The following is a 288,358-nucleotide window of genomic DNA, read 5'->3' on the forward strand; positions in this document are numbered from 1 at the left end:
TGTGCAATGATGTCATTATGATACCATCTGTTTGCTGCAATGGAAGACGCAACATACACACACATTTACACACACACACACACCTTGCACAAGATAGCCGTGGATCAGATAACACATGGAGAGAGAGACCTATGACATTTGCACATTGCATGTTTAATGCAGGCGTATTGTAAAGAGTAAAGATGTTGATAGGCTACAGGCAGTTTTGTATCTCAGAGTCAAGTCTAGACTCCTGCTGTCTCCATCTATGCGGTCAGAGGACAGAACAGTTTCCGCTTGCTGTCCAAAGACTACATGCTGTAACTACAGTAGTATAACACCACTCCTGTCAAAGTCACAAGGGAAGACACTTGATGTGGACGTCTGTCAATCCCATCCCCTATCTAGACAAGGACACTGCTTCCACCCCGACTCCCCCACTCCAATTTTTACACCTTTATCATTTACTGTTGTGGCCAGCTTGGGCTCGATCCAATATATGACACAGAGGGATGAACAACCAGTCAACTAAGATTGGCCTACACCCAGATTACAGTACAGTCTCACACAAGGGCGTAGGTTTGGTTTAAACATGGTAGAGATATTTTTTATCGGACAACCAAAAGGCACATTTGTGTGTGTACGCACTTGTTCTATCTCTGTTTCATCTTTTACTATGCCATATGCACGCAAGCACATGCATACACATACACACACTCAACACTCTTTGTGTTTTGCCAATAATTTAAGCTGAGGTTAACTACATTTTGATATGAGTTCTTGTCCTTTTGTCAAAGGGATGTAAACAAGCAAATAAATGAAAAAGTTACATTTCTCTGATTTACTCCAAAAGAGTTTAATTTAGATAAATAGTAGAAGTTCTTTTCACAATGACGTCTGTATTTTCACACAGACACAGTCTGTCATCAAATACAGTTTGCAAATATTTGTAATTTGCTGTCATTCTTTCATCTCAAAGACCTACTTCCAGTGCTGCAATGCAATCATCTGACATTGGTAAAAATATTGGTAGAGACAATTCAGCAGCACTTTTATAATCCATACCGAAATCTACACCTCTGGTTTCACAAAACAAAGCAAATCTATGTGCAAGTAATATACAGGGTCTATGTTCAAGTCATAATAAGTAATCTTGTTTCTGATTTAAATAACACTCGACATTAGAAGAGCCAGTTGGGAGTTAAAATGTGTGTTTGTGTAACTATCCATGTTGGATTAACTGTTTCGGACTAACCATTTTGGCTTATGCATTAGATGTGTGTCTGAATCATAACCAGATGTAGACTAACAGCAGGTGGAAGTAAAGCCACATGGGCAGACGGGCGTGTGGTGCATTCATGAGCAGGGAGAACCAACGTAGCAAATGAATTTGGAGGGGCGTAATGAGAGATGGCGCTGGGCTCCGGCCCGATTTCACAGCCACATCATTAGGGTGAGGCGGCCCCAGCCCCTGAATGAACACACACAGACACACACGCACACACAACCCAGCACAGCAGCCCAAGGAAAGACGAACAAGGTCAGTTGCCATGCCGCAGTCTAATGAGAGGTGACAGGTGAGAAGAGACACTCCAGACTTTACCCATTAAACTTACATTTTTAGGGAGTATTTGTGTGTCTCCGTGTATGTGCGTGCATGTGTGTCTGAATCATAACCAAATCCGTGCATGGCAAGTACTGTATGCACAGACACACAGGCACACAATACCCTCCGTGTGACCTTCATGTACTTCCTGGCAGGCAGGTGTTAAGGCTGTAGGGGCTGAGTTGAGTGGCCAACAGGAGATGGTGCTGTGTTATTTATCAGCATGTCCAGGCGTCATAAATGACTCTGTTCGCTGCAGGTAATTCAGCACACACTGTTGCCACTTTAGCTGTGTATGTCCATAGTACAGATAGTATTCATGTGCTCTATGTGTTTTGTTTAATGATTTAAAGAGTTTAAAGGAATAGTTAAAGGATGAGGCTGGGCATTTTCTATATTTTTCTTGTTGTCGACAAATCTCATGTGGAGAGCCAAATCAACAATGAAGTGGTCCGACTAACAAGTATTGTGCGTGTATCCAAAGCCTGATATATCTTATTCCTCTGTGTTATAAACATCTGTTTTCCAAAAACTATTAAAAACACTTCAGTGAGCCACACCACTGCACTGGATGACATGTTCCTTCATTAAAATGATGAACTATTCCTTTATTTGTTAGATTTTACTTAATTACTTTAATTATTTCTAAGGGCCATGTACAATATTGAGTAAAAATGTTTCATGGGATATACAACACAGTTTAATATTGTAATGTAGTTTAATGGATGCAATGATTGAGAATGAGGGCTAATGATTATTTTTATTATTGATGAATCTGTCGATTATTTTCATGATTAATTGATTAGTTGTTTGTTCCATAAAATGTAAGAAAATGGTGAAAACTTGTGATCACGGTTTCCCAAGCCCAAGATGATGTCCTTAGTGTCTTCTTTTGTCCTGACCAGTTTACTGTCATAGAAGACTAAAGAAACCAGAAGATATTTAGATTTGATAAGCTGGAATCTGAGATTTTCTTCTGTAAAAAATGGCTTAAAACAATTCAGTGATTATCAAAATAGTTGACAATTAAATCAATAGTTGACAACTAATTGATTAATCGCCTAATTGTTGCAGCTCTACTGTAAATTTTATGTATTGTACCACAGTTAGCTTAAAGCTAATTTTCATCTGCAGTTGCTTGGCAGGTCACAATTAACATATGCACACAGGTCTAAAAGACTAAATAAATAAAACACATAATACAAAATTAATATATAATACAAAAGTTGGTTAGTTAGTTAGTATGAAGCAAAAATGGCCTTTGATTAACAGAAAAAGACTAAAAAAAGTTTTTTAAAAAGGCCAGAGTTTGCTAAGAACACTAATTTTAATCAAATGTTAAAAAACATCCTACCTAGCAAATAATAATAAAAATGTTGGGATTGAAGTGAGTCATAGAGCAAGATTACAGACCTTACAGATTTTTCTTTGGCCTACCCCTCCTTGGGATGGTTTAACAGGACTTTAGATTGAGATTGGACATCCAGACGCTTTTGGAGGTTCAGGACTAACTTTAGCCGACATCTGAGGGAATAAAACTACAGTTGCCCGTCTGATGCGCTTCACTGGAATGATGCTCGTCTGTCAGTTGAGTCAGTTGGTCTCATTACAATGGTAAGTTGTCACACACACATCTGTGCACGAGCAGGAGGAGTGACTTGGTTTGTGTCCAGATGGCAAACCTTAAAGACAGCACTCCACAGCTGTCCTCTCTGCTGTAACTCTCTAGATGACTAGCAACACGGGATGCATCTGACATTTCTGGTGACAGCCTGGAGCTTGACAAAGAAGCGGTCACGGTTGATAATCGCCATGGTGACACCATTAAGGCGACATTTAGGGACCTACAGACATATATCTGATGATGAAAGAGATGAGTGAAAACCTACATCATCATTCCATCTTGGCAGCTAACTGTCATAGTAAAGCTTCCTCCATCGTGGTCACTGACAGTGTTCTGCTTACAGTAGCACTGTCTTCCCAAACAAGACACTGACTAACACTTGTGATTGTCACTGTGCTATCTCTTTCTCGGCAGAACGTTCCTGTATGACTTCAACCTCTCTTTTACACATATCTTACTCACTTTAGATGTTTCTCTTCACCCATAAAGCATCATCCCAGAATAGACTTATTGTGGATGCACAGGTCTCTCAAGAGCTTCTGTTATTTGACATTCCCGCTTTCAACACTGAAATAATACAATATGCTATGTCCTTGAGACTCAGTTGGTTATGTGCATTCTTGAGCTGAAATCCTGCTCAAAATCATTTTTTTCTTTCTGCCTCCCTCTTTTATTGGCAGCCTAGTAAAGCAGAAATACCATAAAAATCATCCTTAAAAAAGTAATGAGAAATCGTATGGAGGCTTTTTAAAAGGCAATAATATAAATCTTTTTTTTTTTTTTTTACCAGAGGTGCCCCTGAGTGACTTTCCTATCCTGTTAGTCACTGTTGTAACATCATGTTCCCTTACTAAATGAAATTAAATCAATCACAACATGATCATCAGTTGCCTTACTGTTTTCAGCCATCCACTTTTCTATTTCCAACTGAGCCCCAAACTATATTAATAACTTATTAAATTGGATAATTACATTATGAGAATGCGTGCATTTATATATGTGAGCACATCGTCTTCTATCCGATGGATTTGCCCTGCAAATCAAGTTAATCACAGCATTGAAAGCAATAATGAGTGTGGCATGCTACTCAACAAACTAACAAACCCATTAGCTAGTCTGCCTGTCTCCAAATCCAAAACCTTACATTCATTAGACAGTAATTCAGAGCAGAAAATGAGATTGAGATCCTTGATGCTACAGAAAAACATATCCCCCACCCCCCTAAAAAAACAACACTGGGATGGCCAAGACAAGATCGAAAAACAAATTTCTAATTTTGTCCATGAAGTGAAATAGGAGTTGATAATTAGTCTGAGATAAGAGGCAGATGTTACAGACACACACAGCAGAATCAGTTTTCAATCCATTCCTCTGTCCGTCTGATTTAATACAACTGTTGGAGCCTAGAGTGCCATGCAGTACTGTATGAGCTTATGTAACTCCAGGAAGCATGGGTGTGAAAAATGGTGTCATGAATCCATTTTGTAGGTTTCTAAACTTTGCTTTGGGGATTTAGGGCATTCCTTGAGTATAGCAGTACATCATGATGATCCAGCTCATGAGGATTCCTCCAGGTGCTTGTGACAAAGAGGGCCATGTTAAAGCCACGGCAGTGTCAAGTGTCTCTATAAATCTGTCTTTCTATGTTGCGTGTGTTTGGAAGGACGCCTATATTTGCCGTATGACATGTGGTCCTGTAGCTCTCCTCCTCTTCCTCCACTCTTCGCATATGTCTGCAACCAGCAGAGCTCCGGACATCCATAGAAATCAACAACAGCCATCTCATCACTGACTCTACAGACATCCACCCCCACCAACACCACCAGCATTATCTCCTCCATCTCCCACTCTGTCATTTTACCTGTCAATCCTTCTCTCCATTAGACCCCCCCCCCCCCCCCCCCCCATCTCCATCAGTCTGCATCTCCACTGGTAAACCTTTCAAGCCATCTTGTCATCTACAGCAGCTGTTCATGTACTACATGTTGCTTTACAGGCCAGCCTGGGCAACAATGGAGGCTGGAGAAGGAGGGTGAGAGAGGGGTGAAAGAGGAAATGGGGTTGGGCAGTATGTCAGTGGGTTAGGAGAGGTTTCAATCCCCCAACCTCTCTGAGGACCATTTTGCCAAACTGTAATAACTGCAATGGCCACGGGTTATGGTAATTTTTCAATTAATCCAAATGAAATGCAGGTAATGTTATAGGAGCTGCTTGTATGGCAAGGAGCTCTGACAGATAACTGGACTTATAAAGGGAACTGAATAAAAGAAATAAATAACAGTAATGGTAATAATCATCAACATTAATGTCTGTGTAATGGGCATCACCCTCATCACCATCAAATTATCTCCAGTTATAAAGTATTTTCATGGAAATGTAATTTGAATATATTTAACCATCATTGCAGGCACTGTTATTATGGTCAAGACGTTTTTTGTCATTTTAGTTTGCATGCAATTAAACAGAGCGGCGGCAGCATCTCCACTTCCACTTCTTTCTCCAGCAGGCTCTCTGGTCAGAAGAAGCTCCATTTTTATTGTACATTCACACTCTGCCATCACTCTGACATTCTGCTTGACATTCAGGTATCATAGCAACATGACAACATGCCCCTACAGCCTGGTGTGAGAATATAGATGCTTTTTGAAAAGGTTGACAAGAGAGAGAGGAAGAAGAGATGGAGGAGGAGGAGGAGGAGGGCAGAGAGTGGAGTGAAGCCCTCCACAGATTTGCGTCTTCTCCTTTTCAACCCCACTCTAGAATTCCATTTGAAATTTAAAGCCCCCTTTTTTGTGTGTCTGAAAATACCTTTACACGCGCTGCCATAAATACTGCCCAAAGGGAGTAGGCATCAGTTCCCCCTGCCGACTTACATGATTCAACAGGGATGAGCAACTTTAACGGAAGACACACATATGCATACATACTGTATGCATACACACTAAGTAAATAACAACATACATACATTATACACAGAATAAATACAGTATGTGTATATATAGAAATGTATATATTCATCATATATAGAATTTTTTTGTTTGTGCTGTATATATGAATACACTTGTCCACACTTGTATGCATTGTATTGATTCTGTATGCATAGGGAGATAAACGTAAATGAATGAATTATTTCTGTTGTAAAACCTAGTGAAGAGAGAGAAAAAACAGAGCACACATAAAACATGAAACACTGGTCAGAGGGGTTACGCAAATGCAGATTTTTTTTTTCCTGACCACGGAGTTCAATTCATTATTCATAAAGATTAAAGATACATTTCATATGAAGCTGTGCCCTGTTCGACTGGCCCTTCTCCCCATTCCAAATGCCATGGCCCAAAGAGCTTCTCCTTCCTCAATGATTAGAAGGAGACCAGATTCTGTACCCCCTGACCAAATCAATACATCTCCTGATTTGATCCTGCCTGTTAGCCTCCAGTTGCACGGAGGAAAATCAGCTCAGGATGGAATATCACCGTCTCCAATGCCACTCAACCTCACTACTCACCTGTAAGGGTCAGTGAGAAGCTCTACCTCCTTCTAGATATAACTGCAACTGCACTATTATTACCATCTACATAAAGTATTCATTATCTATTTTGTATTATATCACCATCCTCTTCCTCTAATGACATAAAAATAAATGAGCTCAAGGAAAATGTGTTTTTTGTTGTTTGTTGTTGTTGATGGTTTCTAGTGGACATAATGGAGATAACAAGATGATAATTTCTTTTCATTTCATCATTGGGGACATCATCAGCTGTCTCTGGAGCCACAAAAGGCATTAGACTGCTTTTTCCACATATACAGTAGTACTCCTCAACACCTGGAAACACACTGTAATGTGTAAAACAAGAGGAGTTCCCCTTTCTTTTTACTATTTTTCTCAAATCCATAGTTCATTTTCTCACAACAGAAAATACATTTAGTACTGCTTTCACAGAGAATTCAAGTGTATAAATATAAATATCTATCTATCATTAGTCTCTGTGATAATATAGATTACACTGTCTCTCTAATGAACTATAATACTGTCAGACGTGTTCATCACTCTCAATGTGCATGCAAAATATTTGAGCTGACTGTCACAATCTTTCAAACATGAATGTTTCACAGCTCCATTAATCTGGTAGTCATTGAACATTTTGTAACAGATGAATCTTTACAGTAAATTCAATTAACATGTTCATCCTCAAATTTTAGTGCAACTTATCACATGTTGACAAATTTAGTTTTTCATGTACTATAATTTTTCAAACACTAACAACTACAGGGGATTAAACTAAGTTTTACATAGACACAGTTACTGAATAGGGACCAGCCAGACATCAGAGAGCAATAACAGCCCTTGAATTTTACACTGCAGGAAAATGTAAAAGTATATTGTGTGTGTTGTTTTGGTCAGAGGGAAAAGCAGACAAAGAAAATAAGACAGAGGGAGGACAGAGCCTACATGTTGGGTATGTTGGGTATGTTTGCCCCATGCAGACAGATTTTTGAGTCTTGTAATGGGAAATATTAGATACGAAATAGACAAAATGTTTTGGCCAGACAGCAGCACCAATAGTCTAACTGGCATGAATTTGTTGTATGGAGGCATTGCTGTACAATGTTAAGATAGCTGTTTTTCTAAGGTGTTTGATGTGATTAGACAGATTAGACAGTGAGAACCCTGTGAATGTACCTTTTGTGGTGCACATGTTAATGAATTTCTTTTACTTCTGACATGTTGGTTAAATGTTTTGACATAGATGTGGCATAAAGAAATAATTTGATCATATATACTCCAAAGACTATTTTAACCTCTTTACAGATCCAACTTAGATTGTCAAGTCAAGCTACATGTTGACTGGAAATCAAACCAAAAGTACTGCCATTAATGACTTTCCCGCCAAACCTGAAGATGAAAAAAGCTAAAAGGCCACAAAAAGTGCCTCATCTTCCGAGAAAGCAACAGCAGGCGACTCTAGACTTTATCACTGACTCCATGATGCAATTAGCCATCATGGTGGGGCAGCTGTGGTTCTGCTGATTGTATTAGAGAATCAGTGATGTCTTTCTGGACAAAACCCCAGAGATTGGGAGAGAGGGACGCTCACACAGCCCTAAAACACAATAAAGAGAAGTGGCAGAGCCCACAGCTCTCCATGGGTCTGCTCTTGTTAGGGCCAGCCCTGAAAATGAGTTTTTTTTTGTTGTGGTGGGTAGGGGTTTTTTTTTCTTGCTGTGGTTTTATGGCCCAGGGATCTGTATCTCTCAAACGCCGAGAGTAACGAGGAGTCAACTTCAAACAATGCACATGTGCACGCACCGCTGCACACACAAAACTTCTAGAAGGACACCGGGGACTGCTGTGAGGAAGCCCCCCGGGGGTGAAGTGACATTTGACATGGACAGCAACATATCATACACAGATCAAGCATTGCTCTTGCCCTCCTCACCCACCCCTGGGGGATAGTGAAAGAGAGGCAGGCAGGGGAGATAAGTGCTGACACCCCTGCTTTTACCCCCCCCCACCTTTCTCTTCTTCGTCCAATTCAACACCCAACCACCCACTCCTCCACTTCCCCTTGTTCCCTGTACGCCTGCCCTGTTGGAGAGAGAGCAACCTCTGCCAAGTACTGGGTGTGTGCGCTATCTGATCAATCTGTGGCAGTGACACACACACACAAAGGTAAAAGCCATTACGGTCCCCTGAAAGCCACTCCATCCAGGGACAACAGGCCCCCCTCAGAGATGCTGCAGCTAAAGTTTACAACAATAGGGTTAGAGTAATTAGAAAGGCACTTCCCCTCTGGAGGAAATACTGGGAAGAGAAGGAGGGGGAGGGGGAGGGGCTGAGCAGAGAATACAGGACAGAGGGGAGAGGGAGGAGGGGGTAGGTGGATGTAGAAAGAGTGACAAAGAGCAGCGTTGAGCTGTAAGATAGACAGAGAGAAAGAATCTGGATGCAGAGAAAGAGAGAGAGAAGAGGCCCCCAGAGTAGAGCCATAACCCTATCTATTCACTGCACAGGTTGTAAAGATGGAGGAACAATCAAGGTGGAGACACAATGAAAAGATGGCTGGAGGGCAGGGAGAGATCACTATACTGTCATGACATGTGAGAGGAAAGGTTTACTGCTACAGCGCAGTTAGGCATTCGAATATTAGATCTGAGTGAGAGCTGTTGAGGCTCAACAACGGGCCTCATCCATCACTGTTCCCTTACAAGTGATACAGCTGAAAAATGGGCCAATCTAATTTGACAGTGACTTAAAATTTCACTTGAAACTCCACATGCTAAATTGTAAACATGTTTTGTTAAAATTGGCTTGTGCTTTGCCAATTATCCTATTCTAAAATTTGTTTCAAATCAACCTGCAGCCTAATTTTTTGTCTCTCTCACTGTGACCAGCAGCCCAAGATCAGATCTAATTACATAAGTCAATCTCGGTGCTATCAGCAGGATGAGACTCAGATTAGGCCTGGACCATATGGCTTGTTGGGGCAACTGTGGCTTACACATAGTGATGTGGGGTGAAGTTAAATATGCACACACACACACACTTATGCATACTTACAGGAACTTTGGCTTACTCATACTGCATTAGGAGAACTGTGTTAACCCATGCTGTCAGCCCAATATGTCCATGTGATGATGCCATCCGGGGGCATTTTAACTGACACACTTTTAAATTTGAATTTATGCTCTCCTGGAGAGGTAGGCAATTAGTCATTTTAATGGGTTAAATACAGCCTGAATAACTTCATGTGGCAAAGATCTGCTTCCATCAGATTATACTATTATCTATATTTCTATGTCAACAACCAAATGACTACTTGTATGTGAAAGGGGTCACTGGTAATGATGAACCCACAGATAATTATTACACACTCCACAGTTCCCCTCAGTGCTCTACAAAGCGTTCTAGTGTCTTCCAGCTCATTGTTTTGGTTTTCTGCCCGCAATTTAACTGTTTTGGTTCAGTCTCATCACCCTCATCAGCGTTGTTTCCAGACACAGCAGGCAGCTGCTTCTAGTGAAAAAGTTCTTAAAATGCACTGTACAGTACTTGCTCAGCACCAAACAGCAGACAGACATGAGCCAGATATTTTTGTGGTGAAATGGGCAATATAATAATAATAATAATAATAATAATAATAATAATAATAATAATAATAATAATAATAATAATAATAATGTAGGTTTAAGAATTCTATGCAAATGTTTCATTCAATTATTATCTCTTCACTCTTTGAATCACTTCAATAAACAACAAAACATTGTGAATGCACCAGTTGTTAAGGAGATAGGAGATTCCTATGTCAGAAGAGTCTTAAACAAAACATTCGTAAAACCACAATACTAATCAGACTAGCTGTACGGCAGAATAAATACATTTCCAACAAAACTCTTTATATGCACAAATAGGAATTAAATGAGAGTCTGGTCATTCTATTCTTTTGTAGTTGTAAACATAAAATACTCTGCAGAGAAAATGTATTAGGGGTGAGCATCCCTTGTGCTTACAATGGTCTTTAATTATGGCTTCTACAGTAAAATATGTTTCAAAATCCATCAGTGATGCACCGTGTGAGAGAACTGAGAACACTTCTCTTCCTTCATATTATTACTTTTCAACTGACCGCTCCCTCTTGTGCATGCAGATAATTGTGGTTCTTTCCATAAAGTTCCTGTTAGATCTGAATAAATCCAAAACCAAAATTTACACTTATGTCTGAATGACAAAAAATCCATTAATGTAACAGCTAGCAATGTTATGTGCCAGAATCTACTGTGGAAAGTGGACAATCAGCCACTACATCAGGATTTCTGTTTACAAGTAGCTACGGCCTTTAATGTAAGTCTAGACAACCTTGAAAGTCTCTTGGTGGATGCTTTTTCCCCTGCAGGTTCAGGTTGTTGTTAATGGTGTTTACACCTGCACTACTATAGGAGAGTTCGAAACCACAGTCCAACTGATAAATCATCTCCTTTGGCAAAAAGATATGGCAGAAACATTGTTTTGCAGGAAAAGTTACTGGCATAAATAATGAGTAAACCCTGGCTATGCCTGTTTGGCCCTGCAGTCGGAAAGAGGCTAATTAGTCCTTAAGGGAGAAAAACACATTTTGAGCAAAAATGAATGATCCTGCACTAATGCAATACAGCGATAACAGGAAAAGAAACCTAGAGTGAAATGATAAAAACAAAAAAGACTGATGCAACAGTAGCTAATGCACTTCAGAAGGGGAAAAAAACAAAAGAATCCAGTTATTTACAGTACAGCCCGTCCTCTCAAGAATAACAACAGTATAGGTGTAAATTCAGCCAGCTAAAATGACGTATAGTTATGTTTGAGTGATATCTAGCGGCCATGATGATTATGACCTGGAGAAGTGGCGCAGTTCAGATGATGTCAATATAAGATGACAAATTTCCATATTAGGAAGAGGCGGGTTGGGTGGATGGCTAGATAGAAAGATGGCAAAAAGTGGACTTAGCTGCAGCCATGGATGTATAAAGAGAACTGGATACTGATAGTGAGACAAGTCATTTCGCGGGGGTTGTGATGCTCAAAAAAATTTATCCGCTGATTTACAGACGTCTCTTTCACAATGTAAGTCTATGGAAAAAAGTCTTTTTGGGCCCAATAGCGTCACGTGACGTTGTAATTACACGTTTTGGCTGCTATGTCAAATTGGCCTCACAGCTCGGCGCTGTTCCTGGGGGCTTGGCTGCAGCAGACCACGGTTCACTTCCTGTTTCCAACCGTGAGTGTCATGTTTTCAACCGACCATGAGTCGCAACAGTTTTTAAAAAAACATAACTACGATTGTCATGGTGTTTAACTGTGGCCATGACAACGAAGCCTGCCGAAGTTACAACTTCGGAAGTAGTAACTTTAACACCATAGCTGTGTCTCAAATCACATACTTCTGTTAGTACACTTTCATGTAGTACACTGTGTACACTATGTACTTACTGGCATAGTGCGCAAATTTCTACAGAGTAGTGTTGTCTCAAATCGGCCATTGTGCACTTACCAGAAATGACGACTGCAAATTAGCATTAGCTAGTGTTTGCATTTGTGTTATCGTTCGCGCTACCAAATCATGACTGCTAAATTAACCCAAAAAACATACTGATGGCTTATATCCAACAACAGTATAGTGGTGCTTAGTGCTAAAAAATACATGTATAACTTACATTTGTATAATGTGGCGATGTTCACCGTAGTTACAACGTACTCGGCCGCCATTTCCAGTTTGAAAAGTGGTCCCTCCCCTTCCGCTACGTAGCCAAGATAGCGACCATTGAGGGCAAGAAGTGTCCATAGTTCCACACTCAACTTTTTTGACCATTTTGAGTGAACCATCCAGGTACTCACAGTGTACTGCATTTTTCCATACTTCTTATGCACTCAAAATGTTAAGTGTAAGCACAGAAGTATGCGATTTGAGACACAGCACATGTTTCAAATGATCATTTTATCTCAAACCATGATCTTTCCCTAAACCTAACCAAGTGGTTTTTGTGCCTAAATGTAACCAGACCTTAACACACCATAAAAATCTTTTTTTTTTTTTACAAATACTGCCAATAGAGGTGATAGAGATGGAATATTAGAAAACGTGGGTCATAGACCCACCCATACTGTATATATACTGTCTTACTCCATGTAAAGATGCGGCGTAAGGGAACTTGCATTGATTGACTGGATTCCGGATGAGTGGCTGCACTGGGAGTGAGCTCCTGATTACATCTCAAACTTGGACCCAAAAAAGTGGAACATTTTGCAAAATAACACTCAAAAATCTTCAGAAAGGACTCTATAGAAGAAGTAATAGCATTGATCAGCAAGAACAGAAAAGAAAACATCATCTTTGGACATATTTTTCAAATCAAAACAACTAGCTAGCTGTCAACTGCTAACTGCTACGTGCTGTTACCAATATTTCAAAGGAGATAAAGCACTAAAGAAGCTAACAGAAGAGTTTTTTTTTAAAACAAGAAGAAAATTTAAAGGGTCCTTGCTGGTAATGTAAGCCTTGCATGCTGGAGCCTCTCTATGCACCCTGGATTCAAGAAGCGTTGGCATATGACTAGGGGTCACTCATCAGGATGGGAAGATGGTCAGCTCACCCCCCTGCCAACTCTGCTACCAGGCCAGTCCAGGTTTTCAAATGTAAACATCAGATTAAACATCAAGTAAGACCATCTGTATCCATCTCAACATCGAAGGAAACAGTCCTGGCCACATGGATCTTCTAGGGTTCCTAATTGCCTGGATGGCAACCTTTTCTCCCCGCTGAGGTCGAGAGGAGGTTCCAGGTGCACCGGGCCGGTGCTGAGGGGCTTAAGAGGAGCTTCTACCCACTGGCCACCAGGATCCTGGATGGAATTGCTGCATAGGACTGTCATCCAAAGCCGTTTATCATACCACAGAGCATGCCTGTCAAAAACTGCATCAAGTTCAAAGCAGTGTTTCATCAGCAAAAACATTTGGGCTGTGTTTCATGGAATGGTTTTTGGACTTCTGTTGGTACTCACTGCTGTGTCGTCTGTACGTGTCCATCTGGCCAGAGCAATCAACATCGATGGAAAACAAGTGGGACACTGGGTGATTGAGCTTGGCACAAATGCTGGCTCATGGCCAGTTGACGCTCCTACAGTGAGTTTTCATCATAACTTACTGGGATATTTTGCAACCTATTCCTCTGTCCTGCAGCACGGACGAGCTTAGGTACCAGAGCGAATCACAGATCGGTGGACTGGTCATCTGCCACCCCATTTCGGAGAATAGATGGTCTCCTCTTCATGCTGATCCTGCTCTCCTGAGATGTTCAGCTAAATCCTGGACCAGTGACCCCTGGAGCGCTGCAGAACTTCGATGCTGATTTGTGTCCGAGTGTGTCTGGGATTCCTCTGGTGCCAATTTTCTGAGACGGGCTTCTCCCTTAACAGACTAAACTTTGTTAACACAAGGCATGTCTCAATGAAAAACTTTTTGCTACTGGGCTGTGGAGACCTTGATAGGTCCAGTGTCTCTCTCACAAAACCTGCTGCTGACACCACTGTGTGTCAAAACCCTGCAGTGAAGAGGCAAAGGTTATTCAAAACCTTCCAAATTGCCAATCATGCAAAAGTCTTATGGGACCTGAGGCTGAAACTGAGGGGGCTATTCGATGGACATTTTAACATCAGAAGCATTACTGCAAAGAGCAATCAGCTAACTCATCTTGTGTCTGACACAAATCTGGACTTTCTCTGCGTCCGTCCACTGAAACTTGGTTGAAACAAATAACTCCTGTGAGTGTGTTCACAGTGCCCGGATACCAATGTTTCAGAAGAGACAGACCTGATGGAAGAGAAGGAGGGGTGCGTTTTTATGTGAGAGACAACATCAAATGTGAACATGTGGCTTACAATGCGGGTAACACATTAGAATATGTTAAGATAAAAATCATGTTATCCCAACAAATGTCTTTTAACATCATAGGTGTCTATAGGCCCCCTTCTGCAGATCACGCTTTCTATGATCAACTCACAGAAGTCTTGAAAGAGCGCAATTTCAACAAAGAATTATTACTTATGGGTGATTTTAATGTGAACTGAGAGGGTACAACTAAGAGGAAAAAACTAAAAATGATCACAGAGAAATTCCAACTAGAACAACTGGTAAAAGGCCCAACTAGGATTGAAAAATGCTCCAGTACACAAATTGATCTGATATTTACTAACAAACCAGAGAGAATAACTAAAAGTCATAATTTAATCACTGGCTTATCAGATCATAACCTAACCCTATGTGCAAGAAAACTGACTAAAAGTACATTTAAGACCACGGCAACTAAGACAATGATACTTCAATGCATACCCAGATCTAAGCAAGAAGAATTTATCAATGAAATTAACAGTTTGAACTGGGATGATGTACTGTCCTGTGATGATCTGGACTATGATTGTGATACTTTTAGTCACAGAATCAACTCTGTGAGTGAAAGATTTAAGCTGAAGATACAGATAAAATCTAAAAATAAAAACAATTTACCATGGTTTAATGAAATTTTGTGGAAACTAATGAAATCTAGAGATGCTGCACTATGCTTGCCTCTGTCTTTAATATTTTTTTTCTTGAGTCTGTATATGAGTTAGGAAAAAAATGTACAAAAAGGAAACTGGATATTGTTCCTATAGATGCAACAGGCCAGGTTTTCAAGCTGGTAGAGACTAATGAGTTACAAGTAAACAAAATCATCAGCTCCTTAAAAAGCTCCAAAAGTAGAGATGCTTTCCAATTTGACACGATGTTTGTCAAATCTCACAAAGATATTTTAACTTCCCCTATTGCTCATTTAATTAACTTGTCTTTTAAACACAGCTCCTTTCCTGATGACTGGAAATGTGCCATTGTTCATTGGAGATCGCCTTGAAGCCAGTAACTACAGACCAATAAGTATACTGCCAGTACTCTCAAAGGTTGCTGAGAAAGTTGTCATTAAACAACTGACAACATTTCTTAATACAAGCAATTTTGGTCTACATAGTATGCAATTTGGCTTTAGAGCAAATCATTCCACCGAAACTGCTACCTTGCACTTAATAGAGCAAATTAAATCAAGACTTGACAAAGGAATAGTAGTTGGTGCTGTATTTTTAGATCTGCGTAGAGCATTTGACACAGTCAATCATGATGTTTTAATATCGACACTCATGAAAATTTAACTTCTCATCTAGAGCACTGGCATAGATGTCTTCATATTTATCTAATAGGATACAATGTGTTAAAGTTGGTGACACAGTGTTCAGTAACATAAAGTGCACAATGGGTGTTCCACAAGGGTCAGCGTTAGGTCCCCTATTATTTAGCCTATATATTAATGATCTCCCTCAACAGTGTCATGATGTAGAACTACAAATGTATACAGATGACACCGTTGTGTACACACATGCAAAAACAGCCGAGTTAGCTGCTGCTAAACTAACAATTGCATTGGAAAGGATCACACATTGGCTTGATCAATCATGTCTGAGTCTAAATGTAAACAAGACAAAAGGTATGTTTCTCTCTAAAACTATGGTACAACCTCCTAACGCTGATATTTTCATCAAAGGTGAAAAAATTGACATAGTTACTGATTTTAAATATCTTGGTGTGACACTGGATCCAAATTTTAACTTTAAGAAACATGTTAAAAAAAACAATTAAAACCATAAAGTACAACTTAGAAAATTTTAGACATATTAGAAACTGTCTCTCTTTGGACACAGCCAAGATATTAGATATTTATGCATGCTATGATTCTTTCCCATATGTCCTTATACAAACAAACTCTAAAAACTCTGGAAAAAAGCCAATGCATTTCCATCACTAAAATACAATTTACTGAGCTTTAAGAATTTTAGATTATTCTCAAATTTGTGCCTAGTTTATAAAATTTTAAATGGTTTGGCCCCTCCTACACTATGTGACTTTGTGTACACTCGCTCAGTAAGTTCTATTAGATCCTCCAGAATATCCTCTATACAAGATTGTACCATACCATTTTGTCGCACTACATTTGAGCAGTCATCTTTCTTTGTGAAAGCCACAACTCAGTGGAATGCCCTAACTGATGATATGAAGAACTGTAGTTCCATCAATACATTCAAGGCCAAATTAAGAAATCTACTAAAGACCAATCAGCTGTGTGACCACTAAGTCTAAACTTTATGTATGGTCTTCTCATTAGCGCAGGTAGTCTTGCTTTTAATTTGACAAGTTTACATTATTAATTTCCAATTGACATTGTGGGTGTATGTGATGTGCTGTTGTGTGTCTTGTGTGTCTTGTATTTTGTATTTTGTATGGTGTGTTCTGTATGTTTTTTGCTTTGTACTGTTTGTTGTTGTGCTGTTATATGTTTTGATTGTGGGGGACTGTGGATGTAAATTAGCTTTGAGCTAACTCCGGTGCAGTACATCATTTATGTTTAAAATTGCACATGGTCCCAATCAATAAATAAATAAAAACATGAAACATTCTGCAATCTCTAGTACTATCGACTGATTTGGTTGTTAATTATGAGGATGTGTTGTTACAGTGAATAGAAAAGTCTCTTCATTTGCTAGATGTGTGTTATTGACGGACAGCGTTTACGTCAAAGAGAAACAGATGTGAAGAGAAACAGATGCAGAGAGACAAGATAGGGAATCCAGATCAATAATGGAAAAGGGGTCACTGACTCCAACACACACTTACACACACACACACTTTACACACATTAGTAATGTCTTTAAGGCCAGGGGGAGAAATACTAAATTGTACTGTGGACCCCTATGGACTGCAGGACTGGACTCTTTAAACACAAACAGGTACATTAGTGAAAACTGTCACACAGACAGATTCACTTCTGTTCATGTGTGTGTGTGTGCGCGCGCATTTATGTGTAAGAAGGTTCTTGAGACGTGGGATCAGTTTGGAGAGGAGGAGCCAAGGTAACATCACTGTCACGATGAGAGCCTCAGGCCTGCATACACACACACACATTTAAATAAAAAAAAAAACAGTGCGGCAGATCTTGCACCTACAGCACAGATTAGCGTGTAAACAAATCCATGCAAGAGAGAAGAACGGAAACTTTTTTCAACCACATAAGACCTTTAAAAATACTTCTGCAGGTTTGACAACATCGGTCCGAGTTGGTTTATATTTATCTTATTTTAGCCTCTGTACTGTGTCTGTGCTGATATTTGTGATGATGGGATTCATTGCTTTCCCCTCCCCTTTCCACTTTTTTTCCTCCTATCCCCCTCCCGTCCTCCACGCCATCCATTTGAAAAGGAAGGCACTGCATTTATATTACGCAGGCAGTTTACTGTAAGAGTCCACCAGGGAAATCGAAGAAGAGACAGAAAGAGAAAAGAGGAGGAGGAGGAGGGAGGGTGAAACCGTTATGGGAAATAGCATAGGATGGGAGGTAAAGTATGTGGAAAGATGGCATAGTGGGAAGACTTAGAGTGGGTGAGCAAGGGAGAGAGTGAATGACTGAGCAAGGGAAGAGGTCAGTGAATGCAGATGTGAGGAAGGGAGAGGCGGTTGAGTGAGTGAGTGAGTGAGTGAGGGACACAGATTATGACAGAGGAAGTCAAGAAAAATGAAGTGATAGAAAGAAGGGCAAAGGGTCAAGGAAAGAATTAAAATTTGAATTAAGAGGTGAGAGAGAGGGATGTATAAATAGTCAGGAAGCCAGGAAGTGAGAGAAAGTTCATGGTCTATCCTTAGTCCCTCATCTGTGGTTTTCCTGTAGGAGATGGAGAATCCATTTGTCGACACACTCCTGCATCTTTTCACCTTCTTTCCTCTTCTTCTCTCTCTCATGTTGTTTCTTTTGACCTGACTGCCGTCCTCTTCTCCCTCTCTCCACTGATGGATGACAAACAAGCCCAGGCAATCCCAGAATGCTCTTTGTCATCCCCACAGTGGAGGACTGGTCTGGTGTGGTGCATTTTGGTTATTTACATGCAAATAGAGGCTCACCCCTCCCCTCCATGTCACACACACATTCACACACACACACACTTACACACACCTTCCACCACCCCCCTTGCTACTCTCTGTCATTTTGTGCATTGTGTTCATTTTATTTCAGAGGTGTACTTACTGGAGTGTGTGTATGTGTGTGTGTGTGTGTGTGTGTGTGTGCGTTTGAGGTTTGAAGGCGTTCCCCCTGACTGCAGCCACACATTATACTGCACTGAATGATGAGACAACCCACAGTCACTGCATATTATGTGCATTATCATACTGCAGTGGCTTAAAAAATATTCAGACCCCTTTACTTTTGCGAACTTTATTCTATTATGGATTTGATAGATTTGATTTCAAATGGATTATATTGTTTTTTGTTTTTTAAGATTTTTTTTTTGCATTTTTGCCATTACTTGATATGTGAAAGCGTAGAGAGAGACAGGGATCATGGGTAGAGAGAGGGGTATGATGTGCAACAGAACCAGAATTGAAATGCTGTGATTATGTAGTGGTTGTCTTAACCAGAAGGCCATTGGGCCGCCTCAATATGGATTAAATTGACTTTCTTGGCAATTAATTCTACACACAAGAGCATATAATGACAAAGTAAAAACTTCTGAATTCATAGAAAAATAATCAAAATTGAATATTCAGAGTCTATTAAGCATGTGGAAGCAAATATAGCTTCAAGTCTAGCTTCTTAGGTAAAGGCCGGGTTGTGCTTGAAAAAGCTAGTTTGTACGACATTGCCCTGGCCTCCAGCTCCACTGTAAGAAATCTGGGAGTTATCTTTGATTTGATTTGAAATTAGGCACACCCTGTCTCAAAAAGATGCAGAAAAACTAGTCCACATGTTTGTTTCTTCTAGGCTAGATTACTGCAATTTGTTATTATCAGGCTGCCCTAACACGTCTCTAAAGACTCTCCAGCTGGTCCAGAATGCTGCTGCACGTGTACTGAAAAAACTAGAAAAAGAGATCATATTTCTCCCATTTTAGCTTCACTGCATTGGCTTCCTGTAAAATCCAGAATTGAATTTAAAGTCCTTCTCCTCACCTACAAAGCCCTTAATGGTCAGGCACCATCATATCTTAAAGAGCTCATAGTACCCTATTACCCCACTAGAACACTGCACTCCCAGAATGCAGGCTTACTTGTGGTTCCTAGAGTCTCCAAAAGTAGAATGGGAGGCAAAGCCTTCAGCTCCTCTCCTGTGGAACCATATTCCAGATTCGGTCCGGGGACAGACACCCTGTCTACATTTAAGAGTAGGCTTAAAACTTTCCTTTTTGATAAAGCCGACCAGGCTTAGGGCCAACTAGGCTTGCCTTGGATAAGCCCTTAGTTATGCTGCTATAGGCCTAGACTGCTGGGGAACTTCCCATTGTAAATTGGAGTAATACTGTGATGGCACGCCCACTGCATCAGCTGAGTGACTTCATTCAAATGCCTCACAGAGCCACTGTAGACTTATAACCCATTCAGACCAACACAGGGCCAAACCTGCATTGGGGCTATATCTGTATAGGTCAACTCTCATTCTCAGGTTTATCAGTAAAGTGTATGGAACTACACAGCAGAACGTAGTCTCTGCTAACATTAGCATTGTCACAACTGTCTCATAAGTCTGGATCTGTAAGTGGTATTAGCCTTGTCTTATCCATAAAGCTTAAAGTACCACTGTACAGTATGTGCATGTGTTTTTGAATGGGACAGACTGTGTTGAGACATACAGAAATTGCAGTGGATCATGGCTATCATATCTTTTATACTGGGCAGGTTAAAGTAAAAGCTTACCAGTAGCAGGTAGGTTATCAGTAGAGAAAAAGTGGAATTGGTGCATCGCTCATGTCCGACACACAGTACAAGCAAGCCAGACCTAGGAAGGTATAAAGCTGCATTCATGGAAATCATAAATGATTCACACACAGGTGTTCGTTTCTCTCCTAACAGTCCAGTCTTAGCTACATAAAAGATACACTCTCAGCATCTGGCAGCAGCAGCTACAGTAAGTGTGTGCACAGGTGAAACAACCTGCTTTGGCATCTTTCCCTTAACATTCTCAGCACTGAAGTTACTTATTACTTCTTTCCACTGTGACACATAGCTTAACTTGAAATGTTACAGTGGCAGAAAGCAGATGGCTTTATCTGGCCAGACCTACATAACTGCAGCAGATATGGTTGCTATAGAGAAAAGTTTGTCACCAACTCATGAAATGGATAATCAGTGTTCAGGGTTGTGTTCTTTCTCCTTGATCATATATTTGCTGACAACAGTGTTACGAGGTCTCTCAGTCAGTCAGATCAATCACATGGACCCATAATGCAAGAGTTTGTGTAAGATTAATAGCAACACAAACATCCCTTGCACATTTTTATACTGAAAATTTTACTGAAGTCCTCAAAAAAGGCAATAATATTATCGACAAACCCACACACGTCCTCTATGACTACTTAAAAATAATGCCTGTATTTAAAACAAACAATAGGAAGTTCGGTTTTACTCCAGAAGTCATTAGACTTGTGAACAGAGATGACCAGTTTACCTTGTGTATAGATAAATGCACTTGCAACTTTTTGCGCTTTTCTTACTTTTGTGGTGTTTTATTGTCGGCCAGTTACAGATTGTCCACTAACTTTTTTCTATACATCATTATATTTAGCTTTTATGTATGAATGAGGCATTTGTGCTTCCCTCAAATGCTTTAAATACAACTGAAAAAACTGTTATGTAAAAATCTAGTCAAGTTGTCTGTGTTGTTAAAAAATACTAAACATACTAAACAGATAACTCTGTTTGCCAGTAATGTTTTTTAGTTGTTGAACAAAATACAAACAAATAGGGCTGTTTTTTTATCATTGATTTATCCATCTATATTTTTTTGATTAATTGATTATCATTTATTGAAACAGGCCTATCACAATTTATCACAACCAAAATTACATCTTTAAATTTTTTTTGTCCAATTAACAGTCCAAAACCTAAAAACATGAATTTACAATGACATAGAACTTTAACGACTGATCAATTATGTGAATTAATTTCTTGTGTCGATCAACAACAGAAAAATGTTAAAAACTGAAGCAGCAACAAAGCCCAAAATATCCTGACTTTTTAGTTTCAAATATAGGTAAAGCCCCATAAACACTGAATCCTACATTTCCCATAATGCAAACTCAATAGCATCAGACTGGCAACATGTCATCTAGAGCAGGCTCTCATCACCATGCCCCTTTTATGGGGAAAATAATCCTGCATCTCATGTAGACGGTAACAGCGTAAACGGAGGAAGTTGAAACATGTCTCCAAACTTCTACTTTAAACAAACCAGTTTAAATTAATAACACAATGCCAAAGAGTTGCTGTATAGTTGGTTGCACCAAAAATTAAAAAATCTGAAAACACTGATCTCCGATTTGTTCCCCTGCCATGTCCTGAACAAGATCCTGATAGAAGGGCTCTGTGACTCCAAGCTATATAAATCAGAAAGAGAAAGCTGGCATAGATGAAAATGAAAGGGACGTTCTAAAGGCTTTGGACACAGTTGGGATTATTGACAAGAAGGCAGAGAAGAGCGCACTAATGAGAGGTCTTCTGGCCACTAAGGTAGGACATGCAATCCTGTTCTATTTGCTCATGTGTTGGCCTCTGTACTGCTCATTTATCAGTGTGTGAAACAAGTCACTTGTGTTACTTTACCCTGTAAACTTAGCTTAGCTTATCTTAGGGGCGCAAAGACAAACCATTTTTACTTTCATGAATTTAATATTAACAGCTGTAGCCTAATGTTAGTAGCACAGACGCTTGTCAGCCACAGCACATATTGCAAGGGCAGGACAGTGGCAGCGAGCCTGTGAGTGTTTATCCGCTTTGCAGAATCAAGGTAGCTAATAGTTGTATAAAAATTCATATCCTCCTGTAACCTACATTATATAAAGAATGCTTAGACTAGATTGACCAGTGCTAACCTATAGGCTATAATGTAGCTAGCTCAGTTGTAAGAGCACAGTGCTATTTCTAGCTATTGCTGTAGAGCAGGACTGAAAAGTAAAATATTTTCCTGGTAATTTGCTTACCTGCAGATTCAATAAGGTAAAAATAGATGTCCAGGTAGGACACCTCTGGCCATTTAGTGGGGTTATTGCACCAGCGTGCTGTGAGACTGAAGGGACATGACTGAAGATGGATCAAATTAATCTTTTCAATGTGTCTTGTACATTCTATGGAAGGCACAGTGGACATATATTTACTTAACATAGTGTCTTTAGGTCAATTATAAACTAATTTAATTCTGGTGGTTTTCTATTAGTTTCGTTTTGTACTGCTATTTTACATTAAAGTCTATGGCAAGTGTTATTTGTTTTCATCCAAAAAGGAGTGGGAACGTGTTGCAAGCCAAAGTTCCCGGATGCACCGCTCTGATGTATTTCATTAGACTTCCACTGCCTGGTAAATGTATGTGTCTTTCAAATTCCATGCCTTGTTATAAACAGACTCTTTTGCTAAAAAAAAATCAATGTCCAAGTCCAAGCCGAAATAACCCATGACATCTCAAAATTGACATAATTATGTTTTTTCAGACTTTGGAAAACTTCTTCCACGGCCACAGAAAATGTTAAACAACTGTTTTCACACACTGAGTGGTATACTCTTTTTGACAAATAAATCAAACTTGATGTGTAAAATTGGTGGAGTGCCCCTTTAATTATTTCAGAACTATTACTTTACGACCAAAAGGGAAACAGAGGAAGGAGAAAAGAGGAGAAGAGATACATGTTAGTTGAATGTAAAATTGCTGAAAAATAGAAGCAAGCAAGAGGTTTTTCTTCATGTGGACCTCCGTTGCTCCTTCCTTGCCTGCTTCTCCTTCTCCATCCTTCCTTCAAACCATTACAGGGGCACAAACGGGCCATTATGCCAGACAGGCAGACATGATTTATCTCTATCTCTCTCAATCTCTCTCATACAAACACACAGCACACAGCCTCACTGCTTCCTCTGCCTGTGAATGAAAGAGGAAGTGCAGAGGAGACTGAAGTGTAAAGAGTCCTCTGTCTCCACCGCCTCTCTCAGACAGGAGTAACACCACAGCCGACAACAACAACAACACCAACGACAGTGACAAGCAGCGCTGCCGAATTATTCATGAGGACTGAAGAACGCATCCGCAAAGGAGCTCAGTGTCTATAAAACTCACTCACTCAACAGTCTGTGTGTTTTCAAAGCCGTCCCGTTCATGAGTTACAACCCAAAACTTGTATCCTCCAAGAAGAGATTTCCCTCTTAATAGCACCCACCTGGTCTGAGAAAGGAAGGCGCCAAACTAAAGATTAAAGTATCAAAGTGCCTATTTTCTTACTTGGTTGAAAAGTTTGCAGTTTGTCACAAGTGGCGCTCTGTTGCAAAACAAGACAACTTTATGTGACACCTGAGCTGGTACAAAGCGGCTGTTCAAACACTGTGCTGGTGGGCGATACGTTTTGCATCCATAATGAGAAGATAAACAAACTTTGTCTCGAGTCACTTTTGACTCAGTGAAACTTTGTGAAAGTTCGGAGATAATACTTTCCCACAGAAACAGCATTTCATAATGAGAAGACTGATTCTACAAAAACTCCCACTATCTCTCATCTTTAAAAGACAACGGTGAAGCCCTTATCATAAAACTGCATTTAAATGACTTGTCATTGCTTTAGTGGTTTATTTGAGCGCTACAGCCACGAAATTTCAGAATGAGACCTCTCCTTGAGCGAGACTTGGTTAGACACAATAACAAACAGACCGGATCAAGCAAAAGGTAAAGAAAAACATTATTTCTCTGCATGGTGTTTTCCGTAATGTTGTCAGACACTTATAATAACAATCTGAGCCTGTCAGTGGTAAAAACAAACACTTTTAGTGGACGTACATTGACAGGGCACAATTAACCCTAAGGATTTAGCTGATATTATACTTTCCGCAAGTCTGTAAAGGTCTCCTAGGGTCCACGTGACATAAATTTTGTCACCAGAGGGTGTATGAGTAGGCTCTGTGCAGACATCCACACACCGATTTGTTGTGCCACATAGACTTGCTCAAGCTGGTCCATGCTGGCTTCCTGCAGACACCGATCTACTGGATATGTGTGGAACGTGTAATCCAAGCAGACTCCAGAAAGTAGTACAAACAGAACAACTACCCGTCCGTGGTGTCTGCAGCTGTCTGTGTACGCGCTTGCTCTGAATTATAAATAAAGCTTTACATTGCAGCCTGTTTCACGGCTGCTGGCTGAAGCGCTCTCACTCACCACTGAACTAATTTAAAAACTGTTGTCCCCATTAGTCACTTAGATACAAAATGACGGGAAAATAGGGTCCAGGTTGAAAAATACTAAAGTTTAGTAAAACTTAAAGTCCCTTTAAGAAAACTCATATCACATCTGCAAACTCTGTTGACTGTAAATTATCTAAAGAAGGCAAATCTTTATCCCAAAATAATTTCAAAAAACTATCCTTATATTCAGAGCAAAAAATACCAGAGCAGTCAAGTAAAGTACTCATATTTAAATGCAAAGCAACACAGAGAGTAACTCACGCATATTCATTCATTCACTCCTAGTTGGTGTATGTGACTCCTAATGGCTGTTAGGAGGCATAGCAACATCTGTAGAAGACCCACTGAACATCATTAAAGGGCAAGTTCACATTTTTTCATAAGTCATATTCGGACAGGATTTATAGCTCTAGGGGAGGGGAAGCAATTTCAATATTACCTGTGCTGGTCAGTGATTTTAATCCTGTCAAGACACCAAGGATGATAATGGTGGTCTTTCATTGGTCGGACAGTCCACCACTTTATGTCCAGACTGAAATATCTCAACAACTACTAAATGTATTGCCATGACATCTGATGGTTCCCAGACAATGAATTCTAATGAGTATGGTGATTCCTTAACTTCTCTAGTACCACATGCAAAACTATTGACATTCCCATAAGCCTCAGTTCTACTTTGTGTTTAGTGCTAATTAGCAAAGGTTAGCTTGCTAATACGCTAAACTAAGATAGTAAACATGGTAAATATTACCTGCTGAACAAACACCATCATGTTAGTATTATAACTGTGAGGATGCTAGCATGCTGATGTTAGCATTCAGCTCAAAGCACCATTGTGCCTCAGCCTCACAGAGCAGCTAGGATGGCTTCTTGTTATGCATAGAGTTGCATTTACTATTACTGCGTTTCACCAGCTTAGTACACTGTGTGACAACTGAAGAAGTAGAAATGATTTTGCTAACCTGATAGATCACACATTAACATCAGTCAACCTCCTCCTATAATGAAGGAAAAAGTAAAGATAAACTTAACTTTACCAAGGTCCTGCAAGCTTAGTATAATTTTTTTATGAACTAAAAAGACAGTTACTATGGAAGATGCCCACTTGATTTGTCTAGCTTAAACGGCTGAAGCCTCATTTTAGCTTCAACTGACCTTTTTTCACAGAGCAAGGGCTGTGGATTTTGTCCCCCATCTATTGTACTGGAATAATTTTTGGAAGGGATCCCTTAATGGCCTGTATGGCCTATATGGACATATAGAACAATAACAGCAACTGAATGGGAATATGAGTGTTGTATGACAATGGACTTGAAAAAAAGGTGAGCTCAGCTTTTAAGAGTGATTTCAGAACTCAAACTGAACATATTCTCCAAAAAGGTGTCTTGGGTTTGGTACTTTTAAAATGCAGTCTGTTAAAATATTAATGTTAGTCAACTATCTGTACAACTATAGGTTACTGGTGGAAACAAGAGTTGAGTTGTGACTAAACCATAATTTGACATCTGTGTAATAAAAATCAAATCAACAAAGAAAAATCAATAGTAACCTCCATCAAAAGTGGAGTTCTGACAGTGGAAACAAGCAGCTTTGATAACTGCAGGCCCCCTGGACAGGATGGAAGCTCCGGGGTTCAGAGCCCGCATGTCTTAGAGTCAAGGCCCAGCCACGGTGCACCATGCTGGGGGCACGACTCCCCTTGAGCTCCCTGGAGGCCCCACAGGGTTGGATCTGATGAATTTGGGTCACAGGGAGCTCCCTGTGTTTCTGTGTGTGTGTGTGTGTGTGTGTGTGTGTGTGTGTGTGTGTGTGTGTGTGTGTCTGTTTGAGACAGTCCACACTCAGACAGCCCCTTTGGGGTAATAATGAGGAATGGACCTATTTTTCAAACCAGGCAGTGGAGCATAAAGAGGACAGACACATACAAACACATGAAACATGAACAGCCCGCATGAAACAGCCAATCATACAAAAACACACACACACACGGGCACATGTGTATATAGTGTAAGGAGACACATCCGTACAAAAAGGGAAAAAAGCAGAAAATCCTAACTCTCAAATATATCAAAATGATTAACACTTTGGGAAAGGAATCTGTTCCACTTCGCAGATCACGCACCAAACAGTATAACACACAGCAGATCTACAGCACGTCCTGTTTAACACTAACATAGCCCTGCTGAGCTGCTTGCAGCGCACTTCCACCGTGTTTGCTGTTTCTAACATCCTGCCTAGCTGATCCCCGTGACTGAGCCATGAATACTGCATGGCTTTCCTGAAAGCACAGGGCCCTGTGGAACTAGCAGGCAAAGTGTGCGGGTTCCACTGCAGGTCACTGTGCCAGAGTGTCTCTGCTCTATATTTACTCTACATGAACCTGACTGTATGTGGTGTGTGTATATATATATATATATATATATATGTGTGTGTGTGTGTGTGTGTGTGTGTGTGGGTGTATGGGTGGGACGAGAGAGACGGTGAAAGATCATTTGTATGCAGGAAGGTGATGTTCATGTGTGAGCATGTGTATGCGCATATTTATGTGTTCATGTGAGAACCTGGGTGTGTGTGTTTATGTGTGTGCATGGGGTTGATGGAGGTACACATGCATACAGAGTGTTTGTGTTTGTATGCACAGGTGTGATTATGGTGAAACTGGGGATTCAAGTGTGTGTGTGTGTGTGTCCTGTAATGTCACGTTTGCCTACATGGACCAATGCTCAGACTGCATGGAGAATGTATTCAGTGTACCAGAAGAATCATGATCCCTCACACTGGGCAGGGGTGGGGGAAGGGTATGTGTGTGTGTGTGTGTGTGTGTGTGTGTGTGTATGTGCACATGTGTATGTGAGAGAGACAAAGATGACCAAACACTAGCTACAGACAATATGTATGCCACATTTCCCATTTCCTTTTTGTTAAGGGAGGGGGTGTAGCTCTTTCAGTGATAATGGCAGGGAATGCAGACAATGTTGAAGGTGATTCAATAAACAACCCAGATGCTTCATTCTGCAACAGAAATTACACACATATACATCTACACACACACACACATGCACACACCCACACACACACACACACACACACACACACACACGCGCGCACATACACAAACACATAATATAGGTGCACAATGAAAACCTCCTTTGCAGAACTTGACATATGGCGTACACAATTTCCCTCTCAATTTCAGATCCAACTCCCACAGACATCCTCGCATGCCGGCAAATTGCCACACCTCCCCCCTCCCTCCCACCTCCTCCTCTTCCTGGTCCTCTTTCTTCATCTCCCCATCTCTTCATCCTTCCCTCCCAATTCACTCCTCTTTCTGAAAGTCATCTGCTCACTAAGCAGTAAGCAACATCACGGGCCGCTCGCAGAAATTAGAGTATACAAATGATTTGTGGCACAGGCGTCCCACTGGCGCCAGCCTAGATGGCTGTGAGGAGGAGGGGGGGTAATGTCACTTTCACCTTGTGTTTCTCTAGCAGGCCCGTGATGATCATTTTTCCCCATTTTCATCACAAATTTGTTTCGGGCAAGGGCTACCGAGGGAAGAAAGCGAGCAAGACAGCATGAGGGGGAGATGATGGGTGAGAGCAAGCCCCATATGCTTTGCAGAATGGAAGCAGAGAGGGGGGGGGAGGGTTAAAAAAGAGAGAAAAGGGAGGAGAGTATATATACGGGGGGATGGAGCAAAGAGGGGTGGGGGGCGCATCTGCACAGTGACCTTTTTCTGATCCAATCTCACTGATGAATTCTAATGAAGGATTTAATAAAATCACAGTTTACAATCTGTCTCTGCATCAAAGCATGCAATCCAATTCAAAACATAGGCCCATCTACATTTCCAATATTGTTGCAAACCCATCAACCTCACCAAGCCCTTCCCCAAAAAATAAAATGAGCACAAGAACGTGTGTGAGAGTGAGAAACAGTGAGAGAAAAACTGGCCAGGCTGGAGAGTGAGAGGATGGCACATTTGTTCCAGCTGTAGCATAATGTCACAACTCGTCATATTCATTTGGCCTTCTAATGAGGCTAAAGTCAACAAGGTGCAGCATACATGAATGGAATAGCTGCTGTGGCTCGCTGCTAAATGAACGGAGAGAAGTACACAACAGAGTAAAAGACATGAAGGGCATGATAGTAAGAGAGAGCAGAATATGGGAAATCATTTCAAACTTGATCATGCACAGGCCTGCCATGAGTTCACACAAACACACTCTTCATACACATGGACATAAGATTGCGCTGACATTTACCCGAAATCAGAAGGGCACACCTGTTACACTGTCAGTAAGCTCTAGGTCTGCAAAGTAAACAAGACAGATGGATAGATCAATGCAGCTGTTTGAATGTCTATAAGTTGATGCAGTGTAGTGAGGAGGAAAAATCTGTAGACTCCAGACCTGTAAGACTCACTAAATACTTTGGAACAGTGACATCTGCTGGTGAGAATATATAACAGTCATATATCACAGCCTTTAGCAGGAACCAAACTAAAGGATAACATATACAATCCTACCACACACGTAAAATAATCATTGTTTAGTTTATTAGGGGCACACCACTGATTCTACATATGACGTTTAGGGGGAGCTTTGCAAAGTTTGCAAAAATTACCCTAATGATGTCGTCATGGTTATCTCGGTTAAGGCATGACACATAATATTTTTAACAGAGAGCCTGTGTCATAAATTGAACGTGTGGGGTTTGAAAGAAATAGGATTTTGGAGGATAGGAGGATCTAATAAAAGATGCTATAGAGCTGCATCATGGGAAATGTAGGATCCTTTGTTTTGGCATTTGATCCATAGTAGAGACTAAAGGTTTGAAGTCTTGGCATCTGCAACTTCTTCTTTTAATGTCTCTTGTGCGTCCCCCAACTTAATAGAAATGTAATACTAAATTGCTGTAGTTAACCTTTAAAACAGAAAATATTATAGCAGAGAACATCAAAAGGTCATGAGTCAAATTGGCTAACTAAAATAAATCTAGAAGTAAAGGTAAAACTGCTAAAGATGACGAAAAACAAAATAACTAATAGGAAAATTACAAATTGAAAAGCTAACACAGTTCAATAGTGTGTTTTTTAAGAGTCATTTAAAGTCAACACAAAGTTAGTTGGCTGGCTCTATATTCTTAAAAATTCTACCATGTTTCAGAATAAACTAATGTCTAATCTTCCTTCTAGCAGATAAGAAACACTTTTTTTTTAAAATGTTCTTAATGACCAAGTTTTCTCACCCCTTGTCTTGCATCAGAAACTAAACCTACACCAGATCCTTCACTTGAACAACAATGAAATTGCCATGCTTAGACTGCTTCACTGTTGTGATGTCTTATTGACCCCTGTGGTGAAATTGTTCTTCCATTTGCTCCCCTCAACATGAACAGTGCACAATCAGCTATAGAACAGATGACTTGGAGTTGATTACGATTCTGTGTATTGCTAAAGGACACTTCAGCAAGCCATATGCTTGACAATCTCAACCTTTGTTTTCTGGTTGAAAAGCAACTCACTGACTACACCACCCTGCTGCCCCAACCAGTGCCCCCTTGCTACATCTGCACAGTGTGTTAATAAATAACATAACTCCATCTGCACTGTATCATAAAGAATTGTACCAGAGCCACATTACCAATACCACGTATAGATCAGGGGTATCTCTGAGGAATAGGTGCATTGATTGGATATGAGATCTAATGTTTGACTGTGGCCTGCATCTGAACAGCTGTAATTTCTCTCCGATTAGACTTCAGATTGAAATTACTTTCTGTATCGACAACACACATTAATGAGACTGTTTGTGCCAGAATCCCAATTTACATGACCTGCACTGTGAGCATAGCATGTATGGTTTAATATGAATGTTTAGGCGTTGGGTATGCACTGAATATTTGCTAAATCTGTGTGTGTGTATGTTTGTGTGTGTGTGTGTGTTTGTGTGTGTCCAGACGGCCCAAGTTGATCAGAGTGTGGAGCGACAGCTGTGCTACAAATCAGAGGCCATTTACTGGTGACAGAGTCATTAAAGCCCGCTCATCTCATAAAACACAATGCACATGGTCAAATACCATTCACTCACACACTGTCACACATGCTAACACACACAAGGGCACAAGCACACACACACTCACAGATGCACATACAAACACACAAAATCTCTTGCAAAGCTAAACCGAGTATGTCAGCTGGAATAAGTATAGGGGTGCAGTTTCCCTTACTTGTGTGTGTGTATGTGTGTGTTTGTGAATCCATAATAAGTAGGGTGATAACGACATAGAGGTAAAGATGGATATTTGGTAAAAGCATAGCAGCAGTAAACACTCACACTTTGTCTAATGGTTGTTTTATGATAAGTGCACATCCTTTCTTCTTCTCTCTCTCACTATGGCACAAATACACAAAATATACAAAATAATATGTAGATCCATGCAAATTCATTGTATGGATAAATTACATATGCAGAAACGCTTGGTTTTTCCTTTCATACAAAATTTTCCACTACATTTCTTCAGAGGAATAATATGATTTCTCCTGTCAAACAACTTCTATCCTCTGCATAAGATGTAATTGAATATATAATGCACATATTTAATCTATGGAAACATCATAGTATTGGAGAGATGCTGAAAAATAGTATTTAAGTAGAATCCATATCAAGTAATTTCCACCCAAAAACCACACCTATTCAGCATCACATTTTCAACAGTCAACAAAAATTTATGCCTTTGCTGGATACAGAATTAATGAATTACTTAATATCTAATAGTTTATACAAAGGCAACATTAAAGGATGAGATCAAGTACAAAAAAATGTTTTCTTCTTTTTTTCAGTGACCTACACTGACACTGAGGACTGAGTACCCCCTGCTGTTGAAGGAGAGTGTGGGTCAGCCTTCCCCTCAACAGTTTTATACACCACGTTAGAGAGTGCTATCACGGATTAATGTACCGTAGGCAGGCACTGAGGTGTAAAATGCCGCTAACCTCAATCTGATCTGGGGTCAGCTGCTAGACACTCATAAGGTCATCAGCCATGTGGGAGATTGCAGCAACACCTGGGCCGAGTCAGTGCAGCAGCACAGTAAGGAGACAAATCAGTGTCAATAGTAGTGACAAATGAGTGTTTCATCATCCACAAACAAAATCAAAATTTTAAGATGTATATGACCATTAGTGAATAAATTATGGTGTCCACAAACATGTCTTCCTCTCTACATACAAGTACCACCTAACTTTAATAAATGGAAAACAATTTTACAAATAAATACAATTAAAAGGTACCCTGTGTGGTAACCAGACCACCAGTAGCACTATGTACACTATGTTTTTATGAGTATGTCCTCATATTGTTTGTTTTCATTTACGTGTACAAGCATGCATGTGACGCAGTACACATTCCTGCCAACGTTTCACACTATTCCACTGGTTCACAGGTGGCGGTAACATGCCAAGAAAAGCAGTAATGCGCCACAAAAACAGGGAAAAAGAATGAAGGTTTCAAATGTTTAAGAAAAATTGGTTATGCATATATTTTATGAGAAAGGAAATGCATTCAACACAATTGTTAAGCCTCAAGGACACACATAATGCATTTTGGTGAGAATGTGAACGAAAACTTTGTTTACTTTACTCCACAGGGTGCCTTTAACTTGAATACATTTCTAAATTCATTAATCTAATAAAATTTGCTTTTGAAATGTTTCCAGTGCACATAAGTTTTCTCTCTAAAACATACTGTAGCTCATGAGCATCTGATCAGACATACTGTACATATGTAGTACTGACATTTATTTATTCACAAAATGTCATTTTTGATCTTGTTTTTATTTGTCACTCATGACACATGCATTTGTCATGACCACTACTGAGACCAGTTTGTCTCCATCGCATGGCAGCTTACAGGATGATCCTGAACCACATGAGTCCAGCAAATGTTGAGACTATGTGAGCTCATATACTGTACAAACTCAGCTTTTATGGAACTCTAAACACCCAATACATATAAGAGTGAATTTCTGCTTCATTCTGGCAAATAAGTATATTTAAATGCAGGTTTCTGTTACCATTAAGCTGATTGGTTACACTTCAGCACTAGTGAAAAATGTGGTAATGCCCACAGCTGCAGTATAAATTATGTCTATCCATGACAGCTTCATAATGGTGGACTTCTGCTACATGACACATGTAGGAATCAGTTATGTAGACTAATCTGTACTTTGTAGTTCTATAGTAATATAGTGTTATGTAAAGGTCAAAAGGTAAGAGGAGGAAAGAATAAACCTTGTATAATCACATGTAATTCACATTTGTAAAGTGCACAAACACACCCCTCAAACATACATGCACTTCCTCACAGTGACATCTGTCTTCTTACCTTTCTCAGAGAATTTACAATTCTTCATGGCCTGGTCACAGTCAGAGCATGTGAGCACAGCTATTGATGACCCATTGACCTTGAGATGAAGAATTCTGCTATACATCACCATGTGCCTGAAGAGAAAACTCTAAAAAAAATTAGGGTTTCTTTTATTGACTGGCACAGTGTAGCCATTTTCTGCTTCTTAAAAAAAGGGTTTTGTTGTTTGATTCATACCAACAAAACAATGTTCTCATGTGACTAATGTAGCTGAACAAATTTTAAATGCAAAAAAGAAATGTAAAAATGTACATGACTTACAAAGAATTATCTTGTATAAAGTTTACATAAGTGACATGAAGGAAAAAAAACTTACCTCTTCTGACAAAAGCTTTACATAAATTCCAACCTCAAAGTTAAAATCTGACTCCACTAACTTCTCAATAAGTTCTGTGCAACTTTTCCTCAGATACTTATATATAATAGCTCTAACTCCCGTTTTTGTTTTCTAAAATTTTTGAGTAACTATAGAACTGACTACCCGCCACGATGACAGGACAACAAAGGAAAAAAGCTCCTCTTTTCTTCAAGAATGCTGTTGGAGTGGTTTTGTTGCCGCTTAAGCATTCACGAAGAGAAGTCACAATGCTATCCTTTCAGGGGTGAGCAGAAGAGCAAAACAAGGGGTTCACACAAACCAAAATATAGCTAAGGGCTTAAAATCCACTGAGCATGTGCCATAGAAAAGCACATTACACATTTATTTTGAAAAACCAGCTCACTTCAGTGTACTCTACAGGGGCAGACATAGCATTAAAAATTATCTTTTTTAAGGTTGAAAGTTAAATGTCACAATTACATCCACAGAGATGTAGAGATATCTCCCATCTCAAAGAAATTCAAAAAATAGCCATGGTTGTCTGGCAGGAAAAAGTTCAAAGTAAATGTAGAGTGTCTTTTAGCAAACTGTTGTGCCCCAGGCAACTTCAGTAGTCCCACACACAGTTCCCCATTGTCCTGCCTTGTGACTGTATCAGTGTATCTCTTCTCAGCCTACTCCTTTCACACCACTGTTTTCCTCAGTGATCTGGCCACACCAAAATCAACGCAGAGGCAAAAAGTCACAAGATCTGCCTGAGGCAGGGTTTGAAAGTCTCTCTCTCAAAAAAATCATTACAAATGGATAATCCAAGAAAATGTGTGAATGGAGCTATTCGCCACTCATAATGACATTAGATTCACAACATGCATGTGTTCCTAACCTGTGAAAATACTACACATCAAAAGACCCATTAGAACAGCAAGTAACCCAAATATAAACTCTCACCTGGATTCTGTCAGTTGAAGTTTGTTGGATGCTGGAGGAGGTGAAAACAGGTGGGGAGCTGCAGTGATTTCCCTAAACAAACAGACACAGGAGAGCACCTGCAATTCAAATACAGACTGGCATGTAAAACAAAATTAAGTCATGTCCCCAAAACCTCCATTTGCCTACCTCCATTTGAATAGGACACAAGGACTTCCAAATGTCGCTCCCAGTAAATTGTGGGGTCCTAAGATCAATTAATTATGATGTATAATAACTTTCACTGAAGCTAATACAATGCCTTATTTCATCAACAAATGATGATGCAGTTGTTTTAATTTCTGTGTTGTCAGCTATCTGTTGTTGATATGTACTGAGCAGCATGAATGGAAGACTCACTTTTCAACCATTAACGGTAAATAGGAGGTGGTTCAACTGGTTTCACTTTATCGTCATCTGAACCGGCAGCAGAAAATGTCTGCCCTCATGTGGACAAAGGCTCCACATGCAGCATCTGGGGAAAAAGAGAAGTATTACTAAGCATCAAATCAGGAAGAAAGGGTCAAAATGCAGAGGAAGGATTTTGATTTATGGTTTGTATAGCATGTAATAAGTGTTGTTAGAGAACATGGACAGGCTGAAGTACTATATAAGGCTCTTCATTTTCCTGTCTTTTCTTTTTTAAAAATGTTTGGCCTGATCCCTGGTGTAGATCTAGACTTTTTCTAGTTTTCTTTCACCTCTAAATGCTCTTTTCACATGCACCCTCCAGGGAGGTCAGTGGTCAGTTACGCAACAGCACTGGTCAGGTGTTAAACCAAAATCTGTAACCTGTCCAATTCTATGAAGATCAATTATATGAAAAAGACCAAAGTGTCGATCAAATACTGACTAGTGAGGTGTTACTGCTTTACAGACAGACCTATAGACTAGTTTTTGCTATCACAGCTACAGCTGAAACGACTGGTTAATCAATCAACTATTCAATCCACGGAAAATTGATGCAACTATTATGATAACCTCTAGTTCTAGGAAACTATGACTGGCATTTTCCTTATTTTCTGACATTTTGTAGATGAAACAATTATGTGATTTTTCATTATCACCAAAAAAATCAATAATAAAAATAATTATCAGTTGCAGCTGTATTCACAGCTGTCAAATGTTGTGATCCTCTCAACACCTATTGGGTCGAAACTTTTTCTTGACAGTTATCCAAATACAGTATCAGTCAAAAGTTTTGACACACTTTCCCATTCGAGTATGTGACTCAACTTGAATGTTATCGGGTCACAGGTTTTGGTAACAGCTATCAAAATACTGCAACTACTACTACTTTACTAGATTATTTCCATTTGATGCTACTTTATACTTCCGCCCCACTACATTTCAGAGGTAAATATTGTACTTTCTACTCCACTACATTTATATGACAGCTTTAGTTACTTTTTAGATGAATATTTGACACAATGGATAATATAACAAGCTTTTAAAATACAACACATTGTTGTTAAATTAAACCTGTGGTTTCCAACCTTTTTGGCTTTTGATGTCTTACAAAAAGCAGTATGTAGTCATGGTCACATTTCAGATGTCTATGAGTTGTTAATAGCTCCACCAAATAGTGATTTTTCCCTTTTAACTTCTCACATGGTTTCATTTCAATGTTCAAATGATCCAATATTTCACAAAAAATCAAAGATTAGAGAAAAAGTCCAAAAACTGAAAACATTTGGGTATTGTTTTTTGTTCTTTGTTTTCTCTTCTTTCCTCTCCCATTAATCATCTCACAACTGCTTTTTATCCAGTGACCCTTTGGAGGGGCCCGACCCCTAGGTTGGGAACCACTGGACTAAACTAGTTAACTGTTAACTTAAAGAAGCTCAAATTAGCTCCACCTCCAGCAGCCACAACAGTACTTTTACTTTAATACTTTTAGTACATTTTGCTTCTAAAACTTATGTACTTTTACTTATGTAGGATTTCTCAGGCAGACTTTTCCTGTAATGGAGTATTTTTACATTGTTGTATTGGTACTTTACTTAAGCAAAGGATCTGAGTACTTCTTCCACCGCTGTATAAAACAAAGAAAAGCAGTAAATACTCACAACTAAGAACGCGTACCATTTTTTTCCTTAAAATTTCAGTTCACTTCTAAAATACAGAATGACAAGAACTTTTGACAATAAAGCTGCAATCCCTAATCAAGTCAAGTCACAGAATCACATGGGTCACAGACTTTGCTTGTAACACCTGTCTCTTGGAGGGGTCGACAATTGCTCCTCCAGTTGAAGGAAGCCCTCTCCACCCATGATTTCACTACATGACTGGTCAAGTCCCAATAACAGCTTAGCCTTTGCCCATTGTTTGAACTTTTCCATATTGAATTTAGAAAGTATTTTGAGTCTATCCAACTTATAAACAATAAGAAACACAGTTGGTATGCTCCAAGAATTTTTTTAAAGAAATCTGATTTTATTGCCTACCTCTTCTGTTATTTTTTTACGTTATTGTTTTTTATTTATTACTTTTACCCAATGTCCTGTTACCATGTTGAATGTATCAACCAATTGAAAGTGAATGCCTGTTGTGTTATCTTTATTTCATTATGATGCCTATTTTCTGTTATTGTCTTAATGTCACACATGCTGTAAGTGACGGTTTCTATAAATAAAGAGATGAGGGGAAAACAAAAACAATAGCTTAGCCTTTGAACATCCCCTGAGAACAACAAGAAACTTTCACCTATCAGCATGAGATTTCAAACGTCTCCTTCCTATCGTTGTGTGTTTATTATTTAGCATCCCTGACGTCAATCCCCCAGCCTCTCCTATTGGTCACTTTCACCGCACCTGTTCGACCCTCCCGCCAATCACCCGTGTCGTTCGGTGTGCTCGAAGATGGCGGTTTCAAGTGCTCCGTATCACACATCATCGTGTTTGAGAGCAGCATAGCTTTATCCCCCGGCCGTTTACACGCACCAGGAGGCAGAGCAAAGCAAGCCGAGCGGCGCTGAGCTGCCTCTAGTGAGACGTTTCTCCATGGTTTGTTCGTCCGAGGAGCTGGTGTCGGTGTCGGCCTGAAGGAGGTTGTGTTATCCGACTATGGCCACCGAGAACAGGGTCCATTTCTGGAGGAGAAACGCAAAGGTTCCCGGAAGGTGCGTTTTCACTCTCTCTGTCTTAATTAACGAGGACTGCATTCATTTTCACGTTTCACGCGGATACCGTCTAAATATCCTAGAAATTACCACCTACTTTGTGTTCAGGGACATGTTAGTAATATCCTAATGTAACATTAGCTGATCAACTCATAATGAAGCACAGGAACAGTTAGCTTAAAGCCCAGCTCTTAAGCCGACTTTAACGTATAAACTGTCACTGTACGTGCCTCAAGAATAATCATTAGTTGGCCATACTGTAGTTGTGGATTTTAATTAATTCACTCGGGGACTTTTCTTTTCTGTGTACCGTCTTGTTTCAGTGTGTGTCTGTATGCTAGCCTCCAGCTGTGAGAGACAGACCGGCTTCTGTGTAGTGGAGGTGTCAGCTGTCAAAGTCCGAGCACCGCCCGCTGTATGCTTTCAGCCTGTGCTGTGCTGAGAGGCTGTGTCACATAATAGGCTGGCTGCTGAGAGAGAGGACAATTAAGAAAAGCTGCACTGCCCTGATGAGGATCCCTGCAGTAATCTCAGATCTCCTTATGTTGTTTATGGGGTTTCTATTAGATGAATCATAAGAGTTCACTGAGAAACATCCTCTTTTGTGGCAGTTTTATTGATGACTAAGATCTTTTGACAGCTCACCCACAAGACACATTTGACCAGGCCATAGTTAATGCTTGATTTACACTTGATTGTCACTAGAGCTGCACCGATAAGTTGATCAATAGAAAGTTAGTTGGCATCTATTTTCATCTCTGATAATTTAGTTTGCCAAATATTTCCTTGGTTGCATCTTCAGTGTGAGGATTTCATGTTTTTCTTTGTCATATCTGATAGTAAACTGAATATATTTGGGTTTTGGACTGTTTGTAGAATAAAACAAGCTATTTGAAAACATCACCTTGGGCTGTGGGAAAATAGAATGAGCAGGTTTTATCAGATTTTTTCTGATATTTTCTAAATAATATGATTAATGAATGTATACAGGAATTAATCAGCAGATTAACCGATAAGGAAAATAATCATAAATTGGCACACATAACAGGCTTATTACAAAGTAGAGACTATGTGATGTTTTATGGCAAAAAAAGTATTTTGTTCCTGAAGAGTGAGGAAGCATGTGGACCATGATTCTTTAATTACATTACTTCCTTAATTACAGCCTGAGAATTAGTCTAGTCCCAGCCTGTAAAGTTTGTTCAACTGGTATCATTATAATGGGCACTGAGGGGCTGCAGGTATTCTCCCACTATCTTTACTTTTACTCTCCTTAGCCTGTACACGTGTGTTGGTTAGTGGAAAATGAAAACTCATCAGGCTTCAATGATACGATGCTGTGTGTTTATGTGTTTTTTCCTGTGTTATGTGTTTATTCCTTTATTAGCCTTTGTGTTTCTATTTCTGTCAGGACTCTGAGTTGGTGTCCTGCCCAAGCTCTATGCAACTACTTGACAGAGAGGGTGGAGCAGAGAAAGGGAGGCCAACTTGTTTGGCAAATCTGAGAAGAGAGGATCTCTAAGGAGAGGGCGTTGTTGTCCATGTCACACACTGATCTCTCTCAAACTGTGGTGGGTGGAAAGCCTGGAAACCCAAACACAAACATATGTTGGAACAGGAAAGCCAGCAGCTAGTCTTGCTGCCTGTCCATGAGCAGCTCCTGATAAAACAAGTCTGAGGCTTGTAAACAAGAGTCTCTGGCACTGCCAGATAACCAGCAGGCTCAGTTCTCAGCCACCAGGCTTACTGTCAGTTTATTCATGCAAAGGATATGAATGAGGTTGATGCCTTTTAGCCTCGAGCGTGAGAGGACACAGTTTAACAAAATCCACATACTAGAAGTGATATTTGTTGCTTTGTGATATCCACACAAGCCTCTCAGCTACTTTGAATGAGGCGCTTATCACAACTGAAATTTTTGTCGCACTAATGGACATTTTGAATAAATGGTGATATTAGATCTAGATTTTGACCATTACCATGGCAAAAGGAAAGAATAATCATTAGAATATTTGAGAGATGCAACAATTAGTTGATGAATCAGTTGCCAGCTATTAAATCAATTGCCAACTATTTTGATAATCAATTAATCATTTGGAGTTGTTCTTTAAGAAAAAACTGTTCTGGTTCCAGCTACTCAAATGTGAATATTTTATGGTTTCTATGATAGTAAACTGAATATCTATGGGTTGTGGACTGTTGCTCGGGACAAAAGAAGACATTTGAGGATGTCACCTTGGGCTTTGTGAAACAGTGATAGACATTTTCCACAATTTTCTGACATTTTATAGACCAAACAACTAATTTTAAACTAATTTTAAACGTTTAAACGAGAAAATAATCAAGAGATTAATCAATAATGAAAATAATCGTTAGTTGCAGACCTAGAAAATTCCTTTGTTCCAAATCTGTAAACAGAATTCTTCTCAAAGGCCACAGGTATCATTCAGTCTCTCTGTCTCTTTGTCTCAAAAGTAAAACAGGTTTATAGGAAAATTCCTGTTTTACAAGACTGTAACTAATAACTGATTTGTGCTGTTACACAGGCAAGGACATGCATCCTTGCTCCAATTATAATACTGTGTAACCACAATTTTAACTGGCGTTTGATTGTTGAGCATGCATTACTGGATCCAATATAGAATTTTTAGATAAAAGTTTGAATGGAGGTATAAAGTCAGTGGAGGCGGCTGCTGCTCTTGGCTGTCTATAAAGGAAAAGAGATAAGGGAGCGTTATTGGCACTGTGCCCTCAGTGTCAGTGCAGTGTGTTGCTGGCCCAGGTGCCATCCTACAGTACGAGTCTTGACTGTGTCTGCTTTGGGTCATCACAGAGTGGGAAGGAGGGAGAGATTCCTGCATCCGCTGAACATAATGCACACCAAAGGGTGGTGAAGAATGCTGGAGCTCTACAAGCTGTCCCCTAGGTCTGTTTAATACACAATAAGAACAGCACAATCTACACAAGAGAGGGATGTAGGGCTGTGCAATATGACAATATATATCGCGCAACAATCACAAACGTCTATTTGGTTCATATTATGCTCTATTCTATTATTTCATTGTGACGCATATCACACTCTTTATGGAAATATTTTTCAACATTTGGTGTCTGTCCATGTTTTGCACAGATTACATTAATAAATTATTCTTCTTAGCTTTTTACTTGCAAAGCTTTTATCACACTTAAAGTAACCCTCCAACTGTCCACCGCTGTCTGTCTCTCCTCTGCTGCGCGTCACACACATGGAGGGCTGTGTCCTCCGTGTGTGCTGCACACAGAGGAATTAATTGAATTAAAATGTGCTATATCAGGATAGGTATCTTTATTGGGATATGAAATGACCTATATTGGGATATGAGATTTTGGTCACATCGCCCAGCCCTAGAGGGAGGTATAGTGTATTTAATAGGAGGGAGGAACTTGGCTGTCATCTATTGGTTAAAGGCAGAATGTGAAGCTGCGTTGACTGAATGTAATGGCAGTGGACACAATGTGTACTGCAGCTGTATCCCCAACACAGTGCATGAGCATTGTCATTTTCGGCTATGGTGCTCTCTTTCCTATGATCCGTTGTTGTCTGTTTTTTAATTAGTGAACAGATTTTAAGGGATTGAGCTAGAGGTGAAGAGATTATTCTGATAGTTGATCAACAGAAAATGTATCTGCACCTATTGTGATAACTGATGAATAGTTTTTTATGATAGTAAACCGAATGTATTTGGGGTTTTGGACTGTTGGTCAGACAAAACACGCAATTGGAAGATGTTACCTTGGACTTCAAGACATTTTTCATCTGACATTTTATTGACCATATGCAGATTAATCAATAATGAAATTAATTTTTATTTGCAGTCCTAGATTGAGTGACTTACTGCAGTGCATCTACTCAACTAGGGAAAGTATGATAGAAGGAGCAACACAGATAAGGACAGGCCAGGTGTCAGCCAACTTTCCTCTGAATAACTGATCTGCTGAGAAGTCAAGTCTTTGACTGTTGGCACAAGTTAGGACAAAGGCTGTGAATTTGCATGTGTCTTTCTGCACAGAGGTGACAGCATATAACATGTCATCTCCTACAGCGTACAACCTGTATATGGAGCACAGCATCCACCTCTCGACCCACGACTACGACGAACGTAAGTGCTCAACACAACTGGACTGCATGGTGTTGTGTCATCCACATGGATGCATTTTGTTTGTGTCACTCCCATTTTCAGTTTGGTTTGGTTTGCAGCTGATTATTTCATGCTTCGAGTTTGAACATGAGTACCAATGTAACAGTGTTGACATTTATGTTGTTCAGCTACTTGAGAGATTTTCAGTGTTTTATTGCCCCTTTTTGCACTTTTATTTTTGTGTTTGTTTTGTTTTTGTTTATTTTTCTTTTGGCAATATTATCTCATAAAGTTCCCTGTATATTAATTACCAATGCTGCTCAACTTTTTTCTCGACTTTTCTGTCTTCTTTTTCTTTTTCTGTCTGTTTGATCTCTCAATTTGTCCCTCTGCAGGTATCCCAAAGACACAAAGCCTAAATTCAACAATCTCAAGTCTAAAAAGGCCTCTAGCTTCCACGAGTTCGCCTGCAGCACCAACGATGCTTGGGACATCGATGATGAGGAGGATGAGGATTTCCTCAGGACCCCTGCCCCCACTTCATCCCTGCCATCAGGCCTTCACTCTATATCTATGCAGGTAGCTGCCACACATCATGCTTGGGTTTATAGACAAGTTTTGACATTAAATGGGCATAAAACATTGAGAGGGAGCTTTTTCCACTGTTACTACTGTTTATACTATTTGTATCTGGGCTGATAATGGTATTCATTTGAAAAACCACCCTATTTTAATGTGATGAAGTGATCTCAACTACAGTCTTTTTATCACAAAGTGATTATTTATGGTAAGATGTGGACACCAGGGAGATACTCTGATGTGTTTCCTTTGTCCACTCTGCAGCAGCAGAATCAGGTCGGTGATACAGAAGATGGGGTGTCACACAGACTGGCACCTCCCAGGACAGACAGTCATACCCTGCAGAACGTGCAGGAGGAAGACACTGAGTGCGAGCATGTCAGTGGCAAGGTTGTCAAGTCTAAAAGTGAGGCCCAACTCAACACGTCCTCAGGTATGTGGGTAATATGCAGCAACAGTTCATTGGGCATTAATAATCACTGAGCAGCTTATCAGCTGATTCTTAGTGGAGCTAATTACAGACTTTGTCAGGAGGGACTTCACAGTGCAGTTAGGGCTGGTGGGATTGCATCAGGCTGTCTAGTCTAATATAAAATAAAAATGAAATGATTAGCTCCATGTGCACTAATAAATATGTGATTTCAGTGATACAGACAAATGCTTCTGGTCAAACTACAAATGGGTTTAATAAAATTGTTGGGCCTCATACTACATGTGCATGAGACAAAGGCAGGCCTGCATGCAACTCACAAAGCCTGATAACAAAAAAGGGCGCCCAGTAGAACAAAGGGAGTCCGTTTTGGACTCCATATCCCAACATGCACTGCTCAGTTCACACCTAGGTGTAAAACTGGAAACTGTTGTCTCTCATTGGTAGAGACACTTCAAAACAGGAAGTCACGGCAACACAGCCGTGATGTCACCGTCCCTTTAAAAACTTAATGCACCCAGAAAAATTCGCACTCCATGGTAACTGAGCTGGAGTGAAGTTCTGTCCCTCCGTGAACCGGTTTACTGAAGGAGGTAACCCTGTGCAAGTGCTTTTCCCCTACTGACTGGAAGTTTTTCCCCTCGCTGGACGAGTTGAAACTTCGACCCATGTTCAACTGAACACAATTACCGGATCCGAGGGAGACTGCTGCTGCTGCAACCCAGCACTCTCACGGCCTGCAGAAGGAAGAAACGGATTTCTACAGGAAGACACGGATAACTTCTCTGCCCCACTCTTCAACCAAGTCGACTCTGCTGTGTCCTCTGCGACGCTGCCAAGGATCAGCTTACCATGAAACCCACCGACAGAGCGCGAGGACAGCCCCGTCAGCATCCGAGCCGAGGAACCAAGCCGGACCAAAGACAGACTCAAACACACACCCTGCTCGCTTTCTGACGCGACCAAGTAAGAGGTTTAAGTCTGGGCAGAGACAGTGTTAGATTGTGTTTTATTTTCACCTTCAGTGCTGTTGTGTTAGCTTTTAGCTTTTTAAGCTTTTTGTGTGAATTGATGGACCGCCAAGTCCCTTTGTTCTTCTTTACTCTGAGGAGTATTTGAAGTTTGCTGCCTGTGTTCACTATGCTAGACTGTTTTGTGTTTATCCCACTCGGGACTACTGCTGTGTTTGTGCCACTGTTAGTGAGAAAGTAAGTTGCTTTGTTGATCAAAAACCAGACAATGTGCGTCACAGACTGCCATCCGTACACGCGCTCTCTGTGGACAAAGGAATTGCTTCTCTCCCCCTCATGGTCGCTTTCCCTTCTCTTTCTTCCCTCTCTTGTGACTAACCCACACACGCGTGCACACGCACATATACACACACATCGTCTTACACATCTGATGGTCAGATAATGTGGGACACAGCCCCTCGTTATCCACCATCAGACACGTGTGTTTTAAACGGAATTGGGTAAGAGCAAGACGCCAACCACCAGGCGGCGCCATCTTGCTATTGTCTAACCAAGACCATGGATGTATTATAAGATCTGGATACTGGACTAAAAATGGCGCCCATTCAGTCCTATAGGATTTGCTTGGCTGGCACATACGCCAAATAAAGTTTCTAGCTTCCAGGTTTGCTTCCGCGTTGTGCGGCACACTGAATATGCGCAGTAGTCTTTCCCCCACTGGCCCCGACTGCAAGTTCCTGCTCGGCCCATAGACTTAACATTGTGATGACATCACAGATTTTTAAATCTCTTTTCTTGGCTTGAGGAAAGTTTTACAAATATAAAACCTCCATGGATCAAAGGTTCATAATAGAAAGAGTCATAATTGACATTGTTTGCAGTTTGAGGTGTCCTGTCAACAGCTTTACAGACATCTCTTTTACAATGGTGGTTTATGGGGAAAATGCTTTTTGGGCTGCAGAGGGATTGCAATACCGTGAGTGGCCACTGGGAAAAAATTGGCTGCAAGGATGAGTGGCAGCGCCCTATCCAGCTCTTATTATATATCCATGACCAAGACACAGTGTTCACTTCTGCTATTTGGTTCTCGCGTGACTTCACATCTGCTATCCTTAAAATCGCGTGATGTCGTCTAACAAGACCATGCCAGTAATCTTAAATCTTGTGCGACCTCATCTCACAAGATCACGGTCACCATCGTGCCCACACACAGGGGCTGCGGTCAAAAAGTTTTTTTTTTTTATTGACAATCTGAAACAAACAAGGCACCTTTTTAATGTCATATTCAATTGAGTCCTTCTGCCTCAGGTTGAGTAAAGTAAAAGGAAACCAACAGTAACAAAACAGAATAAAGATAGGTGTAGATGAAAAAAATAACAATGACATGGAACAAGAGCAAAAAATAAATAAAGTATACAAAAAGCAGGGCTATTTCAGATCAATTTAAATCTTTCTAATAATGAAAAAGTTTAAGGACTTTCTTGTCATTAACAAGTTTTAGAGACTTACTCAAAAGTTTTAACTCATTCTTCCAATGGTTTAAATTAGCTTTAAATTAGTTTAGCTTTGAAGTATCTACATTTATGTATAAAGAACTTTCCCAGTAATAACAGAATATTGAGGACAAAATCAAAGTTCCTGTTTTCAACAAATACACCAAACTTGATTGTCTTCACTTTCAGGGGTGACAATTCTATCTCCTTGGACTGTAGCCAGCCCTGCATATCACTCCAGAAAGACTGCACTGATTCACAATGGAAAAACAAACACACAATTATTCATATCTAAGTTAAACTTCATTCTTAGGAAATCATTTGTTTGGTAAATCTCATTTAAAATTTTGAAATTAACCTCTTTTACTTTAGGAGGGAGTGGAAATGAGAAGTATCGATTTCTTATTTCTTAACCTCTTCAGCTCCAAATTCCTTAAGTATATTTTCTTTTAACTGGGTTTGGATAGCATTCTTTCAATTGCAAATATCTAATAACTCTACTAGTGCATTTATTGTCACAAAAATGTATTCCTTGAATGCAAAGCTGCCTCAGCCCCAGAGAGATCTTTATGTACAGAATGTCTTCTTTAACCATTGACCTCAGAGAGACTGGTATGGCTTTTATCATTCCATTATAGATCTTCACAGTACAGTGGAGTTGGAATTTCTCACAGAACTCATCATGTTGAAACAGATTTCCATTATCATCCATAACATGAGCAACAACCCAAATCCCTTTGGACCTCCATTCCTCTAAATATACGGATTTTCTACCGAGCAGTATGTATCTGTTGTTCCACACTCGTGTGTTGTGTGGTGTAAAGTTATGTTTATAAAGTAATTTCCAGTAGAGGAGGGTTTGCTGATGGAAATTAGAAAGTTTAACCGGTAATGAGCTACAGTCACAACGTAGGAAAAAGTCTATTCCACCCATTTTCTGAAAGATTATATTGGGGATAATAAACCAAAAGGAGTGTTCTTAATAAATGATTTTAGCCATTTCAATTTCAAAACACCATTCATGATATCAAAGTCGCACCCCCATCTTCATAGTTTTTAACCATATCATTTTTCCTTATGTACTGACACTTATTTCTTCATATGAATTTGAAATTGATTTTTGTCATTCTTTCTTGTAGGGAAAAGGCCGGGTAAATGAGTCTGGATAAACTGTCCATTTTGGATAATAAAACTCTCCCAAAGATTGTAATATCTCACTGCAACCATCTATTTAGGATCTCCTTACATTTGTCCATAGTATTCCAAATATTCATCTTGTCAGAGATAGTTTTATCCTTAGAAATCTCCAAATCTCCAATCACAGACAATCTTCAAATATTTAACCTCTTTCTTAACCTGTATGTTGCATAATGATTGCAGGGGATGTTCATGTAAGGTTAACATTTCACATTTGTCTAAATTTAATTTTAGGCCCGCTTAAGTTTTTGAAAATTGTTTAATAGACTGTAAAGCTAATGGGATTTGGTTTTCATTTTTTAGAAATAAAGCTGTCATCAGCCAGTTGACTTATTATTTGTCTTCCCAGCACATTTAATCCTTCAATATTATCGTTCTTAATCAGATTAGATAGCATTCCTGCAACCATTATAAACAGTAACGGTGAGCTGCCACGTCCTTGACAAATTCCCCTCTTAATATCAAATCTCGAGCAGGTGCCGTGTCCTAGAGCTACCAAGCTATTGATACCATTGTACAGCATTTTAATCAAATTAATAAATTTCTCTCCAAATCCAAAATAATATAGAGTATCCTGTATTAAAGGATGTTCAACAGAATCAAATGCTTTATAGAAATCTAAGAATAAAACAAACCCTTTTATCTGAAGTGTATCATTATAATCAAGTAAATCTAATATGTCTTATGTCTTAGTTTTATGTTATTATGAATTGATCTTCCTTTCAAAAATCCTGACTGTGTCTTACTAATTATGGTGGAAATACCTTTTTTCAGCCTAGCAGCAATAACCCCAGAGAGTATTTTATAATCAGTATTAAGCAACATGACGGGTCTCAAATTATCTAATACTCTTTTATCTTCACCAGATTTAGGGATCAGGGTGATTAAACCTTGTTTCATGCTTGATGTCACTTCTTTCTTTCTCTCTCTTTATACATTCCTTATTGTTATTGTTATGATTGTTATTATTCTGTTCCCCCCTCCCCCTCTCCCTCCCCCCTCTTTCTTTCTCTCTCTCAACCCAACCAGTCAAGGCAGATGGCCGCCCACCAAGAGCCGGCTTCTGCTTGAGGTTTCTCCCCGTTAAAGGGGAGTTTTTCCTTACCGCTGTCACCAAGTGCTTGCTCATGGGGGAATTTTTGGGCCTTTGTACAGCCTAGACCTGCACTATGTGAAAAGTGCCCTGAGATGACTTTTGTTGTGATTTGGCGCTATATAAATAAAAATTGATTGATTGATTGATTGATTAAAGCTTTAAATAACAAATTTCTTACTTCTTCCAAAACAACTGGTAGAAGTTGGCTGTGAGCCCATCCGTCCCTGGTGATTTGTTTGAAATCATTTTCAAGATAATTGAATCTAACTCCTCAATTTTAAGATCTGACTCACATAAATCCTTGAAAGAATCCTCAATACATGGGATAACATTCTTTATTAATACTCTCTCTCTCTTTTCAAAGAGAGTATTAGCCTCTACTAAAGAATAATCTGAGGAATACAATTAAGAGTAAAATGTAAAAACTTCTTTTTCTATACACCTGGAATCTTTGCACTCTACCTCATTTATCATTAGACTCATAATTAAATTCCTCTGTTGTCTACTTTATTCTAAGTTACTGAAATAGGAGGAGTTCTTTTCCCCTACCTCAATCCATTTCGCTCGTGATCTTATAAAGGCACCCTGAGCCCTTTCAAGATGAAGATCATCTAACTTGACTTGCAGCTCCATCAATCTGTTTTTTTCCTGACTGTTCAGTTCAGATTTAATACAGCACTGAGCAAATTACTTTCATATTATCTAATTTTCCTGTTAATTCTTTGCAAAAATTCACAGTATATTCTCTAATTTAAAATTTAGTAATTTCCCATTTACCAATATTACCGTCAATTGATTCATTATCTTCAATGTCCTTTATTATTTCCTAATCTTATTGCAATATTCTTCATTTTATAATAATCTAGCGTTAAATTTCCAATACCCTTTATTTCTGGTTTCTCCCACTATGGGTTCTAAAACTAGTTCTATAAAACAATGATCAGACAGAGGTGCCTTGGAGAATTCAGTTTGTGAAGCATGTCTCAGGATGTTATCACTCACTAACCAATAGTTAATTCTAGATTTGCTCCCACCGGTAGGCTTAAACCATGAATAACATTTTACCCCTGGATTTATTCTCCATATATCAGTAAAGTTGTTATCTGTCTTAAATCCTTCAAGAATGTCGTTACGTTGTGGTTTTAGTCTAGTAGGAAGGGGGGGTTCCCATGCACCCCACTGATATATTTTTCTAACTTAGTTTTTTGTAATCCTCAAGGTGTCTAGTAAACAAATTTTCATGTTCCCAACGCGAAATATTGTCCCATGGGTCCGTTTTGCGGCCATCTTGGTGGCCATCTTGGATTTCTGGCGGAAATTGAAAACTGACATAACTTTTGAACAAGACATCATACAGAGACAAATGACCCCATTTTTCTATATAATTTTGGCATGAGGAATTGATTGAGGTGGTTATTGTAGTGATTTTATCAAGTTTGGTATATTAAAACTCGAAAAATAAGAAAGAAGTTTGTATAATTTACACTCAAAATCTTGCAAATTGACTGTCTACATATGGGTGTACATATGACGCTTGATAAATATATACACAGTGTTATTACACATCTTGACATAAAGAATAATTACTAAATAATGTGATTTAATAAAATTTATGAAGCATTTTATGGGTCCAAATACCACTTTTGTTCATGTTCCACAACTGTGGTCTTAATGTTGAGATACATAAAAATGAGCTAATTCAATTACAATATGACATTATTTCAAATGAAATATTTTCATATAAATATCACTTTAAACCATATTAAAATTCTTTCTTTTTGTTTAATGATTATTTATATGATTTTTTCACCCTCACTTCTGAGTCTTTACAGCAACGCTGAACAAATGACATAGTAAAAGTTCTATCTCACACAGGCTCCGCCCTCTACTGGACTCTATAGGTAATACTCCTCCCCAATCACACACACACACAATTGCTCACTGAAATTTGCATGTACGTAGCCAGCCAATTAGGACGCGCCTACCGATTCAAATATCCTGCACCCTATATAAGCAGTGTCTAGCTACCGCATCTTCTTTTCTTCAGCAACAGCGAATCAGCTCACTTATCTCTCTTCTCCAGGGATGGAGTCGCCGGTACATGCTCATTCCTCCCGTCGTGCCTTGGTCTCATCTCCACCAGACATCACTTCCCGCTTTGAGTACCTCGGGTGGGCCTACACAGAGAGTGGCATGATACAGCCACCGCTCTGCGTATTCTGCTGAGCACTTCCTCCAGATCTATGCCAGAAACGGTGGGAACATTTTCGACGATGTGGTGTCCCACTCCGCTGTGACGAGAAATGGCAGCACAGCTGCGTGTTATCGGAGTAGATGGACAAAACACTGAGACTGGGTTATCCTCTCTAGTTCTGCTGTGTTCCTCCTCCATATTTGGGCATCAAGGAAATAAATCTATTCTCTCAAGAGGAAATAGATTTTCTCTTCGATGAGATCCAGCACCTGTTATCAAAACAAGGTGTCGGTCATTCCCACTCATGACAGACAGAAGGGGTTTTACTCTGCGTATTTCCTTTGTTCCCAAGAAGATGGGATGTTTCAAACCCATTTTGGATCTCTGCATTCTGAACCAATACATTGGCAAAGACGTTCCACATGCTGACCATGAGGAGATTGCTGGAACTGATTCAATCAGGCAACTGGTTCACCACCATCAACCTGAAAGGTGTTTATTTTCATGTCAAGGTGGCACCGAAACACAGGAAGTTCCTGTGTTTTGCCTTCCAGGGGATAGCCTACGAGTACAACAGGCTGCCGTTCGACTACTCCCCATCTCCCTGCACGTTCAGCAAGTGTGTGGACACAGCGCTGCAACTGTGGTGAGAGGGTCTTCTTCTATTTAGATAACCTCATTGTCATGGCCAGGTCCAGAGGATGGGCCATTTTCCACACAGCCAGATTAGTGTTGCACCTAACTCAGTTAGGCTTTGCCATCAACTGGAAGAAGAGTGCCAGATTCAGCCAGGCTGCGGGCTGTTCTATCAGAACCCAGATGGACGGCACTGCAGTGGCAGTTCAGACTGTGGCGGTGACAGCTTTGACTGTCATGCAGGCATTGGGGCTCATGGCAGCGGGCCATCGAGTCGTTCCACTGGGGCTCCTGCACATATGCTGCCTGCAATGGTGGTTCAGGGTAGACTGTGAGAACAGACAACTGCGCCACAGTTGACTACATCAACAGGCAGGGTGGGGTCCGGTCTGCAGCCCTGTTGAAGATAGTGGAGAACCTGTTGGTGTGGGGCTCAGAACACCTTCTGTCTCTGAGAGCCCTCCACGTTCCGCATCTGGTGAACAGGGGCACTGACGTCATGTTGAGGGGCAGCCCTCTGCTGGACGAGGTGGTGCAGAAGATTTGGAACTGGTTTTGGAGAGTGAAAGTGGACCTGTTCGCCAGTGGAAACAACACCTGCTGTCTGCTCTGGTTTTTCCTGACACCGCAGGATGAACCACCCTTGGGGGTTGACAGGGGCACCGTGGTATGCAGAGATGACCCAGATGTTGGCGGCCCAGCTCTGGTCTATTCCCCAGGTGCGGGGGGCTTTGGCCCAGGAGGTGGGCTCAATAGGCGTGCTGCCCATATTAGGCCAACGTCTCCGGGCTTGGCTCCTGAGAGGGATAGGCTGATGAGGGCTGGACTTTAAAGAGTATGGTCTAGACTTGCTCCATGTGAAAGGCGCCCTGAGATGACTTTTGTTGTGATTTGGCGCTATATAAGTAAATTGAATTGAAATTGAATTGACTGTCTGCACAGGTTGTGCAGACTATCCAGGAAGCGAGAGCAGGATCCACTATTGCTTGCTACAAGGCAAAATGGTTGGGATTCCAACGCAGGTGCGAGGAGAGGAGGCCGGACCCCCTGACGTGCAGTGGAAGAGGTCCTTTCCTTTCTACAATATCTGGGTGATAAGGGGCTGTCTCATGCCACTGTTGAAGTGTATGCAGCAGCTGTTTCCTCCTCTCATGAGGGGTTGGGCAACAGACCTGTCTTTGCCCAACTCCTCATGAAGCGTTTCATGCAAGAAGTCAGGCGTGTCTCCACTCCTCAGTGGGAACTGCAGCTGTTGCTCGAGGCCTAGTGAGTGATCCCTGTGAGCCTCTGGAGCGCTCCTCTTTAAAGGTGTGGTCATTCAAGACAGCTTTGCTGCTTGCACTGACTTCAAGTGAGTGAGTGAGTTGGGCACCCTGTCGGTTCACCTTAGCTGTTTGCTGCTTGGTGTCTGCTTCTTTGCCTGACTACCGGATACGTATATGCAAATTTCAGTGAGCGACTGTGTGCCTGTGATTGGCGAGGAGTATTACCCATGGAGTCCAGTAGAGGCCTGTGCATTGCATTTATCTGCAATATTAGCAGTTTGGTATATATAGAGGATTTCCCATATATTCATGTCTTTGTGGTGGCCCGCCATAATATCAACATTGACCACCACATATTGATTTTCTATTTTTTTTTTAACCATTTAAAATGGGTAAAATCTTATTTCATAGTAGAGCTGCATTACGGGTGTGCCCGAATACAAATACAACCTATCCCAACCTATCCCATCCCAACCCTCATGATCCTGGACAAGGCTGGGAGAAGACTGAAGAGGGTAGTTTGGAACCAGTGTGGTCTTGTGGCCCTATCTTCCCCTCTTCCCTCATTGACTTACTAGAGAAAACTGCTGAGGAGGTGGAGGAGAGTGAAGAAGAGGAAGAGGAACAAGAGATTGACTATGAAGAGCTTCTTAATGATGACGACTAAATATAGCACAGCACGATGAAAAAGTAGCATTGCTTAGCACCTCTGTCGCTTGTTCTGTCATGAAAGATTATACTAGGAGTGGAACACCTTCCTTTTATTTACTTGACTTATTTAACTCATATTTTGTTATTTTTCCCTACTCACTGTCAATTTTAGCTGACTCCAGAGTTTGTGTGGACCGTATAGTTTGGTATACATGTAGACATTGTATTTTGCAAGATTTTGAGTGTAAATTATACAGAATTTTTTCTTATTTTTTGATTTTTAATGTACCAAACTTATTAAAATCATTACAATAACCATCTCAATCAATTCCTCATGCCAAAATTATATAGAAAAATGGGGTCATTTGTCTCTGCATGATGTCTGGTTCAAAAGTTATGTCGATTTTCAATTTTTGTCGGAACTCCTATGTGGCCGCCAAGATGGCCGCCAAGATGGCCGCAAAACGGACCCATGGGACAATATTTCGCGTTGGGAACATGAAAATTTGTTTACTAGACACCTTGAGGATTACAAAAAACTAAGTTAGAAAAATATATCAGTCGGGTGCATGGGGACCCCCCCTTCCTACTAGACTATTTAGCTAATCTAGGTGGCCATCTATCTTCCCATTCGTCTGGCGTCATGTTCCAGTCTCCTCCTACTAAAATAACATCAGTAGGGTACAGCATTTTAAGATCTGAAATCACAGTTGTTATATTTTCCATTAGTGTTTTGTTTAACCCAACATTGTTATAACCATATACATTAGTTATTATAAGAAACAGACTTTCAATTTTCAATACCACCGACATGACTGAATAAGATCCTGTCTCCCCGTTGATTAATCCAAAAAGTTGTGTCCACATCAGAGGAATGAGTCTCTTGTAAAAGCAAACAATGATATTTTTGCCCTTTACAAAATAAAAACAGTGCTTTTCTCTTTGCAGTGTCTTTCAAGCCCCTAACATTTAATGAACCAAATGAAATTTAAACATTTACAATTGAAACTAGAACAAAAATGAACTTCAAGTGTAGCAATCGTTCACTCAGCCCACTCGGTAATTGGATGAACACTAACTTTTATAGGGCTTGATCGTCCCATTAATGATTTCTCCACTCTATCACATTCATCAGCGTATGATTTCACCTGCCAACCTTAATTCGTTATTCTTCAATGTATCCATGTGAGCCACGAAAAAAGGCCAGTTTTCCAGCCCTCCTGGCTTCTTCAATTTGGGGCCACAGCTTTCTCCTCTCCTCCCAATCCTCCCTTGGTAGCACTTCAGCAAAACAAATGCTTTTATCCTTGCAGATGAGAGAGTTTTTGCTCCGACGCCAGATTTCTTCCTGCACTCGTCTTTGTGTAAACAGAACGCTGACATGTCTGTTGTTATTGTCCATCTTTCTCCCGACTCTGTGTGCGACATCAACTGCTTCTTTTTTTCATTTCTGGGGACAACTTTACCAAGGATTTGGATGACTTGTGTTCTGATATCTTCCTCTTTTTTCTCTTCCAAGCCCGGATCCAGAGGCACCACCTCATCCTGTATCTTTCTTGTTCTCTGACTCTCTCCTTGAGTTTGTTGTTCTCTTTACATAGTTGGTCGTCTTTTTTCTTCAGGTCATTGACTTTCTTTTTACATTCTTTCATCTCTTCAGTGTTAAACTGAACTGCCTTTGCTAAACTAGCAATCATAGCACTACTTTGTTTTGTTTGCATGCTTAAGTCGGCCAGCTGCTCATCCACTGTCTTTTCAAGGCTTAGTATCGCCTCTAATATGGTTTTGTTAGAGACTTCTAGATTCTCACCATCATCTGTTGGCTTGGGTTTCTTCTCCAATAGCTTCTTACTTGGTGTTGTCAGTAGTGCAGCGGCGTCTCCATGCTCCCTCTTGCTTAGCATAGTTACATCCATTGCATAGTCATGCTCCGCTTCTCGACCACCTTTTTTTCTTTCCACATTAGGCGGCTTTTCCTGTTGTTTTAGGTCCATTTTCAGTTTTGCAGGTTGAATCAGCTTTTGTGTGTTTGTGACACCTACAAATGTATCACAATGGGTAGGTTTGGATCACTATTTTATGTATTTTTTCTGTGAAAAAGGACAGATTTCAATATGTCTTATTTACGGTTACACTTTGTTTTGTGAAGTATGCTTTACTGTTCAGCCACAAGATGCGCTAGTTGTACACATAACACCTGGGACACACTGGATGTGTAAACCTCAGCAGTGCGTGTACGTCGCTGAACTGCCGCGACTCTCATGCTTGCAGCGTCCACACAGGAAGCCAAGTGTGTCCCAGGGGTAACGCCTGGGACACACTGGATGCGTGAGCAGCACGTGTGCGTCACGGAACCTCTTGCTTTTCATTTCGGCACCCATGTTAACAGGTTAGAGCAGCCACACAGCCCGCTGCTGCTGCGTCACGTCATCTAGAGATACGAGGTCTCGCCTATTCTCTCCGCATGACGCATGCAGTTCTCAGCAGAAATAGACAGGGAACATGATAGAAAGATAGGGCCGCCAGCGGCAGAAGCGCCGCAGCAGACACGCTTCCTATGTGGACTTTTTACTTATTTGAACTGTGGTTCCTGTACATCTGCCTTACCACAGCTGCTTAGCTAAGGGTTTAGTGTAAAATTTAATGAAGTGCATGCTGTAGGTTTTCAGGAAGTGAGCATATAAATATTTTATATTTTATACTGGTTGCTCATTCTGGTCGATACACTATGTTATTGTTGTAAAATGATTAAATGTGATATGTTGGTATTTTTGAATGACCAGCGTTGTTTATATAGTGTATATATTATTGTTTGTATTATGTAGGAGTGTTCATGTATGCAGTGGAGCAGAGAAGGCTAAACAAAAGCTTAAAACAGTGAAGTTACTGCTAAAGTATATTTTGGGAAGCTGGTTAAAGCAGCAGTAAAAGTGTGTAAGTTTTAGTACACAGATTTTACAGCAATATTTGGTAACTTAATTATTACTGGTAATAACAACAGATTGGTGTGTAGAAGTTATACATTGCTACTATAGCATGAACCAGTGACAGTTCATCAATGTTGTGTTGTTAATGGATGAATTGTTAAATTTCTTATGTGAGGATTATTGTGAACAAGAGACTTATGGTTCAAGTCTAAAAGAAAGAGAGAAGATGAAATTTGTTTCATAAAAAACAGAACAGCCTGCTGAACGAACACAACTAACGTCTCCTGTCTCTGATTCCCTGTATAAAACAGGACATGTCTTCTGCATACAGGTAATTCATGCCTGAGGCCTGTAACATGTTCATCTTGACAACTTTGAGTGGAGAGTCACCAACTTTAGACTTAACTTTGGGACAAGATTTGATGAGCTCCAACAAATGTCAACCCGCCATCTTGCAGCCAACCTGCGGTTGAAAAGTCCCTCCTATCCTAACCACTTTTTCTTGACCTCGATGGAAAACTTCACGAGGTCAAGGAAAGATGTGAAGGAGAATTCATAAGGACTTAGGAAAAGACAACTGCAGTGCTGAGAGAATCAGACTGCACTTACACTGGGCTGTGTAATCATGTGACGGCGGATGTTATTAAAGTGGGTCTGCTGTGATGACAGTACAATGTTCTGAAGATGGACTACAAAAAGTGCATCTTAGATGTTTCGCCCCGGTCGTTCTCACCCTTTCATGCAGGCTATATACGACAACACAGTGAAAAATATCACTTCATTGCCAAGGTCGGAATTGAATTAAAAAAAGGAATATAGGCTACCAGTCACAAAACTGAAACGACATTATCACATTGAGAATGATTGCTCACACTCAGCCTCCTGAATCCAATTATTGTATTTATTTTATTTAGTTAAATGTATGAAAGATGTATAAAGAAACATGTTACTACTGTACATATCATCATTCTCAAGTTTCAAACATGATGAATTAAAAACATCATCTGACTAAAAATATCTCATATCCCTTTCTCTTGAAAGACAGACTTCTGTGTTGTGGTTAATATGCCGATTATAATGCATATAATAGCCTAAGAACCACCACATACAACTCAAACACCTTGAAATGTTGACTTGTTTGTGCTTTAAAGTTGTTATGGTTGATACAGGCTGTGGGTCTGTTTCCTCTTCGTCCAAATCTCTGTTCAACTTGTTTGATAACAGGATAAACAAATATACAATGAATTATTTTGTTTCCGTTTTTTGTGTGAAGAAACAGCGTATGGTGATTTAAATAATGAAGTTACGCTGCTGTGCCTGGTGCGTAAATGCATCGAGTGTCTCTCTTAATGTGGGTGATCCCTGCAAGTATATAATAAACTCAAGCAACATTACAGCCTTTTTAGTGCCAAATTCCATCATTTTGTTATGATCCATCCACTGCAGCTCAACAGGGAAACACTGCACAGGGAAAGAAAAAGGGAGAAAGCAGTGTAATTTCACTGATTATTTAAATCTCCAGACACGCAGACAGGACCGGTTGGGACCTAATATTAATTGTTTATTGAAGGTGTTTCCTGGTTGAGCTGCAGTGGAAGGATTATTAAATACCTGCAGCAATCAACCCCACCCCCCACCCCACCCCACCCCCACCCCCCCCCGCAGCAGAAATGATAAGTGCGTTTCCCCATTAAGATACGCTGTGTGCATTTACGCACGAGGCACAGAAGCATAACTTCATTGATTATCTATCTATCTATCTATCTATCTATCTATCTATGCTGTAGCAAGCATAGTCAATGACAGTGTGTTTGTAAAGATGCAGTAGGGCAGATACTATACATATAGCTATAAAAGTGAAAAACAAGTTGTTTTCTGGTTTTGGTTTAATTTCTATTCCAATTGCCGATTTGAAGACAAAAACAGGAAAAGCATGTGAACTTCTGTTTTTTAATTCACACGAAAAACATATAATGCATTGTATATTTGTTTATCCTGTTATTAAACAAGCTGAACACAGCTTTGGAAGGGGGATACACGGACCGCTGTGGATGTGTAATGTGGGTTTAATTCTTTGAGTTTTGTGAATGGTGCGCAAGGATTTGTGGGACGAGATTATCTCCTTTCCTTTCGTAAAGGATGGTCAAGTGTACCCTATGCTAAAGGAGATGAAAAAGGAAGCATTGAAGCACCTTTCCTTAGCATTTAGAGAATTAGACTAGCTCTTATCATGGCTGCCACTTATATACTTCCGGGTCATTTCACTCAGTTAGGAACCTTCCTAAGCAAAAAAGACTATTCGACTGCAGCCCGAGACACACACATCCCCGCTTACACTCCCATACTCACACACACACACACACACATGCAGTCACCTGCATGTGTTCAACCATGTACAGCTTTGATGATGATGTATGTTTGCTTAGGTAGAGGTAGAGGATTTTAGAACAGTGGTTTATTGATCAGAGCATTTGTTAACTTTGTTAATTTTGCTAAGTTCAATAAATACTGCTATACCTTTAAAGAGAAGTATTTTGTCATTATTGTTTTATATATTTTGAAAAGTGGCTGATTGAGGGAGTCAGAGCTCAAATTCATACCTTCTTTGTTCACCTGTGAATATTGATATCAGTCAGATATTAACATTCTAGGTGAACTCTTTTATGAGACCTTATTGTTTGGTTATTGGTCCCGGTTTCTAGGTGGTGCCCCGTTATTATTAATCCATATTAATAATTTTATTGTTTTTTATCATTAACAATTATCTGATTATTAATTATTGCTAATAACCAACCGTGCTCCTCACAGATCTGACAGTTGTGTCCCCCTGTGAGGCTCTTTAACAGTTGGTGCCTCGTATTATTAATTAATATTAATAATATTGATATCATAATTCATAATTATATATGATAATTATGAATTATTTCTAATAACCAAACGCACTCCTACCAGTCCCAACAACATCAACACAATAGGACTATGTAGTAATAGTGTATCTTAAGCTGTTGTCTTTATGAAAAAAGACTAATTAAAGCTTACCTCCACTCTAATAATACTGTGTGCTCTTAACCCCCAGCAGCTTCAGTGGAGTGTGTTTTTTACCTAGCTGCAGCTGTATGAAACTATGTGTTTGTGAGGCAGGATGCTGCTAAAAGAGAACGTTTGAAAATCTTTTATAATGTCAAAATGTCAACAGGTGTCAGTAGTCCTGGATTAGGTTGGCCGATGCCCCTATGAGTCGGTGTGTTGCCTTAAACACTCAGACAGGGCTTCTGGCTATTCACAAGTCCAGCTGACTTTTAAATTGTCCAGCTGACTTGTAAATTGAGGGTATTCAGCGGTCACCTGCACCTCTATTCAGAAGTCACCTGGCTTCATCCATTTCATGTGCTTTTTTTACAAAATAAAGACCAAGAACTGATCTAGAAGAGTTTTTAGAATTTTGCTATGAATTTATTATTGTAGGGCCTTCTTATTTAACTTGTTTATTCCATTCCATGTCTATTACTGTTGTATTTATCTCTGTATCATTAGCTTTTCTCACTTTGCTTGTGTGTCTCCTCCAGTTCGCTCCACACTGCAGAAGCAGCAGTCTCTCCCAGTTCGTCCCTTCATCCCACTGGTGGCTCGCATCTCAGACCAAAATGCATCAGGGGCACCACCCATGACAGTGCGGGAGAAGAGCAGGCTGGACAGATTCAAGCAGCTGCTGGCTGGTCCCAACACTGACCTAGGTAAGAGAACAACAAAGTCAGAGCCAGACTTGCCTGTCTCTGTTTGTTGATCTCTGCTGTAGTGTTCTATACAGTGTTGACAATGTGTGTTTATATCTTTGCACTGTTATAGAGGAACTCCGGAAGCACAGCTGGTCGGGCATACCGAGAGAAGTCCGGCCAATCACATGGAGACTTCTCTCTGTAAGTCTCATGACCTGCAGTTTTATAATATCACATGTGCTGCACTTCATCTGGGCGGCATTCCGTCTCAGTAGTAGTAGATTTTTAGTTTCTGTGAAGCCAGCTGCATTCCTTTTTAAAACTGCTCACATAATGTCAAAAGCCTTATCTTATGGCTGGTTTTGTTCTTTTTCACTAAAACACATAATTAAAAACTGTTTCTCCTCACTGGCACTTTTGCTTTGGTATTTTCTCTTCTTTCCCTGGTCTTGGACAGGGCTACCTGCCAGCCAACAAAGAGCGCAGAGAGCTGGTGCTAAAAAGGAAGCGAGAAGAATACTTTGGCTTCATAGAGCAGTATTACCACTCCAGAACAGATGAGCACTATAAAGACACATACCGACAGGTAATACTACAGTTACAATTGGTGAATAGAGATGAACTTAAACTGCTACTACTCATCTGTCAAAAAATCAATAAACACCATGTTCTGATATTAAAGTTAACATGCAAAAACATTTATTATCTCTTCCTGTTAGATCCACATCGACATTCCAAGGACCAACCCTCTGATTCCTTTGTTCCAGCAGCCTGTAGTACAAGAGGTAAGATCAGAATTACTGAAGAGCTGAATTGCATGTGGGTCTTTTGTCAGTCATGACTGGAAGATTTTCCTACAAGAGAGGTATTTGCTTGTGTAGAGAGTATGGGGTCTTGAACCCACAGTGAAAAGCTGAACTTTGTGCATTTTTGTGTTGAGTTTGTTTTGGTTCACAAGAGCCCGTGTCACAAAGAAAGATTAGTGAGTTAGCCAGCTATCTTCTGGTTTTTAGTTATCAAGAAGTAAGCTCCCTTTTAAAATGCATGCATGCACGTACACAAACACACACAGATGCACACACTGTTAATTAGTTAATTGTAAATGATCAGTTTCCTCTATGTTTTGGCAGCAGGAAGAGCCTTACTTCACTTTCAACTGTTTTTAGGTGTATCATATTTTTTCAGAATAGTTCGTTTAGATTCAAAACAGCAGCTACTCACTCTAGACTACTGAAGTTGTTGAAAATGCTAGTTATATTTTAAATGGCCTGTATAATAATTTACACACTCATTTATAACTTTAGCGATTTTTAATATTTGGATACTATTCCCACAGTTTCTATAGCTTCTCAATCTATTCTAGATGTGTGATTATGTCAGACATATTTCACCTCACTGAATATCACCCTTTCCTTTTGGAGTTTCAAGTTCACACAATCTGCATGTAAACCATGCTCCTAAATGTTTTTTGTGAAATGGGCTCCAGGATAACTGATGGACTGTAAGCTGTACTGTACTGTAAGGCTCAGTGATGTGAAGCCAGGCAACCTAACGAAGACACAGTTGAACTTGCTTCATGAACCGATACAGGCCCCTAGACTCATTTTCAAACACCACATGACTTGGCTTTAACTTGTGTCAAATAGTGATGAGTGACATTAGAGATTTTGACAGGAGAGCAAATGTTTAAGGTTGGTATTTGCTGTAATTTCATGAATATCAAATAAATGAATACGATCCGTTCAGCCATGATTTAGTTATTAGTAACTGCTGGGTGTCAGATGTTAACATGTCTCCCCTTAAACCGGAAAAACCTTATTGCCTTTATCTGTTGTGCACTGAAGCATGACAGTATCATCTTTGAAATGGTGAATTTTTCTTTTTTTGGTGGCTTTTCAAAACACCAAAGATCTGTTTCCAGAATTACTGGACATTTTGACACTTTTGTCAAAAGTGTGTATATATATATATATATATATATATATATATATATATATATATATATATATATATATATATATATATATATATATATATACATACAACAACCAAAAATGAATGTTCTGTTCACCACTACATTTCAATTGTTGTTTTAAACAGTTGCCTCAGGGTCTTTCTGCAGGTCTCTGTCCAGTATCATCTTCTGTTGCAGCTGACAGTGTAACATCACCCACTGTAGGCTATAATATTCTCTCTACTTATCTTTGTGACGGCTCAGGTGGCATTGATCAGACTCAAATGAGCAATTTATGACAAGTCTGTGCATTTAAGGGAGTTTTTCAAATCCAACTTTAAACACTTTTTTACAAGCAAATCTCACACAAAAAAGTCAATAGTTTTAGGAGAAAAATATGACAATGTTCTTGAATGAGGCCCAGTGTGTCATTGTCTTTCTTTCCTCAGGTGTTTGAGCGTATCCTCTTTATCTGGGCTATCCGTCATCCGGCCAGCGGTTATGTCCAGGGAATCAATGATCTGGTCACACCCTTCTTTGTTGTTTTCCTGTCTGAGTTTGTCAGTAAGTTTCTTGTTACTTGTGTCTTTCTTCTCCTGGTTTGCACAGTTACGTTTTCTTGCTTGATGTTGATGCTGGTGCTTTGTGTACCTATATTTTGCAATGTTGTTACCACATCTACATTCATAAACATTTTTGAACCAATCTCAATAGAGAGCACCATTCTGAAATCTGACAGTGTTAACTGTATGAGTCAGGCCATTTCTGTTTCATTCAGTGTCATTTGTTCTTCCAGCAGAGGATGTGGAGAACTTCGAGGTGGTAGCACTACCTCTGGACACCCAAAGAAACATCGAAGCTGACAGCTTCTGGTGTATGAGCAAGCTGCTGGATGGAATACAGGTATGCTCACACACATCTCAATGAACACAAACAAATGTTAAAACTGCAAGTTTGTTGAAATTGATATCCTTTCAGGACAACTACACTTTTGCTCAGCCTGGAATCCAGAACAAGGTGAAAGCTTTGGAGGAACTCGTCAGCAGGATAGATGGTAAGCAGGTCCCTTGTCAGTCATTGCTTCATCTTCATTATGAAATGTCTATGGTGCTCAAGTATAAGAAATAGTGTGTCACATTAGGTTTTAAGTTGCCTTTACTTTGAATTGACATGTTATCTGCTCTTTCCTCCTTAATTTGTGGGTACTATGAGCCCATACATGTAGAAAGTGATAAGAGGATGTGTAGCTGATTCCAGATAGGAGCTATAAGCAGGAAACCCACAATTTTAACTTAACATCTGTGTGTGTGTGTGTGTGTGTGTTTGTTTGTGTGTGTGTTTGTGTGTGTTTGTGTGTGTGCGCGCGTGTGCGTGCGCACGTCTGTGTCCAGAGGACATTCACAATCATTTTAAGAAGTATGAGGTGGAGTACCTGCAGTTTGCTTTTCGGTGGATGAACAATCTGCTGATGAGGGAGCTACCGCTTCGTTGCACTATCCGTCTCTGGGACACCTATCAGGTAGAGCAGAGTGGGCACCATTATCCAACATTTACAGTATCATTCAATCCAGTACAACAGCAGCCTGAAAAACTTCTAAAGAACCAACACTACTGCAAATATTTATTATTGTTGTTATTGTTATTGTTATTATACAGCATTTGCTAAGTTGCCTGAGTTCAGGTGTCTTTGCTTGTAAGTTTTGGTTATTGGTCAAAGCTGAGATGTAATTGGCTGCAATATTGGGTTTTGTTTTTCACAGTCTGAAGCAGAGGGTTTCTCCCACTTCCACCTGTATGTCTGTGCTGCTTTCCTTATTGAGTGGCGCAAAGAAATTCTCTCCATGATTGACTTTCAGGTACCCTTGTCTTTGTAGTTACCCACACTTTAACTATAGTATGGATAACATTGAAACATTTAACTTCGAAAACCATATACAGAATCTGAATTTATGTGGTTTGAATTCTTCTCTTTGAAATGTCCAGACAATAATCTCAAGTTTTGCAAATTCAAAATTTCCTTTAAGTATTCAGTAGAAATTAAATGTCACAATTATGCATGAACACCTGAATCCACTGATTGAGAGTTACCTTTTATGAAATAATCCACATACTGTATATATTTGTGAAATTCTATACATATTCCACCCTTAAACTCCACCTTTCAAAATAATGTCAGTGTTTCAAAATCATTTTCTGTTGCTCTTCAGGGCCTGCTCATGCTACTGCAGAACCTTCCTACAATCCACTGGGGTAATGAGGAAGTGGGCCTCCTGCTGGCTGAAGCTTATAGACTGAAGTACATGTTCGCAGATGCACCCAGCCACTACAAGAGATAGGCCTCCATCCATTCTTCCAAAATCACAGCAGACATAGTACTTTTAAATTTTTAACTCAGACTAGACTGTGACTGGATGGACCCACAGTATATACTCCAGACATCAAGTGTTGTCCCTGAGGTCACATGGAAGAGACTGACATGTGTGCAGTTCCAAAAGACCTGCAGGAAGTTATACCTGAGCCTCCTGACAATCCCACAAACATGATCCTGTGGAAATTAAGTGAATATCCCTTTGGGGTTGGGTTAATGGTGCACCCACCGAGCTCAGTGAATATGGGACTATTTTTCAGTCAATGTACTACACTGTATCAATGGACTGTTAGTGTAAACAGTCACAGCTATACCATCTTGTTTTTACTCATGCAGCACTGATTGTCTTTCTAGTTAGATGTACTTTAGAATAACATGCTGTAACATAAAGGGATGATGAATGTTTGTGAGATCATCCTTTTAGTCAGTTATAGTATCTACAGATTATATTTTTTGCAGATTTGTTTTGGTAGTTGTTTTACAAGGGGAGAAATATTAGCTGCAAACCAGGCAACTACAATATAAAAGTTGAAGTCTAATATTTTAATTTAGTCTGACACTGGAAAGCTGTTATAAATAAGATTGACCCCCCCCCCCCCCCCCCCCCAAAATCTGCACTGTACAATCAACTAATCAAAAGTTCTCTCCAATTCAGAAAAAGTGTATGAGGTCTTAATAAAGTGCTTGCTTGATCTTAAAATTAGAATTTTTGAGGAAAAAAAGATGTACACAAGTTCATATTGAGTTTTTTTTAGGTGTAAGACCAAAGAGGAGAAAATAGTAGGTACTATGTTGAATTTCAGATTGTAGAACTGATTTTGTATCACTTTGGTTTCAGTATGAATTAGCTGACTTTGAAAATGTTGATAGACCAGGAGAAATGGCGACCTTCTAGTTAATGTAGCTTTGGGATTTCACATTCACGTCAGTTTATATGGGTCTTATTTCTAGGGATGCACGATATTATCGGCATGTCATCGGTATCGGCCTATAAAGGCTCCAAAATGAAATACCAGCATCAGCCATTTCTGCCGATTATGAGAGGCCACATGCAGAACCGGGGCTAACGCTAGCAGAGGCTAGCTGGCCTCTCAGCTAACGTTAGCCCCGGCTCTCCATGTGGATCAACCAGAGCACTGAGCCCCGGTTTGTTATTAAGGTTAAAGTGGGAAGAAGCAGCGGGTCAGACGGGCAGCTTGAGTGAAGTGGAGCCTGCGGAGGAAGCACCGGGACCGTCAGGGAGAGACAGTCCGTCAAGGAGCTAAGTTCCGCTGCATAGATAGGAAACACCTCCGCTGACAGGATGTACCACTCTGTTTGGTTGGGGAAAAAAAATCTTTTTGGTTTATAACGGCAGTTGGCAACCAGCGTATTAGGTGCATTACCGCCACCTTCTGTTCCGGAGTGTGGACCAGAGATTAAATCCTACACATTTATCCTGTCTGTCTAATGAACTCAATGAAAACTGTACTGCTCCACCCACTTGGCAGGTTCATAAAAGTTTTAAGGCTCCCTAAATTCTTCCTTCATATATTGTCTTTCTTGATCATACTTAGTGCAATCTATGCTTGCATGCATAATAGTCTCCTCAGCCATCTGGAAAAAAATATGCATATATCGCTATCGGCAATTGGCCACAGTGAGTTGGAAATATCGGCATATCAGATATCAGCAAAAATTCCAATATTGTGCATCCCTACTTATTTAATGTTGGAACTGATTGAGATTAATCTAAATTTTATTATATTTTAGGCAGTTGTACATACAACTTTAGTTAGAGATTGTGGCACACTCCTAGAACTGGTACTAAATGAGATTGGTAGCTACTGGTTTGTTTTTGACCGATGGTTTTGATTTTACCAAACTTTATGCAGAACAAGAGTATCAGTCCTATAAATGATCATACGATGATCTATAAAGTATCTTATTAGATACTTGTGGTCACTGTAAGAACTATATTTTCATAACCAGTAGTTAAAATGTTCAATTTCATTATAACACTCCTGAGTTTTAATCATTTTAATAATTGCTTGTGGGGATAAAGACTCTTAAAATGTTGATGCTTGTTGGTACTGAAGGACATTGATTAGTCATTAGACATTTAGTCACGCCATCCTACTGTACTTGAGACAGTCCTGTGGACACAGTGCAGCTCAGAATATATGATGATGCCTTTGATTATGAGCATTTGTTATGTATTCCTGTCTTTTCAAGTGTACATGCTCTGTCATTATTAATGCTTGTTTTATATATTTGTTTCAGGTTCAGGTTAGGTTGCTCTTGTATCTGTGACAAGATCCAGGAAATAGTTTTTATACCTGCTTTTTCTGGGGGAATGCGAATATGTGTATGTGTTATTACTCATCTACCTTCAGTAACAGTGATAATTATAACACAATGTTTGTTTAAAAGATATGACAATCATTAGCCTTCAGTACATTAATTTCCCTGATGTAAGATGTAGATTTAAGGTTTTGCCTTGATTTGCTTCACATTTGAAAATGGAATTGACGCAATTACTTTGTTAGGCTCTAGCAAAGTTTATAAATCAGATCTGCTGTGCAGTAGATGGCTGGCTCATATGCTGGTCATTGTACAACAACTTACATGGAGAAACATTTTCTTGGTTTGAATAAGTGTTAATGTTCAGGAACCTTCTGAAATGTCACTTCACTCATGGCCTAAAGATTTGAGTTACTTAATGGCATTATATAAACCTAAGTGCTACTGAAAATGCCATGGCACTTCAATAGAAACATTTTACAAAAAAATTGTCTGAAATACTTTTGTGTATCAATTTGTGGTTTATTTGTTGTCTATTTTTGCTTGGTCATACCATTTATGATCTTGTGTTTATCAACCTTGTTTTACTCATCGGAAGCATTTTTAATGTTTTTGTGTGTTACAGTATACTTTTAGCCTTAAGTAGGTTTTATGCTCCTCTTCTTTCAGGTACGCCAACTGATTGTTTCACTACAGGTTGTAATATTTTCACTCATGCCTACCATGATGGTGTTGTTCGCTCTATGCTGTTTTAATGTAAAGGTCATATGTGCTCAAGAAATGATGTTAATTATTAGCTAACAAAATGAAAACTTGTTCATTTGTTTCAGAAGTGTTCATGCTGTTTAAACAGTACATGCCAAATCTTTACTGGGCCAATACAATCTGTGTAGAATACTTCAGTAGACAGTTCTGGCTTCAACCTTAGGAAAAAATATTACAGTACCTGCTGTATATTAACTTTTTGTTTATATTAAACGATAGTTATTCCTCGTGTGTGTGTGTGTGTGGGGGGGGGGGGGGGGGGGGGGGGATTTATCTTGATGTGGTATTTTCATTGACCTCATATATGTAAGGAAATAGCCACAATACCCAGATAACAGTACAGAAACAAATGAACTATAATTTTGATATAACAAAATTTGAACTTTTTTGAAGGGCAAGGTCACGTGACGGAAGTGATGTTGACAGCTTAGTCACCTAACCCACGCAAACTTCACTCTCACTCATGCAGCCATGCCAGTGTTGTATGTGGTAGCGAAAGCATATGTTTACGCGACACACCGTTTGAAGTCGATCAGCTGGCAGTAAACCTGCCGTGTCTCTGCCGTCTGAGTGTGAAGGTAAGATGTTTGTGATCGGAAAACTGCATTTCCAACATGGTAGCACAGCTAATGTTAGCAACGAGCTAATGTTCGCAAACATGAAACCAGTCTGTGGTCGCTTGTCTCGCATTAGCAGGCTTGCTGATAAAATGCCACAGACTTCTTACTAAATGGACATTTACTTAATTTCTGCGATGCCGTAGCATGAAACGTTATCGGTAGGTAACGTTAGGAAGAAAGAGAAACAAGTTAATAAGTAGGTTCTCTTCCCCCTTCCGTATCCTAAACTTCACAGCTAGCTAATAACAGCACTTGACTTACAGACAGAAGCAACTTGGTGCCATTAAGCTTGAATACCTGTTTATCAGAACACTCCTGAGTGCTTACGCCTTTTGTTTTTGCTCTTTATTAAGTGATGTCCAAGCTAATGTCTGAAACTCTGTAAATACGGTTTCCACTGAAGCAGGAGAGAAGCTGGGGAAGGAGGATGGATGGAGTCAGCTGGAGCACCACCAGGGCCCAGGAGTCGTTCAGCCGCTCCAGGACGGCTGCAGACACTCTCTCCAGGCTCGCCAGCTTCATAGCACGTGCTGACACCAAACAGCACACACGAAGCCAGAGGCAGCAACCATCCCACCTGCCCACATATGTTTGTCAAGAATGTGGTAAGGGTTTCCCATATGCGACAGAACTGTTGCACCACCAGGAACTAAAACATGCATTACCCAAGCCTCACCGGTGTTCCTCTTGTGGACAGGAGTTCTCCCTGCGGTCGTCCTTACAGCTACACAAGTGTGATCATGGTTCCTCCCTGTGTGAGCTTTGTCATGGAGAACCACAGCTTGGTTCTCCGTGCCCTGCATGTACAATTCACAACTTGAATCCTGACAGGCCACAGGACAAGTCACCTCACCTCCTAGACAGGAGCCCTTACACATGTGCACCATGTGGGAGAGGTTTCAGCCAGAAGCAGGCCTTGCTGCACCATCAGCAAGCTGGTTGTAGTGAGCCACCATCGCGATCAGATACAGTTGATGCCAGTAGCCCTCCAGATGATTCTCCGCCAGTTTCTGAAGGAGACTCAGCCCGCTCTGATTCTTCAGACATCCCAGGGCCCAGCTGCAGAGCTGGTAACGTGTGCCAATTCTGTTTGAGAACCTTCCGCACAGAAGCTGGGCTGCAGCGGCATAAGCAGACGAACCATGCAGAGGAGCAGCTGAGGGCACCACAGAGACAAAAGACCAAAGAAGAAGGTAGTTGTGGAGAGGCAAAGAAAGGAGGGAATACTAAGGTCAATGGAGATCCAAATAAAAGGCCAAAATCCAAAAAGAAGCTTTTGAGCTGTCGCTCTTGCGACATGGTTTTCAGGAGCACATCAAAGCTGTACGTACACAGAAAAGAGAAGCACCGCAGAGAGAAAATTATTAGGAGAGAATCACGGCCGGTCATCAGCAAAGGCAGGAGAGGAGACACGTATCCATGCCAAGTCTGTGGCAAATTATTCTTCCATCATTTGTCACTTAGGGCACACTACAGACAGCACACAGCCTCAAGTTTCACCACAATCAAAAACAAAAGTCAGTCTGTTAGAAGTATCACCAAAGACTCCAAGTTATTAGAAAATAGACTAAATAAAGCAAAAACCAGCCTGGAAGATAACAAGACTGTTAGGGCTGGTCCAGGGAGGCCCAGGAAAGTTGTCAGAGTAGAGAGCAAGGTCAGTGATCCAGGGAAATGCAGAGAAGTGCCTAAAATGGAGGAAGAGGAGGTGGAAAAGGAGTTCCCATGCCCCTCCTGTGTGGAGGTTTTCTCTCTGCAGTCACAGCTGAGGGAGCACGTAGAGCTCCACCAGTCATCTGTGAAGAGGAGACAGTGCAGTGTGTGCACAAACGAGATGGACACCTTCAAATGGCCAGGCTCAAAGAGGCAGAGGCTGTACCACTGTGTGCCCTGCCAGCAGGGGTTCTCAGCTCTTGACTCTTTCCTAGAACACTGTCAGGAGCACCTGCGAGTCCGAGTGGAGGAGGACAGCATCACAGAGGTCTACGCAGCTCAGGCCAGCAAAGCCTGAGATGCAGTGTGAATGTCATAAGCGATTGCCCTTTTTCCTTGAAGGGTTAGAGGGCAGAAATTCTTGTTCATTTCCCAGTTCATTGCTTGAGCATATTCATACCAACAAAACAGGTGTTGACAAGATAATGGTGTGTTTAAGGACTATACTGGGGTTTTTGCATTTACTATAAGTCACACATGTTTGACTGTCAACCATTTTCCAAAGCATACCATAGCTCCATTTAGATTTTCAAATGTTTTATACAATCTAGGCAGCTATTTGACATCACAGTGGACATTTACTCACTCAACTACAACTACTTTTATTTCTTGCGGAGGATATCACTGCATGTTGATGCATATGAAAACTCTGAATATTTTTCAAAGGTTATCCACTTTGTGTGTGTGTTCATGTCCTTATGGGAAGCTCCACCATTTCAGATTCGAGTCATTGACAAAGCAGGATTGCATTCACAAGCTATGTTGTAAAATCAAACAAGCCAAGAAACAAATGTTGGCATTGCAAAAATAATGTGTGTGTGTGGTAGCTTGTTAAGAAAAGAAAAGGTTGTGTACTCTAATAAGGAACACTTTTCAAATTAATAATCTGTTTTAACTTTATTACTATATTAAGATAACACAACTTTGACAAACATAAAGCTGAAACGTTCACTGTGTGGGATTACCTATTTGGCCAGTCTGCAAGTAGATTTTCATACCTTAATGAAATACATTGAAACCTTTGGCAGCCGGAAAAGTTGAAAAAGAAAAAAAAAAAAAAAAAAAAAAAAAACATGCAAAAACACCAGTATGCCTCTTTATTAGAATTTGGCATGTCCATTCTATTTTCTATCACTGACTAGCCAATATTTCATACAGCTGAGCTTTGTTCTGCACAACCATGGTATGTTCTAGCCAAAGCACTGGTAGATATCTTGTTTGCTAGAATTTATTTTTACACCACTTTAGCGAAGTCAAGGAAGGTATGTCTGTTTCATACAATTTTGGCAATAATTAGTCATAGATAGGGTGTGTCACTTGCTGGATTGTCACTATTATGTGTTGGCCTTTGGTATTTGCATCTGCACTGAATTTGCTAAGATCACCAGATGGAAATTTGGTTCATTTGGTTGCAAAGTAGGGCTGCAACTAACAATTATTTTCATTATCAATTAATCTGTTGATTATTTTCTGGATTAACTGATTAATCACTTCAAAGGTCCATAAAATGTCAGAAAATGGTGAAAAATGTTGATCACTGTTTCCCAAAGCCCAAGGTGACATCTTAAAATGTCTTGTTTTGTCCACAACAGTCATCAACCCAACTTGCATAGAAGACTAAAGAAACCAGAAACACACATTTGAGAAGCTGTTATAAGAGAATTTTGACATATTTTTCTTAAAAATGACAAAAAAATTAATCGATTATTAAAATAGTTGGTGATTAATTTAATAGTTGGCAACTAAATGATTAATCTTTGCAACTCTACTACAAAGTATTTGCAAGTGCTTTGCCAAGGTGCAAATGAAATCACAAAGGGTGAGCTGTTAACAGGTATTGGGCGTTTTTTTTTTTCTTTTTCATGTGCTGTTTTTGAGGTTCCAATATGTGGTAGTTATTGCCATAATCTATAGAGTGAACAATTTTTTATGGCTGTCAAGTATAGTTATACTTAATAAATTGCCTTTTATTATGGCCTGTCTATTTAGATGGCATGAGCGCCGGTGATATTACCTAGCTATGCAAACAGATAGACTGATGGCAGCCCTTCAGTATGTCTGTGATGCTTGATAAGTGCGCTTTGGTGAATGAACTAGTAGCACTGTGAGTTTGGTTTTTTTTTTGTGATTTTCAGCCACTGTTTTCAAAATGCTACTGTGAAATGTAGAAAATGATTTAATAGGTTTTTGAAGCTTCCACTCTTTCAAAGTGTTTTGTAAATTAGTTTATGGTTCTTTATAGATAACATAATTAAAACTTAACACTTTTCATGAAATGTATTGTTTGTTGTGTTATTTTGTGTATGCAGTCAGGTTTTTCATACGGGTAAATTGGCTAGTTAATTAGCTCTTGATTACTCTATGTTAATTTGCTTCCTCTGCAGAGTATACTATCAGCCCTGCTACATTTGCTTACATGTTTAAAACTGTCCACAGACTCTACTCTTCCCTCTTTCTTTCTCTCTCTCAACCCAACCAGTCAAAGCAGATGGCCGCCCACCAAGAGCCGGGTTCTGCTTGAGGTTTCTACCCGTTAAAGAGGAGTTTTTCCTTACCGCTGTCGCCAAGTGCTTGCTCATGGGGGAATTGGGGTGTTGGGTCTCTGTAAATTAAGAGTACGGTCTTGACCTGCTCTATGTGAAAAGTGCCTTGAGATGACTTTTGTTGTGATTTGGCGCTATATAAATAAAAATTGATTGATTGATTGAGTGATACAACAGATATACACAGCTGAATGACAATGACTGACTAGTGCAAAACTAGTAATGGTATTACAAAAACAAAAACTCATATGTAAAGGTATTTCACAATAAATTAAAAGACAAAGTTGAGCTGTTTTGGGTGGATATATAGAAAATATGATATAGAATTAAGTCCCATTGTTGTAAAAATTTTTGTTTTCTCATCATCAACAACGGCAAAGGTTTGCATCAAGCAGTTTTCATATTCATAAGCTGTGAATGACTCTAACCAAACTTTTTGCTTGTTTTGTAGCAGAATGTATTGTCTTTCTGCCTGTGAAAATATTTACAGAAAATAATACACTTCAGATACCAGTATCGGATTTTCTTGAAAATTCCTGGTTATTTAGGAAAAGTGAGGTACAAGTTGGCTATGAATATGATATTGTAATTTGATATTTATCCAAGTGTACGTTTTTGTACCTTTTCGTTTTTTCTCCTCATTTTTGTACTCAGAAAATACTTGACACATGTAAGCTGCGTTTTACAAAACAACCTTAAAAATGCACTGACTGGATGTCCTCCTGGCCTCATGGCGGCGTAGTGACATATCATGACGTCCATGATGCCGGTCAGCTTCCGGTCGCTCAGCGCACGTTGTCCTTCCGCGGGCTTGAGAAGCAAAAAATCGTACGGGGAAGTGTGTCGGCCTTTTAGAAAAAAAGACAAGATGAGCAAAGCACATCCACCCGAGCTGAAGAAGTAAGATGTGGAGCTTGTTTAATGAGGACTGCACTCTTTAACTTGAATATACTTCTTATTTTTATTGACTGAAGCTGTAGCCATAGAACAATCGACTGTATTGTTTGTAAGCGAGACAAGCTAACGGTAACCAGCCAGGCTCACTGGCTAATCAGTACCCTCTGCAAGCTAATGTTATTCTTTTTCTTTCAGGTTCATGGACAAGAAGCTTTCGTGTGAGTATACCTAAAAGCAGATATAGTCAAATCCATTTCGAGTACAAATGACAACCCACATCTCTTACAAATTTTACCTGAAATTGTCTACATTAGCTTTGAATGTTGACTAGCTTGATTTCTTGGTCGTCGCTTAGCCGAAAACGTCACCAACATCTCTGTTGATTTTCTCCGCTGAAGAACACAAATAAAAAACGCAGAAAATGCAATTTCATAAAGACCATTTGAATGTGAAACATCCATTAACTCTGTATAAAATCTGCCCTTTTTTGATCCCCGCACAGATGTGAAATCATAAATAACATTTATGACAATGTGGTAGTGGCTCAGAACAGTCAGCATGGTAAAGACTAGTTTTATGCTTATACAGTATCAAATCAGTGGCCCTTACAGCCTTCAATTCTTTGTGGGAGGAAGGCGGAAATATATGGCAGAATCGATTATTTTCTGCCCCCCCCCCCCCCCAAACCTGACCCCCCAGCTTTACAGATGCTACCCTGTTCAATATGAAAGTAACAGTATTATGTCCTTTGTTTGTATTTCCAGTCAAGATACCATAATTAATTTGGTTGTACTTGAATTCACTGGTTTAAATCCAACATACTTTTTATTGTTTACTGGTGTGCAGTCATGACAGATAGTGCTAACAGGAATATACTTGGAGTGCAGAGAATTGTGAAAAAAATGCCTTTTACAGGGTGCCATTTTCAAAATGCTTGTTTTGTCTGATCAGCCATTCAAAGGTCGGATATTCAGTTTTAATATTGTGTATGATGTATACGAAGAATGAATCCTCACATTTGAGAGCCTGCAAATGTTATCCTTTTTTGATTGAAAGATGTCTTGAAATGATTAATCATAATAGTTGTCCATTTTCAGTCGATCAACTAATAGATTCAATGACTAATTGTCTGAGCTATAAACATGTTAGCCCCTGAATGGATAATGTACTCTTTGGTGAAAGACTTGTGCTTGCAATATTGATGAACTTAGTAGACCTGCTGAATGCAGCTTATAAATGACATGTAATCTGGTAGGTTATATTTCCTAGTCCTTGATTGCAGGGGCTTGCAGATATGCTTAAAATCATTCATTTAAAAATGTCACTGTAGAAGTGGAGGTAATGATGACTAGTGCAGTGGATGTAGTGAAATCTGTTAAGAGAAGCTTACCAGTTGTTTTATCTATTTTTAAATGATGCACTTTACCTGAAGTGTGGGCATTTTATATGAATACTAACATAACACAAAGCAACGAAAGAGTGAAATGTCAAAGCATTAAACTAAGAAGAGTGATCAGTCCTAACATGCCAGATTCATCACAGTGATTTCTTTTTTTGTCCTTTAGTGAAGTTGAATGGAGGCAGACACGTGCAGGGCATCCTGCGAGGGTTTGACCCCTTTATGAACTTGGTGGTGGATGACTGTCTGGAGATGGGTCCAGGTGGACAACAGAACTCTATTGGCATGGTGGTCAGTATCCTTCCAGCATCTTGTCCTGTTGCCCGTCTTCATTCTTAAAGGATAAGACAGACAGTATTTGATATTTTTCTAATTGTCAACAAATCCCATCACAAGACAAAACTAACAATGCGTTAGTCCGTCTCAATACTTAAAGACCATGCTCTGTCTGTGGCTCTCAGCCTCAAGCTCATTGCTTGTTAGTGAAGACATACATCTTTAAAAATAGTTTATAGTTGGGTTTTTATGCCTTCATTACTGAGATTACAGTAAGAGTTTAAATGACCTTGGGGTAGAGAGAGATGAGGAGCACAGTTTAATTAATCAGTTTTTGAATTGAGAGAGTAAAACAAGAACAAAGCAAATCCATAGGTAATTATGAAATCTCTCAAATACATGTTACAAAGAAAAGGGAGTGGCATCCTTCTGTACACTGAGTGCAGATATAAAGCATATAGAGAGAGAGAGCACAAAAACTGTACAATATAAAATAAATAAATGAACTACCTACAGGGAATATTGTTTAAAAATTAAATCTTCAAAAAATACATTTATAATGGTGCCATATAATATTGGCAAAGTGATGAAGATTCCCATGAAGTGAGGGCACTTTGCTTTTGCAAATGATATTCCCCAACCAGGAGGAAATAGTGTATTTGTTAAGGACTAGTTCTAGCAGCAGATAAATCCACATTGGGTGCTCTTGTGAGGATTGTGTCCAAATAAACTATACTGTGTGTATATTCATGTCATTCAGTATTATGTCTTATTTATTTATTTATTTATTGGGACCATGTATAGTGTTAACCATAAATGTTACCATTTGATGTACTGTACCAGAGCTAGCTTACAGCTAATTTTCATCTGCAGTCCCTTTGGCAGGTCACAATTAAAACATATAACAGAACAATAATAAACAGTACAAAGCAAAAACACACAGGACACATAATACAAAATACAATGTGTATGTGCATGTGTACGCACAACAGTGTCATCTGCATGCATTTGCAGTTCTATATCATGGCACTATTGAGGGAGGTCATTAATATATAGGCTAAATAATAGGGGACCTAACACTGACCCTTGTAGAACACCCATTGTGCACTTCATGTTACTGGACAGTGCATCACAAACCTTAACACATTGTATCCTATTGGATAGATATGAAGACATCCATGCCAGTGCTTTAGATGAGAAGTTAAATTTAGAGAGTTTTTATATTAAAATATCATGATTGCCTGTGTTGAATGCTTTACACAGATCTAAAAATACAGCACCAACTACTATTCCTTTGTCAAGTCTTGTTTGAATTTGCTCTATTAAGTGCAAGGTAGCAGTTTCGGTGGAATGATTTGCTCTAAAGCCAAATTGCATACTATGTAGATCAAAATTGCTTGTATTAAGAAATGTTGTCAGTTGTTTAATGACAACTTTCTCAGCAACCTTTGAGAGTACTGGCAGTATACTTATTGGTCTGTAATTACTGGCTTCAAGGCGGTCTCCAGATTTAAAAATAGGCATGACAATGGCACATTTCCAGTCATCAGGAAAGGAGCTTTGTTTAAAAGACAAGTTAATTAAATGAGCAGTAGGGGAAGTTAAAATATCTTTTTGTGATTTGACAAACATGGTGACAAATTGGAAAGCATCTCTACTTTTGGAGCTTTTAAGAAGCTGATTTTGTTTACTTGTAACTCATTAGTCTCTACCAGCTCGAAAACCTGGCCTGTAGCATCTATAGGAACAATATCCAGTTTCCTTTTTGTAAATTTTTTTCCTAACTCATATACAGACTCAAGAAAAAATATTAAAGACAGAAGCAACAGTAAGATGATCTTCAATTAATTTCCCCTGTACTTGGAGTTTAAAAGCTCCTTAAAATTTTGGAACCCTCCTTGTGAGAGTATTGATGTTTTTCCAGATCAAATTACTGTTGCCTTTTGCCTCATTCAATATATTGAGATAAAAACGAGATTTAGCCTCTCTTAGCTCTTGGATAACTTTGTTTCTTAAACCTTTATAAATCAGCATGTCAGTGTCTCTTCTAGTTTTAATTGCCTTCCTTAGTGCAGTATCTCTAGATTTCATTAGTTTCCACAAATTTTCATTAAACCACGGTAAATTGTTTTTATTTTTAGATTTTATCTGTATCCTCACATTAAATGTTTCCCTCACAGTTGATTCTGTGAGTAAAAGTATCACAGCCATAGTTCAGATCATCAAAGGACAGTATAATCCCAGTTCAAGCTGTTAATTTCATTGATAAATTCTTCTTGCTTGCTTGATTGATTGATTTATTGATTATTTTTTTCCTCTTAGTTTTGTCCTCCCAGTTCAAATTAAAATCACCCATAAGTAATAATTCTTTGTTGAGATTGCACTCTTTCAACACTTCTGTGAGTTGATCATAGAAAGTGTCATCTGCAGAAGGGGGCCTATAGATAACTATGATAAGACATTTGCTGGGATAACATTTTTATCCCAACATTTTCTAACGTGTTACTGGCATTATAAACCACACGTTCACATTTTATATTGTCTCTCACATAAAAAAGCTCCTCCTCCTCTTCCATCAGGTCTATCTCTTCTGAAACACTGGTATCAGCGCACCGTGAACACACTCGCAGGAGTTTTTTGTTTCGACCATGTTTCAGTTAGACAGAGAAAGTCCAGATTTGAGTCAGACAGGAGTTAGCTCATTGCTCTTTGCAGTAATGCTTCTGATGTTAAAATGTCCATCGAATAGCCCCCTCGGTTTCAGCTTCAGGTCCCATAAGACTTTTGCATGATTGGCAATTTGGAAGGTTTTGAATAAACTCTGCCTCCTCACTGCAGGGTTTTGATAAACAATAGTGTTAGCAGCAGATTTTGTGAGAGAGACACTGGACCTATCAAGGTCTCCACAGTCCAGTAGCGAAAAGTTATTCATTTAAGCAATATTACATTCGAGGCTGTGATGCTTACAGAACTCGGCGCAAGCACCTCGTTCCTGACCGCATCACTGTCGTGCCAACAATGACAGTAAGTTAGTTTACTACTCCAGCAAGTAGGCCGATCCTTAGTAACGACCTAGCAACAGAGACGTTCATGGAAAAAAAATATTTTTTCCATGAACAGATTTAGCTACTATGTCTACAAACTTCACATACATTTTTAAGCTAGTAGTGCCCATGTCACTGACTCACCAGCACAGCTGATGGAGGATGTCAGAGTGGTAGCTGAGATATACTCAAAACTCCTCCGGGTTTTCACCACAGATCCCCCCATAAAACAAAAACAAAACAAACCAAAGACACTACCAAAGCAACACAGTACACAAAATAAACTCAGCAGAAATGTCAGTAAGTCGGACCACCGTGTTTAACTATATATCTTCAAACGTTACAGTTATGGCTGAAAATTACAGCAGAAAAAAACAAGTTTGCCAAGTTCACATATCTCTGCAATTTAAATCAACCACCAGTCATCTACCCAGAAATGACTGTTGTTGTTAGCGCGACGTCATGGTCTATAGTTCTAATGGCGGAGTCATATTTTTAGTGATGAGGCTTTTTTCATTTGAACATGGCTGGGTGTGCTGTCATGCTGATTTGATCACATTTGAAATGTCTAGTTGACCAATCAGATTGCTTGGTCGGAACTACCTGTTGTATAATGAGACATCATTCCTGGTGTTAACAGTTGAGTCTGTTAAGGGGGAAGCCTGGCTCAGAAAGTTGATGCTCACTCATCACCGGCACTGGAGGAGTCCCAGACATACTCAGACGCAAATCAGCACCGAAGTTCTGCAGCACTCCAGGGGTCATTAGTCCAGGATTTAGCTAAACATCTCCGGAGAGCAGGAGCAGCATGAAGAGAGCATGCTATTCTACGAAACGGGGTGGCAAATGACCAGTCCGCTGGATCGGTGATTCACTCTAGTACCTGGGCTCGTCTGTGCCACAGGACAGAGGAATAGATTGCAAAATATCCCAGTAAATTGTGATGGAAACTCACTGTAGGAGTTTCAACTGGCCATGAGCCAGCATTTGTCCTGAGCAATGTTGATTGCTCTGGCCAGACAGACACATTAAGGTAATACAGCAGTGAGTACCAACAGTAGTCCAAAAAGCACTCCATGAAACACAGTCCAGTCCAAGTTTGAGATGTAATCAGGAGCTCACTCCCAGTGCAAGCACTCCTCCAGAATTTTGATAACATCCTGTAATAATTTTTTGGCAACAATGGAACTCTATGACGCAAAGGAATAAAATATATCAGGATTTGGATACACTCACAATACTTGTTAGTAGATCAATTCATTGTTGGTTTTGGACTTTTCATGGGATTTGTTGATACTAAAAATATACCATCACCAGAATTTTTTCTTTAATCACAGCTTTCATCGTTTGATTTCTGAGAATCCCCCCCACCCCCCAACTGATGACAACCACAATTGCTCTGGTCCATTAATTCCATCAGTATCAGAGCCCAGGTCCTGCACACCTAAATTGAATGCAGCCATAATTAATTAAGCTTATTAGTTGCACCTGTGCTTTTCTACTTTGACAAGTCCAAAAATCTGTCTTGAAAAAGGCGTATTCTGTTACACTAGACTGACTGAATTTAATGTTTGTCAAAAGTGACCTGATCAATAAGTCAGCATGAAGACAAGTATGAAACTGTCAGAACTGCCATGTAAAGTTATACCAGGCAGATTTAGGAATACTACACTATTCAGAATTTTTAGTAATGGGATATTGGAGATATTGTAGAGCTTTGTTCTGCTGAAATTGAAATTTCACCTCAATTTTACTGTGAAACCTTGTATTCCTCTGGAAAATCTGTCTTTAATGCACTGTGTAACTCTGTGGTGTTATTCCCCATAGGTCATCAGGGGAAACAGCATCATCATGTTGGAGGCCTTGGAGAGAGTATGAGGAGAGAGGTGGTGGCTGCGGATACACCTTTTTACACTCTTTAATCCTTTTTTTTACGTTCTTTGTTAGTTGTTGATAGAGGCATTGCAACTGCATGTCTTTGAATTGTAAGATGTCTATCTAAATTTACATGGACAGGCATGTTTTGTTTGTAAGCATTTTGACCTGTGTAATCTTGTGAATAAATCATTTTTTCTTTGTACTTTTTTTGTTCAATTTACAATGTACAGTGAATTATCATTATGCCACAGTTTATTGCCTGAAATTATTGATGAATTACTCAAAATATTGTGTTCTGTTCAATATGCTACTGTAGGCCATGGTTTTGGTTTTGTAACAGGGAGATGGATGACCATATAGACCCTGTGCTAACTATGAGAATTTGATTAAACATTTGATCAGTTGGGCTTGTTAGGAACTTATAGTTCCCCTCAACTCAAATGTGTTTTTGTTATTGTTACCTCAATAGGATTTTTGAGCTTTACTGTGCAGGATAAGTTATGCGCAGAGTTTGAAACTAGAAGACTGTTTTTGCATTCATCCGCTCAAAGTGGAAAGTTTCTCTGTGCTCATTGAAAATGTAATTTTAAGGGGTGGGCCTATGAGCATGATTTGTGATATAACTAGTTTGGAAGCTAATCCTGGACCAATATTCAATTTACACAAGGGTGAAGTGAAAACTTGAAGCCTCCAGTGCACATACACTGAGAATAGAGTTTACAATGAAGTATCTTGAGTCCAACAGTTAATCATTTGAAATGACAACATTTACATATTCATTGTTTCTGGATTTTTCAATGAGAGGAGGAGAATGTGTAATTTTAATGAGGTAATTGGACTATATAGGAAAAGCCCTATAAAACACAAACACACACAGTATTTTATATACCTTACAAAATATCTGGATCTTAAACATCCCTGTAGGTTCACTCCACATCACAAGGAATATACAAGTAGAGGAATTTGAGCCATTAAAACAATGATTGAATAAAAAAGAGGAACTGAGTAAATGACTAGCATAAATTATAGTCAGACAAATGTATAAAGTCTCCTGGTATCAGCGCTTTTGACCTTTTTTATACATTTGTTTAATAGCGAACATCCTTTTTTTAATGCATTACACAATTAGGGATTTGGTGATATTTGTGTATCTTTTGTTATGATGATGACATTATTAACTAGAAATGCAATATGTTTGTTCTCCAATAACACTCCTAGTTGGATAGTTTTGAAAGAAGAAATCTATAATAGTGACAGCTACACCTATTTTAATCTGGGGTTACGATATGTAACATTTTTGCCTGATTTCGATGGAAAACATCACAAGGTGCGTCTTTTCCTTGCGTCTTAGTCCCTCCCACCGTGGATGCATGGACGCAAGGAAACCAAGCGAGGAGAGAGGAAACGAGGAAATTTGTTTTAAGAGACATGAGATGTCCTCTCCTTGCTGGTGGTGATTTCAATGTTACGGTAGACGACTCTGTAGATAGTTGACCCCCAACAAATGAAGCAAATTCTCTCTCCAATGTCATTTTATTTATGCAGAAATTTCAATTAGTAGATATCTGAAGAAAAAAGAATCCAAATACTAAATCCTATACATGGGCTAACAAAACTGGTACTTGCAGGTCACGAATCGACCACTGGTTAATCTCAAGTAGTCTAGATGAAAATAATATCCATGTTAACACTTTGACTACCCCACTCACAGATCAAAACTATAAATCTTCAAATTAACTTGAGACCTAATGCCAGTATCCACCGGAATTCATATTGGAAACTCAATAACTTGGTCTTAAAACAAAGTTGTTACAGAAAAGATTCACTTTCTAATAAAATGTTACTGGCAGAGGGCTTTGAATGATAAATGTTTCCAAAAAAACTGGGAACTACTGAAATTCGAGATAGCAAAATACCTAAGACAGAATGGATCCTCTCTGGACAAACTAAAAGAGGAAGAAACAAAAGTAATTATCAAAATTGCCACTCTTACTCAGTGTATGCCTGAAGATCTAACAGAAGATGACAAACAAGAACTAACTGAGCAGCAGCTCAAGCTTGATGAAATATACAGAGTTAAAGCAGAAGGTGCTTATGTGAGATCCAGAAAGCAATGGCTGGAAGAAGGGGAGCAAAACACAGCATATTTTTTTAGACTGGAAAGAGTCACGCAGCAGAGTGAACTGCATTCAAAAACTTGATATAGATGGAGCTGTCACAGATGATCCACAAAAGGTATCCAACCACTGTTTAATGTTTTATAGGAACCTGTATAAAACACAAGTTTTTTTCTCAGTTAAAATCTATTAGTTTTGACCAAAGGGACCTCTGTGACAAGCAAGCAACCTTAGAAGAAGTCAGATCGGCCATTCAGCAACTTTAAATAAATCTCCTAGAACTGACTTAATTTTACATAACATTTTTTGATCAACTTGCCCCCTTCCTCCATGGTGTATTCACCGAAAGCATCCATAACCAGACTCTTCCTCCTACTTTATATCAAGGGCTTTTAACACTTATCCCTGAACCTAATAAAGACTCACTCCGCATTGATAATTGGAGACCAATCTGTCTCCTCAATAATGATTACAAAATCTTAGCTGGAATCTTTGCCAAAAGACTTAAAGCAGTACTGGTTGACATTATTGATGAAACACAAACAGGATTCATGAAGGGCAGACATATCTAACATCATAAGACTTGTTCTGGATCTCATTGATTATGCTGAATACTGCCCTGATGACAGCTTTATTTTATTTTTGGACTTTTGCAAAGCGTTCAATACCATTGAACACAAAGCTATGTTCCAGGCACTACAGAAATTTGGCTTCGGTAAGTGCTTTTGTTCAGCAATTGTAACCATGTATAGGAAAGTGAATTGTTCAATTAAAATGCGTACAGGTATGTGATGGCTGCACTTGCAGCCACACAGCTGCTTTGAAGTTTGTATCCCAGCTGGCTCTCACACTTTGGTCTCTTTTACATTTGTAGTTCATTTTTTCCTCAGTTAGCTAATTTAATTACATTTCACAATACATACAAATAAATAACAACACACTGGATTTTGTTTCATACATAATACTCATTTTATTTTACAGTTTGGCAGTACATTAGTTTCTATTTGTAGCGTGCACATTAGGTAAACTTTGGTACAGGCATTTGTTTAAATTTTTCTAATTTTCATTTTTTGAGTTACCAGTGTTGGGGTGCTGCTCCTAGAGAACGTCTGGCCAGGCCTGGGCAAAGGATGTGCACCAGGACATGGAATGTTTAAATACAGGAAGTGGCCAATGGGGTCATACCAAGTCCTGCCACCTCATAGGGAGGAACTGTTTATTTCAAGTTTAGTTATATTGTTTGTTTCTCTTTATTGAATGTTTAGTTGGGTATTTTTGGTTTAGTTGATTTAGTTGAGTTAACCTGTTGTGGGGGGTAATTCTGTTGTTTGTTGCTTAGTTGGTAGTGTTTGTCATTTGTAACCCCTCTTGTGTTATGGTCTGATCAGCCAGTATATATGTTTCCCTTTGTATTCATTTTGGAAGGTCTGTTAGTAAGGTTAAGTTCACTTTAGTTGAGTTCTGTTTATTTAACCTCTTTTATGGGCCCCAAACTTTATTCACATATTTTGTCATTTGTACCCTTTTTTTGCAATTTTTTGGGTAAAATAAAAACCCTCCTTTTTGAAACCACCTGAGTCTCCTTTGTCTGCCAGCTCGGTCCCTTACAAGGTACTTCTCCACGTTTTGATTTAGGTTGTGGAATCAGGCAGGGTTGCCCTGTGTCACCATATTTATTTCTGATATGTGCTCAATTGCTCTGTGACTTTATCAAGCAGAGGCCCATCAAAGGGATAGCACACAGAGAAATTGTTGTCAGCCAACTGGCAGATGACACTTCCTTATTTATAAAAAATGCTTCACAAATTTCAGTTGCTATTAACAGAATTTCAGTTTTTTCCAGAGCATCCAGACTTCATCTGAATCTAAGTAAGTGTGAACTGCTCCCACTCAAAAACTGTAATAGTGCATCTATCTCCAACATACCTGTAAAAGAGTCTGTCACCTATTTGGGAATCATCATCAACAAAAACACAAGCAACAGGTGCTCTGTGAACTTTAACCACATCATAGAAAAAACACAGAAAAAATTCAACTCTTGGCTCCAGAGAGATCTGTCCCTTCAGGGTAGAATTATTTTATCTAAAGCAGAGGGCTTATCCGGCTTAACTATACAGCAATATCTCTGGATGTAAATACACAGACCACTGCAGCTATTGACAAAATTCTTTATAACTTTGTGTGGAAAAACAAAATTCATTATCAAAAAATCAGTTCTAATGAATTCCATGAAAATGGAGGTTTTATTTCTTGATTTTTCCACCCTGAATAGCACATTCAAAATCAACTGGATCAGACAATTCATTAGAAACCCAACATCAATTTGGAACTTCATTCCCAACTACATATTTTCCAATGTCGGTGGCCTTAATTTCTTGTTACTCTGCTCCTACAATATTGAAAAACTTCCCACAAAACTAGTCAACTTTCATAAACAGATACTTCTTTCCTGGTCTTTAGTTTATAAACCTAACTTCACCCCCACATAGATATTACATTTGGAACAACAGGGACATACTATACAAACACAGATCACTTTTTATAGAGAGCTGGTTCAGCCATGGCATAACTTTAGTCAGTCAGCTTTTCAGACCAAACGGCACATACCCTCTGGTGTAGTTATGTTGTTCAAAAATGGCACATTACCTGAAATTCACCCATTACCTCTGGAGCCTGTGCAGACAGAAGTCGGCCGAATCTGCTTCTCAGTGAAAAAGAATAACCGTACTGTACGTGCACTATACCAAAAAGAAATCATCAGTACCCCCAATGCTGTATCATACTGGAACAATACATTAACAAACCTGGTTTGGAAAAACATATGGTCCCTCCCTTGCAAATATTTCATCACAAATAAAACTAAAGAAGTGTCCCTCAAACTCATCCCCTGAATCTATCCCTCCAATCTATTTATGTAAAGATATATATAAAAAAAAAGACATCAGCGAATTCTGCTCCCTCTGTAAACAGGCTCCAGAAGATCTTCACCACCTCTTCTGGTCATGTCCCCACCTGCAGATTTTTTGGAAAAGTGTCATTACTTTTATCCATCAACATATTGACAAAAATTTTGCTTTGGACTACCAAAATGTATTGTTTGGTTTCTTTTTAGTCCCATCCCCCCAAGTAGACCAATATTACATAATTAAGCTCATATCCATAACCGGAAATTCACTAATCAAATACCATGTACTTACCGTCTCGAAAAGGAAATCAAACAATACATTAACACAATTACTCAATCTGAAAACAAGCAAGCCATAAAGACTCTAGAATTATTTTCTTTGTTTCCATGTTTTTGAAATGATTTTGTGTTGGCCCACCAGAAATATTTTGTTTTCCTCTCCTGCACTCTATGATTTCATGTAACTTTTAATTGGGATTATTTTATTTTCGTATGTAACCCCCTCACCCCTGTTCGTTTTATGTCTGTTAATGCAAGCACTTTCAATTACATTTAAAAAAAAAAAAAAAAAAGAAAAGAAAAGAAAAAAGAGATGTCCTCTCCTCTGAAGCGTCATGTGAAGCGACATCCGTTTCTGATGACGGCGACAGCTGATCACAGTTGGATCAGCTGTTAGTCGGCTTTAAGAGCTGTAGAGACTCCTGATGGAGTTTGTGTCTGTACACATGTGCACTGTGCTGACACTAATAAAGGTCCACCGTTATCACCGCTAAAGCAGCTGTTTTCTCTCTGCAGCCTGTTACCTGTTTAAGAAACGCCTAGATAAAAACTTGCATTCTGTATTTATACTGTGTCCTGCTCAGAGGCACAGGAATCATTTCTACTTGCAGAATGCGTTTATACTATTTATTGATTATTTGCATCTGTATTTTTTGATAGTCCTGATAGTGAATTCATTATTTAATTACCCAGAATATGATCATTTCTTCTGAACACTGGAAAATATGTATTTGGCTAAATGTTTCAGGGAAAATGGAAATTATGTAACTCATATCAAACCGGACGCTCAGGAATTTTCAGCCTCACATGTGACTGAATGGAAATGACGATAAATGATGTAAAATATAAATGTGTTTAACTGTTATTATGGATAAAATTAAATTCAGGAAGAGTCTGTCTGTCAGCAGGAAACAGTTTAATGGAGGAAATATCAGATCATGAAAAGAAAAATCGTTCTAATACATGAAGAAAGTTGTATATGGTTCTTTTGTTGATCAGACCGACAATTAACAGATTTTTAACTATATGATGAATCAGAAAACAAGTAAAGCATAAAACTTGGGAGTGATAGATTTAAATTTAATCTGTAATCTGTTTCCACTTCGGTATGAAACTGCAGTGATGTATCAGATCTGTCAGATCAGCTGCAGCATCTAATCAATAACTGATATCCAATAAGGGGGCGTGTCGGCTGGTAAAAGACTTCCGTGAAGGCTGCTCTCATGTTTCCTCGCTCCTCCGGGCAAAATAAGAGACTTGGGACGCTCGTTAAAATGGCGCATCAGGAACAACTTCCGGTTCAGGCGAGGAGCGAGGAGCCATAAAATAAGACTTGAGACGTACCCAGAGACTTGAGACGCCCGTCAAAATGGCGCATCAGGAACAACTTCCGGTTCAGGCGAGGAGCGAGGAGGCATAAAATAAGACACTTGAGACGTACCCTTAGAGAATTTGACCAGCTCTTATTATGACTGCCACTTAGATACTTCCGGGTTATTTCACTCAGTTAGGAACCTTCCTAAGCAAATAAAGGGTACATCTCAAGTTCCGGCCTGAACACGTTTACATGACAATATTCCATCAGTGATGCAAACTGACTGAAATTTCAGCGAAGCAGCCCCGGCAGCAGGCAAAATAGTGGACAAAGGAAGTAATGTTTATCTCCCTCTTGCACTGTCTGAAAAAAGCCCGGGCCTGGAGACATCTACATGCCTGTGACAAAAAACTCTTCTAAAATATGTTTTTTAATGTAACATTTGGCCAAAATCATGGGATTTATGAGGACATTTCACAAGAAGAGTACTCTGAAATCCTGCTCTCCAACTGCTCTTGATGATGTCACTCCCTTAGTGCTGTGACACATGACGCAATACACACTCATTATCAAATCACAGGAGGAGCAAGAAAAGACTTTAAAACTCACACTCTAATATCTCCAAAACAGTGAAAGATAGAAAACACATATAAATTCAAGATTTGTAGGTCAACTTCTCCAAAACTATGTGGAAGCAGTAAATGATCAAAAAAGTGTGGGTTTGCTCACACTCTCCATTCAAATATATCAGTATTTTTCTGTGTCCAGCTGCAGTTACTTATTGTCTCTCCACACCTGACACGTTTCAATCAAACTTTGACCAGGTCATGTGGGTTAAAAGTCTTTACTTTTCTAAAAATAAACTTGATGAAAATTAGGAAATTAATTTGTTTTACACACAAACTCATCAAGAGTTTTCTGTTTACTAATTGAAATTCAAGTGAATGTGCCCAAAACTAGCATGATTTTGATGACACAGGTGTGAGCAAGACAGACATGTCTCACCCTGCAGAAAATTATCATGCCCGTGACAGAAGACCTTTGATTGCGTCATGGCCCGACGTGCGTGGAGGCGCGAGGGCCCGTTCATCGCTGCTTGCGGCTTTAATTATTTAGGTGTTTGTTAAACAGGTAACAGGCTGCAGAGAGGAAACAGCTGCTGGCAGTGATAACTGGTGATAACTGTGCTCCTTTATTTGTATTATCACAGTGCCATGTGTGCAGACAAAAACTCCATCAGAAGTTTCTACAGCTGTTAAAGCCGACTGAATTATTATTCCATTAATCATTTTAAAATGGACTACATTCACTTTTGGTGCAATCAGAAACTTGTTCTTAATTTCTCAGCTTTATCCTTGGAGAAATATCGTAAAATTGAGCTTCTGTTTGATGAAAAGGGATATAATTCCTTGACAAAGGCTTTCCCGGACTATGGTGCTGGGCAATTTTAGTTTAGTAAGAGCATGTCCATTCACCAAAAGTTTGGAAAGATGTGGATTTTCATTACTTTGATATAAATTGTGAGGCATCATAATTATAGCTTGTGGGATTGCTTTGATAACATAATCATACTTTTTTCAGTCATTTAAATTAAAATTTGAGCAAAAAATCTCATGGTATAATGTTTCCAGTATTTTCCAGAAAGTGCATTGCAGACCATATTCCTTTCTCTAGACAATTTTTGTAAAATAAGGATTTATTCCTAAATACTACATACCTGCAATTCCACAGTGGGGGGTTTTGGGGACTAAAATTATGATTGTTTGATAATTTTCCAATAATATAATAATAATATTTTCCAATAATTTAACAGGGAGCTTTTTTAGGTCATAGTCGCATCCAAGAAGGAGGTTGATGCCTCCTAATCTCATAAAAATTTGGCTTAGGATATGAAAACATACGCTGATGACTTTGCCATCCTGAGGGGGAGATATCGCATCCGGGAGTTAGCCGCTTGCATAAGACTGAAATGCTGCAGCCGGAACAATAGAGGGCGATATATCTAAACTTCCTACTTCCTCTTCAGTCTGACTTTAATTTTGGAAGCTGAATGTCGTCATCGGACACGTTTCGTTACGTTTTATGTCGTAGCCGTTTGACGGTATGTGGAAAGTAGCAATGTCGGAGGAGGTTGGGAAAGCGCTACAGTCGGTAGTGGAGCGGGTGAACCAGGCGGCGGCCCGGCGGCTCAAGGTAAACAGCAGTCCAGGAGGCTCCGCTCAGCAGCACCGCTGCCGTCGCTCCACTCCCGTGGTCCGAAAAAGTCGTGCTGCCGCAGCACGACTCGTTATGTAAGGCTGCCAAAATACCTCAACCTTTGGATGGGAGACAACCAGGCTTGTGGCAGCACTTTCATAACAACAGGCATGGTGAATTAGTGGCAGCATGTTATGCGCGGGAGCAGGATGATGAAGGCATGCTTACGTATTGTATCTGCATGCACGCTGCTGCATAGAAATATAATGCCCGGAAGCTAATTTTGGCTTGATTTTTCGATTGACATTTGGTGTGATTGTAAGCTACACGACCACGTTTAGACCTCCTCTCCTCCCACCACAGCTCTGAAAAATGTCCAGGAGCAAAGATATCGTTTTCATCAAGTGCCCCCCCCCCCCCCCCCCCCCCCCCCCCTTAAAAATAGCACTGAGTGATATCTAGGTCAAAGTATATAGGAATGCGCAGCTTCCAGGGTGCTAAATTAACTTTTTTGTCCACCGTCCAAATGGCTAGTGAATGTTCAAATTGTACCAGCCACTCAATAGACTACCATTATTTTTTGGCTGGTGAGTCAAGCAAATTTACCAGCCACTTAAATATTTTACCAGCATTTGGCTGGTACTAATTTTGTACCCTGACAGCATCCTTTCTTTCATTCATGTGTCCCTCAGTGGCTTGTTACTGATAATCTGACTCATTAGTAGAGCTGGCTGCATGATGCACTGCAGCATCTTAACATAGCAGCTGCCAGAAACAATCAGTTTTGTCACTGTTTTGCAGGATCCTGACAAGGCTTATTCACTGTTCTGCAAGAGCCAAAAGACCTCAGCTAACACGGTGCTTCACAAACTGAGCTTTTCTACTGATACATTCACTGCTACAGATGAAAAACAAGACTGCTTTGTCCTCCCTCAGACACTACCAGCTGTGCCACCCCGCCTTGTCGCTGTCAGCAAGACAAAACCCCCAGAGATGATTGTGGAGGCCTACAGACAAGGGCAGCGTAACTTTGGAGAAAATTATGTGAGTATAATGCTGTGCATCCCTCTGTTCCAAACTGTCAAATGAAAATGAAACACTAAGAAGTAGAAATAAAGTGACATAATGTAGAGATTCACTGTGTCCTTGTGTCTCCACACCAGGTTAATGAGCTTGTGGACAAAGCTTCACATCCATTGGTGGGTTTACATGTTTCATAAGGAAGAATTGATTGTTTTATACACCCCAGCTGTGACAGATTTTAAACATTTCTAAATTTGGTTTCCTTCTCCCCTATTCAGATTTTAGAATCATGTCCAGAAATCAAATGGCATTTTATCGGCCATCTACAGAAAAATAATGTCAACAAACTTTTGGGTGAGTGGTTGTCAGCTCGTCCTGCCCTCTCCTGCTGAAGCTGCATGTTAAAAAACCTTGCACTAAGTCATGTCTTTCTGTTCTCAGGCGTGCCAAACCTGTTCCTTGTGGAGACAGTTGACTCTGCAAAACTGGCTGACAAGGTCAACAGCTCATGGCAGCGCATCAGAGGAGCCAGCACACAGAGGTTAAAGGTCATGGTGCAGATTAACACCAGCGGAGAACAAAGTTAGTGTTGATTCCATCACTTTTTTTATGCTCTCCTTTTGTGTGCTGATCACAAATGCATATGTAGAGTCGGTTGTTTACGTGTACTACTGTATGCAAATGTAGGCAAACATGGCCTGCCACCAGAGGAAACAGTGGACACAGTGAAACACATAGTATCCGAGTGCTCTGCCCTGCTCTTCTCAGGACTCATGACCATTGGGCGCTACGGCTACGACCTCACCCTGGGCCCAAATCCAGACTTTCAGGTACAGACGATTCTTATGAAAATTGAATTGTTATGAGAGGAAAGTGTTTGAATTGCATTGCGTTTATCTGTGATTTCAGTAGTTGGTTATATGTTACATCAACAAAGCTAATTAAAACAACAAAACTGCCTTGTGTAATAAAGGAATGGACGTCTCAAATTTTTCTTTAACTTAACAGCACAACAGAAATTCTATTTGTCGGCCAGATACTGTTTTGCACAGTAACTCAAATTTCATTGGCCCGCTTGCTTAGAATGTTAAATCCAGTTTAAAAAAATCTTAGTATTATTATGACTTGTTTGCATTATTTTTGACACCATCTTAAATTTTGAGCTCCATATGAATTCTCTGTCTTGCTAACTTGCAATAAAGGATCTTTGCAAAACTCAGAGCCCTACTTTAGCCTAAAGAGTAGGAAAAAGTCATCCTTGATTTTAGAAATCTAGCCACAACTGTTGTTAACATCTTGTTCAACAAAAATTAATCACACATTACACCACCAGTTTTAGGACAGATTTTTGAGTTTTTACTCCTGACATAGAGAGTATTACATGGTCAGAGCCTTATATATGAAAAGGAGTTGTTGTGCCCTCTGACTACTGGGAGGAGCCTCAGGTCTTCAGAGCAGGAACGTCTGGCCAGGTTAAGGTCAAGGCTTATGATGTCATACTCCTTGAGTCTGGAACAACCTCCCGCAAAGTCAGAGAGACTGAATTTGTGCACATCTTTAAAAAGCATCTTAAAACCCTCTTTTTCCTTTGGCCTTTTCATTATTTTATAACTCCTACTTATGTGTTGCACATGTATTTCTCCATGTTTCTTATACTGTCTTCTTTGTCTTTTATCTCCCTTTCTTTCTTCCTATAAAAACTTTGTAATTTGTGTTTTGTAAAGTGCTGTATAAATAAAGTTTGCTTGCTTGTAGATGCTGCTGAGTCGGAGGCAGGAGTTGTGTGATAGTTTGAAGCTGCCTCCGGAGGAGGTAGAGCTCAGTATGGGCATGTCCACAGATTTTGAACATGCGGTGAGTATCACTCTGTATTAGCTTTTATAGACACTGTTTGCAGGGCTTATGGGATAAAGTCAGTATGTCATACCATTTATTACACATGCTGCTGTGTAGTTTTAAGACTCCCTTGCTGTCCCATTCCTTTACTGATTTTTTTTTTTCTGTGCAACATGTGCATGTTCCAATGTGCTCTAGATTGAGGTGGGCGCCACCAACGTGCGAGTGGGTAGTATTATATTTGGCAACAGGGAGTACCCCAACAGTGCAGCGAACACTCCAAATCCTAGTCCAGCTCCCAGCCCAGAGAAAACATCCAAGCAGGTGTCAGAAGAGGCCGCCAAGAAGATGACACACCTCACCGTGTCTTAACACTAAGAAAAGCTTCTCCTCTGAAATACCTTTTGAGAAAATAATTTAGAAAATCATATTAATATTTATTATTATAAAATAATAAATAACAGTCTTCATGTGCAAACTGAACAGAGCAGTGAAGCTGATTCCACAGGGTCATGTGGAATTAGGATGAATTAGGTCATGTCGAATTCTTGCATAATTTTAAAATGTATTTGCCTAATCCTCCTCAATTTTTTGTGCGCCTTTCTTGCTCTTTTAAGCACTAAAAAGTGGTATTCAATACAGAACTAATTTTACCTTTTTTAAAAGTAGTGTCAAACAGTTGTTACTAACCTATAGTGCTTTGACTTCCTCTTCATGGAAATCTCTACTACAAGATTACTGGATACAAGACAAATGTACAACTACTGAAAACATGGTGACTTATGGAGAATTATTTCATACTGAGTGAACAGTGAGGATTTGTTTGGAATTTGTTCAACTGATGTGATATTTTCTACCTTTCAAACTCAACATGTGATAGTGCTGAAACATGCTTGACTGTGTACAGTGTCACAGAGATCAGGAACTCCACACAGTACAATGTACCGGTTTTGTTGTACAGATAAAACAAAGACTTGATTTAATAAATCATTTATCCCTTTATAACGACATAGTATTGTGCGTTTGATATTGTTTCGTATGGTGTGCAGTCAAATCTCTATTCCTGATATAAGCAAACCCAAGAGTAACTTTGAAGAGAAGTGTTTTGTTTGTGTCCAAGAGTCTTGTCAGTGCTATGGTGTGGTGCATTTACGGAGATGGAAGAGAGTTAACCTATGCAAAGTAGAGATCTTGTTTCAACTTCTTTTTGGTTTTGGAATGCGTTTTTACACTGCAGCTATATGCTGGTGTCACAGTGGTATTTTCAAAGATGTCACAAGGTCAGTGTGTTTTTCTGTCTCCATGAAAAGTGCTTTCATTGTCAGTGATGAAAAATTAACTTGTGGTTAGACATGTGGTTGCTGTCTTAAACTAGGCGTTTCAGTGTTGTTTGGTTCGGAATCCGACTGAGGGAAGCCAAAGCCAAGCAATAAATTTTACTGTTGAAAATATCTGCCATTTGCTGTGGGGTTTTTTTGGGGGCAAACTGGCACAAAAGTAAGATCAGAGGCAAAGTTTAGCCAAAGTGTCTTTATTAAGCACATGGAGGTGACATCAAGACCACAGTTAGAAACAGGAACATTTTGGAGTGATGATCTTTTTTAAATAGAACTGAATGCCCAATTATATTGCATCTGAAGAACTGGACTCAAATCTAAACTGTATAATATGAAAACCTTTTCAAAATTGGAAACCCACTGACTCACAATGTTAAGTTCTTCATCATTATGAATGTGAATTAACAGAATTTACAGATGTATTAAAATGCTGCCCAGCATGGATGAATGGAATCCAGAATAGTTTATGAAATTACAGTAAATCCGGCTTTAGCTCAGCAATAAAACACAGGCTATGACTGCTCAATAAATAAGCTGTGATGAAGCAAAACAACCTGGTGGCACAATTTAAAAAAACAAACAAACTTAAATACCTGTATATCATGCAAATTGTACAAGGCATTAGAAAATGAACAGGATAGTTGATCAGCGATACCAGTTATTTGCCAGAAAGAGTATCACAAACTGTATCTACAGACCTATCTAATACAATGTACAGAAAATTGGACAGCTAGAAACTATACAATCTGGTAGAAGGATGGGTGGCAACATTTTATTTTAACCCCCTATTTCACATTTATAAACCATGTATAAACACTTAATACATGGTTTAGATGTAAACTATCTGTAACATCTGATGAATGATTGACAATATAACATTTGCAATCATATAAACTACTTAAAAACAACACACATAATAGATTTATCTATTATATTTAATGAGGCCGAAATCTCCGAGAGAAATCCAGTAAGTGGAACCCGAGTTAAGATTTCTTTTGTCAAACTACTATTTCTGAGGTCAAGAATTAACATGTCCTCGAGTTTTCATCATACCATGACTTTCTAATAATACATTTTACAATAATTATCATTTGCTTTTCAAGATAACATTGTACATGTGCATTAACAGTTAATATGTTTTATAACACTCAGGATGTTTTCATGTATGTATGTATATATCCATAATTATAAGAGCGGTCATACCATATTATTAATCATTAAGTATGCCATATAGAAGTTTTAATTGTTGACTAATAGATTAACACTTAAAATGTCTTTATACCCACTCACAGTGTGTTATAAACAATTTATTAGGCGTTTATACATGGTTCATAAATGTGAAATAGGGGGTTAAAATAAAGTGTTTCCAAACGGACATCTAAGAAATCATGGCCAGTATAATATTTGCATAAGTGTGACCACTTACTGTATACAGCACTGCTGAAAGCCTATAGTTAGAAATGATAAAACCTGGAAATAAACTGTGTGCAACACAATGACAAAAAATGACCAACGTAAAACCAGGTATCAATAACCAACTTGATTATTACTTGTGACAGCTTTAACATTCTCATTCTCACATTATTTATTGCAGTGGCCATCCATTCATGCATGACCCAAAAAAACAATCTCAGTTCACTAATGTTGTCTTCTCTGCTTACTCCTGCATGTGAAGATAGAAAGATGTCAAGTGTTATCAGGAAAACACAACAACCAAAACGAGAAAGGCAAGTGGAATGTTGTGCTACGGTGTTGATGCTAAGGGAAAAAATAACAATAGCTTAAAAAATTTAGAATGAAAAAAACATTGCCCAGGATTTATAACTTCCTCTGTGAATCTGCTCATACCATTTAAAGGCTGATATTAAGATCGCATGTCTCATTTTGGAGTTTTCTGCACTGTGGGTGGGCATCTCTCCATTCAGGTAAGTCAAGTCTGTCTTTTCATTTGTCTGTTGTTTCCTTATGCTGGTGTTGCTCAGACTGACATTACACCAGCTTCTTGGCCTCAAAAAAGCTTTTGAGGTGCTTCATCTGCCAAATGCCTGTCACGATGAGGATGAGCGTCTGAGCAATGGACCACCAGAGGACACGTTGGTTGGTGCTCTCACTCGTTATGCGAAACCGCTCCTCGCGATACTGTAGGAGACATAACACAGTGACCTCACTACAGCAACTGTACCTCATTAACTTAGGAATAAACCTGTCATCTCTGGCATGACTTGGTGTATGTTGTTACTAACCCTCTGGTAGTTTTGCTCCTTCTGGACCTGTTCAACTTGGTCTAGAAGCTGTCGGACTCGCAGCTGCAGCTCAGTGAGTTTGTCCTTAGCTGCAATTTCAGGATAGTTGTTGGTATGTTCTCCAACCTGAATATCCAGATGCACTCTCTGCAATGTTGTGAAACAGATAGTTTTAAGTCTATGTGCCTGTGTGATAATAGTCTGATAGTCCAGAGGGGCGTTTCATAAAAAAAGCTCAGAAAAAGGTTTATTTTGAAGTCTGTTTGAATGAGGATTAAGCAGTTTCATAAAGTCAGCTAAATTATTAGATTTTTTGCACTATTATTACCCCATTAAAGGGCAATATGGCTTTGAAAACAGCAAAAAATTAATAATAATAAACAGCAAAGAAAACATTTCATTTTCGACATTGCACATGTTAACAAATATGTGCCAAAACTTAAAATCTCATTTAAATTATTTTTCAGTCCAGTACAGCCCATGTGAAAATGTAGTAAGTACTGCAAATTGATTTGAGAGATACCGAGTCAGGCTTGTACCACAGCCTGGAAAGTTTCCATGGTAACTTAAGTCTGACTTATTTAAATCTCTTTAATACAACAGTCATATTAAAGGAAAATAATGTTGACTAAGTCCGTACCAGTTTTCCTCCTGCAAACAGAGCCATTTTGGTGGAGTTGGAGTGCAGACAGATCTGATGTTCTCCAGGAGTGTGGGAGGTAAAGGTGAACCGTCCGTCCGACCCATATTGACGAGAAAGGATAATCTGGAAGAGTTGTACAAGAAAAATCTTTAGATTCTCCTCATATATATGTAGGTGTGTTTACTACCTCCTATTTATATCCCTCTTACATTACCTTTGTATCTGGATCCTTGATCTCCACATGCATCCCAAGGCCAGGGGTGGATGGAAGGAAGGAACTGGTCTGTTTGTCCCACAGCTGAGTCCTGTACTTTCCTTTCAAACAGGCAAAATGAAACAAACACATGCAATCAACTTAGCGAGACTGCTGCAGTAACATAGCAACAGAATTAAAGTTACAATGACAATTGAATTTGTAATATTGATATAGAAAATTGGGATGTTAAACATAATGTAACTGAAACATTAAAAACATAAAACAGAAAAGCATGAAAAGCAAGTGCAAGTGAATGCAGATGAAGAAATATGACTGAAAATACATGCAATGTGGGAATATTAACCCTTTCATGCATGAATTATGATAGTCTCAGTCAGGATTTTTTTCCTAAGTGTTTTTATTCCTCTTTAGGCGTGAAAAAAAAAATTGAACCTCATTTTTGTTTTAACACGCATTTTTCAAGGAGTTTGTCCAACTTAGTGGACAGATGATTAATTGTCATTTTCTCCGAACATAAAATCAATACTTGGAAATTTTAACAATTGCATTACTCCTTAGTTGTTACTTGATGTTACAAAATTTTATGTACCTGCAAGGGTCTATTACTATAGAAGGATTGGCAAGATGTTCCTGAGCTGCGGAGCATTTCCGGCCGACAGGCGGCCATCTTGGTTTTGAGCTTTTAGTCTATGGTTTTGAGAAATTTGTGTTGCACTTACAAAGGCTGGCCAATGGAAGGCAGTGTATGGGATGACACACTAGAGTCCACTGTGTTGGCTGATGTGCAACTATACCATTAAAACCCATGCATATATAAGAAAACGGCTTTTGAATAGCTGTCCACTGTAGTGACCACTATGCATGAAAGGGTTAAATGCAGTTCTAATGGTAAAAATATCAAAATTCACGTCTCATTTTCTGCTTCTCAGAGATTCTACATGCTTTCATGTATAAGGAAGAACTCCCCATGCGCAGCCAGTATTTTCAGACAGGTGCTGGTCGGTCGCAGGAACATATAAGGTGAAAATCAGAATATACCACCACACACTGTAATGACTTTACTGTGACTTTATTGAGAGCTCTCAATAATTTATATATATTTATATATATTTACACACTGTTTAATGTGCTGCAGCTGAGCAGCTAATTAGCTATCTGGCTGCTAACTGATGTTGGCGGTGCACATTACCCCAGTGAATGTTTGTTAGGTTGCTCGTTCAACAAACTAAGCTGCAGGACAAGACGTGTGTTCGTGTTTGTAATTATCAAGTTTTGATGATGTGGGCATTTACCATTTCAAATTAGTGAGAAAGCCGGTGAATGAGAGAAAGAAAACGTTATTTTCTGATTGTTTCACGGCGGTTACAAATAGACATGTCCACAACTGCACCTCCACACAACCCTGCGGAGGTGACACACCTGAAGATTTGTCCAAACTTTTGACTGGTGCTGTATGTAAGAACCGGATGTACTGTAATGTGCAGGTTATGTGTCACAGACAAACACGATGTGCATTGTGAGCCGTGCAGATTCAAATGAGTGATGAGTGAGTAATTGTGAGCTCGCTATTAAAAAACGATAGTCACCACAGTATTATTGTCATAAATAGTGTATTTTACAAATGCCATTTACGTTACCTATAACTTCAAATGGAAAATAAAGACTTTTCACAATGTGTTATGAATCTTATTGTATATACCAAGATAACTACATTGCCACCATAAAAACGGTGGCCGTGAAAGACAGTTAACAATTAAACGAATAGTTTAATTCCACTTTTGAACAATACCCCTTTAAATACAAGATAAAAATGCCTTGTTACATAGAGGGGACCTATTCTTCTTAATGTAAAACATAAACTCAGATGTAATGCTACCGCCCACTGACTGAATCCGCAGAAAAAATACTCAGTGGTGGTTTATACCTTGTCAGAAAAGTGAGACGTTTCTTCAAACCGTCAAGTTGTTTTGTCTTTCTTACTGCTGTCTCTCACAGTCGCTGCAGCATCCTTACTGAAGCCAGCTGGTAACTCAGCTATATTAGCCTGCATTGCTAACTAGCTCTGTCACGCTGACGGCCCGACAACTTACCGATAACCATGGTCTCGTCTGGAATTTCCTCAATGAAACACTTCTTCTCCGTCTCTCCTATGTGGAAGTAGAGTGCGTAACTTGGATAAATCCAAGCTAATATGAAAACAACTCCAGCCGCAGGGACAGGTAGCATTATGTAGCCTCTTTCACTTTGCGCACATCAGCACAGGAAGCGCCGGCGCTGGCGTCATCACGTCAACCCCACTGCGGGAGGAGGAGGGGGATTTCCGGATGGAGTAACCTTCCTTAACTTGCCCTGAGCGCAGACTCTCAGGCAGCACTCACCAGGCTGGGTTCCTTCCGCACACCAACTCAAGGAAGAGACAAGCATTGATCAATTAAATAAAGAAGTGAGGGGCATGTGTTTGACAGCATTATATGTTCTAAGACCTTACAATTTTATAATAGCCTAATAATAATAACAGATTTAATTCGTACTGCACTTTTTATTCGCAGTGAATCTCAAAGTGCACCAGTGTTAAACACATACAACACACAACATAAAGAAAATAGTAAGAGTTAAGATGAAAAAGGTAAGGAACCACTGGACTAAACTAGCTAACTCTATATAAAGTAGTTCAAACTAGCTCCACCTCTAGCAGTTACAACAGTAACATGCTGCTTACACATTGATGCTTCAGTATTAATAATCTAATGATGTCATCTATAATATAATAATAATTCTATTTATAGAGCACTTTTCAAGCAATAAGCACAAATTGCCATCCAAAGGTGAGGAAATTCAAAACATTATCAACATTAGGGACAATTGCAAGAGGTAAATAATGAAACATGCAAATACATACAAATATGCATACACATACATATATACATATATGCATATACATACACACATAAAAGATAAAAACTCTCAATTAAATAAGATAAAGATAAAAATGAAAACTCTCAATGACAGAAATAAAAACCAACAGCTCATGACCACAGAAGTGTAGACTATCAGCTATCAGGAAAAGCCATTCTGTAAAAGTAAGTTTTAAGATGAGATTTAAAAGCAGCAACAGTGCCAGCTGACCTGATGCTCAGTGGAAGGCTGTTCCAGAGCCAAGGAGCCAGTACTGCAAAAGGCTGTATCACCGTTTGTTTTAACCTGGACTCTGGAATAGATAGAAGACCTAGACTGGCAGACCTGAGGGGCCTGTTTGGACAGTAAGGTGCAAGGAGCACAGTTACATACTCTGGCACCAGATCATTCAGAGCCTTGTATGAAATCAAAGGCACTTTAAAATGGATTCTAAAAGACACTGGAAGCCAGTACAATGAAGCCAGGACTTGTGTGATGTGTGAGAATCACTTTATTTTGGTCTATAGTCTAGCTGCTGAATTTTGAACAACTTGGAGCCACTCCATAGCTCGATTGTTCAGGCAAGTAAACAAGGCATTTACAATAATTAAGGCAGGAGGATATTGCTCCAGTTTTACACCCACCCAAACCACCCAGATTTTTTGTAGCTGACTTTATGTTGGGAGTGAGGGGGCCAAGGAGTTTCTGTATTTGTTTTGAGGGGTGTTCAGGGCCAATGATGATATGATATATAATAAATTATATATAATAACATATTAGTCAGAGGTATCAAACCACTACGTATGCTTTAATACTTTAATTACATTTTATTGCTTTACTTAAATAGGTTTTTCATGCAGGACTATTACTTGTAATGGAGTATTTTTACATTGCTGTATTGGTACTTTTACTGAAGAAGGCACTTCCTCCACCACTGTATAAATATATATAACATACAGTGGACAGGTGGTCACGTTGGGTACCTATAGTATTAATTTGACAATAGACGTGTATAGTTAAGCACAGGGGGCGGGATTTGCCTGAGAGGAAGTACTACCAGGGAGGCTAAACTCGGGGGAAAATAACACCAATCGTTTCCTGAGCTAACAACACTCGGTTCGGCTTTGACAGATAACATTTAACTCATCTTAAAGCGCTCAATATATAAGGATAACCTTACAAAACAGGGCAAAATGCCTTTCGGAAGATATACAGTTTGTTGATGTGGATCAGATTTTATGTCAGTGAACGAGTGCCTCCGATTACCCAGCTGCTGCTTTGTTCGCTAGCGCATAAGCTAAATCGCTAGGTGTCTGCCATTAGCCAGGATAAATATCCTTTGTGAATGAGTTATTCCGGACAACAATAGTGAAAAAGAACAGAAGGTAAGAAAAGTTTTATAGCTTTGATGTAGCTGTTGTGATCTAAAAATTTGTTCTGAAAACATATTATATCCTCTCAGAAAATAACATGGTTTTAGCTATAATAAATATGAGTTGGTCTTGTGTTTTGAAATCATATTACAAGCTGAAATTGACGACTTTTTATTTTTTTACTATGCGTATACTGTAAATAAATGTATAAAACAAGGTATGTGTCTGAATCGCGCTCTTTGCCTCATGGTATTGGGGGTGACGTAATGTTTTCCTCCCGTTCACCAACACTTGTGTGCAGGTTAGTTATGTGGCACAAAGATGAGTATTGGCATTTCAACAGTGAGTCATTAGGCCAATGTCCGCCAGCAAGCCAAATAGCTTCCTCAGACGGACCAGGATTTTGACGAGAGATTAAACTGAAAGTGAAAGCAACTACATGCACCTCAGACCGCGTAATGCTACGCGATGTGTCCGCATGTGAGGATGAATGCGGGTGTTATTACCGCAGTGATGTTACACATTGATAACGGTTAAATGAGGTGTGTGTTTGTGTGTGTGTGTGTGTGTGTGTGTGTTTGTGCGCGCGCGCGCGCGCGTCTGTCTCCAGAGGAGGATGATAATGTGTGATAATGTGGATGATAATGTACATGTGTTTTCTAGGGATGGTGCAGCCCCAACCTGATGGCCCCATGCAGTGGGACATGTCGGGAGAGGAAAGTGGTGGGGCCCTCAGGGTCCCACCAGAGCTGGCTGCCAATGAAGTGGTGACCAGGTTGCTGGGTGACAACCAGCAGCTCAGAGGTACCATAAAAAACAATTAAAACCATAAAGTACAACTTAGCAAATTTTAGACATATTAGAAACTGTCTCTCTTTGGACGCAGCCATGATATTTATGCATGCTATGATTCTTTCCCATATGTCTTGGTGTAACGGAACGTAGTTGATCTATGATCCGTACGGATCGCACCCAACGGTTCGGCACGCATGTGAACCGCGGCTTCATTGCAAAATTTAATGTCTCATTTAAGACAAAGTAAACAAACTGCTGTAAGTACAAGTCATGGACAGACAGCGCGTCGCTAACAGGGATTTTGAAGAGCAACGACCAAACCAGCATCTAACGGTTAGATGCTGGTTTGGTTGTTTCGGACCCGTTAGATTCTAACGGATCCGAAATGACATCTGCAGGTATATTTACACGCAGTTTAATGTGCTGCAGCTGAGCAGCTAATTAGCTATCTAGCTGCTAACTGACCTTAGTGGTGCACTTTTCCCCGGTGAATGTTTGTTTGGTGGCTCGTTCAACAAACTAAGCTGCAGGACAAGACGTGTGTTCATGTTTGTAAATTATCATCAAGTTTTGATGATGTGAGCACAGGCTGTTGTTTCATTCCCTACCATGTCTAAAAGAGGAAGGTATCTTCTTCTTCTATTTTATATATTTTAAGATATATTTAAACCTTGGACATCTTAAATGTTGTTTTCATTTAAGACCATGGGCCAAAGTTCCTTGCTGTAAGTGTTTTACAGAATGTATGGAAAGCAAAGTTTTATTTGTCTCCCCCCTTTTTTTTCTTTTTTTGCTGATCCGAAAAATGATCCGATCTGGGACTCAAATCCATGATACGATCCGAACCGTGAGTTTTGTGATCCGTTGCACCCCTAGTCTAATTACATTACATGTTTGGGGCAGTCTGGAGAAACAGCCATAAGACCTCTTGAGTGCGTATACAAAAAAAAAAAAAACTCTAGACAAAAAACCCATGCATTTCTATCACTGTAGAATACTGGAGAAATACAATTTCTTGAGCTTTGAGAATTTTAGATTATTTTCAAATTTGTGCCTTGTTTATAAAAATTTTAAATGATTTGGCCCCTCCTCCACTATGTGACTTTGTGTACACTCACTCAGTAAGTTCTATTAGGTCTTCCAGAATATCCTCTAAACGAGATTGTACCATACCATTTTATCACGCTGCATTTGGGCAGTCAGCATTCTCTGTAAAAATCACAACTCAGTGGAATGCCCGACCTGACGGCTGCGGTTCCATCAGTATGTTTAAAACCAAATTAAAAAGTCTGCTCACAGCTACTCAGCTCTGTAACTGCTGACTCTACATTTTATCTCATGGCCTTCTCATGATAATGATAAGGTAGTGATTTCATTTAAACAGTTAAAGCATTTCTAATAATGTGCATATGTGGGCAATACAAGTTTGTGAACTTGTGTTTTCTAAAAGTAAAACAGCTTTTAAAGAAAGCCTTTTTCTGAACAACAGCCACTGTGGCCACTAGTGGTTATTATGGGAGATCATAAATGCTAAAACGTAGTGGAGTAGCACAAACTGACTCAGTAATGTCACTTCCACAGCAATACCTATCTAACTTTAGCCAGCAAAAGCTGCTGATTGTACCAGACCAAGTTACACTGTAGCAGTAAACCCTTGAGTTTATTGAATTTAGAAAGAGTGTGTTTTATCACTTAATTCAACATTTTCTTTTTATGAGGAATGTATTATTCATTCTTTCAAAAATTAGTTTCCCTGTGAAGGGTTGGCTCACAATTTTTCTAGTCTATCTTAACAGGTCAGGTTTCCAAATGAACATTGAAACATGTTTTCCTGCCATAATCATTCCTCTTGTTCATACTAAGCATTAGAAGATCCTTTCATAATGCACTTACAATGTAAGTGATGGGCAACAAAATCCACAGTCCTCCTTCTGTGCAGAAATGTATTCAAAAGTTTATCTGAAGCTAACATAAAGCTTCAGCCATTCAAATGAGTCAAATCAAGTAGATATCATTCAATGTTACTGTCTTTTTAGTGCCAAAGTCCCCCTTTTTGTTACTAAACTTCCATCACAGTTCAGAGAACAGAGAAACACTGTCTGAGGAAACACAAAGAGAGAATTTGATGCTAAAAAGACTTTAAATGTGGCAGATATCCACTTGATATGACTAAATCAGAATGCTGGAGCCTCATATAAGCTTCAGATAAAGTTTTAAATACATTTTTGCACAAAATGACTGTGTACACACTAGGGATGTGCAGAGAGCCCAGTATTTGTATTTGTATCTGTATTTGTTTAGGCAGCAAAATTATTTGTATTTGTATTTGTATTCGAATAAAAGTGGAAAGAGGCTTAAAAATCCTGTTGTTGTTTTTATTATGCTTTTAATTTTAGAAAATGAAAGTCTTACAATAAGTGTTTATGAATAAACTGCCTTACGAAGGAGGTCCCCACACTGGGTTTTGAACTGGAGTTTCCCTTCATCCTTCTGTCCTTCAGAAGCCTTGCGGCGCAGCAACCTAGCTTTGCGTCAGCGCTGTGAGGAGATGGAGGGGTGGCAGAGGAGGACAAGGGAGGAAAGAGAGTTTCTCAGCTGTCGTTTCCAGGAGGCCAGGGCCCTGGTGGAGAGGCTGGCCCAGGAGAACCACTCTTTACAGAGCCTGGTGAATGGACCAGCCTCTTCCTCTAGCCACTGCTGTAGCTCCAGCCAGACTGAAGACCTGCAAAGCCGCCCAGCGAGGAATGGACCCCTGGATGCTCCACAGGTTAGATAGTCGAGATTTACACATCTCCTACTTCATATTCACACATTGGCAAGTCTTTTTACATATTAACATATTAGTTACACCATTTCATAGCTACTACTGTTATAATACACAATCCTACAATGGTATATGTATAGAGAGATTATATGTATTATTTCACTTCTTTCTAATTGGTTCTTTTTTCTGTATATATTGTACTGTAGTTTTGTGCTCGTACTGTATTTCCGTTTCCATGGAGAGTCCCATTGCTACTGAGAAGGAAAGAATGAAAGAAGGGGGTGGCAGAGAGAGTTTTCCTGTCCTGTGACTAAATCTGGTCTTATTCATACTCTCTTCAGTTGGTAAACAACAATGGCCTGAATCTCAGCCCAAGTTTCAGTCCTTTAAAGCTCTGTTCAGTCCTCTCCTGCTCTCTGTGATATACTATACTTTGTTTTGATACAGCCAAACTCACAATTTACTTGTTTCTATTTGCATATTTTTATGTTTCTTTAAGTATAAAATATTGATTTGACGGCAGCTCCTATTTTCTCCTATTTTTTTGGCAGTACCTATTTTCCCAAGTTGCAACTCTGTGTTACTGATCAAATTATTATTAATGATTATGACATCTGACCGAACAAACAAAAATGCAGGTAAACAACAACAGATCAGCAGGTCAGAAGCACGGTCAGAAGCAACAAACATTAACATTAACATACAACCCTAACACTGAGGCTACATAGATAGCCCGGCCCTCAATTCACTCTCCACCTGCTCTCTACGATCACTTATACTGTGATTCAATGCAGCTAAATTCACAATTTAGCTGTTCTCATTTACATATTATTTATACATTTTTATATATTATACATATACATTTACAAATATTCAATAGGGATTTGATCACGACTCACAAGTACTACCTGTTAACCAGCAGTCATTCCTGCTATATTGGGCTATATTGACAATAGAAATTTGAGATCACAGAGAAAGTTTGCGGTTGTTCTGTGAGAGTACAGCCACAAAGCAGTACTACATCTAAACGATGTGTGTTGAGCATGTATTCAATATGTTTGTTAAACATGCAAAATGTCAAATAATAAAAATGTGGCAGCTGAAGACTAGACACTCATTCTGAAATGTGGACATGCCAGTGCAATGGCAAAATGTGTTTTTACCTAGCATGATATTCAGTCTTATTTCTGTTGTGTCTGCCAGACTCTGGATCAGCAGGAGAAGAAGAGAGTTGAAGAGACAGATCAACACACACAGACCACTCCCCCTCGCAGCCTGGTAAGATGTGTGTTTGGGGACGCTGTTGATCCTGCTGGCATCTCCTGTTGTTTTTTTGGTTTCCAGTTTGATGCACTTGATTATCTTTCATCTAATGGGTATGTCTGTGTGTCTAGGGTGATGAAAGTGTGCATAGCTCCTTGAGTAGCACCCCCCCCACTACCCCCACCTCACTTTCAGAGGTAAGGGGGGAGGTAATGGGCAGGGAAAATGGCCAGGTGAGGCAGCTCACTCCATCCCCATTGCACATCCGATTACTGGCACTTACTCTGTGTCCCTCCCACTTCTAGGTCAATTCTTCACCCCACCTGTCAGTGCATTCAGGCAGAGGACAGAAATCCTGACTTCCTACTGAGAAAAAAATACGGAATGGCCTATCATACGGAGTTGTAAATACTAAATGCCTCACTGCATTTTTAAAACAATTTAACAATAACATGGCACCAGTAATCTTTTTATCGGTAACTGTGTTTTACATTCAGTTCAGTTCAGTAATCTTTAGGTCATCCGTGCTTTTTCTTTGGCCTTCCGAGCAGGAATTCTGGATTGAATGGAGGTTGGATGCCACTGAAGTCTCTGCTTCTGACTTTGTACGGAGCACAGCATTAACACACAGCTGTTAGCACCACCAGTTTATCCCTCTCTCTCTCCTTTATATAAACCTTAGTTTGTGCACTCTCACATCTTGGTGTATTTCTACTTTTTGCTTGGAGTCTGTCATGTGGTCTGTCTCTGTCCATTTTCCTTCCTCCTATCATCATTTCTCCCTGCCTCCATTCATCCCAGGTTCTTTCACTTTTTCACGTCTTTCTCCGCAGCCTGTGGAGGGTGCAAATGACTTCCTGCAGCTGCTGAAGAGCCATAAAGAAAAACTGGAGGAAGGGATGAGAGAGCTGAGGAAGAAGAACGAAGAGCTGGAGAGGGAGAGGGACGACGGAGAGAAAGAGAGAGAGCGAATGCGTCGCTGCATTGACCAGCTACTGGCCAAACTGGCTCAGGCACAGGTAACATTAGCTAATTAGTACACAGATTAATGTGGAGTAATGAAGTACAACACATGAGCAGGACAGACATAAGGGAACATATACAGTGGTTGTTTGAGTTGAGTAATAAAACAGATAAAGCAATGACATGTGAAAAAACTCTAATATAGTAGTGTCCAGGACCAGCTTCCACATAGGGGATTCGCTATTGTGAAAACAACTGCATTTTTTTAACATAACCTGAAACCTGACAAATAATGTATTATAAAATGCTCCTTGGCATATTACTGCTGTAGGTAGTAAGCTAGTTAGCCAGGCATGCTAACGTTCAGTTCGAGCAGACAATCCATTCCCTAAAATGTTGTTCTTGTGTTTTGGTTTGTCTCTGTACAAAAAAATAACATGAATGGTTTTCAATGCTTTGTTTTTGACAGGCAAGCAGTGTTACTGAGGAGGTTGTTCCACATCGCTCTGAGGCACAGCACTCCTCTGACTGGTATGACATATTTTCCCCTCTAACATCTACAACATGCAAAACTTCAACACATCATTGTTGGCACTAAACTGACTTTCTGTGTGTCATTAGCAGCTTTGGTACTGAATGCTGTTTAATGAATCTTAACTATACTACAGAGGGGCAATACAGGCAATGGAGAAAAAAATAACTAATTTGTGTTTTCGATTTAATAATTTGTGCTTTTGATTCAATAATTTGTGCTCTCAATTTAATAATTCTTGCTCTTGATTTAGTAATTTGTTCTGAGATTTAGCACGAAAGTGTTTACAGTAAAAAATTCTGTTATCCCTTATATTATTAGGGATATCAGAGATAACACAGTGTTGTTTTTAAAGTATATATACACATATCTTAGTTCAAGATCAAAATAAAACCTTATTAAATCCAAGCGATCCATAGTAAGGGTGTACACCGGACAAGAGACTGGCATGAAGGTGAATTCCATCAAATTGAGAGCACAAATTACTAAATCAAGAGCTCAAATTACTAAATCAAGAGCTCTAATTTATTTATTTATTTTTTCTATATGGTCCCTTCTAGGCTCTGTACTATACAGATATCTGAAGACAATTCTCTTCTATGGAATAAAGACACTAGAATGCTTTTTTTTTTATTTCTGCCTTTCTTATCTTAATAAAACACTCACTTTTGAGATGTCTTCTTCCTCCTCCTCCTCCTCCTCCTCCTCCCTCTCTTTCTGTTCCCTTTTCCAGCTCTAGCCTGGCTAAACTCACAGAGCAGCTTCAGGCCACACAGGGCAGGTGAGCCCACAGCTCTGTGTGGCTTTCTCTTTCTCACTGTGTGCATGTCTGCTTTCTACAAGTCTGTCTCTTCACCACTGTGTAGCTGTTACTGGCAGTGCCTGCCTGTCATGTTTTTGAACTTTCTTTTGCGTTTGTTCTTTTTTTGCATTTGTTGTTTATTTGTAAGGCACATTTTGGATTAGATATAGTCATATTTTATTCTGATATACCATTACAGCGATTAATTAGTCTGTCAATAATTTGAGTTTTAACCATCTTAGCTTTTAATATCATACTGGCAAACTCAAATGGACAATGTCCCAACCAACAGTTCACAACCCAATGATATTCAGTTTACTGTCTTTGAGGACTGCAGAATCCAGAAAATATTCACATTTGAGAACCTGGAAGCAGAGAATTTGAAAAATTTCTTCTTAAAAAATGACTCAAAACGATTAATCGGTTATCAAAATAGTTGGCGATTAATTTAATAGTTGGCAACTAATTGATTAATTGACTAATCATTGCAGCTCTACAAGGCATGATTGCACCAAGCATAACCACACACTTATCTTGTTTGTACATGAATAGAATCAGATGAATTGATGCAATTTTTGGGGGGATAAAAGTCAACTTCTAAGTAATCCTGACTGGACTGAATAATTTAGTTGACGTTAACATATTATATTAGTGGCATACTTTGCTCAGTGTTCAAATAGAATCTTACACCTAACACTACTGTAGCAGCTTAGGCTAATGTTAACATTAGTGCCACAGACTGACTGGCTGACATCTCAATTCTGAGTCTTTTATGTTACAAAACTTAAAACAATTATGTGATGTGCTTAAAAGTTTAATTTTGAAATTACGACAACTCTGTTCATTGGTTGTCTTTCTACTATTGCTAGACAGCTGCAGAACTACCTACTAGCTACACACATGTCTGAAATTGACACGGGACAGCTTGCCACTCTGTTGGTCTTTTATGAACAGCAATAAAACAATCTTTGGCCAAGCGTAAATTTACAGACACCGGAACACAGAGAGCATATTAAACAGAACCGAATATTTTTGTTGTTGTTGTTTGTTGCGTGATGAACTCATAGAATAAACTCGTTTATATTGTATTATATTATATTATATATTTGTGGTGCCTATGCAGCCAGTGGTAGAATGTAATTTGTATTGGCTTTGTATTTACTGCAGTACTGTTCTTGAGTACAGTTTTGAGACACTTAGTTTTTATGTTACTCTATACTTCTACTCACCTGCATTTATTTCAGTTATACTTTTCACATTAAGATTTTAAATCACAAACATGTGATCCTTTTATAAAATATGGTTTATTGATATAGATTAAATAAATAAGAAAAATGATCCAATCATATAATAATAAAACACTGACAGTGGCCATTCTGTATAAAGAGTACTTTTACTTTTTAAAATACTCCTATTTTTGTTGCTAATATTACTGTATCTTTACGCAGAAAACATTTTGAATTCACGACTCATACTTGTAATGGAGTATTTTTAGTGTCATATTACTTTTACTTAAGTAGAGGATCTGAAGACTTCTTCCATGACCATACAGAATAACTGTTAATTAGCTACAGCTGAGTAAATTTGCCAGGAACAGTTGCCAACTAAAACTGTCACTTGCTACAGGTTCAGACATGTAAGTTATAATCAGTGTTTCCCCTATAATTGTACAGAACGAGAACAAGAACCCCCACCAGGCCAAAAAAATATTTTTTAATGCCAAAAGTAACGCCAAATATCCATTAATTCAGAAATCAATAGCGTTTGGGAGCCTCTGTGCAGCACTGTTCCGTGAGTTAACCTAACATGAAGATGCTAAACAGAAAAATAGAGAACAGAGAAATATGTGGCTGCTGAGTCTCCCGACTTTTGCTCAGCCCCCACTCGCTCTTGCAAATTGAAAATTGAAAATTGTAATTTGGATAAAAAAGTAATCAATTGCTCAGCTCTCCTTTATTGTAGTAATAATGCATACATATGCATATATTAGAATTTTGATTAAAACTTGTTAGTGTACTTTTGTAATATCCGAGGTTCTTTATGAATCTTTTACTTTTGTAGGTATCGGGAGCTGGAGGAGAAGCTTGACTACCTGCAGAAGAGTTCAGCTCAGCGGGACAGAACTGAAGCTATGCTCAAACAGAAGGACAAAGACTGTGAAGCTCTGAAAGCTCAAGCGACATCTCTGTTAGGAGAACTGAATGAGAGACAGAGCTGCCTGGACAAAAGCGAGCATGAACGCAAAATATCAGAGGAAAAGTAAGTTGTCACTTCAGCACAAACACATAGGTAGTGCTGACCAAATGAGACTTCTGTGTGCTTGCCTGTGGGTGTGCATGTGTGAGCTGATGTGTTGCTCATTCTCTGTATTTGTGTGCAGGCTATGTAGTAAGGTGAAGGCCCTGCAGGTGGCAGAACGGGACCTGGAGGAGCAGAAGAAGCAGCATCATGTGGCCATGGACAAGCTGCTGCTGCAGACCCAGAGCCTGGAGCAAGCCCTGAAAACAGAGAGACATGTCGTCACAGAGGAGAAGTGGGTTCACCAACACACACCCACACACACCCACACACACACACACACACACAGATAATAGTGTCCCAACTGGTTATTAAGATTCTCCACTACCATAAGAAAGATTTCTATACACAAGCAATAAATGATGTTCAGTGGATTTTCTCTAAACAAGAGATATCAGAAAAAATGTTAACAAACTATTTAATATCAAGTCATGTAAAAACTCTGACTTTGTTGCTCTAAATCATGGGAAATAATTGATTTGCATTTGTGCCACCGTGGTAACTCTGTCTTATCATATTAAATATTCAGTGAACAGGAAAACAAATCTCTTGTGTGCACAAGATAATATATAATTTTTTAATTTTTTAATTTTTTTATTTTACAAAAGATTTTAACTATTTTATTTTATTGTTGCATCTCATGTGTACAATATTAAAGAAAAAAAATCGGGACTCTTTAAATTCCGTTAACAACACCATACCTGAAAATCAGTACAGTATATTGTACTGAATAGTAAAATTATGTTTCCTTTTTTGTTCTCTCAGGAAAAAACTGACACAACTGCAGCATGCCTATACATGTCTCTTTAGAGACTATGATTCTAAACTGAAGAGTGAGGTAAAAACACATTTAAACATCTATTAATCCTCTTTAGTTTTGCTATGTAGCTTATGGATTCATGTTTTAACATTAATCCCAGGGAGGAGATCTGTGCAGCCGACTAGAGGAGGCAGAGAGAGCACTGGCCCTGAAGCAGGATCTGATTGATAAACTGAAGGAGGAGGTAGAGCAACAGAAAGGCTCACTGGAGACTGTTCCTGTCCTCACCGCACAGGTACAGTCACATGCTGCTGGGCATTTCTGCAGACATGGCTTGGAAGGGGCTCATTTGACAGGGACGGTGCAGACATGGAAATTACAAATCTCAAATTGTTGCGTTCATTCATCTCAAAGTTTCATAGTCGCAGATTTTGTAGTTTGTTAAAAAAAAAAATCTAAGCTAAGCATTGCTTGCATCACTTATCAAATACACATCACTACACACGCTAGCAAGTGATCACCACTCATAACTCTGTCCAGTTATGGCTATGCTTCTGACTGTGGTCTCTTTAACAGTAGGTTTAGTCTGTTGCTGGTTTGAAGTGTTATATTGTGTCAAGATAGAAACTTATTTAACTCATTTAAGCACTGTTCATAAGGGTAATAGCTCAACAGCCAACGATCTGCTACAAGTTATTATACTGTGATTGTTTCTGTGGCTTTTGCAGTGTTTTAGTAATATTTTAACCATTAAGTATCACACTTGTATATCACAGCTGAGCTGATGATTTAGACATTTTCCACTACAGGAACTTAGTGGTGAAAGAAGTGGTGCAGTTTGAGGCATTGATTCTCTTTCACATATATACCTAATGACCTTTAATTCAGAGACAGGATTTTATAACTGGAAATTTATCACAGCAGCAACTATTCCATTTTGTTGCGATGATAGCAGTGTTTTGCCGGAGCCCTCTCTGTTGGCAGTGAATGGAAATCACAGCCTCTGAGTCACTTGTGGGTTCTGTTCTGATCAGTCTATATCACCTACACCCACATTTTAATAGTTATACATGTTGTGACTACTGGAAACAAAGTAAAAGTTGCTGAGAGGCTGAAGTTGGGCCTTGTTTGCTGTTTGTCTGACGCACTACCAAAAAAGATTCGCTGAGATAAAAAAATAAGTTTAATAACTTTTATTAATGAAAAAGATCAACTTATTATAACATGCACAAAATATACTCAAAATAATCACAGCGATCAGGTGTAAAACAGCGGTCAACAAAAAATACGGTGACCCACTCACCCTCTCTCTCTTTCTTTCCAGCCGGCATGCAGGTGAACAGGTGCTTATATTAACTATAGGATATCACCGCCCATATCCAAGTAACCTGATTATCAATCACTGTGATACCGTGCAATAATAAATAAAGCAAAATAATCCAAAATATAAAGCAAGCAAAATTACTATTTTTCAAGTCATTCAAACTTGACAATTAATCCATTCATGGCTCCTACAATACAAGTACATTATGAAACAAAACAGCTGTAGGGGAATCAAGTAATATCTCTCTCCCTTTCCCACTGTCGTCATGTTTGCTCAGGCTGAGATCTACAAGGCAGATTTCCTAGCAGAGCGAGAAGCGAGAGAAAAGCTGAACCAGAAGAAGGAGGAGCTGCAGGATCAGCTGACTCAGGCCCTGGCTGAGATTGACAGGCTCAAACAGGAAGCCACATCACGGTAAGTCCTGTTCACAGTGCACTATCTATATCAAAGAAACATTATCCCTGAAAAGGAAAATTTACATAAAGGATGCCAATAACAATTGGCACAATGGAGTGCCAATTTGTGCCCTGAATGTGGACTTGTGGAAGAAAGTCGATAGCAGTGTGCTTGAATGAGTTATTTGAACTTTGAGTTCAGATCTGTCCTCATTCAGAGTTATTAGAGGTATTGAAATTGAAGGCAGACAGAGAAATTCAGCACGCATGGACTTTATCCTTGCATGCTGAATTTCTCTCTCAGATGCTGCATCAGCATTTTTAGATTAGCTTTACTGCAGATGTCATCAAAAGCAAAACTGTCGTCAACACTGCCACCTCATGTTTGGAGTCAGAGCTGCATCTACATTTGTTCTTTGCATATTGTTACAGTTAACACTGATATTTCTAGACATTTCTTAAAGCCGGGCCATGAAAGTTGTCCATGTTCACCTCTCTTTCAGTGCACGTATGGAGCAAATGAAGCTCAGACACCTGGAGGACTTTTCAACACGGCCCTCACACATTCCTCCTCCACAAGGTACATCACAACGACACACACACACACAAATGCACACAGATATGAAGATATGTTGTTAGACTAATTGTCTAACAACTTTCATCCATGAATTATGATCCGTTTTTCCTGTTATTGACAGCATGCATTTTCACTAATAGACTGATAAATAGAACAGTCAGTTATGTGAAAACTGAAAAAAATGAATATTGACAGAATAGCAAGATTAACATTTTGTTATGTAAGTATATAAATGCATTATATTTTTAGGTATAAAATGGATAGTGCCAGTCCTTGATAATGATTGGCTGAGCCGTGTTTGAAGTCATTGTAAAATACTCTATAAACACACACCTGTGACCGCATTACAAATTACTGCACCAATTAGTTGCCTACACAAAATTGTTATAAAATGTCAGATTTTGTTGTGAATTTTGATTTACTGGGTGTGTCAAGCGTGGATGAGTGGTGGAAAGAGATGGACAGGATAGAGGAGGAAGATTAAAAAGAAAGGAGATGCGCTGAAATTAATGGGAGAAATTGAAGAGCGGGAAAAGTCAAGAAACAAAGCAGGGACCGTTAAGTAGACTATGTGGTCCGTTTGCTGTTTTCAGGCCTGATGTCCATAGTCAAACACTCCTGTACCAGCAAAGATGAGAGCTAACATAATTGAACACTACTTCAACATTGCACAATTAATGGCGATATGTAGATAAATGTTAATAATCACCACTATCCTTAAGCATGCTTGACTAGCCTGATTAGCTTTTTCATCTGTGTGTTGCTTTGCTGGCAACCATTCAGCAAAATGTTGCTGAAGAACTACATTGCTTGGCAGAAGAGTCATTATTTGTTATCAATAAATTATTGCATTTCTTGTTGCTGTGTGTTTATTTTTTGAAACCTTGCCAGGTGCTTTATAAAAGTAATAAGCCACAAGGGTGTGGTTTACAGTGATTTTAGAACAGCTAAAGGGGTTCTAGGCACTCTGCTCGTCATTGTGCCTAACAGTGCCCCTTAGCTGTTCTAAAATGGTAAATGGTAAATGGACTGTACTTGTATTGCGCCTTTTTAGTCTTCCGACCATCAAAGCTCTTTTACACTACGAATCCCATTCACCCATCCACACACATTCATACGCTGAATGGGTACAGGGGCTACCGTGCAACCTACCCATCAGAGGAAATCTAATCATTCACACACATTCACACATTGATGGCACAGCCATCAGGAGCAATTTGGGGTTAAGTATCTTGCCCAAGGATACATCGACATGCGGACTGGAGGAGCAGGGAATCGAACTGCCAATCTTCCGATTAGTGGACGTCCCGCTCTACCTCCTGAGCCACAGCCACCCCAAAATCACTGTAAACCACGGCCTCTTGTGTCTTATTGCTTAATTTGATGGCATAATGGCATGTTGACAAATGACTGTGATACTAGTGGAATAATAATTGTATCCCTTATTGGCCCTTTTGATTATCATGGTTTTAATGGCTCCTAAAGTTGCAACCAATGTTGTTGTGAAGTAGTGTTCACTGTAGTGGCTGTTGTGCAGCTTTACTAATGAAAACCCAGGGATATACAAGAAATGGCTGAGTAGAGGTCAACTATAGTGACCACGATGACTGTTACCATTTTCTTTTCCTCCATGTCTCTGCTCCTGCTTTAGGTGTGTTCCCCGGTGGAGCTTTCAACACGGCGCCCCCTCCCTCCTTGTTCCGCAATCAGGGTTTGGTATCAGGTGGGGATCAAGGCGCAGCTGGAGCTGAAGAGCTGCCAGATTTATGTTGTCCTAAGTGCCAGTACCAGGCTCCAGATATGGACACGCTGCAGATACATGTCATGGACTGTATACAGTAACACCAGCATAGTTAAGGACATCATGACATCACAACACACACATACATACAGGGGGTCAAGGTGTTAGTTGCACCTTCTGCACCCTCTGCCATGCAAACACACTTACACAATCATATATACACACTGTGGATCCTACATGAATTATATTGAATGCGGTGGAATCAAGACAAGCGGCAATCAGATGACAGTATGAACCAGTGAAATAAAAGAACAGCAATTTAATCAGCATGGTATTTCTCTAGAACTGCTCCATGGATTCAGTTTCTGCTGTAGCTTTTCCATCCTTTTTTCTCCCAGCACCTGTTTTATTTTATTTCCCCTCTCCCCCTTCCTTGCCTCTGAGATGGCACACTGATACACATGTTCATCATTATTTGTACATGATCCCTGTCCCTTTCCTCAGTCTCATTTCTTGTCCCTCTTGACTCCACAGCGTAGTAGCAACTGAGGTAGATAACTACTGTACTCACTGTGGAGTAAGTGTGTATACTTTGACTGCATCATCCATTGTTACATACACTAGTAATCATTGGGCCTAAGGTGATGACATGTCAAAAAAAGTGACAATTCAGAGGGGTACCTTTCCCACAAAGGAGACAACACATGAGTGTGAATAACCTAGTGAGCTTTAAATAACAAAGTATATTCAAATATGTTTTGGTCATAAATGTTGCTAGTCTACATTACCTCAAAACATGTGTTATTATGTATTAGAGATGGGTTTACTCTTATTGAAAAAAGTAGCCATTCTCTGTGTCCTGTGCCTGTGTACACCTTTGACTGCACCACTGCTTTATCTCTGATGATAGACCTGACCCTTAACCCAACACACTTTGTGTGCTCCTTTTACTGTTTTATCTTTACCTGTAGCTCCTAGCTATTTATCTATCTGAATGTAAGCACATTGAGATTCTGTCACAGTTTGTGTGAATATTGTCTGTAATTATAGATAATTTGGAGCAAAGAATATTGTTTCACACTGTCAACAATTTACAAAATAAATAAATAGTTATTCATTAACTCTAAAATTTTGTGTGTGTGTGTGTGTGTGCTTTATGTATGTACCTGGAGTGAATAAGTACAGCCATGTGTACAACTGGAAAGAAACTATTTATGACGATTCAGGCGGAATAATTAATAATTATTTCCCTTTGATTTCCTTTATAAGGCTGGCAATATTTAATGTAGTTACAGTGTAATTATTATAGTATGCTTTAATTTTTCAAGTAATAATCCAAGAAGAGATAGATGGATCCACTTAAAATACATATATGGTACACCTGACATTGAGAGCAGATGGTGACGCTTTACAATCGTCGTTGAACACTAAGAGGGACCGGAAATCATCAATATAGCCTTCAAAATAAAATGTTTGCTCATACATCTATGACACCAAGACTGTGCTACAGCTATGCACTAAAATTAACTGTTTCCAGCGTAGTAGCAACATGTACAAATAGTTTGGTTTAAAGGCCCCTCCACTCAAAAATGTGCTTTTCTTCTTGTTCCTACACTTCTTCCTACACTGAGAATGGACTTTACAGTGAAGTGGGAGAAATCTTGTGTCCAGCAGTGAAACTTCTGAAATGAAATATTTGCATATTTATAGATTCTGGGATTTTTAATGAAGGAAGAAGAAATGCCATTTTAACAATATAATTGAACTTTTTTGTGTAAAAACCATATCATACCCAAATTATTATTCAAAGTAGGGTATTTTATATCCAGTGTTTCAGGTGTCTGGGGGAGGAGGGGGCGGTTGAGTGTTTTCTGTAAGATCCGTGAAACTTGCTATGAATTTATAGTGAAAGTTTTAAACAGGAAGTCGTGTTCATTGTCTTGTGGTGAACTTCACATAGGTCCCTTGCAGTCTGAAGCCAGCGCTCACTGGGCTCACAACTCCATACATCCCAGTGTCAGTTATTTACCGGTGTAAACGCGTTTCTGTGTTTGAAATACTCTCCAGGCAGACAGGCATGTCGGGCTCAACCTCCCCGCCTCCCCCGGCAGAGGCTGTGGGAACCGAGGGCTGTTTTCCCCCCGGATACAAGCCTTTCAAACCCGAGGAGCACGGCCTGGAGCGTGGATTCCGTCTCACAGCCTTCTCGGACCTGAAGGGATGAGGCTGCAAGGTCCCGCAGGAGGCTCTGCTCAAACTCCTGGCGGGACTGGGGCAGGACCGGGCCGACGGGACAGGCAAGGCCGGAGACCAAGCATCAAACTTTGGCCAGCAGTTGCCCGGACCTCGGCTCGGTAAGGACAGTTTTTAGCAGCCGAGCTACACATGCTAGCTAGCTTTAATTCGTATGGCAGCTCATTTGACAGATGAACAGCTATGTGCGAATAAAAATATTTTCACAAGCCCTCGGCTGTCTAATTTGTTAACAATATCATACAGTCGTAAGTTATCACCACATTGTAAACAATAGCTAAGAGGTTGTAATAAAGAAGACAAAAGTTGAGTGAACTGTCACTTTACTATGCGGAGGGTATGATTCAGCAAAATATTTGAGTGTAGAGTTCATGCTCATGCAACATTTGTTCTAGTGAAGGCGTTTCGTAATTTTGTGTGGAAACACTGTAACGTTAACGTTTCTTAGTTTGCTGCTTTCAGAGGCGTATCAAGCTGACTTGCACTATGTGGAAAGCATTGTATGTCGTAAGCCAATCATAAGTTTGTTTTGCTCTGTTTTAATTGTTGATTGTGGGTTTTGTTATTGCATGTGTTTTAACCGGTCTTGCCTGACTTGTATATCTGCCATCCTACCCCTTTTTGCTCATAGAGGACCACAGTGAAAATAAGCTAGCTAGTTAGATTTATTGTGTTTTTATCCTCGATAATTTAATTGTATGTCAAGACTGATTGACTGCTGTCTTGCGTGTACTTTTATTGTTAAATATTGTGAAAGGAACCTGTCTACACTGACTGGCCACACACATAGAAACCCCTGTTCTGTACAGTCATTGTGATGCAAAAGTAGCCCCACTGCATTTATAAACACCACCACCACCACAGAGTACGCACATAAGACTAAAGTAGTATTTTCACTCAACAATAACTTTCAAGTTCATAATAATTGTAAGGCTATTGTATTTCATTGCATTGCATAACATTGTATAAGTTATATTGGTGATGCTTTTGTGTGTGTTTCCAGGTGTAGGGATGGACTGCTGTGTGATTCCTCTAAGGCATGGAGGTCTCTCACTGGTCCAGACCACAGACTTCTTCTACCCTCTGGTGGAGGATCCCTACATGATGGTGAGTTATTGGCAGGTGTCTCCTCCATGCAGCCTGCCACTGTTCAACTGTTCAAAACTATCCAAGACATAAGGGTGTCCAAGCACAGAAATATTTGTGGTGTGACAGTAAAATCTACTCATCTTCTCACAGTAACAGACAGCAATTGGGTGGGGGGGGACAAATGCATAACAGACATCCACACGATTATACTTGTACATGTAGCCTTTAATATGAATCACTTATAATGTGTAAAAAGTGTACACAGTAACAAAAGAGTGACTAATTATGTCTTGTGGTAGTTGTACTGCCTTTTATGCTAACAAATGTTTCTTTGTCTGTTGGATATGTATAGCATCACTAACAAATATTGCTTTTTTTTTTTTTTTTTTTACATGACTCTTGTCAGAGCAATTAAAAGGTACCCTTGTGCTGTGGAGCAATGTTTTTACAAGTGGGTCCTGGTTTTGTTTGTATTGTGCATGCATATGAGGATGCATGCTATTTGACCGATTGACAGTTGGTAGTGGTTATGTGCCAATGAATGTAGCAATGAGTCAGCAAATGTAAGCTTACAGGCTTCTGCCAAACAATATCTGGCAGCCAACGTACTGTCTGTCTGTGGTGTGCAGCAGTCATCTTAGGTCCGGCACGTTACTGCATTTAAAGGGAGAGTATAATTAGCCAACAAGCACCAGCGTGTGCCAATCAACCCACCTGGCACTGCTCTCATGAGCCATCTCCACACCTCTCTCTGCAGCTGAACACCAACCATGCTCATCCCCACAAATATATTTAAAGAAAAAATGTCTATGCAAATATTTTGAAGCAACTGAAGTGTGTACAGTACTTTACTTTAAGGCGTGTATATTTTATGATTTGTTAACCCTCAATATTGTAACATTTTCATAAGCTATAGTAATGATCGACTCTTAATGGAAAATACAAAACCTACTCTCCAACTACAGAAATATAAAGGTGTAAAATACTGTAGGAAATATGATTATCATTAAACCAAAGAAGCTCTATGTAATATTTTTCTTTATTTTGTTTGCTATCCCTAAATTCTTGTGAACTGCACCTGTGTATGTGGCTATATCCAACTGAGGACTGACAGTGGAACATACACCTCCTTATATGTATGTGTGTGTGTGTGTGTGTGTGGGGGGGGGGGGTTCTTTGTATGTTAGATTTAAAAAGTTATGAACATTAAATTTTTTAAAAACGACAGTTGATAGGGGATCAACAGCCATTTTGAAGCTGAAAGTTATTTAGAGACTCTTAAGAAGATAAAAACTTAGTTACAACCTGTATCTTCTACAGTATGTTAAAAAAACATTTTCAAGACATGAAAAGAGTGCCATAAATTTTAAGTTCGCTCTCTCTCTCTCTCTCTCTATCTGTGTGTCTCTCAGGGCAGGATAGCGTGTGCTAATGTCCTCAGTGATCTTTACGCCATGGGCATCACAGAGTGCGACAACATGCTGATGCTGCTGAGCATCAGCCAGAAGATGAATGACAAGGTAACATTGTGTGTGAGTGTGGCTGGGTAATGTGTTAAGACATGTGTGTGTGCATTACAATGAGTGCAGTGTATCTTTTGAGCACCAGAGTTTTGACTTGTGGGTTTTTACATGTGTATATTGATTTCTTTAATCCTGCCATGGTTCAGTATTGTCTATATGTGTATGTATGACACAGGACCGTGAGCGTGTGATGCCACTGATTATTCAAGGATTTCGTGATGCAGCAGAGGAGGGAGGGACTTCTGTGACAGGTGGCCAGACGGTAATCAATCCCTGGATAATCGTAGGAGGAGTAGCGTCAGTTGTCTGCCAGCCTAATGAGTTCATTATGTAAGTCATTTCAAATGGTTGCTATGATTCTGCATCTTCGTTCATTTCTATTTTTCAATTTGGATTAAACAATATTCATTAAAAAAAGAACTTCTTTCCTTAGATACAGGATTATGTATCATAAATCTTTGATTTGTGATAAGATGTTAATATTTTTCTTGTACCCACTTTACCTCATCTTGCCTCACGTAGTTCAGCTTCAGTGAGAGATTTCTGACATTTCATTAATGAACTTGACCATGTTAATGTCAGCCAACCAGCCACATTAACAAGCCTGATTTGTTAATGTCAGCCTGCTAGCAAGCTATTTTCATGGCAGCGCAACAACCAGCAGAAAGTCACTCCACTTCTATCAACATGAACAAACTAAATGCTTTTAACCAATTGCAACAGAATAAAGCTTAAAATGAAAATAAACTATTTTAATTAAATACTTTCCAACCAGTAGATGCTTTTAAATTGGCATCAAAAGATGATTTAATGCGGTCAAAGCAGGAATGTCTGTAAATCGGTGTGCATTGATCCATAAATAAATATGGGTGATTCTTAGGGCTGTAGTCTCCTGGTCGACTGGTGAATTAGTTGGTCGATATGCTCTCGTCTGACCAAATTCTCATTGGTTGAATAATCGCTGTTACTTTCATAAGGAGAATTGTATGCAAATGTATTCAAAACACCCCCGTTGTTTTCACAACTTTGAACTTGCCCAATCTAATGGAGACTGCTAGATCTAATTGTGCTGAATGTTTACTGAATCAGTATTTCTCCTATACTTATAACAACGAGAACCCATTGCGTAATATTTGTTCGCAGCAGATGACTGAGTGGTTATGCGAGAGCGAGCAGCAGAAAAGTGATAGTGAATGCGAGCAGAGCAGAGGAAAAGGATAGCAGTAAGTCTGGCAGTAAATGTACAGTACAGGCTACAGTGTAACAGTTAATAAATGCTGCAGCTTCTCATGACCAAGAAAAGTCACGTCTTTTATTTCCCGAAGTGCTGGAAAAGTAAAGGGGGTTAGCTCCAAATTTAGCAACAATGGGTTAGCCTAACATGAAGAGGCTAAAAAGAGAAATAGAGAATGGTCCCTCAGTCAAAATGTCTGTTGAGAGGAAGGTCTACTGTGGCTACTCTTAGTAGACAAACCAGTAACTGCCTCTGCTGTAAAGGATTCAAAATCACCAAATTTGGAGGTACATGGTTTTCATTAGACAGCAATGGTGTGTGTGTGTGTGTGTGTGTGTGTGTGTGTGTGTGTGTGTGTGTGTGTTTTCCAGGCCAGACGGTGCTGTTCCAGGTGACGTCTTGGTTCTAACTAAACCTCTGGGGACACAGGTGGCTGTCAACGCTCACCAATGGCTCGATCAGGTTAGCCACTGGAACTCCACTCACATCAACGTTATTTGGAGTGTTATGCTATATATTGATCTATTTATGTTTGCTCACCCTCCCCTGTTCTGTTCACCTTCCTGTCCCTGTTTTTATGTCTCTGTCTCACCAGCCTGAAAGGTGGAACAAGATCAAGCTTGTTGTCACCAAAGAGGAAGTTAAAGAGGCCTATCAGGAAGCCATGTTCTCCATGGCAACGCTAAATCGCACAGGTACACTACACTTTGGTAATTGTGCCCTGAGGCTCTGATGACATCACTGGTCAAGGAAATTCATTGACTGTCCATTTATAGCAGATAAATTCTACAGTAGCTTGTTCTATGTGGTTCCACAAACTTGATGTGAATTTACTCTCAGCCTTACAGACTTTAAGATAGTCCGTCTGACTTGCCGTAAATTCTAGTAGCCAGGCTTTTATTAATCAGTGGCAGAGAACCAGGCCTTTATTTCTAAATTCCCCTATTCCCAAGTTAACCCACACTTAACTAGGGCTGCAACTAACGATTATTTTCATTATTGATTAATCTGTTGATTAATTGATTGTTTGGTTCATAAAATGGTGAAAAATGTTGACAAACTACTTCTCATAGCCCAAGGTGACGTCTTTTAGTATGGAACATTGGGAGGTGAAACCATTTGGCATGTCTCGTATTGTAGTTGTGTACGTCACCGTTAGGCTGGAAAATGCTTTACAAAGCAAGGGAAGCGAAGAAGGCTGATGCAAAATTTTGAAAATAAAAACATAAGTTTGGTATTAATTTATTTATTTATGTTAAAAACTAATAGGATCTTGAACTGATTGGAGAAAGGGGCTGAGTGGTCAGCCCTACTGCTACATGTGGCAATTCCGCAAAATTTTTTTTGCAAAATATAAAGCTTACAAAGGTGGGTAGGATAAGTAGCTCCCCAAATGATATTGCAATATATGAGGTACGGATAAATTATGCTATAATAAAAGAGTTAATAAACACTTCTGATAAACCAAACTTGCCAATGCCAATAGATTTGGAAATTTTATTGCAAACAAAATGAATATGACTCTTCCAGCTTAGAGTTTCATCAATCAGGACACCAAGGAAACTTGTGGATGAGACCTGGGTAATTGGGTTATTTCCAGTGGAGAGACTGGAGTTAGATTTACAGTATTTTTTTATTTTTTGATGTAAATATGATAAAATTGGATTTTTTGACATCGCAAAATAATTAATTTAATTTGATCCATTTGGTAATATTTCCTAAATCAGAATTAGCTTTGGCTATGAGTACAGAGAAATTAGTATGTGAGAGAAATAAATTGGTATCGTCGGCCAAAAGTACTGGGAACAAGGAGGAAAATGCTGCAGCCAGGTCATTAATATAAACAAGGAATAGGAGTGGTCCTGGAAAAGATCTCTGTGGGACCCCACATGTTAAAATGGCACTATCTGATGACCATCTATTAATGATAACAAACTGTTGTCGATTATGAATATAATTGTAAAACCATTTATAAGTGATTCCAGTAAAACCATAGTGTAATAGTTTTTGGAGTAAGATGTCATGATTAACAGTGTCAAAAGCTTTAGATCAAGAGATATTTCTAAAGCATATTCATTGTTATTCAAAGCAGTATGAATTTTGTCAACCAGTTGAAGCACAGCCATTTCTTTAGAATAATTTAAGCTCCAAGCAGCGTTGAACGGGCCCTCGCACCTCTGCTTACGTCGGGCCGCAGCGCAATCGAAGGGCTTCTGTGACGGCCATGTAGATGTCTTCAGACCCGGGCTGTTTTCAGACAGTTCAAGAAGGAGATAAACATCACTTCCTTTGCCCACTATTTTGCCCGCTGTTGGGGCTGCTTTACTGAAATTTCGTAGGGGGTGCTATTTAGCCAGTTTGCATCACTGATGGGATATTGTCATGTACATGTGTTCAGGCTGGGAGTCTTATCAAACATGTAAGGTTTGGTGCAGACTGGAGCATTTACAATAAAGTTCTAGCAACTTCCTCTGTCATGGCGAAACATTAAATCTCAACAGTGTGAGGATGAGAATTTTCTGCAGGGTGAGACATGGCTGCCTTGCTCACACCTGTGTCATCAAAATCATGTTTCAAGTTTTGCGTCCATTCACTTGAATTTCAATTAGTAAATTGAAAACCCTTGATGAGTTTGTGTGTAAAACAAATTCATTTCCTAATTTTCATCAAGTCTGTTTTTAGGAAAGTAAAGACTTTTAGCTAGGGATGCACAACATTGGATTTTTGCCAATATCCAATATGCTGATATTTCCAACTCATTGTGGCCAATTGCCGATGTCGATACCGATATATGCACATATTTTTACCAGCTGACTGGGGAAGCTATTATGCATGCAAGCATAGATTATACTATGTTCAAGAAAGACAATATATGAAGAAAGAACTTAGGAAGACTGGAGTTCAGTAGCTCAGCATTAAAACTTTAATGAACCTGTCAAGTGAGTGGAGCAGTAGAGTTTTCTTTGAGTTTATGAGACAGACAGGATAAATGTGTAGGATTTAATCTCTGGTCTACACTCCGGTGGGTGGCGGTAATGCACCTAATACGCTGGTTGCCAACCGCCGGCATAAACCAAAAAGAAGAAGGTTTTTTTCCAAACAGAGTGGTATATCCTGGCAGCCGAACTGTTCCCTATCTGTGCAGCTGAACACAGCAGCTTGTCTGCGGACTGTTTCATGCAGACGGTCCTGGTGTTTCCTTCGCAGGCTCCACTTCACTCAGCTGCCTGACAGACCCGCTGCTTCTTCCCACTTTAACCTGAATAACTAACCAGGGCTCGGTGCTCCGGTTGGATCCACCTGGAGAGCCGGGGCTAACCTTAGCTGGGAAGCTAGCGGAGCATTGGCCGCAGCATGACCGGAAAGAAGCACGACCAGTTAGCTTCCGCTAGCCTCTCAGCTAGACCCAGTTCTCTGTTTGGATCCAACCAGAGCACTGAGCCCCGGTGCAGCTGAACACAGCAGCTCCTCTACGGACTGTTTCTTCTACAGGTTTCACTTCACTCAGCTGGCCGACAGACCCACTGGTTCTTCCCACTTTAACCTGAATAACAAGCCGGGGCTCGGTGGTCCGGTTGGATCCAAACAGAGAGCCGGGGCTAGCTGAGAGGCTAGTGGAGGCTAACTGGTTGTGCTTCTTTCCGGTCATGCTGCAACTTACGCTCCGCTAGCCTTAGGAGCGTCACCACTTTCTGTATCCATTGTTTCAACTTTAAATCCCTCTAGCGTTTCATATAGTGTTATGGTTGTAATTTGTAGTCGCACAGTGTGTGAGTAAATTATTTCTACACTTCATACATATCTATTTTAAGGGGCAAATGCGAGTGAAATACTCACACTGTAGAGCCCAGTGACAGTACACATTTCAGTCAAACAGATCATGTGGGTTAAAAGTGTTTACTTTTCTAAAAATAGACGATGAAATATAGGAAATTAATTTGTTTTACACGCAAACTCATCAAGACTTTCAATTTACTGATTGAAATTCAAGTGACTGGGCTCAAAACTTGCAGTCACAGGTGTGAGCAACTCAGCCTTATATGACAAACATCATCTGATTCACGTGAAATTTTCAAGGTGTGTTCTACAGTTGATATACAGCGACATGATGTTCACTTAATGGGTGTTTTCTAGCACCATATAGTGGACTCAGGAAATAATATTTAACTCCTTCATGCAATGTTAGATAACAGTGAAAAACTAAAGTTACACGTCTTTGTCCAGCAAGTACTCGTAACAATGTACATTTAAACGTACGCCACATAGAAGTGCAATCAAACTGGCTGAATAGCGCCCCCTATGAAATTGCAGCAAAGCAACCCCAGCAGCAGGCAAGATAGTGGACAAAGGAAGTGATATTTATCTCCTTCTTGCACTGTCTGAAAACAGCCCGGGTCTGAAGACATCTACATGCTTGTGATAGAAGCCCTTGGACTGTGCCACACCCCGTAAAGGATAGAAAACACATGTAAATTCAAGATTTGTAGGTCAAAATCTCGTGACTCATTTAAAGTTCAAATGAAGTTTGTATCTAAAACTATGTGGAAGAAGTAAATGTTCAAAAAGGTGTGGGTTCGCTCACACTCTCCATTCAAATATATGAGTATTTTTATGTGTCCAGCTGCAGTTACTTATTGTCTCTCCACACCTGACAGTACACATTTCAATCAAACTTTGACCAGTTCATGTGGGTTAAAAGTCTTTCCTTTTCTAAAAATAGACTTGATGAAAATTAGTGGGTAAAATTTTGATGACACAGTGGTGAGCAAGACAGACATGTCTCACCCTGCAGAAAATTGTCATCCTCACAATGTTGAGATTTGATGTTTTGCCATGACAGAGGACATTACTATAACTTTATTGTACATGCTCCAGTCTGCACCAAACTTCACATGTTTGTAAAGTCAGACCTGTCAGCCCAGGTCTGGAGACATCTACATGCCCGTGACAGAAGCCCTTGGACTGCACCACGCCCCGACTTGCGCAAGCGTGCGAAGGCCCGTTCAACGCTGCTTGCAGCTTTAATTTTTCCTAAATCCATATTGGTGTTCACACAGGACATTCCACTCTTGCAGATGTTTCATCATTCTATTGTAAACCAACTTCTCCAAAATCTTTGAGAAACATGGAAGGACAGAAATAGGGAGATAATTGTTAAATGAACTTCAGTCTCCAGATTTAAACACAGAAACTATTTTAGCAATTTTAAGGTCATTAAGTATTATTCGAGTTTCTTAAGATTTTGTAAATATAGGCTTGATAATTTAGGAACTAATTTTGATGATCAAACATGACCTGACATCATCATGACCAGCTCTCATACTGGCAGTGATGTCCATGATTTCCTTCTCAGTGGGAGGATTAAAGCTCTGGAGAGAAGAATAGCAACCTTTCAGGAACTCAAATGGAGACCCAGCAATAAAACTTATCCTCTCTGACAGCACTGTACCATTATTGACAAAATAATTATTGGAAGCACAGGTCTGTGTATACTCTATTTTCATCAATAAACTGGGACAGAAGAGTGGCTGAAGCCTTTTATCCTATTTGGGAGCTGATTGATGGCTCCCCATGTAGTTTTGATGTTATTTGAGGCCTCATCAAACTTGTTGGTGAAGCATAATGGAGTAGACCAGGGTTTTCTGCATGTACTGACTTTATTTGTATGCATATTGACCAAGGGAAAACACCTGTTAAAAGAAACTACAAATGACATCATCATGAGTATTTACATTATCCCATGGAACATCACCAATCAGCTGAATACTCTAAACACTGTAAACCTTAAAGATTTCTCTATTTCCTGATGTTTAACTGAGGTGGTTGAAGTGAAATGAAATATTGGAGAATGATCAGATACAGTTGTGTTCAAAATAATAGCAGTCCCACATCACTAGCAAAATAAATCACTATTTTTGTTAGAATTTCAACGTCTACACTGCAAGTAAGTTTCTAGAAGGTTTAGTAAAGGTATAGAAAACCAACAGGCATGACGTGCATGCTGCTGATTCTGTGAAACTGAATCATTTACTGAAAGGGGCATGTTCAAAAAAATAGCAGTGCCGAGTTCAATTAGTGAGGTCATTGATTATGTGAAAAAAACAGGTGTTAAACAGGTGGCCCTTATTTAAGGATCAAGGCAACTGACGCTGCATATGCTGGCTGTGCATTTGTCCTTGAAAAACAGAGTAAAATGGGTCGTTCAAGACACTGTTCAGAAGAAGAGCATTCCTTGACTAAGAAATTAATAAAAGAGGGGAAAACCTATAAAGAAGTGCAGAAAATGATAGGCTGTTCAGCTAAAATGATATCAAACGCTTTAAAATGGCAGCCAAAACCAGAAAGGCGAGGAAGAAAAAGAAAAACGACTATTCGAATGGATTGGAGAATAACCAAAATAGCAACGTCTAAGTGAAGCCAAGCTACCAGCAAGAAGCCCCCGCAAAGTCCCATTGTTAAAAAAAATACATGTGCTGAAGTGGTTACAATTTGCCAAAGAACACATTGACTGGCCTAAAAAGAAATGGCGTAATATTTTGTGGAGTGACAAGAGTAAGATTGTTCTTTTTGGGTCTAAGGGCCACAGACTCAGTGTTTGCAGACGTCCTGCAAACACTGAACTCAAGCCACAGTACACAGTGAAGACGGTGAAACATGGTGGTGCAAGCATCATGACATGGGGATGTTTCTCGTACTATGGTGTTGGTCCTATTTATCGCATACCAGGGATCATGGATCAGTTTGAGTACATCAGAATACTGCAAGAAGTCATGTTGCCATATGCTGAAGAGGAAATGCCCTTGAAATGGGTGTTTCAACAAGACAATGACCCCGAACACACCAGCAAGTGAGCAAAATCATGGTTTCAGACAAACAGAATTCAAGTAATGGAGTGGCCAGCACAATCCCCAGACCTTAATCCCATAGAAAACTTGTGGGCTGACATAAAAAATGCTGTTCATGAGGCAAAACCAAGAAATGCAGAGGAATTGTGGAACGTAGTACAATTTTCCTGGGCTGCAATACCGGTTGACCGGTGCTAGAAGTTGGTCGACTCCATGTACCACAGATGTGAAGCAGTTATCAGAAACCGTGGTTATGCAACTAAATATTAGTTTATGATTCTCAGGAAAGTTGAATCTTCAAGCATTTCTTAGTTTGTAAAGAAAGATGTCAACACTGCTATTTTTTTGAACATAATATTTCTTGACTTTCTGTAAAATATTATCAAATTCAATTACTTTTTCCAATGTTCTTGCTTTGAAATAGAATGTGCAATGTCCCCAATGCATTTGTGTTCATTAAAATACAATTTATTTGAAGCATTTTGAGGTTTACTCACCTTTTTAAACATACTGCTATTATTATGAACATAACTGTATATCAGAGTTGAGTTACTAAAGAAAGTTGGTCAATATATAATCAATAAGGGTTGCAGATGAAGAAGTTAACCTAGGAGGTTTAGTGATTAAGGGGTATAGGTAATTTGCATACAGTGTATTCAGAAAGTCTGCAGTGAGTGAATGAAACTCACTGTTAAACAGATTGATGTTAAAGTCACCTAGAGGGAAACATTAAAAAAAATCTAGCCTTCCCTTTGTAGGTATCTTTTAATGTTAAAAAATATGAGGAAGTCTTGAGTTCATCGAGCAGGAGTGCAGGAAAGTGGAAAGGATTGGACTTAATTAACTGAAAACATTTCTGTTCAAAAAGTGTCTGAGCAGCAGAGTGGTGAGTATAACATGACTGTTGTGTTGATGGAATTAATGCTGTGGAAATGGACATTATATTCAATTTACCATGTGAGTGGTTGTAGTTAGGCTACAGGTAATTCCATGCCCCTCAATGTTTTTTTTTAACCCAGCCTTTATTAGTTCGTGCTAATAAAGCTATTATTGCGATTCTGCCATTATTTGATTATCAGCTTTTATATGAGAATTTCCAGTAGTCACATTGATGTTTTTGTCTCCAGCGGCAGGCCTAATGCACAAGTTCCAGGCCCACGCAGCGACAGATGTGACAGGTTTCGGATTGTTGGGGCACGCCAACAATCTAGCAGCACAGCAACGAAACGAGGTGGCCTTCGTCATCCACAACCTACCAATCATTGCCAAGATGACTGCCATCAGTAAAGCCTGTGGAAACGTGTTCAACCTGGTTCAGGGCATGTCAGCTGAAACATCTGGTATTAACACAGTACATTTTGTCTTTGTCCGTATATCTTTGAATTAACACAATATGTAAACACGCTGTAATGGGGGTTTTCAACCATGGAAGTTGATTTGAGGTTAGATTTGAATTGAAGGTAATGTCATAATTTTTGGATTAAAAGTGTTATTCAAACTAGTGGCACTTTGGAGCTTCAAGGAGGGTGATAAAGCAATTTGCAAAACGGCCATAATTTGGTGAAATGATTAGTTGTAATATGCTGACCATACCGTACGATATTTTTGTGATTTGGTTGGCTGGTGTGATGATAAAACTGCTATCACTGCCTCCACAGTAGGAGTATGTTAAGAAAAGGATGATGCCGATGAACTGTATGAGCAAATGAGTATCATTATAACCCTAGTGTTGACACTAATGTCCCTCTGGCTCTTGTCTCTCCAGGTGGGCTACTAGTTTGTCTGCCCAGGGAACAGGCAGCCAAGTTTTGCTCTGAGATGAAGAGCCAGAGCTCAGGGGCTGGAGGTCAGGGGGCGGCAGGTGGGGCGTGGATAATTGGCATCGTAGAGAAAGGGGACCGCCGCGCTCGCATCATCGACAAGCCCCGCATTATCGAGGTTCCACCACGAGGAAGCCAAGCAGCAAACCAAGACAACAGTTCCACCAGCCCTACTCCAGGCCCAAATTTGTCATAGACACTGCCGCCCCTTTGACGCTCTGTGTGTGTGTGTGTGTGTGTGTGTGTGTGTGTGTGTGTGTGTTGATGTTGCTGTCCATGTCCATGTCATCTCCCTTTTCAGTCAAATGGCTGAGAGCACACAGACCAAATTCACTGTCGTCTTTTTCCAGTGGGAGAGGGAATTGCTGCATACAGTTAATTACCTAAAGCAAGGCCTTTCACCACTTTAGAATGAAATGTAAATTCAGGATAGTCAGCTGTACTACCCCACCCCATCTTTTTATTTTATTTAGATCTGCACTCCTTGCCTTTAATTCTTCCCTTTCCTAATCCATAGAGGCAACTGACTTTGTATATTTTATCTTAATGCAGAAAAGGTTTCTGAGGAAAAAATGAGTTTCACTTGTGAAGAGAAAACATTCCAAATCATTCTTGCCAAATTCAGCAAATAATGAAAGTGTGTTAGTGGGTGTGTGTGTTTTTAATGATTTGACTTGGGGTGCTTTGCTGTGGGGAACAGAGGGTTTTGTTGGCCTCTTTCTGTGAAGTGGATGATGTTGATGTCTCATGTTGGTGAATGTATAATGTGGAAATTAAATTTTTCATCTGTCCTGGCACCGGGCTCTGCCCACACAGTCCAGAGGAAGGCTTGAGCAGCTTTCTCTGGACCAACTGGGCAGTGTCCAGAGTTTCCGTCTCTGTCAGCTGATTGGCCGCCCAGCACCGAGTCCTTCCCCCCTTCCCATTTTATGAAGCTCTGCCTTTTAAACCCCAGCCAATGGGGCGGGTGGAGTGGATGTTTCTCTTTGGATCAGGGTTGGACTTTGCTTGCTGGAGGTGTATAGCTGTCTGTGTTTGTAGATTTCCTGCTTTTCACAATTAATAAAAACCATCATCAACTCAAAGTGAAATGATGTTTGGTGTGTTATGTTCATGATTAAAGAATACATTTAATTTTATCTGACCACTGTCATTACCCAGGCAGACCTTTTTTCACACCAGGAAAATCATTGGTGTAATCTCCCTACAGAGTCTAGAAAAAAGGATGTTTGCAGCTCAATAATTTCACTTCTTTCCAGAGTAACTTGGGTCAAAGAGTAGAATTTACGTCCAAGTTTCCAAAAATGGCAGTCCACAGACACATGAAGGTTGGTTCACCGGTCATGGGGAGTACTAGACTCTTCTGTGGCTCTAAATGAGCTTTCTTAACAGTACCTTTTGGAGTTTTTGGCTACTACTAGCATTAGTTCTTCAAATCTAAATTGTCTGAGAGCTATGAAGCTTATTCTTATTAGGGTCGGAGCACTGACAGTGCGAAGGCCCTATTGGAACTCAAGGAATTGTTAGGACCCGAGCACCCAGCGGTGCCCCATAGGGGCAAAGACCCTTTGGGGCTCAGACCCTCTTGTAGCTGTTCTGTTTCTTTCTTTCTTTATTAGGGCCTGAGCTCAAAGGGCGAAGACCCTATTGCATTTCGTGTGTTTGTTTCTTTCTTTATTAATACGCCACTTCAACCCTAAATTTGACCCCCTAAACATGCTCAAAAACTCACCAAATTTGGCATGCACATCAGGTCTGGTGAAAAATTTGATAAAAATGTAAAAATTAACCCCCAAAGTGCCAAAATGTGCTCGAGAGCGCCACCTATGTATCTAAAATGGCTGCCACGGCCCGTAGGAATGTCATAAAGAGATCAAACCAAAACTCATTTATTCGTCTCATCAAGACCTACAAATCATATGCTGACACCCCTGAACTAAATCCAACAGGAAGTTCAGCACAGTGTGATAAGTCATGTATTAAAGTTTGAAGCCGATACCATTAACGCCCTAGGAGGAGATAACGTTTATTCAAGGTCCAATTTTTTTTTTTCAAATTTTTTCCCAGACCTGATGTGTGTGCCAAATTTGTGAGTTTTTGAGCATGTTTAGGGGGTCAAATTTAGGGTTGAAGTGGCGTAATAATAAAGAATGAATAATAAGAAGAAAGAAACAAACACACGAAATACAATAAGGTCTTCGCCATAAAGTAAGACCTGTCAGCCCAGGTCACATCTATATGCCGGTGACAGAAGCCCTTGGACTGCACCACACTCCAGTTACTTAGTGTTTCTACACATCTGACAGCAGTGTTTAATCCTTACTTTTTTTTCCCCAAGGAGTACATGCGCTCCTAAATGAAAAAAATTAGGAGCACACATAACTTTAGGAGCACACTAAAAAATGTTCAAGTAACAGTTTCTTAAAGAAAACAATTCATTACATACATATTTACAATTTATCAGATACGCATTTAAACTCTTTGTGTGTGTGTGTGTGTATAAATCACAATTTATGTTGTTTTTAGGGGTGCTCGATTATGTCAAAAATCAGAATCATGATTATCTTGTTCAATATTGGATCATGATTATTTAACACGATCACTTTTTGACTATCATTTTTGCCAGTTGCCGATGTTGATATATGCACATATTTTTTCCCACTTGGCTGAGGAGACTATTACACATGTAATCATATATTGTACTAATGATCAAGAAAGACTGTAGGCTATATGAGGGAAGAACTCGGGAAGACTGGAGTTCCGGAGCACAGCATTAAAACTTTAAGGGACCTGCCATGAGGGTGGAACAGCGGTTTTTTTTTTAGTTTACTAGACAGACAGGATTAATGTGTTGGATTTAATCAATGGTTCATAGTCCAAAGCGGAGGGTGGCAGTAATGCACCTAATATGCTGGTACTGTTTGGGAGTCCATTGCAAACTCCATTTACAAGGATGCTTTGCGATTTTCACACCTCAGCAGGGAACAGTCAACATATAGTCCCTCATTGGCGGAGACGCTCCTGCACAGCGAAGCGTCCTGATGACGCAGCCATGACATCACCGCCCCTTTAAAAACCGAGTACGCAGTGAAACACACGCCTCTCCCATGTCACGAAGCTGGGGTTAACTTCTGTGAGTCAGCTTGACTAAAGGGGGTACTCCACGCACATGTTTTCCCCTCATCGAAGACTCCCCTGGCCGGACGAGACTTCGCCCGTGTTCACCCGAACACATTCCTGGATCCGGGAGAGATCGCTGCTGCAACCAGCGTCCTCAAATTCCCTCGAGAAGGAAGAAACAAAGTCCCTTCAGGAAAACGTGGAACTTCTCTGCCCTGCTCGTCTTCACCGAGTCGACTCTGATGTTCTCTCCGCGACGCCACTGAGAGCCAGCTGCCGTGATTTTCGCCGACCGTGCGAGAACGGCCGCTGTCTGCATCCGAGCATTTACAACCTATGGTTAACAGCGATAATGGTAATGTTCACTAGCAAAAAACAGATCTAAAACTATTAAACAAAATGTACTTACCAAAAAAGTTGATAATCAGACTGATTGATGGATATTTACTTACAACTCATTGCTTATCAAGAGTGTTTGTAGGCGACCACAATGTTGCAGTTACTATTAGTGAACTGAACACATTGAAATGGCATTAGCATGTTATATAAATCTTATGCTAGAATTATAAAGGCTAAAGGTTTGCTTTGTTAGCCTGCTACGAACTAGCTTTTGTGCTAGGTTGTGACTGACAGACTGCATTGCATATAATTGCATGTCTGTAGGATTTTCTGTGTGTGTAAATCGTAATTAGAGATGTAGATTCAGTTGTGTGTTTTTGTCTTGACCATCATGTATAAGTTGTGAGATGGTGAGTTGGCTAATTTCTATGTATTGATTGATCAAATGTGTTATCAGGATACTACTTTGTTGATGTTTTTGAGAGTAGTTATTGGTATGAGAAACAAAACATTTTATATAGACACAGATGTGGATCAGTGTATTGTGTATGTTTAAATATTTTATTCTTTTTTCTAACACATTATTGTATAATATAAGAATTTTCTAAATCACAGCAAATAAAACAATGTGTATTCTTTAATTTACAGATATCTAACTCTTGCCTGTGTGATCTGGTGCTCTGCTGGTTTGTCAGCTGCACTATATCTGTGATTCTCTGATCTACAACGACTGTACTAAATATATAAATTAAATATATAGTTATTTAATTTATAAAGACACACATAACCTATTGACAACCGACACACACTTACTGATTTTAGACACACGAGCGCACACACACACACAGTTTTTTATAAAAGTTGCCCATCTCCTAATGCCAATGTAAGTTGAATCAATTTTGTGTTTGAATTCTGAAGTAAAACTCTGTTTGGTGACCTCTGCCTGGTTTGTGAGTAAGATTGGCACAGGCTGCGATGCTTTCTGTGTAAAGGTTTGATTAAAAACTAATTTTTCATTGCAGATGCCCCGTGTGAAGTCCCACCGATGTGCTCAGGCGGCCAAGCGGAGGATTGCGGAGCAGCAGCCCTGGACCCCTGGGTTGCCCGTCCCTGAGTTTGTTGCTCGAATGTATTAAATAGTTTTTGAATGTTTCAATGGTGCAGTTTCAATAAAAATGTATCAATTTGTCAGGCATGGGTTGACATTCTTTACTATGATCTTCATCCTAACAGGGCGCAGTACTGGTTACCGCCATCATGTGCGGAGATGGCGAACTTCTGAGCTGACCCACCGTCCCATCAAGTTCATCACTCCAGCACAGCGTCCGGACCAGCAGGTATTTGTCTTTTTTATTCAGAAGACAGTGATGGGTGTATGGAGTCGAGGTTGGTGTCTCTGTTCTAACGCACTGTCTCTGTTGCAGCCGGTGTTCGTCGTTGGAGACTCTCACCTGCGGGCCATCGTGGACGGATTTGTGAGTATGACACAGGGATCTCTGTCTTTTTCTTTTCTTTCTGTTCCAGGTGGAGCAGCAGCTGACCTGAGGACAGAGGTGATGCATGCTTCCCTTCCGTGGACCCCGGATACGGTCTGTGTGTGTGCCCCGAGCAACAACCTCACCGCCAGCAGGACCACTGGTGAGGCAGCGTTGGACTTCGGTGCTCTCCTGACCACAGTCTGCAGCCTCTTGCCAAAGGTGTGTTTATTTTTGTGAAAAGTTACTGTCAGTATTTGCTTGGTCCTAAAGTGGCATATCTGTTAAGCACATGCTTATTTTAAAGACATAGTTGTAATTTACTTTTTTTTCTCTTTAGGTGTTGCTGGACTTCCCTCCACGCATCAACACTGATCTGGGCCTGCAGGACCTGCTGCGTCAGGAGTACCACCGTGTCGCAGCACGCATGGGTGTGTTAAAGTTTTGGTCATCTGCAGTTGTAATCAATGTACTTTAAAATTTAACACAAATGGTTAATACAGGTTTAAAGATTAGAAGAAGTGATCATGTTTCACATCTGTGTCAGGTCTCCCGTAAGTGTCTGTGGCAGAGCACCTCCCTCTGCATCGGTTGGAGCTGTGGTGCCACGACGGTGTAAGTACAGCATACTTTGTTGTTGTGACATGTAACATGGAAGAGTTTTGTATTCTCATATGTCAGATAATAACAGATAGCTGTTTGACTGTTTTTCAGGTGCACCTTAGCAACACTGATGGCATGCCGGCCATGGTGGAGCTGCTGTGGGATGCTGCGGTCCGCCAGCTGGTACCCCCTCCACCTGAGCCCCCGGTGTCTCCCCAGACATCACCGCGTGCCAAGGTTTCCCCCAGGCTGGTTGTGACGGGACACGTCCCCGTGCCTCGTCACAGTGACCCCTGGGAATGGACCATTGTTGGACGGGAGTGCAAGGTAACTCACTGTGTGGCTGGACATTTGTTCACCGTTTTTGGTTGAGAAAAATCTAATCAATTCTCCTTTTTCTCTTTGTATTTTAAAGGCTGGAACACCTATGGTGCGACAGTCTGTCATCCAGTCCAACCCTGTGTGGTTCAGGGGTGCCATGTTGGATGCCATGGTGAAGGTTTTGCCGCCTTCTGGCTCTGACTGCACTGCTGCTCCAGCAGCTGGCCAGGTAACTTTCCCACAAATTATATGTATATACTGCTAAGAGCTAAACATGAAGTCAGCTGAGAGGTGTTGCCACAAGGCACAGAGGAGGAAAGCGGCACGTTGGGTTTTTTGTTTGTTTTTTTTAATGATAATGATGTTTTTGGTATATCTTGGCAACGTATGCAAATTTAATGAGTGTATTGTTTTTTTTTGACTTTTTTGTCCTTTCCTTTTCTTTATAGGTGCTGGCAACACCTTCACCTGCTGCCTCCATGCCCAGTCCAGCAGTGTAGCAGGTTTGTCTTTGTTTAAATATGTGACTTGTCATTGATAAGACATCATCGACATTTCCGCTCCTATTTTGTTTCTTATTAAAACCTCATCTTTACATTTCTCAGGTGTTGGCGGCAGCCCAGGAGTCCGTGGGGGGGGTCTGTGGTGCCACTGTCTGCTGGTGTGGTGTCAGAGTTGGTGGAGGAGGAGGTTGCTGCAGCTTGCCCTGCCATGCTGATGGAGTCCATTGTCGAAGAGGGAGCACGAATGCCAAAGAAGATCAGTAAAGCTAAGTCTAGTTTTTCTTCTTGTTTTTTCTGTTTCTAATGTTAAAGCAGCTCAGTTAGATTCCAACAGCACTGATGTGGCAGTGGTGGCTAAGAATAGCAGAGGATTTAAGATAGTATAAAGGTTGTTAGGGGGTCATTTCACCAGCGAGACGAGCGGTTTATATATGGAGGATTGCAGTGTATGGCTATAGCTTTGGTCAGCTTAGCCAAACACATGGTGAGCAGTGTGTTCTCATGGAAGACACATGATCTGGATCGTGCGTTGGTTGTTCTGCGGAGAGTTGTATCATTGAGATGAGTACAGTGCCAGCACCAGAGTCTAGTGTTACTGAGCGCAGGAGAAATTAGGTTTCTGCAGGCGTGTCTGAGTGTGTCGTTAGTGTAGCTGCGAGTCTGTCAGTGGTTAATATTTCTGTTCAGACACTAGCCATTGAGGTTAGCAGCGGTTCAGAGGAAGAACCAACAAGTACTTATGGCAGAAAGCGCAAGATTTCTTCTCACATTTTTGTCAAAGAAATCAAAGAGGTTTGATGTTAGTGAAATTAACTCAGATGTAGAATTTATTAGTGCTGTGAGGAATGAGGAGCTGGTCTTCTGTCCTCTTGGTGTAGATGTTTGTCAGGTTTTGTGCACAAAATTAAATGTTGACTTTGTGAAGGTCACTGGTCCAGTGTCCAAAGAAGTTGGGTTGACAGGTGTCCCATGTAGGAATGAGAAGATCGTGGCTGATGGTAACTGCTTCTTCAGAGCCATCTCTCAGGCTGTGAGTGGTTCACAGAAGCACCATCGGAAGATTAGACTGGCAGTATGTAAAGAGTTGGAGAGGAGTGAGGGTAAATACCAGAGTATTTTGAGGAGTGAATATTCCTCTGTACCCAGCACATTCAGCAATCCAGGATGAGAACTGTTAACACTTGGGCCACAGAGGTGGAAATACAGGTCACAGCAGATTGGTTAGGAGTTAGTGTGTGTACTTTTTATGGTGGACGTTTGAAGTACAGCAGTGACAATGAGCATTTGTCAGCAGAGTGCATTTACTTACAATGTTGTTTGTATTTGTAAGCCTGGACTACAGACTTGTTACGGTTACTGTAAAGTTAGTGAAGTGACAGGTTACAGCATTAGGTCTAGAATGAAGGATATTGTAGACTGTGACAAGGCAGCAGTAGGATGTAACTTAGAATTTGTAGATTATGATAAAGGTGTTGATAGTGATGAGGTTGTGGAGAATGCTACTGAGGTAAAATCAAGTAATAAGTCTTTGAGGTCAAAGTTTTTGAGGCAGAAGACAGGAGAAATTTGACATGTTGATAAGGGAGAAACGTCAGTTAAAGATTAAAAAGATGTATTATGAAAATGTGCTGTTTTAGGGAAAGGGCGAAATTATGGAGTGTAGCAGACTATCATGAAAATATACCACATAGAGAGTGTTAAAGCCCAGAGTAAAGTAAAGAGTATGGTGAAATATAGAGACAGCCTCAAGCATAGAGAGAGAGTTAAAGAAAGGAGTAGAGAAGTGAGGACAAGAAAGTATCATGATACTTCATGTTTGAGCATGAGTTTAAGCAGCAAGTTATTGCCAGTGTTGGGTTTAGTAGGAAGCAGAAGACAGAGGTCAAAAGATTTCAATTGTGTTATGCCAACGTAGTGCAGACGACTAATGTGTTGCCACGTTCTAGCATGGAAGGGTCTTTGCTGCAGGTGAAGTTAAAGCGTAAATTGACGTATGAAGGGCATTACGAGTATCAGTTTGTGGATACTTCATGTGTAAGAGAGGCGCTAGAGTATTTAAAGGGGACTAATGTGTATTACAAGGATATTGAGTTAAATGAAGAGTGGGTAAATGAGTTTTGTAGGCAGAAAGATGGGTAGAATGAGGAGGATCAGTCAGCCAGTGAGGATGAAGCTGTTGTAAAAAAGGTAGAATGTGAGGATGAATAGGTTGTTAGAGACAGTGAGATGACGGCTCAGGCAGGTGGTGAGGTTACAGAACAGGCTGTAGTTGATGGTGTGGAGGAAACATCAGAGATAATACAAGATGAACTGTTACATGACAGACAGCAGCACTGCATGTTTCAGGACACTTGTCTTATGCCTGTTGATATTGGTCAGGAAGCATTAGACCAGTATTTTCATGATATTGTAAATATTGCACCTGCAGAGGGGAATAGTCCAGTTGGGGTGCTTTCTGACCACACCAATGAGGCTAAATGTTTCCCTGTGTTGTTTCCTCTTGGTAGTAAGACTTTCCATGACAGCCGTTCATATCGCTTAAAATTGTCTCATTACTTAAACAGGATTATGCATGCTGATGGTCGTTTTGCGCGTAATGTAGAATACATTTTCTTTTCCCAGTACATGTCAGAGATGGATCGAGTGTCGTCGAGTGTTTCTGTGGCATTGCGTAAGGGCAAAGGAGGACAGAAGTCTCAAAGGATTAGTCCAAAAATGTTGATTGATTGAGGAGTCTTTGAAGCAGTTGTTAAAGTTCAATGAGGGGTTTAGGTTTCTTAAGCCTATTAGAGGAACTCAAGCTTTTTGGCAGTCGGTTCAGAAGGACATCTTAGCCTGCGTACATCAGTTGGAGATCCCAGCGTGGTTTTATTCATTTTCATCTGCACATCTGCGTTGGCAGAATCTCCTGACCACTTTTCTGAAACAGGAAGGCAGAACACAGACAGTAGAGGATTTGGAGTGGGCAGACAGGTGTGAGTTGTTGCGTCGTAACCCGGTCACAGCTGCGAGGATGTTTGACTATAGATGGCATTGTATCTTGAAAGAAGTTCTGTCTCCTTCCCAACCAATTGGCAAAATTATTTATCACTTTTATAGGGTAGAATTTCAGCAGCGCGGTTCTCATGTTCACTGTCTGTTTTGGATTGAGGCTGCTCCCCAAATTGATAAGAACACAGATGAGGTGGTTGAGTTCATTGATAAATACTTTACATGCGAGTTACCCTCAGATGATGATACATTATTGGACATTGTGTCATCAGTTCAAACACACTCTAAACGAGATTCTAAATCATGCAGGAAAAAGAAAACATGTCGTTTTAATTTCCCAAAACCTGACATGGATTTTGGTAAAGATAAAACATTTCCTCTAAAAATTTATGTTAAATTTAATGATGATAAAATTGGCTTACAGAGGAGGAAGACATATGTACACGCAGCAGTAGAATGCAGGGATTCTACTGCTATTGATCCAGAAAAGGAGAAGGCCACTAAACGTGGTTGTGTGCATTTACAGTTTCCTCTGAGGTTAGCGTGGGTGTGTACTGTTCACAAAGTTCAGGGCTTAACTGTAGATGAGGCTGTTGTATCTTTGAAGAAGGTGTTTGCACCTGGGCAGGCATGTGTAGCTCTGAGTCGTGTTAGGGCTTTGTCTGGACCGATCATCATGGATTTTCAAGAGAAGGCCATTTACTGCAAAGACACCATAAAGAAGGCCACGGATAGCCTGCCTCCATTTTTAATTGAACAGCCAAAGCCTTCAATAAATGCACAAAGTTACTCCGTATATTTAATGAACGTTCAGAGTTTAAGTCGCCACCTGTCAGATTTGGTGTCTTGCACACAGCATTTGCAGCCTAACTGTATTGCTGTCACAGAAACGTGGCTCACTGCACAAACCTCATTAAACAGTGTGCAAATCAGTGGTTACACTTTCCACAGTCGTCCTCGAGGTTTGTATTACACCAGCAGTAACCCCAAATTGTCAGAACTACAAAATCTACAATATGGTGGAGTTGGTTTGTACTGTTTAGACGATTTGGACTGTCAGATTCTGGAGGTACTCGACTTAAATCTGGAGTGTTTGGTGTGCCTGTGTAACACATTAAACATATTGATGGCAGTAGATTATCCTCCACCATCTTATCCAAATTCTTTATTTAAACATAATGTGGGGAAGTTACTTGACTGGTTAAATCCAATCAGTAACACAATTGTACTAATGGGAGATTTTAATGAAAACATTTTAAAAGAATCATCAATTTGTAAATTCATGGGCCAAGAAGGATTTAAGCAGCATGTAACACACGAAACTACAGAGAAGGGGACATTGATTGATCATGTTAATGTTAAAACAACACAGTATGATGAATGTGCAGTGATGCCCACGTACTTCAGTGATCATGAAGGTATTCTGTGTAGTTTTGGTGTTAAAGATGATCAGGGAAAGTTAGAGGACATGGAAAGTTTGTTTGTGTTTGACTTTGAGGATGTGGAGGCAATTTTTGATATGGATTTCAATTTGGAGCAGGATTAAGTTTAATTTGAGTCAATCAGCTACATCGCAGTGTCCCAGTCCAAGTGTTATCGTGTTCATGTCGTAGTTGTGCTTATCTGTTGGGTTTTAGAAACACACTGACTTGTGTGTTGTTCATGGTGTGTAGGCTGGCTTTCATTATGAATGTTGTCTTATTTAGTGTGGAGTCTGTCCCACTCCAACTGGTCAATTGTGTGTATAAATTTTAGATTTTGTATTATTGTGGAGAGATTTGGGATTATGTATTGTGTGTATTATGTGAAAATCATCATGAAATGGAGATTTTAGATTTATTTATTACTAACTTATTTCTTTGACTGTGAAGCACTTTGTAACTGGTGTTTGTGAAGATGTGTTAGTCTCTGTTTGCCACATGATAGGTGTTGGTCTCTTTTACAACTTTTAATGTATACCCCCGCATGTTTCAATTCATGTAACCTTTATTCCTGATGTGTTTAATATGCAACAGTTTAAATCTTCAGTGATTTTTAATATGAAAAGGTCAATGTCAATTGAACAAATGTATCTTAAAAGGAAATGGGCAGGCTTCATGTTGCATGTTGTCTGTATCCCTTCTGTGTTTCACATCCTCATCAGTATCTTAGACAAGATACAGCAATCCAATAACTACATGTTGCTATAAACATAACAGGAAAGGAAATTATTTTTATTTAATAACTGAGCTCTAATGCATTTGAGACATTTGTATTTTTGTCATTAGCATGTACTACATGAACTTCAACTTCAGTAGTTTAAATATGAATTCTTCCTGTTTGTGTAGGAACTACTAGCAAATCTGTTCTGGCACCCCAAGGCACAGACTATTCATTCTGCATGCCTGAGCTGCCAAACAGGACAGTTAAAAAAAATTGAAAAACACACATTAATGTCATTGTTGTTACTGTTTTTGTTTATTTCTCCATGCTCTCACCTCCCCTTTGTGTCCCCACTATCTTATGTTTTCTCTCTCTATCCTTTTAAACCTCTACAGTTTCAAGTAAGGTTGCAGCAGGGGACTAGATCTGACCCCTTGTTTGCATAGTAAATCTGTCTGTAGAATCACTTAAGTTGACAAAGTAGTTTGGTTACCTTTCGTAATGAAACTCCAGTGTTTGTTTTTGTCTGAAATGAATTTCCTGGTTGAAGATGCTACTGTGATGGAGCGTCCCCAACCTTCCCATGATGACTTGTATCAAGAGGGGTTTTGGGATAAAAATCCATATGTATTTTTCTGTTCCGCCAAAATGGTTCATAGTAACTGTAGTTTTGTGTATTTCATGTCAGAATCAATATCAACATACACACACACACAAAGAGTTTAAATATGTATGTGATAAATTGTAAATATGTATGTAATGAATTGTTGACTTGTTTGTTTACTTGAACATTTTTCAGTTATGTGTGCTGCTAATTTTTTTCATTTAGGAGCGCATGTACTCCTTGGAAAAAAAAAAGTAAGGATTGAACACTGCTGTCAGATGTGTAGAAACACTAAGTAACTGGAGTGTGGCATAGTCCAAGGGCTTCTGTCACCGGCATAAAGATGTCTTCAGACCTGGGCTGACAGGTCTTACTTTACCCATCCCCCACCTCCCGTTCTCTCTCTCGCTCCCTCTCAGCTGGAGAGAAGGATTTCAGAGTACTCTTCTTGTGAAATATCCTCATAAATCCCATGACTTTGGCCAAATCTTACATTAAAAATCATATTTTTGTAGGAATTTTCATTGCAAATCCATTGATACAGGTTTGAAAGTGGTCTGACTTATAGTTTAGACGTCAGACACCCCACTTTGGCACAAAGTCCATGCCCAGAGATTGCCTCCCCATCGGTTTACATTGTAAGGTGCAATGTGGCACTCCAATTTTCGGGGCTTACAAAATCTAAACCGTTCGAGTTATTACAAAGTTTTTAATAACTTTTGTTCAGCACAGTGTGATAAGTCATGTATTAAAGTTTGAAGCCGATACCATTAACGCCCTAGGAGGAGATAACGTTTATTCAAGGTCCAAAATTGGCACAAAGTCATACTTTCATGGGTGAACTGCGGACTTCCTGTTGGATTTAGGTCAGGGGTGTCAGCGTATGATTTGTAGGTCTTGATGAGACGAATAAATGAGTTTTGGTTTGATCTCTTTATGACATTCCTACGGGCCATGGCGGCCATATTAGATACATAGGTGGCACTCTCGAGCACATTTTGGCACTTTGGGGGATAATTTTTACATTTTATCAAATTTTTTCCCAGACCTGATGTGTGTGCCAAATTTGTGAGTTTTTGAGCATGTTTAGGGGGTCAAATTTAGGGTTGAAGTGGCGTAATAATAAAGAATGAATAATAAGAAGAAAGAAACACACGAAATACAATAAGGTCTTCGCCATAAAGTAAGACCTGTCAGCCCAGGTCTGAAGACATCTATATGCCGGTGACAGAAGCCCTTGGACTGCACCACACTCCAGTTACTTAGTGTTTCTACACATCTGACAGCAGTGTTTAATCCTTACTTTTTTTTCCCAAGGAGTACATGTGCTCCTAAATGAAAAAAATTAGGAGCACACATAACTTTAGGAGCACACTAAAAAATGTTCAAGTAACAGTTTCTTAAAGAAAACAATTCATTACATACATATTTACAATTTATCAGATACGCATTTAAACTCTTTGTGTGTGTGTGTGTGTGTGTGTGTGTGTGTATGTAAATCACAATTTATGTTGTGTTTAGGGGTGCTTGATTATGGCAAAAATCATAGTCACGATTATTTTTGTTCAATATTGAGATCACGATTATTAACATGATTACTTTTTGACTGTCATTTTTGCCAATTGCTGATGTTCATATATGCACATATTTTTTCCCACTTGGCTGAGGAGACTATTACACATGTAATCATATATTGTACTAATGATCAAGAAATGAGGGTGGAGCAGCAGGTTTTTTTTTTTTGTTTTTTTTTAGTTTATTAGACAGACAGGATTAATGTGTAGGATTTAATCATGGTTCGTAGTCCAAAGCGGAGGGTGGCAGTAATGCACCTAATATGCTGGTTGCTGTTTGGCCTCAAACCACGAGGTCACACAGAAGGCCTACATGTAACCTGTGAGGCCTGACCACGAGGTGCTTTTTCTTTTGTTTCCCCCGAGACAAAGGAATAGCGCCAAAATGCTGCTTACAGACAATGGGAGTCCATTGCAAACTCCATTTCCAAGGATGCTTTGCGATTTTCACACCTCAGCAGGGAACAGTCAACATGTAGTCCCTCATTGGCGGAGACGCTCCTGCACAGCGAAGCGTCCTGATGATGCAGCCATGACATCGCCGCCCCCTTAAAACGTGAGCACGCCCTGAAACACACGCCTTTCCCATGTCACTGAGCTAGGGGTAACTTCTGTTCCTCTGTGAGTCAGCTTGACTAAAGGGGGTACCCCACGCACATGTTTTCTTCTCATCGAGGACTCCCCTGGCCGGACGAGAAGAGACTTCACCCGTGTTCACCCGAACACATTCCTGGATCCGAGAGATCGCTGCCGCAACTAGCGTCCTCAAATTCCCTCGAGAAGGAAGCAATATAGTTTCTTCAGGAAGACGTGGAACTTCTCTGCCCTGCTCGTCTTCACTGAGTCGACTCTGCTGTTCTCTCCGCCACGCCACTGAGAGCCAGCTGCCGTGACCCTGCTCTCTGCTTTCTGAAGCGACCAAGTAAGAGGCATGAGTCTGGGCAGAGGCAGTGTTAGTTGTGTGTTCTTTTCAGCATCAGGCACTGTTGTTTAGCGTTTAGCATTTAGCTTTTTAGCTTTATTGCTATTGTTCTTGTGTGAGTTGACGGACCGCTGAGTCCATTTTTCTCTGTTTACTCTTAGGAGTATTTTAAGTTTGCTGCCTGTTAGTTGTGTTCACCACACTAGACTATTTTGGGTTTGTCCCGCTCAGGACTACTGCTGTATTTGTGCTACTGTGAGTGAGAAAGTAAATTGCTTTGTCAATCAGAAACCAGACAATCTGCGTCACAGACTGCCATCCGTACATGTGGACAAAGGAACCACTTCTCTCCCTCTCACGATCGCTTTTTCTCCTTCTCCCTTTCTCACACACACACACACACACACACGTGCGCAGATACACACACCGACATCTTTTTGCACATCTGATGGTCAGATAACATTGGACAAAGCTTTGCTTTGTCTTTCCTTATCCGCCATCAGACACGTGTGTTTTTCACGGAATTGGGTGAGCGCAAGACGTCGACCACCAGGCGGCGCAATCTTGCTTTTGTCTAGCCAAGACACTGCTGTACTTCCGCCATTTCGGGTTGCAGACCAACGACGTCATCATGTCAGGCCCAGTCGCCATCTTGTCGCCCACACACACACACGCATTCCCCCGCATGTGTCCAACCCTGTACAAAGCTGTTGTGTTTTGTTTGGTAGAATTAGATTTTAGAATAGTTGTTTATTGAATGGAGCATTTTTTTTTAACTTTGTTAAATTTGCTAAATTTAATAAACACTATTATATCTTTAAAGAGAAGTTCTTTTGTCATTATTGTGTGTAACATATTGTGAAAAGCGGCTGATTTGAAGGAGTCAGGGCTCGAATTCAACCCTTCTTTGTTCACCCTTGCATGTTATATATTAACGTTCTAGGTGAACTCCCATTTATGAGACTACCTTGTTTGGTTATTGGTCCTGGTGTCCGGGTGTTGCCCCGTATTGGTTAATTCATATTAATAATTCTATTAATTGTTATAATTATCTTTGATAATTATTGCAAATAATCAACTGAGTTCCTCACAGATCCAACAGTTGGTGCCTGAATTATTGATTAAGGTTAACAATATCTTGATTTCATAATTATCTATGAAATTGTGGGTTAAAAGTGTGTACTTTTCTAAAAATAGACGATGAAATATAGGCAATGAATTTGTTTTACACACAAACTCATCAAGACTTTTCAATTTACTGATTGAAATTCAAGTGACCGGGCTCAAAACTTGCAGTTTTGATGACACAGGTGTGAGCAACTCAGCCTTATATGACAAACATCATCTGATTCACACGAAATTTCAGGTGTGCTCTACAGTTGATATACAGTGACACGATGTTCACTTAATGGGTGTTTTCTAGCACCATATAGTGGACTCAGGAAATGATATTTAACTCCTTCATGCAATGTTAGATAACAGTGAAAAACTAAGTTACACGTCTTTGTCCAGCAAGTACTCGTAACAATGTACATTTAAACGTACGCCACATAGAAGTGCAATCAAACTGGCTGAATAGCGCCCCCTACGAAATTGCAGCAAAGCAGCCCCAGCAGCAGGCAAGATAGTGGACAAAGGAAGTGATGTTTATCTCCTTCTTGCACTGTCTGAAAACAGCCCGGGTCTGAAGACATCTACATGCCTGTGACAGAAGCCCTTCAACTGCGCCGTGGCCCGACGTGCGCAAAGGCGCGAGGGCCCGTTCAACGCTGCTTGCAGCTTTAATTCTTTTATTATTACTCCACTTCAACCCTAAATTTGACCCCCTAAACATGCTCAAAAACTCACCAAATTTGGCATGCACATCAGGTCTGGTTAAAAAAAAAAAAAAAATTGAAAAAATTGAAAAATTAACTCCCAAAGTGCCAAAATGTGCTCTCTAGTGCCACCTATGTAACTAAAATGGCTGCCATGGCACGTAGGATTGTGGTAGAGAGATCAAACCAAAACCGACTTATTCGCCTCATCAAGACCTACAGATCATATGCTGACACCCATGACCTAAATCCAACAGGAAGTCTGCAATTAGCCTGTCAATATAAGACTTTGCCTCAATTTTGGCCCCGGAACAAACGCTATCTCCTCCGAGAGCGTTAATGGTATCGACTTAAAAACTTTGTAATAACTCAAACGGTTCTGATTTTATAAGCCTCAAAAGTTGCATTGCCACATCACCCTTACAATGTAAAGCAATGGGGGGATATGACTTGTGTCAGAGGTTTCTGACATCTAAACTATACGTCTGACCACTTTCAAACCTGTATAAATGGATTCACAATGAAATTTCCTACCAGAAAAATGATTTTTTTTTTTTTTTTAATGTAAGATTTGGCCAAAGTAATGGGATTTATGAGGAGATTTCACAAGAAGAGTACTTAAACATTCTCCTCTCCAACTGAGAGGGAGAGAGAGAGGAGGGAAGAAGGGGGGGCTGGCGTTTGGTGTTTTCTTTGGAAAAGACACGTAAAATGATGCTCCAAGGGAGGACGGCCTCCCTAACCAATCAACAACCAGAATGCAATATTGACATTCAGTTGGTCCAATGATAATTTCCAGAATTCATCTTCAATTCTCTCTACTGTAAAGCAGAGTAGCAGCAGTAGATGGCTCCTTGCGTTAGCCAATGCAACAGCTGTCTTGTTGTAGCAGCCTGAACGACTTTTTATACATCCATGGAAGGACTATTAAGGACTGTTGTTAAGCTAATGGGAGAAATGATCTGGACTGTGCAGCGCAGCAGCACACCGCCAGGGAGGCTGGCGAGAGAAGCAACCGGAGAAACAACCAGGAGAGTTGGCTTGTTTGTCATTGTTGCTAATGATATCAGACTGGTTAAGCAGCAGCCATAAAGCTGTGTTAACTAACAAACAAGATGACCAACAGCCACAAATGGATGTTATGACATGAATACTTCATCTCCATGATAGAAAGAAGACATCAGATAACGTGAGTCAGATACAGCTTCTCTCTCTCTTTGGTTGCTAATTTCATCTCTGATGGTTAAATGTCTCTCTGTGTGGCTGTTGTGTGAATTTATCTCCTTAACAAGAATGCAGCAGGGATATACATATAATGTGTTGTGGGTAGTTTGCCTGTTGAAGTTACAGTGAGATGTCTGGACTCACTCATTCATGTGGAATTGATCCCGTTTTTAATTAAGTAGTTGTTCAGTCACCTGTTGATGATGTGTGATTAGTGAATGAGCCCTTTGGGCTCAGGTCCTGATGATGATGATAATTCCTTTGGATACAAGGGGGCTTCACGCTGGTCAGCGCTCGGGCCCTGATAATAATTCCTTGAATTATAATAGGGCCTTTGCACCGCTAGCTGCACGGGCCATAATGTTAACAATTAAAGCTGCAAGCGCACGTTGGGCTGCAGCGCAATCGAAGGGCTTCTGTCATGGGCATGTAGATGTCTTCAGACTCGGGTTGTTTTCAGACATTGCAAGAAGGAGATAAACATCGCTTTATCCAGTATTTTGCCTGTTGCTGGGGCTGCTTCGTTGAAATTTCTTATGGCGCACTATTGAGCCAGTTTGCATCACTGACTGAATATTGGCATGTAGATGTGGTCAGGCCTGGACTGTTATCAAACATTTGAAGTTTCAGGCAGATCCGACCATGTACACTAAAGTGTGAGCGCTCTCTGGGCTTACAACTCCATACATCCCGTGTTTTGTTATTTACTGGTGTAAAGGCGTTTGTGTTTGAAGTTCTCTCCAGGCAGACAAACATGTCAGGCTCAACCTCCCTGCCTCCCCCAGCAAAGGCTGTGGGAACCGAGGGCTGTTTTCTCCCGGATACAAGTCTTTCAAACCCGAGGAGCACGGATTCCGTCTCACAGCCTTCTCGGACCTGAAGGGATGAGGCTGCAAGGTCCCACAGGAGGCTCTGCTCAAACTCCTGGTGGGGCTGGGGCAGGACGGGGCCGACGGGACAGGTAAGGTCGGAGACCAAGCATCAAACTTTGGCCAGCGGTTGCCCGGACCTCAGCTCGGTAAGAACAGTTTTTAGCAGCCGAGCTACACATGCTAGCTAGCTTTAATTCGTATGGCAGCTCATTTGACAGATGAACAGCTATGTGCGAATAAAAACATTTTTACAAGCCCTCGGCTGTCTAATTTGCTAACAATATCATACAGTCGTAAGTTATCACCACATTGTAAACAATAGCTAAGAGGTTGTAATAAAGAAGACAAAAGTTGAGTGAACTGTCACTTTACTATGCGGAGGGTATGATTCACCAAAATATTTGAGTGTAGAGTTCATGCTCATGCAACATTTGTTCTAGTGAAGGCGTTTCGTAATTTTGTGTGGAAACACTGTAACGTTAACGTTTCTTAGTTTGCTGCTTTCAGAGGCGTATCAAGCTGACTTGCACTATGTGGAAAGCATTGTATGTCGTAAGCCTGTCTTAATTGTTGATTGTGGGTTTTGTATTGCATGTGTTTTAACCGGTCTTGCCTGACTTGTATATCTGCCATCCTACCCCTTTTTGCTCATAGAGGACCACAGTGAAAATAAGCTAGCTAGTTAGATTTATTGTGTTTTTATCCTCTAATTTAATTGTATGTCAAGACTGATTGACTGCTGTCTTGCGTGTACTTTTATTGTCAAATATTGTGAAAGGAATCTGTCTACACTGAGTGGCCACACAAATAGAAACCCCTGTTCTGTGCAGTCATTGTGATGCAAAAGTAGGCCCACTGCATTTATAAACACCACCACCACAGAGTACGCACATAAGACTAAAGTAGTATTTTCACTCAACAATAACTTTCAAGTTTATAATAATTGTAAGGCTATTGTATTTCATTGTATTGCATAACATTGTATAAGTTATATTGGTGATGCTTTTGTGTGTGTTTCCAGGTGTAGGGATGGACTGCTGTGTGATTCCTCTAAGGCATGGAGGGCTCCCACTGGTCCAGACCACAGACTTCTTCTACCCTCTGGTGGAGGATCCCTACATGATGGTGAGTTATTGGCAGGTGTCTCCTCCATGCAGCACATGCAGCCTGCCACTGTTCAACTGTTCAAAACTATCCAAGAAATAAGGCTGTCCAAGCACAGAAATATTTGTGGTGTGACAGTAAAATCTACTCATCTTCTCACAGTAACAGACAGCAATTGGGTGGGGGGGGACAAATGCATAACAGACATCTACACGATTATACTTGTACATGTAGCCTTTAATATGAATCACTTATAATGTGTAAAAAGTGTACACAGTAACAAAAGAGTGACTAATTATGTCTTGTGGTAGTTGTACTGCCTTTTATGCTAACAAATGTTTTCTTTGTCTGTTGGATTTGTATAGCATCACTAACAAATATTGCTTTTTTTTTTTTTAACATGACTCTTGTCAGCAATTAAAAGGTACCCTTGTGCTGTGGAGCAATGTTTTTACAAGTGGGTCCTGGTTTTGTTTGTATTGTGCATGCATACAAGGATGCATGCCATTTGACTGATTGACAGTTGGTAGTGGTTATGTGCCAATGAATGTTGCAATGAGTCAGCAAATGTAAGCTTACAGGCTTCTGCCAAACAATATCTGGCAGCCAACATGCTGTCTGTCTGTGGTGTGCAGCAGTCATTTTAGGTCCTGCATGTTACTGCATTTAAAGGGAGAGTATAATTAGCCAACAAGCACCAGCGTGTGCCAATCAACTCACCTGGCACTGCTCTCATGAGCCATCTCCACACCTCTCTCTCCTGCAGCTGAACACCAACCATGCTCATCCCCACAAAGATATTTAAAGAAAAAATGTCTATGCAAATATTTTGAAGCAACTGAAGTGTGTACAGTACTTTAAGTAGTAGATAGAAAAGGTGTGCAACGTGCTGACGCGCTTCGGTAAGCGTATTGTATCATTTCCGGTTGCCGACTGTGTCTACTGATAGCGTTGTTGCTGCTCTCAACTCAGTTGGTTTTCATATATATATCACATTACTGTGGATTAATACCTGCTGTATATTTAAACTTTCGCTAGTTCTACACAAGCACTCAGCGCTTTTCTTTTAGCGACTTTTCTCGCCAATCGCACAAGTTGTTAGTTACTTTAGCTCTGCAGCTAGCATTAGTAGCTAACTTAAACTAAGCATTTAGCGATGGCTTCTCTCTCTCCTTCTCATTCTCCTGCTCTCTCTTGCTCGGTGTGTCAAATGTTTAGTTATTCCTCTGCCTCCTTTAGTGATAGTGGTACATGTAATAAGTGTAGTTTATTTGCAGTACTGGAGGCAAGGCTTAGTGAATTGGAAGTGCGGCTCCGCACCATGGAAAAACAATCAGCAGCTAATGTAGTTAGCCAGCCCCCAGTATCCGATGCGGGCCGACCTAGCGTAGCTCCCCCTCCCCCGGTAGCTCCCGATCAGCCGGTAAGCCAGGGTGGCTGGGTGACTGTCCGAAGGAAGCATAGCCCTAAGCAGAAGCCCACGATTCACCACCAGCCAGTTCGCGTTTCAAACAGGTTCTCCCCACTCAGTGACACGCCTGCTGAGAAACAAACTCGGATTGGCAGCTCCATAGTCAGAAATGTGAAGTTAGCGACACCAGCAGCCATAGTTAAATGTATTCCTGGGGCCAGAGCGGGCGACATTGAGTCAAATTTAAAACTGCTGGCTAAGAATAAACGTAAATATACGTTTTTCATCCATGTCGGCGGCAACGACTCCCGATTACACCAATCAGAGGTCACCAAAATTAATGTTGAGTCGGTGTGTACATTTGCAAAAACAATGTTGGACTCCGTAATTTTCTGTGGACCGCTGCCTAATCTGACCAGTGATGACATGTATAGCCGCATGTCACAATTTGATCGAATTCGATCCACCTCAAATTTACTCATATATCCTCAAGACCTTGGAGTTTGTATAGTCTGAAGTTGGTGACTTTTTGTTGAAAGGTCTTTTCCAAATTTCATATGCTTGTTAAGAGTCCCGGTCTGAACACATGTAAAGGCCCATATTTAGTGACAGTCATAGCGCCACCTACTGGCAACAGGAAGTTTTAAGCGCCACTCTTTTGCTAACTACTCCTAGCAGGTTGGTTAGAAACACATAAAATTTGGTCAGCCATGGTGTAAGACCTTGATGATAACTCCTAAAGCTTCCGAGTTTTCATCAAAAGCTGTTGCCATAGCAACATATTGTTTGCCACAAAGTACAAAGCTGTTTTTAAGGGGCTAGACATGCTTGAAAAGCCACAAAACTTTGCACACACGACAGGTCTTAACGTCTGTAATATTGTATGGGTGGCTGGCATGAGTGTGGCAGAATGGCTCTACAGCGCCCCTTATAATACTTCAATGAAGCAGCCCTTGCGCCACGTTAAACCTACATGTATGAAAATTGGTACAGGGCACACAAAAAAAGTCTCTTGGACCCATTGCTGAAACCCAACAGGAAGTTGGCCATTTTGAATTTAGTTGTCAATTTTGGCGATTTCGCATGTGTTTATACTTTAACGAACTCCTCCTACGGAATCCATCATAACAACTTCAAAATCAGTGTGTGTCATCTACAGTAGTGTATGATCAAAAGTTATCAAAAGATTTAGCTAGCGTTGAAGGGTGTGGCCGTGGTGTGGCGTTGAGTTTTGATGTTTCGCCATGACAGAGGAAATTGCTATAACTTTAGTGTACATGGTCAGATCTCCCTGAAACTTGACATTTGGTAACGGTCCAGGCCTGAACACGTCTACATGATGATATTCAGTCAGTGATGGAAATTGGCTCCATAGCGCCCCCTACAACATTTCAATGCAGCAGCCCCAACAGCAGGCAGAATAGGTGATTGAGGAAGTGACGTTAATCTCCCCTTGCAATGTCTGAAAACAGCCCAGGTCTGGGGACATCTACATGCCCATGACATAACACTTCACCATCGTCGTGCCCCAACATACGCAAGGACGCGAGGGCCCGATCATCGCTGCTTGCAGCTTTAATTATTATTATTAGGGCCCGAGCGCTGACCAGCGCAAAGCCCTCTTGTATCCAAAGGGGTTATTAGGGCCCAAGCGCTGACCAGCGCGAAGCCCTCTTGTTTCCAAAGGAATTATTATTAGGGCCCGAGCGCTGACCAGCGCGAAGCCCTCTTGTTTCCAAAGGAATTATTATTATTATTATTATTATTATTATTATTATTATTATTATTATTTCAACTCTTTGACCTCAAATAACTTCTACAAACGTGTACCAAAACTCACCAAAATTGGCGTGCGCGTCAGTTCTGGTGAAAATCGCAGATTTTATGGGTCTCACAAAAAATGCGGGGAAAAATGGCTCGACAGCGCCACCTAGAAAATTAAGAAAAGCGAGCCCCACGATACAGATCGTCGTAGAACAATGAAATTTGGTGTGCTTATATATCATGACCAGACGCACCAAAAACTCTCTTGGAGCCATACCGTAAATCCAACAGGAAGTCGGCCATTTTGATTCAAAGTTGCGATTTTCAGGCCAATTTTTTTAGCCCGCGTACTTTAACGAACTCCTCCTAGGGATTTGACCTCAGCATCTTCAAATTCGGTCAGTATCATCTACAGACCTGGGAGATGAAAAGTTATCAAAACGGTGAGTTTTCGACATTGCCAAGGGGGTGTGGTCGGGCGGCGAATTTCGATCCTTCGCCGTGAAAATTCAAACGGCCATAACTCCGGCATGCAGGATCCTAAGAGACCCAAACCTTTTGTGCTTGGAAAGAGTCCCGTCCTGAACACATTCCTGTGTCAATATTGGATCTAAGTCATAGCGCCACCTACTGGCAACAGGAAGTTACATGTTTTACACTTTGACGCTCTGTGGGTGGCACGGTGATGGGATCCACCTCAAATTTACTCAGAATAGCCTAAAGACCTTGGAGATGGTATATTATGAAGTTGGTGACTTTTCGTCGAAAGGTGTTGCCATGACCACGCGGCGAATTTCGATGTCTCGCCATGAAATTTCAAAGCCTTATAACTTGACTCCACATGGTCTGATCTTTTCCAAATTTCATGTTCTTGTTAAGAGTCCCGGTCTGAAGACATTTTCGGGCCCATATTTGGTGACAGTCATAGCGCCACCTACTGGCAACAGGAAGTATCATGCATTGTCCTTTGTTGTATTACTCCTAGGAAATTTGGCTGATGCACCTGAAATTGACTCAGCTAAGATGTAAGACCTTGGTGATACTACATTGGGCAGGTCATGACCCATATCAAAACGCCGTTGCCATGGCGACACATCCTTCGCCATGACATACGATGCTGTATTTTAGGGACAAGGGATGGGTGTACAGTCACAAAACTTGGCACACATGTCTGGAGCGACACCAGCTAAAATCCTGGATAGGTCATTTGCATAGACGTGACAATATGGCTCAACAGCGCCCCCTTGAAAATTTCAAAATTGTAGCCCCGCCTTCCAGATTAACCTAGGAAAATGAAATTCGGGAGGCTAATGTATCATGTCAAGACGCACAAAAAAGCCTCTTGGAGCCGTATCGTAAGTCCTACAGGAAGTCGGCCATCTTGATAAAAGTGGTCATTTTTCGCGTTTTTTTGACCATTTCGCATACCTTGTATTTTAACGAACTCCTCCTACAGAATTCATCGTAACGACTTCAAAATCAGTGTGTGTCATCTACAGTCGTGTGTGATCAAAAGTTATCAAAAGATTTAGTTATCATTGAAGCGTGTGGCCGTGGCGTGGCGTTGAGTTTTGATGTTTCGCCATGACAGGCGAAATTGCTATAACTTGAGTGTAAATGCTGGAGTCTACACCAAACTTTACATGTTTGATAAGACTCCCAGCCTGAACACGTCTAAATATCAATATTCAGTCAGTGATGAAAACTGGCTCCATAGCGCCCCCTACGACATTTCAATGCAGCAGCCCCTGCAGCAGGCAGAGTAGGTGATTGAGGATGTGACGTTAATCTCCCCTTGCACTGTCTGAAACAGCCCAGGTCTGGGGACATCTATATGCCCGTGACAGAAGCCCTTCACCAGCGCCGAGCCCCGACATACGCAAGGACGCGAGGGCCCGATCATCGCTGCTTGCAGCTTTAATTAGGGCCCGAGCACCTACCGGTGCGAAGCCCTATTGTAATTCAAGGAATTCTTCTCTATTATTATTATTCTTCCGAAACAAACGCATTTTTGAGGGCCTAAACGTGCACGAAAAGTTGTTAAACTTTGCACATACATCAGAAGTGGTGAAAAATTTGATATTTTATGGGTCTCGCAAAAAGGCAGGGCAAAATGGCTCGATAGCGCCCCCTAGGAAATTAGGAAAATTGAGCCCCTCGATACAGATTGTCGTAGGAGAACGAAATTCAGTATGCATATGTATCATGACCAGTCGCACCAAAAACTCTCTTGGACACATACCCTAACGCCAACAGGAAGTCGGCCATTTTGTGTCAAAGTTGCGATTTTGACACCGATTTGGTCATTTCCAGCCTGCATACTTTAACGAACTCCTCCTAGAGATTTGACCTCAGCCACTTGGAATTCGGTCTGTATCATCTACAGACATAGGAGATTAAAAGTTATCAAAACGGTGAGTTTTCGTCATTGCCAAGGGGGCGTGGCTGGGGGGTGAAATTCGATCCTTCGCCATGAAATTTGAAACGGCCATAACTCCGGCATACATGATCCCAAGAGACCCAAACCTTTTGTGATTGATTAAGAGTCCTGCCCTGAACACATCCATGTGACAATATTGGATCTGAGTCATAGTGCCACCTACTGGCAACAGGAAGTTACATGTTTTACGCTCCGACGCCCTGTGGGTAGCACAGTGATTGGATCCACCTCAAATTTACTCAGAATAGCCTCAAGACCTTGGAGTTCGTACATTATGAAGTTGGTGACTTTTCGCTGAAAGATGTTGCCATGGCGACGCGGCGAATTTCGATGTCTCGCCATGAAATTTCAAAGCCTTATATCTTGACTCCACGTGGTCTGATCTTTTCCAAATTTCATATGCTTGTTAAGAGTCCCGGTCTGAACACATGCTCAGTCTCATATTTAGCGAAAGTCATATCGCCACCTACTGGCAACAGGAAGTAACATGCGTCGTACTTTGTGTAATTACTCCAAGGAAATTTGACTGATGCACCTGAAATTAAGTCAGCTAATAAACAAGACCTTGGTGATGCTATATTTGGCAGGTCATGACCCAAAACCAAACGCTGTTACCATGGCGACAAATCCTTCGCCAAGAAATACGATACTGTTTTTCAGGGACAAGGGATGGCTCTACAGTCACGAAACTTGACACACATGTCTAGAGTGATGTTAGCTAAAATCCTATGTAGATAATTTTAATAGGCGTGGCAACATGGCTCAACAGCGCCACCTTGAAAATTTCAAAATTGAAGCCCCGCCTACCAGATAAACGTAAAAATATGAAATTCATAAGGCACATGTATCATGTCAAGGTGCACAAAAAAGCCTCTTGGAGCCATGTTGTAAGTCCTACAGGAAGTCGGCCATCTTGATAAAGGTGGTCATTTTTCGCGTTTTTTTGACCATTTCGCATACCTTGTATTTTAACGAACTCCTCCTACAGAATTCATCGTAACGACTTCAAAATCAGTGTGTGTCATCTACAGTAGTGTGTGATCAAAAGTTATCAAAACATTTACTTAGCATTGAAGCGTGTGGCCGTGGCGTGGCGTTGAGTTTTGATGTTTCGCCATGACAGGTGAAAGTCCTATAAGTTTAGTGTAAATGCTGGAGTCTACACCAAACTTTACATGTTTGATAAGACTCCCAGCCTGAACACGTCTAAATAGCAATATTCAGTCAGTGATGAAAACTGGCTCCATTGCGCCCCCTACGACATTTCAATGCAGCAGCCCCTGCAGCAGGCAGAGTAGGTGAGGATGTGACGTAAATCTCCCCTTGCACTGTCTGAAAACAGCCCAGGTCAGGGGACATCTATATGCCCGTGACAGAAGCCCTTCACCAGCGCTGAGCCCCGACATACGCAAGGACGCGAGGGCCCGATCATCACTGCTTGCAGCTTTAATTAGGGCCTGAGCCCAAAGGGCGAAGACCCTATTGTTTTTCGTGCGTTTGTTTCTTTATTATTAGGGCCTGAGCCCAAAGGGCGAAGACCCTATTGTTTTTCGTGTGTTTGTTTCTTTATTATTCTTTCTTTATTAATACGCCACTTTAACTCTAAATTTGACCCCCTAAACATGCTCAAAAACTCACCAAATTTGGCACGCACATCAGGTCTGGTGAAAAATTTGATAAAATGTAAAAATTAACCCCCGAAGTGCCAAAATGTGCTCTCTAGCGCCACCTATGTATCTAAAACGGCCGCCACGGCCCGTAGGAATGTCGTAGAGAGATCGAACCAAAACTCAATTATTCGTCTCATCAAGACCTACAAATCATATGCTGACACCCCTGACCTAAATCCAACAGGAAGTCTGCAATCAGCTTTTCAAAATAAGACTTTGCCCCAATTTTGGCCCCCGAACAAACGCTATCTCCTCCGAGGGCGTTAATGGTATCGGCTTCAAACTTGAATACATGACTTATCACACTGTGTTGAGCAAAAGTTATTAAAAACTTTGTAATAACTCGAACGGTTTAGATTTAGTAAGCCCTGAAAGTTGGAGTGCGACATTACACCTTACAATGTAAACCAATGGGGAGGCAATCTCCGGGCATGGACTTTGTGTCAAACAGAGGCTTCTGGCATCTAAACTATAGGTCTGACCACTTTCACACCTGTATCAATGGATTCGCAACGAAATTTCCTACTAAAATATGATTTTTAATGTTAGATTTGGCCAAAGTCATGGGATTTATGAGGATATTTCACAAGAAGCGTTCTCTAAAATCCTCCTCTCCAACTGCTCCTGGTGATGTCACTCCCTCAGTGCTGTGAAACATTCCGCAATACACACTCATTATAAAATCACAGGAGGAGCAAGAAAAGACTTTAAAACTCACACTCTAATATCTCAAAAACAATAAAAGATAGAAAACACATGTAAATTCAAGATTTGTAGGTCAAAGTCTCGTGACTCATTTAAAGTTCAAATGAAGTTTGTATCTAAAATTATGTGGAAGCAGTAAATGTTCAAAAAGGTGTGGGTTCGCTCACACTCTCCATTCAAATATATGAGTATTTTTCTGTGTCCAGCTGCAGTTACTTATTGTCTCTACACACCTGACAGTACACATGTCAATCAAACTTTCAAAATAAAAGCACACCACACTTGTAAGAAATATCCCTCATTTTTAAAAAGCGTGATCTGATCCCGACGGGCCAGAGTGCAACAGGAAGTATCATGCATCATTCTTTGTTGTATTACTCCTAGGAAATTTGGCCGATGCACCTGAAATTGACTCAGCTAAGATGTAAGACCTTGGTGATGCTACATTGGGCAGGTCATGACCCATGACCAAACGCCGTTGCCATGGCGACACATCCTTCGCCATGAAATACAATGCTGTATCCTGGATAGGTCATTTGCATAGACGTGACAATATGGCTCAACAGCGCCCCCTTGAAAATTTCAAAATTGTAGCCCCGCCTTCCAGATTAACCTAGGAAAAAGAAATTCGGGAGGCTTATGTATCATGTGAAGATGCACAAAAAAGCCTCTTGGAGCCGTATTGTAAGTCCTACAGGAAGTCGGCCATCTTGATAAAAGTGGTCATTTTTCGCGTTTTTTTGACCATTTCGCATACCTTGTATTTTAACAAACTCCTTCTACAGAATTCATCGTAACGACTTCAAAATCAGTGTGTGTCATCTACACTAGTGTGTGATCAAAAGTTATCAAAAGATTTAGTTATCATTGAAGCGTGTGGCCGTGGCGTGGCGTTGAGTTTTGATGTTTCGCCATGACAGGCGAAATTGCTATAAGTTTAGTGTAAATGCTGGAGTCTACACCAAACTTTACATGTTTGATAAGACTCCCAGCCTGAACACGTCTAAATACCAATATTCAGTCAGTGATGAAAACTGGCTCCATAGCGCCCCCTACGACATTTCAATGCAGCAGCCCCTGCAGCAGGCACAGTAGGTGATTGAGGATGTGACGTTATTCTCCCCTTGCACTGTCTGAAAACAGCCCAGGTCTGGGGACATCTATATGCCCGTGACAGAAGCCCTTCACCAGCGCCGAGCCCTGACATACGCAAGGACGCGAGGGCCCGATCATCGCTGCTTGCAGCTTTAATTAGGGCCTGAGCCCAAAGGGCGAAGACCCTATTGTTTTTCGTGTGTTTCTTTCTTTCTTATTCTTTCTTTATTAATACGCCACTTTAACTCTAAATTTGACCCCCTAAACATGCTCAAAAACTCACCAAATTTGGCACGCACATCAGGAATGGTGAAAAATTTGATAAAATGTAAAAATTAAACCCCAAAGTGCCAAAATGTGCTCTCTAGCGCCACCTATGTATCTAAAACGGCCGCCACGGCCCGTAGGAATGTCGTAGAGAGATCGAACCAAAACTCAATTATTCGTCTCATCAAGACCTACAAATCATACGCTGACACCCCTGACCTAAATCCAACAGGAAATCTGCAATGTCAATTTCAAAATACGATTTTTTGCCAATTTTGGACCTTGAATAAACGCTATCTCCTCCTAGGGCATTAATGGTATCGGCTTCAAACTTTAATACATGACTTATCACACTGTGTTGAGCAAAAGTTATTAAGAACTTTGTAATAACTCGAACGGTTTTGATTTAGTAAGCCCTGAAAGTTGGAGTGCGACATTACACCTTACAATGTAAACCAATGGGGAGGCAAATTCTGGGCATGGACTTTGTGCCAAACTGGGGCATCTGGCGTCTAAACTATAAGTCCCACCACTTTCAAACCTGTATCAATGGATTCGCGACGAAAATTCCTACAAAAAAATGATATTTTTATGTAGGATTTGGCCAAAGTTATGGCATTTATGAGGATATTTCACAAGAAGATCACTTTAAAATCTTTCCTTCCAATTGTGAGGGAGAGAGAGAGAATGGGAGGGGGGGATGGGTAAAGTAAACATCTACTGCCTGTGACAGAAGCCCTTGGACTGCACCACACTCCAGTTACTTAATGCTTCTACATATCTGACAGCAGTGTTCAATCCTTACTTTTTTTCAAGGAGCACATGTGCTCCTAAATGACAGAAATTAGGAGCATACATATAACTTTAGGAGCACACTGAAAAATGTTCAAGTAAGAGTTTCTTAAAGAAAACAATTCATTACATACATATTTAAACCCTGTGTGTGTGTGTGTGTGTGTGTGTGTATGTAAATCACAATTTGCTGTTTTTAGGGGTGCTTGATTATGGCAAAAATTATAATCACAATCATTTTTGTTCAATATTGAGATCATGATTATTTAACATGATTACTTTTTGACTGTCATCCTCTCCAATTGCTGTTGTTCATACATGCACATATTTTTTCTAACTTGGCTGAGGAGACTATTACACATCTAATCATATATTGTAGTAATGATTAAGAAAAACTATAGCCTATATGAGGGAAAAACTCAGGAAGGCTGGAGTTCCGGAGCTCCGTATTAAAACTGTAATGGACCTGCCATGAGGGTGGAGCAAACTCCATTTCCAAGAATGCTTTGCGATTTTCACACCTCAGCAGGGAGCAGTCAACATCGGTCCCTCATTGGCGGAGACGCTCCTGCACAGCGGAGCGTCCTGAGGACGCAGCCATGACATCACCACCCCTTTATAAGCGAGCACGCCCGAAATACACGTCTTTCCCATGTCACTGAGCTAGGGGTAACTCCTGTTCCCCTGTGAGTTAGCTTGACTACCCCACGAACACGTTTTCCCCTCATCGAAGACTCCCCTCGTCGGACGAGACGAGACTTTGCCCGTGTTCACCCGAACACATTCCTGGACCCGAGAGAGACCGCTGCTGCAACCAGCGTCCTCAAATTCCCCCGAGAAAGAGGAAATGAAAAAGAAATTCGGGAGGCTTATGTATCATGTGAAGATGCACAAAAAAGCCTCTTGGAGCCGTATTGTAAGTCCTACAGGAAGTCGGCCATCTTGATAAAAGTGGTCATTTTTCGCGTTTTTTTGACCATTTCGCATACCTTGTATTTTAACAAACTCCTTCTACAGAATTCATCGTAACGACTTCAAAATCAGTGTGTGTCATCTACACTAGTGTGTGATCAAAAGTTATGAAAAGATTTAGTTATCATTGAAGCGTGTGGCCGTGGCGTGGCGTTGAGTTTTGATGTTTCGCCATGACAGGCGAAATTGCTATAAGTTTAGTGTAAATGCTGGAGTCTACACCAAACTTTACATGTTTGATAAGACTCCCAGCCTGAACACGTCTAAATACCAATATTCAGTCAGTGATGAAAACTGGCTCCATAGCGCCCCCTACGACATTTCAATGCAGCAGCCCCTGCAGCAGGCACAGTAGGTGATTGAGGATGTGACGTTATTCTCCCCTTGCACTGTCTGAAAACAGCCCAGGTCTGGGGACATCTATATGCCCGTGACAGAAGCCCTTCACCAGCGCCGAGCCCTGACATACGCAAGGACGCGAGGGCCCGATCATCGCTGCTTGCAGCTTTAATTAGGGCCTGAGCCCAAAGGGCGAAGACCCTATTGTTTTTCGTGTGTTTCTTTCTTTCTTATTCTTTCTTTATTAATACGCCACTTTAACTCTAAATTTGACCCCCTAAACATGCTCAAAAACTCACCAAATTTGGCACGCACATCAGGAATGGTGAAAAATTTGATAAAATGTAAAAATTAAACCCCAAAGTGCCAAAATGTGCTCTCTAGCGCCACCTATGTATCTAAAACGGCCGCCACGGCCCGTAGGAATGTCGTAGAGAGATCGAACCAAAACTCAATTATTCGTCTCATCAAGACCTACAAATCATACGCTGACACCCCTGACCTAAATCCAACAGGAAATCTGCAATGTCAATTTCAAAATACGATTTTTTGCCAATTTTGGACCTTGAATAAACGCTATCTCCTCCTAGGGCATTAATGGTATCGGCTTCAAACTTTAATACATGACTTATCACACTGTGTTGAGCAAAAGTTATTAAGAACTTTGTAATAACTCGAACGGTTTTGATTTAGTAAGCCCTGAAAGTTGGAGTGCGACATTACACCTTACAATGTAAACCAATGGGGAGGCAAATTCTGGGCATGGACTTTGTGCCAAACTGGGGCATCTGGCGTCTAAACTATAAGTCCCACCACTTTCAAACCTGTATCAATGGATTCGCGACGAAAATTCCTACAAAAAAATGATATTTTTATGTAGGATTTGGCCAAAGTTATGGCATTTATGAGGATATTTCACAAGAAGATCACTTTAAAATCTTTCCTTCCAACTGTGAGGGAGAGAGAGAGAATGGGAGGGGGGGATGGGTAAAGTAAACATCTACTGCCTGTGACAGAAGCCCTTGGACTGCACCACACTCCAGTTACTTAATGCTTCTACATATCTGACAGCAGTGTTCAATCCTTACTTTTTTTCAAGGAGCACATGTGCTCCTAAATGACAGAAATTAGGAGCATACATATAACTTTAGGAGCACACTGAAAAATGTTCAAGTAAGAGTTTCTTAAAGAAAACAATTCATTACATACATATTTAAACCCTGTGTGTGTGTGTGTGTGTGTGTGTGTATGTAAATCACAATTTGCTGTTTTTAGGGGTGCTTGATTATGGCAAAAATTATAATCACAATCATTTTTGTTCAATATTGAGATCATGATTATTTAACATGATTACTTTTTGACTGTCATCCTCTCCAATTGCTGTTGTTCATACATGCACATATTTTTTCTAACTTGGCTGAGGAGACTATTACACATCTAATCATATATTGTAGTAATGATTAAGAAAAACTATAGCCTATATGAGGGAAAAACTCAGGAAGGCTGGAGTTCCGGAGCTCCGTATTAAAACTGTAATGGACCTGCCATGAGGGTGGAGCAAACTCCATTTCCAAGAATGCTTTGCGATTTTCACACCTCAGCAGGGAGCAGTCAACATCGGTCCCTCATTGGCGGAGACGCTCCTGCACAGCGGAGCGTCCTGAGGACGCAGCCATGACATCACCACCCCTTTATAAGCGAGCACGCCCGAAATACACGTCTTTCCCATGTCACTGAGCTAGGGGTAACTCCTGTTCCCCTGTGAGTTAGCTTGACTACCCCACGAACACGTTTTCCCCTCATCGAAGACTCCCCTCGTCGGACGAGACGAGACTTTGCCCGTGTTCACCCGAACACATTCCTGGACCCGAGAGAGACCGCTGCTGCAACCAGCGTCCTCAAATTCCCCCGAGAAAGAGGAAATGAAAAAGAAATTCGGGAGGCTTATGTATCATGTGAAGATGCACAAAAAAGCCTCTTGGAGCCGTATTGTAAGTCCTACAGGAAGTCGGCCATCTTGATAAAAGTGGTCATTTTTCGCGTTTTTTTGACCATTTCGCATACCTTGTATTTTAACAAACTCCTTCTACAGAATTCATCGTAACGACTTCAAAATCAGTGTGTGTCATCTACACTAGTGTGTGATCAAAAGTTATGAAAAGATTTAGTTATCATTGAAGCGTGTGGCCGTGGCGTGGCGTTGAGTTTTGATGTTTCGCCATGACAGGCGAAATTGCTATAAGTTTAGTGTAAATGCTGGAGTCTACACCAAACTTTACATGTTTGATAAGACTCCCAGCCTGAACACGTCTAAATACCAATATTCAGTCAGTGATGAAAACTGGCTCCATAGCGCCCCCTACGACATTTCAATGCAGCAGCCCCTGCAGCAGGCACAGTAGGTGATTGAGGATGTGACGTTATTCTCCCCTTGCACTGTCTGAAAACAGCCCAGGTCTGGGGACATCTATATGCCCGTGACAGAAGCCCTTCACCAGCGCCGAGCCCTGACATACGCAAGGACGCGAGGGCCCGATCATCGCTGCTTGCAGCTTTAATTAGGGCCTGAGCCCAAAGGGCGAAGACCCTATTGTTTTTCGTGTGTTTCTTTCTTTCTTATTCTTTCTTTATTAATACGCCACTTTAACTCTAAATTTGACCCCCTAAACATGCTCAAAAACTCACCAAATTTGGCACGCACATCAGGAATGGTGAAAAATTTGATAAAATGTAAAAATTAAACCCCAAAGTGCCAAAATGTGCTCTCTAGCGCCACCTATGTATCTAAAACGGCCGCCACGGCCCGTAGGAATGTCGTAGAGAGATCGAACCAAAACTCAATTATTCGTCTCATCAAGACCTACAAATCATACGCTGACACCCCTGACCTAAATCCAACAGGAAATCTGCAATGTCAATTTCAAAATACGATTTTTTGCCAATTTTGGACCTTGAATAAACGCTATCTCCTCCTAGGGCATTAATGGTATCGGCTTCAAACTTTAATACATGACTTATCACACTGTGTTGAGCAAAAGTTATTAAGAACTTTGTAATAACTCGAACGGTTTTGATTTAGTAAGCCCTGAAAGTTGGAGTGCGACATTACACCTTACAATGTAAACCAATGGGGAGGCAAATTCTGGGCATGGACTTTGTGCCAAACTGGGGCATCTGGCGTCTAAACTATAAGTCCCACCACTTTCAAACCTGTATCAATGGATTCGCGACGAAAATTCCTACAAAAAAATGATATTTTTATGTAGGATTTGGCCAAAGTTATGGCATTTATGAGGATATTTCACAAGAAGATCACTTTAAAATCTTTCCTTCCAACTGTGAGGGAGAGAGAGAGAATGGGAGGGGGGGATGGGTAAAGTAAACATCTACTGCCTGTGACAGAAGCCCTTGGACTGCACCACACTCCAGTTACTTAATGCTTCTACATATCTGACAGCAGTGTTCAATCCTTACTTTTTTTCAAGGAGCACATGTGCTCCTAAATGACAGAAATTAGGAGCATACATATAACTTTAGGAGCACACTGAAAAATGTTCAAGTAAGAGTTTCTTAAAGAAAACAATTCATTACATACATATTTAAACTCTGTGTGTGTGTGTGTGTGTGTGTGTGTGTATGTAAATCACAATTTGCTGTTTTTAGGGGTGCTTGATTATGGCAAAAATTATAATCACAATCATTTTTGTTCAATATTGAGATCATGATTATTTAACATGATTACTTTTTGACTGTCATCCTCTCCAATTGCTGTTGTTCATACATGCACATATTTTTTCTAACTTGGCTGAGGAGACTATTACACATCTAATCATATATTGTAGTAATGATTAAGAAAAACTATAGCCTATATGAGGGAAAAACTCAGGAAGGCTGGAGTTCCGGAGCTCCGTATTAAAACTGTAATGGACCTGCCATGAGGGTGGAGCAAACTCCATTTCCAAGAATGCTTTGCGATTTTCACACCTCAGCAGGGAGCAGTCAACATCGGTCCCTCATTGGCGGAGACGCTCCTGCACAGCGGAGCGTCCTGAGGACGCAGCCATGACATCACCACCCCTTTATAAGCGAGCACGCCCGAAATACACGTCTTTCCCATGTCACTGAGCTAGGGGTAACTCCTGTTCCCCTGTGAGTTAGCTTGACTACCCCACGAACATGTTTTCCCCTCATCGAAGACTCCCCTCGTCGGACGAGACGAGACTTTGCCCGTGTTCACCCGAACACATTCCTGGACCCGAGAGAGACCGCTGCTGCAACCAGCGTCCTCAAATTCCCCCGAGAAAGAGGAAATGAAGTTACTTCGGGATAACGTGGACCGGCTCTGCCCTGCGCGTCTTCGCCGAGTCGTCTCTGCTGTTCTCTCCGCCACTCCACTCAGAGCCAGCTGCCGTGTTTTCGCCGACCTGTTTTACCTTGATGGTCACGGTGTTTTTTCCGTAGGTTTCACTTCACTCAGCTGGCCGACAGACCCGCTGATTCTCTCCGCTTTAACCTAAATAGCAATTCGGGACTCGGTGCTCCGTTTGGATCTAAACAGAGAGCCGGGGTTAGCTGAGAGGCTAGCAGAGGCTAACTGGTTGTGCTTCTTTCGGTCATGCTGCAGTTAATGCTCCGCTGCTGCCTGTTTGCTGCCTGTTCTCCGCTTTAACCTAAATAACAAATCGGGACTTGGTGCTCCGTTTGGATCTAAACAGAGAGCCGGGGTTAGCTGAGAGGCTAGCAGAGGCGAACTGGTTGTGCTTCTTTCGGTCATGCTGCAATTAACGCTCCGCTGCTGCCTGTTCTCCGCTTTAACCTAAATAACAAATCGGGACTCGGTGCTCCGTTTGGATCTAAACAGAGAGCCGGGGTTAGCTGAGAGGCTAGCAGAGGCGAACTGGTTGTGCTTCTTTTGGTCATGCTGCAGTTAACGCTCCGCTGCTGCCTGTTTGCTGCCTGTTAGTTGTGTTCACCACGCTAGACTATTTTGTGTTTGTCCCGCTCGGGACTACTGTGTTTGTGCTGCCGTGAGTGAGAAAGTAAACTGATTTGTCGATCTGAAACCAGACAACGTGCGTTACAGACTGCCGTCCATACGTGCGCTCTCTGTGGAAAAAGAACCGCTTCTCTCTCTCTCACGATCGCTTTCCCTCCTCCCTCTCTTGTGACTAACACCATACTCACGCGCGCACAGATACACGCACCGACATCGTTTTGCACATCTGATGGTCAGATAACGTGGGACAAAAGTGTCCAACCTGCAAGTGTCCAACCCCGTGCAAAGCTGTTTGTGTTTTGTTTGGTAGAATTAGATTTTAGAATAGCTATTTATTGAATGAAGCATTTGTTAATTTTGCTAAGTTTAATAAACACTGTTATATCTTTAAAGAGAAGTTCTTTTGTCATTATTGGTAACATATTGTGAAAAGTGGCTGATTGAAGGAGTCAGAGCTCGAATTCAACCCTTCTTTGTTCACCCTTGAATGATTATCTCTCAGATATGAACATTCTAGGTGAACTCCCATTTATGAGACTACCTTGCTCGGTTATTGGTCCCGGTTTCGGGGTGGTGCTTCGTATCTGTTAGTTCATATTAATAATTCTGTTAATTGTTATAATTAATTATTATTGATAATTGATAATTATAGCAAATAATTAACTGTGTTCTTCGCAGATCCTACAGTTGGTACCTGAATTATTGATTAAGGTTAACAATATTTTGATTTCATAATTCATAATTGTCTGTGAACAGAGGGGTGGGCTCACAGAGAGACACTGGTTAGTATTGTGTGTAAAAAGACTCTCACACTAATCATCTCCAAACGTTTTCTTGGTTCCCAGAAGCTCAACTGACTGCGCCGCGGCCCGACGTGCGCAAGGGCGCGAAGGCCCGTTCAACGCTGCTTGCAGCTTTAATTCTTTATTAATATGCCACTTCAATCCTTAATTTGACCCCCTAAACATGTTCAAAAACTCACCAAATTTGGCACGCACATCAGGTCTGGTGAAAAATTTGATAAAATGTAAAAAAATTAACCCCCGAAGTGCCAAAATGTGCTCTCTAGCGCCACCTATGTATCTAAAACGGCCGCCACGGCCCGTAGGAATGTCGTAGAGAGATCGAACCAAAACTCAATTATTCGTCTCATCAAGACCTACAAATCATACGCTGACACCCCTGACCTAAATCCAACAGGAAGTCTGCAATCAGCTTTTCAAAATAAGACTTTGCCCCAATTTTGGCCCCCGAACAAACGCTATCTCCTCCGAGGGCGTTAATGGTATCGGCTTCAAACTTGAATACATGACTTATCACACTGTGTTGAGCAAAAGTTATTAAAAACTTTGTAATAACTCGAACGGTTTAGATTTAGTAAGCCCTGAAAGTTGGAGTGCGACATTACACCTTACAATGTAAACCAATGGGGAGGCAATCTCTGGGCATGGACTTTGTGCCAAACTGGGGCATCTGGCGTCTAAACTATAAGTCCGACCACTTTCAAACCTGTATCAATGGATTTGCGACGAAAATTCCTACAAAAAAATGTGATTTTTATGTAGGATTTGGCCAAAGTCATGGGATTTATGAGGATATTTCACAAGAAGTGTTCTCTAATATCCTCCTCTCCAACTGCTCCTGGTGATGTCACTCCCTCAGTGCTGTGAAACATTCCGCAATACACACTTATTATAAAATCACAGGAGGAGCAAGAAAAGACCTTAAAACTCACACTCTAATATCTCAAAAACAATAAAAGATAGAAAACACATGTAAATTCAAGATTTGTAGGTCAAAGTCTCGTGACTCATTTAAAGTTCAAATGAAGTTTGTATCTAAAATTATGTGGAAGCAGTAAATGTTCAAAAAGGTGTGGGTTCGCTCACACTCTCCATTCAAATATATGAGTATTTTTCTGTGTCCAGCTGAAGTTACTTATTGTCTCTACACACCTGACAGTACACATGTCAATCAAACTTTCAAAATAAAAGCACACCACACTTGTAAGAAATATCCCTCATTTTTAAAAAGCGTGATCTGATCCCGACGGGCCAGAGCGCAACAGGAAGTATCATGCGTCGTTCTTTGTTGTATTGCTCCTAGGAAATTTGGCCGATGCACCTGAAATTGACTCAGCTAAGATGTAAGACCTTGGTGATGCTACATTGGGCAGGTCATGACCCATGACCAAACGCCGTTGCCATGGCGACACATCCTTCGCCATGAAATACGATGCTGTATTTTAGGGACAAGGGATGGGTCTACAATCACAAAACTTATGTATCATGTGAAGACGCACAAAAAAGCCTCTTGGAGCCGTATTGTAAGTCCTACAGGAAGTCGGCCATCTTGATAAAAGTGGTCATTTTTCGCGTTTATGTATCTCATCATTGTCCGCAATCTCAATTTCAAAATATGATTTTGTGCCAATTTTGGACCTTGAATAAACGCTATCTCCTCCTAGGGCGTTAATGGTATCGGCTTCAAACCTTAATACTTAACTTATCACACTGTGTTGAGCAAAAGTTATTAAAAACTTTGTAATAACTCGAACGGTTTAGATTTAGTAAGCCCTGAAAGTTGGAGTGCGACATTACACCTTACAATGTAAACCAATGGGGAGGCAATCTCTGGGCATGGACTTTGTGCCAAACTGGGGCATCTGGTGTCTAAACTATAAGTCCGACCACTTTCAAACCTGTATCAATGGATTCGCGACGAAAATTCCTACAAAAAAATGTCATTTTTATGTAGAATTTGGCCAAAGTTATGGGATTTATGAGGATATTTCACAAGTAGAGTACACTAATATCCTTCTCTGCAGTTGAGAGGGAGAGAGAGAGAATGGGGGGGGGGGGATGGGTGGAGCAGCAGGTTCGTTATGTAGTTTATTAGACAGACAGGAATAATGTGTAGGATTTAATCATTGGTTCACAGCCTGAAGCGGAGGGTGGCAGTAATGCACCTAATATTCTGGTTGTCAATCATTGTTATAAACCAGAAATAGGAGGGTAAAATATTTTCCCGCACAGAGTGGTACATCCTGTCAGCCGAGGGATTTCCTATCTGTGCAGCTGAACACAGCAGTTCTCTACGTACTGTTTTACCGTGATGGTCACGGTGTTTTTTCCGTAGGTTTCACTTACTCAGCTGGCCGACAGACCCGCTGGTTCTCTCCACCTTAACCTAAATAACATATCGGGGCTCGGTGCTCCGGTTGGATCTAAACAGATAGCCAGGGTTAGCTAAGAGGCTAGCAGAGGCTAACTGGTTGTGCTTCTTTCCGGTCATGCTGCAGTTAACGCTCCGCTGCTGCCTGTTTGCTGCCTGTTCTCCGCTTTAACCTAAATAACAAATCGGGACTCGGTGCTCCGTTTGGATCTAAACAGAGAGCCGGGGTTAGCTGACAGGCTAGCAGAGGCTAACTGGTTGTGCTTCTTTCGGTCATGCTGTAATCTCCCATTTATGAGATTACCTTGTTCGGTTATTAGTCCCGGTTTCCGGGTGGTGCTCCGTATTTGTTAGTTCATATTAATAATTCTGTTAATTGTTATAATTATTTATTATTGATAATTGATAATTATAGCAACTGTGTTCCTTGCAGATCCTACAGTTGGTGCCTGAATTATTGATTAAGGTGAACAATATTTTGATTTCATAATCTATAATTACCCATAATTGTTTGTGAACATAGGGGTGGGCTCACAGAGAGACACTGGTTAGTATTGTGTGTCTAAAGACTCTCACACTGATCATCTCCAAACGTTTTCTTGGTTCCCAGAAGCTTAGGTGACTGCGCCGCGGCCTGCTGTGCGCAAGGGCGCGAAGGCCCGTCCAACGCTGCTTGCAGCTTTAATTATTATTTCAACTCTTTGACCTCAAATAACTTCTACAAACGTGTACCAAAACTCACCAAAATTGGTGTGCGCGTCAGTTCTGGTGAAAATCGCAGATTTTATGGGTCTCGCAAAAAATGCGTGGAAAAATGGCTCGACAGCGCCACCTAGAAAATTAAGAAAAGCGAGCCCCACGATACAGATTGTCGTAGAACAATGAAATTTGGTGTGCTTATATATCATGACCAGACGCACCAAAAACTGTCTTGGAGCCATACCGTAAATCTAACAGGAAGTCGGCCATTTTGGTTCAAAGTTGCGATTTTCAGGCCAATTTTGCCGTTTTCAGCCCGTGTACTTTAACGAACTCCTCCTAGGGATTTGACCTCAGCAACTTGAAATTCGGTCAGTATCATCTATAGACCTGGGAGATGAAAAGTTATCAAAACGGTGAGTTTTCGACATTGCCGAGGGGGTGTGGTTGGGCGGCGAATTTCGATCCTTCGCCGTGAAAATTCAAACGGCCATAACTCCGGCATGCACGATCCTAAAAGACCCAAACCTTTTGTGCTTGGAAAGAGTCCCGTCCTGAACACATCCATGTGTCAATATTGGATCTAAGTCATAGCGCCACCTACTGGCAACAGGAAGTTACATGTTTTACACTTTGATGCTCTGTGGGTGGCACACTGATGGGATCCACCTCAAATTTACTCAGAATAGCCTAAAGACACCCAATATAACTAATTTTACCCATTTTGCGGCCGATGACCAATCTTACTAATTCTACCCATTTCTCCATAAACACCCATCCCGTATTCATTCTATAACGTTTTCGGGAAGATCCGATGCCATTTTAATTTTAACCATTTTTCTGCCATTTTTCCGGTAACCCCCGGCCCTTACTCATTTTACCCATTTTTCGACCGACCACCAATCTTACTAATTCTACCCATTTTTCCTTAAACACCCATCCCGTAATCATTATATCAGGTTTTCAGGAATGTGCGACGCCATTTTCATTTTTATCGTTTTTCTACCATTTTTCGGGTAACCCCCGGCCCTTACTCATTTTACCCATTTTTCGGCCGACACCCAATATTACTAATTATACCCATTTTTCGACCGACGACCAATCTTACTAATTCTACATATTTCTCCATAAACACCCACCCCTTATTCATTTTATCACGTTTTTTGGAAGATCCGATGATGTTTTTATTTTTACCCTTTTTCGGCCATTTTTCGGGTAACCCCCTTGCTCGTTTTACCCATTTTTCGACCGATGACCAATCTTACTAATTCTACCAATTTCTCCATAAACACCCACCCCTTATTCATTTTATCATGTTTTTTGGAAGATCCGATAATGTTTTTATTTTCACCCTTTTTCGGGTGACCCCCTGGCCCTTATTCGTTTTACCCATTTTTCGGGTAACCCCCAGCCCTTACTCATTTTACCCATTTTTCGACCGACGACCAATCTGACTAGTTCTACCCATTTCTCCATAAACACCCATCCCGTATTCATTCTATCAAGTTTTCGGGAAGATCTGACGCCATTTTAATTTTTACCATTTTTCTGCCATTTTTCCGGTAACCCCCGGCCCTTACTCGTTTTATCCATTTTTCGACCGACGACCAATCTTACTAAATCTACCTATTTCTCCATAAACACCCATCTCGTATTCATTCTATCATGTTTTCAGGAAGATCCGACGCCATTTTAATTTTAAACATTTTTCTGCCATTTTTCGGGTAACCCCCGGCCCTTACTCGTTTTACCCATTTTTCGGGTGACCCCCTGGCCCTTACTCGTTTTTTTCGGCCGACAACCAATATGACTAATTTTACCCATTTTTCGACCGACGACCAATCTTACTAATTCTACCCATTTCTCCATAAACACCCAACCCTTATTCATTTTATCACATTTTTTGGAAGATCCGATGATGTTTTTATTTCAACCTTTTTCGGGTGACCCCCTGGCCCTTATTCGTTTTACCCATTTTTCGGGTATCCCCCGGCCCTTACTCATTTTAGTCATTTTTCGGCCGACGAACAATTTTACTAATTCTACCCATTTTTCTATAAACACCCATCCTGTATTCATTCTATCATGTTTTCGTGAAGATCCGACGCCATTTTCATTTTCACCGTTTTTCTGCCATTTTTCGGGTAACCCCCGGCCCTTACTCTTTTTACTCATTTTTCGGCTGACGAACAATTTTACTAATTCTACCCATTTTTCTATAAACACCCATCCCGTATTCATTCTATCATGTTTTCGGGAAGATCTGACGCCATTTTAATTTTTACCATTTTTCTGCCATTTTTCCGGTAACCCCCGGCCCTTACTCATTTAATCCATTTTTCGGCCGACGACCAATCTTACTAATTCTACCCATTTCTCTATGAAAACCCACCCCGTATTCAATTTATCACGTTTTTTGGACGATCCGATGCTGTTTTTATTTTCACCCTTTTTCAGCCATTTCTCAGGTGACCCCCGGCCCTTACTCGGTTTACCCATTTTTCGTCCGACGACCACTCTTGCTAATTCTACCCATTTCTCTATAAACACCCACCCCGTATTCATTCTATCACTTTTTTTGGAAGATCCGATGCTGTTTTCATTTTTACCATTTTTCTGCCATTTTTCCGGTTACCCCCGGCCATTATTCGTTTTATCCATTTTTCGACCGACGACCAATCTTACTAATTCTACCTATTTCTCCATAAACACCCATCTCCTATTCATTTTATCATGTTTTCGCGACGAAGCAACGCCATTTTCATTTTTATCGTTTACCTGCCATTTTTCCGGTAACCCCCGGCCCTTACTCGTTTTACCCATTTTTCGGCCGACACCCAATATTACTAATTTTTCCCCATTTTTGGACCGACGACCAATCTTACTAATTCTAACCATTTCTCTATAAAAACCCACCCCGTATTCATTTTATCACGTTTTTTGGAAGATCCGATGATGTTTTTGTTTTCACCCTTTTTCGGCCATTTTTTGGGTGACCCCCCGGCCCTTACTCGTTTTACCAATTTTTTGGCCGACGACCAAACTGACTACTTCTACCCATTTTTCCATAAACACCCATCCCGTATTCATTCTATCATGTTTTCGGGAATATCCGACACCATTTTCATTTTCACCGTTTTTTTGACATTTTTCCGTTAACCCCCGGCCCTTACTAATTTTACCCATTTTTCGACCGACCACCAATCTTACTAATTCTACCCATTTTTCCTTAAACACCCATCCCGTATTCATTATATCAGGTTTTCAGGAATGTGCGACGCCATTTTCATTTTTATTGTTTTTCTGCCATTTTTCGGTTAACCCCCGGCCCTTACTCGTTTTAAACATTTTTCGGCCGACGACCAATCTTACTAATTCTACCCATTTCTCTATGAAAACTCACCCTGGATTCATTTTATCACGTTTTCGGGAAGATCCGACGCCATTTTAATTTTAACCATTTTTCTGCCATTTTTCCAGTAACCCCCGGCCCTTACTCATTTTACCCATTTTTCGGCCGACACCCAATATTACTAATTTTACCCATTTTTTGAGCGACGACCAATCTTACTAATTCTACATATTTCTCCATAAACACCCACCCCTTATTCATTTTATCATGTTCTGTGGAAGATCCGATGCTGTTTTTATTTTCACCCTTTTTCTGCCATTTTTCGGTAACCCCCGGCCCTTACTCGTTTTACTCATTTTTCGGCCGACGACCAATCTTGCTAATTCTACCCATTTCTCTATGAAAACCCACCCCGTATTCATTTTATCACGTTTTTTGGAAGATCCGATGCTGTTTTTATTTTTACCCTTTTTCGGCCATTTGTCGGGTAACCCCCGGCCCTTACTCGTTTTGCCCATTTTTCGGCCGACACCCAATATTACTAATTTTACCCATTTTTCGACCGAAGACCAATCTTATTAATTCTACATATTTCTCCATAAACACCCACCCCTTATTCATTTTATCATGTTCTGTGGAAGACCCGATGCTGTTTTTATTTTCACCCTTTTTCGGGTGACCCCCCGGCCCTTATTCGTTCTACCCATTTTTCGGCCGACGACCAATCTTACTAATTCTACCCATTTCTCCATAATCACCCATCCCATATTCATTCTATCATGTTCTGTGGAAGATCCAATGCTGTTTTTATTTTTACCCTTTTTCGGCCATTTTTCGGGTAACCCCCGGCCCTTACTCGTTTTACCCATTTTTCGGCCGACGACCAATCTTACTAATTCTACCCATTTCTCTATAAATACCCACCCCGTATTCATTTTATCGTGTTTACTTGAAGATCCGATGCCATTTTCGTTTTCATTGTTTTTCTGCCATTTTTCGGGTAACCCCTGGCCCTTGCTCGTTTTACCCATTTTTCGGCCGACGACCACTCTTGCTAATTCTACCCATTTCTCTATGAAAACCCACCCCGTATTCATTTTATCACGTTTTTTGGAAGTTCCAATGCTGTTTTTCTTTTTACCCTTTTTTAGCTATTTTTCGGGTAACCCCCGGCCCTTACTCGTTTTACCCATTTTTCGGCCGACGACCAATCTTGCTAATTCTACCCATTTCTCTATGAAAACCCACCCCGTATTCATTTTATCACGTTTTTTGGAAGATCCGATGCTGTTTTTATTTTTACCCTTTTTCGGCCATTTGTCGGGTAACCCCCGGCCCTTACTCGTTTTACCCATTTTTCGGCCGACACCCAATATTACTAATTTTACCCATTTTTCGACCGAAGACCAATCTTATTAATTCTACATATTTCTCCATAAACACCCACCCCTTATTCATTTTATCATGTTCTGTGGAAGACCCGATGCTGTTTTTATTTTCACCCTTTTTCGGGTGACCCCCCGGCCCTTATTCGTTCTACCCATTTTTCGGCCGATGACCAATCTTACTAATTCTACCCATTTCTCCATAATCACCCATCCCGTATTCATTCTATCATGTTTTCGTGAAGATCCGACGCCATTTTCATTTTCACCGTTTTTCTGCCATTTTTCGGGTAACCCCCGGCCCTTACTCGTTTTACCCATTTTTCGGGTAACCCCCGGCCCTTACTCATTTTAGTCAATTTTCGGCCGACGAACAATTTACTAATTCTACCCATTTTTCTATAAACACCCATCCCGTATTCATTCAGTCATGTTTTCAGGAAGATCCGACGCTATTTTAATTTTAACCATTTTTCTGCCATTTTTCGGTAACCCCCGGCCCTTACTCGTTTTGCTCATTTTTCGGCCGACAACCAATCTTCCTAATTCTACCCATTTCTCTATAAACACCCATCCCGTATTCATTCTATCATGTTCTGTGGAAGATCCAATGCTGTTTTTATTTTTACCCTTTTTCGGCCATTTTTCGGTTAACCCCCGGCCCTTACTCGTTTTACCCATTTTTCGGCTGACACCCAATATTACTAATTTTACCCATTTTTCGACCGACGACCAATCTTACTAATTCTACCTATTTCTCCATAAACACCCATCTCGTATTCATTCTATCATGTTTTCAGGAAGATCCGACGCCATTTTAATTTTCAACATTTTTCTGCCATTTTTCGGGTAACCCCCGGCCCTTACTCGTTTTACCCATTTTTCGGCCGACGACCAATCTTACTAATTCTACCCATTTCTCTATAAATACCCACCCCGTATTCATTTTATCATGTTTACTTGAAGATCCGATGCCATTTTCGTTTTCATTGTTTTTCTGCCATTTTTCGGGTAACCCCTGGCCCTTTCTCGTTTTACCCATTCTTCAGCCGACACACAATATAACTAATTTTACCCATTTCTCTATGAAAACCTACCCCGTATTCATTTTATCACGTTTTTTCGAAGATCCGATGCTGTTTTTATTTTTACCCTTTTTCGGCCATTTTTCAGGTAACCCCCAGCCCTTACTCGTTTTACCCAACGACACCCAATATTACTAATTTTACCCATTTTTCGGCCGACGATCAATCTTGCTAATTCTACCCATTTCTCTATTAAAACCCACCCCGTATTCATTCTATCATGTTTTCGGGAAGATCTGACGCCATTTTAATTTTCATTGTTTTTCTTCCATTTTTCGGGTAACCCCCGGCCCTTACTCGTTTTACCCATTTTTCGGCCGACACACAATACTACTAGTTTTACCCATTTCTCCATAAATACTCACCCCATATTCATTTTATCATGTTTACGGGAAGATCCGATGCCATTTTCGTTTTCATTGTTTTTCTGGCATTTTTCGGGTAACCCCCGTTCCTTTCTCGTTTTACTCATTCTTCGGCCGACACACAATATAACTAATTTTACCCATTTTTCGACCACCGACCAATCTTACTAATTCTACCCATTTCTCTATGAAAACCCACCCCGTATTCATTCTATCATGTCTTCGGAAAGATCCAACGCCATTTTCATTTTCAACATTTTTCTGCCATTTTTCGGGTAACCCCTGGCCCTTACTCGTTTTACTCATTTTTCGGCCGACAACCAATCTGACTAGTTCTACCCATTTCTCCATAAACACCCAACCCATATTCATTCTATCATGTTTTCGGGAGGATCCGACGCTATTTTAATTATAACCATTTTTCTGCAATTTCTCGGTAACCCCCGGCCCTTACTCGTTTTACTAATTTTTCAGCCGACAACCAATCTTACTAATTCTCCCCATTTCCCTATGAAAACACACCCCGTATTCATTTTATCACGTTTTTTGGACGATCCGATGCTGTTTTTATTTTCACCCTTTTTCGGCCATTTGTCGGGTAACCCCCGGCCCTTACTCGTTTTACCCATTTTTCGGCCGACACCCAATATTACTAATTTTACCCATTTTTCGGCGGACGACCAATCTTGCTAATTCAACCCATTTCTCTATTAAAACCCACCCCGTATTCATTCTATCACGTTTTCGGGAAGATCTGACGCCATTTTAATTTTTACCATTTTTCTGCCATTTCTCCGGTAACCCCCGGCCCTTACTCGTTTTATCCATTTTTCGACCGACGACCAATCTTATTAATTCTACCTATTTCTCCATAAACACCCATCTTGTATTCATTCTATCATATTTTCAGGAAGATCCGACGCCATTTTAATTTTAAACATTTTTCTGGTAACCCCCGGCCCTTACTCGTTTTACCCATTTTTCAGGTGACCCCCCGGCCCATACTCGTTTTACCCATTTTTCGGCCGACGACCAATCGTACTAATTCTACCCATTTCTCTATAAATACCCACCCCGTATTCATTTTATCATGTTTACTTGAAGATCCGATACCATTTTCGTTTTCATTGTTTTTCTGCCATTTTTCGGGTAACCCCCGGCCCTTGCTCGTTTTACCCATTTTTCGGGTAACCCCTGGCCCTAACGTGTTTTACTACTTTTTCGGCCAACGACCAATCTTACTAATTCTACCCATTTCTCCATAAACACCCATCCCGTATTCATTATATCATGTTTTCAGGAAGATCCGACACCATTTTCATTTTCACCGTTTTTCTGACATTTTTCGGGTGACCCCCCTGGCCCTTATTCGTTTTATCCATTTTTCGACCGACGACCAATCTTACTAATTCTATCTAGTTCGCCATAAACACCCATCTCATATTCATTTTATCATGTTTTCACGAAGAAGCGACGTCATTTTCATTTTTATCGTTTACCTGCCATTTTTCCGGTAACCCCTGGCCCTTACTCGTTTTACCCATTTTTCGGCCGACACCCAATCTTACTAATTCTACCCATTTCTCTATGAAAACCCACCCCGTATTCATTTTATCACGTTTTTTGGACGATCCGATGCTGTTTTTATTTTCACCCTTTTTCGGCCATTTGTCGGGTAACCCCCGGCCCTTACTCGTTTTACCCATTTTTCGGCCGACACCCAATATTACTAATTTTACCCATTTTTCGACCGACGACCAATCTTGCTAATTCAACCCATTTCTCTATTAAAACCCACCCCGTATTCATTCTATCACGTTTTCGGGAAGATCTGACGCCATTTTAATTTTTACCATTTTTCTGCCATTTCTCCGGTAACCCCCGGCCCTTACTCGTTTTATCCATTTTTCGACCGACGACCAATCTTATTAATTCTACCTATTTCTCCATAAACACCCATCTTGTATTCATTCTATCATATTTTCAGGAAGATCCGACGCCATTTTAATTTTAAACATTTTTCTGCCATTTTTCTGGTAACCCCCGGCCCTTACTCGTTTTACCCATTTTTCAGGTGACCCCCCGGCCCATACTCGTTTTACCCATTTTTCGGCCGACACCCAATCTTACTAATTCTACCCATTTCTCTATAAATACCCACCCCGTATTCATTTTATCATGTTTACTTGAAGATCCGATACCATTTTCGTTTTCATTGTTTTTCTGCCATTTTTCGGGTAACCCCCGGCCCTTGCTCGTTTTACCCATTTTTCGGGTAACCCCTGGCCCTTACGCGTTTTACTACTTTTTCGGCCAACGACCAATCTTACTAATTCTACCCATTTCTCCATAAACACCCATCCCGTATTCATTATATCATGTTTTCAGGAAGATCCGACACCATTTTCATTTTCACCGTTTTTCTGACATTTTTCGGGTGACCCCCCTGGCCCTTATTCGTTTTATCCATTTTTCGACCGACGACCAATCTTACTAATTCTATCTAGTTCGCCATAAACACCCATCTCATATTCATTTTATCATGTTTTCACGAAGAAGCGACGTCATTTTCATTTTTATCGTTTACTTGCCATTTTTCCGGTAACCCCTGGCCCTTACTCGTTTTACCCATTTTTCGGCCGACACCCAATCTTACTAATTCTACCCATTTCTCTATGAAAACCCACCCCGTATTCATTTTATCACGTTTTTTGGAAGATCCGATGATGTTTTTATTTTTACCCTTTTTCGGCCATTTTTCGGGTAACCCCCGGCCCTTACTCGCTTTACCCATTTTTCAGCCGACACCCAATATTACTAATTTTACCCATTTTTCGACCGACGACCAATCTTACTAATTCTACATATTTCTCCATAAACACCCACCCCTTGTTCATTTTATCATGTTCTGTGGAAGATCCGATGCTGTTTTTATTTTCACCGTTTTTCGGCCATTTTTCGGGTGACCCCCCAGGTCATTTTTTTGCCGATGAACAATCCTGCTAATTCTACCCATTTCTCTATGAAAACCCACCCCGTATTCATTTTATCACGTTTTTTGGAAGATCCGATGATGTTTTTATTTTTACCCTTTTTCGGCCATTTTTCGGGTAACCCCCGGCCCTTACTCGTTTTACTCATTTTTCGGCCGACAACCAATCTTTCTAATTCTACCCATTTCTCTATGAAAACCCACCCCGTATTCATTTTATCACGTTTTTTGGAAGATCCGATGATGTTTTTTTTTTTACCCATTTTCGGCCATTTTTCGGGTAACCCCCGGCCCTTACTCGCTTTATCCATTTTTCGGCCGATACCCAATATAACTAATTTTACCCATTTTTTGACCGACGACCAATCTTACTAATTCTACCCATTTCTCTATGAAAATCCACCCCGTATTCATTTTATCAAGTTTTTTGGAAGATCCGATGATGTTTTTATTTTTACCCTTTTTCGGCCATTTTTCGGGTAACCCCCGGCCCTTACTCGCTTTATCCATTTTTCGGCCGACACCCAATATAACTAATTTTACGCATTTTTCGACCGACGACCAATCTTACTAATTCTACATATTTCTCCATAAACACCCACCCCTTATTCATTTTATCATGTTCTGTGGAAGATCCGATGCTGTTTTTATTTTCACCCTTTCTCAGGTGACCCCCCGGCCCTTATTTGTTCTACCCTTGACGACCAATCTTACTAATTCTACCCATTTCTCCATAATCACCCATCCCGTATTCATTCTATCATGTTTTCGTGAGGATCCGACGCCATTTTCATTTTCACCGTTTTTCTGCCATTTTTTGGGTAACCCCTGGCCCTTACTCGTTTTACTCATTTTTCGGCCGACAACCAATCTTACTAATTCTACCCATTTCTCTATGAAAACCCACCCCGTATTCATTTTATCACGGTTTTTGGACCATCCGATGCTGTTTTTATTTTCACCCTTTTTCGCCCATTTTACGGGTGACCGCCAGGCCCTTACTCGTTTTACCCATTTTTCGGCCGACGACCAATCTTGCTAATTCTACCCATTTCTCTATGAAAACCCACCCCATATTCATTTTATCACGTTTTTTGGACGATGCGATGCTGTTTTTATTTTCACCCTTTTTCGGCCATTTTTCATGTCACCCCCCGGCCCTTACTCGTTTTACCCATTTTTCGGCCGACGACCAATCTTGCTAATTCTACCCATTTCTCTATGAAAACCCACCCCGTATTCATTTTATCACGTTTTTTTCGAAGATCCGATGCTGTTTTTATTTTTACCCTTTTTCGGCCATTTTTCAGGTAACCCCCGGCCCTTACTCGTTTTACCCATTTTTCGGCCGACACCAAATATTACTAATTTTACCCATTTTTCGGCCGACGACCAATCTTGTTAATTCTACCCATTTCTCTATTAAAACCCACCCCGTATTCATTCTATCATGTTTTCGTGAAGATCCGACGCCATTTTCATTTTCACCGTTTTTCTGCCATTTTTCGGGTAACCCCCGGCCCTTACTCATTTTAGTCATTTTTCGGCCGACGAACAATTTTACTAATTCTACATATTTCTCCATAAACACCCACCCCTTATTCATATTATCATGTTCTGTGGAAGATCCGATGCTGTTTTTATTGTCACCCTTTTTCGGCCATTTTTCGGGTGACCCCCCTGGCCCTTACTGGTTTTACCCATTTTTCGGGTAACCCCCGGCCCTTACTCGTTTTACCCATTTTTCGGCCGACGACCAATTTTACTAATTCTACCCATTTTTCTATAAACACCCATCCCGTATTCATTCTATCATGTTTTCGTGAAGATCCAACGCCATTTTAATTTTAACCATTTTTCTGCCATTTTTCCGTTAACCCCCGGCCCTTACTCGTTTTACCCATTTTTCCGCCGACGACCAAACTGACTACTTCTACACATTTCTCCATAAACACCCATCCCGTATTCATTCTATCTTGTTTTCGGGAATGTGCGACGCCATTTTCATTTTTATCGTTTTTCTGCCATTTTTCGGTTAACCCCCGGCCCTTACTCGTTTTAAACATTTTTCGGTCGACCACCAATCTTACTAATTCTACCCATTTCTCTATGAAAACCCACCCTGTATTCATTTTATCACGTTTTCGGGAAGATCCGACGCCATTTTAATTTTAACCATTTTTCTGCCATTTTTCGGGTAACCCCCGGCCCTTGCTCGTTTTACCCATTCTTCAGCCGACACACAATATAACTAATTTTACCCATTTTTCGACCGACGACCAATCTTACTAATTCTACCCATTTCTCCATAAACACCCACCCCTTATTCATTTTATCACGTTTTTTGGAAGATCCGATGACGCCATTTTCACCCTTTTTCGGCCATTTTTCAAGTGACCCCCAGGCCCTTACTCTTTTTACTCATTTTTCGGCCGACACCCAATCTTACTAATTCTACCCATTTCTCTATGAAAACCCACCCCGTATTCATTTTATCACGTTTTTTGGAAGATCCGATGACGCCATTTTCACCCTTTTTCGGCCATTTTTCAAGTGACCCCCAGGCCCTTACTCTTTTTACTCATTTTTCGGCCGACACCCAATCTTACTAATTCTACCCATTTCTCTATGAAAACCCACCCCGTATTCATTTTATCACGTTTTTTGGACGATCCGATGCTGTTTTTATTTTCACCCTTTTTCGGCCATTTGTCGGGTAACCCCCGGCCCTTACTCGTTTTACCCATTTTTCGGCCGACACCCAATATTACTAATTTTACCCATTTTTCGACCGACGACCAATCTTGCTAATTCAACCCATTTCTCTATTAAAACCCACCCCGTATTCATTCTATCACGTTTTCGGGAAGATCTGACGCCATTTTAATTTTTACCATTTTTCTGCCATTTCTCCGGTAACCCCCGGCCCTTACTCGTTTTAATCATTTTTCGACCGACGACCAATCTTATTAATTCTACCTATTTCTCCATAAACACCCATCTTGTATTCATTCTATCATATTTTCAGGAAGATCCGACGCCATTTTAATTTTAACCATTTTTCTGCCATTTTTCTGGTAACCCCCGGCCCTTACTCATTTTACCCATTTTTCGGCCAACACCCAATATTACTAATATTACCCATTTTTCGACCAACGACCAATCTTACTAATTCTACGTAGTTCTCCATAAACACCCACCCCTTATTCATATTATCATGTTCTGTGGAAGATCCGATGCTGTTTTTATTTTCACCCTTTTTCGGCCATTTTTCGGGTGACCCCCCTGGCCCTTACAGGTTTTACCCATTTTTCGGGTAACCCCCGGCCCTTACACGTTTTACCCATTTTTCGGCTGACACCCAATATTACTAATTTTATCCATTTTTCGACCGACGACCAATCTGAGTAGTTCTACCCATTTCTCCATAAACACCCACCCCGTATTCATTTTATCACGTTTTTTGGAAGATCCGATGCTGTTTTTATTTTTACCCTTTTTCGGCTATTTTTCGGGTAACCCCCAGCCCTTACTCGTTTTACCCATTTTTCGGCCGACACCCAATATTACTAATTTTACCCATTTTTTGGCCGACAACCAATTTTACTAATTCTACCCATTTCTCTATGAAAACCCACCCCGTATTCATTTTATCACGTTTTTTGGACGATCCGATGCTGTTTTTATTTTCACCCTTTTTCGGCCATTTTTCAGGTGACCCCCCGGCCCTTACTCGTTTTACCCATTTTTCGGCCGATGACCACTCTTGCTAATTCTACCCATTTCTCTATGAAAACCCACCCCGTATTCATTTTATCACGTTTTTTGGAAGATCCGATGCTGTTTTTATTTTTACCCTTTTTCAGCCCTTTTTCGGGTAACCCCCGGCCCTTACTCATTTTAGTCATTTTTCGGCCGACACTCAATATTACTAATTTTGCCCATTTTTCGACCGACACCCAATTTTACTAATTCTACCCATTTCCCTATAAACACCCATCACGTATTCATTCTATCATGTTTTCGGGAAGATCCGACGCCATTTTAATTTTTACCATTTTTCTACCATTTTTCCGGTAACCCCTGGCCCTTACTCGTTTTACCCATTTTTCGGGTGACCCCCCCAGCCCTTTCTCGTTTTACCCATTTATCGGCCGACACCCAATATACTAATTCTACATATTTCTCCATAAACACCCACCCCTTATTCATTTTATCATGTTCTGTGGAAGATCCGATGCTGTTTTTATTTTCACCCTTTTTCCGCCATTTTTCGGGTAACCCCCTGGCCCTTACTCGTTTTACCCATTTTTCGTCCGACAACCAATCTTACTAATTCTACCCATTTCTCCGTAAGCACCCATCCCGTATTCATTCTATCATGTCTTCGGAAAGATCCAACGCCATTTTAATTTTCAACATTTTTCTGCCATTTTACAGGTAACCCCCGGCCCTTACTCGTTTTACTCATTTTTCGGCCGACACCCAATATTACTAATTGTACCCATTTTTCGACCGACAACCAATCTTACTAATTCTACATATTTCTCCATAAACACCCACCCCTTATTCATTTTATCATGTTTTGTGGAAGATCCGATGCTGTTTTTATTTTCACCGTTTTTCGGCCATTTTTCGGGTGACCCCCCTGGCCCTTACTCGTTTTACCCATTTTTCGGCCGATGAACAATCTTACTAATTCTACCCATTTCTCTATAAACACCCACCCAGTATTCATTCTATCACGTTTTTTGGAAGATCCGATGCTGTTTTCATTTTTACCATTTTTCTGCCATTTTTCGGGTGACCCCCCTGGCCCTTATTCGTTTTATCCATTTTTCGAACGACGACCAATCTTACTAATTCTACCCATTTCTCTATGAAAACCCACCCCGTATTGATTTTATCACGTTTTTTGGAAGATCCGATGATGTTTTTATTTTTACTCTTTTTCGGCCATTTTTCGGGTAACCCCCCGGCCCTTACTCGCTTTATCCATTTTTCGGCCGACACCCAATATAACTAATTTTACCCATTTTTCGACCGACGACCAATCTTACTAATTCTACATATTTCTCCATAAACACCCACCCCTTATTCATTTTATCATGTTCTGTGGAAGATCCGATGCTGTTTTTATTTTCACCCTTTTTCGGGTGACCCCCCGGCCCTTACTTGTTCTACCCATTTTTTGGCCGACGACCAATCTGACTAATTCTAGCCATTTCTCTATAAACACCCACCCAGTATTCATTCTATCACGTTTTTTGGAAGATCCGATGCTGTTTTCATTTTTACCATTTTTCTGCCATTTTTCGGGTGACCCCCCGGCCCTTACTTGTTCTACCCATTTTTTGGCCGACGACCAATCTGACTAATTCTAGCCATTTCTCCATAATCACCCATCCCGTATTCATTCTATCATGTTTTCGGGAAGATCCGACGCCATTTTAATTTTTACCATTTTTCTGCCATTTTTCGGGTAACCCCCGGCCCTTGCTCGTTTTACCCATTCTTCGGCCGACACACAATATAACTAATTTTACCCATTTTTCGACCCACGACCAATCTTACTAATTCTACCCATTTCTCCATAAACACCCACCCCTTATTCATTTTATCACGTTTTTTGGAAGATCCGATGATGTTTTTATTTTCACCCTTTTTCGGATGACCCCCTGGCCCTTATTCGTTTTACCCATTTTTCGGGTAAGCCCCGGCCCTTACTCATTTTAGTCATTTTTCGGCCGACGAACAATTTTACTAATTGTACCCATTTTTCTATAAACACCCATCCCGTATTCATTCTATCATGTTTTCGTGAAGATCCGACGCCATTTTAATTTTAACCATTTTTCTGCCATTTTTCGGTAACCCCCGGCTGTTAATCGTTTTACTCATTTTTCAGCCGACAACCAATCTTACTAATTCTACCCATTTCTCTATTAAAACCCACCCCGTATTCATTTTATCACGTTTTTTGGACGATCCGATGCTGTTTTTATTTTCACCCTTTTTCGGCCATTTTTCAAGTGACCCCCTGGCCCTTACTCTTTTTACTAATTTTTCGGCCGACAACCAATTTTACTAATTCTACCCATTTCTATATAAACACCCATCCCATATTCATTCTATCATGTTTTCGGGAAGATCCGACGCCATTTTAATTTTTACCATTTTTCTGCCATTTTTCCGGTAACCCCCGGCCCTTACTCGTTTTATCCATTTTTCGACCAACGACCAATCTTACTAATTCTACCTATTTCTCCATAAACACCCATCTCGTATTCATTCTATCATGTTTTCGGGAAGATCCAACGCCATTTTAATTTTAAACATTTTTCTGCCATTTTTCAGGTAACCCCCGGCCCTTACTCGTTTTACCCATTTTTCGGGTGACGCCCCGGCCCTTATTCGTTTTACCCATTTTTCGGGTAACCCCCGGCCCTTACTCATTTTAGTCATTTTTCGGCCGACGAACAATTTTACTAATTGTACCCATTTTTCTATAAACACCCATCCCGTATTCATTCTATCATGTTTTCGTGAAGATCCGACGCTATTTTAATTTTAACCATTTTTCTGCCATTTTTCGGTGACCCCCGGCCCTTAATCGTTTTACTCATTTTTCGGCCGACAACCAATCTTACTAATTCTACCCATTTCTCTATGAAAACCCACCCCGTATTCATTTTATCACGTTTTTTGGACGATCCAATGCTGTTTTTATTTTCACCCTTTTTCGGCCATTTTTCAGGTGACCCCCCGGCCCTTACTCGTTTTACCCATCTTTCGGCCGACACCCAATATTACTAATTTTACCCATTTTTTGGCCGACAACCAATTTTACTAATTCTACCCATTTCTCTATGAAAACCCACCCCGTATTCATTTTATCTTGTTTTCGGGAAGATCCGACACCATTTTCATTTTCACCGTTTTTCTGACATTTTTCCGGTAACCCCCGGCCCTTACTAATTTTACCCATTTTTCGACCGACCACCAATCTTACTAATTCTACCCATTTTTCCTTAAACACCCATCCCGTATTCTTTGTATCAGGTTTTCAGGAATTTGCGACGCCATTTTCATTTTTATCGTTTTTCTGCCATTTTTCGGGTAACCCCCGGCCCTTACTCGTTTTAAACATTTTTCGGCCGACGACCAATCGTACTAATTCTACCCATTTCTCTATGAAAACCCACCCTGTATTCATTTTATCACATTTTCGGGAAGATCCGACACCATTTTCATTTTCACCGTTTTTTTGACATTTTTCCGGTAACCCCCGGCCCTTACTCGTTTTACCCATTTTTCGGCCGACACCCAATATTACTAATTTTGCCCATTTTTCAACCGACAACCAATTTTACTAATTCTACCCATTTCCCTATAAACACCCATCACGTATTCATTCTATCATGTTTTCGGGAAGATCCGACGCCATTTTAATTTTTACCATTTTTCTACCATTTTTCCGGTAACCCCTGGCCCTTACTCGTTTTACCCATTTTTCGGGTGACCCCCCGGCCCTTTCTCGTTTTACCCATTTATCGGCCGACACCCAATATACTAATTCTACATATTTCTCCATAAACACCCACCCCTTATTCATTTTATCATGTTCTGTGGAAGGTCCAATGCTGTTTTTATTTTCACCCTTTTTCGGCCATTTTTCGGGTGACCCCCCTGGCCCTTACTCGTTTTACCCATTTTTCGGCCGATGAACAATCTTGCTAATTCTACCCATTTCTCTATAAACACCCACCCAGTATTCATTCTATCACGTTTTTTGGAAGATCCGATGCTGTTTTCATTTTTACCATTTTTCTGCCATTTTTCGGGTGACCCCCCTGGCCCTTATTCGTTTTATCCATTTTTCGAACGACGACCAATCTTACTAATTCTATCTATTTCTCCATAAACACCCATCTCATATTCATATTATCATGTTTTCGCGAAGAAGCGACGCCATTTTCATTTTTATCGTTTACCTGCCATTTTTCCGGTAACCCCCGGCCCTTACTCGTTTTACCCATTTTTCGGCCGACACCCAATATTACTAATTTTACCCATTTTTCGACCGACGACCAATCTTACTAATTCTACCCATTTCTCTATAAACACCCACCCAGTATTCATTCTATCACGTTTTTTGGAAGATCCGATGCTGTTTTCATTTTTACCATTTTTCTGCCATTTTTCGGGTGACCCCCCTGGCCCTTATTCGTTTTACCCATTTTTCGTCCGACAACCAATCTTACTAATTCTACCCATTTCTCCGTAAGCACCCATCCCGTATTCATTCTATCATGTTTTCGGAAAGATCCAACGCCATTTTAATTTTCAACATTTTTCTGCCATTTTACGGGTAACCCCCGGCCCTTACTCGTTTTACTCATTTTTCGGCCGACACCCAATATTACTAATTGTACCCATTTTTCGACCGACGACCAATCTTACTAATTCTACCCATTTCTCTATGAAAACCCACCCCGTATTCATTTTATCATGTGTTTTGGAAGATCCGATGATGTTTTTATTTTTACCCTTTTTCGGCCATTTTTCGGGTAACCCCCGGCCCTTACTCGCTTTATCCATTTTTCGGCCGACACCCAATATAACTAATTTTACCCATTTTTCGACCGACGACCAATCTTACTAATTCTACATATTTCTCCATAAACACCCACCCCTTATTCATTTTATCATGTTTTTTGGAAGATCCGATGCTGTTTTTATTTTCACCGTTTTTCGGCCATTTTTCGGGTGACCCCCCTGGCCCTTACTCGTTTTACCCATTTTTCGGCCGATGAACAATCTTGCTAATTCTACCCATTTCTCTATAAACACCCACCCAGTATTCATTCTATCATGTTTTTTGGAAGATCCGATGCTGTTTTCATTTTTACCATTTTTCTGCCATTTTTCGGGTGACCCCCCTGGCCCTTATTCGTTTTATCCATTTTTCGAACGACGACCAATCTTACTAATTCTATCTATTTCTCCATAAACATCCATCTCATATTCATTTTATCATGTTTTCAGGAATGTACGACGCCATTTTCATTTTTATCGTTTTTCTGCCATTTTTCGGGTAACCCCCTGCCCTTACTCGTTTTACCCATTTTTCGGCCGACACACAATGCTACTAATTTTACCCATTTTGCGGCCGATGACCAATCTTTCTAATTCTACCCATTTCTCCGTAAACACCCATCCCGTATTCATTATATCATGTTTTCAGGAAGGTGAGACGCCATTTTCATTTTTATCGTTTTTCTGCCATTTTTCGGGTAACTCCTGGCCCTTACGCGTTTTACTCATTTTTCTTTCACGACCAATCTTACTAATTCTACCCATTTTCCATAAACACCCACCCCTTATTCATTTTATCACGTTTTTTGGAAGATCCAATGCTGTTTTTATTTTCACCCTTTTTCCGCCATTTTTCGGGTGACCCCCCTGGCCCTTACTCGTTTTACCCATTTTTCGTCTGACAACCAATCTTACTAATTCTACCCATTTCTCCGTAAGCACCCATCCCGTATTCATTCTATCATGTTTTCGGAAAGATCCAACGCCATTTTAATTTTCAACATTTTTCTGCCATTTTACGGGTAACCCCCGGCCCTTACTCGTTTTACTCATTTTTCGGCCGACACCCAATATTACTAATTGTACCCATTTTTCGACCGACGACCAATCTTACTAATTCTACCCATTTCTCTATGAAAACCCACCCCGTATTCATTTTATCATGTTTTTTGGAAGATCCGATGATGTTTTTATTTTTACCCTTTTTCGGCCATTTTTCGGGTAACCCCCGGCCCTTACTCGCTTTATCCATTTTTCGGCCGACACCCAATATAACTAATTTTACCCATTTTTCGACCGACGACCAATCTTACTAATTCTACATATTTCTCCATAAACACCCACCCCTTATTCATTCTATCATGTTTTTTGGAAGATCCGATGCTGTTTTTATTTTCACCCTTTTTCGGCCATTTTTCGGGTGACCCCCCTGGCCCTTACAGGTTTTACCCATTTTTCAGGTAACCCCCGGCCCTTACACGTTTTACCCATTTTTCGGCCGACACCCAATATTACTAATTTTATCCATTTTTCGACCGACGACCAATCTGACTAGTTCTACCCATTTCTCCATAAACACCCATCCCGTATTCATTTTATCATGTTTTTGGGAAGATCCGACGCCATTTTAATTTTAACCATTTTTTCTGCTATTTTTCGGTAACCCCCGGCCCTTACTCGTTTTATCCATTTTTCGACCAACGACCAATCTTACTAATTCTATCTATTTCTCCATAAACACCCATCTCATATTCATTTTATCATGTTTTCGCGAAGAAGCGAAGCCATTTTCATTTTTATCGTTTACCTGCCATTTTTCCGGTAACCCCCGGCCCTTACTCGTTTTACCCATTTTTCGGCCGACACCCAATATTACTAATTTTACCCATTTTTCGACCGACGACCAATCTGACTAGTTCTACCCATTTCTCCATAAACACCCACCCCGTATTCATTTTATCACGTTTTTTGGAAGATCCAATGCTGTTTTTATTTTTACCCTTTTTCGGCTATTTTTCGGGTAACCCCCAGCCCTTACTCGTTTTACCCATTTTTCGGCCGACACCCAATATTACTAATTTTACCCATTTTTTGGCCGACAACCAATTTTACTAATTCTACCCATTTCTCTATGAAAACCCACCCCGTATTCATTTTATCAAGTTTTTGGGAAGATCTGACGCCATTTTCATTTTTACCATTTTTCTGCCATTTTTCCGGTAACCCCCGGCCCTTACTCTTTTTACTGATTTTTCGGCCGACGACCAATCTTACTAATTCTACCCATTTCCCTATGAAAACCCACCCCGTATTCATTTTATCATGTTCTGTGGAAGATCTGATGCTGTTTTCATTTTCACCCTTTTTCGGCCATTTTTCGGGTGACCCCCCTGGCCCTTACAAGTTTTACCCATTTTTCAGGTAACCCCCGGCCCTTACACGTTTTACCCATTTTTCGGCCGACACCCAATATTACTAATTTTATCCATTTTTCGACCGACGACCAATCTGACTAGTTCTACCCATTTCTCCATAAACACCCATCCCGTATTCATTCTATCATGTTTTTGGGAAGATCCGACGCCATTTTAATTTTAACCATTTTTTCTGCTATTTTTCGGTAACCCCCGGCCCTTACTCGTTTTACCCATTTTTCGGCCGATGAACAATCTTGCTAATTCTATCTATTTCTCCATAAACACCCATCTCATATTCATATTATCATGTTTTCGCGAAGAAGCGACGCCATTTTCATTTTTATCGTTTACCTGCCATTTTTCCGGTAACCCCCGGCCCTTACTCGTTTTACCCATTTTTCGGCCGACACCCAATATTACTAATTTTACCCATTTTTCGACCGACGACCAATCTTACTAATTCTACCCATTTCTCTATGAAAACCCACCCCGTATTGATTTTATCACGTTTTTTGGAAGATCCGATGATGTTTTTATTTTTACCCTTTTTCGGCCATTTTTCGGGTAACCCCCCGGCCCTTACTCGCTTTATCCATTTTTCGGCCGACACCCAATATAACTAATTTTACCCATTTTTCGACCGACGACCAATCTTACTAATTCTACATATTTCTCCATAAACACCCACCCCTTATTCATTTTATCATGTTCTGTGGAAGATCCGATGCTGTTTTTATTTTCACCCTTTTTTGGGTGACCCCCCGGCCCTTACTTGTTCTACCCATTTTTTGGCCGACGACCAATCTTACGAATTCTAGCCATTTCTCCATAATCACCCATCCCGTATTCATCCTATCATGTTTTCGGGAAGATCCGACGCCATTTTAATTTTAACCATTTTTCTGCCATTTTTCGGGTAACCCCCGGCCCTTGCTCGTTTTACCCATTCTTCGGCCGACACATAATATAACTAATTTTACCCATTTTTCGACCCACGACCAATCTTACTAATTCTACCCATTTCTCCATAAACACCCACCCCTTATTCATTTTATCACGTTTTTTGGAAGATCCGATGATGTTTTTATTTTCACCCTTTTTCGGGTGACCCCCTGGCCCTTACTCGTTTTACCCATTTTTCGGGTGACGCCCCGGCCCTTATTCGTTTTACCCATTTTTCGGGTAACCCCCGGCCCTTACTCATTTTAGTCATTTTTCGGCCGACGAACAATTTTACTAATTGTACCCATTTTTCTATAAACACCCATCCCGTATTCATTCTATCATGTTTTCGTGATGATCCGACGCTATTTTAATTTTAACCATTTTTCTGCCATTTTTCGGTGACCCCCGGCGCTTAATCGTTTTACTCATTTTTCGGCCGACAACCAATCTTACTAATTCTACCCATTTCTTTATGAAAACCCACCCCGTATTCATTTTATCACGTTTTTTGGACGATCCGATGCTGTTTTTATTTTCACCCTTTTTCGGCCATTTTTCAAGTGACCCCCCGGCCCTTACTCTTTTTACTCATTTTTCGGCTGACGACCAATTTTACTACTTCTACACATTTCTCCATAAACACCCATCCCGTATTCATTTTATCATGTTTTCGGGAAGATCCGACACCATTTTCATTTTCACTGTTTTTCTGACATTTTTCCGGTAACCCCCGGCCCTTACTAATTTTACCCATTTTTCGACCGACCACCAATCTTACTAATTCTACCCATTTTTCCTTAAACACCCATCCCGTATTCATTATATCAGGTTTTCAGGAATTTGCGACGCCATTTTCATTTTTATCGTTTTTCTGCCATTTTTCGGTTAACCCCCGGCCCTTACTTGTTTTAAACATTTTTCGGCCGATGACCAATCGTACTAATTCTACCCATTTCTCTATGAAAACCCACCCTGTATTCATTTTATCACATTTTCGGGAAGATCCGACAACATTTTCATTTTCACCGTTTTTTTGACATTTTTCCGGTAACCCCCGGCCCTTACTCATTTTACCCTTTTTCGGCCGACACCCAATATTACTAATTTTACCCATTTGTCGACCGACGACCAATATCACTAATTCTACATATTTCTCCATAAACACCCATCCCTTATTCATTTTGTCATGTTCTGTGGAAGATCCGATGCTGACTTTATTTTCACCCTTTTTCGGGTGACCCCACAGCCCTTACTCGTTTTACCCATTTTTCGGCCGACACCCAATATTACTAATTGTACCCATTTTTCGACCGACGACCAATCTTACTAATTCTACCCATTTCTCTATGAAAACCCACCCCGTATTCATTTTATCATGTTTTTTGGAATGTACGACGCCATTTTCATTTTTATCGTTTTTCTGCCATTTTTCGGGTAACCCCCTGCCCTTACTCGTTTTACCCATTTTTCGGCCGACACACAATGCTACTAATTTTACCCATTTTACGGCCGATGACCAATCTTTCTAATTCTACCCATTTCTCCGTAAACACCCATCCCGTATTCATTATATCATGTTTTCAGGAAGGTGAGACGCCATTTTCATTTTTATCGTTTTTCTGCCATTTTTCGGGTAACCCCTGGCCCTTACGCGTTTTACTCATTTTTCGTTCACGACCAATCTTAGTAATTCTACCCTTTTTCCATAAACACCCCCCCCTTATTCATTTTATCACGTTTTTTGGAAGATCCAATGCTGTTTTTATTTTCACCCTTTTTCCGCCATTTTTACTCGTTTTACCAATTTTTCGTCCGACAACCAATCTTACTAATTCTACCCATTTCTCCGTAAGCACCCATCCCGTATTCATTCTATCATGTTTTCGGAAAGATCCAACGCCATTTTAATTTTCAACATTTTTCTGCCATTTTACGGGTAACCCCCGGCCCTTACTCGTTTTACTCATTTTTCGGCCGACACCCAATATTACTAATTGTACCCATTTTTCGACCGACGACCAATCTTACTAATTCTACCCATTTCTCTATGAAAACCCACCCCGTATTCATTTTATCATGTTTTTTGGAAGATCCGATGATGTTTTTATTTTTACCCTTTTTCGGCCATTTTTCGGGTAACCCCCGGCCCTTACTCGCTTTATCCATTTTTCGGCCGACACCCAATATAACTAATTTTACCCATTTTTCGACCGACGACCAATCTTACTAATTCTACATATTTCTCCATAAACACCCACCCCTTATTCATTTTATCATGTTTTTTGGAAGATCCGATGCTGTTTTTATTTTCACCGTTTTTCGGCCATTTTTCGGGTGACCCCCCTGGCCCTTACTCGTTTTACCCATTTTTCGGCCGATGAACAATCTTGCTAATTCTACCCATTTCTCTATAAACACCCACCCAGTATTCATTCTATCATGTTTTTTGGAAGATCCGATGCTGTTTTCATTTTTACCATTTTTCTGCCATTTTTCGGGTGACCCCCCTGGCCCTTATTCGTTTTATCCATTTTTCGAACGACGACCAATCTTACTAATTCTATCTATTTCTCCATAAACACCCATCTCATATTCATTTTATCATGTTTTCAGGAATGTACGACACCATTTTCATTTTTATCGTTTTTCTGCCATTTTTCGGGTAACCCCCTGCCCTTACTCGTTTTACCCATTTTTCGGCCGACACACAATGCTACTAATTTTACCCATTTTGCGGCCGATGACCAATCTTTCTAATTCTACCCATTTCTCCGTAAACACCCATCCCGTATTCATTATATCATGTTTTCAGGAAGGTGAGACGCCATTTTCATTTTTATCGTTTTTCTGCCATTTTTCGGGTAACTCCTGGCCCTTACGCGTTTTACTCATTTTTCGTTCACGACCAATCTTACTAATTCTACCCATTTTCCATAAACACCCACCCCTTATTCATTTTATCACGTTTTTTGGAAGATCCAATGCTGTTTTTATTTTCACCCTTTTTCCGCCATTTTTCGGGTGACCCCCCTGGCCCTTACTCGTTTTACCCATTTTTCGTCCGACAACCAATCTTACTAATTCTACCCATTTCTCCGTAAGCACCCATCCCGTATTCATTCTATCATGTTTTCGGAAAGATCCAACGCCATTTTAATTTTCAACATTTTTCTGCCATTTTACGGGTAACCCCCGGCCCTTACTCGTTTTACTCATTTTTCGGCCGACACCCAATATTACTAATTGTACCCATTTTTCGACCGACGACCAATCTTACTAATTCTACCCATTTCTCTATGAAAACCCACCCCGTATTCATTTTATCATGTTTTTTGGAAGATCCGATGATGTTTTTATTTTTACCCTTTTTCGGCCATTTTTCGGGTAAGCCCCGGCCCTTACTCGCTTTATCCATTTTTCGGCCGACACCCAATATAACTAATTTTACCCATTTTTCGACCGACGACCAATCTTACTAATTCTACATATTTCTCCATAAACACCCACCCCTTATTCATTTTATCATGTTTTTTGGAAGATCCGATGCTGTTTTTATTTTCACCGTTTTTCGGCCATTTTTCGGGTGACCCCCCTGGCCCTTACTCGTTTTACCCATTTTTCGGCCGATGAACAATCTTGCTAATTCTACCCATTTCTCTATAAACACCCACCCAGTATTCATTCTATCATGTCTTTTTGAATATCCAATGCTGTTTTCATTTTTACCATTTTTCTGCCATTTTTCGGGTGACCCCCCTGGCCCTTATTCGTTTTATCCATTTTTCGAACGACGACCAATCTTACTAATTCTATCTATTTCTCCATAAACACCCATGTCATATTCATTTTATCATGTTTTCGCGAAGAAGCGACGCCATTTTCATTTTTATCGTTTACCTGCCATTTTTCCGGTAACCCCCGGCCCTTACTCGTTTTACCCATTTTTCGGCCGACACCCAATATTACTAATTTTACCCATTTTTCGACCGACGACCAATCTTACGAATTCTACCCATTTCTCTATGAAAACCCACCCCGTATTCATTTTATCACGTTTTTTGGAAGATCCGATGCTGTTTTTATTTTTACCCTTTTTCAGCCCTTTTTCGGGTAACCCCCGGCCCTAACTCATTTTAGTCATTTTTCGGCCGACGAACAATTTTACTAATTCTACCTATTTTTCTATCAACACTCATCCCGTATTCATTTTATCATGTTTTCGGGAAGATCCGACGCTATTTTAATTTTAACCATTTTTCTGCCATTTTTCCGGTAACCCCCGGCCCTTACTCATTTTACCCATTTTTCGGCCGACACCCAATATTACTAATATTACCCATTTTTCGACCAACGACCAATCTTACTAATTCTACGTAGTTCTCCATAAACACCCACCCCTTATTCATATTATCATGTTCTGTGGAAGATCCGATGCTGTTTTTATTTTCACCCTTTTTCGGCCATTTTTCGGGTGACCCCCCTGGCCCTTACAGGTTTTACCCATTTTTCGGGTAACCCCCGGCCCTTACACGTTTTACCCATTTTTCGGCCGACACCCAATATTACTAATTTTATCCATTTTTCGACCGACGACCAATCTGACTAGTTCTACCCATTTCTCCATAAACACCCACCCCGTATTCATTTTATCACGTTTTTTGGAAGATCCGATGCTGTTTTTATTTTCACCCTTTTTCGGCCATTTTTCAGGTGACCCCCCGGCCCTTACTCGTTTTACCCATTTTTCGGCCGACGACCACTCTTGCTAATTCTACCCATTTCTCTATGAAAACCCATCCCGTATTCATTTTATCACGTTTTTTGGAAGATCCGATGCTGTTTTTATTTTTACCCTTTTTCGGCTATTTTTCGGGTAACCCCCAGCCCTTACTCGTTTTACCCATTTTTCGGCCGACACCCAATATTACTAATTTTACCCATTTTTTGGCCGACAACCAATTTTACTAATTCTACCCATTTCTCTATGAAAAACCACCCCGTATTCATTTTATCATTTTTTGGGAAGATCTGACGCCATTTTAATTTTTACCATTTTTCTGCCATTTTTCCGGTAACCCCCAGCCCTTACTCGTTTTATCCATTTTTCGACCGACGACCAATCTTATTAATTCTACCTATTTCTCCATAAACACCCATCTCATATTCATTCTATCATGTTTTCAGGGAGATCCGACGCCATTTTAATTTTAAACATTTTTCTACCATTTTTCGGGTAACCCCCGGCCCTTACTCATTTTAGTCATTTTTCGGCCGACGAACAATTTTACTAATTGTACCCATTTTTCTATAAACACCTATCCCGTATTCATTCTATCATGTTTTCGTGAAGATCCGACGCCATTTTCATTTTCACCGTTTTTCTGCCATTTTTCGGGTAACCCCCGGCCCTTACTCGTTTTACTCATTTTTCGGCCGACAACCAATCTTACTAATTCTACCCATTTCTCTATGAAAACCCACCCCGTATTCATTTTATCACGTTTTTTGGACGATCCGATGCTGTTTTTATTTTCACCCTTTTTCGGCCATTTTTCGTGTCACCCCCCGGCCCTTACTCGTTTTACCCATTTTTCGGCTGACAACCAATCTTACTAATTCTACCCATTTCTCTATGAAAACCCACCCCGTATTCATTTTATCACGTTTTTTGGACGATCCGATGCTGTTTTTATTTTCACCCTTTTTCGGCCATTTTTCGTGTCACCCCCCGGCCCTTACTCGTTTTACCCATTTTTCGGCCGACACCAAATATTACTACTTTTACCCATTTTTCGGCCGACGACCAATCTTGTTAATTCTACCCATTTCTCTATTAAAATCCACCCCGTATTCATTCTATCATGTTTTCGTGAAGATCCGACGCCATTTTAATTTTTACCATTTTTCTGCCATTTTTCCGGTAACCCCTGGCCCTTACTCGTTTTACCCATTTTTCTGGTAACCCCCGGCCCTCACTCGTTTTACCCATTTTTCGGCCGACGACCAATCTTACTAATTCTACCCATTTCTCCCTAAACACCCACCCCGTTTTTTTTCGAAGATCCGATGCTGTTTTTATTTTTACCCTTTTTCGGCCATTTTTCAGGTAACCCCCGGCCCTTACTCATTTTAGTCATTTTTCGGCCGACGAACAATTTTACTAATTCTACCTATTTTTCTATCAACACCCATCCCGTATTCATTTTATCATGTTTTCGGGAAGATCCGACGCTATTTTAATTTTAACCATTTTTCTGCCATTTTTCCGGTAACCCCCGGCCCTTACACGTTTTACCCATTTTTCGGCCGACACCCAATATTACTAATTTTATCCATTTTTCGACCGACGACCAATCTGACTAGTTCTACCCATTTCTCCATAAACACCCACCCTGTATTCATTTTATCACGTTTTTTGGAAGATCCGATGCTGTTTTTATTTTTACCCTTTTTCGGCTATTTTTCGGGTAACCCCCAGCCCTTACTCGTTTTACCCATTTTTTGGCCGACACCCAATATTAGTAATTTTACCCATTTTTTGGCCGACAACCAATTTTACTAATTCTACCCATCTCTCTATGAAAACCCACCCCGTATTCATTTTATCAAGTTTTTGGGAAGATCTGACGCCATTTTAATTTCTACCATTTTTCTGCCATTTTTCCAGTAACCCCCGGCCCTTACTCTTTTTACTGATTTTTCGGCCGACGACCAATCTTACTAATTCTACCCATTTCTTTATGAAAACCCACCCCGTATTCATTTTATCACGTTTTTTGGACGATCCGATGCTGTTTTTATTTTCACCCTTTTTCGGCCATTTTTCAGGTGACCCCCCGGCCCTTACTCGTTTTACCCATCTTTCGGCCGACACCCAATATTACTAATTTTACCCATTTTTTGGCCGACAACCAATTTTACTAATTCTACCCATTTCTCTATGAAAACCCACCCCGTATTCATTTTATCAAGTTTTTGGGAAGATCTGACGCCATTTTAATTTTTACCATTTTTCTGCCATTTTTCCGGTAACCCCCAGCCCTTACTCGTTTTATCCATTTTTCGACCGACGACCAATCTTATTAATTCTACCTATTTCTCCATAAACACCCATCTCATATTCATTCTATCATGTTTTCAGGGAGATCCGACGCCATTTTAATTTTAAACATTTTTCTACCATTTTTCGGGTAACCCCCGGCCCTTACTCATTTTAGTCATTTTTCGGCCGACGAACAATTTTACTAATTGTACCCATTTTTCTATAAACACCTATCCCGTATTCATTCTATCATGTTTTCGTGAAGATCCGACGCTATTTTCATTTTCACCGTTTTTCTGCCATTTTTCGGGTAACCCCCGGCCCTTACTCGTTTTACTCATTTTTCGGCCGACAACCAATCTTACTAATTCTACCCATTTCTCTATGAAAACCCACCCCGTATTCATTTTATCACGTTTTTTGGACGATGCGATGCTGTTTTTATTTTCACCCTTTTTCGGCCATTTTTCGTGTCACCCCCCGGCCCTTACTCGTTTTACCCATTTTTCGGCCGACGACCAATCTTGCTAATTCTACCCATTTCTCTATGAAAACCCACCCCGTATTCATTTTATCACGTTTTTTTCGAAGATCCGATGCTGTTTTTATTTTTACCCTTTTTCGGCCATTTTTCAGGTAACCCCCGGCCCTTACTCGTTTTACCCATTTTTCGGCCGACACCAAATATTACTAATTTTACCCATTTTTCGGCCGACGACCAATCTTGTTAATTCTACCCATTTCTCTATTAAAACCCACCCCGTATTCATTCTATCATGTTTTCGTGAAGATCCGACGCCATTTTCATTTTCACCGTTTTTCTGCCATTTTTCGGGTAACCCCCGGCCCTTACTCTTTTTACTCATTTTTCGGCCGACGAACAATTTTACTAATTCTACCCATTTTTTTTATAAACACCCATCCCGTATTCATTCTATCATGTTTTCGGGAAGATCTGACGCCATTTTAATTTTTACCATTTTTCTACCATTTTTCGGGTAACCCCCGGCCCTTACTCGTTTTACCCATTTTTCGGGTGACCCCCCGGCCCTTACTCGTTTCACCCATTTTACGGCCGACAACCAATCTTGCTAATTCTACCCATTTCTCTATAAATACCCACCCTGTATTCATTTTATCATGTTTACGGGAAGATCCGATGCCATTTTCGTTTTCATTGTTTTTCTGCCATTTTTCGGGTAACCCCCGGCCCTTGCTCGTTTTACCCATTCTTCGGCCGACACACAATATTACTACTTTTACCCATTTTCCGACCGACGACCAATCTTACTAATTCTACATATTTCTCCATAAACGCCCACCCCTTATTCATTTTATCATGTTCTCTGGAAGATCCGATGCTGTTTTTATTTTCACCCTTTTTCGGCCATTTTTCGGGTAACCCCCCGGCCCTTATTCGTTCTACCCATTTTTCAGGTAACCCCCGGCCCTTACTCTTTTTACTCATTTTTCGGTCGACGAACAATCTTGCTAATTCTACATATTTCTCCATAAACGCCCACCCCTTATTCATTCTATCATGTTTTCGGACAGATCCGACGCCATTTTAATTTTTACCATTTTTCTGCCATTCTTCCAGTAACCCCCGGCCCTTAGTTGTTTTACCCATTTTTCGGCCGACAACCAATCTTACTAATTTTACCCATTTCTCTATGAAAACCCACCCCGTATTCATTTTATTACGTTTTTTGGAAGATCCAATGCTGTTTTTATTTTTACCCTTTTTCGGCCATTTTTCGGGTGACCCCCCGGCCCTTACTCGTTTTACCCATTTTTCGGCCGACGACCAAACTGACTACTTCTACACATTTCTCCATAAACACCCATCCCGTATTCATTCTATCTTGTTTTCGGGAAGATCCGACACCATTTTCATTTTCACCGTTTTTCTGATATTTTTCCGGTAACCCCCGGCCCTTAGTAATTTTACACATTTTTCGACCGATCACCAATCTTACTAATTCTACCCATTTTTCCTTAAACACTCATCCCGTATTCACTATATCAGGTTTTCAGGAATGTGCGACGCCATTTTCATTTTTATCGTTTTTCTGCCATTTTTCGGTTAACCCCTGGCCCTTACTCGTTTTAAACATTTTTCGGTCGACGACCAATCTTACTAATTCTACCCATTTCTCTATGAAAACCCACCCCGTATTCATTCTATCATGTTTTCGGGAAGATCTGACGCCATTTTAATTTTTACCGTTTTTCTGCCATTTTTCTGGTAACCCCCCGCCCTTACTCGTTTTATCCATTTTTCGGCCGACGACCAATTTTACTAATTCTACCCATTTCTCTATGAAAACCCACCCCGTATTCATTCTATCAAGTTTTCGAGAAGATCAGACGCCATTTTAATTTTTACCATTTTTCTGCCATTTTTCAGGTGACCCCCTGGCCCTTACTCGTTTTACCCATTTTTCGGCCGACACACAATGCTACTAATTTTACCCATTTTGCGGCCGATGACCAATCTTTCTAATTCTACCCATTTCTCCGTAAACACCCATTCTGTATTCATTATATCATGTTTTCAGGAAGGTGCGACGCCATTTTCATTCTTATCGTTTTTCTGCCATTTTTCGGGTAACCCCTGGCCCTTACGCGTTTTACTCATTTTTCGTTCACGACCAATCTTACTAATTCTACCCATTTTCCATCAACACCCACCCCTTATTCATTTTATCACGTTTTTTGGAAGATCCAATGCTGTTTTTATTTTCACCCTTTTTCGGCCATTTTTCGGGTAACCCCCGGCCCTTACTCGTTTTACCCATTTTTCGGCCGACACCCAATATTACTAATTTTGCCCATTTTTCGACCGACAACCAATTTTACTAATTCTACCCATTTTTATATAAACACCCATCACGTATTCATTCTATCATGTTTTCGGGAAGATCCGACGCCATTTTAATTTTTACCATTTTTCTACCATTTTTCCGGTAACCCCTGGCCCTTACTCGTTTTACCCATTTTTCGGGTGACCCCCCGGCCCTTTCTCGTTTTACCCATTTATCGGCCGACACCCAATATACTAATTCTACATATTTCTCCATAAACACCCACCCCTTATTCATTTTATCATGTTCTGTGGAAGATCCGATGCTGTTTTTATTTTCACCCTTTTTCGGCCATTTTTTGGGTGACCCCCCTGGCCCTTACTCGTTTTACCCATTTTTCGTCCGACAACCAATCTGACTAATTCTACCCATTTCTCCGTAAGCGCCCATCCCGTATTCATTCTATCATGTCTTCGGAAAGATCCAACGCCATTTTAATTTTCAACATTTTTCTGCCATTTTACAGGTAACCCCCGGCCCTTACTCGTTTTACTCATTTTTCGGCCGACACCCAATATTACTAATTTTACCCATTTTTCGACCGACGACCAATCTTACTAATTCTACCCATTTCTCTATGAAAACCCACCCCGTATTCATTTTATCATGTATTTTGGAAGATCCGATGATGTTTTTATTTTTACCCTTTTTCGGCCATTTTTCGGGTAACCCCCGGCCCTTACTCGCTTTATCCATTTTTCGGCCGACACCCAATATAACTAATTTTACCCATTTTTCGACCGACGACCAATCTTACTAATTCTACATATTTCTCCATAAACACCCACCCCTTATTCATTTTATCATGTTCTGTGGAAGATCCGATGCTGTTTTTATTTTCACCCTTTTTCGGCCATTTTTCGGGTGACCCCCCTGGCCCTTACTCGTTTTACCCATTTTTCGGCCGATGAACAATCTTGCTAATTCTACCCATTTCTCTATAAACACCCACCCAGTATTCATTCTATCACGTTTTTTGGAAGATCCGATGCTGTTTTCATTTTTACCATTTTTCTGCCATTTTTCAGGTGACCCCCTGGCCCTTATTCGTTTTATCCATTTTTCGAACGACGACCAATCTTACTAATTTTACCCATTTCTCTATAAATACCCACCTCGTATTCATTTTATCATGTTTACTTGAAGATCCGATGCCATTTTCGTTTTCATTGTTTTTCTGCCATTTTTCGGGTAACCCCCGGCCCTTGCTCGTTTTACCCATTCTTCGGCCGATACACAATATAACTAATTTTACCCATTTTTCGACCGACGACCAATCTTACTAATTCTACCCATTTCTCCATAAACACCCACCCCTTATTCATTTTATCACGTTTTTTGGAAGATCCGATGCTGTTTTTATTTTCACCTTTTTTCGGGTAACCCCCGGCCCTTACTCATCTTCGTCATTTTTCGGCCGACGAACAATTTTACTAATTCTACCCATTTTTCTATAAACACCCATCCCGTACTCATTCTATCATGTTTTTGGGAAGATCCGACGCTATTTTAATTTTAACCATTTTTCTGCCATTTTTCGGTAACCCCCGGCCCTTACTCGTTTTACTCATTTTTCGGCCGACAACCAATCTTACTAATTCTACCCATTTCTCTATGAAAACCCACCCCGTATTCATATTATCACGTTTTTTGGACGATCCAATGCTGTTTTTATTTTAACCCTTTTTCGGCCATTTTTCAGGTGACCCCCAGGCCCTTACTCGTTTTACCCATTTTTCGGCCGACAGCCACTCTTGCTAATTCTACCCATTTCTCTATGAAAACCCACCCCGTATTCATTTTATCACGTTTTTGGAAGATCCAATACTCTTTTTATTTTTACCCTTTTTCGGCTATTTTTCGGGTAACCCCCGGCCCTTACTCTTTTTACCCATTTTTCGGCCGACACCCAATATTACTAATTTTACCCATTTTTCGGCCGTACAACCAATTGTACTAATTCTACCCATTTCTCTATGAAAACCCACCCCGTATTCATTCTATCATGTTTTCGGGAAGATCTGACGCCATTTTAATTTTTACCGTTTTTCTGCCATTTTTCTGGTAACCCCCCGCCCTTACTCGTTTTATCCATTTTTCGGCCGACGACCAATTTTACTAATTCTACCCATTTCTCTATGAAAACCCACCCCGTATTCATTCTATCAAGTTTTCGAGAAGATCAGACGCCATTTTAATTTTTACCATTTTTCTGCCATTTTTCAGGTGACCCCCTGGCCCTTACTCGTTTTACCCATTTTTCGGCCGACACACAATGCTACTAATTTTACCCATTTTGCGGCCGATGACCAATCTTTCTAATTCTACCCATTTCTCCGTAAACACCCATTCTGTATTCATTATATCATGTTTTCAGGAAGGTGCGACGCCATTTTCATTTTTATCGTTTTTCTGCCATTTTTCGGGTAACCCCTGGCCCTTACGCGTTTTACTCATTTTTCGTTCACGACCAATCTTACTAATTCTACCCATTTCTTCATAAACACCCACCCCTTATTCATTTTATCACGTTTTTTGGAAGATCCAATGCTGTTTTTATTTTCACCCTTTTTCGGCCATTTTTCGGGTAACCCCCAGCCCTTACTCGTTTTACCCATTTTTCGGCCGACACCCAATATTACTAATTTTGCCCATTTTTCGACCGACAACCAATTTTACTAATTCTACCCATTTCTATATAAACACCCATCACGTATTCATTCTATCATGTTTTCGGGAAGATCCGACGCCATTTTAATTTTTACCATTTTTCTACCATTTTTCCGGTAACCCCTGGCCCTTACTCGTTTTACCCATTTTTCGGGTGACCCCCCGGCCCTTTCTCGTTTTACCCATTTATCGGCCGACACCCAATATACTAATTCTACATATTTCTCCATAAACACCCACCCCTTATTCATTCTATCATGTTCTGTGGAAGATCCGATGCTGTTTTTATTTTCACCCTTTTTCGGCCATTTTTCGGGTGACCCCCCTGGCCCTTACTCGTTTTACCCATTTTTCGTCCGACAACCAATCTGACTAACTCTACCCATTTCTCCGTAAGCACCCATCCCGTATTCATTCTATCATGTCTTCGGAAAGATCCAACGCCATTTTAATTTTCAACATTTTTCTGCCATTTTACAGGTAACCCCCGGCCCTTACTCGTTTTACCCATTTTTCGGCCGACACCCAATATTACTAATTTTACCCATTTGTCGACCGACGACCAATCTTACTAATTCTACCCATTTCTCTATGAAAACCCACCCCGTATTGATCTTATCACGTTTTTTGGAAGATCCGATGATGTTTTTATTTTTACCCTTTTTCGGTCATTTTTCGGGTAACCCCCCGGCCCTTACTCGCTTTATCAATTTTGTCGGCCGACACCCAATATTACTAATTTTACCCATTTTTCGACCGACGACCAATCTCACTAATTCTACATATTTCTCCATAAACACCCACCCCTTATTCATTTTATCATGTTCTGTGGAAGATCCGATGCTGTTTTTATTTTCTCCCTTTTTCTGCCATTTTTCGGGTAACCCCCGGCCCTTACTCGTTTCACCCATTTTTCGGGTAACCCCCGGCCCTTACTCTTTTTACTCATTTTTCGGCCGACGACCAATCTTACTAATTCTACCCATTTCTCCATAAACACCAATCCCGTATTCATTCTATCACGTTTACGGGAAGATCCGACGCCATTTTGATTTTAACCATTTTTCTACCATTTTTCGGTAACCCCTGGCCCTTACTCGTTTTACTCATTTTTCGGCGGACAACCAATCTTACTAATTCTACCCATTTCTCTATGAAAACCCACCCCGTATTCATTTTATCACGTTTTTTGGACCATCCGATGCTGTTTTTATTTTCACCCTTTTTCGGCCATTTTTCGGGTGACCGCCCGGCCCTTACTCGTTTTACCCATTTTTCGGCCGACGAGCAATCTTGCTAATTCTACCCATTTCTCTATGAAAACCCACCCCATATTCATTCTATCATGTTTTCGGGAAGATCTGACACCATTTTAATTTTTACCATTTTTCTGCCATTTTTCCGATAACCCCCCGGCACTCACTCGTTTTATCCATATTTCGACCGACGACCAATCTTACTAATTCTAACCATTTCTCCATAAACACCCACCCCTTATTCATTTTATCATGTTCTGTGGAAGATCCGATGCTGTTTTTATTTTCACCCTTTTTCGGCCATTTTTCGGGTGACCGCCCGGCCCTTACTCATTTTACCCATTTTTCGACCGACGACCAATCTTACTAATTCTACCCATTTCTCCGTAAGCACCCATCCCGTATTCATTCTATCATGTCTTTGGAAACATCCAACGCTATTTTCATTTTCAACATTTTTCTGCCATTTTTTGGGTAACCCCTGGCCCTTACTGGTTTTACCCATTTTTCGGGTAACCACCGGCCCTTACTCTTTTTTGCCATTTTTCGGCCAATGACCAATCTTACTAATTCTACCCATCTCTCCATAAACACCCACCCCATATTCATTCTATCATGTTTTCGGGAAGATCTGACACCATTTTAATTTTTACCATTTTTCTGCCATTTTTCCGATAACCCCCGGCACTCACTCGTTTTATCCATATTTCGACCGACGACCAATCTTACTAATTCTACCCATTTCTCCATAAACACCCACCCCTTATTCATTTTATCATGTTCTGTGGAAGATCCGATGCTGTTTTTATTTTCACCCTTTTTCGGCCATTTTTCGGGTGACCCCCCTGGCCCTTACTCATTTTACCCATTTTTCGACCGACGACCAATCTTACTAATTCTACCTATTACTCTATAAATACCCACCCCGTATTCATTTTATCATGTTTACGGGAAGATCCGATGCCATTTTCGTTTTCAACCTATTTCTGCCATTTTTCGGGTAACCCCCGGCCCTTTCTCGTTTTACCCATTCTTCGGCCGACACACAATATAACTAATTTTACCCATTTTTCGACCGACGACCAATCTTACTAATTCTACCCATTTCTCCATAAACATCCACCCCTTATTCATTTTATCACGTTTTTTGGAAGATCCGATGATGTTTTTATTTTCACCCTTTTTCGGGTGACCCCCCAGCCCTTATTCGTTCTACCCATTTTTCGGCCGATGACCAATCTTACTAATTCTACCCATTTCTCCATAATCACCCATCCCGTATTCATTCTGTCATGTTTTCGTGAAGATCCGACGCCATTTTCATTTTCACCCTTTTTCCGCCATTTTTCGGGTGACCCCCCTGGCCCTTACTCGTTTTACCCATTTTTCGGCGGACAACCAATCTTACTAATTCTACCCATTTCTCCGTAAGCACCCATCCCGTATTCATTCTATCATGTCTTCGGAAACATCCAACGCTATTTTCATTTTCAACATTTTTCTGCCATTTTTCGGGTAACCTCCTGGCCCTTACTGGTTTTACCCATTTTTCGGGTAACCCCCGGCCCTTACTCTTTTTTCCCATTTTTCGGCCGATGACCAATCTTACTAATTCTACCCATCTCTCCATAAACACCCATCCCGTATTCATTCTATCATGTTTTCGGGAAGATCCGACGCCATTTTAATTTTTACCATTTTTCTGCCATTTTTCCGGTAACCGCTGGCCCTTACTCGTTTTACCCATTTTTCTGGTAACCCCCGGCCCTCACTCGTTTTACCCATTTTTCGGCCGACGGCCAATCTTACTAATTCTACCCATTTCTCCCTAAACACCCACCCCATATTCATTTTATCACATTTTTTGGAAGATCCGATGCTGTTTTTATTTTCACCCTTTTTCGGCCATTTTTCGGGTGACCCCCCGGCCCTTACTCGTTTTACCTATTTCTCGGGTAACCCCCAGCCCTTACTCTTTTTTCCCATTTTTCGGCCGACGACCAATCTGACTAATTCTAAACATTTCTCCATAAACACCCATCCCGTATTCATTTTATCATGTTCACGGGAATATCCGACCACATTTTCGATTTCATGGTTTTTCTGCCATTTTTCGGGTAACCCCTAGCCCTTGCTCGTTTTACCCATTCTTCGGCCGACACACAATATTACTGCTTTTACCCATTTTTCGGTCGACGACCAATCTTACTAATTCTACCTATTTCTCCATAAACACCTACCCCGTATTCATTTCATCACATTTTTGGGAAGATCCGACTCCATTTTCGTTTTTATCGTTGTTCTGCCATTTTTCGGGTAACCCCCGGCCCTTCCTTGTTTTACTCACGTTTCGGCCGATGACCAATCTTACTAGTTCTACCTAATTCTCCGTAAACACCTATCCCGTATTCATTCTATCACGTTTTCAAGAAGATCCGACGCCATTTTAATTTTAACCGTTTTTCTGCCATTTTTCGGGTAACCCCGTGACTCTGCTTGTACAGTCAAGCGTTTTGGATGAGTCTGGCTCAATTCTGATGAAAAGTTACTAGTTTGTGTCGAATGACACTGAAATTGATAGAAACATATGACAAAGCATATACTGTGTGTGCTGTGACTCTACTTATTCAGTCAAGCGTGTTGGATGAGTCTGGCTCAATTCTCATGAAAAGTGACTAGTTTTTGTCAAATAACACTGAAACTGATAGAAACATATGAAAAAGCATATACTATGTGTGCCGTGACTCTGCTTGCACAGTCAAGCATTTCGGATGAGTCTGGCTCAATTCTGATGAAAAGTGACTAGTTTTTGTCAAATAACACTGAAATTGGTAGAAACATATGAAAAAGCATATAATATGTGTGCCGTGACTCTGCTAGTACAATAAAGCATTAGGTGTGTGTCTGGCTCAATTCTGATGAAAAGTGACTAGTTTGTGTCGAATAACACTGAAATTGATAGAAACATATGAGAAAACATATACTGTGTGTGCCATGATTCTGCTTGTACAGTCAAGCGTTTTTGATGAGTCTGCATCGATTCTGATAAAAAGTGACTAGTGTTTGTCAAATAACACTGAAATTGATAGAAACATATGAAAAAGCATATACTATGTGTACCGTGACTCTGCTAATACAATAAAGTATTAGGTGTGTGTCTGCATCTATTCTGATGAAAAGTGACTAGTTTGTGTCAAATAACACTGAAATTGATAGAAACATATGAAAAAGCATATACTATGTGTCCCGTGTCTCTGCCAGTACAATAAAGCATGTGAGTCTGGCTCAATTCTGATGAAAAGTGACTAGTTTGTGTCGAATAACACTGAAACTGATGAAAATGCATATACTGTGTGTGCCGTGACTCTGCTTGTACAGTCAAGCGTTTTGGGTGAGTCTGCATCAATTCTGATGAAAAGTGACTAGTTTGTGTCAAATAACACTGAAATTGATAGAAACATATGAAAAAGCATATACTGTGTGTGCCGTGACTCTGCTTGTACAGTCAAGCGTTTTGGATGAGTCTGGCTCAATTCTGATGAAAAGTGTCTAGTTTGTGTCGAATGACACTGAAATTGATAGAAACATATGAAAAAGCATATACTGTGTGTGCCGTGACTACTTATACAGTCAAGCGTTTTGGATGAGTCTGGCTCAATTCTGATGAGAAGTGATTAGCTTTTGTCAATGAACACTGAAACTGATAGAAACATATGAAAAAGCATATACTGCGTGTGCCGTGACTCTGCTAATACAATAAAGCATTAGGTGTGAGTCTGGCTCAATTCTGATGAAAAGTGACTAATGTTTGTCAAATACCACTGAAACTGATGGAAACATATGAAAAAGCATATACTGCGTGTGCCGTGACTCTGCTTGTACAGACAAGTGTTTTGGATGAGTCTGCATCGATTCTGATGAAAAGTGACTAATGTTTGTCAAATAACACTGAAACTGATAGAAACATATGAAAAAGCATATACTATGTGTGCCTTGACTCTGCTTGTACAGTCAAGCGTTTTGGATGAGTCTGGCTCAATTCTGATGAAAAGTGATTAGTTTCTGTCAATTAACACTGAAATTGATAGAAACATATGAAAAAGCATATCCTATGTGTGCCGTGACTCTGCTAGTACAATAAAGCATTAGGTGTGAGTCTGGCTCAATTCTGATGAAAAGTGACTAGTTTGTGTCGAATAACACTGAAATTGATAGAAACATATGAAAAAGCATATACTGCGTGTGCCGTGACTCTGCTTGTACAGTCAAGCGTTTTGGATGAGTCTGGCTCAATTCTGATGAAAAGTGACTAATGTTTGTCAAATACCACTGAAACTGATAGAAACATATGAAAAAGCATATACTGCGTGTGCCGTGACTCTGCTTATACAGTCAAGCGTTTTGGATGAGTCTGCATCGATTCTGATGAAAAGTGACTAGTTTGTGTCACATAACACTGAAATTGATAGAAACACATGAAAAAGCATATACTGCGTGTGCCGTGACTCTGCTTGTACAGTCAAGCGTTTTGGATGAGTCTGGCTCAATTCTGATGAAAAGTGACTAATGTTTGTCAAATACCACTGAAACTGATAGAAAAATATGAAAAAGCATGTACTGCGTGTGCCGTGACTCTGCTTGTACAGTCAAGCGTTTTGGATGAGTCTGGCTCAATTCTGATGAAAAGTGACTAGTTTGTGTCAAATAACACTGAAATTGATAGAAACACATGAAAAAGCATATACTGCGTGTGCCGTGACTCTGCTAGTACAATAAAGCATTAGGTGTGAGTCTGGCTCAATTCTGATGAAAAGTGACTAATGTTTGTCAAATAAAAGTGAAATTGATAGAAACATATGAAAAAGCATATACTGCGTGTGCCGTGACTCTGCTTGTACAGTCAAGCGTTTTGGATGAGTCTGGCTCAATTCTGATGAAAAGTGACTAATGTTTGTCAAATACCACTGAAACTGATAGAAACATATGAAAAAGCATATACTATGTGTGCTGTGACTCTGCTAGTACAATAAAGCATTAGGTGTGAGTCTGGCTCAATTCTGATGAAAAGTGACTAGTTTGTGTCGAATAACACTGAAATTGATAGAAACATATGAAAAAGCATATACTGCGTGTGCCGTGACTCTGCTAGTACAATAAAGCATTAGGTGTGAGTCTGGCTCAATTCTGATGAAAAGTGACTAATGTTTGTCAAATACCACTGAAACTGATAGAAATATATGAAAAAGCATATACTGCGAGTGCCGTGACTCTGCTAGTACAATAAAGCATTAGGTGTGAGTCTGGCTCAATTCTGATGAAAAGTGACTAGTTTGTGTCAAATAACACTGAAATTGATAGAAACATATGAAAAAGCATATACTGCGTGTGCCGTGACTCTGCTTGTACAGTCAAGCGTTTTGGATGAGTCTGGCTCAATTCTGATGAAAAGTGACTAATGTTTGTCAAATACCACTGAAACTGATAGAAACATATGAAAAAGCATATACTGCGTGTGCCGTGACTCTGCTTATACAGTCAAGCGTTTTGGATGAGTCTGCATCGATTCTGATGAAAAGTGACTAGTTTGTGTCACATAACACTGAAATTGATAGAAACACATGAAAAAGCATATACTGCGTGTGCCGTGACTCTGCTTGTACAGTCAAGCGTTTTGGATGAGTCTGGCTCAATTCTGATGAAAAGTGACTAATGTTTGTCAAATACCACTGAAACTGATAGAAACACATGAAAAAGCATATACTGCGTGTGCCGTGACTCTGCTTGTACAGTCAAGCGTTTTGGATGAGTCTGGCTCAATTCTGATGAAAAGTGACTAATGTTTGTCAAATACCACTGAAACTGATAGAAACATATGAAAAAGCATATACTATGTGTGCCGTGACTCTGCTAGTACAATTTAGCATTAGGTGTGAGTCTGGCTCAATTCTGATGAAAAGTGACTAGTTTGTGTCGAATAACACTGAAATTGATAGAAACATATGAAAAAGCATATACTGCGTGTGCCGTGACTCTGCTAATACAATAAAGCATTAGGTGTGAGTCTGGCTCAATTCTGATGAAAAGTGACTAATGTTTGTCAAATACCACTGAAACTGATGGAAACATATGAAAAAGCATATACTGCGTGTGCCGTGACTCTGCTTGTACAGACAAGTGTTTTGGATGAGTCTGCATCGATTCTGATGAAAAGTGACTAATGTTTGTCAAATAACACTGAAACTGATAGAAACATATGAAAAAGCATATACTATGTGTGCCTTGACTCTGCTTGTACAGTCAAGCGTTTTGGATGAGTCTGGCTCAATTCTGATGAAAAGTGATTAGTTTCTGTCAATTAACACTGAAATTGATAGAAACATATGAAAAAGCATATCCTATGTGTGCCGTGACTCTGCTAGTACAATAAAGCATTAGTTGTGAGTCTGGCTCAATTCTGATGAAAAGTGACTAGTTTGTGTCGAATAACACTGAAATTGATAGAAACATATGAAAAAGCATATACTGCGTGTGCCGTGACTCTGCTTGTACAGTCAAGCGTTTTGGATGAGTCTGGCTCAATTCTGATGAAAAGTGACTAATGTTTGTCAAATACCACTGAAACTGATAGAAACATATGAAAAAGCATATACTGCGTGTGCCGTGACTCTGCTTATACAGTCAAGCGTTTTGGATGAGTCTGCATCGATTCTGATGAAAAGTGACTAGTTTGTGTCACATAACACTGAAATTGATAGAAACACATGAAAAAGCATATACTGCGTGTGCCGTGACTCTGCTTGTACAGTCAAGCGTTTTGGATGAGTCTGGCTCAATTCTGATGAAAAGTGACTAATGTTTGTCAAATACCACTGAAACTGATAGAAAAATATGAAAAAGCATGTACTGCGTGTGCCGTGACTCTGCTTGTACAGTCAAGCGTTTTGGATGAGTCTGGCTCAATTCTGATGAAAAGTGACTAGTTTGTGTCAAATAACACTGAAATTGATAGAAACACATGAAAAAGCATATACTGCGTGTGCCGTGACTCTGCTAGTACAATAAAGCATTAGGTGTGAGTCTGGCTCAATTCTGATGAAAAGTGACTAATGTTTGTCAAATAAAAGTGAAATTGATAGAAACATATGAAAAAGCATATACTGCGTGTGCCGTGACTCTGCTTGTACAGTCAAGCGTTTTGGATGAGTCTGGCTCAATTCTGATGAAAAGTGACTAATGTTTGTCAAATACCACTGAAACTGATAGAAACATATGAAAAAGCATATACTATGTGTGCTGTGACTCTGCTAGTACAATAAAGCATTAGGTGTGAGTCTGGCTCAATTCTGATGAAAAGTGACTAGTTTGTGTCGAATAACACTGAAATTGATAGAAACATATGAAAAAGCATATACTGCGTGTGCCGTGACTCTGCTAGTACAATAAAGCATTAGGTGTGAGTCTGGCTCAATTCTGATGAAAAGTGACTAATGTTTGTCAAATACCACTGAAACTGATAGAAATATATGAAAAAGCATATACTGCGAGTGCCGTGACTCTGCTAGTACAATAAAGCATTAGGTGTGAGTCTGGCTCAATTCTGATGAAAAGTGACTAGTTTGTGTCAAATAACACTGAAATTGATAGAAACATATGAAAAAGCATATACTGCGTGTGCCGTGACTCTGCTTGTACAGTCAAGCGTTTTGGATGAGTCTGGCTCAATTCTGATGAAAAGTGACTAATGTTTGTCAAATACCATTGAAACTGATAGAAACATATGAAAAAGCATATACTGCGTGTGCCGTGACTCTGCTTATACAGTCAAGCGTTTTGGATGAGTCTGCATCGATTCTGATGAAAAGTGACTAGTTTGTGTCACATAACACTGAAATTGATAGAAACACATGAAAAAGCATATACTGCGTGTGCCGTGACTCTGCTTGTACAGTCAAGCGTTTTGGATGAGTCTGGCTCAATTCTGATGAAAAGTGACTAATGTTTGTCAAATACCACTGAAACTGATAGAAACACATGAAAAAGCATATACTGCGTGTGCCGTGACTCTGCTTGTACAGTCAAGCGTTTTGGATGAGTCTGGCTCAATTCTGATGAAAAGTGACTAATGTTTGTCAAATACCACTGAAACTGATAGAAACATATGAAAAAGCATATACTATGTGTGCCGTGACTCTGCTAGTACAATTTAGCATTAGGTGTGAGTCTGGCTCAATTCTGATGAAAAGTGACTAGTTTGTGTCGAATAACACTGAAATTGATAGAAACATATGAAAAAGCATATACTGCGTGTGCCGTGACTCTGCTAATACAATAAAGCATTAGGTGTGAGTCTGGCTCAATTCTGATGAAAAGTGACTAATGTTTGTCAAATACCACTGAAACTGATGGAAACATATGAAAAAGCATATACTGCGTGTGCCGTGACTCTGCTTGTACAGACAAGTGTTTTGGATGAGTCTGCATCGATTCTGATGAAAAGTGACTAATGTTTGTCAAATAACACTGAAACTGATAGAAACATATGAAAAAGCATATACTATGTGTGCCTTGACTCTGCTTGTACAGTCAAGCGTTTTGGATGAGTCTGGCTCAATTCTGATGAAAAGTGATTAGTTTCTGTCAATTAACACTGAAATTGATAGAAACATATGAAAAAGCATATCCTATGTGTGCCGTGACTCTGCTAGTACAATAAAGCATTAGTTGTGAGTCTGGCTCAATTCTGATGAAAAGTGACTAGTTTGTGTCGAATAACACTGAAATTGATAGAAACATATGAAAAAGCATATACTGCGTGTGCCGTGACTCTGCTTGTACAGTCAAGCGTTTTGGATGAGTCTGGCTCAATTCTGATGAAAAGTGACTAATGTTTGTCAAATACCACTGAAACTGATAGAAACATATGAAAAAGCATATACTGCGTGTGCCGTGACTCTGCTTATACAGTCAAGCGTTTTGGATGAGTCTGCATCGATTCTGATGAAAAGTGACTAGTTTGTGTCACATAACACTGAAATTGATAGAAACACATGAAAAAGCATATACTGCGTGTGCCGTGACTCTGCTTGTACAGTCAAGCGTTTTGGATGAGTCTGGCTCAATTCTGATGAAAAGTGACTAATGTTTGTCAAATACCACTGAAACTGATAGAAAAATATGAAAAAGCATGTACTGCGTGTGCCGTGACTCTGCTTGTACAGTCAAGCGTTTTGGATGAGTCTGGCTCAATTCTGATGAAAAGTGACTAGTTTGTGTCAAATAACACTGAAATTGATAGAAACACATGAAAAAGCATATACTGCGTGTGCCGTGACTCTGCTAGTACAATAAAGCATTAGGTGTGAGTCTGGCTCAATTCTGATGAAAAGTGACTAATGTTTGTCAAATAAAAGTGAAATTGATAGAAACATATGAAAAAGCATATACTGCGTGTGCCGTGACTCTGCTTGTACAGTCAAGCGTTTTGGATGAGTCTGGCTCAATTCTGATGAAAAGTGACTAATGTTTGTCAAATACCACTGAAACTGATAGAAACATATGAAAAAGCATATACTATGTGTGCTGTGACTCTGCTAGTACAATAAAGCATTAGGTGTGAGTCTGGCTCAATTCTGATGAAAAGTGACTAGTTTGTGTCGAATAACACTGAAATTGATAGAAACATATGAAAAAGCATATACTGCGTGTGCCGTGACTCTGCTAGTACAATAAAGCATTAGGTGTGAGTCTGGCTCAATTCTGATGAAAAGTGACTAATGTTTGTCAAATACCACTGAAACTGATAGAAATATATGAAAAAGCATATACTGCGAGTGCCGTGACTCTGCTAGTACAATAAAGCATTAGGTGTGTGTCTGGCTCAATTCTGATGAAAAGTGACTAGTTTGTGTCAAATAACACTGAAATTGATAGAAACATATGAAAAAGCATATACTGCGTGTGCCGTGACTCTGCTTGTACAGTCAAGCGTTTTGGATGAGTCTGGCTCAATTCTGATGAAAAGTGACTAATGTTTGTCAAATACGACTGAAACTGATAAAAACATATGAAAAAGCATATACTATGTGTGCCTTGACTCTGCTTGTACAGTCAAGCGTTTTGGATGAGTCTGGCTCAATTCTGATGAAAAGTGACTAATGTTTGTCAAATACCACTGAAACTGATAGAAACATATGAAAAAGCATATACTGCGTGTGCCGTGACTCTGCTTATACAGTCAAGCGTTTTGGATGAGTCTGCATCGATTCTGATGAAAAGTGACTAGTTTGTGTCACATAACACTGAAATTGATAGAAACACATGAAAAAGCATATACTGCGTGTGCCGTGACTCTGCTTGTACAGTCAAGCGTTTTGGATGAGTCTGGCTCAATTCTGATGAAAAGTGACTAATGTTTGTCAAATACCACTGAAACTGATAGAAAAATATGAAAAAGCATGTACTGCGTGTGCCGTGACTCTGCTTGTACAGTCAAGCGTTTTGGATGAGTCTGGCTCAATTCTGATGAAAAGTGACTAGTTTGTGTCAAATAACACTGAAATTGATAGAAACACATGAAAAAGCATATACTGCGTGTGCCGTGACTCTGCTAGTACAATAAAGCATTAGGTGTGAGTCTGGCTCAATTCTGATGAAAAGTGACTAATGTTTGTCAAATAAAAGTGAAATTGATAGAAACATATGAAAAAGCATATACTGCGTGTGCCGTGACTCTGCTTGTACAGTCAAGCGTTTTGGATGAGTCTGGCTCAATTCTGATGAAAAGTGACTAATGTTTGTCAAATACCACTGAAACTGATAGAAACATATGAAAAAGCATATACTATGTGTGCTGTGACTCTGCTAGTACAATAAAGCATTAGGTGTGAGTCTGGCTCAATTCTGATGAAAAGTGACTAGTTTGTGTCGAATAACACTGAAATTGATAGAAACATATGAAAAAGCATATACTGCGTGTGCCGTGACTCTGCTAGTACAATAAAGCATTAGGTGTGAGTCTGGCTCAATTCTGATGAAAAGTGACTAATGTTTGTCAAATACCACTGAAACTGATAGAAATATATGAAAAAGCATATACTGCGAGTGCCGTGACTCTGCTAGTACAATAAAGCATTAGGTGTGTGTCTGGCTCAATTCTGATGAAAAGTGACTAGTTTGTGTCAAATAACACTGAAATTGATAGAAACATATGAAAAAGCATATACTGCGTGTGCCGTGACTCTGCTTGTACAGTCAAGCGTTTTGGATGAGTCTGGCTCAATTCTGATGAAAAGTGACTAATGTTTGTCAAATACGACTGAAACTGATAAAAACATATGAAAAAGCATATACTATGTGTGCCTTGACTCTGCTTGTACAGTCAAGCGTTTTGGATGAGTCTGGCTCAATTCTGATGAAAAGTGATTAGTTTCTGTCAATTAACACTGAAATTGATAGAAACATATGAAAAAGCATATACTATGTGTGCCGTGACTCTGCTAGTACAATTTAGCATTAGGTGGGAGTCTGGCTCAATTCTGATGAAAAGTGACTAGTTTGTGTCGAATAACACTGAAATTGATAGAAACATATGAAAAAGCATATACTGCGTGTGCCGTGACTCTGCTTGTACAGTCAAGCGTTTTGGATGAGTCTGGCTCAATTCTGATGAAAAGTGACTAATGTTTGTCAAATACTACTGAAACTGACAGAAACATATGAAAAAGCATATACTGCGTGTGCCGTGACTCTGCTTATACAGTCAAGCGTTTTGGATGAGTCTGCATCGATTCTGATGAAAAGTGACTAGTTTGTGTCAAATAACACTGAAATTGATAGAAACACATGAAAAAGCATACACTGCGTGTGCCGTGACTCTGCTAGTACAATAAAGCATTAGGTGTGAGTCTGGCTCAATTCTGATGAAAAGTGACTAATGTTTGTCAAATAAAAGTGAAATTGATAGAAACATATGAAAAAGCATATACTGCGTGTGCTGTGACTCTGCTTGTACAGTCAAGCGTTTTGGATGAGTCTGGCTCAATTCTGATGAAAAATGACTAATGTTTGTCAAATACCACTGAAACTGATAGAAACATATGAAAAAGCATATACTATGTGTGCCGTGACTCTGCTAGTACAATAAAGCATTAGGTGTGAGTCTGCATCGATTCTGATGAAAAGTGACTAATGTTTGTCAAATAACACTGAAACTGATAGAAACATATGAAAAAGCATATACTATGTGTGCCTTGACTCTGCTTGTACAGTCAAGCGTTTTGGATGAGTCTGGCTCAATTCTGATGAAAAGTGATTAGTTTCTGTCAATTAACACTGGAATTGATAGAAACATATGAAAAAGCATATCCTATGTGTGCCGTGACTCTGCTAGTACAATAAAGCATTAGGTGTGAGTCTGGCTCAATTCTGATGAAAAGTGACTAATGTTTGTCAAATACCACTGAAACTGATAGAAATATATGAAAAAGCATATACTGCGAGTGCCGTGACTCTGCTAGTACAATAAAGCATTAGGTGTGAGTCTGGCTCAATTCTGATGAAAAGTGACTAGTTTGTGTCAAATAACACTGAAATTGATAGAAACATATGAAAAAGCATATACTGCGTGTGCCGTGACTCTGCTTGTACAGTCAAGCGTTTTGGATGAGTCTGGCTCAATTCTGATGAAAAGTGACTAATGTTTGTCAAATACCACTGAAACTGATAGAAACATATGAAAAAGCATATACTGCGTGTGCCGTGACTCTGCTTATACAGTCAAGCGTTTTGGATGAGTCTGCATCGATTCTGATGAAAAGTGACTAGTTTGTGTCACATAACACTGAAATTGATAGAAACACATGAAAAAGCATATACTGCGTGTGCCGTGACTCTGCTTGTACAGTCAAGCGTTTTGGATGAGTCTGGCTCAATTCTGATGAAAAGTGACTAATGTTTGTCAAATACCACTGAAACTGATAGAAACACATGAAAAAGCATATACTGCGTGTGCCGTGACTCTGCTTGTACAGTCAAGCGTTTTGGATGAGTCTGGCTCAATTCTGATGAAAAGTGACTAATGTTTGTCAAATACCACTGAAACTGATAGAAACATATGAAAAAGCATATACTATGTGTGCCGTGACTCTGCTAGTACAATTTAGCATTAGGTGTGAGTCTGGCTCAATTCTGATGAAAAGTGACTAGTTTGTGTCGAATAACACTGAAATTGATAGAAACATATGAAAAAGCATATACTGCGTGTGCCGTGACTCTGCTAATACAATAAAGCATTAGGTGTGAGTCTGGCTCAATTCTGATGAAAAGTGACTAATGTTTGTCAAATACCACTGAAACTGATGGAAACATATGAAAAAGCATATACTGCGTGTGCCGTGACTCTGCTTGTACAGACAAGTGTTTTGGATGAGTCTGCATCGATTCTGATGAAAAGTGACTAATGTTTGTCAAATAACACTGAAACTGATAGAAACATATGAAAAAGCATATACTATGTGTGCCTTGACTCTGCTTGTACAGTCAAGCGTTTTGGATGAGTCTGGCTCAATTCTGATGAAAAGTGATTAGTTTCTGTCAATTAACACTGAAATTGATAGAAACATATGAAAAAGCATATCCTATGTGTGCCGTGACTCTGCTAGTACAATAAAGCATTAGTTGTGAGTCTGGCTCAATTCTGATGAAAAGTGACTAGTTTGTGTCGAATAACACTGAAATTGATAGAAACATATGAAAAAGCATATACTGCGTGTGCCGTGACTCTGCTTGTACAGTCAAGCGTTTTGGATGAGTCTGGCTCAATTCTGATGAAAAGTGACTAATGTTTGTCAAATACCACTGAAACTGATAGAAACATATGAAAAAGCATATACTGCGTGTGCCGTGACTCTGCTTATACAGTCAAGCGTTTTGGATGAGTCTGCATCGATTCTGATGAAAAGTGACTAGTTTGTGTCACATAACACTGAAATTGATAGAAACACATGAAAAAGCATATACTGCGTGTGCCGTGACTCTGCTTGTACAGTCAAGCGTTTTGGATGAGTCTGGCTCAATTCTGATGAAAAGTGACTAATGTTTGTCAAATACCACTGAAACTGATAGAAAAATATGAAAAAGCATGTACTGCGTGTGCCGTGACTCTGCTTGTACAGTCAAGCGTTTTGGATGAGTCTGGCTCAATTCTGATGAAAAGTGACTAGTTTGTGTCAAATAACACTGAAATTGATAGAAACACATGAAAAAGCATATACTGCGTGTGCCGTGACTCTGCTAGTACAATAAAGCATTAGGTGTGAGTCTGGCTCAATTCTGATGAAAAGTGACTAATGTTTGTCAAATAAAAGTGAAATTGATAGAAACATATGAAAAAGCATATACTGCGTGTGCCGTGACTCTGCTTGTACAGTCAAGCGTTTTGGATGAGTCTGGCTCAATTCTGATGAAAAGTGACTAATGTTTGTCAAATACCACTGAAACTGATAGAAACATATGAAAAAGCATATACTATGTGTGCTGTGACTCTGCTAGTACAATAAAGCATTAGGTGTGAGTCTGGCTCAATTCTGATGAAAAGTGACTAGTTTGTGTCGAATAACACTGAAATTGATAGAAACATATGAAAAAGCATATACTGCGTGTGCCGTGACTCTGCTAGTACAATAAAGCATTAGGTGTGAGTCTGGCTCAATTCTGATGAAAAGTGACTAATGTTTGTCAAATACCACTGAAACTGATAGAAATATATGAAAAAGCATATACTGCGAGTGCCGTGACTCTGCTAGTACAATAAAGCATTAGGTGTGTGTCTGGCTCAATTCTGATGAAAAGTGACTAGTTTGTGTCAAATAACACTGAAATTGATAGAAACATATGAAAAAGCATATACTGCGTGTGCCGTGACTCTGCTTGTACAGTCAAGCGTTTTGGATGAGTCTGGCTCAATTCTGATGAAAAGTGATTAGTTTCTGTCAATTAACACTGAAATTGATAGAAACATATGAAAAAGCATATACTATGTGTGCCGTGACTCTGCTAGTACAATTTAGCATTAGGTGGGAGTCTGGCTCAATTCTGATGAAAAGTGACTAGTTTGTGTCGAATAACACTGAAATTGATAGAAACATATGAAAAAGCATATACTGCGTGTGCCGTGACTCTGCTTGTACAGTCAAGCGTTTTGGATGAGTCTGGCTCAATTCTGATGAAAAGTGACTAATGTTTGTCAAATACTACTGAAACTGACAGAAACATATGAAAAAGCATATACTGCGTGTGCCGTGACTCTGCTTATACAGTCAAGCGTTTTGGATGAGTCTGCATCGATTCTGATGAAAAGTGACTAGTTTGTGTCAAATAACACTGAAATTGATAGAAACACATGAAAAAGCATACACTGCGTGTGCCGTGACTCTGCTAGTACAATAAAGCATTAGGTGTGAGTCTGGCTCAATTCTGATGAAAAGTGACTAATGTTTGTCAAATAAAAGTGAAATTGATAGAAACATATGAAAAAGCATATACTGCGTGTGCCGTGACTCTGCTTGTACAGTCAAGCGTTTTGGATGAGTCTGGCTCAATTCTGATGAAAAATGACTAATGTTTGTCAAATACCACTGAAACTGATAGAAACATATGAAAAAGCATATACTATGTGTGCCGTGACTCTGCTAGTACAATAAAGCATTAGGTGTGAGTCTGCATCGATTCTGATGAAAAGTGACTAATGTTTGTCAAATAACACTGAAACTGATAGAAACATATGAAAAAGCATATACTATGTGTGCCTTGACTCTGCTTGTACAGTCAAGCGTTTTGGATGAGTCTGGCTCAATTCTGATGAAAAGTGATTAGTTTCTGTCAATTAACACTGGAATTGATAGAAACATATGAAAAAGCATATCCTATGTGTGCCGTGACTCTGCTAGTACAATAAAGCATTACGTGTGAGTCTGGCTCAATTCTGATGAAAAGTGACTAGTTTGTGTCAAATAACACTGAAATTGATAGAAACATATGAAAAAGCATATACTGCGTGTGCCGTGACTCTGCTTGTACAGTCAAGCGTTTTGGATGAGTCTGGCTCAATTCTGATGAAAAGTGACTAATGTTTGTCAAATACCACTGAAACTGATAGAAACATATGAAAAAGCATATACTGCGTGTGCCGTGACTCTGCTTATACAGTCAAGCGTTTTGGATGAGTCTGCATCGATTCTGATGAAAAGTGACTAGTTTGTGTCACATAACACTGAAATTGATAGAAACACATGAAAAAGCATATACTGCGTGTGCCGTGACTCTGCTTGTACAGTCAAGCGTTTTGGATGAGTCGGGCTCAATTCTGATGAAAAGTGACTAATGTTTGTCAAATACCACTGAAACTGATAGAAAAATATGAAAAAGCATGTACTGCGTGTGCCGTGACTCTGCTTGTACAGTCAAGCGTTTTGGATGAGTCTGGCTCAATTCTGATGAAAAGTGACTAGTTTGTGTCAAATAACACTGAAATTGATAGAAACACATGAAAAAGCATATACTGCGTGTGCCGTGACTCTGCTAGTACAATAAAGCATTAGGTGTGAGTCTGGCTCAATTCTGATGAAAAGTGACTAATGTTTGTCAAATAAAAGTGAAATTGATAGAAACATATGAAAAAGCATATACTGCGTGTGCCGTGACTCTGCTTGTACAGTCAAGCGTTTTGGATGAGTCTGGCTCAATTCTGATGAAAAGTGACTAATGTTTGTCAAATACCACTGAAACTGATAGAAACATATGAAAAAGCATATACTATGTGTGCTGTGACTCTGCTAGTACAATAAAGCATTAGGTGTGAGTCTGGCTCAATTCTGATGAAAAGTGACTAGTTTGTGTCGAATAACACTGAAATTGATAGAAACATATGAAAAAGCATATACTGCGTGTGCCGTGACTCTGCTAGTACAATAAAGCATTAGGTGTGAGTCTGGCTCAATTCTGATGAAAAGTGACTAATGTTTGTCAAATACCACTGAAACTGATAGAAATATATGAAAAAGCATATACTGCGAGTGCCGTGACTCTGCTAGTACAATAAAGCATTAGGTGTGTGTCTGGCTCAATTCTGATGAAAAGTGACTAGTTTGTGTCAAATAACACTGAAATTGATAGAAACATATGAAAAAGCATATACTGCGTGTGCCGTGACTCTGCTTGTACAGTCAAGCGTTTTGGATGAGTCTGGCTCAATTCTGATGAAAAGTGACTAATGTTTGTCAAATACGACTGAAACTGATAAAAACATATGAAAAAGCATATACTATGTGTGCCTTGACTCTGCTTGTACAGTCAAGCGTTTTGGATGAGTCTGGCTCAATTCTGATGAAAAGTGATTAGTTTCTGTCAATTAACACTGAAATTGATAGAAACATATGAAAAAGCATATACTATGTGTGCCGTGACTCTGCTAGTACAATTTAGCATTAGGTGGGAGTCTGGCTCAATTCTGATGAAAAGTGACTAGTTTGTGTCGAATAACACTGAAATTGATAGAAACATATGAAAAAGCATATACTGCGTGTGCCGTGACTCTGCTTGTACAGTCAAGCGTTTTGGATGAGTCTGGCTCAATTCTGATGAAAAGTGACTAATGTTTGTCAAATACTACTGAAACTGACAGAAACATATGAAAAAGCATATACTGCGTGTGCCGTGACTCTGCTTATACAGTCAAGCGTTTTGGATGAGTCTGCATCGATTCTGATGAAAAGTGACTAGTTTGTGTCAAATAACACTGAAATTGATAGAAACACATGAAAAAGCATACACTGCGTGTGCCGTGACTCTGCTAGTACAATAAAGCATTAGGTGTGAGTCTGGCTCAATTCTGATGAAAAGTGACTAATGTTTGTCAAATAAAAGTGAAATTGATAGAAACATATGAAAAAGCATATACTGCGTGTGCCGTGACTCTGCTTGTACAGTCAAGCGTTTTGGATGAGTCTGGCTCAATTCTGATGAAAAATGACTAATGTTTGTCAAATACCACTGAAACTGATAGAAACATATGAAAAAGCATATACTATGTGTGCCGTGACTCTGCTAGTACAATAAAGCATTAGGTGTGAGTCTGCATCGATTCTGATGAAAAGTGACTAATGTTTGTCAAATAACACTGAAACTGATAGAAACATATGAAAAAGCATATACTATGTGTGCCTTGACTCTGCTTGTACAGTCAAGCGTTTTGGATGAGTCTGGCTCAATTCTGATGAAAAGTGATTAGTTTCTGTCAATTAACACTGGAATTGATAGAAACATATGAAAAAGCATATCCTATGTGTGCCGTGACTCTGCTAGTACAATAAAGCATTAGGTGTGAGTCTGGCTCAATTCTGATGAAAAGTGACTAGTTTGTGTCAAATAACACTGAAATTGATAGAAACATATGAAAAAGCATATACTGCGTGTGCCGTGACTCTGCTTGTACAGTCAAGCGTTTTGGATGAGTCTGGCTCAATTCTGATGAAAAGTGACTAATGTTTGTCAAATACCACTGAAACTGATAGAAACATATGAAAAAGCATATACTGCGTGTGCCGTGACTCTGCTTATACAGTCAAGCGTTTTGGATGAGTCTGCATCGATTCTGATGAAAAGTGACTAGTTTGTGTCACATAACACTGAAATTGATAGAAACACATGAAAAAGCATATACTGCGTGTGCCGTGACTCTGCTTGTACAGTCAAGCGTTTTGGATGAGTCTGGCTCAATTCTGATGAAAAGTGACTAATGTTTGTCAAATACCACTGAAACTGATAGAAACACATGAAAAAGCATATACTGCGTGTGCCGTGACTCTGCTTGTACAGTCAAGCGTTTTGGATGAGTCTGGCTCAATTCTGATGAAAAGTGACTAATGTTTGTCAAATACCACTGAAACTGATAGAAACATATGAAAAAGCATATACTATGTGTGCCGTGACTCTGCTAGTACAATTTAGCATTAGGTGTGAGTCTGGCTCAATTCTGATGAAAAGTGACTAGTTTGTGTCGAATAACACTGAAATTGATAGAAACATATGAAAAAGCATATACTGCGTGTGCCGTGACTCTGCTTGTACAGTCAAGCGTTTTGGATGAGTCTGGCTCAATTCTGATGAAAAATGACTAATGTTTGTCAAATACCACTGAAACTGATAGAAACATATGAAAAAGCATATACTATGTGTGCCGTGACTCTGCTAGTACAATAAAGCATTAGGTGTGAGTCTGCATCGATTCTGATGAAAAGTGACTAATGTTTGTCAAATAACACTGAAACTGATAGAAACATATGAAAAAGCATATACTATGTGTGCCTTGACTCTGCTTGTACAGTCAAGCGTTTTGGATGAGTCTGGCTCAATTCTGATGAAAAGTGATTAGTTTCTGTCAATTAACACTGAAATTGATAGAAACATATGAAAAAGCATATCCTATGTGTGCCGTGACTCTGCTAGTACAATAAAGCATTAGGTGTGAGTCTGGCTCAATTCTGATGAAAAGTGACTAGTTTGTGTCGAATAACACTGAAATTGATAGAAACATATGAAAAAGCATATACTGCGTGTGCCGTGACTCTGCTTATACAGTCAAGCGTTTTGGATGAGTCTGCATCGATTCTGATGAAAAGTGACTAGTTTGTGTCACATAACACTGAAATTGATAGAAACACATGAAAAAGCATATACTGCGTGTGCCGTGACTCTGCTTGTACAGTCAAGCGTTTTGGATGAGTCTGGCTCAATTCTGATGAAAAGTGACTAATGTTTGTCAAATACCACTGAAACTGATAGAAACACATGAAAAAGCATATACTGCGTGTGCCGTGACTCTGCTTGTACAGTCAAGCGTTTTGGATGAGTCTGGCTCAATTCTGATGAAAAGTGACTAATGTTTGTCAAATACCACTGAAACTGATAGAAACATATGAAAAAGCATATACTATGTGTGCCGTGACTCTGCTAGTACAATTTAGCATTAGGTGTGAGTCTGGCTCAATTCTGATGAAAAGTGACTAGTTTGTGTCGAATAACACTGAAATTGATAGAAACATATGAAAAAGCATATACTGCGTGTGCCGTGACTCTGCTTGTACAGTCAAGCGTTTTGGATGAGTCTGGCTCAATTCTGATGAAAAGTGACTAATGTTTGTCAAATACCACTGAAACTGATAGAAACATATGAAAAAGCATATACTGCGTGTGCCGTGACTCTGCTTATACAGTCAAGCGTTTTGGATGAGTCTGCATCGATTCTGATGAAAAGTGACTAGTTTGTGTCAAATAACACTGAAATTGATAGAAACACATGAAAAAGCATATACTGCGTGTGCCGTGACTCTGCTAGTACAATAAAGCATTAGGTGTGAGTCTGGCTCAATTCTGATGAAAAGTGACTAATGTTTGTCAAATAAAAGTGAAATTGATAGAAACATATGAAAAAGCATATACTGCGTGTGCCGTGACTCTGCTTGTACAGTCAAGCGTTTTGGATGAGTCTGGCTCAATTCTGATGAAAAATGACTAATGTTTGTCAAATACCACTGAAACTGATAGAAACATATGAAAAAGCATATACTATGTGTGCCTTGACTCTGCTTGTACAGTCAAGCGTTTTGGATGAGTCTGGCTCAATTCTGATGAAAAGTGATTAGTTTCTGTCAATTAACACTGAAATTGATAGAAATATATGAAAAAGCATATCCTATGTGTGCCGTGACTCTGCTAGTACAATAAAGCATTAGGTGTGAGTCTGCATCGATTCTGATGAAAAGTGACTAATGTTTGTCAAATAACACTGAAACTGATAGAAACATATGAAAAAGCATATACTATGTGTGCCTTGACTCTGCTTGTACAGTCAAGCGTTTTGGATGAGTCTGGCTCAATTCTGATGAAAAGTGATTAGTTTCTGTCAATTAACACTGAAATTGATAGAAACATATGAAAAAGCATATCATATGTGTGCCGTGACTCTGCTAGTACAATAAAGCATTAGGTGTGAGTCTGGCTCAATTCTGATGAAAAGTGACTAGTTTGTGTCGAATAACACTGAAATTGATAGAAACATATGAAAAAGCATATACTGCGTGTGCCGTGACTCTGCTTGTACAGTCAAGCGTTTTGGATGAGTCTGGCTCAATTCTGATGAAAAGTGACTAATGTTTGTCAAATACCACTGAAACTGATAGAAACATATGAAAAAGCATATACTGCGTGTGCCGTGACTCTGCTTTTACAGTCAAGCGTTTTGGATGAGTCTGCATCGATTCTGATGAAAAGTGACTAGTTTGTGTCACATAACACTGAAATTGATAGAAACACATGAAAAAGCATATACTGCGTGTGCCGTGACTCTGCTTGTACAGTCAAGCGTTTTGGATGAGTCTGGCTCAATTCTGATGAAAAGTGACTAATGTTTGTCAAATACCACTGAAACTGATAGAAACATATGAAAAAGCATATACTGCGTGTGCCGTGACTCTGCTTATACAGTCAAGCGTTTTGGATGAGTCTGCATCGATTCTGATGAAAAGTGACTAGTTTGTGTCACATAACACTGAAATTGATAGAAACACATGAAAAAGCATATACTGCGTGTGCCGTGACTCTGCTTGTACAGTCAAGCGTTTTGGATGAGTCTGGCTCAATTCTGATGAAAAGTGACTAATGTTTGTCAAATACCACTGAAACTGATAGAAACATATGAAAAAGCATGTACTGCGTGTGCCGTGACTCTGCTTGTACAGTCAAGCCTTTTGGATGAGTCTGGCTCAATTCTGATGAAAAGTGACTAGTTTGTGTCAAATAACACTGAAATTGATAGAAACACATGAAAAAGCATATACTGCGTGTGCCGTGACTCTGCTAGTACAATAAAGCATTAGGTGTGAGTCTGGCTCAATTCTGATGAAAAGTGACTAATGTTTGTCAAATAAAAGTGAAATTGATAGAAACATATGAAAAAGCATATACTGCGTGTGCCGTGACTCTGCTTGTACAGTCAAGCGTTTTGGATGAGTCTGGCTCAATTCTGATGAAAAGTGAGTAATGTTTGTCAAATACCACTGAAACTGATAGAAACATATGAAAAAGCATATACTATGTGTGCTGTGACTCTGCTAGTACAATAAAGCATTAGGTGTGAGTCTGGCTCAATTCTGATGAAAAGTGACTAGTTTGTGTCGAATAACACTGAAATTGATAGAAACATATGAAAAAGCATATACTGCATGTGCCGTGACTCTGCTAGTACAATAAAGCATTAGGTGTGAGTCTGGCTCAATTCTGATGAAAAGTGACTAATGTTTGTCAAATACCACTGAAACTGATGGAAACATATGAAAAAGCATATACTGCGTGTGCCGTGACTTTGCTTGTACAGTCAAGCGTTTTGGATGAGTCTGCATCGATTCTGATGAAAAGTGACTAGTTTGTGTCAAATAACACTGAAATTGATAGAAACATATGAAAAAGCATATACTGCGTGTGCCGTGACTCTGCTTGTACAGTCAAGCGTTTTGGATGAGTCTGGCTCAATTCTGATGAAAAGTGACTAATGTTTGTCAAATACCACTGAAACTGATAAAAACATATGAAAAAGCATATACTATGTGTGCCTTGACTCTGCTTGTACAGTCAAGCGTTTTGGATGAGTCTGGCTCAATTCTGATGAAAAGTGATTAGTTTCTGTCAATTAACACTGAAATTGATAGAAATATATGAAAAAGCATATCCTATGTGTGCCGTGACTCTGCTAGTACAATAAAGCATTAGGTGTGAGTCTGGCTCAATTCTGATGAAAAATGACTAGTTTGTGTCGAATAACACTGAAATTGATAGAAACATATGAAAAAGCATATACTGCGTGTGCCGTGACTCTGCTTGTACAATCAAGCGTTTTGGATGAGTCTGGCTCAATTCTGATGAAAAGTGACTAATGTTTGTCAAATACCACTGAAACTGATAGAAACATATGAAAAAGCATATACTATGTATGCCGTGACTCTGCTAGTACAATAAAGCATTAGGTGTGAGTCTGGCTCAATTCTGATGAAAAGTGACTAATGTTTGTCAAATACCACTGAAACTGATAGAAACATATGAAAAAGCATATACTGCGTGTGCCGTGACTCTGCTTATACAGTCAAGCGTTTTGGATGAGTCTGCATCGATTCTGATGAAAAGTGACTAGTTTGTGTCAAATAACACTGAAATTGATAGAAACACATGAAAAAGCATATACTGCGTGTGCCGTGACTCTGCTAGTACAATAAAGCATTAGGTGTGAGTCTGGCTCAATTCTGATGAAAAGTGACTAATGTTTGTCAAATACCACTGAAACTGATAGAAACATATGAAAAAGCATATACTGCGTGTGCCGTGACTCTGCTTATACAGTCAAGCGTTTTGGATGAGTCTGCATCGATTCTGATGAAAAGTGACTAGTTTGTGTCAAATAACACTGAAATTGATAGAAACACATGAAAAAGCATATACTGTGTGTGCCGTGACTCTGCTAGTACAATAAAGCATTAGGTGTGAGTCTGGCTCAATTCTAATGAAAAGTGACTAGCTTGTGTCGAATAACACTGAAATTGATAGAAACATATGAAAAAGCATATACTATGTGTGCCGTGACTCTGCTTGTACAGTCAAGCGTTTTGGATGAGTCTGCATCGATTCTGATGAAAAGTGACTAGTTTGTGTCAAATAACACTGAAATTGATAGAAACATATGAAAAAGTATATACTATGTGTGCCGTGACTCTGCTAGTACAATAAAGCATTAGGTGTGAGTCTGGCTCAATTCTGATGAAAAGTGACTAGTTTGTGTCAAATAACACTGAAATTGATAGAAACACATGAAAAAGCATATACTGCGTGTGCCGTGACTCTGGTAGTACAATAAAGCATTAGGTGTGAGTCTGGCTCAATTCTGATGAAAAGTGACTAATGTTTGTCAAATACCACTGAAACTGATAGAAACATATGAAAAAGCATATACTGCGTGTGCCGTGACTCTGCTTGTACAGTCAAGCGTTTTGGATGAGTCTGGCTCAATTCTGATGAAAAGTGACTAGTTTGTGTCAAATAACACTGAAATTGATAGAAACATATGAAAAAGCATATACTGCGTGTGCCGTGACTCTGCTTGTACAATCAAGCGTTTTGGATGAGTCTGGCTCAATTCTGATGAAAAGTGACTAATGTTTGTCAAATACCACTGAAACTGATAGAAACATATGAAAAAGCATATACTATGTATGCCGTGACTCTGCTAGTACAATAAAGCATTAGGTGTGAGTCTGGCTCAATTCTGATGAAAAGTGACTAATGTTTGTCAAATACCACTGAAACTGATAGAAACATATGAAAAAGCATATACTGCGTGTGCCGTGACTCTGCTTATACAGTCAAGCGTTTTGGATGAGTCTGCATCGATTCTGATGAAAAGTGACTAGTTTGTGTCAAATAACACTGAAATTGATAGAAACACATGAAAAAGCATATACTGCGTGTGCCGTGACTCTGCTAGTACAATAAAGCATTAGGTGTGAGTCTGGCTCAATTCTGATGAAAAGTGACTAATGTTTGTCAAATACCACTGAAACTGATAGAAACATATGAAAAAGCATATACTGCGTGTGCCGTGACTCTGCTTATACAGTCAAGCGTTTTGGATGAGTCTGCATCGATTCTGATGAAAAGTGACTAGTTTGTGTCAAATAACACTGAAATTGATAGAAACACATGAAAAAGCATATACTGTGTGTGCCGTGACTCTGCTAGTACAATAAAGCATTAGGTGTGAGTCTGGCTCAATTCTAATGAAAAGTGACTAGCTTGTGTCGAATAACACTGAAATTGATAGAAACATATGAAAAAGCATATACTATGTGTGCCGTGACTCTGCTTGTACAGTCAAGCGTTTTGGATGAGTCTGCATCGATTCTGATGAAAAGTGACTAGTTTGTGTCAAATAACACTGAAATTGATAGAAACATATGAAAAAGTATATACTATGTGTGCCGTGACTCTGCTAGTACAATAAAGCATTAGGTGTGAGTCTGGCTCAATTCTGATGAAAAGTGACTAGTTTGTGTCAAATAACACTGAAATTGATAGAAACACATGAAAAAGCATATACTGCGTGTGCCGTGACTCTGGTAGTACAATAAAGCATTAGGTGTGAGTCTGGCTCAATTCTGATGAAAAGTGACTAATGTTTGTCAAATACCACTGAAACTGATAGAAACATATGAAAAAGCATATACTGCGTGTGCCGTGACTCTGCTTGTACAGTCAAGCGTTTTGGATGAGTCTGGCTCAATTCTGATGAAAAGTGACTAGTTTGTGTCAAATAACACTGAAATTGATAGAAACATATGAAAAAGCATATACTATGTGTGCCGTGACTCTGCTAGTACAATAAAGCATTAGGTGTGAGTCTGGCTCAATTCTGATGAAAAGTGACTAGTTTGTGTCGAATAACACTGAAATTGATAGAAACATATGAAAAAGCATATACTGTGTGTGCCGTGACTCTGCTTGTACAGTCAAGCGTTTTGGATGAGTCTGGCTCAGTTCTGATGAAAAGTGACTAATGTTTGTCAAATACCACTGAAACTGATAGAAACATATGAAAAAGCATATACTATGTGTGCCTTGACTCTGCTTGTACAGTCAAGCGTTTTGGATGAGTCTGGCTCAATTCTGATGAAAAGTGACTAATGTTTGTCAAATACCACTGAAACTGATAGAAACATATGAAAAAGCATATACTATGTGTGCCTTGACTCTGCTTGTACAGTCAAGCGTTTTGGATGAGTCTGGCTCAATTCTGATGAAAAGTGACTAATGTTTGTGAAATACCACTGAAACTGATAGAAAAATATGAAAAAGCATATACTGCGTGTGCCGTGACTCTGCTAGTACAGTCAAGCGTTTTGGATGAGTCTGCATCGATTCTGATGAAAAGTGATTAGTTTGTGTCAAATAACACTGAAATTGATAGAAACACATGAAAAAGCATATACTGCGTGTGCCGTGACTCTGCTAGTACAATAAAGCATTAGGTGTGAGTCTGGCTCAATCCTGATGAAAAGTGACTAGTTTGTGTCGAATAACATTGAAATTGATAGAAACATATGAAAAAGCATATACTGCGTGTGCCGTGACTCTGCTTGTACAGTCAAGAGTTTTGGATGAGTCTGGCTCAATTCTGATGAAAAGTGACTAATGTTTGTCAAATACCACTGAAACTGATAGAAACATATGAAAAAGCATATACTATGTGTGCCGTGACTCTGCTAGTACAATTAAATATTAGGTGTGAGTCTGGCTCAATTCTGATGAAAAGTGATTAGTTTGTGTCGAATAACACTGAAATTGATAGAAACATGAAAAAGCATATACTGCGTGTGCCGTGACTCTGGTAGTACAATAAAGCATTAGGTGTGAGTCTGGCTCAATTCTGATCAAAAGTGACTAATGTTTGTCAAATACCACTGAAACTGATAGAAACATATGAAAAAGCATGTACTGCGTGTGCCGTGACTCTGCTTGTACAGTCAAGCGTTTTGGATGAGTCTGGCTCAATTCTGATGAAAAGTGACTAGTTTGTGTCAAATAACACTGAAATTGATAGAAACACATGAAAAAGCATATACTGCGTGTGCCGTGACTCTGCTAGTACAATAAAGCATTAGGTGTGAGTCTGGCTCAATTCTGATGAAAAGTGACTAATGTTTGTCAAATAAAAGTGAAATTGATAGAAACATATGAAAAAGCATATACTGCGTGTGCCATGATTCTGCTTGTACAGTCAAGCGTTTTGGATGAGTCTGGTTCAATTCTGATGAAAAGTGACTAATGTTTGTCAAATACCACTGAAACTGATAGAAACATATGAAAAAGCATATACTATTTGTGCCATGACTCTGCTAATACAATAAAGCATTAGGTGTGAGTCTGGCTCAATTCTGATGAAAAGTGACTAGTTTGTGTCGAATAACACTGAAATTGATAGAAACATATGAAAAAGCATATACTGCGTGTGCCGTGACTCTGCTAGTACAATAAAGCATTAGGTGTGAGTCTGGCTCAATTCTGATGAAAAGTGACTAGCTTGTGTCGAATAACACTGAAATTGATAGAAACATATGAAAAAGCATATACTGCGTGTGCCGTGACTCTGCTTGTACAGTCAAGCGTTTTGGATGAGTCTGGCTCAATTCTGATGAAAAGTGACTAATGTTTGTCAAATACCACTGAAACTGATAGAAACATTTGAAAAAGCATATACTGCGTGTGCCGTGACTCTGCTAGTACAATAAAGCATTAGGTGTGAGTCTGGCTCAATTCTGATGAAAAGTGACTAGTTTGTGTCGAATAACACTGAAATTGATAGAAACATATGAAAAAGCATATACTGCGTGTGCCGTGACTCTGCTAGTACAGTAAAGCATACGGTGTGTGTCTGGCTCAATTATGATGAAAAGTGACTAATGTTTGTCAAATACCACTGAAACTGATAGAAACATATGAAAAAGCATATACTATGTGTGCCGTGACTCTGCTTGTACAGTCAAGCGTTTCGGATGAGTCTGCATCGATTCTGATGAAAAGTGACTAGTTTGTGTCAAATAACACTGAAATTGATAGAAACATATGAAAAAGCATATACTGCGTGTGCCGTGACTCTGCTTGTACAGTCAAGCGTTTTGGATGAGTCTGCATCGATTCTGATGAAAAGTGACTAGTTTGTGTCGAATAACACTGAAATTGATAGAAACATATGAAAAAGCATATACTATGTGTGCCGTGACTCTGCTAGTACAATAAAGCATTACGTGTGAGTCTGGCTCAATTCTGATGAAAAGTGACTAGTTTGTGTCGAATAACACTGAAATCCATAGAAACATATGAAAAAGCATATACTGTGTGTGCCGTGACTCTGCTTGTACAGTCAAGCGTTTTGGATGAGTCTTGCTCAGTTCTGATGAAAAGTGACTAATGTTTGTCAAATACCACTGAAACTGATAGAAATATATGAAAAAGCATATACTATGTGTGCCTTGACTCTGCTTGTACAGTCAAGCGTTTTGGATGAGTCTGGCTCAATTCTGATGAAAAGTGACTAATGTTTGTCAAATACCACTGAAACTGATAGAAACATATGAAAAAGCATATACTATGTGTGCCTTGACTCTGCTTGTACAGTCAAGCGTTTTGGATGAGTCTGGCTCAATTCTGATGAAAAGTGACTAATGTTTGTGAAATACCACTGAAACTGATAGAAAAATATGAAAAAGCATATACTGCGTGTGCCGTGACTCTGCTAGTACAGTCAAGCGTTTTGGATGAGTCTGCATCGATTCTGATGAAAAGTGATTAGTTTGTGTCAAATAACACTGAAATTGATAGAAACACATGAAAAAGCATATACTGTGTGTGCCGTGACTCTGCTAGTACAATAAAGCATTAGGTGTGAGTCTGGCTCAATTCTAATGAAAAGTGACTAGCTTGTGTCGAATAACACTGAAATTGATAGAAACATATGAAAAAGCATATACTATGTGTGCCGTGACTCTGCTTGTACAGTCAAGCGTTTTGGATGAGTCTGCATCGATTCTGATGAAAAGTGACTAGTTTGTGTCAAATAACACTGAAATTGATAGAAACATATGAAAAAGTATATACTATGTGTGCCGTGACTCTGCTAGTACAATAAAGCATTAGGTGTGAGTCTGGCTCAATTCTGATGAAAAGTGACTAGTTTGTGTCAAATAACACTGAAATTGATAGAAACACATGAAAAAGCATATACTGCGTGTGCCGTGACTCTGGTAGTACAATAAAGCATTAGGTGTGAGTCTGGCTCAATTCTGATGAAAAGTGACTAATGTTTGTCAAATACCACTGAAATTGATAGAAACATATGAAAAAGCATATACTGCGTGTGCCGTGACTCTGCTTGTACAGTCAAGCGTTTTGGATGAGTCTGGCTCAATTCTGATGAAAAGTGACTAGTTTGTGTCAAATAACACTGAAATTGATAGAAACATATGAAAAAGCATATACTGCGTGTGCCGTGACTCTGCTTGTACAATCAAGCGTTTTGGATGAGTCTGGCTCAATTCTGATGAAAAGTGACTAATGTTTGTCAAATACCACTGAAACTGATAGAAATATATGAAAAAGCATATACTATGTATGCCGTGACTCTGCTAGTACAATAAAGCATTAGGTGTGAGTCTGGCTCAATTCTGATGAAAAGTGACTAATGTTTGTCAAATACCACTGAAACTGATAGAAACATATGAAAAAGCATATACTGCATGTGCCGTGACTCTGCTTATACAGTCAAGCGTTTTGGATGAGTCTGCATCGATTCTGATGAAAAGTGACTAGTTTGTGTCAAATAACACTGAAATTGATAGAAACATATGAAAAAGTATATACTATGTGTGCCGTGACTCTGCTAGTACAATAACGCATTAGGTGTGAGTCTGGCTCAATTCTGATGAAAAGTGACTAGTTTGTGTCAAATAACACTGAAATTGATAGAAACACATGAAAAAGCATATACTGCGTGTGCCGTGACTCTGGTAGTACAATAAAGCATTAGGTGTGAGTCTGGCTCAATTCTGATGAAAAGTGACTAATGTTTGTGAAATACCACTGAAACTGATAGAAACATATGAAAAAGCATATACTGCGTGTGCCGTGACTCTGCTTGTACAGTCAAGCGTTTTGGATGAGTCTGGCTCAATTCTGATGAAAAGTGACTAGTTTGTGTCGAATAACACTGAAATTGATAGAAACATATGAAAAAGCATATACTATGTGTGCCGTGACTCTGCTAGTACAATAAAGCATTAGGTGTGAGTCTGGCTCAATTCTGATGAAAAGTGACTAGTTTGTGTCGAATAACACTGAAATTGATAGAAACATATGAAAAAGCATATACTGTGTGTGCCGTGACTCTGCTTGTACAGTCAAGCGTTTTGGATGAGTCTGGCTCAGTTCTGCTGAAAAGTGACTAATGTTTGTCAAATACCACTGAAACTGATAGAAACATATGAAAAAGCATATACTATGTGTGCCTTGACTCTGCTTGTACAGTCAAGCGTTTTGGATGAGTCTGGCTCAATTCTGATGAAAAGTGACTAATGTTTGTCAAATACCACTGAAACTGATAGAAACATATGAAAAAGCATATACTATGTGTGCCTTGACTCTGCTTGTACAGTCAAGCGTTTTGGATGAGTCTGGCTCAATTCTGATGAAAAGTGACTAATGTTTGTCAAATACCACTGAAACTGATAGAAAAATATGAAAAAGCATATACTGCGTGTGCCGTGACTCTGCTAGTACAGTCAAGCGTTTTGGATGAGTCTGCATCGATTCTGATGAAAAGTGATTAGTTTGTGTCAAATAACACTGAAATTGATAGAAACACATGAAAAAGGATATACTGCGTCTGCCGTGACTCTGCTAGTACAATAAAGCATTAGGTGTGAGTCTGGCTCAATTCTGATGAAAAGTGACTAGTTTGTGTCGAATAACATTGAAATTGATAGAAACATATGAAAAAGCATATACTGCGTGTGCCGTGACTCTGCTTGTACAGTCAAGCGTTTTGGATGAGTCTGGCTCAATTCTGATGAAAAGTGACTAATGTTTGTCAAATACCACTGAAACTGATAGAAACATATGAAAAAGCATATACTATGTGTGCCGTGACTCTGCTAGTACATTTAAATATTAGGTGTGAGTCTGGCTCAATTCTGATGAAAAGTGACTAGTTTGTGTCGAATAACACTGAAATTGATAGAAACATGAAAAAGCATATACTGCGTCTGCCGTGACTCTGCTAGTACAATAAAGCATTAGGTGTGAGTCTGGCTCAATTCTGATCAAAAGTGACTAATGTTTGTCAAATACCACTGAAACTGATAGAAACATATGAAAAAGCATGTACTGCGTGTGCCGTGACTCTGCTTGTACAGTCAAGCGTTTTGGATGAGTCTGGCTCAATTCTGATGAAAAGTGACTAGTTTGTGTCAAATAACACTGAAATTGACAGAAACACATGAAAAAGCATATACTGCGTGTGCCGTGACTCTGCTAGCACAATAAAGCATTAGGTGTGAGTCTGGCTCAATTCTGATGAAAAGTGACTAATGTTTGTCAAATAAAAGTGAAATTGATAGAAACATATGAAAAAGCATATACTGCGTGTGCCATGATTCTGCTTGTACAGTCAAGCGTTTTGGATGAGTCTGGTTCAATTCTGATGAAAAGTGACTAATGTTTGTCAAATACCACTGAAACTGATAGAAACATATGAAAAAGCATATACTATTTGTGCCATGACTCTGCTAGTACAATAAAGCATTAGGTGTGAGTCTGGCTCAATTCTGATGAAAAGTGACTAGTTTGTGTCGAATAACACTGAAATTGATAGAAACATATGAAAAAGCATATACTGCGTGTGCCGTGACTCTGCTAATACAATAAAGCATTAGGTGTGAGTCTGGCTCAATTCTGATGAAAAGTGACTAGCTTGTGTCGAATAACACTGAAATTGATAGAAACATATGAAAAAGCATATACTGCGTGTGCCGTGACTCTGCTTGTACAGTCAAGCATTTTGGATGAGTCTGGCTCAATTCTGATGAAAAGTGACTAATGTTTGTCAAATACCACTGAAACTGATAGAAACATTTGAAAAAGCATATACTGCGTGTGCCGTGACTCTGCTAGCACAATAAAGCATTAGGTGTGAGTCTGGCTCAATTCTGATGAAAAGTGACTAGTTTGTGTCGAATAACACTGAAATTGATAGAAACATATGAAAAAGCATATACTGCGTGTGCCGTGACTCTGCTTGTACAGTCAAGCGTTTTGGATGAGTCTGCATCGATTCTGATGAAAAGTGACTAGTTTGTGTCGAATAACACTGAAATTGATAGAAACATATGAAAAAGCATATACTATGTGTGCCGTGACTCTGCTAGTACAATAAAGCATTACGTGTGAGTCTGGCTCAATTCTGATGAAAAGTGACTAGTTTGTGTCGAATAACACTGAAATCCATAGAAACATATGAAAAAGCATATACTGCGTGTGCCGTGACTCTGCTTGTACAGTCAAGCGTTTTGGATGAGTCTGGCTCAATTCTGATGAAAAGTGACTAATTTTTGTCAAATACCACTGAAACTGATAGAAATATATGAAAAAGCATATACTGCGAGTGCCGTGACTCTGCTAGTACAATAAAGCATTAGGTGTGTGTCTGGCTCAATTCTGATGAAAAGTGACTAATGTTTGTCAAATACCACTGAAACTGATAGAAACATATGAAAAAGCATATACTATGTGTGCCGTGACTCTGCTTGTACAGTCAAGCGTTTTGGATGAGTCTGCATCGATTCTGATGAAAAGTGACTAGTTTGTGTCAAATAACACTGAAATTGATAGAAACATATGAAAAAGCATATACTATGTGTGCCGTGACTCTGCTAGTACAATAAAGCATTAGGTGTGAGTCTGGCTCAATTCTGATGAAAAGTGACTAGTTAGTGTCGAATAACACTGAAATTGATAGAAACATATGAAAAAGCATATACTGCGTGTGCCGTGACTCTGCTTGTACAGTCAAGCGTTTTGGATGAGTCTGGCTCAATTCTGATGAAAAGTGACTAATGTTTGTCAAATACCACTGAAACTGATAGAAACATATGAAAAAGCATATACTATGTGTGCCGTGACTCTGCTAGTACAATTAAATATTAGGTGTGAGTCTGGCTCAATTCTGATGAAAAGTGACTAGTTTGTGTCGAATAACACTGAAATTGATAGAAACATGAAAAAGCATATACTGCATGTGCCGTGACTCTGCTAGTACAATAAAGCATTAGGTGTGAGTCTGGCTCAATTCTGATGAAAAGTGACTAATGTTTGTCAAATACCACTGAAACTGATAGAAACATATGAAAAAGCATGTACTGCGTGTGCCGTGACTCTGCTTGTACAGTCAAGCGTTTTGGATGAGTCTGGCTCAATTCTGATGAAAAGTGACTAGTTTGTGTCAAATAACACTGAAATTGATAGAAACACATGAAAAAGCATATACTGCGTGTGCCGTGACTCTGCTAGCACAATAAAGCATTAGGTGTGAGTCTGGCTCAATTCTGATGAAAAGTGACTAATGTTTGTCAAATAAAAGTGAAATTGATAGAAACATATGAAAAAGCATATACTGCGTGTGCCATGATTCTGCTTGTACAGTCAAGCGTTTTGGATGAGTCTGGTTCAATTCTGATGAAAAGTGACTAATGTTTGTCAAATACCACTGAAACTGATAGAAACATATGAAAAAGCATATACTATTTGTGCCATGACTCTGCTAGTACAATAAAGCATTAGGTGTGAGTCTGGCTCAATTCTGATGAAAAGTGACTAGTTTGTGTCGAATAACACTGAAATTGATAGAAACATATGAAAAAGCATATACTGCGTGTGCCGTGACTCTGCTAGTACAATAAAGCATTAGGTGTGAGTCTGGCTCAATTCTGATGAAAAGTGACTAGCTTGTGTCGAATAACACTGAAATTGATAGAAACATATGAAAAAGCATATACTGCGTGTGCCGTGACTCTGCTTGTACAGTCAAGCATTTTGGATGAGTCTGGCTCAATTCTGATGAAAAGTGACTAATGTTTGTCAAATACCACTGAAACTGATAGAAACATTTGTAAAAGCATATACTGCGTGTGCCGTGACTCTGCTAGTACAATAAATCATTAGGTGTGAATCTGGCTCAATTCTGATGAAAAGTGACTAGTTTGTGTCGAATAACACTGAAATTGATAGAAACATATGAAAAAGCATATACTGCGTGTGCCGTGACTCTGCTAGTACAGTAAAGCATTCGGTGTGTGTCTGGCTCAATTCTGATGAAAAGTGACTAATGTTTGTCAAATACCACTGAAACTGATAGAAACATATGAAAAAGCATATACTATGTGTGCCGTGACTCTGCTTGTACAGTCAAGCGTTTTGGATGAGTCTGCATCGATTCTGATGAAAAGTGACTAGTTTGTGTCAAATAACACTGAAATTGATAGAAACATATGAAAAAGCATATACTGCGTGTGCCGTGACTCTGCTTGTACAGTCAAGCGTTTTGGATGAGTCTGCATCGATTCTGATGAAAAGTGACTAGTTTGTGTCGAATAACACTGAAATTGATAGAAACATATGAAAAAGCATATACTATGTGTGCCGTGACTCTGCTAGTACAATAAAGCATTACGTGTGAGTCTGGCTCAATTCTGATGAAAAGTGACTAGTTTGTGTCGAATAACACTGAAATCCATAGAAACATATGAAAAAGCATATACTGCGTGTGCCGTGACTCTGCTTGTACAGTCAAGCGTTTTGGATGAGTCTGGCTCAATTCTGATGAAAAGTGACTAATTTTTGTCAAATACCACTGAAACTGATAGAAACATATGAAAAAGCATATACTATGTGTGCCGTGACTCTGCTTGTACAGTCAAGCGTTTTGGATGAGTCTGCATCGATTCTGATGAAAAGTGACTAGTTTGTGTCAAATAACACTGAAATTGATAGAAACATATGAAAAAGCATATACTATGTGTGCCGTGACTCTGCTAGTACAATAAAGCATTAGGTGTGAGTCTGGCTCAATTCTGATGAAAAGTGACTAGTTTGTGTCGAATAACACTGAAATTGATAGAAACATATGAAAAAGCATATACTGCGTGTGCCGTGACTCTGCTTGTACAGTCAAGCGTTTTGGATGAGTCTGGCTCAATTCTGATGAAAAGTGACTAGTTTGTGTCAAATAACACTGAAATTGATAGAAACACATGAAAAAGCATATACTGCGTGTGCCGTGACTCTGGTAGTACAATAAAGCATTAGGTGTGAGTCTGGCTCAATTCTGATGAAAAGTGACTAATGTTTGTCAAATACCACTGAAACTGATAGAAACATATGAAAAAGCATATACTGCGTGTGCCATGATTCTGCTTGTACAGTCAAGCGTTTTGGATGAGTCTGGTTCAATTCTGATGAAAAGTGACTAATGTTTGTCAAATACCACTGAAACTGATAGAAACATATGAAAAAGCATATACTATTTGTGCCATGACTCTGCTAGTACAATAAAGCATTAGGTGTGAGTCTGGCTCAATTCTGATGAAAAGTGACTAGTTTGTGTCGAATAACACTGAAATTGATACAAACATATGAAAAAGCATATACTGCGTGTGCCGTGACTCTGCTAGTACAATAAAGCATTAGGTGTGAGTCTGGCTCAATTCTGATGAAAAGTGACTAGCTTGTGTCGAATAACACTGAAATTGATAGAAACATATGAAAAAGCATATACTGCGTGTGCCGTGACTCTGCTTGTACAGTCAAGCATTTTGGATGAGTCTGGCTCAATTCTGATGAAAAGTGACTAATGTTTGTCAAATACCACTGAAACTGATAGAAACATTTGTAAAAGCATATACTGCGTGTGCCGTGACTCTGCTAGTACAATAAATCATTAGGTGTGAATCTGGCTCAATTCTGATGAAAAGTGACTAGTTTGTGTCGAATAACACTGAAATTGATAGAAACATATGAAAAAGCATATACTGCGTGTGCCGTGACTCTGCTAGTACAGTAAAGCATTCGGTGTGTGTCTGGCTCAATTCTGATGAAAAGTGACTAATGTTTGTCAAATACCACTGAAACTGATAGAAACATATGAAAAAGCATATACTATGTGTGCCGTGACTCTGCTTGTACAGTCAAGCGTTTTGGATGAGTCTGCATCGATTCTGATGAAAAGTGACTAGTTTGTGTCAAATAACACTGAAATTGATAGAAACATATGAAAAAGCATATACTGCGTGTGCCGTGACTCTGCTTGTACAGTCAAGCGTTTTGGATGAGTCTGCATCGATTCTGATGAAAAGTGACTAGTTTGTGTCGAATAACACTGAAATTGATAGAAACATATGAAAAAGCATATACTATGTGTGCCGTGACTCTGCTAGTACAATAAAGCATTACGTGTGAGTCTGGCTCAATTCTGATGAAAAGTGACTAGTTTGTGTCGAATAACACTGAAATCCATAGAAACATATGAAAAAGCATATACTGCGTGTGCCGTGACTCTGCTTGTACAGTCAAGCGTTTTGGATGAGTCTGGCTCAATTCTGATGAAAAGTGACTAATTTTTGTCAAATACCACTGAAACTGATAGAAACATATGAAAAAGCATATACTATGTGTGCCGTGACTCTGCTTGTACAGTCAAGCGTTTTGGATGAGTCTGCATCGATTCTGATGAAAAGTGACTAGTTTGTGTCAAATAACACTGAAATTGATAGAAACATATGAAAAAGCATATACTATGTGTGCCGTGACTCTGCTAGTACAATAAAGCATTAGGTGTGAGTCTGGCTCAATTCTGATGAAAAGTGACTAGTTTGTGTCGAATAACACTGAAATTGATAGAAACATATGAAAAAGCATATACTGCGTGTGCCGTGACTCTGCTTGTACAGTCAAGCGTTTTGGATGAGTCTGGCTCAATTCTGATGAAAAGTGACTAGTTTGTGTCAAATAACACTGAAATTGATAGAAACACATGAAAAAGCATATACTGCGTGTGCCGTGACTCTGCTAGCACAATAAAGCATTAGGTGTGAGTCTGGCTCAATTCTGATGAAAAGTGACTAATGTTTGTCAAATAAAAGTGAAATTGATAGAAACATATGAAAAAGCATATACTGCGTGTGCCATGATTCTGCTTGTACAGTCAAGCGTTTTGGATGAGTCTGGTTCAATTCTGATGAAAAGTGACTAATGTTTGTCAAATACCACTGAAACTGATAGAAACATATGAAAAAGCATATACTATTTGTGCCATGACTCTGCTAGTACAATAAAGCATTAGGTGTGAGTCTGGCTCAATTCTGATGAAAAGTGACTAGTTTGTGTCGAATAACACTGAAATTGATACAAACATATGAAAAAGCATATACTGCGTGTGCCGTGACTCTGCTAGTACAATAAAGCATTAGGTGTGAGTCTGGCTCAATTCTGATGAAAAGTGACTAGCTTGTGTCGAATAACACTGAAATTGATAGAAACATATGAAAAAGCATATACTGCGTGTGCCGTGACTCTGCTTGTACAGTCAAGCATTTTGGATGAGTCTGGCTCAATTCTGATGAAAAGTGACTAATGTTTGTCAAATACCACTGAAACTGATAGAAACATTTGAAAAAGCATATACTGCGTGTGCCGTGACTCTGCTAGTACAATAAAGCATTAGGTGTGAGTCTGGCTCATTTCTGATGAAAAGTGACTAGTTTGTGTCGAATAACACTGAAATTGATAGAAACATATGAAAAAGCATATACTGCGTGTGCCGTGACTCTGCTAGTACAGTAAAGCATTCGGTGTGTGTCTGGCTCAATTATGATGAAAAGTGACTAATGTTTGTCAAATACCACTGAAACTGATAGAAACATATGAAAAAGCATATACTATGTGTGCCGTGACTCTGCTTGTACAGTCAAGCGTTTTGGATGAGTCTGCATCGATTCTGATGAAAAGTGACTAGTTTGTGTCAAATAACACTGAAATTGATAGAAACATATGAAAAAGCATATACTGCGTGTGCCGTGACTCTGCTTGTACAGTCAAGCGTTTTGGATGAGTCTGCATCGATTCTGATGAAAAGTGACTAGTTTGTGTCGAATAACACTGAAATTGATAGAAACATATGAAAAAGCATATACTATGTGTGCCGTGACTCTGCTAGTACAATAAAGCATTACATGTGAGTCTGGCTCAATTCTGATGAAAAGTGACTAGTTTGTGTCGAATAACACTGAAATCCATAGAAACATATGAAAAAGCATATACTGCGTGTGCCGTGACTCTGCTTGTACAGTCAAGCGTTTTGGATGAGTTTGGCTCAATTCTGATGAAAAGCGATTAGTTTCTGTCAATTAACACTGAAATTGATAGAAATATATGAAAAAGCATATCCTATGTGTGCCGTGACTATGCTAGTACAATAAAGCATTAGGTGTGAGTCTGGCTCAATTCTGATGAAAAGTGACTAGTTTGTGTCGAATAACACTGAAATTGATAGAAACATATGAAAAAGCATATACTGCGTGTGCCGTGACTCTGCTAGTACAATCAAGCGTTTTGGATGAGTCTGGCTCAATTCTGATGAAAAGTGACTAATGTTTGTCAAATACCACTGAAACTGATAGAAACATATGAAAAAACATATACTGCGTGTGCCGTGACTCTGCTTATACAGTCAAGCGTTTTGGATGAGTCTGCATCGATTCTGATGAAAAGTGACTAGTTTGTGTCAAATAACACTGAAATTGATAGAAACACATGAAAAAGCATATACTGCGTGTGCCGTGACTCTGCTAGTACAATAAAGCATTAGGTGTGAGTCTGGCTCAATTCTGATGAAAAGTGACTAGCTTGTGTCGAATAACACTGAAATTGATAGAAACATATGAAAAAGCATATACTATGTGTGCCGTGACTCTGCTAGTACAATAAAGCATTAGGTGTGAGTCTGGCTCAATTCTGATGAAAAGTGACTAGTTTGTGTCGAATAACACTGGAATTGATAGAAACATATGAAAAAGCATATACTGCGTGTGCCGTGACTCTGCTAGTACAATAAAGCATTAGGTGTGAGTCTGGCTCAATTCTGATGAAAAGTGACTAGCTTGTGTCGAATAACACTGAAATTGATAGAAACATATGAAAAAGCATATACTGCGTGTGCCGTGACTCTGCTTGTACAGTCAAGCATTTTGGATGAGTCTGGCTCAATTCTGATGAAAAGTGACTAATGTTTGTCAAATACCACTGAAACTGATAGAAACATTTGAAAAAGCATATACTGCGTGTGCCGTGACTCTGCTAGTACAATAAAGCATTAGGTGTGAATCTGGCTCAATTCTGATGAAAAGTGACTAGTTTGTGTCGAATAACACTGAAATTGATAGAAACATATGAAAAAGCATATACTGCGTGTGCCGTGACTCTGCTAGTACAGTAAAGCATTCGGTGTGTGTCTGGCTCAATTCTGATGAAAAGTGACTAATGTTTGTCAAATACCACTGAAACTGATAGAAACATATGAAAAAGCATATACTATGTGTGCCGTGACTCTGCTTGTACAGTCAAGCGTTTTGGATGAGTCTGCATCGATTCTGATGAAAAGTGACTAGTTTGTGTCAAATAACACTGAAATTGATAGAAACATATGAAAAAGCATATACTGCGTGTGCCGTGACTCTGCTTGTACAGTCAAGCGTTTTGGATGAGTCTGCATCGATTCTGATGAAAAGTGACTAGTTTGTGTCGAATAACACTGAAATTGATAGAAACATATGAAAAAGCATATACTATGTGTGCCGTGACTCTGCTAGTACAATAAAGCATTACGTGTGAGTCTGGCTCAATTCTGATGAAAAGTGACTAGTTTGTGTCGAATAACACTGAAATCCATAGAAACATATGAAAAAGCATATACTGCGTGTGCCGTGACTCTGCTTGTACAGTCAAGCGTTTTGGATGAGTCTGGCTCAATTCTGATGAAAAGTGACTAATTTTTGTCAAATACCACTGAAACTGATAGAAATATATGAAAAAGCATATACTGCGAGTGCCGTGACTCTGCTAGTACAATAAAGCATTAGGTGTGTGTCTGGCTCAATTCTGATGAAAAGTGACTAATGTTTGTCAAATACCACTGAAACTGATAGAAACATATGAAAAAGCATATACTATGTGTGCCGTGACTCTGCTTGTACAGTCAAGCGTTTTGGATGAGTCTGCATCGATTCTGATGAAAAGTGACTAGTTTGTGTCAAATAACACTGAAATTGATAGAAACATATGAAAAAGCATATACTATGTGTGCCGTGACTCTGCTAGTACAATAAAGCATTAGGTGTGAGTCTGGCTCAATTCTGATGAAAAGTGACTAGTTTGTGTCGAATAACACTGAAATTGATAGAAACATATGAAAAAGCATATACTGCGTGTGCCGTGACTCTGCTTGTACAGTCAAGCGTTTTGGATGAGTCTGGCTCAATTCTGATGAAAAGTGACTAGTTTGTGTCAAATAACACTGAAATTGATAGAAACACATGAAAAAGTATATACTATGTGTGCCGTGACTCTGCTAGTACAATAAAGCATTAGGTGTGTGTCTGGCTCAATTCTGATGAAAAGTGACTAATGTTTGTCAAATACCACTGAAATTGATAGAAACATATGAAAAAGCATATACTATGTGTGCCTTGACTCTGCTTGTAAAGTCAAGCGTTTTGGATGAGTCTGCATCGATTCTGATGAAAAGTGACTAGTTTGTGTCAAATAACACTGAAATTGATAGAAACATATGAAAAAGCATATACTGCGTGTGCCGTGACTCTGCTTGTACAGTCAAGCGTTTTGGATGAGTCTGCATCGATTCTGATGAAAAGTGACTAGTTTGTGTCGAATAACACTGAAATTGATAGAAACATATGAAAAAGCATATACTATGTGTGCCGTGACTCTGCTAGTACAATAAAGCATTACGTGTGAGTCTGGCTCAATTCTGATGAAAAGTGACTAGTTTGTGTCGAATAACACTGAAATCCATAGAAACATATGAAAAAGCATATACTGCGTGTGCCGTGACTCTGCTTGTACAGTCAAGCGTTTTGGATGAGTCTGGCTCAATTCTGATGAAAAGTGACTAATGTTTGTCAAATACCACTGAAACTGATAGAAATATATGAAAAAGCATATACTGCGAGTGCCGTGACTCTGCTAGTACAATAAAGCATTAGGTGTGTGTCTGGCTCAATTCTGATGAAAAGTGACTAATGTTTGTCAAATACCACTGAAATTGATAGAAACATATGAAAAAGCATATACTATGTGTGCCTTGACTCTGCTTGTAAAGTCAAGCGTTTTGGATGAGTCTGGCTCAATTCTGATGAAAAGTGATTAGTTTCTGTCAATTAACACTGAAATTGATAGAAATATATGAAAAAGCATATCCTATGTGTGCCGTGACTATGCTAGTACAATAAAGCATTAGGTGTGAGTCTGGCTCAATTCTGATGAAAAGTGACTAGTTTGTGTCGAATAACACTGAAATTGATAGAAACATATGAAAAAGCATATACTGCGTGTGCCGTGACTCTGCTAGTACAATCAAGCGTTTTGGATGAGTCTGGCTCAATTCTGATGAAAAGTGACTAATGTTTGTCAAATACCACTGAAACTGATAGAAACATATGAAAAAACATATACTGCGTGTGCCGTGACTCTGCTTATACAGTCAAGCGTTTTGGATGAGTCTGCATCGATTCTGATGAAAAGTGACTAGTTTGTGTCAAATAACACTGAAATTGATAGAAACACATGAAAAAGCATATACTATGTGTGCCGTGACTCTGCTAGTACAATAAAGCATTAGGTGTGAGTCTGGCTCAATTCTGATGAAAAGTGACTAGCTTGTGTCGAATAACACTGAAATTGATAGAAACATATGAAAAAGCATATACTGCGTGTGCCGTGACTCTGCTTGTACAGTCAAGCGTTTTGGATGAGTCTGGCTCAATTCTGATGAAAAGTGACCAGTTTGTGTCGAATAACACTGAAATTGATAGAAACATATGAAAAAGCATATACTGCGTGTGCCGTGACTCTGCTAGTACAATAAAGCATTAGGTGTGAGTCTGGCTCAATTCTGATGAAAAGTGACTAATGTTTGTCAAATACCACTGAAACTGATAGAAACATATGAAAAAGCATGTACTGCGTGTGCCGTGACTCTGCTAGTACAATGAAGCATTAGGTGTAAGTCTGGCTCAATTCTGATGAAAAGTGACTAATGTTTGTCAAATAAAAGTGAAATTGATAGAAACATATGAAAAAGCATATACTGTGTGTGCCGTGACTCTGCTTGTACAGTCAAGCGTTTTGGATGAGTCTGGCTCAGTTCTGATGAAAAGTGACTAATGTTTGTCAAATACCACTGAAACTGATAGAAACATATGAAAAAGCATATACTATGTGTGCCTTGACTCTGCTTGTACAGTCAAGTGTTTTGGATGAGTCTGGCTCAATTCTGATGAAAAGTGACTAATGTTTGTCAAATACCACTGAAACTGATAGAAACATATGAAAAAGCATATACTATGTGTGCCTTGACTCTGCTTGTACAGTCAAGCGTTTTGGATGAGTCTGGCTCAATTCTGATGAAAAGTGACTAATGTTTGTCAAATACCACTGAAACTGATAGAAAAATATGAAAAAGCATATACTGCGTGTGCCGTGACTCTGCTAGTACAGTCAAGCGTTTTGGATGAGTCTGCATCGATTCTGATGAAAAGTGATTAGTTTGTGTCAAATAACACTGAAATTGATAGAAACACATGAAAAAGCATATACTGCGTGTGCCGTGACTCTGCTAGTACAATAAAGCATTAGGTGTGAGTCTGGCTCAATTCTGATGAAAAGTGACTAGTTTGTGTCGAATAACATTGAAATTGATAGCAACATATGAAAAAGCATATACTGCGTGTGCCGTGACTCTGCTTGTACAGTCAAGCGTTTTGGATGAGTCTGGCTCAGTTCTGATGAAAAGTGACTAATGTTTGTCAAATACCACTGAAACTGATAGAAACATATGAAAAAGCCTATACTATGTGTGCCGTGACTCTGCTAGTACAATTAAATATTAGGTGTGAGTCTGGCTCAATTCTGATGAAAAGTGACTAGTTTGTGTCGAATAACACTGAAATTGATAGAAACATATGAAAAAGCATATACTGCGTGTGCCGTGACTCTGCTAATACAATAAAGCATTAGGTGTGAGTCTGGCTCAATTCTGATGAAAAGTGACTAGCTTGTGTCGAATAACACTGAAATTGATAGAAACATATGAAAAAGCATATACTGCGTGTGCCGTGACTCTGCTTGTACAGTCAAGCATTTTGGATGAGTCTGGCTCAATTCTGATGAAAAGTGACTAATGTTTGTCAAATACCACTGAAACTGATAGAAACATATGAAAAAGCATATACTATTTGTGCCATGACTCTGCTTGTACAATAAAGCATTAGGTGTGAGTCTGGCTCAATTCTGATGAAAAGTGACTAGTTTGTGTCGAATAACACTGAAATTGATAGAAACATATGAAAAAGCATATACTGCGTGTGCCGTGACTCTGCTAGTACAATAAAGCATTAGGTGTGAGTCTGGCTCAATTCTGATGAAAAGTGACTAGCTTGTGTCGAATAACACTGAAATTGATAGAAACATATGAAAAAGCATATAATGCGTGTGCCGTGACTCTGCTTGTACAGTCAAGCATTTTGGATGAGTCTGGCTCAATTCTGATGAAAAGTGACTAATGTTTGTCAAATACCACTGAAACTGATAGAAACATTTGAAAAAGCATATACTGCGTGTGCCGTGACTCTGCTAGTACAGTAAAGCATTCGGTGTGTGTCTGGCTCAATTATGATGAAAAGTGACTAATGTTTGTCAAATACTACTGAAACTGATAGAAACATATGAAAAAGCATATACTATGTGTGCCGTGACTCTGCTTGTACAGTCAAGCGTTTTGGATGAGTCTGCATCGATTCTGATGAAAAGTGACTAGTTTGTGTCAAATAACACTGAAATTGATAGAAACATATGAAAAAGCATATACTGCGTGTGCCGTGACTCTGCTTGTACAGTCAAGCGTTTTGGATGAGTCTGCATCGATTCTGATGAAAAGTGACTAGTTTGTGTCGAATACCACTGAAATTGATAGAAACATATGAAAAAGCATATACTATGTGTGCCGTGACTCTGCTAGTACAATAAAGCATTACGTGTGAGTCTGGCTCAATTCTGATGAAAAGTGAATAGTTTGTGTCGAATAACACTGAAATCCATAGAAACATATGAAAAAGCATATACTGCGTGTGCCGTGACTCTGCTTGTACAGTCAAGCGTTTTGGATGAGTCTGGCTCAATTCTGATGAAAAGTGACTAATTTTTGTCAAATACCACTGAAACTGATAGAAATATATGAAAAAGCATATACTGCGAGTGCCGTGACTCTGCTAGTACAATAAAGCATTAGGTGTGTGTCTGGCTCAATTCTGATGAAAAGTGACTAATGTTTGTCAAATACCACTGAAACTGATAGAAACATATGAAAAAGCATATACTATGTGTGCCGTGACTCTGCTTGTACAGTCAAGCGTTTTGGATGAGTCTGCATCGATTCTGATGAAAAGTGACTAGTTTGTGTCAAATAACACTGAAATTGATAGAAACATATGAAAAAGCATATACTATGTGTGCCGTGACTCTGCTAGTACAATAAAGCATTAGGTGTGAGTCTGGCTCAATTCTGATGAAAAGTGACTAATGTTTGTCAAATACCACTGAAACTGATAGAAAAATATGAAAAAGCATATACTGCGTGTGCCGTGACTCTGCTAGTACAGTCAAGCGTTTTGGATGAGTCTGCATCGATTCTGATGAAAAGTGATTAGTTTGTGTCAAATAACACTGAAATTGATAGAAACACATGAAAAAGCATATACTGCGTGTGCCGTGACTCTGCTAGTACAATAAAGCATTAGGTGTGAGTCTGGCTCAATTCTGATGAAAAGTGACTAGTTTGTGTCGAATAACATTGAAATTGATAGAAACATATGAAAAAGCATATACTGCGTGTGCCGTGACTCTGCTTGTACAGTCAAGCGTTTTGGATGAGTCTGGCTCAATTCTGATGAAAAGTGACTAATGTTTGTCAAATACCACTGAAACTGATAGAAACATATGAAAAAGCATATACTATGTGTGCCGTGACTCTGCTAGTACAATTAAATATTAGGTGTGAGTCTGGCTCAATTCTGATGAAAAGTGACTAGTTTGTGTCGAATAACACTGAAATTGATAGAAACATGAAAAAGCATATACTGCGTGTGCCGTGACTCTGCTAGTACAATAAAGCATTAGGTGTGAGTCTGGCTCAATTCTGATCAAAAGTGACTAATGTTTGTCAAATACCACTGAAACTGATAGAAACATATGAAAAAGCATGTACTGCGTGTGCCGTGACTCTGCTTGTACAGTCAAGCATTTTGGATGAGTCTGGCTCAATTCTGATGAAAAGTGACTAGTTTGTGTCAAATAACACTGAAATTGATAGAAACACATGAAAAAGCATATACTGCGTGTGCCGTGACTCTGCTAGCACAATAAAGCATTAGGTGTGAGTCTGGCTCAATTCTGATGAAAAGTGACTAATGTTTGTCAAATAAAAGTGAAATTGATAGAAACATATGAAAAAGCATATACTGCGTGTGCCATGATTCTGCTTGTACAGTCAAGCGTTTTGGATGAGTCTGGTTCAATTCTGATGAAAAGTGACTAATGTTTGTCAAATACCACTGAAACTGATAGAAACATATGAAAAAGCATATACTATTTGTGCCATGACTCTGCTAGTACAATAAAGCATTAGGTGTGAGTCTGGCTCAATTCTGATGAAAAGTGACTAGTTTGTGTCGAATAACACTGAAATTGATAGAAACATATGAAAAAGCATATACTGCGTGTGCCGTGACTCTGCTAGTACAATAAAGCATTAGGTGTGAGTCTGGCTCAATTCTGATGAAAAGTGACTAGCTTGTGTCGAATAACACTGAAATTGATAGAAACATATGAAAAAGCATATACTGCGTGTGCCGTGACTCTGCTTGTACAGTCAAGCATTTTGGATGAGTCTGGCTCAATTCTGATGAAAAGTGACTAATGTTTGTCAAATACCACTGAAACTGATAGAAACATTTGAAAAAGCATATACTGCGTGTGCCGTGACTCTGCTAGTACAATAAAGCATTAGGTGTGAGTCTGGCTCAATTCTGATGAAAAGTGACTAGTTTGTGTCGAATAACACTGAAATTGATAGAAACATATGAAAAAGCATATACTGCGTGTGCCGTGACTCTGCTAGTACAGTACAGCATTCGGTGTGTGTCTGGCTCAATTATGATGAAAAGTGACTAATGTTTGTCAAATACCACTGAAACTGATAGAAACATATGAAAAAGCATATACTATGTGTGCCGTGACTCTGCTTGTACAGTCAAGCGTTTTGGATGAGTCTGCATCGATTCTGATGAAAAGTGACTAGTTTGTGTCAAATAACACTGAAATTGATAGAAACATATGAAAAAGCATATACTGCGTGTGCCGTGACTCTGCTTGTACAGTCAAGCGTTTTGGATGAGTCTGCATCGATTCTGATGAAAAGTGACTAGTTTGTGTCGAATAACACTGAAATTGATAGAAACATATGAAAAAGCATATACTATGTATGCCGTGACTCTGCTAGTACAATAAAGCATTACGTGTGAGTCTGGCTCAATTCTGATGAAAAGTGACTAGTTTGTGTCGAATAACACTGAAATCCATAGAAACATATGAAAAAGCATATACTGCGTGTGCCGTGACTCTGCTTGTACAGTCAAGCGTTTTGGATGAGTCTGGCTCAATTCTGATGAAAAGTGACTAATGTTTGTCAAATACCACTGAAACTGATAGAAATATATGAAAAAGCATATACTGCGAGTGCCGTGACTCTGCTAGTACAATAAAGCATTAGGTGTGTGTCTGGCTCAATTCTGATGAAAAGTGACTAATGTTTGTCAAATACCACTGAAACTGATAGAAACATATGAAAAAGCATATACTATGTGTGCCTTGACTCTGCTTGTACAGTCAAGCGTTTTGGATGAGTCTGGCTCAATTCTGATGAAAAGTGACTAATGTTTGTCAAATACCACTGAAACTGATAGAAACATATGAAAAAGCATATACTATGTGTGCCTTGACTCTGCTTGTACAGTCAAGCGTTTTGGATGAGTCTGGCTCAATTCTGATGAAAAGTGATTAGTTTTTGTCAATTAACACTGAAATTGATAGAAACATATGAAAAAGCATATACTATGTGTGCCGTGACTCTGCTAGTACAATAAAGCATTAGGTGTGAGTCTGGCTCAATTCTGATGAAAAGTGACTAGTTTGTGTCGAATAACACTGAAATTGATAGAAACATATGAAAAAGCATATACTGTGTGCCGTGACTCTGCTTGTACAGTCAAGCGTTTTGGATGAGTCTGGCTCAATTCTGATGAAAAGTGACTAATGTTTGTCAAATACCACTGAAATTGATAGAAACATATGAAAAAGCATATACTATGTGTGCCTTGACTCTGCTTGTACAGTCAAGCGTTTTGGATGAGTCTGGCTCAATTCTGATGAAAAGTGATTAGTTTCTGTCAATTAACACTGAAATTGATAGAAATATATGAAAAAGCATATCCTATGTGTGCCGTGACTATGCTAGTACAATAAAGCATTAGGTGTGAGTCTGGCTCAATTCTGATGAAAAGTGACTAGTTTGTGTCGAATAACACTGAAATTGATAGAAACATATGAAAAAGCATATACTGCGTGTGCCGTGACTCTGCTAGTACAATCAAGCGTTTTGGATGAGTCTGGCTCAATTCTGATGAAAAGTGACTAATGTTTGTCAAATACCACTGAAACTGATAGAAACATATGAAAAAGCATATACTGCGTGTGCCGTGACTCTGCTTATACAGTCAAGCATTTTGGATGAGTCTGCATCGATTCTGATGAAAAGTGACTAGTTTGTGTCAAATAACACTGAAATTGATAGAAACACATGAAAAAGCATACACTGCGTGTGCCGTGACTCTGCTAGTACAATAAAGCATTAGGTGTGAGTCTGGCTCAATTCTGATGAAAAGTGACTAATGTTTGTCAAATACCACTGAAACTGATAGAAACATATGAAAAAGCATATACTGCGTGTGCCGTGACTCTGCTTATACAGTCAAGCGTTTTGGATGAGTCTGCATCGATTCTGATGAAAAGTGACTAGTTTGTGTCAAATAACACTGAAATTGATAGAAACACATGAAAAAGCATATACTGTGTGTGCCGTGACTCTGCTAGTACAATAAAGCATTAGGTGTGAGTCTGGCTCAATTCTGATGAAAAGTGACTAGTTTGTGTCGAATAACACTGAAATTGATAGAAACATATGAAAAAGCATATACTATGTGTGCCGTGACTCTGCTTGTACAGTCAAGCGTTTTGGATGAGTCTGCATCGATTTTGATGAAAAGTGACTAGTTTGTGTCAAATAACACTGAAATTGATAGAAACATATGAAAAAGTATATACTATGTGTGCCGTGACTCTGCTAGTACAATAAAGCATTAGGTGTGAGTCTGGCTCAATTCTGATGAAAAGTGACTAGTTTGTGTCAAATAACACTGAAATTGATAGAAACACATGAAAAAGCATATACTGCGTGTGCCGTGACTCTGCTAGTACAATAAAGCATTAGGTGTGAGTCTGGCTCAATTCTGATGAAAAGTGACTAATGTTTGTCAAATACCACTGAAACTGATAGAAACATATGAAAAAGCATGTACTGCGTGTGCCGTGACTCTGCTTGTACAGTCAAGCGTTTTGGATGAGTCTGGCTCAATTCTGATGAAAAGTGACTAGTTTGTGTCAAATAACACTGAAATTGATAGAAACACATGAAAAAGCATATACTGCGTGTGCCGTGACTCTGCTACTACAATAAAGCATTAGGTGTGAGTCTGGCTCAATTCTGATGAAAAGTGACTAATGTTTGTCAAATACCACTGAAACTGATAGAAACATATGAAAAAGCATATACTGCGTGTGCCGTGACACTGCTTATACAGTCAAGCGTTTTGGATGAGTCTGCATCGATTCTGATGAAAAGTGACTAGTTTGTGTCAAATAACACTGAAATTGATAGAAACACATGAAAAAGCATATACTGTGTGTGCCGTGACTCTGCTAGTACAATAAAGCATTAGGTGTGAGTCTGGCTCAATTCTGATGAAAAGTGACTAGCTTGTGTCGAATAACACTGAAATTGATAGAAACATATGAAAAAGCATATACTATGTGTGCCGTGACTCTGCTTGTACAGTCAAGCGTTTTGGATGAGTCTGCATCGATTTTGATGAAAAGTGACTAGTTTGTGTCAAATAACACTGAAATTGATAGAAACATATGAAAAAGCATATACTATGTGTGCCGTGACTCTGCTAGTACAATAAAGCATTAGGTGTGAGTCTGGCTCAATTCTGATGAAAAGTGACTAGTTTGTGTCAAATAACACTGAAATTGATAGAAACACATGAAAAAGCATATACTGCGTGTGCCATGACTCTGCTAGTACAATAAAGCATTAGGTGTGAGTCTGGCTCAATTCTGATGAAAAGTGACTAATGTTTGTCAAATACCACTGAAACTGATAGAAACATATGAAAAAGCATGTACTGCGTGTGCCGTGACTCTGCTTGTACAGTCAAGCGTTTTGGATGAGTCTGGCTCAATTCTGATGAAAAGTGACTAGTTTGTGTCAAATAACACTGAAATTGATAGAAACACATGAAAAAGCATATACTGCGTGTGCCGTGACTCTGCTACTACAATAAAGCATTAGGTGTGAGTCTGGCTCAATTCTGATGAAAAGTGACTAATGTTTGTCAAATACCACTGAAACTGATAGAAACATATGAAAAAGCATATACTGCGTGTGCCGTGACACTGCTTATACAGTCAAGCGTTTTGGATGAGTCTGCATCGATTCTGATGAAAAGTGACTAGTTTGTGTCAAATAACACTGAAATTGATAGAAACACATGAAAAAGCATATACTGTGTGTGCCGTGACTCTGCTAGTACAATAAAGCATTAGGTGTGAGTCTGGCTCAATTCTGATGAAAAGTGACTAGCTTGTGTCGAATAACACTGAAATTGATAGAAACATATGAAAAAGCATATACTATGTGTGCCGTGACTCTGCTTGTACAGTCAAGCGTTTTGGATGAGTCTGCATCGATTTTGATGAAAAGTGACTAGTTTGTGTCAAATAACACTGAAATTGATAGAAACATATGAAAAAGTATATACTATGTGTGCCGTGACTCTGCTAGTACAATAAAGCATTAGGTGTGAGTCTGGCTCAATTCTGATGAAAAGTGACTAGTTTGTGTCAAATAACACTGAAATTGATAGAAACACATGAAAAAGCATATACTGCGTGTGCCGTGACTCTGCTAGTACAATAAAGCATTAGGTGTGAGTCTGGCTCAATTCTGATGAAAAGTGACTAATGTTTGTCAAATACCACTGAAACTGATAGAAACATATGAAAAAGCATGTACTGCGTGTGCCGTGACTCTGCTTGTACAGTCAAGCGTTTTGGATGAGTCTGGCTCAATTCTGATGAAAAGTGACTAGTTTGTGTCAAATAACACTGAAATTGATAGAAACACATGAAAAAGCATATACTGCGTGTGCCGTGACTCTGCTACTACAATAAAGCATTAGGTGTGAGTCTGGCTCAATTCTGATGAAAAGTGACTAATGTTTGTCAAATACCACTGAAACTGATAGAAACATATGAAAAAGCATATACTGCGTGTGCCGTGACACTGCTTATACAGTCAAGCGTTTTGGATGAGTCTGCATCGATTCTGATGAAAAGTGACTAGTTTGTGTCAAATAACACTGAAATTGATAGAAACACATGAAAAAGCATATACTGTGTGTGCCGTGACTCTGCTAGTACAATAAAGCATTAGGTGTGAGTCTGGCTCAATTCTGATGAAAAGTGACTAGCTTGTGTCGAATAACACTGAAATTGATAGAAACATATGAAAAAGCATATACTATGTGTGCCGTGACTCTGCTTGTACAGTCAAGCGTTTTGGATGAGTCTGCATCGATTTTGATGAAAAGTGACTAGTTTGTGTCAAATAACACTGAAATTGATAGAAACATATGAAAAAGCATATACTATGTGTGCCGTGACTCTGCTAGTACAATAAAGCATTAGGTGTGAGTCTGGCTCAATTCTGATGAAAAGTGACTAGTTTGTGTCAAATAACACTGAAATTGATAGAAACACATGAAAAAGCATATACTGCGTGTGCCATGACTCTGCTAGTACAATAAAGCATTAGGTGTGAGTCTGGCTCAATTCTGATGAAAAGTGACTAATGTTTGTCAAATACCACTGAAACTGATAGAAACATATGAAAAAGCATGTACTGCGTGTGCCGTGACTCTGCTTGTACAGTCAAGCGTTTTGGATGAGTCTGGCTCAATTCTGATGAAAAGTGACTAGTTTGTGTCAAATAACACTGAAATTGATAGAAACACATGAAAAAGCATATACTGCGTGTGCCGTGACTCTGCTACTACAATAAAGCATTAGGTGTGAGTCTGGCTCAATTCTGATGAAAAGTGACTAATGTTTGTCAAATACCACTGAAACTGATAGAAACATATGAAAAAGCATATACTGCGTGTGCCGTGACTCTGCTTATACAGTCAAGCGTTTTGGATGAGTCTGCATCGATTCTGATGAAAAGTGACTAGTTTGTGTCAAATAACACTGAAATTGATAGAAACACATGAAAAAGCATATACTGTGTGTGCCGTGACTCTGCTAGTACAATAAAGCATTAGGTGTGAGTCTGGCTCAATTCTGATGAAAAGTGACTAGCTTGTGTCGAATAACACTGAAATTGATAGAAACATATGAAAAAGCATATACTATGTGTGCCGTGACTCTGCTTGTACAGTCAAGCGTTTTGGATGAGTCTGCATCGATTTTGATGAAAAGTGACTAGTTTGTGTCAAATAACACTGAAATTGATAGAAACATATGAAAAAGTATATACTATGTGTGCCGTGACTCTGCTAGTACAATAAAGCATTAGGTGTGAGTCTGGCTCAATTCTGATGAAAAGTGACTAGTTTGTGTCAAATAACACTGAAATTGATAGAAACACATGAAAAAGCATATACTGCGTGTGCCGTGACTCTGCTAGTACAATAAAGCATTAGGTGTGAGTCTGGCTCAATTCTGATGAAAAGTGACTAATGTTTGTCAAATACCACTGAAACTGATAGAAACATATGAAAAAGCATGTACTGCGTGTGCCGTGACTCTGCTTGTACAGTCAAGCGTTTTGGATGAGTCTGGCTCAATTCTGATGAAAAGTGACTAGTTTGTGTCAAATAACACTGAAATTGATAGAAACACATGAAAAAGCATATACTGCGTGTGCCGTGACTCTGCTAGTACAATAAAGCATTAGGTGTGAGTCTGGCTCAATTCTGATGAAAAGTGACTAATGTTTGTCAAATAAAAGTGAAATTGATAGAAACATATGAAAAAGCATATACTGCGTGTGCCGTGACTCTGCTTGTACAGTCAAGCGTTTTGGATGAGTCTGGCTCAATTCTGATGAAAAGTGACTAATGTTTGTCAAATACCTCTGAAACTGATAGAAACATATGAAAAAGCATATACTATGTGTGCCGTGACTCTGCTAGTACAATAAAGCATTAGGTGTGAGTCTGGCTCAATTCTGATCAAAAGTGAGTAATGTTTGTCAAATACCACTGAAACTGATAGAAACATATGAAAAAGCATGTACTGCGTGTGCCGTGACTCTGCTTGTACAGTCAAGCGTTTTGGATGAGTCTGGCTCAATTCTGATGAAAAGTGACTAGTTTGTGTCAAATAACACTGAAATTGATAGAAACACATGAAAAAGCATATACTGCGTGTGCCGTGACTCTGCTAGCACAATAAAGCATTAGGTGTGAGTCTGGCTCAATTCTGATGAAAAGTGACTAATGTTTGTCAAATAAAAGTGAAATTGATAGAAACATATGAAAAAGTATATACTATGTGTGCCGTGACTCTGCTAGTACAATAAAGCATTAGTTGTGAGTCTGGCTCAATTCTGATGAAAAGTGACTAGCTTGTGTCGAATAACACTGAAATTGATAGAAACATATGAAAAAGCATATACTATGTGTGCCGTGACTCTGCTTATACAGTCAAGCGTTTTGGATGAGTCTGCATCGATTCTGATGAAAAGTGACTAGTTTGTGTCAAATAACACTGAAATTGATAGAAACACATGAAAAAGCATATACTGCGTGTGCTGTGACTCTGCTAGTACAATCAAGCGTTTTGGATGAGTCTGGCTCAATTCTGATGAAAAGTGACTAATGTTTGTCAAATACCACTGAAACTGATAGAAACATATGAAAAATCATATACTATGTGTGCCGTGACTCTGCTAGTACAATAAAGCATTAGGTGTGAGTCTGGCTCAATTCTGATGAAAAGTGACTAGTTTGTGTCGAATAACACTGAAATTGATAGAAACATATGAAAAAGCATATACTGCGTGTGCCGTGACTCTGCTTGTACAGTCAAGCGTTTTGGATGAGTCTGGCTCAATTCTGATGAAAAGTGACTAATGTTTGTCAAATACCACTGAAACTGATAGAAACATATGAAAAAGCATATACTATGTGTGCCTTGACTCTGCTTGTACAGTCAAGCGTTTTGGATGAGTCTGGCTCAATTCTGATGAAAAGTGATTAGTTTTTGTCAATTAACACTGAAATTGATAGAAACATGAAAAAGCATATACTGCGTGTGCCGTGACTCTGTTAGTACAATAAAACATTAGGTGTGAGTCTGGCTCAATTCTGATGAAAAGTGACTAATGTTTGTCAAATACCACTGAAACTGATAGAAACATATGAAAAAGCATGTACTGCGTGTGCCGTGACTCTGCTTGTACAGTCAAGCGTTTTGGATGAGTCTGGCTCAATTCTGATGAAAAGTGACTAGTTTGTGTCAAATAACACTGAAATTGATAGAAACACATGAAAAAGCATATACTGCGTGTGCCGTGACTCTGCTAGTACAATAAAGCATTAGGTGTGAGTCTGGCTCAATTCTGATGAAAAGTGACTAATGTTTGTCAAATAAAAGTGAAATTGATAGAAACATATGAAAAAGCATATACTATGTGTGCCGTGACTCTGCTTGTACAGTCAAGCGTTTTGGATGAGTCTGGCTCAATTCTGATGAAAAGTGACTAATGTTTGTCAAATACCACTGAAACTGATAGAAACATATGAAAAAGCATATACTGCGTGTGCCGTGACTCTGCTAGTACAATAAAGCATTAGGTGTGAGTCTGGCTCAATTCTGATGAAAAGTGACTAGTTTGTGTCGAATAACACTGAAATTGATAGAAACATATGAAAAAGCATATACTATGTGTGCCGTGACTCTGCTTGTACAGTCAAGCGTTTTGGATGAGTCTGGCTCAATTCTGATGAAAAGTGACTAATGTTTGTCAAATACCACTGAAACTGATAGAAACATATGAAAAAGCATATACTGAGTGTGCCGTGACTTTGCTTGTATAGTCAAGCGTTTTGGATGAGTCTGCATCGATTCTGATGAAAAATGACTAGTTTGTGTCAAATACCACTGAAATTGATAGAAACATATGAAAAAGCATATACTGCGTGTGCCGTGACTCTGCTTGTACAGTCAAGCGTTTTGGATGAGTCTGCATCGATTCTGATGAAAAGTGACTAGTCTGTGTCAAATACCACTGAAATTGATAGAAACATATGAAAAAGCATATACTGCGTGTGCCGTGACTCTGCTTGTACAGTCAAGCGTTTTGGATGAGTCTGGCTCAATTCTGATGAAAAGTGACTAATGTTTGTCAAATACCACTGAAACTGATAGAAACATATGAAAAAGTATATACTGCGTGTGCCGTGACTCTGCTAGTACAATAAAGCATTAGGTGTGAGTCTGGCTTAAATTCTGATGAAAAGTGACTAGTTTGTGTCGAATAACACTGAAATTGATAGAAACACATGAAAAAGCATATACTGCGTGTGCCGTGACTCTGCTAGTACAATAAAGCATTAGGTGTGAGTCTGGCTCAATTCTGATGAAAAGTGACTAATGTTTGTCAAATAAAAGTGAAATTGATAGAAACATATGAAAAAGTATATACTATGTGTGCCGTGACTCTGCTAGTACACTAAAGCATTAGGTGTGAGTCTGGTTCAATTCTGATGAAAAGTGACTAGTTTGTGTCGAATAACACTGAAATTGATAGAAACATATGAAAAAGCATATATTGCGTGTGCCGTGACTCTGCTTGTACAGTCAAGCGTTTCGGATGAGTCTGGCTCAATTCTGATGAAAAGTGACTAATGTTTGTCGAATACCACTGAAACTGATAGAAACATATGAAAAAGCATATACTGCGTGTGCCGTGACTCTGCTTGTACAGTCAAGCGTTTTGGATGAGTCTGCATCGATTCTGATGAAAAGTGACTAGTTTGTGTCAAATAACACTGAAATTGATAGAAACATATAAAAAAGCATATACTATGTGTGCCGTGACTCTGCTAGTACAATAAAGCATTAGGTGTGAGTCTGGCTCAATTCTGATGAAAAGTGACTAGTTTGTGTCGAATAACACTGAAATTGATAGAAACATATGAAAAAGCATATACTGCGTGTGCCGTGACTCTGCTTGTACAGTCAAGCGTTTTGGATGAGTCTGGCTCAATTCTGATGAAAAGTGACTAATGTTTGTCAAATACCACTGAAACTGATGGAAACATATGAAAAAGCATATACTATGTGTGCCGTGACTCTGCTAATACAATGAAGCATTAGGTGTAAGTCTGGCTCAATTCTGATGAAAAGTGACTAGTTTGTGTCGAATAACACTGAAATTGATAGAAACATATGAAAAAGCATATACTATGTGTGCCGTGACTCTGCTTGTACAGTCAAGCGTTTTGGATGAGTCTGCATCGATTCTGATGAAAAATGACTAGTTTGTGTCGAATAACACTGAAATTGATAGAAACATATGAAAAAGCATATACTATGTGTGCCGTGACTCTGCTTATACAGTCAAGCGTTTTGGATGAGTCTGCATCGATTCTGATGAAAAGTGACTAGTTTGTGTCAAATAACACTGAAATTGATAGAAACACATGAAAAAGCATATACTGCGTGTGCCGTGACTCTGCTTGTACAGTCAAGCGTTTTGGATGAGTCTGGCTCAATTCTGATGAAAAGTGACTAATGTTTGTCAAATACCACTGAAACTGATAGAAACATATGAAAAATCATATACTATGTGTGCCGTGACTCTGCTAGTACAATAAAGCATTAGGTGTGAGTCTGGCTCAATTCTGATGAAAAGTGACTAATGTTTGTCAAATAAAAGTGAAATTGATAGAAACATATGAAAAAGCATATACTGCGTGTGCCGTGACTCTGCTTGTACAGTCAAGCGTTTTGGATGAGTCTGGCTCAATTCTGATGAAAAGTGATTAGTTTCTGTCAATTAACACTGAAATTGATAGAAATATATGAAAAAGCATATCCTATGTGTGCCGTGACTCTGCTAGTACAATAAAGCATTAGGTGTGAGTCTGGCTCAATTCTGATGAAAAGTGACTAGTTTGTGTCGAATAACACTGAAATTGATAGAAACATATGAAAAAGCATATACTGCGTGTGCCGTGACTCTGCTAGTACAATCAAGCGTTTTGGATGAGTCTGGCTCAATTCTGATGAAAAGTGACTAATGTTTGTCAAATACCACTGAAACTGATAGAAACATATGAAAAAGCATATACTGCGTGTGCCGTGACTCTGCTAGTACAATAAAGCATTAGGTGTGAGTCTGGCTCAATTCTGATGAAAAGTGACTAATGTTTGTCAAATACCACTGAAACTGATAGAAACATATGAAAAAGCATGTACTGCGTGTGCCGTGACTCTGCTTGTACAGTCAAGCGTTTTGGATGAGTCTGGCTCAATTCTGATGAAAAGTGACTAATGTTTGTCAAATACCACTGAAACTGATAGAAACATATGAAAAAGCATATACTATGTGTGCCGTGACTCTGCTAGTACAATAAAACATTAGGTGTGAGTCTGGCTCAATTCTGATGAAAAGTGACTAATGTTTGTCAAATACCACTGAAACTGATAGAAACATGTGAAAAAGCATATACTGTGTGTGCCGTGACTCTGCTTGTACAGTCAAGCGTTTTGGATGAGTCTGGCTCAATTCTGATGAAAAGTGACCAGTTTGTGTCGAATAACACTGAAATTGATAGAAACATATGAAAAAGCATATACTGCGTGTGCCGTGACTCTGCTTGTACAATAAAGCATTAGGTGTGAGTCTGGCTCAATTCTGATGAAAAGTGACTAATGTTTGTCAAATAAAAGTGAAATTGATAGAAATATATGAAAAAGTATATACTATGTGTGCCGTGACTCTGCTAGTACAATAAAGCATTAGTTGTGAGTCTGGCTCAATTCTGATGAAAAGTGACTAGCTTGTGTCGAATAACACTGAAATTGATAGAAACATATGAAAAAGCATATACTATGTGTGCCGTGACTCTGCTTATACAGTCAAGCGTTTTGGATGAGTCTGCATCGATTCTGATGAAAAGTGACTAGTTTGTGTCAAATAACACTGAAATTGATAGAAACACATGAAAAAGCATATACTGCGTGTGCCGTGACTCTGCTTGTACAGTCAAGGGTTTTGGATGAGTCTGGCTCAATTCTGATGAAAAGTGACTAATGTTTGTCAAATACCACTGAAACTGATAGAAACATATGAAAAATCATATACTATGTGTGCCGTGACTCTGCTAGTACAATAAAGCATTAGGTGTGAGTCTGGCTCAATTCTGATGAAAAGTGACTAATGTTTGTCAAATAAAAGTGAAATTGATAGAAACATATGAAAAAGCATATACTGCGTGTGCCGTGACTCTGCTTGTACAGTCAAGCGTTTTGGATGAGTCTGGCTCAATTCTGATGAAAAGTGATTAGTTTCTGTCAATTAACACTGAAATTGATAGAAATATATGAAAAAGCATATCCTATGTGTGCCGTGACTCTGCTAGTACAATAAAGCATTAGGTGTGAGTCTGGCTCAATTCTGATGAAAAGTGACTAGTTTGTGTCGAATAACACTGAAATTGATAGAAACATATGAAAAAGCATATACTGCGTGTGCCGTGACTCTGCTAGTACAATCAAGCGTTTTGGATGAGTCTGGCTCAATTCTGATGAAAAGTGACTAATGTTTGTCAAATACCACTGAAACTGATAGAAACATATGAAAAAGCATATACTGCGTGTGCCGTGACTCTGCTTATACAGTCAAGCGTTTTGGATGAGTCTGCATCGATTCTGATGAAAAGTGACTAGTTTGTGTCAAATAACACTGAAATTGATAGAAACACATGAAAAAGCATATACTGCGTGTGCCGTGACTCTGCTAGTACAATAAAGCATTAGGTGTGAGTCTGGCTCAATTCTGATGAAAAGTGACTAATGTTTGTCAAATACCACTGAAACTGATAGAAACATATGAAAAAGCATATACTGCGTGTGCCGTGACTCTGCTTATACAGTCAAGCGTTTTGGATGAGTCTGCATCGATTCTGATGAAAAGTGACTAGTTTGTGTCAAATAACACTGAAATTGATAGAAACACATGAAAAAGCATATACTGTGTGTGCCGTGACTCTGCTAGTACAATAAAGCATTAGGTGTGAGTCTGGCTCAATTCTGATGAAAAGTGACTAGCTTGTGTCGAATAACACTGAAATTGATAGAAACATATGAAAAAGCATATACTATGTGTGCCGTGACTCTGCTTGTACAGTCAAGCGTTTTGGATGAGTCTGCATCGATTTTGATGAAAAGTGACTAGTTTGTGTCAAATAACACTGAAATTGATAGAAACATATGAAAAAGTATATACTATGTGTGCCGTGACTCTGCTAGTACAATAAAGCATTAGGTGTGAGTCTGGCTCAATTCTGATGAAAAGTGACTAGTTTGTGTCAAATAACACTGAAATTGATAGAAACACATGAAAAAGCATATACTGCGTGTGCCGTGACTCTGCTAGTACAATAAAGCATTAGGTGTGAGTCTGGCTCAATTCTGATGAAAAGTGACTAATGTTTGTCAAATACCACTGAAACTGATAGAAACATATGAAAAAGCATGTACTGCGTGTGCCGTGACTCTGCTTGTACAGTCAAGCGTTTTGGATGAGTCTGGCTCAATTCTGATGAAAAGTGACTAGTTTGTGTCAAATAACACTGAAATTGATAGAAACACATGAAAAAGCATATACTGCGTGTGCCGTGACTCTGCTAGTACAATAAAGCATTAGGTGTGAGTCTGGCTCAATTCTGATGAAAAGTGACTAATGTTTGTCAAATAAAAGTGAAATTGATAGAAACATATGAAAAAGCATATACTGCGTGTGCCGTGACTCTGCTTGTACAGTCAAGCGTTTTGGATGAGTCTGGCTCAATTCTGATGAAAAGTGATTAGTTTCTGTCAATTAACACTGAAATTGATAGAAATATATGAAAAAGCATATCCTATGTGTGCCGTGACTCTGCTAGTACAATAAAGCATTAGGTGTGAGTCTGGCTCAATTCTGATGAAAAGTGACTAGTTTGTGTCGAATAACACTGAAATTGATAGAAACATATGAAAAAGCATATACTGCGTGTGCCGTGACTCTGCTAGTACAATCAAGCGTTTTGGATGAGTCTGGCTCAATTCTGATGAAAAGTGACTAATGTTTGTCAAATACCACTGAAACTGATAGAAACATATGAAAAAGCATATACTGCGTGTGCCGTGACTCTGCTTATACAGTCAAGCGTTTTGGATGAGTCTGCATCGATTCTGATGAAAAGTGACTAGTTTGTGTCAAATAACACTGAAATTGATAGAAACACATGAAAAAGCATATACTGCGTGTGCCGTGACTCTGCTAGTACAATAAAGCATTAGGTGTGAGTCTGGCTCAATTCTGATGAAAAGTGACTAATGTTTGTCAAATACCACTGAAACTGATAGAAACATATGAAAAAGCATATACTGCGTGTGCCGTGACTCTGCTTATACAGTCAAGCGTTTTGGATGAGTCTGCATCGATTCTGATGAAAAGTGACTAGTTTGTGTCAAATAACACTGAAATTGATAGAAACACATGAAAAAGCATATACTGTGTGTGCCGTGACTCTGCTAGTACAATAAAGCATTAGGTGTGAGTCTGGCTCAATTCTGATGAAAAGTGACTAGCTTGTGTCGAATAACACTGAAATTGATAGAAACATATGAAAAAGCATATACTATGTGTGCCGTGACTCTGCTTGTACAGTCAAGCGTTTTGGATGAGTCTGCATCGATTTTGATGAAAAGTGACTAGTTTGTGTCAAATAACACTGAAATTGATAGAAACATATGAAAAAGTATATACTATGTGTGCCGTGACTCTGCTAGTACAATAAAGCATTAGGTGTGAGTCTGGCTCAATTCTGATGAAAAGTGACTAGTTTGTGTCAAATAACACTGAAATTGATAGAAACACATGAAAAAGCATATACTGCGTGTGCCGTGACTCTGCTAGTACAATAAAGCATTAGGTGTGAGTCTGGCTCAATTCTGATGAAAAGTGACTAATGTTTGTCAAATACCACTGAAACTGATAGAAACATATGAAAAAGCATGTACTGCGTGTGCCGTGACTCTGCTTGTACAGTCAAGCGTTTTGGATGAGTCTGGCTCAATTCTGATGAAAAGTGACTAGTTTGTGTCAAATAACACTGAAATTGATAGAAACACATGAAAAAGCATATACTGCGTGTGCCGTGACTCTGCTAGTACAATAAAGCATTAGGTGTGAGTCTGGCTCAATTCTGATGAAAAGTGACTAATGTTTGTCAAATAAAAGTGAAATTGATAGAAACATATGAAAAAGCATATACTGCGTGTGCCGTGACTCTGCTTGTACAGTCAAGCGTTTTGGATGAGTCTGGCTCAATTCTGATGAAAAGTGACTAATGTTTGTCAAATACCTCTGAAACTGATAGAAACATATGAAAAAGCATATACTATGTGTGCCGTGACTCTGCTAGTACAATAAAGCATTAGGTGTGAGTCTGGCTCAATTCTGATCAAAAGTGAGTAATGTTTGTCAAATACCACTGAAACTGATAGAAACATATGAAAAAGCATGTACTGCGTGTGCCGTGACTCTGCTTGTACAGTCAAGCGTTTTGGATGAGTCTGGCTCAATTCTGATGAAAAGTGACTAGTTTGTGTCAAATAACACTGAAATTGATAGAAACACATGAAAAAGCATATACTGCGTGTGCCGTGACTCTGCTAGCACAATAAAGCATTAGGTGTGAGTCTGGCTCAATTCTGATGAAAAGTGACTAATGTTTGTCAAATAAAAGTGAAATTGATAGAAACATATGAAAAAGTATATACTATGTGTGCCGTGACTCTGCTAGTACAATAAAGCATTAGTTGTGAGTCTGGCTCAATTCTGATGAAAAGTGACTAGCTTGTGTCGAATAACACTGAAATTGATAGAAACATATGAAAAAGCATATACTATGTGTGCCGTGACTCTGCTTATACAGTCAAGCGTTTTGGATGAGTCTGCATCGATTCTGATGAAAAGTGACTAGTTTGTGTCAAATAACACTGAAATTGATAGAAACACATGAAAAAGCATATACTGCGTGTGCTGTGACTCTGCTAGTACAATCAAGCGTTTTGGATGAGTCTGGCTCAATTCTGATGAAAAGTGACTAATGTTTGTCAAATACCACTGAAACTGATAGAAACATATGAAAAATCATATACTATGTGTGCCGTGACTCTGCTAGTACAATAAAGCATTAGGTGTGAGTCTGGCTCAATTCTGATGAAAAGTGACTAGTTTGTGTCGAATAACACTGAAATTGATAGAAACATATGAAAAAGCATATACTGCGTGTGCCGTGACTCTGCTTGTACAGTCAAGCGTTTTGGATGAGTCTGGCTCAATTCTGATGAAAAGTGACTAATGTTTGTCAAATACCACTGAAACTGATAGAAACATATGAAAAAGCATATACTATGTGTGCCTTGACTCTGCTTGTACAGTCAAGCGTTTTGGATGAGTCTGGCTCAATTCTGATGAAAAGTGATTAGTTTTTGTCAATTAACACTGAAATTGATAGAAACATGAAAAAGCATATACTGCGTGTGCCGTGACTCTGTTAGTACAATAAAACATTAGGTGTGAGTCTGGCTCAATTCTGATGAAAAGTGACTAATGTTTGTCAAATACCACTGAAACTGATAGAAACATATGAAAAAGCATGTACTGCGTGTGCCGTGACTCTGCTTGTACAGTCAAGCGTTTTGGATGAGTCTGGCTCAATTCTGATGAAAAGTGACTAGTTTGTGTCAAATAACACTGAAATTGATAGAAACACATGAAAAAGCATATACTGCGTGTGCCGTGACTCTGCTAGTACAATAAAGCATTAGGTGTGAGTCTGGCTCAATTCTGATGAAAAGTGACTAATGTTTGTCAAATAAAAGTGAAATTGATAGAAACATATGAAAAAGCATATACTATGTGTGCCGTGACTCTGCTTGTACAGTCAAGCGTTTTGGATGAGTCTGGCTCAATTCTGATGAAAAGTGACTAATGTTTGTCAAATACCACTGAAACTGATAGAAACATATGAAAAAGCATATACTGCGTGTGCCGTGACTCTGCTAGTACAATAAAGCATTAGGTGTGAGTCTGGCTCAATTCTGATGAAAAGTGACTAGTTTGTGTCGAATAACACTGAAATTGATAGAAACATATGAAAAAGCATATACTATGTGTGCCGTGACTCTGCTTGTACAGTCAAGCGTTTTGGATGAGTCTGGCTCAATTCTGATGAAAAGTGACTAATGTTTGTCAAATACCACTGAAACTGATAGAAACATATGAAAAAGCATATACTGAGTGTGCCGTGACTTTGCTTGTATAGTCAAGCGTTTTGGATGAGTCTGCATCGATTCTGATGAAAAATGACTAGTTTGTGTCAAATACCACTGAAATTGATAGAAACATATGAAAAAGCATATACTGCGTGTGCCGTGACTCTGCTTGTACAGTCAAGCGTTTTGGATGAGTCTGCATCGATTCTGATGAAAAGTGACTAGTCTGTGTCAAATACCACTGAAATTGATAGAAACATATGAAAAAGCATATACTGCGTGTGCCGTGACTCTGCTTGTACAGTCAAGCGTTTTGGATGAGTCTGGCTCAATTCTGATGAAAAGTGACTAATGTTTGTCAAATACCACTGAAACTGATAGAAACATATGAAAAAGTATATACTGCGTGTGCCGTGACTCTGCTAGTACAATAAAGCATTAGGTGTGAGTCTGGCTTAAATTCTGATGAAAAGTGACTAGTTTGTGTCGAATAACACTGAAATTGATAGAAACACATGAAAAAGCATATACTGCGTGTGCCGTGACTCTGCTAGTACAATAAAGCATTAGGTGTGAGTCTGGCTCAATTCTGATGAAAAGTGACTAATGTTTGTCAAATAAAAGTGAAATTGATAGAAACATATGAAAAAGTATATACTATGTGTGCCGTGACTCTGCTAGTACACTAAAGCATTAGGTGTGAGTCTGGTTCAATTCTGATGAAAAGTGACTAGTTTGTGTCGAATAACACTGAAATTGATAGAAACATATGAAAAAGCATATATTGCGTGTGCCGTGACTCTGCTTGTACAGTCAAGCGTTTCGGATGAGTCTGGCTCAATTCTGATGAAAAGTGACTAATGTTTGTCGAATACCACTGAAACTGATAGAAACATATGAAAAAGCATATACTGCGTGTGCCGTGACTCTGCTTGTACAGTCAAGCGTTTTGGATGAGTCTGCATCGATTCTGATGAAAAGTGACTAGTTTGTGTCAAATAACACTGAAATTGATAGAAACATATAAAAAAGCATATACTATGTGTGCCGTGACTCTGCTAGTACAATAAAGCATTAGGTGTGAGTCTGGCTCAATTCTGATGAAAAGTGACTAGTTTGTGTCGAATAACACTGAAATTGATAGAAACATATGAAAAAGCATATACTGCGTGTGCCGTGACTCTGCTTGTACAGTCAAGCGTTTTGGATGAGTCTGGCTCAATTCTGATGAAAAGTGACTAATGTTTGTCAAATACCACTGAAACTGATGGAAACATATGAAAAAGCATATACTATGTGTGCCGTGACTCTGCTAATACAATGAAGCATTAGGTGTAAGTCTGGCTCAATTCTGATGAAAAGTGACTAGTTTGTGTCGAATAACACTGAAATTGATAGAAACATATGAAAAAGCATATACTATGTGTGCCGTGACTCTGCTTGTACAGTCAAGCGTTTTGGATGAGTCTGCATCGATTCTGATGAAAAATGACTAGTTTGTGTCAAATAACATTGAAATTGATAGAAACATATGAAAAAGCATATACTGCGTGTGCCGTGACTCTGCTTGTACAGTCAAGCGTTTTGGATGAGTCTGCATCGATTCTGATGAAAAGTGAGTAGTTTGTGTCAAATAATACTGAAATTGATAGAAACATATGAAAAAGCATATACTATGTGTGCCGTGACTCTGCTAGTACAATAAAGCATTAGGTGTGAGTCTGGCTCAATTCTGATGAAAAGTGACTAGTTTGTGTCGAATAACACTGAAATTGATAGAAACATATGAAAAAGCATATACTGCGTGTGCCGTGACTCTGCTTGTACAGTCAAGCGTTTTGGATGAGTCTGGCTCAATTCTGATGAAAAGTGACTAATGTTTGTCAAATACCACTGAAACTGATAGAAACATATGAAAAAGCATATACTATGTGTGCCTTGACTCTGCTTGTACAGTCAAGCGTTTTCGATGAGTCTGGCTCAATTCTGATGAAAAGTGATTAGTTTTTGTCAATGAACACTGAAATTGATAGAAACATATGAAAAAGCATATACTATGTGTGCCGTGACTCTGCTAGTACAATAAAGTATTAGGTGTGAGTCTGGCTCAATTCTGATGAAAAGTGACTAATGTTTGTCAAATACCACTGAAACTGATAGAAACATATGAAAAAGCATATACTGCGTGTGCCGTGACTCTGCTAGTACAATAAAGTATTAGGTGTGAGTCTGGCTCAATTCTGATGAAAAGTGACTAATGTTTGTCAAATACCACTGAAACTGATAGAAACATATGAAAAAGCATATACTATGTGTGCCTTGACTCTGCTTGTACAGTCAAGCGTTTTGGATTAGTCTGGCTCAATTCTGATGAAAAGTGATTAGTTTTTGTCAATGAACACTGAAATTGATAGAAACATATGAAAAAGCATATACTATGTGTGCCGTGACTCTGCTAGTACAATAAAGTATTAGGTGTGAGTCTGGCTCAATTCTGATGAAAAGTGACTAATGTTTGTCAAATACCACTGAAACTGATAGAAACATATGAAAAAGCATATACAGCGTGTGCCGTGACTCTGCTTGTACAGTCAAGCGTTTTGGATGAGTCTGGCTCAATTCTGATGAAAAGTGACTAATGTTTGTCAAATACCACTGAAACTGATGGAAACATATGAAAAAGCATATACTGCGTGTGCCGTGACTCTGCTTGAACAGTCAAGCATTTTGGATGAGTCTGGCTCAATTCTGATAAAAAGTGACTAATGTTTGTCAAATACCACTGAAACTGATGGAAACATATGAAAAAGCATATACTATGTGTGCCGTGACTCTGCTACTACAATAAAGCATTAGGTGTGAGTCAGGCTCAATTCTGATGAAAAGTGACAAATGTTTGTCAAATACCACTGAAACTGATAGAAACATATGAAAAAGCATATACTGTGTGTGCCGTGACTCTGCTTGTACAGTCAAGCGTTTTGGATGAGTCTGGCTCAATTCTGATGAAAAGTGACCAGTTTGTGTCAAATAACACTGAAATTGATAGAAACATATGAAAAAGCATATACTGCGTGTGCCGTGACTCTGCTACTACAATAAAGCATTAGGTGTGAGTCTGGCTCAATTCTGATGAAAAGTGACCAGTTTGTGTCAAATAACACTGAAATTGATAGAAACATATGAAAAAGCATATACTGTGTGTGCCGTGACTCTGCTTGTACAGTCAAGCGTTTTGGATGAGTCTGGCTCAATTCTGATGAAAAGTGACCAGTTTGTGTCAAATAACACTGAAATTGATAGAAACATATGAAAAAGCATATACTGCGTGTGCCGTGACTCTGCTTGTACAGTCAAGCGTTTTGGATGAGTCTGGCTCAATTCTGATGAAAAGTGACTAATGTTTGTCAAATACCACTGAAACTGATAGAAACATATGAAAAAGCATATACTATGTGTGCCTTGACTCTGCTTGTACAGTCAAGCGTTTTGGATGAGTCTGGCTCAATTCTGATGAAAAGTGATTAGTTTTTGTCAATTAACACTGAAATTGATAGAAACATGAAAAAGCATATACTGCGTGTGCCGTGACTCTGTTAGTACAATAAAACATTAGGTGTGAGTCTGGCTCAATTCTGATGAAAAGTGACTAATGTTTGTCAAATACCACTGAAACTGATAGAAACATATGAAAAAGCATGTACTGCGTGTGCCGTGACTCTGCTTGTACAGTCAAGCGTTTTGGATGAGTCTGGCTCAATTCTGATGAAAAGTGACTAGTTTGTGTCAAATAACACTGAAATTGATAGAAACACATGAAAAAGCATATACTGCGTGTGCCGTGACTCTGCTAGTACAATAAAGCATTAGGTGTGAGTCTGGCTCAATTCTGATGAAAAGTGACTAATGTTTGTCAAATAAAAGTGAAATTGATAGAAACATATGAAAAAGCATATACTATGTGTGCCGTGACTCTGCTTGTACAGTCAAGCGTTTTGGATGAGTCTGGCTCAATTCTGATGAAAAGTGACTAATGTTTGTCAAATACCACTGAAACTGATAGAAACATATGAAAAAGCATATACTGCGTGTGCCGTGACTCTGCTAGTACAATAAAGCATTAGGTGTGAGTCTGGCTCAATTCTGATGAAAAGTGACTAGTTTGTGTCGAATAACACTGAAATTGATAGAAACATATGAAAAAGCATATACTATGTGTGCCGTGACTCTGCTTGTACAGTCAAGCGTTTTGGATGAGTCTGGCTCAATTCTGATGAAAAGTGACTAATGTTTGTCAAATACCACTGAAACTGATAGAAACATATGAAAAAGCATATACTGAGTGTGCCGTGACTTTGCTTGTATAGTCAAGCGTTTTGGATGAGTCTGCATCGATTCTGATGAAAAATGACTAGTTTGTGTCAAATACCACTGAAATTGATAGAAACATATGAAAAAGCATATACTGCGTGTGCCGTGACTCTGCTTGTACAGTCAAGCGTTTTGGATGAGTCTGCATCGATTCTGATGAAAAGTGACTAGTCTGTGTCAAATACCACTGAAATTGATAGAAACATATGAAAAAGCATATACTGCGTGTGCCGTGACTCTGCTTGTACAGTCAAGCGTTTTGGATGAGTCTGGCTCAATTCTGATGAAAAGTGACTAATGTTTGTCAAATACCACTGAAACTGATAGAAACATATGAAAAAGTATATACTGCGTGTGCCGTGACTCTGCTAGTACAATAAAGCATTAGGTGTGAGTCTGGCTTAAATTCTGATGAAAAGTGACTAGTTTGTGTCGAATAACACTGAAATTGATAGAAACACATGAAAAAGCATATACTGCGTGTGCCGTGACTCTGCTAGTACAATAAAGCATTAGGTGTGAGTCTGGCTCAATTCTGATGAAAAGTGACTAATGTTTGTCAAATAAAAGTGAAATTGATAGAAACATATGAAAAAGTATATACTATGTGTGCCGTGACTCTGCTAGTACACTAAAGCATTAGGTGTGAGTCTGGTTCAATTCTGATGAAAAGTGACTAGTTTGTGTCGAATAACACTGAAATTGATAGAAACATATGAAAAAGCATATATTGCGTGTGCCGTGACTCTGCTTGTACAGTCAAGCGTTTCGGATGAGTCTGGCTCAATTCTGATGAAAAGTGACTAATGTTTGTCGAATACCACTGAAACTGATAGAAACATATGAAAAAGCATATACTGCGTGTGCCGTGACTCTGCTTGTACAGTCAAGCGTTTTGGATGAGTCTGCATCGATTCTGATGAAAAGTGACTAGTTTGTGTCAAATAACACTGAAATTGATAGAAACATATAAAAAAGCATATACTATGTGTGCCGTGACTCTGCTAGTACAATAAAGCATTAGGTGTGAGTCTGGCTCAATTCTGATGAAAAGTGACTAGTTTGTGTCGAATAACACTGAAATTGATAGAAACATATGAAAAAGCATATACTGCGTGTGCCGTGACTCTGCTTGTACAGTCAAGCGTTTTGGATGAGTCTGGCTCAATTCTGATGAAAAGTGACTAATGTTTGTCAAATACCACTGAAACTGATGGAAACATATGAAAAAGCATATACTATGTGTGCCGTGACTCTGCTAATACAATGAAGCATTAGGTGTAAGTCTGGCTCAATTCTGATGAAAAGTGACTAGTTTGTGTCGAATAACACTGAAATTGATAGAAACATATGAAAAAGCATATACTATGTGTGCCGTGACTCTGCTTGTACAGTCAAGCGTTTTGGATGAGTCTGCATCGATTCTGATGAAAAATGACTAGTTTGTGTCAAATAACATTGAAATTGATAGAAACATATGAAAAAGCATATACTGCGTGTGCCGTGACTCTGCTTGTACAGTCAAGCGTTTTGGATGAGTCTGCATCGATTCTGATGAAAAGTGAGTAGTTTGTGTCAAATAATACTGAAATTGATAGAAACATATGAAAAAGCATATACTATGTGTGCCGTGACTCTGCTAGTACAATAAAGCATTAGGTGTGAGTCTGGCTCAATTCTGATGAAAAGTGACTAGTTTGTGTCGAATAACACTGAAATTGATAGAAACATATGAAAAAGCATATACTGCGTGTGCCGTGACTCTGCTTGTACAGTCAAGCGTTTTGGATGAGTCTGGCTCAATTCTGATGAAAAGTGACTAATGTTTGTCAAATACCACTGAAACTGATAGAAACATATGAAAAAGCATATACTATGTGTGCCTTGACTCTGCTTGTACAGTCAAGCGTTTTCGATGAGTCTGGCTCAATTCTGATGAAAAGTGATTAGTTTTTGTCAATGAACACTGAAATTGATAGAAACATATGAAAAAGCATATACTATGTGTGCCGTGACTCTGCTAGTACAATAAAGTATTAGGTGTGAGTCTGGCTCAATTCTGATGAAAAGTGACTAATGTTTGTCAAATACCACTGAAACTGATAGAAACATATGAAAAAGCATATACTGCGTGTGCCGTGACTCTGCTAGTACAATAAAGTATTAGGTGTGAGTCTGGCTCAATTCTGATGAAAAGTGACTAATGTTTGTCAAATACCACTGAAACTGATAGAAACATATGAAAAAGCATATACTATGTGTGCCTTGACTCTGCTTGTACAGTCAAGCGTTTTGGATTAGTCTGGCTCAATTCTGATGAAAAGTGATTAGTTTTTGTCAATGAACACTGAAATTGATAGAAACATATGAAAAAGCATATACTATGTGTGCCGTGACTCTGCTAGTACAATAAAGTATTAGGTGTGAGTCTGGCTCAATTCTGATGAAAAGTGACTAATGTTTGTCAAATACCACTGAAACTGATAGAAACATATGAAAAAGCATATACAGCGTGTGCCGTGACTCTGCTTGTACAGTCAAGCGTTTTGGATGAGTCTGGCTCAATTCTGATGAAAAGTGACTAATGTTTGTCAAATACCACTGAAACTGATGGAAACATATGAAAAAGCATATACTGCGTGTGCCGTGACTCTGCTTGAACAGTCAAGCATTTTGGATGAGTCTGGCTCAATTCTGATAAAAAGTGACTAATGTTTGTCAAATACCACTGAAACTGATGGAAACATATGAAAAAGCATATACTATGTGTGCCGTGACTCTGCTACTACAATAAAGCATTAGGTGTGAGTCAGGCTCAATTCTGATGAAAAGTGACAAATGTTTGTCAAATACCACTGAAACTGATAGAAACATATGAAAAAGCATATACTGTGTGTGCCGTGACTCTGCTTGTACAGTCAAGCGTTTTGGATGAGTCTGGCTCAATTCTGATGAAAAGTGACCAGTTTGTGTCAAATAACACTGAAATTGATAGAAACATATGAAAAAGCATATACTGCGTGTGCCGTGACTCTGCTACTACAATAAAGCATTAGGTGTGAGTCTGGCTCAATTCTGATGAAAAGTGACTAATGTTTGTCAAATACCACTGAAACTGATAGAAACATATGAAAAAGCATGTACTGCGTGTGCCGTGACTCTGCTAGTACAATGAAGCATTAGGTGTAAGTCTGGCTCAATTGTGATGAAAAGTGACTAATGTTTGTCAAATAAAAGTGAAATTGATAGAAACATATGAAAAAGCATATACTATGTGTGCCGTGACTCTGCTAGTACAGTCAAGCGTTTTGGATGTGTCTGCATCGATTCTGATGAAAAGTGACTAATGTTTGTCAAATACCACTGAAACTGATAGAAACATATGAAAAAGCATATACTGCGTGTGCCGTGACTCTGCTTGTACAGTCAAGCGTTTTGGATGAGTCTGGCTCAATTCTGATGAAAAGTGATTAGTTTTTGTCAAATAACACTGAAATTGATAGAAACATATGAAAAAGCATATACTATGTGTGCCGTGACTCTGCTAGTACAATAAAGCATTAGGTGTGAGTCTGGCTCAATTCTGATGAAAAGTGACTAGCTTGTGTCGAATAACACTGAAATTGATAGAAACATATGAAAAAGCATATAATGCGTGTGCCGTGACTCTGCTTGTACAGTCAAGCATTTTGGATGAGTCTGGCTCAATTCTGATGAAAAGTGACTAGTTTTTGTCAAATACCACTGAAATTGATAGAAACATATTAAAATGTGTGCGCCGTGACTCTGCTAGTACAGTATATCGTTCTTGATGAGTCTGCATTGATTCTGATGAAAAGTGAGTAGTTTGTGTCGAATAACACTGAAATTGATAGAAACATGTGAAAAAGCATATACTGTGTGTGCCGTGACTCTGCTTGTACAGTCAAGCGTTTTGGATGAGTCTGGCTCAATTCTGATGAAAAGTGACTAATGTTTGTCAAATACCACTGAAACTGATAGAAACATATGAAAAAGCATATACTATGTGTGCCTTGACTCTGCTTGTACAGTCAAGCGTTTTGGATGAGTCTGGCTCAATTCTGATGAAAAGTGATTAGTTTTTGTCAAACAACATTGAAATTGATAGAAACATATGAAACAGCATATACTATGTGTGCCGTGACTCTGCTAGTACAATAAAGCATTAGGTGTGAGTCTGGCTCAATTCTGATTAAAAGTGACTAGCTTGTGTCGAATAACACTGAAATTGATAGAAACATATGAAAAAGCATATACTGCGTGTGCCGTGACTCTGCTTGTACAGTCAAGCGTTTTGGATGAGTCTGGCTCAATTCTGATGAAAAGTGACCAGTTTGTGTCGAATAACACTGAAATTGATAGAAACATATGAAAAAGCATATACTATGTGTGCCGTGACTCTGCTTGTACAGTCAAGCGTTTTGGATGAGTCTGGCTCAATTCTGATGAAAAGTGACTAATGTTTGTCAAATACCACTGAAACTGATAGAAACATATGAAAAAGCATATACTGAGTGTGCCGTGACTTTGCTTGTATAGTCAAGCGTTTTGGATGAGTCCGCATCGATTCTGATGAAAAATGACTAGTTTGTGTCAAATACCACTGAAATTGATAGAAACATATGAAAAAGCATATACTGCGTGTGCCGTGACTCTGCTTGTACAGTCAAGCGTTTTGGATGAGTCTGCATCGATTCTGATGAAAAGTGACTAGTCTGTGTCAAATACCACTGAAATTGATAGAAACATATGAAAAAGCATATACTGCGTGTGCCGTGACTCTGCTTGTACAGTCAAGCGTTTTGGATGAGTCTGGCTCAATTCTGATGAAAAGTGACTAATGTTTGTCAAATACCACTGAAACTGATAGAAACATATGAAAAAGTATATACTGCGTGTGCCGTGACTCTGCTAGTACAATAAAGCATTAGGTGTGAGTCTGGCTTAAATTCTGATGAAAAGTGACTAGTTTGTGTCGAATAACACTGAAATTGATAGAAACACATGAAAAAGCATATACTGCGTGTGCCGTGACTCTGCTAGTACAATAAAGCATTAGGTGTGAGTCTGGCTCAATTCTGATGAAAAGTGACTAATGTTTGTCAAATAAAAGTGAAATTGATAGAAACATATGAAAAAGTATATACTATGTGTGCCGTGACTCTGCTAGTACACTAAAGCATTAGGTGTGAGTCTGGTTCAATTCTGATGAAAAGTGACTAGTTTGTGTCGAATAACACTGAAATTGATAGAAACATATGAAAAAGCATATATTGCGTGTGCCGTGACTCTGCTTGTACAGTCAAGCGTTTCGGATGAGTCTGGCTCAATTCTGATGAAAAGTGACTAATGTTTGTCGAATACCACTGAAACTGATAGAAACATATGAAAAAGCATATACTGCGTGTGCCGTGACTCTGCTTGTACAGTCAAGCGTTTTGGATGAGTCTGCATCGATTCTGATGAAAAGTGACTAGTTTGTGTCAAATAACACTGAAATTGATAGAAACATATAAAAAAGCATATACTATGTGTGCCGTGACTCTGCTAGTACAATAAAGCATTAGGTGTGAGTCTGGCTCAATTCTGATGAAAAGTGATTAGTTTGTGTCGAATAACACTGAAATTGATAGAAACATATGAAAAAGCATATACTGCGTGTGCCGTGACTCTGCTTGTACAGTCAAGCGTTTTGGATGAGTCTGGCTCAATTCTGATGAAAAGTGACTAATGTTTGTCAAATACCACTGAAACTGATGGAAACATATGAAAAAGCATATACTATGTGTGCCGTGACTCTGCTAATACAATGAAGCATTAGGTGTAAGTCTGGCTCAATTCTGATGAAAAGTGACTAGTTTGTGTCGAATAACACTGAAATTGATAGAAACATATGAAAAAGCATATACTATGTGTGCCGTGACTCTGCTTGTACAGTCAAGCGTTTTGGATGAGTCTGCATCGATTCTGATGAAAAATGACTAGTTTGTGTCAAATAACATTGAAATTGATAGAAACATATGAAAAAGCATATACTGCGTGTGCCGTGACTCTGCTTGTACAGTCAAGCGTTTTGGATGAGTCTGCATCGATTCTGATGAAAAGTGAGTAGTTTGTGTCAAATAATACTGAAATTGATAGAAACATATGAAAAAGCATATACTATGTGTGCCGTGACTCTGCTATTACAATAAAGCATTAGGTGTGAGTCTGGCTCAATTCTGATGAAAAGTGACTAGTTTGTGTCGAATAACACTGAAATTGATAGAAACATATGAAAAAGCATATACTGCGTGTGCCGTGACTCTGCTTGTACAGTCAAGCGTTTTGGATGAGTCTGGCTCAATTCTGATGAAAAGTGACTAATGTTTGTCAAATACCACTGAAACTGATAGAAACATATGAAAAAGCATATAATATGTGTGCCTTGACTCTGCTTGTACAGTCAAGCGTTTTCGATGAGTCTGGCTCAATTCTGATGAAAAGTGATTAGTTTTTGTCAATGAACACTGAAATTGATAGAAACATATGAAAAAGCATATACTATGTGTGCCGTGACTCTGCTAGTACAATAAAGTATTAGGTGTGAGTCTGGCTCAATTCTGATGAAAAGTGACTAATGTTTGTCAAATACCACTGAAACTGATAGAAACATATGAAAAAGCATATACTGCGTGTGCCGTGACTCTGCTAGTACAATAAAGTATTAGGTGTGAGTCTGGCTCAATTCTGATGAAAAGTGACTAATGTTTGTCAAATACCACTGAAACTGATAGAAACATATGAAAAAGCATATACTGCGTGTGCCGTGACTCTGCTCGTACAGTCAAGCGTTTTGGATGAGTCTGGCTCAATTCTGATAAAAAGTGACTAATGTTTGTCAAATACCACTGAAACTGATGGAAACATATGAAAAAGCATATACTATGTGTGCCGTGACTCTGCTACTACAATAAAGCATTAGGTGTGAGTCTGGCTCAATTCTGATGAAAAGTGACTAATGTTTGTCAAATACCACTGAAACTGATAGAAACATATGAAAAAGCATATACTATGTGTGCCTTGACTCTGCTTGTACAGTCAAGCGTTTTGGATTAGTCTGGCTCAATTCTGATGAAAAGTGATTAGTTTTTGTCAATGAACACTGAAATTGATAGAAACATATGAAAAAGCATATACTATGTGTGCCGTGACTCTGCTAGTACAATAAAGTATTAGGTGTGAGTCTGGCTCAATTCTGATGAAAAGTGACTAATGTTTGTCAAATACCACTGAAACTGATAGAAACATATGAAAAAGCATATACTGCGTGTGCCGTGACTCTGCTTGTACAGTCAAGCGTTTTGGATGAGTCTGGCTCAATTCTGATGAAAAGTGACTAATGTTTGTCAAATACCACTGAAACTGATGGAAACATATGAAAAAGCATATACTGCGTGTGCCGTGACTCTGCTTGAACAGTCAAGCATTTTGGATGAGTCTGGCTCAATTCTGATAAAAAGTGACTAATGTTTGTCAAATACCACTGAAACTGATGGAAACATATGAAAAAGCATATACTATGTGTGCCGTGACTCTGCTACTACAATAAAGCATTAGGTGTGAGTCAGGCTCAATTCTGATGAAAAGTGACAAATGTTTGTCAAATACCACTGAAACTGATAGAAACATATGAAAAAGCATATACTGTGTGTGCCGTGACTCTGCTTGTACAGTCAAGCGTTTTGGATGAGTCTGGCTCAATTCTGATGAAAAGTGACCAGTTTGTGTCAAATAACACTGAAATTGATAGAAACATATGAAAAAGCATATACTGCGTGTGCCGTGACTCTGCTACTACAATAAAGCATTAGGTGTGAGTCTGGCTCAATTCTGATGAAAAGTGACTAATGTTTGTCAAATACCACTGAAACTGATAGAAACATATGAAAAAGCATGTACTGCGTGTGCCGTGACTCTGCTAGTACAATGAAGCATTAGGTGTAAGTCTGGCTCAATTGTGATGAAAAGTGACTAATGTTTGTCAAATAAAAGTGAAATTGATAGAAACATATGAAAAAGCATATACTATGTGTGCCGTGACTCTGCTAGTACAGTCAAGCGTTTTGGATGTGTCTGCATCGATTCTGATGAAAAGTGACTAATGTTTGTCAAATACCACTGAAACTGATAGAAACATATGAAAAAGCATATACTGCGTGTGCCGTGACTCTGCTTGTACAGTCAAGCGTTTTGGATGAGTCTGGCTCAATTCTGATGAAAAGTGATTAGTTTTTGTCAAATAACACTGAAATTGATAGAAACATATGAAAAAGCATATACTATGTGTGCCGTGACTCTGCTAGTACAATAAAGCATTAGGTGTGAGTCTGGCTCAATTCTGATGAAAAGTGACTAGCTTGTGTCGAATAACACTGAAATTGATAGAAACATATGAAAAAGCATATAATGCGTGTGCCGTGACTCTGCTTGTACAGTCAAGCATTTTGGATGAGTCTGGCTCAATTCTGATGAAAAGTGACTAGTTTTTGTCAAATACCACTGAAATTGATAGAAACATATTAAAATGTGTGCGCCGTGACTCTGCTAGTACAGTATATCGTTCTTGATGAGTCTGCATTGATTCTGATGAAAAGTGAGTAGTTTGTGTCGAATAACACTGAAATTGATAGAAACATGTGAAAAAGCATAAACTGTGTGTGCCGTGACTCTGCTTGTACAGTCAAGCGTTTTGGATGAGTCTGGCTCAATTCTGATGAAAAGTGACTAATGTTTGTCAAATACCACTGAAACTGATAGAAACATATGAAAAAGCATATACTATGTGTGCCTTGACTCTGCTTGTACAGTCAAGCGTTTTGGATGAGTCTGGCTCAATTCTGATGAAAAGTGATTAGTTTTTGTCAAACAACATTGAAATTGATAGAAACATATGAAACAGCATATACTATGTGTGCCGTGACTCTGCTAGTACAATAAAGCATTAGGTGTGAGTCTGGCTCAATTCTGATTAAAAGTGACTAGCTTGTGTCGAATAACACTGAAATTGATAGAAACATATGAAAAAGCATATACTGCGTGTGCCGTGACTCTGCTTGTACAGTCAAGCGTTTTGGATGAGTCTGGCTCAATTCTGATGAAAAGTGACCAGTTTGTGTCGAATAACACTGAAATTGATAGAAACATATGAAAAAGCATATACTGCGTGTGCCGTGACTCTGCTAGTACAATAAAGCATTAGGTGTGAGTCTGGCTCAATTCTGATGAAAAGTGACTAATGTTTGTCAAATACCACTGAAACTGATAGAAACATATGAAAAAGCATGTACTGCGTGTGCCGTGACTCTGCTAGTACAATGAAGCATTAGGTGTAAGTCTGGCTCAATTCTGATGAAAAGTGACTAATGTTTGTCAAATAAAAGTGAAATTGATAGAAACATATGAAAAAGTATATACTATGTGTGCCGTGACTCTGCTAGTACAGTCAAGCGTTTTGGATGAGTCTGCATCGATTCTGATGAAAAGTGACTAGTTTGGGCCCAATATCACTGAAATTGACAGAAACACATGAAAATGCATATTCTGTGTCTGCCTTCACTCTGCTAGCAGAACCGAGCATTAGGTGTGAGTCTGGATCGAATATGATGAAAAGTGACTAGTTTGTGTCCGATAACACTGAAATTGATAGAAACACATGAAAATGCATATTCTGTGTGTGCCTTCACTCTGCTAGCAGTACCAAGCAATAGGTGTGAGTCTTGATCAAATATGATGAAAAGTGACTAGTTTGGGCCCAATAACACTGAAATTGACAGAAACACATGAAAATGCATGTACGGAGTGTGCCGTGACTCTGCCAGTGCAGCAGAGCGTTTTGGGTGAGTCTGCATCGATTCTGATGACAAGTGACTGGTTTGTGTCCGATAACACTGAAATTCATGGAAACACATGAAAATGCATATTCTCTGTGTGTCTTCACTCTGCTAGCAGAACCAAGCATTAGGTGTGAGTCTGGATCGAATATGATGAAAAGTGACTAGTTTGTGTCCAATAACACTGAAATTGATAGGAACACATGAAAATGCATATTCTCTGTGTGTCTTCACTCTGCTAGCAGAACCAAGCATTAGGTGTGAGTCTGGATCGAATATGATGAAAAGTGACTAGTTTGGGCCCAATAACACTGAAATTGACAGAAACACATGAAAATGCATATTCTGTGTGTGCCTTCACTCTGCTAGCAGAACCAAGCATTAGGTGTGAGTCTTGATCGAATATGATGAAAAGTGACTAGTTTGTGTCCGATAACACTGAAATTGACAGAAACACATGAAAATTCATATACGGTGTGTGCCGTGACTCTGCCAGTACAGCAGAGCGTTTTGGGTGAGTCTGGAACGATTCTCATGAAAAGTGACTAGTTTGGGCCCAATATCACTGAAATTGACAGAAAAACATGAAAATGCATATACTGTGTGTGCCTTCACTGTGCTAGCAGAACCAAGCTTTAGGTGTGAGTCTGCATCGATTCTGATGAAAAGTGACTAGTTTGGGCCCAATAACACTGAAATTGACAGAAACACATGAAAATGCATATACTGTGTGTGCCTTCACTGTGCTAGCAGAACCAAGCTTTAGGTGTGAGTCTGGATCGAATATGATGAAAAGTGACTAGTTTGGGCCCAATACCACTGAAATTGATAGAAACACATGAAAATGCATATTCTGTGTGTGCCTTCACTCTGCTAGCAGTACCAAGCATTAGGTGTGAGTCTGGATTGAATATGATGAAAAGTGACTAGTTTCTGTCCGATAACACTGAAATTGATAGAAACACATGAAAATGCATGTACGGAGTGTGCCGTGACTCTGCCAGTGCAGCAGAGTGTTTTGGGTGAGACTGCATCGATTCTGATGAGAAGTGACTGGTTTGTGTCCGATAACACTGAAATTCATAGAAACACATGAAAATGCATATTCTGTGTGTGCCTTCACTCTGCTAGCAGTACCAAGCATTAAGTGTGAGTCTGGATCGAATATGATGAAAAGTGTCTAGTTTGTGTCCGATAACACTGAAATTGATAGAAACACATGAAAATGCATATTCTCTGTGTGTCTTCACTCTGCTAGCAGAACCAAGCATTACGTCTGAGTCTGGATCGAATATGATGAAAAGTGACTAGTTTGGGCCCAATAACACTGAAATTGACAGAAACACAGGAAAATGCATATTCTCTGTGTGCCTTCACTCTGCTAGCAGAACCGAGCTTTAGGTGTGAGTCTTGATCGAATATGATCAAAAGTGACTAGTTTGTGTCCGATAACACTGAAATTGATAGAAACACATGAAAATGCATATTCTCTGTGTGTCTTCACTCTGCTAGCAGAACCAAGCATTAGGTGTGAGTCTGAATCGAATATGATGAAAAGTGACTAGTTTGTGTCCAATAACACTGAAATTGACAGAAACACAGATAAATGCATATTCTCTGTGTGTCTTCACTCTGCTAGCAGAACCAAGCATTAGGTGTGAGTCTGGATCGAATATGATGAAAAGTGACTAGTTTGTGTCCGATAACACTGAAATTGACAGAAACACATGAAAATGCATGTACGGTGTGTGCCGTGACTCTGCCAGTGCAGCAGAGCGTTTTGGGTGAGTCTGCATCGATTCTGATGACAAGTGACTGGTTTGTGTCCGATAACACTGAAATTCATAGAAACACATGAAAATGCATATTCTCTGTGTGTCTTCACTCTGCTAGCAGAACCAAGCATTAGGTGTGAGTCTGGATCGAATATGATGAAAAGTGACTAGTTTGTGTCCGATAACACTGAAATTGATAGAAACACAGGAAAATGCATATTCTGTGTGTACCTTCACTCTGCTAGCAGAACCAAGCATTAGGTGTGAGTCTGGATCGAATATGATGAAAAGTGACTGGTTTGTGTCCGATAACACTGAAATTGATGGAAACACATGAAAATGCATATTCTGTGTGTGCCTTCACTCTGCTAGCAGTACCGAGCATTAGGTGTGAGTCTGGATCGAATATGATGAAAAGTGACTAGTTTGGGCCCAATATCACTGAAATTGACAGAAACACATGAAAATGCATATACTTTGTGTGCCTTCACTGTGCTAGCAGAACCGAGCTTTAGGTGTGAGTCTGCATCGATTCTGATGAAAAGTGACTAGTTTGGGCCCAATATCACTGAAATTGACAGAAACACATGAAAATGCATATTCTGTGTGTGCCTTCACTCTGCTAGCAGAACCAAGCATTAGGTGTGAGTCTTGATCGAATATGATGAAAAGTGACTAGTTTGTGTCCGATAACACTGAAATTGACAGAAACACATGAAAATTCATATATGGTGTGTGCCGTGACTCTGCCAGTACAGCAGAGCGTTTTGGGTGAGTCTGGAACGATTCTGATGAAAAGTGACTAGTTTGGGCCCAATATCACTGAAATTGACAGAAACACATGAAAATGCATATACTGTGTGTGCCTTCACTGTGCTAGCAGAACCAAGCTTTAGGTGTGAGTCTGTATTGATTCTGATGAAAAGTGACTAGTTTGGGCCCAATAACACTGAAATTGACAGAAACACATGAAAATGCATATACTGTGTGTGCCTTCACTGTGCTAGCAGAACCAAGCTTTAGGTGTGAGTCTGGATCGAATATGATGAAAAGTGACTAGTGTTGGCCCAATAACACTGAAATTGACAGAAACACAGGAAAATGCATATTCTGTGTGTGCCTTCACTCTGCTAGCAGAACCGAGCATTAGGTGTGAGTCTTGATCGAATATGATCAAAAGTGACTCGTTTGTGTCCGATAACGCTGAAATTGATAGAAACACATGAAAATGCATATTCTCTGTGTGTCTTCACTCTGCTAGCAGAACCAAGCATTAGGTGTGAGTCTGAATCGAATATGATGAAAAGTGACTAGTTTGTGTCCAATAAAACTGAAATTGACAGAAACACAGGTAAATGCATATTCTCTGTGTGTCTTCGCTCTGCTAGCAGAACCAAGACTTAGGTGTGAGTCTGGATCGAATATGATGAAAAGTGACTAGTTTGTGTCCGATAACACTGAAATTGACAGAAACACATGAAAATGCATGTACGGTGTGTGCCGTGACTCTGCCAGTGCAGCAGAGCGTTTTGGGTGAGTCTGCATCGATTCTGATGACAAGTGACTGGTTTGTGTCCGATAACACTGAAATTCATAAAAACACATGAAAATGCATATTCTCTGTGTGCCTTCACTCTGCTAGCAGAACCAAGCATTAGGTGTGAGTCTTGATCGAATATGATGAAAAGTGACTAGTTTGTGTCCGATAACACTGAAATTGACAGAAACACATGAAAATTCATATACGGTGTGTGCCGTGACTCTGCCAGTACAGCAGAGCGTTTTGGGTGAGTCTGGAACGATTCTGATGAGAAGTGACTAGTTTGGGCCCAATATCACTGAAATTGACAGAAACACATGAAAATGCATATTCTGTGTGTGCCTTCACTCTGCTAGCAGAACCGAGCATTAGGTGTGAGTCTGGATCGATTCTGATGAAAAGTGACTAGTTTGGGCCCAATATCACTGAAATTGACAGAAACACATGAAAATGCATATTCTGTGTGTGCCTTCACTCTGCTAGCAGAACCGAGCATTAGGTGTGAGTCTGGATCGAATATGATGAAAAGTGACTGGTTTGTGTCCGATAACACTGAAATTGATAGAAACACATGAAAATGCATATTCTGTGTGTGCCTTCACTCTGCTAGCAGAACCAAGCATTAGGTGTGAGTCTGGATCGAATATGATGAAAAGTGACTAGTTTCTGTCCGATAACACTGAAATTGACAGAAACACATGAAAATGCATATTCTGTGTGTGCCTTCACTCTGCTAGCAGTACCGAGCATTAGGTGTGAGTCTGGATCGAATATGATGAAAAGTGACTAGTTTGGGCCCAATATCACTGAAATTGACAGAAACACATGAAAATGCATATACTGTGTGTGCCTTCACTGTGCTAGCAGAACTAAGCTTTAGGTGTGAGTCTGCATCGATTCTGATGAAAAGTGACTAGTTTGGGCCCAATAACACTGAAATTGACAGAAACATATGAAAATGCATATACTGTGTGTGCCTTCACTGTTCTAGCAGAACCAAGCTTTAGGTGTGAGTCTGGATCGAATATGATGAAAAGTGACTAGTTTGGGCCCAATAACACTGAAATTGACAGAAACACAGGAAAATGCATATTCTGTGTGTGCCTTCACTCTGCTAGCAGAACCGAGCATTAGGTGTGAGTCTTGATCGAATATGATCAAAAGTGACTAGTTTGTGTCCGATAACACTGAAATTGATAGAAACACATGAAAATGCATATTCTCTGTGTGTCTTCACTCTGCTAGCAGAACCAAGCATTAGGTGTGAGTCTGAATCGAATATGATGAAAAGTGACTCGTTTGTGTCCAATAACACTGAAATTGACAGAAACACAGGTAAATGCATATTCTCTGTGTGTCTTCACTCTGCTAGCAGAACCAAGACTTAGGTGTGAGTCTGGATCGAATATGATGAAAAGTGACTAGTTTGTGTCCGATAACACTGAAATTGACAGAAACACATGAAAATGCATGTACGGAGTGTGCCGTGACTCTGCCAGTGAAGCAGAGCGTTTTGGGTGAGTCTGGATCGATTCTGATGACAAGTGACTGGTTTGTGTCGGATAACACTGAAATTCATAGAAACACATGAAAATGCATATTCTCTGTGTGCCTTCACTCTGCTAGCAGAACCAAGCATTAGGTGTGAGTCTTGATCGAATATGATGAAAAGTGACTAGTTTGTGTCCGATTACACTGAAATTGACAGAAACACATGAAAATTCATATACGGTGTGTGCCGTGACTCTGCCAGTACAGCAGAGTGTTTTGGGTGAGTCTGGAACGATTCTGATTAAAAGTGACTAGTTTGGGCCCAATATCACTGAAATTGACAGAAACACATGAAAATGCATATTCTGTGTGTGCCTTCACTCTGCTAGCAGAACCGAGCATTAGGTGTGAGTCTGGATCGAATATGATGAAAAGTGACTAGTTTGGGCCCAATATCACTGAAATTGACAGAAACACATGAAAATGCACATACTTTGTGTGCCTTCACTGTGCTAGCAGTACCGAGCTTTAGGTGTGAGTCTGCATCGAATATGATGAAAAGTGACTAGTTTGTGTCCGATAACACTGAAATTGACAGAAACACATGAAAATTCATATATGGTGTGTGCCGTGACTCTGCCAGTACAGCAGAGCGTTTTGGGTGAGTCTGGAACGATTCTGATGAAAAGTGACTAGTTTGGGCCCAATATCACTGAAATTGACAGAAACACATGAAGATGCATATACTGTGTGTGCCTTCACTGTGCTAGCAGAACCAAGCTTTAGGTGTGAGTCTGTATTGATTCTGATGAAAAGTGACTAGTTTGGGCCCAATAACACTGAAATTGACAGAAACACATGAAAATGCATATACTGTGTGTGCCTTCACTGTGCTAGCAGAACCAAGCTTTAGGTGTGAGTCTGGATCGAATATGATGAAAAGTGACTAGTGTTGGCCCAATAACACTGAAATTGACAGAAACACAGGAAAATGCATATTCTGTGTGTGCCTTCACTCTGCTAGCAGAACCGAGCATTAGGTGTGAGTCTTGATCGAATATGATCAAAAGTGACTCGTTTGTGTCCGATAACGCTGAAATTGATAGAAACACATGAAAATGCATATTCTCTGTGTGTCTTCACTCTGCTAGCAGAACCAAGCATTAGGTGTGAGTCTGAATCGAATATGATGAAAAGTGACTAGTTTGTGTCCAATAAAACTGAAATTGACAGAAACACAGGTAAATGCATATTCTCTGTGTGTCTTCACTCTGCTAGCAGAACCAAGACTTAGGTGTGAGTCTGGATCGAATATGATGAAAAGTGACTAGTTTGTGTCCGATAACACTGAAATTGACAGAAACACATGAAAATGCATGTACGGTGTGTGCCGTGACTCTGCCAGTGCAGCAGAGCGTTTTGGGTGAGTCTGCATCGATTCTGATGACAAGTGACTGGTTTGTGTCCGATAACACTGAAATTCATAAAAACACATGAAAATGCATATTCTCTGTGTGCCTTCACTCTGCTAGCAGAACCAAGCATTAGGTGTGAGTCTTGATCGAATATGATGAAAAGTGACTAGTTTGTGTCCGATAACACTGAAATTGACAGAAACACATGAAAATTCATATACGGTGTGTGCCGTGACTCTGCCAGTACAGCAGAGCGTTTTGGGTGAGTCTGGAACGATTCTGATGAAAAGTGACTAGTTTGGGCCCAATATCACTGAAATTGACAGAAACACATGAAAATGCATATTCTGTGTGTGCCTTCACTCTGCTAGCAGAACCGAGCATTAGATGTGAGTCTGGATCGATTCTGATGAAAAGTGACTAGTTTGGGCCCAATATCACTGAAATTGACAGAAACACATGAAAATGCATATTCTGTGTGTGCCTTCACTCTGCTAGCAGAACCGAGCATTAGGTGTGAGTCTGGATCGAATATGATGAAAAGTGACTGGTTTGTGTCCGATAACACTGAAATTGATAGAAACACATGAAAATGCATATTCTGTGTGTGCCTTCACTCTGCTAGCAGTACCAAGCATTAGGTGTGAGTCTGGATCGAATATGATGAAAAGTGACTAGTTTCTGTCCGATAACACTGAAATTGACAGAAACACATGAAAATGCATATTCTGTGTGTGCCTTCACTCTGCTAGCAGTACCGAGCATTAGGTGTGAGTCTGGATCGAATATGATGAAAAGTGACTAGTTTGGGCCCAATATCACTGAAATTGACAGAAACACATGAAAATGCATATACTGTGTGTGCCTTCACTGTGCTAGCAGAACTAAGCTTTAGGTGTGAGTCTGCATCGATTCTGATGAAAAGTGACTAGTTTGGGCCCAATAACACTGAAATTGACAGAAACATATGAAAATGCATATACTGTGTGTGCCTTCACTGTTCTAGCAGAACCAAGATTTAGGTGTGAGTCTGGATCGAATATGATGAAAAGTGACTAGTTTGGGCCCAATAACACTGAAATTGACAGAAACACAGGAAAATGCATATTCTGTGTGTGCCTTCACTCTGCTAGCAGAACCGAGCATTAGGTGTGAGTCTTGATCGAATATGATCAAAAGTGACTAGTTTGTGTCCGATAACACTGAAATTGATAGAAACACATGAAAATGCATATTCTCTGTGTGTCTTCACTCTGCTAGCAGAACCAAGCATTAGGTGTGAGTCTGAATCGAATATGATGAAAAGTGACTCGTTTGTGTCCAATAACACTGAAATTGACAGAAACACAGGTAAATGCATATTCTCTGTGTGTCTTCACTCTGCTAGCAGAACCAAGACTTAGGTGTGAGTCTGGATCGAATATGATGAAAAGTGACTAGTTTGTGTCCGATAACACTGAAATTGACAGAAACACATGAAAATGCATGTACGGAGTGTGCCGTGACTCTGCCAGTGAAGCAGAGCGTTTTGGGTGAGTCTGGATCGATTCTGATGACAAGTGACTGGTTTGTGTCGGATAACACTGAAATTCATAGAAACACATGAAAATGCATATTCTCTGTGTGCCTTCACTCTGCTAGCAGAACCAAGCATTAGGTGTGAGTCTTGATCGAATATGATGAAAAGTGACTAGTTTGTGTCCGATTACACTGAAATTGACAGAAACACATGAAAA

The 288,358-nt window shown here is 39.6% G+C and overlaps 7 protein-coding genes and 1 long non-coding RNA gene across 22 annotated transcripts; 6 read left to right on the forward strand and 2 right to left on the reverse strand.

The window, feature by feature from the left end:
* Positions 1-37,555: 37,555 nt before the first annotated feature.
* Positions 37,556-66,727, forward strand: tbc1d22b (TBC1 domain family, member 22B). 8 transcript variants are annotated; one of them, XM_067591353.1, is made up of 17 exons: positions 37,557-37,855; positions 38,179-38,379; positions 39,267-39,426; positions 40,689-40,781; positions 41,938-41,994; positions 42,369-42,552; positions 42,817-42,985; positions 58,979-59,146; positions 59,259-59,329; positions 59,586-59,714; positions 59,848-59,913; positions 61,532-61,646; positions 61,879-61,985; positions 62,061-62,136; positions 62,474-62,601; positions 62,843-62,938; positions 63,290-66,727. In XM_067591353.1, exons 4-17 carry the CDS (start codon positions 40,753-40,755, stop codon positions 63,416-63,418), a joined length of 1,524 nt encoding a protein of 507 aa, XP_067447454.1. In that variant the 5' UTR covers positions 37,557-37,855; positions 38,179-38,379; positions 39,267-39,426; positions 40,689-40,752; the 3' UTR covers positions 63,419-66,727. The 8 variants fall into 8 exon arrangements, with proteins under 8 accessions (XP_067447452.1, XP_067447454.1, XP_067447453.1 ...); XM_067591352.1 differs by having other exon boundaries at positions 38,179-39,426; XM_067591354.1 differs by lacking the exon at positions 38,179-38,379.
* A 178-nt stretch (positions 66,728-66,905) lies between these two features.
* On the forward strand, positions 66,906-71,111 carry si:ch211-148l7.4 (uncharacterized protein LOC563603 homolog). Of its 2 annotated transcripts, none has more exons than XM_067591358.1 (2): positions 66,906-67,076; positions 67,522-71,111. In XM_067591358.1, the coding sequence occupies exon 2, from the start codon at positions 67,546-67,548 to the stop codon at positions 69,127-69,129; it is 1,584 nt and encodes a 527-aa protein (XP_067447459.1). In that variant the 5' UTR covers positions 66,906-67,076; positions 67,522-67,545; the 3' UTR covers positions 69,130-71,111. The 2 variants fall into 2 exon arrangements, with proteins under 2 accessions (XP_067447459.1, XP_067447460.1); XM_067591359.1 differs by having other exon boundaries at positions 67,525-71,111.
* A 1,027-nt stretch (positions 71,112-72,138) lies between these two features.
* snrpg (small nuclear ribonucleoprotein polypeptide G) lies at positions 72,139-79,070 on the forward strand. The gene is made up of 4 exons (XM_067591361.1): positions 72,139-72,274; positions 72,467-72,489; positions 73,837-73,961; positions 78,818-79,070. The coding sequence occupies exons 1-4, from the start codon at positions 72,243-72,245 to the stop codon at positions 78,866-78,868; spliced, it is 231 nt and encodes a 76-aa protein (XP_067447462.1). The 5' UTR covers positions 72,139-72,242; the 3' UTR covers positions 78,869-79,070.
* Positions 79,071-87,481: 8,411 nt separating this feature from the next.
* On the forward strand, positions 87,482-91,547 carry plpbp (pyridoxal phosphate binding protein). Of its 3 annotated transcripts, none has more exons than XM_067591362.1 (8): positions 87,482-87,677; positions 88,617-88,724; positions 88,844-88,879; positions 88,982-89,057; positions 89,145-89,285; positions 89,391-89,533; positions 90,459-90,557; positions 90,738-91,547. In XM_067591362.1, the coding sequence occupies exons 1-8, from the start codon at positions 87,588-87,590 to the stop codon at positions 90,909-90,911; spliced, it is 867 nt and encodes a 288-aa protein (XP_067447463.1). In that variant the 5' UTR covers positions 87,482-87,587; the 3' UTR covers positions 90,912-91,547. The 3 variants fall into 3 exon arrangements, with proteins under 3 accessions (XP_067447463.1, XP_067447464.1, XP_067447465.1); XM_067591363.1 differs by lacking the exon at positions 87,482-87,677 and adding an exon at positions 87,699-87,775; XM_067591364.1 differs by lacking the exon at positions 87,482-87,677 and adding an exon at positions 87,827-87,848.
* Positions 91,548-92,054: 507 nt separating this feature from the next.
* On the reverse strand, positions 92,055-97,274 carry tmed4 (transmembrane p24 trafficking protein 4). Its single transcript, XM_067591365.1, has 5 exons — positions 97,070-97,274; positions 94,977-95,077; positions 94,760-94,885; positions 94,120-94,266; positions 92,055-94,015 (listed from the first exon to the last, which is right to left on the reverse strand). The coding sequence occupies exons 1-5, from the start codon at positions 97,203-97,205 to the stop codon at positions 93,866-93,868; spliced, it is 660 nt and encodes a 219-aa protein (XP_067447466.1). The 5' UTR covers positions 97,206-97,274; the 3' UTR covers positions 92,055-93,865.
* A 1,663-nt stretch (positions 97,275-98,937) lies between these two features.
* On the forward strand, positions 98,938-114,590 carry ikbkg (inhibitor of nuclear factor kappa B kinase regulatory subunit gamma). 5 transcript variants are annotated; one of them, XM_067591366.1, is made up of 15 exons: positions 98,938-99,259; positions 99,911-100,051; positions 102,544-102,809; positions 104,010-104,084; positions 104,201-104,302; positions 104,903-105,088; positions 105,502-105,563; positions 106,298-106,345; positions 108,428-108,625; positions 108,747-108,899; positions 109,430-109,502; positions 109,585-109,719; positions 111,026-111,162; positions 111,647-111,723; positions 113,372-114,590. In XM_067591366.1, the coding sequence occupies exons 2-15, from the start codon at positions 99,913-99,915 to the stop codon at positions 113,560-113,562; spliced, it is 1,842 nt and encodes a 613-aa protein (XP_067447467.1). In that variant the 5' UTR covers positions 98,938-99,259; positions 99,911-99,912; the 3' UTR covers positions 113,563-114,590. The 5 variants fall into 5 exon arrangements, with proteins under 5 accessions (XP_067447467.1, XP_067447468.1, XP_067447469.1 ...); XM_067591367.1 differs by having other exon boundaries at positions 98,939-99,259; positions 104,201-104,266; XM_067591368.1 differs by lacking the exon at positions 106,298-106,345 and having other exon boundaries at positions 98,939-99,259.
* Positions 114,591-115,404: 814 nt separating this feature from the next.
* Positions 115,405-129,310, forward strand: sephs3 (selenophosphate synthetase 3). Its single transcript, XM_067591372.1, has 8 exons — positions 115,405-115,815; positions 116,718-116,821; positions 118,216-118,323; positions 118,502-118,656; positions 119,932-120,022; positions 120,156-120,255; positions 127,533-127,745; positions 128,171-129,310. Exons 1-8 carry the CDS (start codon positions 115,539-115,541, stop codon positions 128,419-128,421), a joined length of 1,299 nt encoding a protein of 432 aa, XP_067447473.1. The 5' UTR covers positions 115,405-115,538; the 3' UTR covers positions 128,422-129,310.
* Positions 122,666-144,992, reverse strand: LOC137184056 (uncharacterized). The gene is made up of 2 exons (XR_010928611.1): positions 144,067-144,992; positions 122,666-123,524 (listed from the first exon to the last, which is right to left on the reverse strand). It is a non-coding gene; the product is annotated as an uncharacterized lncRNA (long non-coding RNA).
* Between the last annotated feature and the right edge of the window lie 143,366 nt (positions 144,993-288,358).

Source organism: Thunnus thynnus, chromosome 6 (genome assembly GCF_963924715.1).
Source record: "Thunnus thynnus chromosome 6, fThuThy2.1, whole genome shotgun sequence".
Taxonomy (NCBI): Eukaryota; Metazoa; Chordata; class Actinopteri; order Scombriformes; family Scombridae; genus Thunnus; species Thunnus thynnus.

What these genes read in the sequence shown, in the direction of transcription:
- plpbp (XM_067591362.1), top strand. Translation starts at nt 87,588, where the DNA reads ATGTGGAAAGTAGCAATGTCGGAGGAGGTTGGGAAAGCGCTACAGTCG. An exon ending in CGGCGGCCCGGCGGCTCAAG is followed by an intron (nt 87,678 to 88,616) that starts GTAAACAGCAGT and finishes GTCCTCCCTCAG; the next exon opens with ACACTACCAGCTGTGCCACC. An exon ending in TAATGTCAACAAACTTTTGG is followed by an intron (nt 89,058 to 89,144) that starts GTGAGTGGTTGT and finishes TTCTGTTCTCAG; the next exon opens with GCGTGCCAAACCTGTTCCTT.
- tmed4 (XM_067591365.1), bottom strand. Translation starts at nt 97,205, where the DNA reads ATGCTACCTGTCCCTGCGGCTGGAGTTGTTTTCATATTAGCTTGGATT. An exon ending in TCAAGGATCCAGATACAAAG is followed by an intron (nt 94,886 to 94,976) that starts GTAATGTAAGAG and finishes CAACTCTTCCAG; the next exon opens with ATTATCCTTTCTCGTCAATA. An exon ending in TGTTTGCAGGAGGAAAACTG is followed by an intron (nt 94,267 to 94,759) that starts GTACGGACTTAG and finishes ACAACATTGCAG; the next exon opens with AGAGTGCATCTGGATATTCA.
- snrpg (XM_067591361.1), top strand. Translation starts at nt 72,243, where the DNA reads ATGAGCAAAGCACATCCACCCGAGCTGAAGAA. An exon ending in CATCCACCCGAGCTGAAGAA is followed by an intron (nt 72,275 to 72,466) that starts GTAAGATGTGGA and finishes TTTTTCTTTCAG; the next exon opens with GTTCATGGACAAGAAGCTTT. An exon ending in AGAACTCTATTGGCATGGTG is followed by an intron (nt 73,962 to 78,817) that starts GTCAGTATCCTT and finishes TATTCCCCATAG; the next exon opens with GTCATCAGGGGAAACAGCAT.
- tbc1d22b (XM_067591349.1), top strand. Translation starts at nt 37,800, where the DNA reads ATGGCCACCGAGAACAGGGTCCATTTCTGGAGGAGAAACGCAAAGGTT. An exon ending in AACGCAAAGGTTCCCGGAAG is followed by an intron (nt 37,856 to 41,937) that starts GTGCGTTTTCAC and finishes CATCTCCTACAG; the next exon opens with CGTACAACCTGTATATGGAG. An exon ending in TTCACTCTATATCTATGCAG is followed by an intron (nt 42,553 to 42,816) that starts GTAGCTGCCACA and finishes TCCACTCTGCAG; the next exon opens with CAGCAGAATCAGGTCGGTGA.
- ikbkg (XM_067591366.1), top strand. Translation starts at nt 99,913, where the DNA reads ATGGTGCAGCCCCAACCTGATGGCCCCATGCAGTGGGACATGTCGGGA. An exon ending in CCAAACTGGCTCAGGCACAG is followed by an intron (nt 105,089 to 105,501) that starts GTAACATTAGCT and finishes TGTTTTTGACAG; the next exon opens with GCAAGCAGTGTTACTGAGGA. An exon ending in CGCAAAATATCAGAGGAAAA is followed by an intron (nt 108,626 to 108,746) that starts GTAAGTTGTCAC and finishes ATTTGTGTGCAG; the next exon opens with GCTATGTAGTAAGGTGAAGG.
- si:ch211-148l7.4 (XM_067591358.1), top strand. Translation starts at nt 67,546, where the DNA reads ATGGATGGAGTCAGCTGGAGCACCACCAGGGCCCAGGAGTCGTTCAGC.